The sequence below is a fragment of the Cyrtonyx montezumae genome, unplaced genomic scaffold (assembly GCF_038088225.1).
Source record: "Cyrtonyx montezumae isolate F1298 unplaced genomic scaffold, pur_monq_1.0 scaffold_3, whole genome shotgun sequence".
Classification (NCBI taxonomy): Eukaryota; Metazoa; Chordata; class Aves; order Galliformes; family Odontophoridae; genus Cyrtonyx; species Cyrtonyx montezumae.
The window spans coordinates 10685056-10973413 of NW_027072034.1; the positions used below are offsets into that span (position 1 = coordinate 10685056).

General features: G+C 35.1%; 1 protein-coding gene across 2 annotated transcripts; it reads right to left on the bottom strand.

Moving 5' to 3' along the window:
- Positions 1-36117: 36117 nt before the first annotated feature.
- On the bottom strand, positions 36118-214424 carry KLHL1 (kelch like family member 1). 2 transcript variants are annotated; one of them, XM_065744025.1, is made up of 11 exons: positions 213763-214424; positions 160211-160393; positions 144506-144642; positions 127861-128057; positions 98723-98935; positions 79625-79811; positions 62457-62681; positions 50328-50490; positions 41022-41234; positions 37336-37507; positions 36118-36177 (listed from the first exon to the last, which is right to left on the bottom strand). In XM_065744025.1, the coding sequence occupies exons 1-11, from the start codon at positions 214245-214247 to the stop codon at positions 36118-36120; spliced, it is 2235 nt and encodes a 744-aa protein (XP_065600097.1). In that variant the 5' UTR covers positions 214248-214424. The 2 variants fall into 2 exon arrangements, with proteins under 2 accessions (XP_065600097.1, XP_065600098.1); XM_065744026.1 differs by lacking the exon at positions 160211-160393.
- Positions 214425-288358: the final 73934 nt, after the last annotated feature.

The window sequence follows — 288358 nt, forward strand, 5'->3', positions numbered from 1 at the left end:
ACAAGTTTCACTATTATCACTCTTATCTAGCAAAATCTAATTATATACCACAGCAGGAAATGTAGAACAAGAAAACTTCCGAAGGTTTCCCCTAAAAAGATGACAGTTAGCATGCTGTGCAGTCACTTAATCAACTCCAGTGCTAACGACATTACCAAATGTATTTCAAAAATAGAGAAATGTGAATGTCAGAAAGACACAGAAGAAAATGCAGTATTTTAACAGTCTTATTTTCTCTCTGGATGAACCTCAAACAATAAGTATGAAAATTAGAATACCATTTAAAAAATATTACATCAGCCTGCTCATATACAACTGCAAAGTAGCACAGTATACAGGAAGTACTCAATACAACTTCAGAATAATTGGAAGCTATGTATCAATATTTGATTTTCTTGTTCTTTTTTTTTTTTTTGTGTGTGTGTGTACTTTGTTGGACCATCAAGAACTCCAACTAAGTAATGGGAGCTATCATACATGCTAAATAGTATGAAGGTGATAGATAGAAATAGTAAGTTTTGATGAACACCAGTGAAAAAGGAAGAGTGAAATACATTTAGAATCTGACTCATTCAACCTTTTTTTGTGAAGCTCTGAGATCTTCCAAATATGCTACACTGAATGATTAGATTACAGCTATGGGTATATATTTACATGCAGTGTGTCAAATACTTTATTTCTTAGCACAAACTTGAAATATAGATAGTATGAAATGACTATCACAGTGATAGGTGAAAATGAACTAGAAAGTTGTCATGTCTATCTTTTAGACAGTTATCTGTCTAAAACTGATAGAAAAATAAGTAATTATTCTTATCTCATTGTATTGGTTTATATATGAAAGTATTTTAGTTGATATGAAAGTTTATTTTAGTTGATACAATAGTTTATATGTAAGTATGTCAGGCAATTGATAGAAATGGTTATAAATTGTCATAACAGCAGATTACAACTTAATTAAAATTAATTTAACTTAATATTACCTTTATTAAATTAAAAATCCTTACTAAAACTTTATCTTTTACCTATTTTAAGAAATGCTAGTTAGGCAGTTTCTGCTCCACTGCAAGCATGAAAGAATTAAAGTTCCATATAAAATACTACTGTCTTTTTTATAGAAGGAAATATATCTGAGCTACAACATTTTTTGTTATAAAGTCTAATTTTTAATAATATTGTCATGGTTTTATGATTTTTGGTACTGGTATTCCACATCATAACATCATGTAGTGCATTTAGAGTTAAAGAGTTAATGCTCCAGCTCCGTGGATCATCGATAGTTCCAGGTATACCTGTCTCAGAAGAGAAGAACTCCATTCCCCAGAGGACTTTGCAATGCTTTGCGTTCTTACGTGTTTACGCTCAGAGGGAAAGATAAAAACTGTCTGCGGTCACGGGACACACTCTTCCCTTTGGGATCGACTCAGCAGTGGGTGCTCGCTGCCGTCCGCCTTCAGCGTTAGCGTAAGGCCTTTGGTTTATCGGACACTCTCTCTTGCTCATTTTATTTGATTTATTAGCTTTAATTCCAATTATATTGTATTATATTGTTATTTTGCTTTCCGATATCTTATTTAGTAAATTAGCTTTCCTCCTCAGATCGTTGCCGCTGTTTTGTTTCTAGGCCCATCTCCCTTTTCCCTTTTCCCTTTCCCCCTTCCCCTTTCCTGGGGTGTGGGTCCGTGGGTCCCTCGCACCAATCGTCACGGAACCGGGCCGAACCTGCCCGTAAACTGGTGACAAAAGTTAAAAAAGTTAAAATGCACTGGAGCTCTTAACCAGACACCTGTTTGACTGTTTGACACCTGCAGCTCCTTGTGGTTCTCTGATCAGCAGAGAGCCTCTCAGGGATGTAATGAACTTCTTCAGTGTTTCTGATGTTGGCAAGATGAAAGACTCAGGCTGAACAGATACTGTCTCTGTACGTCTTCCCTAGCTGCAGTAAGTGCATCTGATGGGCTGATAACCTATTCTCCTCAAAGACTGTCATCTCTATCTTTGCTACTTTCAAAAGTTGAAACCTATAAACTGCTGAGATAAGACTTAAATTAATATTTTGAAATATTCTCTCGAGGCATTTTTGGTTAGAAAAAATTACACTTATGCAATATGAACTATAGCTAAATTTGTACTTATAAATGCAAGGAAACCAAAGAGTACACAGTACTTTCAAGACTTCCCAGACATATTTCTCAACATTAATATCTAAAATCAGATCACCAACCTACAGAGAATTTGGTTTTCAGCCATCCTTATGGCATGGCTAGGAACCTAAGGCATAAACTTTTTTAAAAATATCTGCAATAACATAGCAGATTTCCTCCTTCTCTTTTGCTTCCTCCCCTCTTACTTTCTTATTATTCTTCCTCTCCAGTCGATCATCTGTCTTTCCTTCCATCCATCCATTTTTTTCTCTCTTTCTATCCTGTCCTTTCTTTCTTCATCTTCCTAACTACCTATGCTATGTCCCTTCCTCCCCTTGTTCCCTTTCTTCCTTCTTATCTTTCTGCATAGTACCATTGCCTGAGGGGTAAATGTGCTTAATGTGTTTGATTTAAAGTTCCTTAATCTATTTCTTTATTTTCTTAGTGACTGTTTTTACTGTATTTCTTGTAAGTTGTGGGTAGTACGGTAGAGGGGAATCTTGGACTTGTTTTCAACTGCTTTTAGAGAACAAATTTTTTAATGTGAAATGTCCTTAAATACATTTTCTTGGGATTTGTTGAGAATTAGTTCACTCCAATAAAGACTCCATCAGTGCACTATTGTGCACAGCGTGTGTTGACATGAACCAGAAAGACAATCACCAAGAGATTATTCAGTGTGTCTAAAGTCATTTCAGGCTAGTTCCCTTTCCTATGTTATCTGCTGGGCAAGCCTATTACTATGATTCCCATTACATGGAACATGGAAAAAGAGGAAAGGATCATGAACATAAGGAGTCAGGACACTACCAAGTAGTGAAAACACCCAATGCCAAAGATGAGAAAAACCTTTTTTGTTGTGCTGTTCTGTTTTGTTTTTGTTTTAATGGTTTAAATTGGCCTTATTCCACAAAAGAGATTTAAAATCAACATACATAAAACATTTATTTTTTTATATCAGTGTAATGGTTGCTGCTAAAGAAATCAAATCTTTGAGATATGATCAACCATTTAGACTCAGAAAGAAGGATAAACTTCATTTCAATAGTGCTGGTCAAGCTGCATGGTTTTCTGAATTATTTGATCAGTTGTTTAACATGTCCCTCACGTAATCAAGGTTTCAAGCAGCTCAGCAGGAAAGACAGTGTAATGCATTCACCCTTAATCATTAAAACTTTGAAAAAGTGCATTTTTTTACCTACTATTGGGCAGGGATTAGAAACTGTATTATCAGCTCTGCAGATGCCAGACATTGAAGTCAGTGTTCTATTTTGTACCTTGAAGCTTTCTATCCTTAAAGATACCATCTTTACAGAAACTATTGATTTCTCCATCTGATGTACAGTCACTCTCACCAAGTATTCTAGTTTTCTGTTTGTCTGCATGACTTTTATGGAGGGAGTCATTGATTTTTTTTTTTTTTTTTTGCTTTTTTGTAATAGGTTTTTAAAATAGTTTTTTACCAGCTCACCCTTCTTCCACTTTGGTGTCAGAAGAAAGAAGAAAAGAGAAGTATATAGAAAAAATGTATTTTGTCACTGCATCTCTGAAGAATAAGAATGCATACATGCAGACTTTATATAAGACTTTATATTGTGTTATACACAGTAGCTGTATTTCCCTGAAAAACAACCAAACAAAACCCTATGTTAATGGAAAATATTAATGTTAAAGGAAAACAAAGAAAATACCTGGGAATTATTCATTTTTCTTTTAGTATTGTGCAAATTTCATAATGAAATTCATGCACTTTCATAAACATTACTTGCTTTAGTTCAGCTAATTTTATAGGATAAGAGAGATCCATAGGATATACTCTCCATAAATATATATAAATGAAGTTCAATATCCAATTCTTTCTTAGATAAAGCTAAAAACTGTAAGCATCTTTTCATCTGTAAGTCAGGAAGTGTTCTATGAGTATGATTTGAAAAATATATATTGAAGCTATCTGCATATCTCTTAGAACATTTTTAATATTTGTTCACAGAACCTGGAAAATACTGATAATTCCTATTTATTTCATAATTTAAATAAACTGAATATAAGATTCTTCTCTAGTCTCACAAAATATTATTTTTCATATTTTTGAGAACTGCAATTGACAATCTAAACACCAAGAAATTAAAAAAAACTCTTAAAAAATAGGATGGAATTCAGTATTACTAATTTCAAACATTTTGTCTGATGACAAATGTTTGATTTGTCTATACTGTCAAGAGCAAGGTGTCTTTTACGATATTTAGTGGGAGATCTGGCCTTCATAATTCCTTCTTACCTCTTCTGCAGTCTGAAACTTGACTTTTAGAGGATGCTGTGGTCAGGTGGGTTTTTAGAATAGAAATTCAATTAATAGAACTACAAACATTTAACTGCATATGGCACTGGATCAAGTCTTAAGTGCTCCAGTTCAAATATTTGTGAGAGATCATAAGAAAACACATAAGACACAGTTTGTTCTACACTTCTTTTTAATGAAATTCTACAAAGATTAAAATCTACTAAAGATACATCTGGATTTTTTTTTTTTTGCCATATTGCTTGTCACTAAGGACTAAAAATATCCTACAAGATATGAGTGGAAACAGTGGCTGAGTTTGTTTTAAAAAAGCATTAGCTGTGACAAATCACCTACAAAACATAGCCTCTTGCAAGTTATTTAAAAGAAGGTTAAAACCACTCTCAAAAAGATAATCAAAAACTCTTCAGTAAAATAAGAACTGTAGAGAATTCTTTCAATTATAAAGAAAACAAAAATTTACATATGAAGATCTTAGCAACAAAACTACTATACATACAAAAACATTTAAACTGCAGCCTGTATGCAGTGTAACTTTCCAAAAGACTCTAAAAGTATAATGTATGCAATTACAGGGAAATTAGCACATAAAACTTGGCAAATTAGTAAAAGCATATTGAAGATTGAAAGGATTGAATTGAACCTCTGCTTGCCTTTAATTCCATGTTTCGGAAGACTGTGACTTGCAGCTTCTATCAGTCACGTTTAAAAGCATTGGTTCTGTGCTAAATAATATTCCTCTACTCTGTAAATAGGTAAAATATTAAGTGGTCTTATTTCTAGTGAATTTTGCATAAAAACAGAGTTTCATCATGAGATTTATGACTTGGACATCCAAAGTACTTTGTGCTTTGAGAATAATCACTCAAAATTTGGAAAAAGATGGAGATAAATAATGAAAATAATGGAACAATCATAATGTAAAAGTCATTTTCATAGTAAAGAGATGGTGTTGCCATCAAAGAGAAGGAAAGAAGAAACAGTTATTTTTATATTCTTCCATCGTATCTTGTTTCTAGTGCTGTCAACATCAGTTTGATGAATTCTGACTGAGCTTTCAAAATATTTATTTGCTTCTTAAAATTAAATTACGTTTAATTAAAATGGAATACACAAATACTTCATATAGTGAATGTTAATGCAGTGAGCCAGTGGGTACTGCATTTCAGCAGTGGCAACTGAGATGTGAAAAACAAGCCATACTGCAGATGACCAGGCAGATTTTTAGGAGCACAGTGTGTATGCTCTTGTTTATCAGTAGCAGTATGCGTAGCTAATGGTGATGACTAAGTTGAGAAAACATATTTTGGAGCTGAGATCTTGCTCTATCAAATACTGTTATTATGCTCTTTGTATCTGTCATAATTTCAACAGATAAATGAGAGGAGTCACTTTTAGAGTGAACTATATATTTTGTCTCGTTTAATGTTAGAAAAAAAACCCACATAAATGAGATTTCACTTTTTCTCAATTCTTCTCTTGTAGTTTTGTCTCATTTAAACTGGCTTATATCATGTCTCTGACTCCTACGGGGTTGTACAAGTCTTGTGAATTTAGTCCTCACATCCTCTTTAAATTCCTTATTTTTCATCTCTTATTTTTTCAGTACTTTGCAGAGATTTTCTCCTTACTGATTTCACCTCTGTCCCTACTTTTCTGACTGTACAGTCTGTGTATCCATGGAAGAGTTCCCTCCCAGCAGATATTCCTTATGAAGATGTATCTCTGGTACCCTGAGTTCTAGTAATATTATAATATATCTTACCAGGGAGAAAAATGAAAATAAATATGTGATCTTTTCCTTACATTACATTCTTCAAGTCTGTTATATTGGTGCTTTTAGAGTCAGCATGGCAAAGGAGATGCTTTTTAAAATCTTGTACAGTTCTCACTATACTCCTTTTTCATTATTCACCATATGTTCTAGTTTTTCTATGTCTGGAAATTCCCTGATGCTGGTTGGTCAGTGTTTTATTCAAGAGCGTATTATAACTAATGTACACAAGATTTTGGTAATAGAAACTTCAATCCCCTGTGGTGACAGAACTGCCACATGACAGATCAGGCTGAACAAGTTTCCATCCAACCTGGCCTTGAACACCTCCAGGAATAGTGCATCCACAGCTTTTCTAGGCAGCAGTGGGAACACCACTCATCACTGGCTTCCACCTGGACATAGAATCACTGACCCCCTGGCTATGACCATCCAAGCAAGTCTTTATCTGCTGAACAAGTGCTACCCTCTGAGTAAAGGATTTCTTCCTAACATCTAATCTAAATTTCCTTTCTTTTAGATTAAAGCCATTCCACTTTGTTCTATTAGTGCTAGGCCATGTAAAAAGTATTCTCCTCTTCCGGCTAGTAAGCTCCCTTCATGAACTGGAAGGATGCAACGAATTTTCCCCAGAGCATTCTCTTTTCTAAGCTAAACAAGCCTGCTCACTTGATCTTTCTTCAAAGAAGTGCTCTAGCAATCTGTTCATCTTTGTGGCCCTTTTCTGAACCTGCTCCAATAGCTTCACATTCTTCCAGTCCTGGGACTCAGGCCTGAATGCAGTTCTCCAAATGGGGACTCACAAATGCAGAGTAGAGAGGGACCAAAACCACCTTCTCCCTCCTGGCCACCATTTTTTTAATACAGCCCAGGATACAGTTGGATTTACAAGAATTTCTCCACAGGGCTGCTCTCAATGAGTTCTTCTGTACACATATCTGGGATTGGTCTGTCCCAGGTGCTGCATCTTGCACTTGGCCTTGCTGAATCTCATTAGCTCTCATGGGCCTACTTCTCATGCCAGACAGTGTCCTTATGGGTGACATTCCTCCCTTCTATGGTGTCAGCTGCATCACTCAGCTCAGCATCTTCCACGAACTTGATAAGGGAGACTCAATTCCATCATCTATGCCACAGATAGAGAGATGTTACAGTACCAGTTCCAAGAGGGGAACACCACTCATCACTGGCTTCCACCTGGACATAGAATCACTGACCCCCTGGCTATGACCATCCAAGCAAGTCTTTATCTGCTGAACAATCCAACCTTCACACTCTTGTCTAAGTTAGAGAAAAAGATGTGTCCAACATCCTGCATATGTTCACACAGATGATAACAGTTGCCCCTCCTTCGTCCACTGAAGTTTATTTCTCTGGAAAAACATATTTTTCTCTTTTTCATTTATTTTCCTTCCCCCCTATAACGAGAGGTAGAACAGAGATTTTCTACAAAAGGTAAAGATGCAGTAGCTGTAGCAGATTCACAGAAAGGGCACATTACACAAAATACACAGCCATTGGTTGCTCAGTTTTAGTTGTCATTCAGAAGGTACTGCTATCATCTGCTAATAGTACAGTTTTGTCCTTTTAATTCTGGACAAAAAGATTAAGATACAAAAACTGATGTTTTCATGTAATCTCAGTCTGAAACTAGCTTGTGCAGAAGCATCCCAATTCACTTCTTCATAGTAGCTTTATAACAAGAGGGCTGAAGGGTCTTCAGTAGGTCACCTGGGCCACCACTCTCTTCAGAGAAACATTACCGTTCTGTATCATTTGGAGAAAATTTGTGTATTATTTCAGTAAGTTGTAGTTTATTACTTTACAGAAGTAATTTTTCCTCTTGAATTAAAAAAAAAATCAAAATTAATGTAGTCACTAGGTATATTTAAATTTTCTATTATCTTTTGAAGAGAAAGAATCAAGTGTTTATGATATACAACATATTATTATTCCTATTCAGATGGATAATTAGCTCTACCAAGACCTTTTCCATGTCAAGTGAAGACATGTATTGGATTTTAATTACCATCTTATTGCAAGTAATCATTCTATCTACTAAAAAATACAATTAGGGTATTTGTACTTGATAGGATATTTCATTAATAGCACTGACCTATTTCAATATTTCTCTATGAAAAAATTATCCCAAAAGAGTAATTTTAAGTACTCTTTAAATGCTCCAGTGCCTGACCACTCTCAAATATGGTGAAAATATAGTCAAATATAGTGACTGAATTACATTTCCTTGAAATATTCCCATTCTCTGCCTAATTTATTAGCATAGCAGATCTGAGCCTACAAGGAGTTCCCATTTGCTTGTTTTTTTCACTTGTCTGGGAGATGTTGATGAATACAGTTCAGTTAATATGCAAGCGTGGTATGTCTGGCAACAAGCAAAAGCCTGTTTAGTGCCACACAAATGGAGGATAAAATGGGAGAAAGGGTATCTTCCTTCCAGTAAAAGAATTATTATTTATTTGAGATTAGTCATTGAAAAACACAACCCATGACTATATTTTGTCAGTTAATTGTTTACATTATCTTCCCCACAGTACCAAGTAAAATATTATAGCACAGTATGACCCCAGAGGATCCCAGAATTGAAGAATTCTGTCTGAAAGCACAAACTGAAAGGTTAGTAATTCCCCCCGTTGCTGAGCATTGACATTCTTAACATTGCACAGAGGAGAGTGGTAAATGTCACCCTGTGATAGCTCATTTCTTGACTGACAGAAGAAACAGATAACTGAGGGGGTTATTCACACTATTTATCTACGATTACTTTAAACAGACAACTGACACTTGATTAAGATTTGGAAATTAGTTCTTTATTCCCTGTGTATCAAATAGAGTGAAAGATAATTACCAACAAAATGTGAATTCAGAATAATAGAACTGGAATATTAAACTTAGATGGTAGGAAATTTATAACCTGTAATACAAATAAGTAAAAATCACTAACTTCTAAACTTACTGTCACAGGAAAATATTTTCTACCAAATTCAGAATACTACTATTATATTAATCATTCTAATAACTATAAATATATCCTTACTTTCCCATGGATCTGACACTGATCACAGATGTGTAACAGTAGTGAGTAACAGAGATGTAAACAGTGAGGACATATTTATTTTGACCAGAAGTACTGGTGTCTGTATTCAAGGTATATACAAGAGAGAGCCAGAAAAGAAATTGGAGCAGAGATATGGCAAATGACACCTCATTCAGTAATGCTAGCCAATGCCATTAAGCTTTTGCATCTTTGTTTTTGCCAGAGAAGGAGGAAAAGAACTACTCCCAGGAGGAAACATTCAAGAAAACACCAGCAGAACCAATCTGTATTTAAACTTACTGTTGTTTACTGTATTGACTGAACTCTATTTTTTTATTACTGTTTATTATATATATATATATATGAGGGGTTTTTTTGAACATGGAAATACACATGGGTGAAGCATCAATTTTAAGTCTTTTAACTAGTAAAGAATACTTGCCATCAATTTCACATATTTCACCTTGGATTTCTTTGAAAATCTAGTACTTAGCCCTGTGTCATTTAAAAATGAGCTGGGAAATGGCTGGCATCGGAACTGCAGCTGAATAGTCATATTTTCTAAGTATATGGTGTCACAAGACATGTAAGTAAAATCCTCAAACTTTTAATAAGTTTGATGTTTCTCCTCTCAGAAAATAAAGGAAATTAGTCCAAATAAAACTGAAATATGCAATTTTTCTTTATTCACTGAGTAAGCCTGTTCTGGTGACACGTCACTCAAAAACATATCAAACATATCAAAAATAAGCAAATGAGCCAGGAAGCAATCTAACAAACAAAAAATATTTTTTACGTAGGATTAGTTATATAAAGCTGACCTTAATTTAAAAAAAAACAAAACTTGATCTACATATACTGACAGGCACCATTTAGTGATTAAGAAAAGACTCGAATTAATGGTGAAATTTTTGAGCATCTTATTATTTGCAAATTTTTATTTTTCTCACACAATATTTTGTATCAATTCCTATTCCTGTTCTATTTTCTAAACTTATGTTTTTTTTCCTTAATGATATTCCATTCCGTGAATATAAAAAACATTTTTGTTTTAAATAAATAACGTACATTTACACATGTGTATTTGACACTGGAACAAACAGATTTGCTTTTTACCTGATAATCATTACTATAGTAAAAAATAAAATCCAGGTGCCAACATCAGTGACAGCTTTTCTGTGCTGCACAGAAGGAATACTGTAATGTTAAGATATGCTTCTCTGAATTACATTTTAGAACAGATGGGCCTTTTTCCCACTAATGTATTGTCTTCATTTGAGAGATGCCTTGAAATATAAAGAATGCTGAGTGCATTCTGCATGTAACATCTCTGCAGAACTGAAAATAGCTAATAATTTATACAAGAGAACTGCATGCTTGACAGGAACAACTGATAACAATACATTTAGTTTTCAATTTCATCTTCTAAATGAGAATAACATTACCTTCCTTGAGAACAAAAGAATAACATTTAGCATGCCTGGCTTAAGATTTATTACTTGTGAACACAGACTAACATAACTTCCACACTTGAAAACCGAAAGATTAATTGTAGAAAATCTTGACATAGGATTCCATTAATACACTGAATATATAAAAGTAATTGAGCACAGGGAAATTTGTTTTTCTAGTTTATATTTCTACATAACATGCTCCTATATTTCATTAGGATAAATAAAAAATGAATACTCAGTGAAAGCAGTAACATATTTATTGACTGCATTCTGAATTAAGCCAATAAAAATGTTTTGGCACAAGATTTAATTTCTATTGCTACAGGTGGAATTATAAGGGTCTGTATATATTGTTGGAAACACATTACTAATTTCAGCAACATTTCTTTTTTTTTTTATAACTCTTTTGTCCAATTAAAATACTTACCAAATGCTGACATACTACCTAAATGCCCTACTAGTTTTGGTGTTTTGTGGTAGCTTCTGCTATCTAGCTTAGCTTCTAACTCACCTAATTATGCAAACGCAAAGAGTCTTTGAAAATCCTATGGACTTCAGAGTCAGAGGGAACATCTCTCCTTTTGTTCTATCCAACACACATAATAAATGTACCTCAGACTCAGCCAATTCTAAAAAGATTAGCAAAGACAAGTGCCTTTACAGACAATGCATACACCCAACGAACATTCATGTAAAGATGACATTTCGATGTAGAAATGGAATTCCAAGAAATAGCCTCTTCTTGCTCTTACTTGCTGGCTGATTAAAGCCTGTTGGCAGATCTCATCCACATACATGTACTGGGGTCCTGCTGCTCATGGGCTTGGATCTCTAGCCCATCCATTATCCGGCTCTCAGGCCCCTATATATAGTCATGGTCTCTCTGACAGTTCAGACACCTAAGCTTCAAAATCAGCCTTTTCTTGCATGTCTATGAAAACAAATGTGTGGCATTAGTTCATCCTCCTTGTGAAGCAAGGATACAGTTGTTAATTTATCAACATTAGAAACATACCAAGTTCAAATACCTGGAGTACTGTACCCAGTTCTGGGCTCCCCGGTAAAAAAAAAAAAAAAAAAGACAAGGATTTCCTGGAGACAGTCCAGCAGAGGGCTATACTGATGATCAAGGACCTGGAGAATCTCCTCCACGAGTAAAGGATGAGTAACCTGGGTCTGTTCAGCCTTGAGAAAAGAAGACTTCAAGGTGATCTTATTCAAGTTTATCAATATCTTAACTGTGGGAGTAAAAGAGACATGGCCAAACTCTTTGCAGAGGTTTGTGGGGACAGGACAAGGGGAATAAGCCATGAACTTGAGCATAGGAAGTTTGGTACCAACATGCAAAGGAACTTCTTCACAGTGAGGGTGATGGAGCACTGAAACACAATGCCCAGGGAGGCTGTGGACTCTCCTCTGGAAATATTCAAGACCCGTCCTGGCACCTACCCATGTAATGTGCTATAGGAGCCCTGCTTTGCAGGGGAGTTGGATTACATAATCTCTAGAGGTCCCTTCCAACCCCCATAAGTCTGTGATTCTTCCCATGACAAATAGTAAAGACCACAGCAATACAGCTACAGTATTTCATACAAATAAAATATACACAAATATACTTATTTCTAGGTATTATAATTCATTTCTGCAGCAAATAAGTAGCAAATATGAACTGAACATTTGGCTTGCTCAAGGCAAGCTTATGAAAACAGATTCACTCTGAAGATTATATTGTCTTCTGTTTGGCTTTGATAACTCTTCAAAGTAAGCCTAGGTTGCCTTCTCTTGTATAACTCTCATCTTCTGTAGCAATACCCTCTGAACTGAGGAAAATGATATAATTGCACTTGATAGCATTCTTGGGTGTGCTTCAAAGAGAAAAAGTCAATTACAAAACATATATTTCTTTTTATTTACCATTTGTTAACTTTTAGACTCAATTCAAATAATTCTAATTAAGTAACAGAAAAAAAAAGATCTTCAGTATTAACTATCAAGCATCATTAAATAGCTTAATATAGCTAAGGATATGTCTCTGGCGAAGAAAAGAGGAAAGATTGCCAGCTTACATTTGTCTACGCATAGCTTAATTTTCTTTGTATCAAACTTTGCACTAATATCTGAAGTAGATAGTAAATCTTCCTCTTTTTATGGAATGCAAGATATCTTTTCAAGGGCTTAACCTGGATTTAGTTTCAGCTTTCAGTTCACCTATGAATGAAGTTCTAATTAACTGAAGATCCTGAAGACCTGTGACAGTGATAAAATGAGCTTTTTGGCTTTGTTTGAGGCATATTTTTACAAGGTGAATATCGTTACAGGATTTACAATTCTCAAAAAGAACAAAGAATGGGAAAAGGAGATGAGGAAAAGAAGAACATCTAAAGTCATACCCTACCTCATTAATGTATATTATAATCTTTCTGATTACAGAACCATGTCACAATACCAAAAAATTTTATTATATGACAAAATCTTCATGTGCTTATATTTGTATATATCTCAAAAAGAACTTTTTGTTAGCTCTCCAATATTAATTCATGTAAACATCCCCATAAAACTTGCATATTTTTCCTCAACGGGCATTTTGGGGTAGTTATTCCACCCTAATGTGAGTAGTATGAAATGATGTATGGTCTTTAATTACTCTATCTTCAGCTCATATGTTGTCCAACACTGTAAATTACTATGGCACGATAAAGAATCATGGAATATCCTGAGTTGAAAGGGACCCATAAGAATCACCAAGTCCAACTCCTGGCTCCAATAAGATCACTCAAAAATCTGATGATACCTCAAAAATCTGATGACACGACTGACTACATTGTCCAGACCCTCCCTGAACTACAGCAAGCTCAGTGCCACAACCACTTCACAGGGGAAACTGCTCCAGAGCCCAAGCATGCTCCCTGTGAAGAAGCTTATCCTGATATCCAATATGAACTTCCCCTATTACAGCTTCATGCCAGTACTCTCAGGTCCTACCACTTTTCACCTGAGAGCAGAGCTCAGTCCTATCCCTCCTCTCCCCTCATGAGGTAGGCTGTAAGCTGCCAGAAGACCTCCGCCCAGCCTCTGCTACGTGCTGAGCAAACCAGGGGTTCTCAGCCACTCCTCATATGTCTTCCTCTCTCAATGGGAAGATGCTCACAATATTTGTAGCCCTCCTCTGGACACTCTCAACAAAGAGGTTCATGTCTTTTTTGTACTGTGGCATGCAAAACTGCATACAGTAATCAAGGTGAAACCACAACACAGTGCAGTGGGACAATCACATTCCTCAACTGGCTAGCATGATATCTTCTTAATCAAAATTCCACAGACTAATTACAAATATGAATCCAATTTTTGTACAATTTTTGTAAAAGTTGAGATTTCCAATTAAATAATAAAATTTAAAATACTATTATCAACAGGATTTTTAGCATTTTCCTTTAATGTAATATAGCTTGTAAAAATTTAGATGTGGGCTTCGTTTCTCAGGTTGAAATTATTTTTCTCTTAATACGAGAAATATATTGCAAAATTATAATTGCTAAAAAAATGATTACAAAGTTTATAAAAACAGCTGTATTCTGACAGGACAGTAATATTATTTATTTATTTTTGGAAGTTCACTGTTTTGTACTTCAGATTCTCTGATTTCAGTACTTTATTCTGTCTTAGGAAATTTTCACCTACTAAAAATGCTCAGTAAATTCAATGAAAGCATTCACCATATTTTTTTTCCCTCTTCATATCATCATCCTTTCTATTCTACATTAGAACTATAATGTATAGAACTCATAAATAGCACTTACTGTAAGTATGATTAAAAAAATAAAGAAACAAAACCTATGAACCAAAAGAATCTTTCCACCTAATCCTCAGTATTATCCAAAAAACGAAGAAAACTGAGAACTAGCAGCTATTTTTGTGCAGAGCTGAAGTCATATTATTCTAAATGCTTTCAACTATTTTGTGCTACTGACTTAGGGAAGATAACTGGATTAGTCCCCTTAATTTAACAAATACTTTGGTAAATTACTGGAGCACATATTAGAGCATGCAATTTTACTGTATATTATTGATTTGTAATCTAATATTGGGGAGGGGTAATTAGTATAGAGCTGCAGAAATTGTACTTTAAATGCAAGTGTGTATAAAAAAATGTTTTGGCAATTATTTCTAAAATATATGAACTCAATACAAAACAATAGTCAGGTATCTGAATTTTTTAAGGTAAAATTGGGTAATAGAAGAGTTTATGCTTATTATGTATTAAAGTATGCAACTAAGGATCACTGCTGTTCCTGTACTCTGTAGATGTCCTCTGTGTCACAGAAGCACTATATTGAAAACTATTTTCTGAGTTTTGGAATTACAGCAGTTCTACATAATCTTCCATCGTTAAAATAAGATCAGTCTTCTCATAACAGTTTTGACAACCAGGACAGTGGGTGGTAATCGGTAAGGCTCGGAGGGAACCACAAAAAATTAATAAGCTTTTTGAATCATGTTTATTTATTTATTTTTACAGATAAGTATCTCAAGGGCTACTTACGATTGTCATTAATAGCTGTTTCTCTTTAGAGATCTGGTGCCTAATATCCATAGCTGGTAAAGTAACAGATTTCAAAAAAAATGCTGTGGTTTTATGATTTTTGTTATATTATTGATATTCCACATCATAACATCATGAAGTGTATTGGGAGTTAAATGCTCTAGCTGCGAGGATCATCGAAAGTTCTGGGTATAGCTGCCTCAGAAAAGAAGAACTATATTCCCCAGAGGACTGTGCGATCCTTTTATTTTTACGTTTTCTCCCAGAGGGAAAGATAAAACTGTCTGTGGTCACGGGACCATCCCTCTTCCCTTCAGGATCGAGCTCAGCAGTGGGAGTTTGTTGCAACTATCCACCTTCAGCGTTTGTGTAAGGCCTTCGGTTTATGGGACACTCTCTTGCTCATTTTATTTGATTAATTAGCCTAAATTCCAATAATGTTGTATTATATTGTGTTATTTTGCTTTCTGATATCTTATTTAGTGTTAGCTTTCCTCCTCAGATCGTTTTCCTTTTCAGACCAAAATTTAAGAACAGTAATAACACTGTTGTTATTTGGAGCAAGAACACCAGTTTTAAAAAAATCCTTACAAGAGATACATATAGCTGCACAGAGGATTTAAACATTAGGTTTCCAAAGCTAGGAATAAGACTGACACTTAAAACAACTGGAAAGAAAAGAAAAATCTTACAAAATTTTATAAATTTTAGAAAACAAAAACAATTTAATGTGATAGACTAATTTCCTGTTATTTCTAATTTAATGCAGAGACGAAGATTTATAGATTAGTCAAAAATCATCATGAGATAATGATCTGGTATATGCTTAAGGAAAAACGAACACGCAAAAGAAAATGAAACTGATAAGCAAACAAAACTTCACATCCAAAACCCAAAGAAATGAAAGATGAAGAAAAAATTCAGGATAATATTAAAGCAAGAAATAGAAAACTTTTTGTTTTTCCACTTTTTTAGTTACATATATGTACTGTGAAGAGAAATATATGTTAAAAAAACTTTCAAGCTGTACGTATGAAATTATTGTTTTCTTTCAGTCTGTGACTCTCAAAGCTGTCAACAGTTTACGGGCAGGTTCGGCCCAGTTCTGTGACAATTGGTGTGGGGGACCCACGGACCCACGCCCCAGGAATGGGGAAGGGGGAAAGGGAAAAGGAAGATGGGCCTGGGAACAAAAGAGCGGCAACGATCTGAGGAGGAAAGCTAATTTACTAAATAGATATCAGAAACCAAAATAACACAATATAATACAATATAATTGGAATTAAATCTAATAAATCAAATAAAATGAGCAAGAGAGAGTGTCCGATAAACCGAAGGCCTTACACTAACACCGAAGGCGGATGGCAGCGAGCACCCACTGCTGAGTCCATCCCAAAGGAAAGAGTGTCCCGTGACCAGTTTTTTATCAGTTTTTTATCTTTTCCCTCTGAGCATAAATACATAAAAATGCAAAGCATTGCACAGCCCTCTGGGGAATGCAGTTCTTCTTCTCTTCTGAGACAGGTATACCTGGAACTATCGATGATCCACGGAGCTGAAGCATTAACTCTTTAACTCTAAATGCACTACATGATGTTATGATGTGGAATACCAGTACCAAAAATCATAAAACCATGACAAAAGTAAATAGAATTGAGGCATTGGAGCAGGTGTATTTCTCTATGATCTGAGATTTCACTAACAGCTGCTTTGTTTGACTTCTAAGTCAAACACCTAAGCATGAATCAAGTCTTAACTAGACACCTAGTCTTTTATTTCTCTTATTAGTAAAGGCAACTGTATGCAGCTGGGAAATCCTAGGACTAATAGCTCTGCAGTACGGAACCTTGAGTCTTGATTTTCTTTAATAGGTGTATGAATAACCATTACAATGAAAGAAAAGTGATAATTAAAAAAATGTAATTATCTAAAAAGATTGCAAATGAAACAATTTTATTAAGTATTCAATAATATTAAGAGATTTTTAGTAATTATAATAATCTGTAGAGAAAGAAAATCAACCAGTGTCCAAAAATTCAGCAAAACATTTTTTTAAATAAATATCAGCCACTAAATTGAGGAACATACAGTGAGAAAATTGTATGTAAATGTTTCTCTACAAGTCTGTTAGTTAAATATGCATCAGCATTAATCAAAGACAAGTTAAAATGAAAAACACTTTTATATTAGATGACTTTTGAGAAAATTGGAGAAAGAGAGCCCGTACCAACATTAATATCCATCTAAGAAACTTAGGATCTTTGTAAATTTGTATAAGGAAATACTATAATTTGCACAGAAAATAAATATTTTGCTTGCAGTAATCCAACATCTTAGTTCACATCTATAGTATATAATGAGTAGGAAAGTTAAAACCAAAGAAACCAAAGGCCTTATGCTAAAGCTGAAGGCAAGACAGCCATGAAACCTCCAGTGCTGAGATGACCAGCAAAAGAGGAAGTCTAGGGACTTGTGTATAGTTTTATCTTTCCCTCTGGGTGGAAAATTGGAGCGCAAAGTCCTCTGAGGTATGTAGACAGGTACAGGTACCCAGAAATTCAGCAGTCTATGTATTTAGAGCATTAACTTTTAAACTACCAGTACCTCACCTGTTATAATGTGGAATACTGATAACAAAATCATAAAACCATGACAGCAGCCAAAAAATTGGATCAAATTTTCCCAAAGTGTTTCTTTTTTTTTTGTTGATTATACTTTTAAAAGATTTTGAAACTAATTCTTATTTAACTATTATACTTACTAGTCTATTTGATTAACCTGTACCTAAATCACCATGACAACGTTAAAACAAAGTCTTCAATAATATTTTAGACAAAAATTGTCTGTTTCATTCTTACACCAGTAGAGGAACTGGTATTAAACACCTCATAAGATTAGACTAGCATGACTTCATTATTAATTCACTCAAAAAAAAAAAATTACATAGACTTTTCAGTAGACAATGATTTATAATCTCAGCAACAACACATGATCATAACTCAAGAGACTCAAGAAATGACCAGATGCAATGACACTGTGTAGGATATTAAACATCAACAACAGAAATCAAGCAATGGATTAGTTAGTCAATTATACCCTCTCAAGGAAGGAAAGAGAATGAGCATCAATCATTCTGCCCATTCCTTTGACATGACATAACTCATAGATTTATAGATACATTACATTGGAAAGGACCTACAAGATCATCTAGTCCAACCATGTTTACTTCTGTGTACTAGTCCAACTGTCTACTTCTAATTACTGTGTTCACTGATAAAAAGCTAAGATATCTTACCCCAATTTTATAGACCTAAATAGAAGGAAGTTAAAAAGAAATAAGAAGAAATATTATTTTCAGGCGATGAAACTTTGAATGGTCAGCTGCAACTCACACTTCCCATTTCTCTCCTAAATCCAAAACGCACCATTTGTCACTATGAAGCAATAGTCACAGCAATAGTCAGAATGAAGAAAATAACTCAATAGCAGCCAAAACCAAGACCAAGGTATCATTTAGTTTCTTTTTGTTAAGCTTTCATGTCCATTTTTTAGGAGACCAGAACAGTTGCAGTGTGAATGTGGTAGATCATTTCTTTGTTAGCTACCCTTGTGCCACGTCATGTTCTTGTATAAAAAGAACAAGAGGGTCAGGTGGAATTCCTGGACATCCAGGAAACCTATTGTACCTGTAAATTTTTTGTTAACTTTGGAGTATTTTTTTAAGAAAAATATCTAGACAGACCTGTTTAAAATTTCCACTTAAATAATCCACTGCAGTCACTCAAGGAAGATCACCACAGAAGATGCAAATCTGACCACTTGAAAAGGTTAAGAAAAAAATTATAATAATAACAAAGATTATGCTTGCACATACATAAACTAGTCACCTAAGTGTACTCTGACATGGATTTCTTTGATTCAGACTTGAATAGCAAGATCACAGTCATAAGAGGTCCCCAAGAGTCAAATGTAAAAAAGTTTGACCCACTTTAAGGTCAAACAATATTATTAGACTCTGATAAGCATTTGAAAAGCCTGATAAAACTTCCATGAACACACAGTATAGTCCCCTTTGATTACAGATAAACGTTTGCTCAGAACACTCCATTTTACTCTTAAAGAAAAAGGCATCCAGGATAAAATTCACAAGGACTTACTGTCAGACACAGTAGTAAAATCCTCTGCAGAAGCATTAATCCATCCCAACAGTCACACGTTCTTGTCAAAGTACAATTGTAGTGTTAAATCCTTCTTTTGTCTCCTCAGTGAATGTAACTATTGGGGGAACAGACATCTAGCAATGTCAAAGTCACTACTGTAGTCTATGTAGGGCACATTTATCTTTTCTTCTCAGATGTTCAGTGAACCACAACAGCATTAAATCCACATTTATATGTAGGGCTATGCCCAAGATGATCAGGAAGTCACAGGGACTGTACACAATTTTCATTCCTTATTAAAGGAAAATGAGCTGCTCTACAGAGAAAGAGTATCTGAAGGACAAAGGCATTAGAATGCAACATGAAAAAAAATTATATAGAAGAAAATGAATGGAGATAAGGACAGAGGTGTAGAGAACTCTTCTACTCAAGTTGCGTGCATTGAGTATTTGTGAAAATATAATCAATTTGTGATCTACCCTTCTATGGAATGTAATTTCTCTTGAGCACTTATAAAGCACAATACTTACAGGGGGAGAAGAAAATCCTCAAAATAAACATAACTGAAAATCAAGTATCCACACAGAGAAGCACATTAATCTAGTATTTGCCTTACTTCAATGAATTTTACATTATGTGTAGTACTCTTTAGTGTAATTATATGATGGGAACAGATATGGAGGTAATCAAGCTGTAATAGGAGTTCTGACATGAAAGCATCACTGAACAAAGAGACAAGAATATGCTATCTTAAAAACTCATTCTGGAAACCAGGCCTAGGAACAAAGGGTATCCTTAAGTGCGGCTGAATTCATCTCATAGTGGAGGAATCCTGAAGACATCACTGATATAAAAAAAACAACAAAAAAACAAGATACTGAGTAACAACTTACTGAATGGGAATCAATGTGAGAAATAAAGCCCCTGTTTAAAACACTACAAACCTGGAAAAGAATGTCTGGAAGACATAGACCTGGGGGTGTTGGTGAAATCCTGGGTAAACATAAAGACAGCAGTGCATCCAGGTCACCAAGAAGGTCAATAGCATCATAGCTCATATCAGTACTGCTGTCAGCAGGAGCAGGAAAGTGATCAACCATCCGTACTCAGCACCGGTGAGGCTACACCTCAAATTCTGCATTCAGTTTGGGCCTCTCACTACAAGAAGGACATTGAGGCCCTGGAACTTGTCCAGAAAAGAGCAACAAAGCTGCTGAGGTGCCTGGAGGATTAACCTTAAGAGGAGCAACTTAGGGAACCGGTATTGTTTAGTCTGGAATAGACTCAGGGTAGACCATATTGCCCCTTTTCAACCGCCTGAAAGGAGGTGGTGGTGAACTGGCAGTTGGGCTCTTCTCTCAGATAACTAGAGGGAGGTTGCACTAGGAGAGGTTCATGTTGGATGTCAGGAAAAATTTCTTCTCCAAAAGATTGGTCAAGTGCTAGAATAGACTGCCCAGGGAGGTGATGGAGTTATCTCTGGAGGTGTTCAAGAAATGTTTAGATGTACTGAAGGATATGATTTAGTGGAGAAATGTTGGTGGTAGTGCACAGCTGGACTTGGAGGTCTTTTCCAACCCTTGTGATTTTTTGATTCCATGATTCTACTTCCCATGCTGTTCCACCAGAGAGGAGATAGGAAATGCACAAGTTCCCAAGACAAATATTACATGTTATGAACCCTGCATTCCTGGGAGTGGATAAACATCTGCCTGCTGATAGGAAGTAGCAAACTAATTCCTCATTTCACTTTGCATGTGCAGTTTTTGCTTTTCCAAGAAATCAGACTTTATCATAACTTCCTCCTCTACTTTCTTTCTCCATTGCTACAGGGATCTGACTCATGCAGTGTAGGTTATTTTATGAATATTTGTATATGTACGTAATCTGTTGGAAGTAGGTACTGCTGCAAAATTGCGGATTTTTCCCCACATCAAATCACACTTCTACTACCCCTAATTTCTGCTACTATTAACTGATATTAAATCTTTAACATTGTTTATTTCAATTGAAACAACAGATACAAAGAACACAACATTATTTGATAGATCAAATTCTCAGCTACTTTTTTTTTTTTTTAGTCACCATCATTAGTTCTGTATTTTCACCAGCAATTAACCTGCAGGCCGCACTCATGAAATGCAGCAACAGTGGAAGTTGTTACTACTCCTGAAATAAACTGTTTTATCATGCTGACATCCACTGGTTAGTCTCCATAAACATACAATATGTGTTGACAGATGTTAACGGGTGCCATTTCTTCCACATAATTGAACTGAGTTCCATACCTTTGCTCCATTCACACTTCCATGCCAAACTACCCCTCTGCCAACATCTGTTGCACAGCAACAAAATGTAACAGAATATTGTCAGTAAGGTTCACTTTCTATTGCCTTGCCATCAACATCCACTTCTGACATTGTGGGAAAACATAATAAAATAGGATGCATTACTTTCAGAGCAGCCCTCATATTTTGGATGAGGGCTGTCCTGGTTAGTTTGTTTCGTTTCCCAGCAGGCATCCATATAAGGCTCAGCACAAAAAATACAGTCTCTATGTTTGTCTTATATTTTTGTAAACATCTACGTCATCAAGATACGGTCAATACTTTTACTTGACCAAAGTACTCTTAGAAGCAGAAAAACTTAAATCTTTATTCCCAGAAACAAAACAACAACTAGACAATTCTTTGGAAGATATTCTGAAGCTATCCACAAAGCGTTATCTTTGCTTAACTGAGGAAAAACATTGGCTCCAATTTCACATTTCAAGTATTCATCTCAAGATATATTTTTTCTTCTTGCCTTTTCTTTGGCAAATAAAAGAACCAATTAACATCCACCATGAGGAACCATTTACAGTTCTCATGGAACTTTGAATGTGATTTATCAAACAATGCTATTGTGCTCCTTTGTATCGATTGCAGTTTCCCCTGAATTAAATAGGAAGCATTACTTTTGGAACTATGCGTATTTGTGCATGGCTTTCCTCAGAGTTGAGGCAAGGAATCACATAAGATTACTTTGGGACTACCTCTACAGATTATTCCAGTTTCAACTAGAAGCTTGCAGTGAGTAACATCTATATTCTTATTTACAGAATAGTTACACAAAGACTTCAACAGTTGAGTTTTTCAGGGAATCTCAAGATATTGTAGTAGCAGTAACAATGCTTGAGACTATCATAAGAACAGAAGTTGTGTCTTTTCCACCTGCTTCACACAATTCTCATTCCTGTATTATGGATGGTTAACAATACTTTAAATTCTATCATCATTGGCTGTAATCTTAATTCTCTAACAGAAAACGTGATTTATGTTAACTGTAGTTTAAACTAAGCTCCAAAGAGAAACAACTTTTGAATTAAGTTCCCAAATATTCTCAGAGTAATAGTAATAATGTTATAATAACCTGATGTTTGAGAATCTAGTGGGATTCACACTTTTGCATTTTCTAAATAAGATATTCTACTTTCTTTGTCTGTCTTACAATCAAGAAAAACAAAAAAATAGAGATACAACACAACATGCCTAAGAACACTGTTCTGTAGAAGTAATATACCTTAAAAATAAGTCTATAACACAATACGCTTACTGCTTTAATTACTTAATTGTCATGTAATAAACAGTTTCATGGCAGAAAATTTCCCCAGAGAACTTGCCCTCCAAATGGAGCACATAAGCCATTAATTACTTGGAAGAGAAAATAATGTGAAAGATGGAACAATATTGGGTACAGCTTATATCACTGTAGAAACATGAGTTTGCAAATCATTCCACAGAAGTTACAGTTCTTGTTATCTTATGCTATAAAATTCCTGGAGTCTGGTTTTATGACTATCAATTTTCCTCACACTGTAAATGACTCTGAAAACAGAATCTGCACTGAGTAAAGAGATTTGCATTCAAATTGAATAGATTTAATTTCTAAAGGTAGTCACTGCATTGTTTTAAATTTCAGCCTTAAGATAAATACTGCATTAAATTTCAACTTTTATCTCATTTACCTTTAGTTGTCTACAATGCAACTATGTGTGTCTAAGATACTTTTATTTTACTTAATATATTTACTTAATATATTTAAATCTTTTTTATGAACAGTGAAGGGGGAAAAAATTCTAGTCTCATCAATCTCTCTCTAATTACCTAAATTCATAGGTTCATAAGGTTGGAAAGGACCTACAAGATCACCTAGTCCAACCATCCTCCTATTACTATCCCTACCCAACTACTAAATTAATCCACCTGAAGCAATATGCCACCCTCAGAGAGACTTCAGACATGGAGATGCAGCTAGAAACTAGTCAAAATTCTTATTACTTCTTCCTATCCAGCCTACAACAGAAGTTTGCCTTGAAAACTGTAGTTCCCCTCCATGCTTTAGCATTAATGAACTAGCATATATTAAAAATATTACAAGGGAAGCACTAGAGAAAGAAAGAAGACAGTAAAGGAGAGTTATAGTGGAATATGGTGTGTCAGACAATACTCTAAGTGGCAGCATTTCTTTTCTGAAAGAGTGGTCAGGCACTGGAATGGCCTGCCTAGGGAGGTGGTTGAGGCACCATCCCTAGCGCTGTTCAAGAAGCGTTTAGATGAGGTGCTAAAGGACTTAATTTAGTAGTTGGGTAGAGATAGTGATAGGAGGATGGTTGGACTAGATGATCTTATAGGTCCTTTCCAACCTTATGAACTTATGAACTTATGAGCATATAGAGCGACATTATTTTTCATTTACATTTTTAAACAATTCGTTATAACTCCTTAGAATACTTTTTATTACAAGCATGACCAACATGTAATATCGACATTGTTAACATCTTGTTATTTTAACTCAAAAAAACCCCAAAACAATATATTAAGTAAAATAAATTAGTTTAGGGCATAACTGAAAGAACCACATTTCCTCTTATTTCTGTAACACTTTCCAATCTTTATGTACTACATGATATACATGATATGTTTTAGAATGATTTAATAAGTCTTAAAGAATACGTAAAGTGACTCAATTTTCTGGATACTTCTATGCTTTCTGTAGAGCATGTCTATTAACTAGTCTAGTGCTAAGTCTTCAGTTTGGACAGCTACACCTAATTCTAGGCCAAAAGTATGAGTCATCTGACCCCCTCATTTGCTTGGGTAGCATCAGATATACTTTTCTTCTGATAGGTTAAATAAAATCGGTCTTGAAGTTCTGAAAATACACCTTTATGATCTTGTGATTTTTTACATAAGCATAATTACTGAAAGAATTCTGATCCACCTTATACAGTGCTTGTACTCATTTACAGGATAGTGAGCTTGTCTTTCTCACTACAATTTTTTCTTTTGTCATTTCAAGCCAACTAACTGAAATGAGAAAATATATAATATATGCATGAATCGTGCATCATAAACCTTTTTGATAGCTAATATTCATACTAACTTTGATAGCAAAGCCTTTCACAATTATGTCACTGCATTTCCCTTGCATTGGGATTCTGAAGCTTTCAGCCATTTTATTTTTGTCATCACATTTTTAACAACTCTTGCTTAAATGACAGGCAACACTCTCTGCTTTCTGATCTAATGGTTTATGAAATCATTGTGACAATCATAATGCCCCGCTTCTTCAAACCAGCATGTATTTAACACATTACTGAAAATATTTTTTTCCACTGAAATGGTAATATATATTTTTCCATATATAGTAATTCTGACAATAAAGTACAAGTCTAGAAGTATATATAATTAGGTATACAACATTTCAGAAGTATATTGTGCTAATATAAATCAATCTATACTGTCTTATTACTACCAGAGCTTTTATCACAATTTTATAGAAGAGGAGAAGCATTAATATAAACAAAAAAAATCTACTAGAACCGCAATGATAGAGGGACCAGTGTAAACGAGGAGACGCTACAAAAGCAAAGAAAGAAACACTCACCAATCTCCAAGGATCTAAGTTTGGAAAAAAAAAAAAAATATACCAACAACTCCAAGAGGAGAAATCTCACACTGGAGAACCCTCTCCAGGGGCAGTCAGCTCATAAATGAGGTCTAGGAGGGGTGGAGCCAGGCTTCCGGTCACACACGTGACTCCCTGTCAACTGTGCTTCCAGGACTGACGGTCTCTTTTCTTCAGGTGCTCAATCAGGGATTCAGGTCATGGCTCAGCAGTTCCCACGCAATGACTTCAGAAGTTATGTCATGTTGAATAAATCTCAAGAAGTGAATATTCAGATCATTTTCCATCTATCTCTATTGAATTTTCATAGGTCATATGAAAGAGTACCCACTACTCTTGGCATTCATCAGCTCTTTGTGTCAGAATGAGAAGAACATTACTTTAATTAATAACTTTGAAATGGCCTAATAAAATATTGTCACTGCAAAACATTCACATAAGCATAACCCTTTTGAACTCAAAGTCAATATTCTCAAATACATGTATATACAGACACTCCATTTTCTGAAGCAAAACAATACCTAAAATACAAAAGAGGAAAACTAAAAAAGGAAACAAGATTCATAACATAACATAACATAACATAACATAACATAACATAACATAACATAACATAACATAACATAACATAACATAACATAACATAACATAACATAAACATAAACATAAACATAAACATAACATAAATATAACATAGACAAAATGGTAAAATATTATTGGCTTTAGAGCTACCACACTAGACTCTCAAAGGAGGAGTATACGATCCACCAAAAACAAATCACAGAGTCTAAATTGATGAACCAAAAGTACAAAAATGTGTGTAAAGTAAAACAAATTTTCAAGTGGTAAAGTATATAGAAAAACAAGCAAAAGATAATTAGATCTAAGCTCATAATAAAAGTGTCCAAAAGAAATCAGAGAAAGTACTCACTGGTAATTAGAAACTACAAACAGAATGAAATTAAACATCTCATAATCAAGAATAACCAAAACGTCAAATGCATTTACTGGGTGCACAGATGGTATAAAAGATGGTATAAAAGAACACAGAAGAAATAGAAAAAAAGTAGAATACTGAATTATTTCAGTGTGTTACATCTGTTGTGGAGGAGTTCTAGAAATTTGCAACATTGAATTCATTACTGGGAAGGAGCTCTCATTAGACAACTGTGATTAGAACTAAGTATAAGGAATTAGAATAAACTCTTACGATGTCCACAAGCAAGTGGTATCAATCCCAGAAGGTTGAAGGAATTCAGATACAAAACTGTTGAAATATTGTGTAACTGTGAAATTATTTAAATCAGAGAACTAGAAAATGGGTGAATGTTGATGCAGTTTCCAACTGAGAAAAAGTTATAATAGGTAGAATAATCAAATCCTAATTATTGACTGCTTTTGAATTGGTAGAATGGCAGCTAAATTAATTTCAATATAGCATATGCAGAAAACTACATGTACCTATAAAATCTTATAAGTTAGGTATTTTCAAGAAAGAGATCTTGCATAAAAAACTTGCAGTAGCATCACCCTTATGTGCATCCACAAGTAAAAGCTAAAAATTCTAGTGCCACTGTGTATCTCCAGGACATATATGAATTTTGAATAGTAAATATAATTCTAAGACTATGATTTCTAACAAAGAATCATAGAGTCACCAAGGTTGGAACCTTGGACTTCCAAGACCATTCACTCCAACCATCCATCTACCAATATCTTCCCATTAAACCATGTCCCTTAAATATGCTTCAATAATAAACAAACAAACAAACAAACAAATAAACCTAAAAGGTTGATAAAGATAGTAGAATTTACAAGTAGTTTCTCTACAGTAATGTTATGATTTTATGATTTTTGTTGTATTACTGATATTATACCTGACCAGGAATCGAACCCAGGCCACAGCTGTGCAAGCACCAGCTCCTAACCACTACACCACAGCATTAACTCTTTAACTCCCAATACACCACATGATGCCATGATGTGGAATATCAGTAATACAACAAAAATCATAAAACCATAACATTCCACCCCTTATTCAACATCATTACATCATGCTTAATATATATATATATACATAAAGAAACAATGATTAACAAGCATTAAATACAAACACATACAATATACATATATACATATATACATAGTAATAGAATTACTGAGGGCGCTCTCCCCACATCAAATTCCCTTGTGGTACACATTGAACATCCCCATTCTTCTGCATCACCCACCAGGTAGAACCAGGTCCCTGAGCAAAAACAGTTCCACGGAGAGGTTTGCCCTCTCCAGAAGCTGGAAGAACCCAAACCGCTTTTCCCAACATGTTCTTCACATGTACTACAGGGACCTTATCTCCTTCTACAGTAGGTAGAGAGCTGGATTGAGCAGGACCATCACGATTGATGGATCCTCGAATGTTGACCAACCAGGTGGCTTCTGACAAATTCTAATCCCAGTGCTTAAATGTCCCGCCACCCATTGCTTTCAACATGGTTTTTAACAACCCATTGTACCTTTCAATTTTACCAGAAGCTGGTGCATGATAGGGGATATGATAAATCCACTCGATGCCATGATCTTTGGCCCAAGTATTTACGAGAGAATTTTTGAAATGAGTTCATTATCGGACTCAATTCTCTCTGGAGTGCCATGTCGCCATAGGACTTGTTTCTCGAGCCCTAAGATGGTGTTCCGGGCGGTAGCATGGGGTACTGCATATGTTTCAAGCCACCCAGTGGTTGCTTCCACCATGGTGAGCACATAACGCTTACCACTGCGAGATCGTGGCAAGGTGATATAATCAACCTGCCATGCCTCCCCATATTTATACTTTTGCCATCGCCCTTCCTCCCAAAGAGGTTTCATCCTCTTGGCTTGTTTAATTGTGGTGCATGTATCACAGTCATGGATAACCTGTGCAATAACATCCATAGTTAAGTCCACCCCTCGGTCTCTAGCCCACTTAATATGTTGCATCTCTTCCTTGATGGCCCGAGATCTCATGGGCCCACCGAGCTAGAAATAATTCACTTTTGTGTTGCCAGTCCAAGTCTACTTGAGCCACCTTAACTTTGGCAGCTCGATCTACCTGATGGTTATTTTGCTGCTCTTCAGTTGCCCGGCTCTTAGGAACATGAGCATCTACATGGCGCACCTTTACAACCATATTCTTTATTTGGGCAGCAATGTTTTTCCACAGTTCAGCAGCCCAAATAGGTTTACCCCTCCATTGCTGCTGTTTTGTTCCTAGGCCCATCTCCCTTCTCCTTTTTTCCCTTTTCCCCTTCCCCTTCCCCAGGGTGTGTGCCTGTGTGTCCCCTGCCTCAATTGTCACGGTACCGGGTCAAACTGTCCCGCAAAACCGGTGACAAGTAATAAGAAAACAGCTTTTTCTAACTTGGAAGAATATACATAGTGAGTTATGTAAAATAATGAGTATTGTAAAATGAAAAAAGATTGAGAGGATAAACAAAGATATCTTGTTCTTTCTTCAGGAGAGCCTGAATATTACTGAAAGAGCTGCTACTGGTCACTAGTCAGTGATAATATTTGAGGCTTGATTCATCTTTAAACAAAACTGATGTAGATTCTACTGTATTCTTAGAGGTATTATTTATTATTCTATTCTTTTTATTGTATATTACAGAATATGTATTAGGTGTACACGAACTTCCTCACGAACTTCCTCTGAACAAGTAGTTCTGTGAGATTGTGTTAGAGTGCCTTAGAGCTTTTCCTGAGAATTCTCCTGAAAGTTATCTGTTTTCTCCTGGCAATTTGTAGAGAAGTTAAAGCAAGCAGATATCCATTCAAGCAGGTCGTTTAAGAGAATCACTTAAAGGAGCTGAGAGGAAATGCTGAAAGTGGGAACTTGTGGATTCAGGACTTCATTTCATTGATGGTTACATCACCTAATAATGTTTTAATGTGCAAGGATCATAAACTGCAAAATTTAATCTAGAAAGCATCTTAGGCAAAGCCAAAAAAAAAAAAAATCAAGAAATTTCTCATGATGAATGCCCAGATAGATTTAGAAAGTCATTTTCTTTTTCACGCTTGTGCTCATGCTCTAGCCCAATGAACCTTTCATACTTTGCTGTCTAATGATACATTTTCAGCAATGTGGAGGTTGTGTTCTGTGCAATTCTCTAATGATAGCTGCAGCACAAACTGCAAGGTTGATGGACATGAAGTTAAAGCTGAAGTTACAGAGATAGAATAATGAAATAATGAATTCGCAATAGAAAATTTCTTTCAATCCTTAGGCCACAGGAAACTGTAGATCAAAATATCACACTGATTTATTTTTTTTTTACTGCACTTTTATGTACAGAATTAATATGTTGCTGTGAAAAGAGGACAACCGTGAGTATATATATATATATATATATATATATATATATATTAATTTTTGTTAGAGATTAGTAAAAAATCAGATGTGCTAATGTAAGATTTAATTTTACAATATGCAAAGAACAATATCAGCTTAAGGGACCTTTCTTTCTGATAATCTACTATTCAAAGTTGCATCATGATAAGTAGTATGAAAAAAAAAAGATGAACAAAGAAGTGTAGCAATATTAATTAATTAAGCAACAAATTACTTTTATTTCCAAGATAGTTTTCTGTACTTTCTGCACTTTCTGTATTCTATTTTGTTCCCTCTGCCCCTTGTCCTATCACTGGGCACCACTGAAAAGAGCCTGGCCCTACTCACTTGTCCATGTCCTGTCCCACTCATAATGGACCATTAAGGGTGACCTCTACAGACACCTATCTGTTAGATATTATTAAGCACTGATGAACAGTACCAGGTCTCTCAGCCTTTCCTCATAAGGGAGATATTCTAGTTCCCTAATCATCTTTGTGGCCCTCCTCTGCATTCTCACTGGAATTTCCCTTTTCTTGAACTGAGGAAACTAGAACTCTTTCCAGTACTCCAGATGTGGCCTCACCAGGGCAGAGTAGAGGAGGAGAATCATTCTCATGGTCAATTTGTTGTCCACCAAGACACTCAAATCTTGCTCTACAGAGCTCCTCTACAGCAGATCAGTGCCTAAGCTGTAGTTATGCATGCAGTTATTCCTTCCGTGGTGTCGAACTCCACACTTGCCATTGTTGAACCCCATCACGTTCCTCTTTACCCATCTCTCCAGCCTGTCAAGGTCTTGCTGAATGGTAGCACAGCCTTCTGGTCACTCTTCCCAGCTTTGCATCATCAGCAAACTCGCTGAGGGTGTATTCTATCCCTTCATCAATGTCATTGATAATATATTAAACAAGATCAGACCTAATACTGATCCCTGGGAATCACCACTAGCTACTGGCCTCCAACTGGAATCTGCATTGCTGGTCAGTTCACTTCTCTGTGCAATTTGTGCTACATTTTCTTATCTTACCTATGAGGATGTTCTGAGTGACAGTGTCAAAAGCCTTGCTGAAGTCAAGGTAGACACAGATACATAGTTGTATATGTATGCATAGATACATAATTGTAGGAAAAATGTATAATTATATGTCCAATCTGCACTACAGTGAATAATGTCTATACACCACTATATTATCTTTTAAGAAGTTATGTTAGTATGCCAGTTATGTTAGATCACGTGGTTCAGCCTTCTGTTAACTAATGATTAGCCAATATTCAATTGTATGTTATTCAAGAGTAATGTAAGACAATGAAAAAGTGATTTTTATTCCACAGGTTCCTTTGTTTCAAACATTAAAGTCAGCTGAACACAGAGAAGTTCACAGAATCATAGAATAATAGAATCGTAGGGGTTGGAAGGGACTTCGAGAGATCATCGAGTCCAGCCCCCCTGCCAAAGCAGGTTCCCTACACCAGGTTGCACAGGTAGGCGTCCAGGCAGGTCTTGAATATCGCCTGAGAAGAAGACTCTACAACTCCTCTGGGCAGCCTGTTCTTGCTTATTATGTAATATCTTTTATAAAAAATATATTTTTGACACTACAGCGCTGAAACAAATTAAGAACAAGATTAAGAGAACAGACTTAAAAGAAGTATGTTCTCAGCAAAAGTTCTACAGTTTAACTGTCCACCTTAGAAAGTCTCATGTCAGTTACTCAAAATTCATAGTTATTGATGCAGTCATGTCTAGACTATTTATCTCTGCAAGGAGTTTTAAATCACTTAATTCAAATTCTAGTGTACGCATTCTTCATGCTTCAAGAGTCTGTATTCAAATTTGACTTTGGCAGGACTTCTATCTGTCATGCATCCCTCGTTTATCTTCATCAAAATGTTTTAGTAGGTCTTTTCATAAGTGCTGTATAAGGTAAGTATATATTATTATCCACGTTTCCCAGGTGTGGATTTAAAGAACAGGGAATACATAATTCTTCCAGGTTATACATTTAAAACACAGGGAAAACAATGGGATTGAATCTTGGTCCCTCCATCCATCTGAACTATACAGCAGAGAGTGCAGCTGGATCTATAGGATGAAGTTAGAATAAATGTGAAGTTCATAAATGGACACAAGAAACATGAGGTTCTCCTAAATGCTAATATATATATATTTATCCTAGTAAACATTCCAGCTGTGATATAAGCCAGCTGTATTGCCTGAATATTATCTTTGCTACTGAGGATTTTTTTCTTATTGATCAATATCTCAAATAGCCATCACTCACCTGTAGTGTATATCTCTCACTGTAATTAGGTCTTTGACCACAGAGTTGCACATGGAGATGTTTTTAAATTTCTTTGAAGGACTTTTTGGTTATGTTTCCAATAGAACATCAGAAAAGATGAAAAACAAAAGAAAAATGACTAAATTTTTGATGATATAATATGTCATTACATTATGGCCCTGATAGTCTGACTTAAGAAAAGGAGAAATAGCTTCAATAGTAGTGCTTATGAGAATTTTGTTCATTGAATTTGCATAAAATAAGGTACAGGGAAACTTAAAACATGCAGGAAAAACCCTAATTTTGTTCCCATATGAACTTAACAGAATCATCTCTGCAACACATAAAAACAAGCATGTTTATTTTTGCACAGTGACAATTTCAGGATTCAAATTCCTTAAAAACAAGTTGTGTCAAACAAAGCTGGGTTACCAGAATTTAACATTGTGCTCTATATTTTCAATTGCATTCTGTACACACATGTCCAAGATATTATAGAACCACAGTAAAAGCATAATATTCAGTATATTGTTTGCAAATATTGCAAAATTCAGCACAGCTTAATTTAATGTATTTACAACTGTACTTGTACATTTTATAACATATTGATTCTCATACATTCCAGATCATTGTACCCTTATTTTGCTCTGTATTTCCTTACCACACTAAACACACATACTGTAGCACTCCAAAATAGTGGTTTTAATCTAAGGTTCAGACTTCTAACTGGATCAATCTGATAAAAAATTTGCATGATATATCTGCAAACAGTTGCACTCTCAGAGGATGGCACTGGAAAGTTAATATTCACTTAATATTTATGACATACTGCTAACCACATTGTGCCTACTTCAACTCATCAGCTTGTAGGGAAGATTCACCCCTCATTTTCTTTAAGCTGTAATCTTAGGTAACCAGGAGCTGCCCATACAACTTAAGAATGATATCTCTCCCTGTTGGTTAATTAAGAGATATTTTTTACTCCTTTTGTATCTCATAGCAGCTCAAAATTATCCACTGTCTGATGATCACAACAGCGTTTAATTCCAGAGCAGGGAAAATGTTTTTGTTCATACACAATTGATTTTTGTACTTACAACCTGATCTAGCTGTAAGTGTCCTGTTCATTGTAGGGGAGTTGGACTAGAAATGTAAGGTTATGCCAATTTTAAAAACTTTACAGTGGATTTAGAATGAGGCTGAAGAACAATTATTCTGCTGAATATTTTATACATTCCAATTTTTGTTAGAATAAATATATTGCAAGGATAATCTATTTTTAAACAGAAGTATTTTGTAAATTACTTTTACATATTTAGATTTTTTTTTGAGTTGGCACTGAACCCATATGACCTAACATATGCATATCTGCTTCATAAAGCAAATTCAAAAATACCCAAGATTTTTATACTCATAGGTTTTAATTATGTAACTAGTTGCTAATTTCTAAGATATGTTTGAGCAACTGATTTTAATGTTGAGATTTTTAGTATCACTTTGGGATAACAAAATTTCTATCTTCTTTCTCACTGAGTGTACAAAGTCCCTATTTTATGGAAGAAAAAAAAAAGAAAAAGAAATTCCTTCTTTCAAATATTTCAATTTATGAGCCAGTAGACTCCTTGCAAGATTACTTTCCTAAAAGTAAGCAGCTTCTTTTGGGAGCAATGAATGTTTTCTTTCAAGAAACAAAAATACATTCTCCTAATATTCTTTTCACATTTCTTAGATACTGTTTCTTCTTATTATTTATTTTATGATCCTTCTCACAGTATTATCTCTTCTAATATTTTGATAAATATCCAGATTACACAAGGAATTGGCTACAAGTACGCTGTACTATTACACTTGCTGCTTTCATCAGAAATAATTCTGTGAGAAAATATCCTTAATGGCAGAAAGTGTCTGAAACATCAAAGCGATTTGGAGGTAGGGAGGGGGAAGAGAAGTATAAAACAGAAATAGATTTATCGCAAATACAGCCAGTGTGTAGTTGGATTTTGTACACATAAAACTAAACACAGATGTACATATTGGATGTATGGGAGATACTGATGGGGGAAAATGAAAAAAGAAAGTGCAACATCTTCTACGATGCTCTGAATTTTATACAGGTAAATAATTCAGATATCATGAAATTCCACATATAAACACAGTCAACTACCTACGTTTCTCAGAATATGACCAAATTTTTCATGTAATTCTATTACTGCTATTTGATAATAGTTACAAGAGCTTTTAAAAGCTCTGGGACATTTTTTTTTCCATTATTCATAACGAAATAATTAATGTAAAGTCTCAGTTAAGTTTTGTTATGCTCAGTTCATTGTGAGCACACTAATAGTGGAAGACTTCCAGAGTGTAGATTCTACTGTGGAAAACTTGTATTTCACTGTACTCACAGTGCACAATATTCTGGTGTTTTCTTGTACACATTAAAAAATCATCAGGCAAGAGAAAATCCTACCATTTTAAAATGTACTTAGAATATGAAACTAAGATTTGTAATGATTATTTTGAGGAATTTAACTATATTTTCATTGAAGATAGTAGTTGTTGAATATCTGATTCTGTTTTACTTTTAACACTGAATAATCAGAGGGATTATCTGAGAGCCAAGTATCATGCTCAGATTAACGATCAGAAAATCTGGCTTTTTCCTGCACCAGTAATACCAAGAGTACAGTGACATTACAGTGCTTCATAAAAGATGAGCAAGGCTTTAATAAAGAAAAATACTTGGTAATTCTGTTCCCAGGACCTATACCTCTCTGAACAGCAGAATTTCCTTTTCTAGTAGTGGCCTTAAGATTCTAACTGATTTAGCTGAGCAGGTAGAAAATTTCAGTGTCAAATATACTGTCAAGGCAAAAGTGCAGTGTACCACTGCTGCTGGAAATGATCAATGCTAACAGCAAGCACATATTATATATTCATTATTAGATCAAATGGTTTAATTTTGCCTAATACCACTTGCATATATTCTCAGTTCTCCACTTGTAGCTAAGGAGTGGAAAGTCATAAATTGGTCAAATTAGTTAGGCAGCATTGTGTATGAATGAGTGCCAGAAATAAATAAAATGTAGGGTATTTTTTTTCCCTTTTGAAATGTAATAGGAACTGTCCATTCAAATGAGAAGAGGCTCTATAGTCTCTTCTGGTCATCGTTCACCCGTTACCTGAGGTAATGAAGAAATAGTATCTAATTTCCATTATTTTATGAGCTTTTAATATACAGAAGGTGCATTAAACAACATGATTAGAGCTTGCGTGCCTCAAGTGAATATAAAATTAAGAAAGAATTAGGAAATTGCCCTTTTGACTCCCACATTTGCAACAAGACCACATTGTAGCCAAAAGCTTCCTTTATGTATTATTAGACTGAATATTCAGCTTTTTCCTTCATAAACACTGTTTTAGGAGGTACAATTTAAACAAAAATATAATCTTGAATGTTTTATTATTTTTTTCTTCCTACTGTAGAGGAAGTGCTTAATCGTTACAAATGAAAATTGAATATCCAGACTTTTCTTTTTCTCCATTTTAGTAAGATCTAGTTGTCTTAAAATTATCTTAAAATAACTGCCTATCTAGATGCAAAAGCCATAAGTCTTTTAAAGAAAAGACTTGAATAGAAAAACTGTAAATTGAGTAACTGCTTTTCTCTTTCTTGAAACACAGAGTTTGAAAATGATTAAATATACTTCTATGTTGCTGCTGTTAAGATCCTTAAAGCCATGAAAGCTGGTCTTGTATTCCTCCCCGATTCTTATGTAGAACTGTCCCTTGATGCTTTTAATTATCCAGTTCTCTGGAACACATTTGAGAGAACACTACAGAACATATGACTGAATGCTTACATATTAATGCCTACAGCAGTCTGACTTTTTTCTTCTTCACAGAATGAATAATTTTTATGATTTTATAGGGTATAAATCCTTATTATTTCTCACTCATATGCTTCTTCAAATTTGTGAACAACACAGTATTCATTGTGTAAATTCATGTTTTCATGAAGTTGCTCTTGTCTTGATAGAAAAATAATCATTTCGCAGTCAGTAAAATCCTAAGCAGTGCTGACAAAGTCATGGTTGCTTGATGACTACAACACAGGCACCAGCTCTTCCAATATTTAAGGAAGCCATCTGCATTAAAAAAAAAAAAAGAAAAGAAAAGAAGAAAAAAAAGAAAGAAGTTGAATAGTCTAGTAATGAAAGATAGTCAAAACATTGTCAACATCGATATAAAATATTTAAAACGAATGGGATTAAGTACAACCCACAATGTCCTAGTGCTGTAGTTTTAATTACTTAATCACATGTTGTTTCTTCCACTTGAAAATGTGAGAACAGAAAAAAAGATTGATTTCAGAGCAGACATCTGTTTTGGGGATTTACTGATGTGTCAGTGGTTTCAATATTCTGCAGACTGTCCCTGTGACAAAAGTTACAGCTACAAATACCAATTATCGGTATTAATAACCAGAGTCAAATTTCCTTTCAAGTAAGTTTGGCTACTTTAGACACTGTTTCTAGATCTGCAAGGATTACTAGCTGTGGGAGTCTGGATCTCTTTATTTGTTGAGAGTAATACATCTGAGGCATTTAATAATAATAATAGTACACTGTAATTAATTCTACTCTGCATACTAAAGCAGAGGCATTACATATTGCTTAAGTATCTGTCCAAGTACATTTGCTATGATTCCAAAGCTTTTCAAGCACTATTATGACATTTTCTTTACAACAAAACCATCAATTGCCAACACTTTGCACTATAAAAATACCTCTGTACTTATACAGTCCAGTATTAGGAACATATATATTTTTTGAAATTTCAAAATATCCATCAAAAAGAAGGAAATTAAATTGAAGAATGAAATGAAAACTCAGCTCCCTACATACAATGAACAGTTTTCACATGAAACATCTTCAAAACATGCTGGTTAGCAATTCAAATAGCAGATTCATTTTGACAACTTTTATAATATTTATTCAGCAGAACAAAGAAAAAAGATGTAACAGAAAAAGCCAGTTTTACCTGAAAGGTAAAAAATTACATTTCTAATGTTTATTCTGTCTTCTACTAGCTTCTCAGTTCTCTTTTTCCTATCTGAAAAGGAATCTTTTAACATAATAGCTGAGAAAAAGTATTAGGAATACTTTTACAGCCATACCAATCTAATATACAAAAATATATTTCATAAAAGTAGGGTTTTTTTAATCTTGTTTTTGTTTGTTTGTTTTTGTTTTTCCTGAGAAATTATCAAAATACATGAGAAAAAATAAAGACTTGAAAAATACCTGTGTCCATTCATTAGTTTGAGGGTCATAGGCTTCCATAGTGTTCAGGTATGTTTGCCCATCATATCCACCTACTGCATACAACTTGTCACCAAGGAGACAGACACCAACAGCATCTCTAGGCATACTCAGTGGAGCCACCATTGTCCATGTATCAGTTTTTGGATCATACCTAATGAAGGAGAAGGAAAATGGAATACACAGGGAGAAGCTAAGTGTTGATTCATTCCAATCTTCATGTGAATTATATTTTTCCAGAAAAACAAAAATCCAAGAGCATCTTATCCAAAATATTCTTGTAACAGCAGAAAGAAAAGATACACATTTACTGTGCTCCCAATTCAACTATTATAATGTTGATTAGAAACTTTCAGTTAACTATTTGAAAAAAAAAGAAAAAGAATCCTAAACTATTTATGGTGTAAGCTGTCATAAGTGATCAGAGTAGAAGAGCAATATCTTAATGTATGTATACATTTATGTCTATATTTGAAATAAATAATTATATTTTTTAGAATATTAAAATATTTGTGCAATAATTATATTCTACTATGCTAATATACAATGTTCATAAACAGAAAACTGATCCAGGAATTCATGTTTTAAGCTTCTTTACAGTTAGAATCTCCCTTCAAGTGAAGAAAGGAGTACAGTTTTAAAGACAATCATCACTGAATTTTTAAAACTATATAATGATAGCCATTCAAAAATTAAATATTTAATTTATGCTATTAACTTAGATATTCATTAACAATGTAAAATCATTTAATACCAGAGGCTAGTTTAGTGTATTTAGTATCTACTATAAAGCTGAAATAAATCTACTGATAGTGCCTCATAGTGAGTTACTAAGGAAGCCTGGAGGCTTAGATTAAACTAGACACCTCATTTTTAGGTGATGGATACTTCATTCAGATAAAAAAATAGATCATTACATCAGAGTAAGATAGAATTATTTTTTTCTGTCCTTAAGCATCTGTAATATGTAGTAGAATCACTTTACAATCAGTTGAGAGAAATAAAGTTTAAGGATGAAATGTCTTGGGCAGACTTTAGTCATTTGATAAGTATAAAGTAGCTCACACTTTGGGCATGAGAATCTAGAATAACAAAAAAGAAACTTTCTGATGGCTAAATATCATTTTTATTTACAAGTCCTCTAGTGTTATATAATATCTTTACACTATTATTGCTACCGTGACCCTCCCCTTATAGATAGAATGTGAAAGTATCTTACCAAAGAAAATATCCCTTGCTTCACAATCACATCTTATTCGAGTATTGCTTTTTGGCAATAGGTAAATTTGTGAACAATTGTTTTCGAGGATGAAGCACAAGGAAAGTAAAATTTCACCAAATATCTCTTGACAAACACCTTGAGAGCTCACTAGAAATTGCAACCACTTCCACTGAACCAGATCAATGCATTACTTTCACAAAAACAAGATCCCACTAGATCCCACTAGTTTTATGCAGGTTTTTTGCTCTCTTATTAATATATCACTTTTTAATCACTCTTATTAATATATCACTCTTATTAATATATCACATATTAATATATCACTCTCTTATTAATAATATCACTTCACTCAGTGTGGTCCAGGCAAGCCAAAAGATTGGACACCCATGAGCTAGACAGAATGCTTAAAACTTAGTTCTATCAGCAGGATAGAATTGCAAAATAATTTGGTGAAGGTGCTTTTGTTCATTTGTTTTGTAATTGTGTATTGTATATACTATGTATATATGTATAGTATATAATGCATATATTGTATTGTATATATAATACTGTAAATATTATATAGTATTGTAAACATTCTGAGTTTTCTTATATCTTTTCTTTTGCTAAAAACAACTGTACTTTTTGGTTTTAAAATAACAAGGTATTCCCTAAGTTGAGAAGGCTTACGGTAAAGTTCATTAATGTGGAAAGGAATGAAATTGAAAACAAGGTGAGAAAGGGAAAAAACTGTTGATAACTTGTTTAACTTATCAGTAGCTATCACATTTAGAGCAAGCTGCATTCTTTTGCAAGAATTGCTTCACTGTCATAATATCAAATTTCAAATTTTATAATTCTTAGAGATTACTGATTGTACCTTTAAAATGGTGCTTTCCCAGCTTCTGAAAAGCAGACAAATGTAACTACTACTTTATTTTTAAATACTCATTGTTATAAGAAATCCTTTAAAATTGAATCAATGTAAGAAGCTGGGATACAGAAGTCATAACTAGTATTGAGTAGGATTTAACAGCAACATTCAAAAAACACAAATCTACTATCACTAGATTTCAGTAATGACACAAGTATTTTTACAGAAGTTAAAACTTTCAGGGATATATGTGGTAATATAGTAAATCTTGCAGATGCCTATTAGACATTGGTATCCTAAGTCATTGGAAATGCCTTCTGGGAGGAAGTAGATTTATTGAAGCCATATTATACATCTGTCGGTTATTGGGAGTGCTCTGAGATACTGTCCATTTTCATGGTGACCTTTATGTAATTCATGTCTACTGTATGCAAATTCCAAGCTCTGACTTGTTAGTCTTAATTTTTACACTGCCCGTGAAGCACATCATTCATATCAGTGCAAAAATACCTAGACAAAGAACACTGTATAATGCAATTCAGACACAAGTATATACAATAGATTAAGTATAGGTGGTTAACTCATTGCTATAACACCATCTGAAAATATCAGATGTAAAGGGAAAGGGTTTGTCTTTAAAGAATTTTCTTCTCAAAATTGGAAGGAAAAAAAAGCTTCCTTATACGTACTAATACACAGATAAAGTTGTTAAGATTTTGTACTTATAAATACTGTCACTACTAGTTATTGTGAGTTGGATTCCAAGGTCTTTGTGAGTTCCTTTATTATGACTATGATTTTAGTATTAATATAAATTTAATTCAAGAAAAGTTCTAGGTATTGCTACTTATAGATATATAACCATCAGGACGAAGATAAAACGGACCTGGGATTTCTCTGATTAACTTTCCATCTGTTGGAGACAAGGAGAACATAAATATTTTGCATATGGAAAAAAATACTAAGCATGAGCAAAATCATATGGAGTAAGTTTCAACATAGAATTTTAGGATTACTTGTTGAATAACTGGTAAATTTTAGGATTCAAAAGAAGATAAAAATGACATCAAATTCAATTTTAAACACTTAATGAAAAAAAAAACATATTTCCTGATACCTATCTATGCCTATTCTATGCTTAACTTAAACAGCTGATCAAATATGTCTGCATTAAACTTTGCTACTTGTATATGTTTGGGAATTGTATTTTACTTTATTCTTCAAACTACTAAAAAACAGAAAAAAGTCAAACTTTAGTGGAACATTTGAAGAGTTAAAGTTGAAAGTCACCTTTAAAATGAGTGGCACTTACTGGATATTCTTGAATTTGCAGAATACCAGCTTGTGAAATACAGAACACTATACATATAATGTATAAGGTTTATATTCATGTATCAGAAGTGATAGTGCTGTTAAATATCTATTATATCTTCCTTCTCTGTTTCAAATTTGGTTACATTATTATGCTATATGATAATTTCAGGGTTGAACTTTTATTTCTGCAAAGTTTACTTTATGACTCTGCAATGTGTAATATCTTGATTTAGAAGCAAAGATTTCTAAAAGAGAGAAGTTCTGTATCCAATTTAATACCTTTCTACATAATCCAGTAGCCGTGAGCAGTGGTTAGAAGCAGGAGCATCATGACCTCCAACTGCATAAAGAAAGCCATCACATGTAGCCACTCCCACACCTCCTCTTCTCTTACACATCGGAGCACACATATTCCATTTATTTGTGTGAGGATCGTAATATTCCATTGAACTCAAACACGAGCTTCCATCTCGACCTCCAACTGAATATAACCTGAAAATACACAATAACATATTAATAAAATAACAGTTTAGAATTGTGGAAATAAAGGATTTATTTTGTTGTGGTTGTTTGATTGGTTTTTGTTTGTTTTATTTTCAGCTAACTTTAACAAATGGGAGAAAAACAAAACACAGTTTCTCAAAATTGTATGAATTTCTTGTGATCACTAAACACAGATGATTTTAATATTATTACCAAAATTCATATTCTACTTAGGGCTTTGCTCAGCTCAGTAGGAATTAAGATTTTCTTTCTGGAAATGGTCATCTTAATTCTTTCGTTACAGCATATACTGCAAAAAAAGTCACAGTGATACAAAGATTTTTCTCTATAGATTTATAAATCACATAAGCAGGCCTGGTATTTGATTGCTCACCAGATTATACTATGAGGACTGTGATCTGTATAGAAGTCCTGGAAAGTCTTAGAAACATTTTAAATTTGAAATGGCAAAAATGTGGTTTAAAAAAAAAAAAACAAAACAGGAAGTTATTTTGTGTTTGTAACTACCTGCAGGCAAGATTTTTTTTCCTTCCTCTTTTTGTCATGCCTTCAAGAAGGAAGCAGTTTGATAACTCTTTTCCTCCATAGCCACACTGCATCCTTGTCTTATATTAATCATTTTGCAGTCTGTTGCCTTTTCTATGGTGCTTGAAGATTAACTAATAGGCTATTTGAAAGTCCAACCAGTGAGTAATTTAGGATTCAAAAGCTGTCTGTGGCAAGTAGTTATTCATTTGGAAGCTTTTACAGTCCATGAATTCAGAGCTACTTAAATGTGCATTCAGCATTATATTTCCTTGGCATGGATGCTGATGGATAAAGAAAGTATAATACCACCACTAAGTATGTCACATAAGTTATGAGATATTTTGGTACTGCCAAATATGACAGATATACTTATTTGACAAAGTTTCAAGGAGAAAGAAGTATAAGGCAGAAGACAATAAAGCGTCTGAGTAGCCAGACTTAAGATATTTACATTTGTATATAACTATCATGTAACTACAGGTGGGGTAAATTCACAATTGAGACTCCTACATGTAAGGGTTAATCTACAGATTAGATGCCCACATTTTTAAAATTGCTTTATGTTAAAGGTGGCAAGTAGAGCCATTTGCCTGCTTCACAGTATCATAGAATCGTAGGGGTTGGAAGGGACTTCAAGAGATCATCGAGTCCAACCCCCCTGCCAAAGCAGTTCCCTACACCAGGTTGCACAGGTAGGCGTCCAGGCGGGTCTTGAATATCTCCAGAGAAGGAGATTCCACAACCCCCTGTGCAGCTGTGCCAGTGCTCCGTCACCCTCAAAGTAAAGAACCTCCTGTGCTGCAGTTTCTGTCCGTTTCCCCTTGTCCTGTCTGCACACACTGCTGAAAAGAGTCTGGCCTCACCACTTTGTACCCCACACCTCAGATACTTATAAACCTGGATCAGGTCCCCTCTCAGTCTTCTTTTCTCAAGGCTAAAGAGACCCAGTTCACTCAGCCTTTCTTCATAGGGGAGTTCCTCCAGGCCCTTCACCATCTCTGTGGCCCTGCACTGGACTCTTTCCAAGAGATCCCTGTCTTTTTTATACTGGGGAGCCCAGAACTGGACACAGTACTCCAGATGAGGCCTCACCAGGGCAGAATAGAGGAGGAGGATCACCTCCCTTGACCTGCTGGCCACATACTTTTTAATGCAGCCCAGAATGCCATTAGCCTTCTTGGCCACGAGGGCACACTGCTGGCTCATGGTCAACCTGTTAGTGAGAATACTATGGTCAGAAAACATTAATTAACATTAACTCTCTCTTTACATGACTGTAATTATGTATGCCAGTATGGCATTTTTCTAGTTCAAATGGATCTGCAAAAGGGTAACTGCATCATCAGTAACAGACAAGAACAAAGAAATCTTCAAACAACAACAACAAAGGAAAAAAAAACACTGATGGAAAATATAATTGTTTGAGACATTTTTTATCTTACCTTGGCATGAAATTTGGAAGTGTTACTTCAGCTCTAACAAACACAATTATAGTATATTAATAGTTAAATTATTTAATAAAATTGAGCCTGTTGCTCACTTTTTTGCTGAAGAAAATCATCAGTGCACTGCAGTTATATGGATGAAAAGAAAAAGTCTAAATCAATTAGTCTCTGTCCTTCACAATGATCAAATCTTTCTCAATTCACTGAATTCAATTAATAATGAAGTACTCAGTTAAAACTGTTCTACTGATTCAAAAGAAATTTCATTTTCTCTCAATAGAAGTTATTGAGAAGGAGATCTAGCTTCAAATTAGGGAAAAAAATAGTTAACAGCAGAGATAACATGGGATTTTGCTGCTGAATGCAGTAGATATTTGATAGCTCCTATAAGAGCTGTCAAAGTACATGAAGTTGTGTACAAAATTGTATTAGCTTTGTAAAAATTTTATTAAGATTTAAATGTTTACATATCCTACTTGATGTATAAATAAGAAATAAGAAAGTGTGTACATACATTTACATGTACACATATGAATATGACATCTATAAATAACATCTATATAATTGCAGTGCACCTACAATTTTTATACTTTTGTATAACTTTGGTCAGGGAAGTATCTCAGGGCTTATTAGAATACACTGACCAACAGATTCCTTCAGGTTTCAGCAAATAGGCATTAAGTAATCAGAGATATAAGTAAACTTCCACTGCAGGAGATAATTAAAGGCCAGACTTCCAGAATAATCCAGAATAGAGGAAGATAATATCCTTTGCAGTTTTGACCATTAGAGAGAAGCCAGTGATGGCTGAATGCTTTTCAAAAGTCTGTGCTTGACTGTAAAACCTGCACAATTGAAAATTGTCCCTGAATCTTTAAAGGTACTATTTATAATACCTCCCTCTCTCTAGGCTGGGATGCACATTGCATACAAAAATTTAGGCTAGGCAGTGTGAGCAGATTGCCTTCTTTTGCCATGTGTTAGGCTGGAGAGGTGGGCTGACAAGAACCTCCAAGAAGGTTCTTGTCAGCCCAATTGTTGGTTTTGAACAAAAGAAGGTTCTTGTCAGAACAAGAAGTCCAACAAGTAGAAGTACTTTGGAAATTTTATCAGTGTCTATGAATACCTGAAGGGACTGTGCAAAGAGAATGGAGACAGGTTCATTTCTGTGGTGCCCAGTGCCAGGACAAGTGCCAATGAGCACAGTTAAAACACAGAAGGGTCAGTGTAAACATCAAGAAGCACTTCTTTACTGTGTAAGTGATTGGAATAGGTTGACCAGACTCTAAAATGATCTTGAAGATCTTCAGAAGATGCCTGAATATTGGTCTTCGGCAGCTTGTTCAAAGTATCTCTGATTGAGCAGAGGGAGTGGATCAGATGACTTCCATAGGCCCCTCCAACCTTAGCCATTCTGTGATTGTAAAGTTTATTCATTCTGTATGCTTGCTCTGGAGTATGCTTAACACAACATACTATTTTATGTTCTTTATCTATGTAGAATTTATTACAAATTTAGGTTAAAAATAAATTTGTTATAAAATTAGGATAAAAATAAATAAATAAATGTGTAGTAAAGACAAAGTGTTTGCTATTCCAAAACCAGAATGGCAGACTTCACAGCAAATGACTGTAATGCTAGCTTTATGATGGTCAACAATCAGCTAGTCCAAAAAAATCTTGCTTATTGTGGTTAAAGACAAACAAATGTATATGATGCTTTCTTTATATGAAATGAAAAGATGAAGATGCACAGCAAAACACAGAGATGATAAAGGGCCTGGATAACCACTCTTATGAGGAAAGGCTGAGTGAACTGGGTCTGTTCAGCCTTGAGAAAAGAAGACTCAGAAGAGATCTGATCAGTGTCCATAAATATCTAAGAAGCAGGAGGCAAAAGGAAGAGGCCAGACTCCAGGAATGCATGGTGATTGGATGAAGGAAAATGGCCACAAACTGATGAATAGGAAGTTCTGCACAAATATGTGTGGGAACTTCTTCACAATAAGGGTGACGGAGCACTGGCACAGGCTGCACAGAGAAGTGGTGGAGTCTCCTTCTCTGGAGTCATTCAAGACCTGCCTGGATGCATACCTGTGCAACCTGGGCTAGGGAGCTGCTTTGGTAGGGGTCTTTGACTAGATGATCTCTAGAGATTCCTTCCAACCCCTACAATTCTGTGATTATATGATTCTGAGAAAATATGAACTTAGCCTAAGCAGCTGGTAGCCTGATCATAGCATGCTGAGAAAAAGCAGCCTCAGTAATAGGTTCATAGGTTCATAAGGTTGGAAAGGACCTACAAGATCATCTAGTCCAACCATCCTCCTATCACTATCCCTACCCAACTACTAAATCAAATCCCTTAGCACCTCATCTAAACGCTTCTTGAACAGCCCTAGGGATGGTGCCTCAACCACCTCCCTAGGCAAAAATTCCTATTCTGTAATTTAACAATGGCTTTAGCATCTGCTATATTTTCTAACAACCCAAACAATACATCCTAAGTGCAAACGTATCTGCCAAATCTGCCATTTTACTGTGAATCTTCATTTTTCATTACCCTCTTCTAAGAGTCACAGATTTACTTAACTTGCACCTACTTTAGTTCTCTTTAGGGCTAACACAGCAACATAAAAAGAAGCAGACTTTTGCAGAGATTACTTTTTAACAGCTTGAATGTAAAATGCCAAGCTAAATCTTTATTGAAAAACTGAAAAGACTTTGATGCATATTGAATTCAAATATGCATTCACTGAGCTGTATGGGATCCTCACATAGGAAATAAGAATTTGTGTGCAGAAGGGCACTGAATTAGTAATAAGCCTTAATGATTCTGCTAAGATATAATGCCACAGGTAGTTTACTATATGATGCGTGAAAAGCAAAGCAGCAGAACTCCTGGAGGAGACTATAATCAACCATGCAATCACATTTTGTAGGTGGTTCTATGAATGCAATACATTGCAAATTCTCTTGTGCCAAACACTGAACTGCTATTAAGGACTTTGTGGAATTATTAACCTATGCCTCTCTGAGGTCATTACACAATAAATACATCCCATATGTGTGACTACAAGACAATTTTGAGAACTTTTCATGTGCACATGCTAATTTGGTTTGGATTTTGCTATTTTCTTGAAAATGAAGGTTCAGCAAGCTAACCTTTCTGATATTCAATTTGCAATAATGCATAATAGTTAAAAGGGACATACTAAACAGAAACAACTGCTCCTTGCAACAAGCACAATTTTAATTTAAATAAAACAAGACTTATTCTAGGTTTGTTTCATTACAGGACATGAAAACAAAATATTACCCTGCACATACACCAATATCTGAATTTGCCTGCTCCTTGCTTCTTATATAAAATTAAAAAGCATAGAGCTGGAAAAATACTGCTAAGAAAAAATCCAATTTGTGAAAATACGTTATCAAATGAGTCCAATTACTGTAAAACCAGTGGAATTGAATATAACTGAATGAATATACATTATAACAATTTTTATTTAACACTGAACTTGATTACATCAACGCCTCTCCACAAAACACCAATTTATATGAAAATCTAAAATGTGAATTTGCATGTGTGAAGGGACAAAATAGTGAATATGTATATGTAATCTTCAATCTTCAACAATTTTTAGTATGATCTATTTCTATGAATGATGAAGTAGAATTTCTATCATGTTTAAGCCATTTTAAATTCTATCTGTACAATCAAGCAACAAAGAAATTCTGTTATCGTAAATTGATTTTAAATTACATCATAGAATCATAAAATCACAGAATCATAGAATGGCCTGGGTTGAAAAGGACCTCAAAGATCACCTAGTCTCAATCCTCCTGCCATGGGCAGGGTCAGCAACCAATAGACCAGGCTGCCTAGAGCCACATCCGGCCTTGCCTCGAATCCTTCCAGGGATGGGGCATCCACCACTTCTCTGGGCAACTTGTTCCAGTGCATCACCACCCTCTGAGTCAAAAACATCCCCCTAATACCTAACCTAAATCTCCTTGGTCTTAGTTTAAAACCATTTCCACTTGTCCTATCACTATCAAGTTGCGTAAAGTTAATCTCTCTCCCATTGATACACTCCCTTCAAGTATTGGAAGGTTACGATGAGATCTCCCTGGAGCCTTCTCCAAGCTAAGAACACAGCTTCATAGCATTATAAAGAACACAAACTCGTATTTTTTATGTTATGACTTTCAAATTAAACAAAACAAAACATGAAAATGGAATGCATTTAAATATCATTCACTAATGTAAATAGAAAAAGTGAAAACAACTCCAATGTTAAAAGTATTGGTGTGACAGGACCTATACTTAGGTTTTTCTTTTTTTTTCTCATAACAGAAAGTAAATATGTGTGTACAAGGAAAATAATTTTTCTCTTTTTCTTGAATTTTCCTACTTCAAAAAATAATTATTTTGACATCTTTCTCCAGCTTACAGTGAGACAGTATGTCAAGATTATTTGAGCTTTTTTAAAAAGACACTCTTGGCACCAAAATTATGAAATAAGAACCACAGATACTGCCCTGGCATTAACCTCCCGAAATCTCTGGTATTGGGAGATATCACCATTGGCATTTGTGAGGCAATACTGGGGCTTCTCCATGCCTTACACACACAGCTCCAGCTGGCTCCAAAGGCCCTGCCACAGTGCACAGCTGGGCCCAGCAGACAAGATGGTGGGACCTCTGGGGAAAAATACACTTAAGAAAAAAATATGCCACAGATTAAAAGGGAAAAAGTGGAGCAAGTAAAATTGCAGAGATAACACAGAATTCAGAAAACAAAGAGATGTTCTGTGCCACTGAAGAAAATATTTACAGTGCAGTTTGTGAGCATTTCCAGAAGCAAGTGCAACCTATGGCACAGCCTGTACTGGATATTATTGAAAAGAATGAAACCTGTAGAGATCCAAAAAGGACGGGAGGAAAGACAGTGCTTTAAAATTTGTCTTTCTTCCTCACTACACAAATCCATTCTTCCTAGCAATAAAGAAAAAAAATTTTCCCTAGGTTGAGTGTTTTGCCTGTGATGGCAATACATAAGGGATCTCCCTCTCCCTCTACTTGCAATGTTTCTCATCCCAATTCTACACTTTGTCTTGCTGAGGAAGAGCAGAGAGCAAGCAGTTGGGTGGGCATTTGACTGTTAGCTAAAGCTAAAATAACACATCTTTGCATAAAAAAATTCTTAGCATTCCCTTTCTTCTTCACTCAATGTACACTCCTAAGCTTTGATAGAGTTTGTAAAAATTACCAAAACAGAAACAACAAACACTGAAATAGAAACAGAAATACAAATATTACAAATGCAAATTATTATAATATAATAATAATACATTGCTGTTTCTCTGTCAGGAGAACAAGGCAGATAGATATCAATAGGAAATACTACAAAGCCACCTATTCCGTTTGTCAATTCCCCTTAGATGTAAGAGGCTACTAAATAAAAATAATATTGCTTGTATTCCTGCATAAATGAAATCAACTACTGTATCCTATAACTGTGGAAAAGCTGGGGATTTAACAGCAAGTGACATTCTTGCTTAGAGTAGAAGATTTTCCTTTTAGTTCCTATAGATGAAATGGTATTGAGACTTCAAACTGTAACTTCCCATAAAAGTATCAATCTTTTTTGTTTAAGATACCGACAAACAGAAGTCAGAATGTGACACAGAGTTCCCAGGTTTCCTTTATAGGTGGGGGAGCAAAACAGACACTTACAGGGCATAATTCATGCTTTCCTAACAAAAGGGCCTAGTATAAGTAAGAAATGATATCTTAACATTTTTTTCTCCTCAGTTGATCATAAGGTGAGCTTATGAGGATGACTGACTCAGCTGTACATGTCCTTCCAAAAGTATCAGAAGTTAGGTGTGATGAATCTCTCTCCCACCTGTAAATTTTACCGTTTGTATCATAATATTTTTTTTGCCGGTAGCTAAAAGTAAATACCTTATAGTGATAAGTAGTAAGTAGTGTAGGTATACTGCAAACAGAATCTGAGGAGGCTCAAAGGAGACCTCATTACACTCTACAACTTCCTGAAGGGAGGTTGCGATGAGGAGGGGTTTGGCCTCTTCTCCCCAGCAACAAACAAGACCCAAGGAAATGGTCACAAGTTGTAGCAGAGGAGGTTTAGATTGGACATAAGGAAAAACTTTTTCTCTCAGAGTGGTCAGGCATTGGAATGGCCTGCCCAGGGAGGGGGTGGAGTTGCCATCCCTGGCAGTGTTCAGTAGGCATCTGGATGAGGAGCTATGAAAAATGGTTTAGTAGCTTGAGGTAATATTGGTAGTGAGTAGACTGTTGGAAAAGATGATCTAGTAGGTCCCTTCCAACCTTGTGATTCTATGATTCATTGATCTTACAGTATCAGACAAAGAGAACCTTTTAGAAACTCCATGTCTCTAGTTACATTTTAGAAAATTAGATACTCATAATTTTGCATAAGATAACTGAATTAGTGAGATGCAATTTGGCTCAGGTTTCTAGTTTTAGCGCATGTGGCTCCTTAATAAAAAGTGTCAGAAAAGTATCAGGTTACTGTAAAATGAATTTTATTAAGGACCATTTAAAAAAAGAAAAAAAGTTTTCAGAAAGAAACTTATAATCTAAACACATTTAGAATTGCAGTTAGTGCAGTTTAATACTTTGACAAGAAACAAATTTCTGCTTACTTCCTGCATGAGTGTATTTGTCTTCAGACAAAGCAGGTTGAAGAATTAGTATGCAACAATTCTCATCCTTGGATATATTAGATTGATAAATTCAGTTGGTTAAATAGAACTGGCATATACAAGTCAGATGAGTCCTTTATGCTGAACATACACACTGAAATGTCGTGACTATTTTCTTATATATTTATTATGAATATTAAACAAAAGGAATATGTGTATATATATATACATGTATGTATAAATGACATTTCACATGAATGTAAGAGCCACAAAATTTGAGGGTGTGCATGATGTGTCTATACTTAAAAGATACCTACAAATACAGCAGGAAAAGAGTAATTTACTACTGTGTGTCAGTTATTCATCCTTCTAAGAAATGCATTTCAACTGTATAAGAATACCCTACTCACTTGCCATTTAAAGCTGCTACTCCAACAGTGCTTCTGGCGATTGACATACTTGCCACAAATGTCCACTGCTGACTTTGAGGGTCCCATCTCTCAACTGTATTCAAATAGCTCCAACCATCATGTCCTCCCACTGCATAAATAGGCCCTTCAAGCACTGTAACTCCTAAAATGGAGGAAAGAGTAAGAGAAGGTAAAAGTATCATTTCTCTGGACATAATAATAAATGTTTTCCATAATGGCAATGTATAAATTTGCATACTCAAGGTGAAAATGAAAACATTTATTTAAAACTTGGTTAATTAAAAGTTAACATATAGGAATAAAATTAATGCCACTCAGCATGACTTTATGAATGTCTTGTCAAACAAAACTAATTTCATTCTTCGAGAAAATTGTTTGCTTCATAGAAACATCTGTCAATGATATAAGCATCTTAAGATTTCTGTTAACTTTTTGAGTTGTGACATTCTGGTCATTAATTAGCTTTTGGAATATATACATTACAGACTGGATACATGGTATATCTCAAATAATTGTCAGCCACAGAGAAATCTGTTGAATGGATTTTTTTTCTAGTGTTCCACAGAGGTGGGAAAGATGTCTGACACTTTCAGAATTTTTGTCAGTTATGCAGATGAACTTATAGGTTTGGTTTTTTTTTTCTTTCTTTTTTTTTTTTTTTTTTAACCAGCAGAAGCTTGGTGGACTGGCACAGAATCAAGAAAAAAACAACATTTTTCAAAGGCTGGAGTTAGTGACTTATAGTGAGGAACTAACTATTTAAACTGCATCATCAGTTTTCTTTATGAAAACTTTCCTTCAGTGAACATCTTGTTGAATGTGACTGGATGCGATCCATTGATCTAGACTACCCAGAACTCTCTGAAAAGCCTTACACTCTTAACAGATCAACAGTCCTGATTAACTTGTTACCATCTGCAAACTAACAGTTCATTCAATCCTCTCAATCAGATCAATGATAAAAATGTTAAACCAAATTGTCCCTAAGACTGAGACCTGCACAATTACAAATGAAACATCAACAATCTAGAAAACCTGAAATTCCATGAGATATAGGGTTTATCAGCATATCGTTTTTTAGCCAGAATTAATCATAATGTAAGTATCTTCATAAAGAAATTTTATGATTTAGAGTCTAATTACTAGAAGTGTAAGATCTGGAAACAGCAATCTGTTAAATTCAGGAAAAGGACAATATTCCAAATTTTAACCAGAGGTTAAGTGAATATTGGAACTGTCAGATCAGGAATGTTAGTTTCTCTGTTGTTTGAAGGTTTTGTATCTACACTGATTTTTCAGAAAGACATTGAAAATCCATGAGAAGTCACATCCTCACGGTAGAAATAGCTGCATGAAATACAGCAGTGCTCTTTTTATTCCCTCTCTCTTCACATTCACACATTCACAGTGGGCTTATAAACTAAGAATTCTCCTTATCTTTTATCCATTCTCCAACTATTGCTTAACACAGAGTAAAAAGCAAAGGTGTTTTGGCATAGGGGACACAAAATATCATCAACTCATTACTATTGAAGTACATCTGATAACTTTTGTTGATTTAGCATGTGAAATAACAACAGAATAGCTGAATAGTCTTTTTCGGTCATCCATACATATTTCAAAAGAATTAAAACAAAGGTTGTGTATTCAAGTAAATGAAGTAGTTTCTTCCACAGGAAATAAACAAATAAATAAATAAATAAATGGAATAAATGAATGAATGGCTTACTCCAGAAATAATTCTTTAATATGTTTCAGTAGGACTATGTCAGATCTATTCTGCAGACCTCCAAAGACAATTTCAGTATGTTAATTATCTTCACATCACATACCATAATTTACAAAAGTTACATTCAATGCATTGTCATAAAATTCTTCAATTTATTTCAACTTGTGGCAATTAGTTATCATTATTTTCACTGTCTTTTCACTTTTTCTCTATTATATTTAGTATTAATAAGAACAGTTCCTGTACAATGAACTGAGATCCATCCCAGAGCTTTACTAATACTGTTTGGTGAATGAAGGAAAAGCAGTGAATGTAATCTTTTTAGATTTTAGTAAAACCTTTGATATTGTCCTCAAGAGTATCCTGCAGGATAAATTGCCCAGCTGTGAGATGAACAGAATTACAGTATGCTGGGCTATGAACTGGCTGAGCAGTGATGCTGAAAGGGTTGTAGCAAGTGGGGCTACATCTCGCTGGCAGATAGTCACTAGTGGTACTTCCCAGAGCTCAATTTTGGGTCCAGTTTGCTACTTTTCTTAATGATCTGGATGCAGGATTGGAATGTGTCTGGTATGTGTTTGGTGGTGATACTAAACTGTGAGGTGCTATTGACTCCCCAGAAGGATAAGAGACCTTGCAGAGATCTCATAGGTTGGATAACTGAGCAATCAGCAAGGGCATGAAGTTCAACAAGGGAAAATCCTGGGTTCTGTATCTGGAGTGGAACAGTGCCAGACACAGGTACAGACCATGAGGTGAATGACTAGAGAGTAGCTCAGAAGAAAAGGATCTGGAGGTGTAGGCTTATCGTGAGCCAGTAGCCAAAATGGGCAGTCAAAATTGCAAACTACAATTTGGGATGCATTAAATACAGCGCAGGCAGTCAATCAAAATAGGCAACTCTAGTTTTGGTGTCACCTCCCCTTGAGTGTTGTGTACAGTCCTGGTCTCAAGGTATTTTAAGATACTTTAAAGTGTCCAAGGAAGGGCAACAAAACTGGTAAAAAGACTGAAAAACAATGTCCTATGAGAAGAAAGTGAGGACACTTGGTTTGTCTAATCTGGAAAAAAAATAAAGCTATGAGGTGGCTTCATTGCTCTCCACAACTTTCTGAGGATGGGAAATAGAGATAGAAGTGCCCATCACTTCTCTCTGTTAACTGATGACAGGACATGTGGGTATGGGACAAAGCTGCATCATGGTGGTGGGGAGTTCAAATTGGAAATTATGAAAATTTATTTAATGTGAGGATGGTCAAACACTGGAACAAGCTTTCTGGAGAGGTGACTGATGCCCCATTGCTGTCAGTATTCAAAAGGTATTTGGATAGTGATCTCACCAATATGTTTTCACTTATGGTTAGCCTGGCTCAGGTTTTTGAACTAAATGATCTTTGAAGGTCTCTTCCAATTGAACTGTTCTTTTCACTTCTATATAAAAACCTACTCTGAAAATTCTATGATGAAGTGTCCATGATGAAGTTTCAATGGTAAATGCAAATAGCTACAAGGAACACCTACATCAAATCTTAACATTCTACAAAGTTTTCAAAGCAAAATATATTACAGTAAAATCAGTGAAGTAAGTCTATACTCTTTTCCAAATGTTCCAATTCACGTGATTCAATAGAAAAAAATACATTTTAAATAGTCTACAGGGAAATGTTTTCACTTCTTAGCATACTGTAGAATTATCTTCTGTATTTTCTCTTAAAGAGTAAATATATTCAACTTTTTTTTTTCCTCTCCAGTAATACAGAATTCAGCACCTATTAATCACTATTTCCTGTATTAGTGGTGAGACACTGGAACAGGTTGTCCAGCAAGGTTGTGAATGCCCCCACCCTGGAACCATTCAAGGCCAGGCTGGATGGAGCTTTGAGCAACCTGGTCCAGGGGGAGGTGTCCCTGCCCATAGCAGGGGCGTTAGAACTATGTGATCTTAAAGGTCTTTTCCAACCCAAACCATTCTGTGATTCTACGGTTCTATTAAAGATAATTTTGGGAGGATAGAGGGAGAAGCATCTGGATTATAAAATGTCCTAGCTATTTGTGTTTCAACATATTGATATTTGAAATTGGCAGACCCCTGAACTAGAGAAATATTAAAAAAATAAAAAGAAATATGATTAGGTTAAATACCATGGTACTATGTACTTGGAAGTATATACATGTATTAATCTTGAAAATAATTCAGCTAATCATTTAGACTTAGAGATTTATGAAAGGAAACAGTGTTATTTTTTAGGTAAATTAGATCTAGAAAGTAATATTGTCCAGTGTACAATGGCATGTACTTTCCATTCAATTGCTTTCACAAAGCAATGTAGCAAAATATCTATTAAGTCTAATTAGGTGCTGAGATCTGTACAGATTCAATTATTTATAGTTTAAGCTTGTAATGGGATTTTTAGATTGCTTTTCTGTGATGTTATAAAACAACAGAGCACAGCCTATCGTATTTCGAGTTTTACTTCTCCATATCTGCATGATAAATTTCATGCATTCAAACCCTGAGAAATTTTTAGTGTCAGTTTTTACAGAATAGCAGGAAATGTAGTTTCATACAGGTACTTTTTAGATATCAAACAGCAAAGAAAAAAAAAAGTATGGTGTAAGCTGTACTGTGTTTTCTACATTTTTCTAAAGAGAGAATTTTAACTGGGAAAGATGAACTTGAAAAATCTTCTTTTGTTTCATTTTAAATAAGCAAATTACCTTTTAAGAGGTGTACAGACATATACTGCATTATTACATTGAAGATGATAAATGAATCAGTCATTTGTTAACTAAGTATCAAACTGGATCAAGCAATACATTGATGCTAATCCATCATTTTAAGTTCTACATTTATTTAGTATCCAGTTAGCTGTAAATTACCACTTTTTACCCAGAACCACAGAAACATAGATATCTCTATACTAATTCTAGCCAGCATTACTGCTTTTCTGGATTTTCTTGTTCCTTAAACCACTATTATTTCATAATATTTTTCTTAACATAAAAAAAAAAGAAAAAAAGAAAAAAAAAAAGATGGTAAAGCCTAACCTGTTTTATCTTATACACTAGATAATTAAATGTGAAATTTCATTTTTGCAACCACAATTTTAACTGGGTTTGAAATATTATAGTCCTTGGGATAGGCATATAGGACAGCCTTAGTTAAAATTTGGAATTTAGGATGTGATGAACGGGAGAATTAGACCTGACCTAACTTCCTCAGTGAATATTTAGTGACATGCTGTAGACAATCTGTATTTGTATTCAGAGGCTAGTATAAAAACTGATTGAAAAAGTTATGAAAATACTCTTGCCCTCTAGGGCTCAACAATAATACACTGACATGTTTATATAACACAAATTTATAGAAGTAAAGATCTGCCTGCAACTTCTTTATTTACATTCAGTATTGTAGATGAGATACCAAATTTTCAATTCTGCTACAGTATTATCCCTACAACTAGACTCAAAAATCATTATAAATGTTGCCATTATGATTTGTAGCTCTTCAGTGAATTGGGTCATGATGCATGGGTGGAAAGTACAATGACAAGGAATTTTATAATTCAGAAAAAAATGTCTCTGTATGCTCCTGATGACTGGAAGAAAAAGTCCAATACAAAATCTAATATACATGCAAATCTAATATACATGCAAATCATAATTGTGAAGAAAATACTTCAAATTGCCCAGGTCTTCTGTCCAGAAAGCTGGAATTACATATTTCCCTTGACATTTCAACATTAAAGATAATAATAACTTAAAGACATAGAGACACATGTTTCTATTTTATAACGCATAAAAGAAAGATACTCAAACTAACCTTTAACTAGCTGCCTCTTGAATGACAAATAATATAGCTATGTCAGAGCATTCCTGTAAGCAAGTATGTTGAGAAAATATACCCCCTCTCTTAACGCTTAGGAAGTTATTATTTCTTTTGAGGATTCAAGATCTTTTATTTTACTTTTATTTGTTGCATTTTATTTTCTATTTGTGTCTTTGCACAGTTTCATCATACCAGCACACACTGAGCAAGATTACACATGTTGATCGTAGTACTGCCTTGTGAGATGCAAATATATCCGAAGAGATTTACCAGTGCAGAAAGGTGAGATGCTTCCAACAAGATACCAACTCAAAGATCTTTTTGGGAATACATGACATGAGTCTTTCCTTGAGCTATTTCATTTCAATTCCAGTCATACTGTTTAAAATGAATCCTAGTGAATAATTTTTTATTTTTATTTTTTGAAACTGTTCCTCTTGTTACATAAATAAGAAAGCTCATGAAGTACATCTTTTAAATATGAATGTGTTCTTCCTGACTAAAAGCATTAAGTGTTTATGACTGACAATTTCAAAACCACCTCAGGCTCCTTTCATGAAAGAGATATACTGAAGATTTGATACACATCAGACTCATAGCACTGTTGATTTAAGGTTGATTTGAACAGACACTGTGGTCCTTTTTTCACAGTATCTAAAGATCTAGCAATTGTGCTGTATAAATCTGGAAATACTAAATATCACTGCTTAAAGCAGTAGCATACATGTATGATTACATGTATGATTACATGTATGATTACATGTATGATTACATGTATGATTACATGTATGATTACATGTATGATTACATGAAGGCTGTAGTATTTTCAGCTTTATTTTTAATCATTCAACCCCAGTAATAAACAAATACATTCCTATGAAATGAGCAACAGATCAGTATGCTTTACAAACTAAGATCTAGAGAAGTTTTCTTTATTCAATGCTCCTGTTTTTGTCACCAGAGCAAATATTCTGAAAACAAAACACTTTTAATGAAATTTTTAATTCTTAATGATGTGCTTACAGCATCAGTTAGTCATAAATAATTACAATTTTAGCATACCGACTGAGTATGATAACATCATTCTGTTGTGTTTAATGCTAGTATAATTCTCAGCATTTTACTAACATCATTTTCTTCTTGACTTTTATCTCTCCTGTTCTGTCTATTAGGTTCTGTCCACTGGAGGTTCATATCTGCCTCTATACCCCTAATGAAATCTCAGTTTTCCATCCACTTGTCTATTGAACTCTGTTTTGTTTTCTCATAATTTGTTGCATATACACACAAGCTTTTTTTCTTTTGTCTTTTAATGAAATAGGTGAATTTGCAATTTTTCCCCCTCTTCTGCAGCCCAGAAATTGTGGTATATAGAAAGAAGATGCAAACTTTCAAGCTAGCAGAGAAAGAAGAAAAATATACCTTTATTCTCAACATTTTTATGTTTTACAGTTAACATAGATGTGTCAAGCTATTATTTACATTCCTGTTCTACTTTTAAAGCTCTTTCCTTCACCTTGAGTGCCTTTTTGTATAAATTGAACAAACATGTATTTACTGGTGCTTCAGCACCATCTAAAATAACATCATTGACACAGAAGGTTTTTTTTCAAATTGAAGATGAAAGTTGAACTTTGACTCACTTGAAGTTATCCTTCAATCTATGTTTAAAGACTGCTGCCATACATCTTTATATTTCCAGTGTTGAACAGCAATAATTATCTCCTAACCATTTTACAAAAATGCTAAACCTCTAGACAATCTGTCTAAATAACTATCTTATATTGCTACAGTCTGTCATTCCCGTTTCTCTGATCTGCTATCCTCATTGAACTCTTTAAGCTGTGTTTTCCCAGCTGAATTATTGAAAAAAAAATGCATAACACCCACTCTTCAGTAGCTAGGTTTCCAAGCAAAGTTTATTTCCCATAAAATGAAGTAAGATGATCACTCTCCATATTCACTTGATAAATTGCACCTTGAATCTGCATAACTGCTGCTGTACTCAACACTCATTTCAACATGAATCAGATATCACCTTGCTGTTATGGATCCATCAAGATGTCTAGTATCTGAAACTTTTTTGTGATACTTGCACTAGAGGCTCATATTAAAAATCTATTGACATTTCACACAATTGTTTATTTTTAGAACATTGAGATTTAAAAAAAATTAAAGATCTGTATTAGCTTCTGGAAAACATTCTACCTACACGTTACCATTCCTTAATAAATCACACTCTTATTTGTTGCATTCTTGTCATTCTGTGAATAGAGTGAATGAACTACAGTTGCTAGCAATAAAGTTACCTAATAATCAAGAAGTGATGAACAAACAGCAACAGATATAATCTAACTCAAGGAGTTCACGAACACATTGGAAATCATGAAAAGATCTTTCAATTAGTCAACTGCAATCACATACAAAAAGCGAACATGAGAGATGACAGAACATCACTGAAATAAATTAACTATGGAGCCAAGTCAAGATGCTGTTTGATATTACACAATAAGCGCTTTCTAATAAAAAGGTGTTTTTTATTTATAACTACATCAAAAGAAGCTGTAGGGCAAATAACCCCCGAGAACAGCACTCAAAGAAAATGGTGCGGAAGATGGTATATTTTTGGTAGGCTTGTATAGATGGTTTACAGACAACTAGCAAAAAGAGAGCGGCTCACCTTTATGGTGGTGGAGACTCACCATTGACTCCACACAGGAGGGATCTCCAAGAAGAGATCTTTCCCTGGTGGTGGTCAGCCCTTAAATGTGGTCTGGGAGAGGTGGAGCCAGGCTCCACCCCTTCCAATCACACAGGTATATCACCTTCACCTGTGGCCGACTCAGTACTCGCCTCAGGTGATCGATCAGTGGTTCAGGCCATGATTCAGTTCCCATACAGAAGCATAAAATAAGAAATCGTGCCAATAGATTTGCAATCAATTTCCAGTAGAAACAGAGCTGATATGGGCCTTATTAAATAAAAGAATTAATAAATGAATAAATACATACATGAGGTTTAGGGAACAGATACTCAATTTAGAAAGTCTCCTCAGTGATCTTTGTTGTATCTTGAAAGGCCACTCTCAAGTCATAAATTGTTCTATTCTAAATGTGTTGAGTTCTTGTCATGAATGTGCCACTTCAGATACTCTGTTTAGTTGTAAATCTGCCTCCAGGAGTATAAATCCTGCTCTACATTTTCAGTTCTCTGAAGCTGGAGATAGAGTTTGTAAATATGCCTAAAATATTTGATAAATAATTTTCAAATTTCCAAAAAGCACTTATTTGGATACCATTTCATGAGTTTTAAGTCTCTGAAGTCAACAAAAACAAAATAATTTATGAAACATTTTATAACTGAAAAATATACAGGCTTAGATTAGCCAATATTGTTATATTTTCATACATATTTTCCTTCTCAAATTTATCATGATCTAAGAATTAAAGCCTAGAGGAATCAGTAAGGACTGGAACTCATTGGCAATAAACATAATACATTACTCTTGGAGAAGCAACTCTTTAAGCTATGCTTGATAAGGAAAAATGTTTTTTCACTAGCATCCCACGAATTGCAGATTCAACAAGATTCTCTTGACAGCTACTTACAGTACAGAATTGTAGAGGTCTCTTCCAATCCCTACAGATCAATTCCAATCAACCCACAAAGCAAGCTCCCTACAGCAGCCTGCACAGGTAGGCATCCAGATGGGTACTGAATAGCTCCAAAGAAAGGCAATCCACAACCTCCCTGGGCAGCCTGTTCCAATGCTCTGTCACCCTCACTGTGAAGAAGTTCCTTCATGTATTGGTGTGAAACTTCCTATGCTCAAGTTTACAGCTTTTTATCCTTGTCCTGTCTCCTCAGACCACTGTAAAGAGGTTGATCGTGTCTCTTTGACTCCCACACTTAAGATATTTATAAACACTAGCAAGATAACCCAAGTCTTCTTTTCTCAGGGCTGATCAGACCCAGGTTACTCAGCCCTTCCTCACCAGGGAGATACTCCAGGTCCTTTATCATCTTCACGGCTCTCCATTGGACTCTCTCCAGGAGATTCCTTTTTTTTGTACCAGGGAGCCCAGAACTGGATACAGTATTCCAGGTGAAGCCTCACCAGGGCAGAGTAGAGGGAGAGGCTCCTTTTAACGCACCCTAGGATCCCATTGGCTTTCTTGGCCCTCAGGGCACACTACTTGCTCACTCCATCCAAAACAGTTTAAATATTACAAATAATCATCACTCTACTGACAGTGAGTCCATGATGCAAGTCTGTCATGTGAAAGGCTGTATATGAATCTTTCAGTGATTTGTGTGATCTACATGATGTTATGATGTATCATCAAACCGTAACAGATCTGAATAAAAAATGAAAAACTGATGTCACTGTTTTTGGATTATAATTTTTTTCATTCCTATTTAACATAAATGTATATCCATTAAAACTTAACTGCACTCCGTAATTCAGGAAATGAAACTTTATTCTGTCTTGTGCTTAAAATGTAGAGAAAATTTAGAAGAATAAAAGCACTGACTTCAAGCTTTTATATTATTTCAAGAACAGACTACAAATTAAAATTACTAAGAAAAATGAAGTATCTGATATTAAGGAGGCCTGAATGCTTGTAAGTTTCAGGAATGTGATGTCTTAAGTACAGGCAACATTTGGAATTCAGTTGTCAGATAAAAATCATCACATTTTGACACTGTATAAAGTACACCTGCTGACAACACATGGAAAGAACCCACAGCTTTTCAGGCACACAAATTACTTTATAGAAAGTCGTTCCATTTACTTTGTAGAGAAGTTGAGAATATTTCATAAGGTGAAAAATGCTACTAGCTCTCCAAAAGCGCATTGATATGCATTGGAACATCCACAGGGAAAAACAGATGAGAACAAAAATGTTTGGACAAACTAAACGTGTATATATACATATATGTGCACACGTACATCATGACATATATAGTATGCATACATCACATGTGTAGATACGTATAAAACTTTCCATATACATTTCAATTTGTTGTTATGAATGCATACAATTATTTGTTATGCATTTATAATACTATTAATATTATTTGTGGATCAAAATGAAGGTAATAATGTTTTCGATTTTGGCCTAAATAGAGTCTTAACTTTACCTGATTGATTTTAACTCTTTTCTTTACTATATGTTGACAGGTGTTTTTCTTTTGCCAGATGCTTCAGCTTTTCCACAGTCTTCTCCTTAACTAACAGTTCCCACTACTACTATTTATAAATAACAAATCTATCTGAATTTTCTCCCCAGCACATCTTTTTCCTTCCCTCTGACTACTGTGTGGGCTATTACAGTAGTAAGTGTAGAAACGAAAAATGAAGCTGTCTAAGAAGCAGTAAGGGTCATTCTCTTTCACTGTTTTATAGACTTCATACTAAGTCTAATGCCATTCTCTATCATCAGCAAAGATATTTTTAAGCTTTTTATCCAACAGTTCTTTAACTTTCCATAGTTTCTTTCCACCTCTGCCTCCTGAACCTACTCTCTTAAGACTGATTCTTGCACACACTAGTTTCATGACAATCAGATAAACAAGTACTCTATTTAACTTTAAGAACATTTTTTAAGTACTTAAGAATACATTTACATATATATAGCTGACTCAAAACAACGGGTTGAAGCCATAGCCTACTACATAAATCAAGACTCTGAAATTCTTTATGTCCACCAGGGTCATCTGGGTAGAGTGAATTACAACTTAAGCTGCAGGTTATAAAAAGAAATCCAAAGCCTTCTCACCAGTAGTAAAGGGAAGGAAAAGAATATTTATAGTATCTTCACTCAGATGATTCCTGTTGGCAGAATTCTCTCTTTTGAAAGAGGAATATGATCCCATAACTTTCCTCCAATCTAAGCTAAACAGAAGTTTATTAGCTACTACCATGAGCCAATTTATTTCTTCCCATTCAGACCACCTTGAAAATACTCAATAAACTACAGACTGTGAAAACTGTATATTCACAAACCAAAACATAAATTGAAGAGTAGGCCTAATAGTCTAAATTTAGCCTACAATGGAAGCTTAGACACTCTACATAGTTCATGGAAAGCATAAGCCAGTTTAGGACAGGCAGCGTTATTTTTTTCACAGAAGCGTTTATATTGTTTGTTTTGGAACAATAAGCTCAGAGTCACTTATTTGTTCAGCTCCTTCATTTCTTTGTTTTTTTAATGCTGACAGTGGTATTAATGACCCTTAAAAAGCAAAAAAGCATGTTTTGATTATTTTATAAATAAAGATATCCATTGTCAAATGCTATTAAAAAAAAAAACGGAATATTTTCAGGGTTTCTTTCCCTGCCTTGCCTTTTATTTTAATTATTGATACTTCATTAAATAACAAAAATGTATCTTAACCACGTTTACCTTCTTAGTGATCTAACAATAACAATGTACATCTTTATTAATACTGATGAATGTGATACGATAGTTTTTAAAACCTATATTTTGCATATTACCTTGCCTGAAACAGCTGTGTACTATTTTTAAAGCATTTTTCTCCTTACCTAAACCATGCCTATGCGTTGACATTGGTGGTAACACAGTCCAAGCCTTCGTCTTTGGATTGTAACATTCAACAGTGTTCAATGTCTTTAAACCATCACGGCCTCCAATGACAAATAGCTTGTCATCAATGACAGCAACACCAAACTGAAGCCTCCGGCCATTCATCACTCCAGCCTGGATCCATATATTTGTTCTGAGATCATACTTTTCAATAGTTGTAGCACCTGATAAGACACAATGATAAAATAACACATATAAAACAGGCTGCCATTTTTGGCTATTGCTATTTCTGTTATGAAAGAACGTTTTCTTCTGAACTTAGTAATTTGATTTACAGGCAATTTCAAAAGGTATTATAAAGGCAAAGGGAACTCCAAAGGAGGAATCTCTAACAAGAGATCCTTTCTCAGTAGCAGTCAGCTCTTAAATGAGGATTCGGAAGGGGTGAGCCTGCCTCCACCCTCTTCAGTCTCACTGGTGAATTGCCTTCACCTGTGCTCCCAAGGCTGACCAGATCTTTTCTTCAGGTGCTCAATCAGCGGTTCAGGCCATGACTCAGCAGTCCCCATATATGTACACATATTAATCAGAAAAGTAACTTTAACATTAAATATTAAATATCAAGTGATGTTTACTAACAAAACCAGATGTGCAGATCTCAGAAAATGAATAATACATTCTATTATCTGAGTATGATTATGGGAGTCACAGAATCATAGACTGGCTTAGGATAGAAGGAAACCCAAATATCACCCAGTTTCACCTCCCCTACCATGGATAGGATTGCCAACCACCAGATTAGGCTGCCCAGGACCCCATCCAACCTGGCCTTGATAATTCCAGGGACAGGGCACCAAAAGATCCTCTGGGCAGCCTGTTCTACTGTCTCACCAGTCTCTGAATAATGAATTTCCTCCTAACCTAATTATTCTCCATTTTAGGAAAATGCATAGCTAATGGTGGTGACTATGTTGAAAACTAGTGTTTTGTAGCTGACAATTTGATCTACATAATAGTGTTATTATGTTCTTTGCATCTACAATAGAACTCTATTGAGTCTCCATGGAAATAAATAGAAGGCATTACTTTTGGAACAACTTATGTGCAATTCAACTGAATATATTAAATCCCTCTCTGGTTTTATGAGACCATAAATTATACAAACAAATTTTTACATTTGATTAATAGAGACAGGTTTATGTATTTTCTTGCCTCTAATTTAAAGCTGATTTGTGCAAATGTATTAATCTTTGGTTTTGAAGAAGCAAAAATGCACATTTTTTGTACAGCGCTGCAGGGCATATTATACTGAGACATTAATATAGCTATTTTATAATGCTTTAAGTTTTTATATGCTGAATGCATTAATGTTAAATTTGGAACTGCAATAAATGAATGCTATAATGCAGTCTACCGTAATGGTAAAGATTGCCATTTAAAAGATTTGTCATTCTGATTTTAGAAAGTATTACTAATACAACAAACACAATCTGTGAATTATGTTCAACTATGTATTTCATTATATTGGTTAAGTCTGAGTTTGGCACAATGCATTATTAAGCTCCATACTGAACTCCTAATCCAGCCTAGATTGGTGAACTCAATTTACCCAGTAAGACGTTTCTGCTATTTGGGGAAAAAATAGTAACAAAAAAGAAAAACTATCAAGGTCTATTTTAACTATTTATGAAAAATATACATAGTCTGGAACTAAAACTTTAACAGTTTCTGATACACTCTTTCACTTTGAGCAGAACTAAAACAACTTACTCTTTTAAACTTGAAAACAGAGGAAAGCCTACTCTATACATGTCATTAGTATTGTTTTTTTCTTAAATTTAATAGGGTAAAAGCACACAAGATGAATAGTTTTAGTAAGTAATAAGCCATTCCCAGTTGAAGTCGTGAGATTACACTTGGTTTAAAAACAGACAGTTGTGTCAGATTAGATATTTGTCATTGAAAGAGTGTCTGGTCCTAGTGATGTTCTGATCTGAATGGTTTTGGTTGTTGTGACTCTGAAGAAGTAATATTTAGTGTGAAAAAGAAATCCTTCAACAGAAAGGTGTGGAACCACTGAAAGACTTTAGAGTATCTATAACTGGAAAATACTGACAAAAAGCCAATTTTGAATATACTAAACTACCGTATGGGGGATCTGATTACATTAGTCTATCTTCTCTTTCAGCCCTTTTACCCTTGGTAGAAGCAGTAAGAATTACACCGTTCATATTTTGAACCTAGTTCCTTTTACAATGTTTACACTATTCTTCATTCCAACACAAACTGGAGAGACAAAATCTTGATTAAGTCCTTTAGAGCTAATATATTTCAGAAATGCTTAGCTACTTAAGTGCCAGGTCCTCTGGGTATATAAAATCAATAACACATTGGAATATCGATATTTCATTTGTCATGTATTTTATGGTTTCCTTATACTTCTTAAGGAAAACATTGTTACATTGCTAAATGTTAACATCACAGAAATGCTAAGCACTACAGAGCACTACTTCACCAAAACAAAAGCTGAAGCTCAGGAGAACTTACAGATCTTGTCTGCTAAGTGAATGACAGTGGAATGGTCAGGACTACAGGCATTAGCTAACTATGAAAATCTTAATAACGTCCCTACAAAGATTTCCAGCACTTAGGATCACAGAAGACACCAAGTTGAATGTGACTCAGTGATGAGCACTTGCTGTTAAACATGCTAATGGTATTCTTGCCTACTTTAGGATGCCAGTAAGTAGGAATAGGTGATCCTTCCTCTCTACCTAGCACTGGTGAGGATGCATCTGGAATATTTTATCCAGTTCTGGGCTCTCCCGTACACGAGAGACATGGAGATGCTGGAAAGTCCAGCCAAGGGCCACACAGATGAGGAAGGCAAGACAGCATATATTCTATGATGAAAGGATGTGACAGCTGGGACAGTTCACCCTGTAGAAGAGAAAGATCAGGGGGAATCTCATCAATGACTACAAATATTTGAAAGGATTATATAAAAAGGACAGACCCAGATTTTTTCAGTGGTGCCCACTGCCAGGAATAGACATACTGGGCACAAAATGGAAGACAGAAGATTCCAGCTGAGCATCACAATAAATTTATTTACTGTGCAGTTTAGTGACCTCTGGCACACATTCCCCAAAGAGCTTGTGGACTCCTTGATCTTCAAAAAATGCCTGGACAAAAGATGCTGGTATTGGGCAAGCTCATCTAAGTGGCCCTGCTTCAGCAGAAGAAAGGACCTGATCAGCTCCAGAGGTCACTCCTGGATCAGCAGTGAATAATCTTTCTCTCTTTACAGTGAATATCTTCTGATGAATGTGCAGAAAGTTTATCAAGAAGCATATTCATGTTTTGATTCCTGCCACTGGCATGCCCTACTGCAGAGGTCAGCATAGCATACAAAAGGCTCCAGAAGCTAATTGCTGGATTCAAATCCAAAGTAAGCTATACATTAGGATTCTTGGTGAGAAAAGCTGTGGGTTTTTTTGCATTACACTGTGACAGACACCAGAAATTTTCCAGAAGCGTGTGCTTCAGAGAACTTATGAAAATGGTAACGCAAAGGACTTTGCCTTATTAATGTGTAAGGCTTAGAATAAGCTATTTCTCATGTTCTCATATACTAGATTAATGCTGACTTCGGGGAACTGCCAGGAATTTCCACCATTCATTTTCTGCACAATCCAGAACTCGTTGTCCTGCAGATCTTTTTCCTGATACTGATTAGCTAGTCACATTCATATTGATAATTCTCTCATCTCTCTTCAGTGTCTAGTCCCCCACTTTGATAAAAATTAGATGAATGCCAAGATAATTCCTTCTCCTCAAAACTTTATTTCTAATGGAAAAAAAATCTATGTTATAAACTGGAAGCCAAGAGTTTGTCTAGCTAAGATTATAATACAAGCTACTGTGGCCATAGAATCCACCAGCTGCTCTAAAGATGTACATATTGTGTAGTCCTGTCACACTGTCAGAAAAGATTTCAGAGAAATGAGAGCTACTTTGTGAACTGCAGTGCACATACCAGACATTTGTCAGGGTAGAGCCTGAAAGCAAGAAAGTTGATATGAGGTGAAATGCGATGTCAAAACCTAGAGGTTTCAATTCATTTCCACCCTTAAGCATTGCAATGTAGGTTGCTGAAAAATTGACAGCAAGAATGACTTAAAGCTAATATTCAATACATATTTACATACTTATGTCTATATCCAATCCATATTTTTTACCTAGAAACACACACACATATTTATATTAAATATATATGCCATTTTGCATAAAACAGGGAAAACTGTATAACAAAGTATTTGTGTATATCTCTGTTTCAGGGATTGATTTAATAAATAAGAAGAGAACTTAAAAAGAGAATGTCATAAAGGCAGTTCCTAATTTTAGTTGCACTTTTATTCTTCCGAAACTGGTATTGGGTGTTGATGTCTAGTGCCTGAGACACAAGAGTGAATAGTGCTATACAAGGTGAATAGACAGAAAAAAGAATGATCCTGCAGTCCGATGGACTGATAATCATAATGCAGCACGAGACTGTGAAAAAGCTCACTTGCAAGAAGTGTACTAATCATAAAGGCAACCATGCACGTAATAAAATTCCAAATTGAATTTTTGTCAGTGTGGATGAAAGTATAACTTGGAAAAATAGAAAAGGGAAAAAAACAAACTTAAACCAAACAAAAATATAAACCCTCAGTTTTGGTAATAATTTGATAATAATAATTCGGTGATAATAATTTGGTAATAATTATCATGTTTATAAAATACTATTTTTAAGTTTAAAGAATAATGGGGTAGTAACTAGAGATTGCAAGGCTACTTATGTGCATAAAAACAATGAAGTAACTCCAGAAAGGTATAATAAGACATATTATGTTGGTTCTTTTTTTAATGTGAGGGACCTTATCCATATTTATTCTGAATAAGGGACATCCACAAGGTTTAGCAGGTCAGTGGTATTGTATTTATTATGGTATTATGCAGGTCAAAATGACTATGATGAATGACTATCTTTACAGGAAGTAATCAGTAAGTAATTAAGAGTAAATTATGAGTCACATTAAAGTTAACCTTTGTATATACTTCAATTTTTCATTGAAGTTTCATCTTTCTACTTGTCAGTAGAGAGTTGATGTAATTTTAGGCCATCATTCATCTTTAAATGCTGCTCTTTTTTTAGTAGAAATTATGTCCTTTTCTCAGTTACAGTATCAGCAACAATACTTACTCTCTACACACTGACCAATATTTATATGACTAGTAAAAGAAGGAATGAGCGAATCCTGTATCATACTAGTATGCTATCAGAAGGAAAGCAGAAAACTAGGAACGCTGCAGAAACAGAAACATCAAAAAGGGTCTATAACTGTATTTTCTTTTTGATAGGCTTTTCAGAGTAATTCATGTATTCATAACAATCTATTAATGGTACAGCAGAAGAATTTTGACACACAATGAAACCAAAATGATGAATGAAGAGCTTATTGTTGAATTTACTCAGATAGGATTTTGCTGTATTAATAACACCATCGTAGTACATTTAGAACTGTGACATATCAGAATCATAGAATTCTTAGAGTTGGAAGAGACCTCTGACAGCCATCTAGTTCATCTCCCCTGCATGGAACAGGGACATCCACAGCTAGATAAAGTTGCCTAGGACCTTATTCAGCCTTGCCTTGAAAGTCTCCAGGGATGGGGCAACAACCACATCACCAGGAAAGCTGTTCCAGTGCCTCACCACACTCACTGTAAAATATTTTTTCCTTATATCTAGCGTAAATCTACCCTCCTTAAGCTTGAAATAATTTCCCCTTGTTCTATCACTACAGACCCTGCTAAAGAGTCTGTCCCCTTCTTTCCTGTAGCTCCCCTTCAGAGATTGAAAGGCTGCTATCAGGTCACTTTGCAGCCTCCACTTCTCCAGGCTGAACAGCTCTCTCAGCCTGACATCACAGGAGAGGTGTTACATCCCCTAGATCACTTTTGTGGCCCTTCTCTGGATGCACTCCAACAAGTCCACATCTCTCCTGCACTGAGGACATCACATCTGGATGTAGTACAACAGGTGAGGCCTCACCAGCACAGAGTAGAGGGGCAGGATCACCTCTCTCGACCTGATGACCATGATTCTTTTGATGCAGCCCAGGATACAGTTGGCGTTCTGGGCTGTGAGGGCATATTGTTGGCTCATGTCCAGCTTACCATTCAACAATACCCCCACCTCATTTTCAGCAGAGCTTCTCTCAATCATTTTATCCCCCAGCTTATATTGCTAATGGAGGTAGCCTTGATCCAAGTGCAAATTCTTGCATCTGGATTTTTTGAACCTCATGAAGTTCACCTGGGCCCACTGACCAAGCCTGTCTGGGTCCCTCTGTATGGCATCCCCTCCCTTTGTGTGTGTCAACTGTAGTCCACAGCCTGGTGTCATCAGTAAACTTGATGAGGCTTCACTCAACTCTACTGTCAATATAATTGATTAAGATAATAAAGAATATCAGCCCCAGAACTGACCCCTGGTGGACACTACTTGTCATCGATCTTCATCTAGACCATTGATTACCACTCTCAGGACTTAATCCTACAGCCAGTTCTTCATCCATCAAACAGTCCACCCATCAAATCCATATCTTTCCAGTTTGGAGAGAAGGATGTTGAGAGCTACCACGTCAAAGGCTTACTGAAGTTGAGGAAGATGACATCAGTGGCTCTTCCCTTGTCTACTGTTGCAGTGAATGTCATAAACATACTACTCTTAATTAAAGAAAAACAAATACATTCAGGATAGAAACAGGCTGAAGATTTCAGTCTATGTTATTAGCCATGCTTACCGCAGTAATGTGCAAAGAACTTCTCTCAAATATTAAAGAATGATTACTGCAGTAATGTGCAAAGAACTTCTCTCAGATATTATAGAATGACATAACTGTAGGGGTTGGAAGGGATATCTAAGGATTATCAAGTCCAAAATCCCAGCTAAAGATGGTTCCCTATAGTAGATTATACAGTAAAAGAGTCCTGATGAGTTTAGAATATCACCAGAGGAAACTCCACAACCTCTCTTGGCAGCCTGTTCCAGCACTATGTCAGAGAAAAGAAGTTTTTTCCTTGTGTTTACATGAAACTTCCAATGTTCCACTTTGGGCCCAATGCCCCTTATTCTACCACAGGCTTGATTCTATCCTCTTGACTCCTATCCATTAGGTATTTGTAAGCATCAATAAGACCCCCTCTCAGTCTTTTCTTCTCAAGCCTGAAAAACCTCAGGTCTCTCATCCTTTCTTCATAAAGGAGATGCTTCAAGCCACTAATCAGCTTCCCTCCACTGGGTTCTCTTCAGTAGTTGGCTGTCATTAATGAATCGAAGAGCCCAGAACTGGATCCAGACGTGGCCTCACTAAGGTGGAGTAGAGGGGAAGGATCACTTCTCTCAACCTGCTGGCCACACTCTTTTCAATGCACCCCAGGATACCACTGCCATGAGAGTACACTGCTGACTCATGATGAAGCTGTTGTTCACCAGGATACTCAGGTCCTTCTATGCAGAGCTCCCTTCCAGCAGGTCAGCTCCCAACCTGTACTGATGCATGCAGTTATTCCTCCCCACATGCTTCAGTATTAATCGTAAAAATCATTGCAAAACCAAAATGTGCATAGTGAAAACTGAAAATCAAACACAGGCATAATAATAAATAATTTGATCACAGCAAATACTTTTTCATTAGGCAGTCTTATGATTGTCTTCTAGCATTAAGCAGGTAGAGGTAAATTAATTGGGGAAAAATGAATGAGAAAGGAAAAACGTAGTAGGTGAGGTGGTTGGAAGATGATAGAAACAAATATTTTTTAACAGAGCTGGAATGAGGACACACAAATAGAGGAAGAAGGTGAAACTAAACAAGAATAGGATGGTGGCAGTCCACTGTGGCTACAATGGTATAATATTATCTGAACTGACATAGTTTCTTGCTTAGTTCAATTCCTTGGCTGTATCTGGTTACTAGGATGATTTCAGTTTATCCAGTTATTAGTGGGGAGAGATGCAGCTTCAGTGCAGGTGCCTGCAATCTGAAGCCAGAGTAGACCTTGGAGACCTGGTCAAGTGCAACCAATAGATTCTCAACAGCTATCCTTTTCTGGAAACGTCAGCATCTGCTCTGGGATGAGAGTAACTGCTCTCTAGATTACAGCAGCTCTAGCTAGATCTGTATCATCTACAGTGAATGTTAAGTGTATAGTTTAGGTGTAGACATATCTAGTGTAATCACTAAATTTTGGTGAACCATATTCTAGCACAGGTATCAGTCCTTATATCAACAGAGTAAGAGAAAATAACCATATAAGTTCCAGTAATGCATGCTATGGCAGTTCAAGACCCCAGGCAACAAGAATACTATTACAATCTACTTTGTATATTAACCTATATAAACAGCACCTAAATTTTAAAATTATTTTAAATTATAGATACCTTGAAAAGTAAAGCTGTAGGAGGTGAGAACTCTTTTCAGGCTTTCTTTGGTTCTCATGCATATTTAATCATGCATATAAACAAAATGCTTCTGTTTCCCTATAGTTCTGTATTATTTTACTTAACTTTAAGAATCAAATTAAATGCTCCCAAAACATAAATTATTAGACAATATTTTATGCAGTACCACTAACCACTACTGTTCCCCAATGCAACTGGATTAACATTTTCTTTCAGTATTAATAACTGTTAAAATACTCCTGCTATAAAGGATGGTCTTGAATTTACCATTGGCTTAAATATTACTTACAATTTCTCCTGAATAAGATTATCATAGAATGCAGATAGAGATTTTTCATAAGTTACTGATCCACCTCTCTATAATAGCAATTTTTAAAATACACAAATCCCTGTTGTTTGGTTAACTACGGTCCCCAGACCTATATATCCATATGTTGTACATGGTCATCTCAGCTTTCTTCCCATATGTTCCTTTCCGTGCTGTCCCATATACATGTTGCCATTTACAGCTGTATTTGCAATTGTCCCAGGTTCTTGGAGAAAAAAAACAAACAAAAAAAGGAAAACAGTAATAACAAAAAACAACTGAATTCATGTACATTACTTCTGATTTTTTTTCTTTTGTGTGTGTGTGTGTGTTTTTACAGAAAATAGGGAAAATAATATACATTAGATGAAAGAAATACACATAAATACTCAAAGATGTATCTGAGGGACAAAACACGGTATAAAACATATGAGAGCAAGAGATAGATTGGAAGATAGATTTGAATCGAAAGATTGTAAGTAGTCCACAAAATGAACACATTTCAACATAAAGTATGAGACCTCATTTAAATGTGTAATAGAAGATTTTGTATTGACATATAAAATGTCACAAAGAGTAGCATAAGACAAAAAGCACAGCATTCTTCTCATTATACTACCACTCAGCTCTTGTGAGGCCTCATCTGGACTACTGCATCCAGGCCTGTGGCCGCCAGCACAAGAAAGACACAGAGCTCTTGGAACAGGTCCAGAGGAGGACCACTAAAATGACCAGGGGGATGGAACATCTCTCCTGTGAGGAAAATTTGAGGGAACTGGGCTTGTTTAGCATGGAGAAGAGAAGGCTCCAGGAAGACCTCATTGTAGTCTTCCAATACTTGAAGGGAGTATATAAACAGGAGGGGGAATAACTGTTCAAAATGAGTGCCATTTTTTCCATAGAGGAATTCAGTGACACACTTTTGCTTCATATGCACTTCTATGTCAGGTACCTATTTGTCAGACTGCCTCTCAGCTGCCATCTGTCACACAGCAATAAAGTGTAAAAGATTATTGATGAGAAAGTTCAACCTCTACTGACATACCACAAAGATTTGCCTCTGATATCACAGGCCAAAATAATAAAATAAGAGGCATTACTTTCTGAGCAGCACAACTGCCTATTCCAAGGGGATCGAACACCTCCCCCATAAAGACAGGCTGAGAGCTGGGGTTGTTGAGCCTACAAAAGGCACCAAAGAGACATGAAAGTGGCCAGTCACTAACAAAAACGGGGCTATAAGAAAGAAGTGGAGAGACACTTTAGCAAGGTCTGTGCTAACGGACCAAGGGGAAATAGTTTCTAAATAAAAAACATGAGACTTAGATATTGGGTATAAGGAAGAGTTTTTCTGTTAGTTTGTTTTACAGTAAGGGTAATGAAGCACTGAATTAGTTTCTGCCCAGAGAAGTGGGAGAAACTCCATCCTTGGGGACATTCAAGGTCAGGATAAGCAACCTAATGCATCTGTTAGTGTCTCTCTTCATTGTAGGGGAGTTGGAGTAGATGACTTTAAAGGTCCACTCCAACTCAAACATTTCTATATTTCTATATTTCTATGATTTTTCAGATGGTTTGATCTCTAAAAAAGCATGAATTATTTCAATGAGTAGTGCAGATATAATGACAGACTATATTAAAAAAACAGGTGAAACAGAACTTAATTAGTATCTATTTGTATGATTAACATAGCATGGTTATATGATGAATGTGGCAAGAGAAATTATTTCAGAAAAGAAGTTAAGGATTTTGCTTGATATTCTGCATATATTTCAATTTCGTTTTCTTACATAAATTCTTATAATCCAAACGGTTAGTGGGTAAAATTAGCTAAATACACCATTGTACAATCCAAAATTCTATTTTTTTGCTTTAGTATCATTTGTGAGCCTGTGAAATCAGGATTTAACTTTGGTGAAATCTCTGCAAATTCCATTTCAGCTACATATATCCAAACATATAAATGTGAGAATATTGGCATATATGAATAGAAAATTGCCTCAGACTCTGAAATGAATGCCTAATCAATCAACCCCTCAAAAAACAACCAAACAAACAAGCAAGCAAACAAACAAATGCTGCAAAGCAACCAAACAAAAAAAATATACCACCTTTGAGTTAAATACAGCTTTTTTCTAAAGAAAGGTCTTTTCCTCATAGTTAGAATAATACCAGTATTTAAAACAACAAAGAAAGGTAGGAATTCTACATTTATCATCACAAGGTTTTCCTTTCCCCCCCTCCTCAGATACTGCTGATTTTGCTTTTATTAAAACTGCTGCTGATGCATACTTGTCTATTTTACTCAAGATTTAAAGATGTTGCTATGACTAGGTGAAAAAAGGATGACCTTAATCTAGTGATCTGCAACATTACATCGTGAGCTTAAAAGATGGTTACTCAAGTGGAATGAATGTGACCTAAGTAGGTTACTGAAGCAGTAGTCCAAGGAGAATACCTCAGTAAAGGAAGAATTATACAAAAAAAAAGAGCAATGGTCACTCCTGTTTTCATTTGTTTGACTGTAATAAATGCATTAAAGCACTCAAATAAATAACTTGAACATAATAATTCTTACTTTTTTTAATGAATGCATTCATATTTAAATATAAGGATTTCCCAGAAAGTGACATGAACAAATATCAGAAAAACCTTTCAAATATTCAACATGATAACTGTCAATATTGTTGATGAAGATATTAAACAGCTCCAGTCCCAATACTGACCCCCATGGGACATCTGATCTCCATCTGGACATTGAGCCATTGCCCACCACTCTCTGGGCACAAGCTTGCAAGCAGTACCTCATCAATTGAAAACTTCATCCATCAAATTCACATATTTCAATTTGGAGAGAATGATGTTGCAAAGGCCTTACTGAAATCCAGATAGATGACATCAGTGGTTCTTCCCTTGTCCATGGATGCAGTCATGCTATCACAGGCCAATAGGTTAGTTAGAAAGGACTTGCTGCTGATGAAACCATGCTAGTTGTCCCATATCACCTCCCTGTCTTCCATGTATCTTAGAGCAGCTTACAGGAGGATCTGCTCCATGATCTTCCCCAGCACAGAGCTAAGGTTGACAAGTTGATAACTTCCTGGGTCATTCTTTCTACTCTTCTTAAAAATTGATGTTATATTGTCACCAGGGACTTTACCTGACTGCTATGACTTCAAAGATCATTGAGAGTGGTTTAGTGACTACATCAGCCAATTCCCTCCAGACTCTGAAATGCAAGTGTACTAGACTATCTCTGCTCACCAACAGAAGCACAAGAATTATCATATGGGAGTATACTGGATAAAGATACTAATATATCTGTGCATTCTTCCTTGTTCTACATATTTCCATGTATTTATCACAATAATAAGGAATGACTCTCAAAAGCAAAATAAGGCAATACCTGAAATTGTGCTTCAGCAGGGTAATTAATATTTCAGATTAATTTTCTGTGTTATGTTGCTAACATTGCCAAATTACGACAGGGAATCCTAATTGTAAATTTAGTGTTCCCATGTTCCCTTCTATAAGCTATAGTTATGAAATATAAGGTTCTTACTCTTCCAGAGCATACTTTTGAATAGGCGACTTAATGAAAGTGTTAAAAGACCAATTTTGTAATGACAGTTGAAAGACAAGTGGATGTAGCACACAGGGACTTATTTAATAAATAAATAAATACATAGATAGATAAAAGGAATTGGTTTCAGTAATCTTGTTCCCATCCCTATTCCGAGTGCTCAGTGCCAGCTCTTTGTGAGACCTATGTATGTGTGAAGGAACGGTGTCACCTGCTGGAGTCAGGATGGGTATGGGTGACCTGGCCTGTGGTGGCAGCTGCAGGGACAGTTGGGACTCAGCATTAGGTCCTGGAGTGGTTAGATACATAGAATTGTAGAAACATAGACTCATTTAGTTGGAAAAGACCTCTAAGACCATGGGGTCCAACCATTAACCTAGCATTGTTTACCACTAAACCACGTTCTAAGGACCACATCTTGACATTTTAAATATTTCCAGGGATGACGGCTAAGCTGCTTCCCTGGGGAGTCTGTTCCAACCCTTCACACTCCTTTATGTGCAGAAATATTTTCTACCTAATATTCACCTAATATCAAACCTAAAATGCTTTCTTCATATTGCTATGTACATTAAATGTTTAATGAGTATTGTTTTATTATGTGATGACAAAGTGGTTTGTAGTGAATTCCAAACCTGAAAAATGGTATAAAACAATTTTGATGAGTGATATACTGTGCTGTTTTAACTTTTTTTGTTTGCTTGATAAGTTTTTTTTTTGTTTTGTTTTGTTTTTTAAGGAATTCCCTCTAATCCAAACATAAAGCAGATAGATTTTCAAGTTTAAAGCATCTCAGGCACACATCTTAGAGAGACCAAGAATAATGAGCTAAGAGGAAAACGTAGATGCTTTTATTATTTCTACCTTAATTTTAAGTATTTCCAGTAGAATACTAAAATATTGTTAATACTCTGGACAATATCTCTTTCAGTATTTAAAACATGCCTACATCACAAGAAAAATTTAGAATTAAAATAAATGAGAATCGAGGAAAGTGTGCTACAAGAAGTCTTTAAAAAAGTGATAACAAAAAAGAACAACAAAAACAAGAGAGAGAAAAGAATATTTTAGAAGTTCACCAGAGAATAAGAGTAATTTCATGTAGTTATATATAATATTATATATAAGAAATAAACCATATTTGATAAAACATATTTGTAAAGAAAAAGGATTGTTACAAGTGACTGGGAACTATTAAAGAAATAGGAAAAATATGCAACATAGGAATTTAAGAAGTGACTAAAGACCTCTAAATTCGCATTTCAAAAGCTTCACTTCTTATTGCTGCTGTGAAAGCAATAAGCAGCCCTAAATAGTTATTAAAAATCTCTAAGGTTGTTTGACATAGACTGATGAGACACTTCACATAATACCAAAGTAATTTTCCTTATAGATTTTATATTTAATCACAAGACTAAAGAGAAAATACATATTTAATAATCAGTAAATGAACTTTGTCCTCTGTTAATGAGATGTCATATTTTTCTGGAAGAGGTTTTTGCTCAAGTAATGTTTCATTTCTTTTCTCCTTTTTTTACTTAAAGACCACGATTCAGTTAATAATTAACTAATGTAGGACTTTGATTACCAAAATATTTTATATCAGTCTTTTGGGATTATTTTTTCTTCTTTGTTTTTCAAAGGATACTTCTTTTCCTTTTGTATTGGAAGTTGGAATATTTCAATAGAGATCATTCGTATTCTGTCATCAACATAACACTGTCCACTTGTTCATACAAATCTCCTCTTGCTCTCTAAATACATTCCTCCCACTGTAATTTTGAACTGTATTTTCTAAGGTACATTGAAAAGATTGTGTTCTACCACAAAGCTTTTGTTCTGTGTTTGGGATTTCAAGACCAATGTAAAAGTGAGTGCTTTTCTTTCTCAGAAATTGGTAAATGTCACTCGTGCATTTACTCATTTCTTTCAGCCTAACACTCTTTTTTATGCACATCTAGACAACTTTTGTCTGCTACTAGATGATTAAATCCTGCTAATTCAAGTTACAGAAGTTAATGTGACTAAATCGATGGGTAAGGGGAACAGATTATTATCAGAAGTACATACCTGGAATCACACTTTCTTCACACGTTTCATTTTGTTAATACAACCCATGTAACCTGTTTATTTCTTATATGTGACTTTTAAATTAAACAAAAAAGTAAACAAAAGTGGGTGAAAAGACATTTAAATGAGGTTTTCAGAAGTTAGGGAATTAAAATTCTTAAATGATCCAACCTTGCTTCATTTCGTTCTATCCAGTTAGTACTACGCTACATTAACTTTTCATGTCAGGCATAATTCCAGTCACTGTCTGCTGGAGTTTAATTATCACTTCTTTTATGGAAAGGAGAATAATTATAGAAGAGATTGCAAAATAAACTTGCTTTAGCATGGTATGCTACTTTTATGTAGTGGGCCACATAACCTTGAAATATTCAGCGTTGAAAAAAGAAGACTCAGAGGGGATCGGATCCACATCTACAAATATGTAAGGAGCGGGAAGGCAAAGAGATGAGGCTGGTCTCCAGTAGTGCAAGGTGACTGGATGAAGGAAAATGGCCACAAACTGATGCATAGGAAGTTCTGCACAAATGTGCATGGGAACTTCCTCACAGTGCAGTGACGGAGCACTGGCACAGGCTGCACACAGAGGTGGTGGAGTCTCCTTTTCTGGAGGCATTCAAGACCTGCCTGGACACCTAGTGGTGCAACCTGGGCTAGGGAGCTGCTTTGGCAAGGGGGTTGGACTAGATGATCTCTAGTGATCCCCTCCAACCCCTACAGTTCTGTGATTCTGTGATTCTTTCACCTGCTGCTTTATAGACACGCTCTTAAACTGATAATTTGCTTAGCTCATCTCCATCTCATACGTAATTGTGTCATATCTAGTAACAACAAACCAAAAGACCTCAAAAATACACCATTGTAAGTAACAGTAATCCATGTCAGTATTTCTTTGGAGAAAGTTGCGGAGAAAATATTAATCAATACAGAAAGATAACACAACTTCAGCATCATGTCATGACCTGAAGTGCACTTTACTAATTCACAGTAGTTCTTCAAAACATGCAAACAGCGCTCAGATTTCCTGAATTGATTTGATAATCAAGCCTCACAGTTCCTAAAATTTAGACCTAGATATGGCAGAATCACATTGGATGAACTGAACAGGTGCAAACCAATGCCACATGGATGCAGAGCTATTGGAACACGTTACATGTTATAACACTCTTCTTGAGATGTACTCTGCTCTATTGACCCCTTCTCAAAGCAATTTTTATCTGTTGTAAATGTATATAAGCCCTAACACTTTTGTTTTAAGTCAGAGTTCATATTGACAGAGGGCTGAACATTGCTTTTTCACTTCAAGATACAGAAAGAAATTCATGCCTGATCTGAATGTGCAAAACTGCAGTTCTTCAACAGGACCTACACTTTACTAAACAAACCAGAATTAGACTTAAACATTAAGCAGAAAGAAATACAGCTGCACCTAACTAACTTCTGCAGGCAATCCCGAGTATCTGAATACTTCAGGTGTTCACAGCCATTTGTCCTAATTAATAAAATTCCTTGAAACACAATTTTTCTCCTATGTGACAGTATGCTTAACATTTAGCTACACAAACATCTACAGATGTTAAAGGGTTAAGAATACCTACAACTATATTAAGAATATACTATGAATATATACTGGTGTTTTCCTCAACAATATCCTATTCTCTCAACATTATTTTTTCACCCAGGCACGTGTAACTCTTCCAATACTATAACTTCATGGGGAATAAAACTTATAATATTCTTACACAGATGATATTGCTATAACCATGCAGCAAAACTACTTCAAGGACTAATTCCAAATACAGACTTGTGTGAAGTTCTGATTTTACTGTATGCTATTTTTTAAGAACATTCTCTTATGCTGGAACTGTGTCTCCTTAAGGCATACTCCTCAGTCTGAATACAGATAACAAGTGTAGAATACTGTGTAATTGTGACTGAACTTCAAAACAAACTAATAATAAAAACCTTTCTTACTAGACAGCCAGCTTTAATCTGAAATATTTCACTTCAGTGATAAATCAGTGGACTAGCCTTCTTGATTGCTACACACTAAAAATAATGAGAAAATACTTGGTAAGATTTCTATTGTCTCCTTTTTTTTTTTTTTTAAGCAGTTAATGGCATAATTCAGCTCTCTTCAGATACTGAGAAGGTGGGAACCCAGTCAAAGCAGTCTTTTTCTTTAATTGACTGATCACTTTTTTGCATCAGATAAGTATGACTCATGCATAAGATTTGTCTTAACTTCATTTGGGATAGAATTGTTTTCTAGCCAAGTCTATTCTCAGCAGAGGGCTCTGTTTTTCCTGCAAAGCATCAAAAATGCTTCAGACAAGGAAGGAGTTTTGAAGAAGGAGAGAGCTCATCTCATTCTCTTCAGCTGCTTGGGGGGCTAGCTGGGCTACAGAGTGGTAAGAAATTGCTTGTGTATCACCTGTTTATCACATTTGCATACATATGTATGTTTATTTGTCATAATTATTACCATTTCCTTTCTCTTAAATTGTTTTATCTCAGCCTATGAGTTCCAATTTATTATTTTTTTATTCTCTCCCCCACAAAAAAGAAATTAATCAGAATTTCCAAAAAGTCTAAACTAAGGTAAATGAATTTTGCTACAGATTATTTGTTTGAATTTTCTAATAAAGTAAACACAAAATATAACTTTTATAAGGTAACAAATATCCTTTTATACCTTTGTTGTTATCCATTCCTCCAACAGCATAAAGCGTCCCAACTGTAGACTTCCTAGGTTTCGTTCTTGGACTTTGCATGAGAGTTCTTCTCTCTGGTAAAAGGTGATATTTCATGGCTTCCAGAATAAGCTTCTGGCATTCTAGGTCATCCTTAAAAAGTGCGTGGTTTTCTAGGTCTGCCAGGATCTGTGAATGATATGATAATAAAAAAAAAGTCTAGATTATAAAACTGATGTAATAGGTTTGTCATTTCAGTATAGAACATAGAGTTTTGCATGAGGTTTTGTTTTTTTGTTTTTTTTTTGAAAGAAGAGATACAAGGAAGTAAATATTTAACTGAGGTTATTCTACCATCCCTTAAGACTGCAATCTGTCCCTTACTGAAAACACAAAAGAAAAATGAAATATTCTCTTGTATGCTTCAGCTTCCAGGACCTGTAGGTTCTCATCATAACACTGAGAGGATAAGAAGGCATCTCTTTGCATCCTGAACATGCAGTTACTTTTGTTTACTTTTAAGAAAATAATAAAAAGAAACTACAAACACAGAAACAAAACTTTATTTTGCAAGTTTTGAATTTGTTGATTTCCTGCATTACTGGCAAAATTAAGGATTAATTATCCAGATGATAGAACACATCATCTAGAAGGATATCACATGGCAGGAGCACAGGATGTGATCATCCCTCTGTACTCAGCCCTAGTGAGTGCGCACACTGAGTACTTCAGTTTTGAGCCACTCACTACAAGAAACACATTGAGGCCCTGGAGAGTGTCCAGAGAAGGGCAGTGAAGCTGCTGAGTGGTGTGGAGCACAAATCTTACGAGGTACTGCTGAGGGAAATGGGATTATTTAGTCCAAAGTAGGCTCAGGGGTGACCTTACTGCTTTCTTCAACTACCTGGAGGGATTTGCAGCGAGATGGGAGTCACTCTCTTCTCCCATGTAATTAGCAATTACACTAGAGGGAATGGCCTCAAGTTGTGACAGGTTGGGCATTAGGAAGTACTTCTCTGAGAGTGGTTAGGCCCAGGGAGGTGGTGCAGTCACTGACCCTGGAGGTGTTCAAGAAATGTTTAAATGTTGTACTGAGGGACATGGTTTAGTGGGAAACATTGGTGATAGGTGGGTGGTTGGACTGGATGATCTTAGACATCATTTCCAACCTTACTGATTCTATGATTCTGTGTTTCTATGATGCGTCTATCTTAATTGGCAGAAAAGTTATAACCAGTAGTTACTGAGTACAGATGTCCATGAACATGGCTGAAAAAAACATTCCATTATATTTCTATGAAATAAGTCTACAAATTGTATAAAGTGTTCAAATCAATTGCCTGTATGAACATATCCAGTGACATCTCAGATGCTATAAAGCACCCTTGAAACTTTCAAGATACTATTGGATTCAGCAACCTGGTCTAACCTCACAGCTGACCCTGCTTGAGCAGGCATTTTGACTAGAGACCTCCTGAGGTCTGCACCTTCCTGAACAACTTTGGGATCTCACTGATACAAGTCCAGAAAACTTTAAGTGTTACTCAGAATCTGCATCAGAACCACCAGGCCCTTGTAACAGATACTCTAAGGTATCTAGAATTATTTCAGACTCTCAATGACCATATTTAAGCAACTGAGTATTACTTCTAGATGATGATTCCTAAGATCTGCTCATTATAACAAATTAAAGCAGGCTTTAATTGCATATGGCACCACACCTGTACAGCCTGGAAGATCTTGTACAGCAGCTGTTTAGGACTCTCAACTGTTTTTGGAGAGGCAGCTGATGGCTTAGAAGCAGGAATATTTAATCCCTTCCACATATATACAAACATACACAAATTGCAATGTTGTTAACTAAACACAGGCAGATAGATTCATTTTTAGTACTGTCAGCTACTTCATCAGGATCTAAATTGCTGATGAACAATGTGTGAAATTTCCTTTATCAGTCTGTCAGCTTTTTGGCAGGTAATATGTTCTATGATACCTAAAACATTACTAGTTGGTACATGTAAACAGCAGACTGCTGCTTCCGATTTTAGGTGCCAATCATGAACTGAACTTCAGTTACAAAGAAAGGCATTACACACTGCACTATCTCAGCTGGTACTCCAGAACTCTTTATTTACATGGTTGGTGACCTAACAGACAGTAGACTTAGGTTATTAAGGAAATAACAAGAGGAATATAGCCTAGTATTTTAATCCTACTGCAGCCATAAAGCAAAGTGGAAGGAGTAAGCCATAAGGCTATTTATATATATATATATACATATATATAGTAATTCCCTTTAACATTAACACCAGTGTCCAACTTTAAGATGAAGGACCTTCTGAGATGAATATTTTTGATTGTTTTCTAGACTGAGGAATCTTAGCTTAGGTAGTCATTGGTGATATGAAAGAAGATCCATATTATATAATTCTTCTTGTTGGCTGCATCTGAACCTTTCAGTTTTATGTGATACTTTCTGTGAAGGAAACAGAACTGCCCACAGTATCCAAAACATTGATACAACATGATATTCTTATATTGATTACAATATTCACCATCTTTTTAACTTCTTTCCTAGTAAATCAAATATTCAGTTTTGTCTTTTTGACCACTACAGAGCTCCAAGGTGGCTTTTAAAAAAAATCATATATGATAGACACTGATTTTTTACATTTGAAGAGCTTTTTTGTTTGCTTAGTTTTGCTTTTCCCTCAGTTGCATTATATTGACTTTTTCTATGTAAAAATTGTAGTAGAATTGCAGTTATTAGGAATTCTGTGTGAGTTAAATGATACTCACATCTTGCACGCTGCAAGTTGGAATGCCAACTTTTCACTTTAGCAATAATCATGGACTTTTTAGAGTAAAGGAGTCATTAGTACTTTCTCATTAATCCCTAACTTGGATAACTGTAGCCCACGGGGAAGTTGCTGTAAGTTCATTTTTCTATTATTAAACTGTGGAGCAAATTCTCTAAGTTCAGGAGACTCTGCATTGCAATTCAAGATCAGGAACTTTATTGTATTTTAGTTCTAATACAAATTCCACATATTTTAGCTGAAGAAATCAGGGGATTTTCTTAACTGAAACTACCAGTAGTTCTGCTTATCTGGTATCATAAGACTTCCATATTTTGAATATGTGAACAACAGGTAAAATAAATAAAACAAGGAGTGAGGAAAAGAGGAAAACAGCTGAAGACATACAAAGGCACAAAAAGTTGGGTTCAGAGAGGAGGATTAAGACTAAATGTGTGAGAATTCAGCATCAGAAAGCCAGCAACACACATACAAAACTGTAAACTTGCAGAAGGAATAGGTAATTTAAAGGAAACCCTGAGATTCATGAATTTGTGCAAGGGCTGCATAAATAACAAACTTACTCTATTAAATGTGGTAATGCTAATTTTCACTTGTTTTCCTCATTCGGGTGTTGAAGTATACACAATAACGGATACATGCTATACAGCAAATATACAGTTGAGGTTGGAAAAACCATAAGCTATATATATTTTTTGACTGAACCAAATGATGTTGTTTTATGACTTTACATGCAGGAAAGCTAGAAAAATGATAACTGGAAAGTAAAGACAGCTGTGTTGCTTGACAATAGTGTTTTCAGAAGCTTTCACTAGACATGTTCCAGGATAATAGTGTTTTATAAATGATTGCATGCAGATCATGCATAAATCACAAATAATCCCATAGACATTAAACTAAATATATATATCTATGAAAAGGGAAAACAGGGAAGACACAAAGGATCTGAAAATGTATGTATCAATATATTTTTGTGAACTTCAAGTATCTTTCATGATCTATGACCAGAGAAATTCAGTAAGATATCATATACACAAATATCACATACAAAAATTATCTACAATGAAAGTTTATTCCAGAGAACCTTTTGTATGTGTCTAGATTTCAGATAAGAAAAAGCATCCTTTTGGAAAAACAATCAAACAAACAAAAAACCACGAAATCGATACAAATAGTATAGTCAGCTTAAAACAAGGTAAGCGTGTATCTGTAATATAAGTGGCTGGAGGTTTGAGGTCCTGGGTTGTCCTCTTTCTTATTAAAATAATATGAGGCATAGGTGGAAGAGAAATAGATGCACGCAGAAAAAAAAGAAGACATTTTTGTTCCTTGAGGGCAGCATACGTAAATAGGGTCACTGTAGGTAACCGAGGTTAATGGCTTGATATAAATGCTTGAGAAGAAATTGCACAAGAAACTAATAGCACATAAAAAAAACATTCTTAAACTTTATTTTCTTTTTCCATGGGAAAATGACCATCTACCACATTCTGCTGTTTTCAATAAAAATGGAAGTCATTAAAATTTTATCAGGAAGTGCATTAAAATGTGTACCAGTCTGACACATTTCTTGAACTCTATATATTGTATAATTTAACATAAACTGTTTGCATTTAACCTCATTAATTTAAATATCAATATTTTATTTTCTTCCCTCACAGCTGCTGAGTGTTTTCATATTGACTGTAATCGGTTTAGATAAAATACAGTTTATATATTTATGCAGTGCTGTATATTTTTGCATTTAATACTTTTGATCTATGGCCAGTACAAAAATATTAATCACCGGATTTTTTACTGTATTTCTTAATCTAAGTTAACTCACTTTTGAGGTAATTTAATTTTCTCAGCATGTAAAAGAATCAATTCTCACAAAGGTGTTTTAGACCTTATTTTACTATATAAATTATGTAATTGTATGTTTTTTTGTCATAATAGGTGTTATGGTGCTGTGTTGTGGTTTAGGATGAAAGGTATATTTATGACACACCAATGTTTTATCTGCTGCTGGGCAGTGCTTATGCTGTGTTAAGAACTTTTCTTCTTCTGCCCTGTCAGTGATGAGGACGGGAGCACACAATAAACTGGAAAGGGGTAGACCTAGGACAGGTGACCCAGACCAACCAAAAGGATATTCTGTACTATATGACATCATCCTCAGGAAAAAATAGATGGGAGAAAGAAGGAGGAACGGGGGATGTTTGGTGTGATGGTGTTTGTCTTCCCAATCAACTGTTACATATCATGAACCCTGCTTTCCGGGAAGTGGCTGAACACCCGCCAGCTGATGGGATATACTGAATTAATTCCTTCTTTTGTTTTGTCATGATGTGAAGCTTTTCCTCGACTTAGTAAACTGTTTTTTCCCCGAACTATGTGTTCTAGCAATTTTACCTTTCTGACTCTCTCATCCATCCCTCTGAAAGGAATGTATATGAGGGGCTGCATTGGGCTGAGCTCCCCACCAGCATTAAACTATGACAATTATTATGCAGTTCATGATGCTAACTAAGAATACTAAAATATGCTACTTAACGTTCTTAGTAGCTTTATTTCATAACATTAATTTATATTTCATAATATTAAGGTTCTTAATATATTATTTTTGTGATTTTTTTTCCTTTGAAGTCCTCAGCACAGTCCTCAGTAGATGAAAAATCAAAGATCCGAAGACAAATCACGTTCAGAGCTCTAAGCAGAATGATCTTCTCTTGCAAAATGCTTTAATATGCATGTAGTACGATTCAACCAAACAGTGCACTCTGTCAACATTTACTTTTATCAGAATACAGGCACAGCAAAGCTAAGAAATCAAATTATCAATTTCCCCTGAACAAATTTGAGATAATATATTGTTACCTAAATCTATACCCTAATGCTAAAGGGAATCAATGCAATTGACAACAATTTTTGACTTTTTTTTAATGGCAAATCTATTATAGAAATAAGAAAATAAGAAATAAGAAAATATTGAAAGTTCAATTGTATCTGGTGACTTCCTGACAGACAGCTATTTCCATAGTAAGTTGTCATAATCTGCACTTAAGCTCTCAGAAGAAATACTTATGTTTTTGAAATCTTCCAACCAAATTGCAGGTGTTTTGTAGGAGCGTCAATCAATTGACACTGTGCAGTAGCAAAATACTCACGCACCAGACACGAAGGCTGTGCCTCTTTTGCTTTCTTATAAGAAATGCATCCTAAAAAGGAGAAGCCATTTCTAAGTAAAACTCCAAAAATCAAATACAAACCTGTGTTTATTTACCTCAAAATAAAATTACATTTTGCTCAATTCATAAAATTATAAAAATCATTTTTGGTAAAAAGAAAAAAAACAGTTATTGTTATGATGGAATAGAACATCTTATGCTCACTTTTCAAGTGTGCAAACATTGGAAAACTTATTTTCAGAAATATCCTAGTTTCTTCCCTCCTATGCACTTATTCATAGGCTGAATAGCTGGGCTGAGCTCAATGGGATGAGGTTCAATAAGGCCAAGTGCCGGGTCCTGCACTTTGGCCACAATAACCCCATGCAATGCTATAGGCTTGCTTGGGCAGAATGGCTTGAAGAAAGAAGAGAGGAAAAGGACCTGGGGGTGTTGGTTGATGCTCGGCTTAACATGAGCCGGCAGTGTGCCCAGGTGGCCAAGAAGGCCAACAGCATCCTGGCCTGTATTAGAAATAGTGTAGCCAGCAGGAGCAGAGAGGTGATCATCCCCCTGTACTCAGCTCTGGTGCGGCCGCACCTCGAGTACTGTGTTCAGTTTTCGGCCCCTCACTACAAGAAGGACTTTGAGGCCCTGGAGCGTGTTCAGAGAAGGGCAACAAAACTGGTGAGGGGTCTGGAGCACAAGTCTCGTGAGGAGAGGCTGAGGGAGCTGGGATTGTTTAGTGTGGAGAAGAGGAGGCTCAGAGGAGACCTTATTGCACTCTACCACTTCCTGAAGGGGGGTTGTGGTGAGGAGGGGGTGGGCCCCTTCTCCCTGATAAATAATGACAGGACGAGAGGGAATGGCCACAAGTTGCGCTGGGGAAGATTTAGATTAGACCTGAGGAAACATTTTTTCTCTGAAAGAGTGGTCAGGCACTGGAATGGCCTGCCTAGGGAGGTGGTTGAGGCACCATCCCTAGCGCTGTTCAAGAAGCGTTTAGATGAGGTGCTAAGGGATTTGATTTAGTAGTTGGGTAGGGATAGTGATAGGAGAATGGTTGGACTAGATGATCTTGTAGGTCCTTTCCAACCTAATGAATCTATGAACCTATGAACCTATGAACGTATTCAACCACAATGGTTAATTGATAATCACTGGATTTCTGCGTGAAATCTGGTGAGTTTAAAAAAAAATAGAAAAATAGTTGAAATTAGAAATACTGCTTAGAAAAAAATAAATGAAGTCCTATAGAGACGACCCATTTTATTTTGTATCTTTCAATATTCTTCAGTGTTTTTCTACACCATAGCTATATTTCCTTATTACAACAAAATAATCAATATGATTTTACGCAATCAGGATGCATGTGATCAGAAAATTCTATTAATAAGTATGTTTCCCTGGAAACCATATTATGTTGAGATTACTATTTCATGGTAATGACACTCTTAATTAAGAGAAAATTATATCTAATATTAAGTGTGGATATTGTTTGACTAACACACTGAAATCCACAGAGCTGTTGATTCTTACAAGAACATGTTGGTGATATTCCAGCAGAGTTAAATTACTCTGGAATTACTTTGGAACTCTGCTAGAATTTCTCAGACTGATGGTATTCTTTGAAATTCTAATACCTTTCACTGTACTTATTTTAAAAGATAACATCAAGTCCTTTCCAACTGTATTTCTACATTATCTTCAGGATAATGCTGAAGAGAGCTGGCTTGCTTCATTTTAGGAAATCAAATTCATCTTGAGATCTGGAGTGAAAAGTAGCCAAGTAGTGCCAAAATGAAGGGTAAGTCTAATGAATACAAAAGCAGGAGTTCAGTATTCCAACAAACTCTTCTATTTTGCCACTTGTAAAAGGTTATCTTCTAGTTATAACTACTGCCAAAAGGGCAAAGCATCATTCAAGGTGATTCTCTGCAAATGCCCATACCTATTTAGTTTGATTTATTTAGTTTGATTTATTACTTTGAATTGTCCTTAACAACACATGACTATTCTGTACTCTGAGAATAATTAAATTCAATACTCAAATACATTCATTTTATTGCAGGCAAAACATAACTGTATATTCTGTAAAAATTCTTCCAGTGTCTAGATTCATATTTCCCATAAAAAAGTTTTGTGCCCTCAGTAACATACATTCTAGCAGACCATAGGATTAGCTTTGCCTTAATAGTATTAGCAATTATAATCGAAGAACAAAAAGTTTAAAATCCTTTATATGAACAGTGAGTAAATGAAATGCAGATTTATATGACACATTTTTAACAAAGGCCCCAATTCTCCTTGAACCTCAATGTTTCTGAAGTCACTTGACAACCTTGAATCAGAGAAACACATTAACATATGAAACAAAAATCTGAAGCAGAAACAATGTAAAGTTTGTATATTGAATGATATTCCAGAGAGATATTTGATCAGCCAGCATCACTCTTTCATGTTTTCTTCCATGTATGGATTTGTTTCAGCTGGTTACTGTTGATGATGATAGTAATGGAGCAATTGAGAATGAACCGAGGCTCCTGATGGAAAGGTCATGAATGTTCATTGTACAGATTAAAAGGAAAAACATATTAATGGTTTGCATGAATTTCTGCAAAGTATGGAAATGTCATTTTAAAACTTTTCTTAAACAAAGCTGTCAGCCCCTTTTCAAAGGGATGTTCTTGGAAAAGGAAACATTTATGCTGCTTTAGCCAATAAGAAACATGCAAATCTAAACAATAATGCTTATTAGAACACTTTTTATCTGTCTAAAACTGATAGAAAAATAAGTAATTATTCTTATCTCATTGTATTGGTTTATATATGAAAGTATTTTAGTTGATATGAAAGTTTATTTTAGTTGATACAATAGTTTATATGTAAGTATGTCAGGCAATTGATAGAAATGGTTATAAATTGTCATAACAGCAGATTACAACTTAATTAAAATTAATTTAACTTAATATTACCTTTATTAAATTAAAAATCCTTACTAAAACTTTATCTTTTACCTATTTTAAGAAATGCTAGTTAGGCAGTTTCTGCTCCACTGCAAGCATGAAAGAATTAAAGTTCCATATAAAATACTACTGTCTTTTTTATAGAAGGAAATATATCTGAGCTACAACATTTTTTGTTATAAAGTCTAATTTTTAATAATATTTAAGCTCCTTATTTGGAACATATTAGATAAAGAAAACAGTGAATTAATTACTCGCATTTGTTTGAATCACCTTAATAATTTGAAAAAATACTCAGTTTCCTAAAATATATGCACCTTGACCAGTCTGAACATCAGCTCTGCAACACGCAACTGATCAACAGTAGTCATTTCATTTTTAATATGGGTTAATTAATCTAGTAGATAGGATGCTTTTCAGGACAATTCTGAAATGATTTAAATAGTTTTGCTATTTCTTTTTCCAAGAACACCCTAATGTCAAACTTAATTTTTTGCAGTCAAATTTGATCTAACAGCTAGAAACAACAGTATACTGAGTTAGTATTATTAACAGCATACTGAATAGATCTATTTCTGTATGAATACCTTTGGTCATAATTCATTTAATTTGGCATTCTACCTGAATGAATACGTACATGTCTTCTCTAGGATTAAAATGATGAATGATATGAAAAGATCTTTTATATAAGACTACAATTATTAAATAGCCATCACTCATAATTAAAAACTTAAATAAAATTTTTAAGAGATAATTTGAATGTTAATCTCACTAAGAAAGTTTAAATCAGTGAAAACAGTCAGGGTTTAAAATATATTCTGAATCTATATTATTATAAATCATCTTAAAAATCAGTAAGTAACAAATGTTGCATTTCATGATCAAGGAAATAAACCACTATAATTACTATAATTAAATGAATTTTATAAAGCTCATACTTACTGTTTTTTCATTTGCTGTAACTGTTTATAGAACAACTATTTTTTGAAGGAAAAAACATACATTTGGAATTATTATGTTCTTTATCACATTTTGGTTTTTTCTTTGACAATTTTCTTTAAGCTTACTGAACATTCTGGACCTTTCTGAAATTCTTCCATTCTTATTCATCTTTAGTTAATGATTTAAGTAAACCTGTTTTTGGCCAGAGATGACTTTTAAGCATTTTTCTGTAGTAATACAAATATTTGGTAAACAAAATTACAAATTTGTGTTGCTTGTGTACTAAATTATTCACAATGTGTTAAGTATTCAATATTAGTAGAAAAAAAAAACAACTATCAGGTTTATTTACTTTCCTCCTTAGTGAAGCTGTACACTTGAGGATTTTAAGAAAGTCTAGAGCAGATCACTCTTGAAATATACTTCTAAGCATTTCTATTACAAGTAATCTGCCTGTAATCTACTGCCTAGAGATAACACACATTCATTTCTGTGTAAGTCTATGATCTGTATTGGTATGCAAGTGATAATATATTGCAGTCATCTGTAGAATAGCAATAATAGCGAACAGTATTAGACTGAATTTGGAAAGAAGCCTAATTTTTTTTTAATCTCTAACCACTAAACTCTAAGCTGGTATTTTTGGTCAGTAACTTCCTGTAAATACGTTCAATGTTTAATTGATTTTTACTTCCCACCTTTTCCCCATACATTTAAAAATAATTTCATACTTAGAAGAAATTCTAAATTGTCTTCATACCATTCAACTGCCATCACAAGTCCTTCCTGTCCCCACCCACTTCAAAACTAAAGTTTGTTTTCTTGAAACTAATACTGGGTTACCAAAATGAATATATTAGATAAACAAACAATCTCACACATTCTCTGAGGCTTTGCATATAATGTAAAAAGGAAAAAACTTATTGTTTCTCCCATCTCTTGAATGAACTGAGTAATGGGATCGGAATATTCATTGCTAGCATCTGTGATAAGTAATTAAAATATGGTGTTAAAACTACTTTCACAACATTAACACTTCCTCAGTGCTTATGATTTAATGAGCCAATTTATTGAAATCTTCATATTATTTTGTGTGAGTGGTTCCTCATTATGTCATATCAACACTGTTCAACCTTCACTTTTATCTTAATTCTTAAATATGTTCACACCTTTTGGCACTCATACTGACTTTTGACAGACTAAATAGCACAACTTATTACGTCTTTGAAATGAACCCTAATTTGAACAATGTACTTATCAACCTGTATTGTTACTGATTCAAATGCTATTCAGTTTAGGAAAACACTCTTTTTGCCATAAATGATAATACATTTGCCTTTAATTACATCTTTTGACTATTCTCTCATCTCTTTTGGTTCACAGGTAGATTGTTTTATTTGAAGCTCTTATGAATAAAATTCTCTTTTCTTTTTTGCCTCATACTGAAAAATGGAAGAGAAAATTAGCTGGAAGCATGACAGATGCCAACAAATGGCATTGAGTCAATAACAGGTAATAGCCTACATTTGCAGTCTACTGTTTTTTGTTGCTTTTTTGTAACTTTGATTATCTGTCAACTGCAGTTAACTTTAGTCTTCCAGAATTTACATCATTTCAAAAAGTGTAAGTACAAAGAAACAGGGCACAAAATAATATTCCCTAAAGAGTATTTCCTTTTTCAAACACATTCTTCAGGACTTACTAAAAGGCAAAAAAGAATGGAGAAGAAAATCTCACATAAAAATTGAATTGTCTGTAATTTAAGCACCTTTTCTGTGTAGTATATTTCAAGTTTAAACTTCACAAATGCACTGAATAACAAGCAAGAGAGAAATAAAGTTTTCCAGTGTGTTTTTCCATTGCACAAATTCAACCTAATGGAGAAGAAATTATGCATGAAACAGCAGTATAGTACAAAAACTACTTAACTACAGGGAGGTCTGTCTCTCAGACTTCTCTTTACTTCTCATCATGGCTACTACTACTACTACTATATCTTACTATAGTATTCCAAACATTTGCAATCCCTTTTCTCCTCCTCTTCATTTCAAAGCAATGATTTTCAACTGACATTCAGAGTAATATAGATTTCTGCTTTTAAAACTACTAGCTGTTTCCTGCTGCAGAAAATAATGACTCTTGATTTCATTGCTATCAAAGAATTATGTCTGCACAATCAGGAATGATTCACACCACCAACTAACAGCAGAAATTGACTTACGGAGGAAAAGTTTAGTCTTTGCTAGAGTGCAGTCTCACACTGCCACTGGCCTGATAAGCTAGCCATTCCAAAACTAGCTTAGGTACCTCTACACTAATTCATGGAAATAATTCCTGATACAGAGGATTTGGCATAGTATACCCTCAGCAATTTTGATGTTGATACAAAACTGGGAAAGTGGATGACACACCAGAGGTAAACGTTGCTATCCAGAGAGATTGTGACAGACTAGAGACACAGCCTGACAGGAGTCTTGTGAAATTCATTGCGAAGAGCGGAGTCCTGGCACCTGGAGAGAAATAACCTCAGGCACTAGCACTTTCTGGAGGAAACCCAGCTGGAACACGAAGTTGAGCATGGGCTAGCAATGTGAACTTACCACAAAGAAGTCTACATATTGTTATAGTGGTCTGTCCACAGCTGGAGCACCGTGTTCAGTTTTGGGCCCCTCACTACAAGAAAGATATTGAGTTGCTCCGGGATGTGCAGAGATGGTCAACAGGTTTGATTAATTTCTGCTGCTACTGCCACTCGTGAGCAAAATACATTACTGGAGAGCAAAACAACAGTGTTCATTATATGCAGCATGGATGGAATCATGCATTGTATGCTCCTATATGAAAAAAAAAAAGGAGAAAGGTCTAAGGGAAATAAATATCTAAAAAGGTACTCAAAATGAGATTTCAAAAAGTGGTCAAATCCATTTAGAAACAAAATATACTGATGGACTTTTAAAAGTACATAGCACCCATTTGTTTTCTTTAAAATTACTACGAACAGGTGGGTGTTAAGCTCTGGCAAGTCTTGGCAGATTAAGTAGATTCCTAAATTGACAGTGGATCTCTGCTGAAAGCTGTTCCTGATTTTCATTACTGAGATCCATGCAAGCTATTCTAATGCAGTCTATTGTACAATAAAAAAGACAAAACTAAACCTGAGCCTAAACTGGAAAATGTTATGAGGTACTCCATTGTATTTTGATGCACTGCTCTTACACTTACTTGTACAGGTTTTACTGAACATACCAGAATTTTCAGATGTGAATTATAATATCCTAGCATCCAAATCAGTTAAAATGCATCAAAAGAAAATATAAAAATATTTCCAAAGTGGATGACTAAATACCTGCATACAAAAAGAACAAATGGGATCCCTTGGGAGTATGTACTCTTAAAAAAAATGCTACCTTTACTACAAAATATCAAGATCTATAAACAAAACATATAGAAATTAGAACATGTTACCTCTGTACTGAGTGTCATAAACTAACTGACAATTTATCCTACAGTGCTAAGCCAATAGAGGAATATGGAGATTCTCCTTGCAGCTAGTCTGAACTCTTTTGAAAACTGGGAAGATACTCATTTTTAAGTGTAATTACCTTTACTTAAAAAATGACATAAAAATTACTGTCAAACTTTCTCACATTCTCATTTTTATATTTTCCTGATTGAAATTAACATTCAAATCCCTATCTTATATAAAGAGTGAATTAATTATTCACTCATAAAAAAAAAAAGTATTTAGCACCATTTCAGATGCCACATGGTGTCTGGAAATCCACACATGGCCATTAAATATAGCACTGGATTTATGAAGGAACCCTTCCAGAAAATCTGCAGGGAACCAGGCAGCATGATGGCAGCATATCTCAAATTAACACAAGTTTATTTCTGTCCACTGGGAACTAGATAATGATTGCTTACAGTTAGGAGACTAGCTGATATGAAGAAACCTACTGGTATGATTGAATATAAAACCAAGTAATACTTAGTCCTTTCAGATAGAAGTTATAATCTCCTGGCATACATTTTACTTAGAAACGATTGAAAGAATTCACAGAATTTTGTAGGGAATGATAGAATATACACTAATATCTTGCATTTACAGCAGAGCAGTAGGTGAGAACGACTCCTAACAAACCACAAGCAAAAAAAAAAATGTCGCTTGCTCGATGTGAATCTGTGTCAGCTGAACTTTGGCAGTGCTGGAGCTGTTTATGGAAATGAAAAAAGGTGGAATGTTTGATATGCAGTGACACCCTCAATTTTTGGACATTGATACCCTCGATTTTTAGAAAGTAAAGAGCCCTGCAATTTCTTTATCTAGCCCAAAACAATTGAAAAATTTTGAACTAGATGAATCTCAGTATACTGATGGTTAACTGTTAACTGAGTTTTTTATTGGGAGGCAGAAATACCTTTTTATCACATGCCATGTGAGCTGTGCAAGGAATTCACAAGTTTGTATCTCAATGTCAATTAACCAAGCTAGGATTTACAAGGCTTCTGCTTGAGTGTAATATGCAAATTAACATACACTTTTAAAATCATGCCATCAGATGTAATGTGAGTATCTGAGAGAACTTAAAGGCTTAGCATTTTCTATAGGTTCCCATAAAGCATCTCTAGAAATAAAGACAGAATCACAGATCTGTGGAAGGTGGATCAGTTCCCTTCCTCCCCAGTGAATTTACAGGGTATTTGAGTACTTCATATTAGAAAGTCAGGATTGTTTCTGTCCCTGGGCATGAAATCTAATTTTGATGCCTACATTAGTTTCATCGGGTCTGAGCCACCTTGTATATAATACTCAAAGATTATGCATTATCCTACTATGATGATCTGCAAGCCTGTGAATATGGTATTATTTAAAGTGTCACAGACATAAAGGCAATAATATTTATGCTACTTTTTAGCTTTCATGGTTAACCAATGATCTACAAGCCATCATGAAAACATCCATTATAACCACATTATGCTTGTGGAGTTATCTTTAACTATTTCTACAAGTAAATGTTTATACTCTTTTAATCATGCATTCCTTTGCTGAGAACCACTAGAACATATGCTTAACATCCTCATTCTTCACTAGTCATGCCAATCTAGACATCTACTACTGTGTTAATTCCAAGATCTTCTTTGTAAACTCCTCTGGCAACCCAACAATCATTAGCAATTGCTCTTACTCTTGAGAAAAGCCATAAAAACAACATTTTGCCCAGTAGAAGCCACACATATTCTTGGCTCATTGAGTTACCTCGACATTAACAGGTTTATAATAATGTGCACAGACACTGAGCAGAAACAATTGTCTCATACATAAGGAAACGGGGTTACATCAGCACTAGCAGAGCATATAGGGTTAGGCAGCTCAAAGATGCTGCTGCAATGCTGAACGATGTTTCTAGTTACAGCTTCAGTCAGGGAGTGAGAGACACAAGCACAGAAGAAACCACTCTCTATTGGGAAAGGGACAGAAAAAGATGAGAACTCTGTCTGAATTCTGAATTATTTTGATATCCTATTACTCAAGTCTGACCACATTGCCAGTATAATTACAGAAGCTTTAGAGTGAAATGAGGTATCATAAAACACAGGCTATAAATTTAAGCTTTCATTTTAGGAGGATTTTATGGCAATCTTTTCAATCTGTTAATAATCTTTGCAGTCTATGACTTCATCATTTTTAGTGAATTTAGAGGTAAGGAACCTAAATCTGTTTTCTCAAAGGTCTAATGATTAGTTTTTAATTTTGACCCTACTTCCCTCCAAAGAGCTTTCCAGTTAATATTCAGTGCAATGAATCTGACAGAATGCTTTATTTGATTTATACTTAAGTATAAACCACTATGGGGGAAATTTAACCTCATGGTAATAAATTTCCACCTTGTTCTCAATAATTTCTGTTAAAACTTTGCTATATCTTAACTTCAATCTGGAAAGAATTTTGAAATACTTTTTAGTGTCACTGCAAAGATTTATATGATGCAATACTCAGTGATAGACAAGCATATGTAGTTTTTAGATTAAATAAAAAAAATAACTTGAAGAATCATATAATTAAAAAATTATTTTTTTAAACAGTTTTGAGGCTGTTAATTTTTTCATGTACTCTCATCACTGGTCACCCACCTTCTGATCAGAAATCAGATCACCTTTCTGTTCAGAAAAAAAACAAGCTATCTCAAAAAAATTGACTTGAATCTAAACACAGAGGTTTTATGAAAAGTTTTCTCAAAGATTCATAATGAAATTTAGTTTGAGGTTAATACAACTGTATTAGAAGTTTACAGGTGCTTATCATTAATGTGTGATACCGATACATGCTTATATTTGTGATGAATCTATGAGAAGCAGAGGAAATCTAGGATTTAATTCAATTGTTAAACATAAGATAGTTACGCCTTGGATTATTTAAGGTATCCAGGATATTCACTCAGCTTGGTAATTCAGGGACAACATGTTAATGTGCAATTAGCAATGCAGAGGTAAGCAAAGTACATGATGTCTAGATGATTTAGGAGCTTCTAAGCATAGAATTATTTTGAAATCTTGCTGATACTTTTGTTTTTACTTTACATACCTCATTTTATGTTGAAGAATGTAAAACAACCAAAGAAAAACAAAATAAAGAAAAACTCACAATCCCTCTATGAAACAGTGCCTGTAAATCTTAGCATAATGACTTATAATAGTTCTTGTTTTAATCATCTCCTTCCTAGCATGCTTTTCCTGCTTTTTCCCTGATAACTCTGAGTGTGTATGTATTTATTTATTTACTCACACTGTACATGTGGCAAGAACAGTATCTGGTTATGTAACAAAGTGCCACTCTTAAGTCTACATTAATCTTCCTTCCTATATTCTTCAAACATTAACTGAAACAGAATAACTACTTAGGCATATCAGAGAATCATATGCTATGCTTACTCTTTCCATTGATGGGTACCAAAAATAGCAGAGCAGCTGTAGAGAAAACATTAAGAAGCATCAGTGGGATTACATGAGGACCTGGAGGTATTTAAATATTTTCTCTTTATTTGACTCTGATCTGATGCATCCTATGTCTACAGAGACTCCAGAAAGATATGGTTGATTAAATCATCTAATCAGATATATTCCATATTAATAGAAATATAATAATCTGAAGGAAAATCTATTTGAGTATATTTGAGGAAATATATCCAACACTTCTCATTCTCTATTTCAGTTTGTTTATTACAAGATGAATTCCCAACTTCCATGGAAAGGGTATTAAGAATGATACTGATTGTTCTATGGAGGTCCAGTTATTTACTCAATGCAATCAGAAGACCTTGGAATCCATATACTTCTCTGTCTATGAACATCAAGAGCTTTTGATATATCTCTACAGAACCTCTTGCAGCAGCTTAATGCTTATGGCTTTTATTTTATTAACAGATATGGAGAAAAGGCTCAGAAAAGTCCCATTGCTGAGCACTGGCATGCTGCAAACTAAGATGAGCCAGTGAAAGTTTTTTTTGATTCCTAGTGTAGGTTTCCAAGAAGGGCTGTGATGGGACTCTGGTCAGTAGGCAAACACACACGTCCTCTCACTACTCTCGTGGGACAGAGATCAAACAGAAGGATGCAAGAAGTCTGATGTATTGATATGACAGTCTAATAGGAAAAACAAAAGCTGTGTGTGTTTTTTAGGCAGAAAGAGGAATTCATTCACAGATTCTCATCAGCAGGCAGATGTCCAGATGCTTCCTAAAAAGCAGGGCCACAGTATTCATAACAGCTGGTTACGAGAACACCACAGACAACCCTCTCTTTTTCATCCTTTTTCTTGCTGAATATGGAATGGTATGGTATGGAATATCCCCTTGGCAAGTCTGTGTCAGCTGTCCTGCCTGTGTTCCCTCCTAACCTCTTGTCCACAGCTAATCTACTGGCTTTTGCAGGGATTGAGGAGTGGGGAATCATAGAATGAAAGAATCATTAAAGTTGGAAAAGACACATCTAGGATCACCCAGTCCAACTGTCATCCTACCGACAATGTTTCCCTCTAAACCATGTCCCTAGGTACTACATATACATGTTTCTTTAACACCTCAAGGTGTTTCCTGGGCATTCTGTTCCAGTGGCTGACCACTCTTTCGGAGAAGTTTTTTTTGGCAATTGAGGCCACTCCCTCTCATGCTATTGCTAGTTACCTGGAAGAGGCTGACCACTCCTTTGCCACAACCTTCTTTCAGGTAGTTATAGAGAGCAACAATATGTGCCCTGAGCCTCTTTCACACTAAACAATCCCAGTTTCCTCAGCTGCTCCTCATAAGACTTGTACTCCAGATCCTTCACCAAAGAAGGAAGAGAAAGTCTTGACCCTGGGTAAGCACTGCTCAGCAATAGCTAAAACATTAGTGTGCTGGCAACACTTAGACACAAATGCAAAGTGAAGCTCTATTCAGGCTACTTGCTACAAAGCAAGTTAACGCCATGCCAACCAAACCCCACAAACAAGCAAATAAGAGAATAATCATTAGGAGGTACTAAACCAAAAAAAAAAGTTATTTGTCTTAAATAATAATAATAATAATAATAAGATAAACGAGAGACAACTGAAGAATGCATAACCATCATAGATACGTTCACAGGAGGAGAAGTGTTCATAGGCAGAGACCTCCTAAGTTCATCTATTCCAATCTCTTTATCAAATCAGGGCTAACATCAACACAGCTTCTGATGATCCAGAGTGTTGTTTTCTTTTGTCTAACCAATTCAGGAAAGCCTCAAAGGAAGAGGACAGCCCAGCCTCTGAAAAATTTGCTCAAGTGCTGAATTGCTTTCCGAATGATTAACCACCAGTAATAATCTCCTGTTATTGTTCCAGTTTTTCCTGATGTAGCCCAATACACAGTTCTCCTAATTTGCATTGTTTGTTCATACTCAGCATCTGTCATAAACACAAGCTATTTTTCTGTTTTAAGAACAATTTTTTTTCTGCCTTTCTTAGTATGTCATAAGATAAGTGCTTACTGCTTTCCAGGTTCACAACTCTGCATATGATGGATATCTATTGGCCAAATTTTCTAATTTATTGAAGTCATCCTAAATGAAGGGCTGTCGTTCTTTTTGTCAAATTCTGGAAAATATTGCTTTTAAACACCCACAATATTCACAGTTTCAGATTATAACGTGATGAGAGTTTTCACAATAACAGTTATTATATTATTATTAAAATAAAATAAAATTACCTGAGGTGGAAGAAGTGGTAATCTTATATATGCAAGCAGCATACTTAGGTCACTGCATCGCCTCTGCATATCATACTTCACCCACATCATTAAGGCATGGAAAATGGTCTCTTCATCGGGAACATTCACATCATCACTAGCAAGAAGTTTATGGAGTTCTTCAGCTGGTAGAAGTAAAAATTCTTGATTTCTTATAACTTCCATTATATTCTCCTGAGAAGAGCAAAGCATTACAGATTTAGCAACACTGGAAGAAAATAAAAGCAGTTGTTAAAGCTAACAAATCCATAGGATTAGTCATTATTCATCTTTCTTACAGATCATAAGAAAAAAAAACACAGATTATAATAATTAAACTGATATATTTCTAAATCATAGATGAATATATTTTAAAAAATGAAAGGAAGATTGTAAGGTAAAAATATAATAAAAATCTGTCAGAATCTGGTTAGACAGAAAGACTAGAGCAGATCTATATACTTAAAATTTGTATGAACTTAATTGTAATTGAGCATATATATTTTTAATTCTTACATGCACAAGCTCCAGGTTTTTCACTATATTTCTTAAAAAAGTTGGTTTCTGTTATGGTTTTATGATTTTTGTTGTATCTGGGTGTACCTGACTCAGAAGAGAAGAAGAACTCCATTCCCCAGAGGACTGTGCAATGCTTTGCATTTTTATGTGTTTGTGCTCAGAGGGAAAGATAAAAACTGTCTGTGGTCACGGGACTGTCCCTCTTCCCTTCAGGATTGAGCTCGGCAGTGGGTGTTTGTTGCAGCCGTCCGCCTTCAGCGTTAGCGTAAGGCCTTCGGTTTATCGGACACTCTCTCTTGCTCATTTTATTTGCCTCAATTCCAATTATATTGTATTATATTGTGGTTTTTTTTGCTTTCTGATATCTTATTTAGTAGATCAGCTTTCCTCCTCAGATCGTTGCCACTGTTTTGTTCCTAGGCCCACCTCCCTTCTCCTTTTTCCCTTTCCCCCCTCCCCTTCCCTGGGGTGTGGGCCCATGGGTCCCCTGCCTCAATTGTCACGGTACCGGGTCAAACTGCCCCGCAAACCGCTGACAGTTTCTGTGCAGAAATTGTGAATATGTTCTCATTTTCTTGTCTTGTAAGAAGTAGGGACAGACTGGATTTTTTCCTCTTGAAAAAATCTAGTTTTGTTATAAAATACAAAATATGGAAAGTGTTTGAGGGAAAACTGAGTTACAAGATCTGATAAAGTTGTGATTTTCATGATGTTATTGTAGATGGACTTAGTGAAAATAATGAATTATAAAAGATCAGTCAAGAATTAAAGGGGAAGAGCATCAAATCTCAGGGAAGTGGATAATTTCACTGCTACATCCACTGAGATAAAATTTTAGCATGTCAAAATTCAAATCAATACTATATTTCCTTGTTTGGATTTTGGCCAGGCGAAAGACTGATTGGTCATCAGGAATGTAACTATAACACAGTAATATTGAGACAATATATCTGATACCCAGAAAAACGGGTCAAGACTTAAAACATCAGACTCTGACTGCAGTAGGTCACATTCAGCCCTGTTTTTTTCCCTATGATACAGAGAAATTATTACTTTAATTCTTCAACATAATACATTTTGAAAATTTCTGCTTAAATAAATGCATTAATGACTAATTATATATGCTGTATAAGATAGTAGATAGAGATAAGTAATTATGATGGAACTGAATGCTGTTGAAAACAACGGTGACCACACTGGAATATTGTAGTTTGTGGCAGGTGGTGTCACGTCCTGCCCACAAGAGGAGGGAAGGGTTGACCAGAAGTCAGTAAGTGTTTTTCATTGGTCCTTTATAGGTGGGTCCCACAAATGCTTGGGTCTCACAATTGCTCACATGGAAACAGAAAAAAAACATCATATGTACGTTTGTCAGAACTTATTTTTAAAATTGCTTGAGTAAATACCAAAAGGTTCCAGAATATATATTTTTCTGGCCTTTGTTTTTCATCCACTGACTCCAAACGTAGTATGTTTAAACTGTGTGCCTAGAATCTTGTATGGAGCCCAGAAATACGGTAAGGGAAATAGTTTGCGGGCACTTACCCACAAGTTGGCTTAATTCATTTTAATTAAAAAGCCATAAGACTCAGAAAATTTCATTGCGCTTCTCAATAAAATGATTTATAAGGCAAAGTTTAATTAAGGCTGGTTAAAATGACATTAAATTCCATTATGAAGAAAACATAACTCAATGTGTTACTAGGAACCAACATGAAACTTTGCAATAGCATATTAATCCAAAGTCCTAATATTATTGAAAGACATTATGACGGTAGAATACATTTTATGAACTCAGAGAACTTAATTAATTTTAAATAACTTTTAGAGAAGGGACGCTGACTAATGTTATTATCATTTTGATTAAGATTTCTTATAATTTTAAATTGTGTTTTCATTTGCAGATATACTTTAAAAGAACATATTCCAGCCTCTCTACTGATTTACTATTGACTGAAAGCAACATCCAACAGTATCCGGACAAAACATGAGCTTGCTAAGCCCAAATATTTCTTCTCAACATTTGAATTTCCAGTAGTTTCATGTAAGTCATGGCTAAGTTTAGTATAAACTGTTGCTTTTAAAATTTTTAGTGAACTGCAACTGCTGTATATGTGTGTACATACACATATGAATTTATATGATCTATTCATACATATTTTACATATATAAAACATCAGTTTATTGATCTTCAGAGTTCAAAAACCTCCCTTCTTTAAGTATTAAGGATTTCTTCAATTAACTTTTGACTGTATAAAACTTCTACATCACATTTTAATTTCTTGAATTTCATTTCATTTGCAGTAGAAATATGTCAATGGGTTGCTGTTCTACCAAAACATAAACAGTTTATTATAGTTTTCATTACTGAAAAAAAGATCTGCCTCTCTTCTAAAATGAAACTGACCTTCATATTTTCACCTTAGGGAGCAGGATACAAAAGACATCTGTGATCCACTGGTTATGTTTTTAGGATAATTGAAATATCTTTGTTTTAATTCTCCAGAAATTAGGGTTAAATATAGTCACTGAACTACGCTCTAGTGAAATGCATTTAGGAATGCTTTGTGAATAATGGTTCTCACTATTTAAGCACATCCAAGGTTATCAGACAGCAGTGTATGAGTTTTCAGAATCTATAATTTTTGATTCTAATACTTAAGGAGCTTGGTAGATCTGATCTTCAGGGTCTCATATGTCTCATAAGGGTAACTGGGATGTGACTAATGCTTCTCCTGCATGGGTTATTCACATAGCCTTTCACTTAAGCAAGAATTGTTATGTTTTAATTAAGTATTGAATTTGTTTTAAATTAGAAAAGGTAACTAATAGTAGATAGTATGAAAGTCTCTGAACCCACTCAGTGAAAGTTATGTCTCATTTGTTTGACCTTCCACTTTCTCAAAATGATCATGTAATAACTATTGCTGTAGGGTCAAAGCATTTCCAAGGCAGAGCTGTTTCACTTTTAAATCTTTACAGCAGCATAGAGAATTAGAATTAAATGACCATGAAGTGTTAGTTGAGTAAAGTCATGTAAACAAAATATATCTTTATTTGAAGGTAGATAAGTAAGCATCTGTGTAGCTCAGTCTAAAAGATTATGTATCATAGGAACATAACTGTTCTAAGGAAATTAAACTATTACCAAGCAGAATTTAATAAAAATAAATTCTATTATTTATATACTTACAACGAAGTTATTGATACAAATGATTTTTTTTAATCAAAACGTATAACAATCATTATTTCACATGATATTTTTGAATGTTAGTTATTTTTTATACATGTCATTGATTTCAGCAATCAGCTTGTATAGCTTTAAGAAACTTCTATATCATTTGACCTTGATGGTCAAAAGAATGTCGTGTGTTAGTTAGAATCTGGTACAACATCAGAGTTGCTGTGGCAGCAAAATGCTTAGGAAGACTTTCGGCTTTAGATGAATTTTGCAAGTTTTATGTTTGGTTGATTTGATACTGTGACCTTTTCAATATGTAAATGAAAAATGATTAAATAGTGCTGAAAAATAGGTATTCATGCACTAGTCTTTCAATTAAGTAGTAAGTAGCCAGTGTGAATGAGTGTTTTAAACCATACCACACTCAGTTTAAATCCTGCATTTTCATTAAAATACTTAAATGTATAAAAAACATCACACCTTATTTCTAAATTAAATCACATAGTATAATTTCTGGAAGGCAACAAATCTGTGAGTAATTTTCATTTTGGCCTGGAATTACTGCTCCTGTGCTACTGAACTCAGTCCAACCTCTTTTTATTCATGGCTTTCTGTATCAATTGTTTCATACAAGTCTATATTCTCAATTTTTCAACATTACTAAGACCTTGCTTCTTTTGCTAAGACTGCCCTATTGTGTATCATCTTTCATAATGCAAATGTCCTTTTTAAGATCCCAAACTTTCATTAGATGAAGAACTAGTAATTTTCAATATCTCTATAGTCTGGTTCCTTAGCCAAATACTGGATCTCAACCAAGAGATTTGTCTTACACAGTATCCATGGATAGATTAAAATTCAGGATGGGATATATGCATACATACTGTGTATCAAGAACATCATGGACAAACCAGCCCATATTGACCAAATCAATTATGGCAGCACACAATATTGGAGCACACATGACTATGGTGAAGAGCTGGAATTTCAGACAAGAAAATAGGATTAAGACAGAAAAAATTAGGATTAAGAAAGACAAAAGTAACAAAACCAGCCCTGTCAAGCTTTGGGTTGCTCAGCAAAGGTTACAAGCATGTCTCAAGGTTTATTGTAACTTGCCATGCATAAATGAGGAGCATGCTAGAAGTTAAAACTTGTGGCTTAATAAAACCAGTACATAATTCTTCCAGCCAGTTGTCCTAGTTTACTCTACTCATTATGTGGAATCCTTAGATATGAAGAACAGGAATATTCTGTCACAGGTCAGTCTGTGTAATCTGTTCTTTGAGCCACATCACAGTCCAGGTTGCGTATGAGCACTTCAACATGTAGGTCAAGTTAACCTCTTTTTGGTGTTTTTGTGTAGTGTGTTTTGTTTTTGTTTTTGTGTTTCTACTTCACGTGTGCTTTGTTTCTTTGTTGTCTTAGTGGAGCATCTGTACTGTTTACTGTGACTACGGGAATAAAAAAGTAAAGAACAGCAAGCCTTACAAGTAGCCAAACTGATTAAAATAAATCTGAAAGTCATAAATAAAATATTATTTGTTTTTATAGGATAAAGTTCTAGAACGGACTTCTAGTGGGGCAGGCAGGGAACAAGTCTCTTATGGCCAGTATAAGAATACAGGATGCAAAAGGGATTACATTATATATTTTCTTATTACAGAAGGGAACTGGCTTCGTTTCCTTCTCAGTTTTAACTCAGTTACCCTTCTGTTGAACCTAATAACATTTGTTTCACTGAAGATTGCTTCCTTATAAAGGCATAATCTCAAAGACATCTGGAAATGGATAATTTGCCACTTCTGCAGTAGCTTTCAGAAGTAATCATCCTCAACATAAAAATGTGTGTCTAATTTCCCATTTGAACTTGTCTGCCTTCCACTCATACATACTCATTCTTATTATGAACTTTTCTCTGATTAACGAGCCCATTAGCACAAAAACTGAAAAGAAGAAAGCTAACACTTTGAGTAATCTCTCGGGTCTTTAATAGCTGTAAGGATTTGAGTGGTTCTGGCCTTGCTTTTACAGTCCATTCACAATGCTGTATCCTATAATGCACCATCAGAATATTCAGCAGTCAAACAGGATACATAATCCTTAATATTGAGATTTTTTTTGTCATAGCACTTACAAATTCACTATTAATTTCATAATCATTCACTGACCAAACCTAACACTATTTAGCCCGTGAAATGTGATGGAATAAAGCACAGAGCAAAGGCTGAATGAATATACAGTCATATCTGTTAAAAAAAGCTTCTAGCTTCATAAATGGTTAATAAATACTATAACTCTGGATGAACTGACACCTCAGCCAAAACATTAAAATGCAGCCATGGTGATCTCCATATCTTTTTCACTAAAATAGTGATATATATTACAGTGTAAAATAACCGTTGTATTTGAATCTTGAGTAGTTTGTCAAGATGCAGTTTCTCTGGCTGGAGAGTTGGGCAGAGAGGAACCAAATGAGCTTCAACAAGAGCAAGTGTAGAGTCTTGCACCTAGGGAGGAATAACCGCATGCACCAGTACAGGCTGGGGGATGACCTGCTGGAGAGGAACTCTGAGGAGAGGGACCTGGGTATCCTGGTGGATGACAGGCTGGCCATGAGCCAGCAGTGTGCCCTGGTGGACAAGAAGGCCAATGGGATCCTGGGGTGCATTAAAAAGAGCACTGCCAGCAGGTCAAGGGAGGTGATCCTCCCACTCTACTCTGCCCTGGTGAAGCCTCACCTGGAGTACTGTGTCCAGTTCTGGGCTCCCTAGTACGAAAAAAGACTGGTATCTCCTTGAAAGAGTCCACTGGAGGGCTATAAAGATATAGAGCACGAAACACCTCCTTCATGAGTAAAGGCTGAGAAACCTGGATCAATTCTGAACATGGCCCTATCTCGCCACACTCTCCCAGAAACAGTGATATTCCCTGTAAATGTAGTTTTGTATATCAGTGTACACGAACACCAGTTCTTATGCCAGAATTACTCCTGTGAAACCTCCACATTTGTGAAGATCAGTTATCAGAATTAGAAAATAATATGTCAGAATTAACAGGACCTCAATTTAATGTAATTAAATGGATGAAAAACCTTTTCATTGTTAATATGTCTTTGCAGTAGTCTTTTTATAAAAGATCGTATTTTTTAACAGACTAACTAGGCAAGCAGCCTTGTCTAGACAACTCATTGCAAGTACAAAGACAACAGAATTCTACTGCAGGATGTAAGAAAATCAGATATCAAGAGCATTGAATGAAGCATCTCAGAGAAAGCTCAGAAAGATACACTCACTTTCATTCACATTTTTATTATTACCTTTACAAAAATACATAAAGTTACATAATTAACTAAATAACGGGTGAATTGAAATAAAATAGAAATAATAAAAAAATTCTCACCCCCAAAATAGTACTAGTTTCTTGCATGCATTAGTTGAATGAAGCTATAATACTCTTTCCCACTGTAGGTATCTCTGATCACAGCATGCTAGAAGACAGTTAGATATAATTTGCATAATTAAGTGGATAGCATTGTTATACACAGGAAACAAGACAGTAATAAAATATTCAAAGCTGTTGATGCAGACTTACTGCATCCTAAATACTGGCTAATATTTGTATTTATTTAGAATACAATCTATAGAGTCATATAAAGGAAAAGGACATTTTTTGTTCTGAGCAAAATGAATATACTTTCTTTAAATACAGTTGATGACAACCTAAAATGCATGACTGTTTACAATTTTTCTATTATAAAAGAAAGGAATGAATCTATAATCTGCTCTCTCATAAAACAAATACATGTGCTGAATAAATATTAAATCACAATAACAAATAAGAAATTGCTGTTTAACCAACTAATGAAAATGGAGTAATGGTCTGTCTTCATAGAACTGCCTGTTTATATGCAGCAGTGGAAGTTAATGTCTTTGTTTCTACGAATGATGTTTTCTGCTGAACACTGAAAACTTTAAAGAGGACTTAGATGTTTTGGCAACTTATAAAATATATAGGTTCTGGAGTACATTCCAGAAGCCTGCGTGTGGTGCTTAGAATTTCTACATGTATGAAGCAGTCTAAATAGAGTGGAAACATACTTGGATCTTGCTAAGTACAGATTTGTGTCTGATACTTTGCCACTACTTGAGTCTTTCCTGAGACTTCTATTTACTATAGCTAAGAGTATACTCCTTGAAAGAAATACAGAGCTCAGATTTGTCTATAAATGAGGATTTGGAAGCCACTAGATTCATTAAGAGTGTTCAGTGAGGATCTTGGAGACTGACATTAATTGTGCTTTCACATCTGCTTCTATCAAACTCTAAGACTGCACCAAAGCCATATGAAGAAAATCAGTAGTACCCTAAGCATAGTGTATGCACCTTGGTATTTAAAGCTTTTACGTACATGCTTAAATAACACACACACACACACACAAAATTAAATACTACTATATTTTCTTTAATTAGTTAAATGAATTGCATAATTCAATCTTTTCTACATGTGACGCACGTGCACACTGCGGCACTATAGCTATGTATTCTCACTAAATTCAATTAAAAAACTCACCAGCGAAAGAACCTAAATTCAATGCTACCTACAGATAAAGATCAGTAAACAATGTCCTAACATTTTAAAAGAATGTAACATTTTAAACAACAACCATCTACTACTGTAAACCAACATAGATTTTTATTTAATATTATTTGGCCTATTGGGAATCATATTTATCCAAACAACATTTTCTGAATCCTAATAACGTATTAGTAACAAAATAAATGATTCATCTAATGACTTTTCTGCGGTTCAGAATAGTATTCAGACATGTATGATTCACCAATTCTTAGTTATCTTCAGACTTAATCTCAGGGATTATCTTTATTACCTCTACTATACAGATCAGGAAAAGAAACACAATTTAAGGTTAAAAAAAGGCTACTACTTTCAAAATTAATCCAGTTTCATTTGCTTAAACATTGCTTAAGGCACTATGAACACTCCAAATATAAGAAAATATAAGCTCTTAGATTTCCCACGTTTTCTCATGTGAAGATTCAATCACAGTCAAGACAAAGCAAGAGTTATTACCAAGAATTAGATTTGCTACACCATTTTTCCCTGTTTTGTGTGTTTAAAGGGAAAAAATAAAAGAGATTCCACAAAATACAGTGCAATTGAATACTGAATCATGTTGCATCTGTGCCAGGATTCTAAATTAAGGCTGAACATGCAGCTTAGATACTAGCATCTGAATACTTCTTTCTGTAAGATAGTACTTTAGAAGATACTGTTTCACTTATGACTGTTTTTGTTTTTTCCTAAAAAGAAGCAGTACAAAATTATCTGTATTTTTCTTAGAAAAAAGTGAACCATTTTTTCAATTGACAGTTTTTTTATCAAAGGAATAAGAAAAAGAAACCTGGACAAATAAATATCTTGGAAGATTTCACGACTATTCATAGATTCATAGATACATTAGGTTGGAAAGGACCTACAAGATCATCTAGTCCAACCATCCTCCTATCACTATCCCTACCCACTGAACTACTAAATCAAATCCCTTAGCACCTCATCTAAACGCTTCTTGAACAGCGCTAGGGATGGTGCCTCAACCACCTCCCTAGGCAGGCCATTCCAGTGCCTGACCACTCTTTCAGAGAAAAAATGTTTCCTCAGGTCTAATCTAAATCTTCCCCGGCGCAACTTGTGGCTATTCCCTCTCGTCCTATCGTTATTTATCAGGGAGAAGAGGCCCACCCCCTCCTCACCACAACCTCCCTTCAGGAAGTGGTAGAGTGCAATGCGGTCTCCTCTGAGCCTCCTCTTCTCCAGACTAAACAATCCCAGCTCCCTCAGCCGCTCCTCATAAGACTTGTGCTCCAGGCCCCTCACCAGTTTTGTTGCCCTTCTCTGAACACGCTCCAGGGCCTCAATGTCCTTCTTGTAGTGAGGGGCCCAAAACTGAACACAGTACTCGAGGTGCGGCCGTACCAGAGCTGAGTACAGGGGGATGATCACCTCCCTGCTCCTGCTGGCTACACTAGTTCTAATACAGGCCAGGATGCTGTTGGCCTTCTTGGCCACCTGGGCACACTGCCGGCTCATGTTGAGCCGAGCATCAACCAACACCCCCAGGTCCTTTTCCTCTCTTCTTTCTTCAAGCCATTCTGCCCAAGCAAGACGAGTTGAATGTTCCAAAAATTTACTATGTGAGAATAGAAACAACTAGATTAATATGGAGTAATTTTAATAAAAAATGGGCATCTGTGAGTGAGAAATTTCAATTTATTTTTTAAACATTAAAAAATAATCATTTTTAATCACCAAGTACGAATTGCTGCCCTGAAATTGAAGTCAAATGTCTTAGAGAAGAATAAATGTCCACTGGAGAAGTTTCTGTTTCTCTACTGATGATAGAAGAATTTTGGATAGCAAGCTTAGACTTAGCAGCTAATACCACTCTGAGTAATGCAAGATAATTGTCAATCTGAATTTTAAAAGGTGCATATGAAGACTGCCTGTACGAATTCATGAGATGCCTGATATTTTAGTGGGAGAATGCTGCTAATTAAGTTAATTAAGTTCCATACATTTGTAAACACATCAAATACCACCTGTTGACTGAACTGCAGCACACTCCTGTGCTGCAACACATTCTACATAGCTCCTGCGAGAAAAGTCTTTTATTCATTACCACCAAGTTTCAGGGGACTGTATGCTTCCTAATAAGCTAAGAAATCTGTTCTCTCTGGTACAGTGAGCTCCTTGTTAGGCAAAACCTCTCTAATGTTATCCTGAATTCAAAAATATTTCCTTTCCTGAGCTATCTGCTAATGAGAATTTGGCTTTTTCTCTCATTCAGTTCCACTTTACTTGGTATTCAGTATTCAAGATGAACAAACAGGAGCCTTCATTATTCTTGTGTCTATAACAAAATAACATATACCAACAGTAATAAGGAAATAAATTGTTGTGTCACGGATATTTAGAATTGAAGCCAAGAAGATTATTTATGATCATTAATCTAATTTCTTGATATATCAAGTACATTCTGCACACACAGCTCACTAATCACCCTGGTAATAAGAATAATTTCTGCTTTGCTTAGATTTTACTAAAATGCATTCATTCAGTCCTGAGATGACAATACCTAGAGATGAAGATTCACCATTTTCTCTACAGCTATTCCAGGCTGTTACAGCACTTAAGCATATTTCCTGATAGAAAAGTGAACTTTAATTTCCCTCTGTTTAAACTGAATTGGCTCTTGCTAAGGTTAAAGAGCTATTTAGTTCACAGTAGTTTCCCCCTGTGGACATACACTCTAATCAAGTATATTGTCTTATCTTAATTTTAATATGCTGAATTAGCCCAAGCTCTCTCAGACATTCACTGCAAACCACATGGTCTTTTCTTGTAATCTGATGTGTCTCCTTTCTTCATGCTCCCCAATTATCAAATTATATTTAAAAGTGGTAACATAAGAACTGCACCAAGTATTCCAAAATCCACTGGCATACCCAGAGATAAGCTATTTTTTGCCATAGTACCATATTGAGGCACAAGGGAGTTCTTTATCTATTCCTGTAGAGATTTTCTGCAGCTAAAATGTCCAGACAGCACATACCACATTTTACTGAAGTGAAAATGTATTAGGCTTTTTCTATTTTTCTTTTTATCTTAGAAATCTCAATCATCTCATTAAAAGAAAGGATGCTGGATGACTTGATCTTATTTGGTAAATTTTCTGTGTAAATGAGACATGTTCTGTACAGACACATGTGGATCTAAACACATATACATACATATATATGTATATGCACAAACAAAGCTACAGTCATAAACACGTAACGTTTGACTTTATTTTGAACTCTTAGTATTTATTTTGTTCTAAGTTTAAGCCTAGGTAACAGAACAGTAAAAGTAGAACTCTGAAATAAAGGAAAGCAGGGCTAATGACTCATAACAATTTATTGGTAAGACAAATGCCATCACACCAAACATTCCCCCTTCCTCCTTTCCCCCAGCTTATTTTTTCCCCTAGCACAAGGTCAGGTATTATGGGATATCCCTTTGGTAGGTTTCAGTCAGCTGTCCAGGTTCTGTCCCCTTCCTGCTCCTCATGCACCCCTAGCTTGTTAACTGAAACAGCAGCATGAGAGCAGAGAAGTCCTGGCTCTGTGTGAGCACTGCTCTTCAACAAATGTAAATACTGTTATCACCACTATTTTCACAAGAGGTCAAAAACACGGCATCATATGAGCCTCCACAAAGGAAATTAACTCTACCCCCCTAAAAATCCTGACATACTTTCGTCTTCACTGTGCTAATTTCCTTTTCAAGAAGTTTAGTTTTCATTGATGCACACCCTGCCTCGGTCCATATGTTTGAAATTAATACAATTATTCAAAGGAATAAGAGGTTTCTTTTATGATTCATAACAGATAATCATTGCTAATCTCTATTACAGTGCAAGCAGTGCTGTGATTTTTTCTAGATCAAACAAATAAAATTCTATTTTTTAATTAATTAGGAAACAATGTAACTCTGCACTTGTTACTTCCAATTTTTGCTTTGTATTTACTTCTTTATTTTTCTGATCTGATTATTTTTTCCACATTACTCGTGTAGTTGTTTACTCAGCACATTTCTAAGTTGATTTTGTGGGCTTGTTTTTGAGGCAGAACTCTTCTCTCCAAGAAACTTCTAATATGTCTGGGAATAAAAATTCTAGGTAGTTCTATATTTAAGTTTATTTTATGTATTCGGTTTCAAGATCAAATCTCAATATCTTAGTTATTAAGCTGTTAAATAGAGTAGCGTACTATAATAACATTTTTCCCTTTTGCTATCAAGAATGAAATCATCCATATTTATTTATCCTCCATTTTAAGTACAGTTCGTGTATGATCACATGAATCAATTCTGTCTTCAGCTACCAGTGTTTCAACAATGTTCTCATATTTCACAGTCATGAAATGTTCTTTTTCAGCTTAGTAACTATTTAGTGGTAAGTTGCTACATCCAGAAATGACTGCCTGTGTTTTTATTAGCAATAGTTATCTCCCATACTTCATGAATTTGTGAAGTTCAGATTTTCCATGACAGTTCCTAGTAATAACCTCCATTCATACAACTTTACATAAAACTGTATCCACTTAGAAATCTAGTCCTGAGAATCTCTAAGAGGTACTTCTCTCAATTTTAGTGTTCTATTTTCCATTTATCAGAATGTGTTTTCAGTGTTATCCCTTATTATTTCCCTACCAATTATTTCATTTACCACCTGTGTTTCTCTTTTCCTTCCTGTATGAAAGTCATATCCTTTCAGAACTGTCAATGATGTCCACAATGATCATGTTGTTGTTATCTGTATAAAGGTCTAGTTTCCTACATTAAATAATACAAGATTTTTAGTTAGATGTGTAAAAACCAGTACATAACTAATTACAAAGCCTACATTTTGAGTTTCTGTTCCCTGTGTTCTAGCTTTCTTGTCTTGCCTCTTCTTACATACAGTTCCATTCCACATTAAGACTCTTCATTCTTCATCCCTATGCTCCATGGTATGTAACTTACTAATATTAAAAGAAAAGAATTAGCTTGCTAGTGCTAGGTTTAAAAATTAACCCAGACAATTCTCCACTGTTGTTGTTTTTCACGATTAATTATTGCCCTATCAATGCTATACTACCCACACAGTCTTTATCAGCTGTGTTTTAATTTTCTTCCAAATTACAAATGATAAAAACTGACTAGAAACAAAACCGATATGCCATACTATCATACAATAATTAGATGTACCATCTCTCCAGGAATTTAGGTCTTTACTGACCTTATAGACTTATAGAAACACTTATAGAATCACAGAATCAGAGAATGGGTTGGGTTGGAAGACCGTAAGGATCATCAAGTTCCAACTTCTCCACCCCCGGCAGAGCCACAAACCTCCAGATCTGGTACTAGACTAGGTTGCTCAGGAATCCATTCAACCTGGTCTTGAACACCTCTTGGGATGGATCATCAACAGCCTGTTCCAGCACCTCACCGCTCTGTGAAGAGCCTTCCTCTGACATTTAATCTAAACCTTTCCTCCTTGAGCTTTAAACCATTCCCCTTCGTACTGTTCGTATTGTTCACTGTTCACCCTTGTAAAAAGTTGATTATCCTCCTGTTTATAATCCCCTTTTAAATACTGGAAGGTTGCAATGAGGTATCCTAGCAGCCTTTTCTTCAGGATGAACAAGCTCAGCTCCCTTAGCCTATCTTTGTAGAGGAGGTGCTCCAGCCCTCTGATCATCAGATCACTTAAAAACATAGTGAACAGGAATCATTATGAATGGAAACTGGTCAAATCAGGCAAGAACAGATACAAAGCTTATGATGGGAAAAGATAGTGAGAAACAGTAACTTTGGATAAAGGGAAAACATAACCTCTGTTATCCTTAATTGCACTGTGACATCAAACTGAGACTGGCTTTCATCAAACATTAAACAGTGGCAGGAGTAGTTCTATTTGCTTTCATGTTCTCAGAGTTAGACTATTCAGTTGATTAGGACTGTGCTTGCTTTGTTTTAACTCTGTCTGGTAGAGCATAACAACACTGCAAATACGCAGATAAACTGAGCATACTCTGAGAATCCGTATCAAGATATAACAAACGTAACCATTTTCAGGATAAATAACAGGAAAAATGCTTACTGAAATCTACTTAGTAAAGTCACCAATTTAGACTCTATTCTGTTTTGTTAAACAATAAACCATGTTCATATTGTTAATAATCCACCAGAGGGAGTTCTGTGAATAAAACAAAATAGAAATACTGACAACAAACAGAAACATTTTGAGTAAGTTTACATATGCAAACTTAAAACTTTCATGCTGAAATCTTTAGTCAAGAGTTTAGTAACTAAAGACTAAACTGGTATTTCTGGTATTCCACAACTCTGGCCAAGAGGAGAATGAAGTGCAGCTATTTGTTCCTAAACCCAGTTTTTTTGTGGAATAAGCATTTTCAGTAAGTATTGAAGTATTTAACTGTAAGAGTCAATTGCCAGGCTTTTAGAACAGATGCTGAAGAATATTCTCATGAGTTCCAGTTATAGCACCATCAATGTTAAGTGGCAGATTTCCCAAACATCTTCATCCCACAGAAAAGGCCCAAGAAATATCTACACAATTTTTTACATCTTGCTCTTGGTAATGTTTCCCTTACGGATGACAGTCAAGCTGTATTAATGTAAGTTCAACATTGTAAAATGCTAGCTTTGTAGGTTAATGCTAAGTATGGTTCTAATACAGTGCTGTCTTGAAAAAATAACTCCAGGAGTTGCAAATGAAGATAATACATATGAGGAGCACACAATACACAAAAAGATATAAACAGTCTTAACAGAGTGATTCTGGAAGTACACATTGGTATAATACAGTGTAAGTCCAATGCCTTTAATGAAGTTATGTCAAGTAAAATTAGATGTTTTTGTTGCTATTGCAATCCATTTTAATAGTTGATGTTATAATGACCTCAAAATCAACAAAGGCTATTTCCTTTTAAAAAGTAACAGATCTTTCTTTGGAAGAATGTTTTAACTTCTGAAGTAAGTCAGAAGCAGAAGATTTTCATAATTTTCTTTTATAATATTATGTATTATAAAAATATATATTATGTATATTTTTATATATTTATATATATATATGTATATATATTATTCATAATATTTTTGTAATATTATGTATTATAAATATATATATATATTATAATATTTTTGCCTCCTTGGTCAGAATGTTGTGTATTTTCTCCTCTTATGCTCTAGAAAATATTATTTTTACTTGCTCTACCTTGGGGACAGCAAACTATCCATAACTGACAGCATTTAGCCATTCTGTGGAAAATGTAAAATCTTGTAAACAGAAATAGGTGTTGCATTCATTTCATTGCAGCATTGGTTGTACTTTCAGGAAAGAAGGACTATTTTATGTGGTGATATTAGCTAGTTTCTCAGATACATTTAGAAAATAACAAACTTCTTGGTGAATATGGTCATAGTAGAATTAGACAATTTTCATAAAAATGGATACATATATGTTAATAGTAGAAGAAAAAAAGATTTGGCTTCATATTTCATGGGATTTGATAAAATAATTCTAATTATTTATATTGTTTTGTAATTAGGTGATAAATATAGCAACTTCTATTTAGATGAACTCATCAGGATTTTTACTATTTAAGTCATAATTTACTATCAAAGATGCAAGGTAATAGAATTCCACTTGAATAGTATATCCAGTAATTCAACACCTGCTTATAATGCTATTGCACAAATTGCAAGCACTAATGAAGAAAAGTATTTGCCAAGAAATCCAACAAACGATCATTTTACTGACAGATATTTGCAAAACCCCACTGAATTCATTTCAAGTCCCTGTGAAATTGATGGACGCGACAAGAATATACTATAAGGAAAATAAAATTATAAGAAGCAATGAATGAGAGGGATAAATGAAGAATGAAACAAAAATATTTTAATTTCTAGTAATCACCACTGATTTTTTTCTGCATTATCTTCCTGCCCAGCTTTGTTTTAAAGATTTTAGTTGCATATTCTCTGTGTAGCACGTTTTTCTTACTACTTTGAAATGACAGAGATAAAACATCTGTAGGGGACGTATGTAAACAGAGTAAAGAGAGGAAAACAGAAAGGAGGGAGGGGAAGAAGGGAAGCAGGTGAGAAGGAGAGAGGGCAGGAAGGCAGGAGAAGAAAGAAAAATGGACAGAAGAAAGGATGGAAAAAGAAGAAAGGAATGAAGATAGGGAGAAAGATTAAGTGAAAGGAGTGCCTTATTTTGTATAAGAAATGGAGAGGCAAAATGGAACTATGTAGTTCATTATATATTATTACAACACTTGATCTATCCTTCTCATATATTTTATATGTTGATCACATTTTACATGTTGATCTTACTGTTTTTGTATACAGATAGCATTTCTTTTTCAGAAAGGGTAGCATGTAGAAAACAGTTCCAAAGCAGTTGATAAGCCTTTTAAGAAAGATGATATCATACTGTTTTGATTTTTAAATGATTTTGAAGTATTTTGAAATAATTCTTTTTACACAGCATGCCTTGTTGAAGGCATCATCTGTTACAAAGTCTTTAACAACATTAAGTCTAAATGAGCTCTAAAAATTTAACAGTTTTAAAACATAATATATTATCATTTAAAAAAAATAAGAAAAAAAGAAAAACTTATGTCTGATAAGGAATGTAGGAATGTCAAAGAATATTTTCAGTCAAAATAAGGCATTATGATACTTCTTAGTGGCAAGAAAAAGAATGAGGAACAGTTGTTGAGGGGAGGAGGGGTGGGAGCAAGAGCACCAGACGCAGTGATTCTGCAAAGTTCAATTTAATAACTGAACTAAATCTATGGATAAGCTGTGTTAGGAAAAACTTCACACTCCTACGCATACACACCCACATACAGTTACAGTTACTGAGGCTGGCCCCAACTGTGAGCTGGCATAGTTAAGCCTGGAGGAAATGCAACACTTGCTCCAGCGCAACGTCAAATGCCTGCTCAACAATATCCTCCTTGCCCTGCCCTTCTGGCCCCAATATCTTTTACTAGAGAGATGCCACACAGGCCACCAATCAGATCACTCATGAACCATGTTTGCAGCGATTTCAGGTTTTTTTCTTCTCACTTGCTGTCCCATAGCATGTACCAAGCCTTATCACACTGCCTTTGTTTCCACTGAATTGTCAGCCATGGCTCATTATATTCAGTTGCTCACCCCTGATCAAGGCAAGGTCGTGGTGCTCCCATGACAACACTTCAAACTCCGAAAGATAGCAACACCACAAGAAATGTTCAAAATATGAATAAAATAAAGCATTTAATGAACCAGAATTCAAAGCAATTCTAAGGCTTAGGCTGGAGTAGCATCCCAATGAGATCAAAAGACCCAAATCTCGTCTATTGATCATGATTTTTTTTAAATATAGGTTAAGGAAATGAAAACATGCAATGATCTGTTTTTTCTGGTACCATAAGAAGTATTTATAGATAATGAGTTGTATTTTTTTACCCAGTATCTCCTTATTGTAGTTCTCCAATGCCTGTCTCTATTGCATTGAAAGGCACCTGTACAATGCCGGAAAACTGTTAAGTATTAGTTTCTGAAACTGCTTAACTGTGATAACCTCCACTCTAAATTATTACTTTTAACATTACTGAATGCCTCACAAGAGATATATTTGAGAATCTATCGTCTGTATTCTTGTACGACTGCTTCTTCTTCCCATCTTAGTTAACAGGAAAATGAGCTGTAGGTCCTCCATCATACTGAAAACATTATTGCCAGAAAAAAACAGAACAAATACTCCAACACCTTTTACTCCTCACTGTATCAGACTACCGTTCTATGATTATTAGGCAAAGAATTAACTGCCAGATATGAGGAGTGGCATCTCAGTAAATCTGCGCCAGGGAAGATTTAGATTAGACCTGAGGAAACATTTTTTTTTCTGAAAGAGTGGTCAGGCACTGGAATGGCCTGCCTAGGGAGGTGGTTGAGGCACCATCCCTAGCGCTGTTCAAGAAGCGTTTAGATGAGGTGCTAAGGGATTTGATTTAGTAGTTGGGTAGGGATAGTGATAGGAGGATGGTTGGACTAGATGATCTTGTAGGTCCTTTCCAACCTTATGAACCTATGAACCTATGAAATCAGGATGTGTTCCCACTTTTGAAAAACAAATCAATCCAGAAACAATCTTATCTTGGCTGATCAAAGCATAACATTCAGTACTTAATAAATAATCATAAAATGAGAGTCACAGAATTGCTTGGGTTGGAAGGGACCTTAAAGATCATGAGTTCGACCTCCCTACCATTGGTAAGGACACCTCCCACTAGATCAGACTGCTCAGGGCCTATCCATCCTGTCCTTAAATGCATCTGGGGATGGGACATGCACAATTTCTCTGGGCAGCCTGTTCTAACACAGATCACTCTAAATCCTCTAAATAAAGGATTTCCTCCAAATATCTAAACAAAGTCCCTATTTTTTAGTTTAAAATCATTCCCCCTTGTGCCATTATTATCAAACCACAAGAAGACTTGGCCTCCCTCCTGTTTATAAGCTCCTTTTATGTACTGAAAGGCTGGAATAAGTTCTTAGCGAAGCCTTCGCTGATGAACAAGACAAGTTCCCTCAACTTTTCATCACAGAGGAAGTGCTCCAGCCCTCTGTTGCCTGAGATGTCCATGGAAAGTACTAGTAGATCTTCTTTCTACTTTAAAAGACCTCTGCTGAATTCTAAAGTACTGGAGAAAGTAGATATTGCAATTGCAGGTTACTTCATGCCATGCTTTCTCACTACCCCTGAACTGGAACTTCAGTACAGTTTTTAATGAATTCAGCTGTCAACTTTTAATTTTTTGCTATGCATGCAACCTATGCATTCTAATGTTGTTTCTTGTTGTTTAGGTTTTTTGTTTGTTTGTTTGTTTGTTGTTTTAATTAGCTATTTAACCACTCTTTGATAGCCTTTTGTGAAAACAGAATGTTTATTCTCAATGAAGAATATCTCTCATGAAGGCAAGATATTCGACTGTATGCTACTATGCAGATTCAAAGACTTTGACCTTAAAGCTACAAAATTAACCTGTTTCATGGTTGTTGTTGTTTTTTTTTTTTAATGACAAGATAATACCATAAAATTCACCCATCTTTAAGTGCTTTGTTAGTATGATATTTCTAGTTTTGCATACGTTGTCACAGATCTAACCTAACTGATTTTAGGCATCCACCAATTCTTTTTTATGTTAAAATTCTGCTTGCCCCAGACCACCTCTGTGGACAGTAATTTATGAGTGCTTACAGATCAGTGAGATAAAGTGGGATTATAAATTGATAAATTTTTCACTTAGTTGACTGAGACGTAGATCTGCTGACCTGACAGAAAAGCCATCACCAAATCCACTGAAAAAAAAGTTCTATCAAAATACTTTAGTAGCGCTTTGAAACATACTATTAACATGATGTGATGCTACTGTTGCTACTGAGTATTCAGGTATATGGAGCTTTAAAGACATATTAAACTTATATGTAAGTAATGTAAGAAAGATCATTCAGGTGAGAGTGGAAAGTAGCGCTCTCTGGGAACAACAGAGAATTCTGCCATACCAACATTCATATGTGGTATTTAAGAAGAAAGATGGAAGTTCCTGATGATAAAGGAGTCATCAGATTGTGATTAATGCACAATAAACTATTTGCTTAAGTATTTTCCTGTAGATTTCACAGCATTTTACTAGCAGCAGTTGTCTTTTCTATTTCCTGCTAATTATTTTGTTGTCCATATGCTAGTTCTTGAAATGCTTTTACTTTCCTGTTCTCCTACTGTTTTTAGATGGAGTGGTACTATAACATGCCATGTCACAGCTGCATTAAGGAGAACTTACAAAAATAAGCAGCACACTGTGCTAAGTGCTGATTATTACGTTCAAGCATCTTAAAAATACCAGAAAGGTGAACAGTGATCCACGAAATTTGTAATAAATCACTGAAAAGATGAAAAGAGAAATTGAAATAATGAGACACAATAATAGTTAAATGTCCCAAATTAAAAAAAAAAAAAAAAAAGACCTATTAAAAAAGTAATACTATCAACAGCACTATGTTAATTGCAGATTGTTTTTGTGCATAAAGATCAAATTTTCCATTTTGGTTGAAAGAAGGATAATGAAAAGTATTTGAGGACTCTCATTTGTGTTTGTATTGTTTCAGACTTTCTCACTTCTGCTTGTTGCTAGTACGGCTTAAAGGGATAAAGTAGAGAAAATTGTAAACCTCACAAAATATGTTATATTTCAAAATGTTCAAGATGCACAATATTTTTTACAGAGATAACCTGACATTCATGAGAAAAGAGTGAGATTAATGATTTAGAAACAGTCACAAAGACTCTCAATGATCAGTGACATTTCAGCAAGGTTGTGACACATTTTCTCACTGCTCATATCAGGAACTTGGGAATACAAATATTTTTAAGAATAAATACAGTACATATACAGTATATTATTACATGTACATACATGTACATTATATTTTTATACCAAATATTCCAGATTTTTAATTAGAATCCAGAACGCAAAATGCATAAAAGTAATTATAGCCCTCCAAACACTCTCTCCCCTTGAAAAAAATATAATTAATTGACTGGCAACTATTTTAGTTACAACTATACAGACTTATTCTATATTCCAAGTCAATTGAACTGATCTTATATCCCTAACAAGTCTCAAGGTCTTCTTATAGACATATTTAAATTTCTTTCAGAAATCTCAAAACTAAGCAGTTTTAACAACACTATATCACTTTTAAAACTCCATGCAATCTGCACAATGTTCTTACTACACCAGAAAATGCAAAACTTCTGGTAACGTTGAACTGTTCCTTGTAAATGAAAAATAAATAAATACTGCAATATATTGAAATATTATATTATTAAAGCTACTTTTTTTTTTTTCCTGAATATTTTCCTTAAAACAATTTCTATTTTTTCCTCTGAGTGTTAAGAACATAATATATTGCATTATTAAACAAATACTCATCAGTGATTATTTTTTCTACAGTTTCTTCTGTACTGTAATTTTACACAATATCCTCTTAGGTGGCTGAAGAAATATTTGAATAGGAATTTTAAAGAGGCAAAACCAGAAAACATTAAAAAATGTATGTTGCTGTCTGGAGTCCCTCTGGTTTTCTATAAGAATTATATCCTTAAAAACAAAACAAACCTTATAGATCAAGTTCCTGAACATTTGAACACAGCCTGCACAAATCTTCTGGCAGATTTATGTTTGCTATTTACAGTGCAATTGGGACATTTTGTACAATAATATATTTTGGAAATGTCTGCCTGACAGTGCAAGAAGAAACACAAGAACACAGAATACTTTGAAATTTCAGTGTGTCACTGCTAACTTGTTCCTAGCACATTATCAATAGTTTGTTCCTAATAAAAGTCAACTAAATGTTAGTTCTCGTAATCCCATCTGTTGCATATTGCTTAACAAATAAAAAACAATATTTTTTTTACTCCATGTATCCCTAGTTATTCAACTAAGACCACCAGAAGTGTACAGATGAATTCAGAATAATCCAGATGTGAAGTGACTGCTCAGTGAATGTCTAATTAGGTCAGACTTACTCAACAACATTTTCAGTAGTTTTGTAGAATCATAGTCCTGAACATCTCCAAGGTACAGCTGCACAAGCTCAATTGAATTTGTTCTCCTAGTAATAGAGTATCTATGTGGTTGAATAATAATAATGTACATCATTAGATTTGAATATTTTCCAGCTTGTGTCTGCTGCCTCCTGCTCTATAATGCTGTACTTCCAATGCCATATTCTCTCCACACACCAATCAGGTAGATGCAGACAGCAGGAAGGTTTTCCTTATCTTTCTTTTATCTACATTGAACAGACTCATCTCCCTCAGACTTCACTATTATGCTCTATGTTTCAGAGCCCAACCAGTTTGTTGGTGAGTTCTGCTGTATTCATTCAAGTGTATTAATACCTTTCTTGTATTGAGGAACTCAAAACTGCACACAGCCCATCATAGGTAGCCTCAGAACTTCCAAGCAGAGAAAAATGATCTCCTCTTTCAACTTGCTTTCCTAACATATCCCCCAACTCTTGGCATTTCTTGATGTTAGAGTGTAATTTCTGGCTCATGTTCAAACTGTGGTCCACCAGAACCCTCAGATCATTTTTTGCAGAGCTGCTTCCTGGACAGTTGCTCACCAGTCTGAATTGGTGCACAGGATCATTTGTCTACAGGTATCAGGACTTCAGGTGGTTCCTATTAACTCATTCATCTAGCTTGCCTACATCCCTCTGAATAGTAGTCCCACCCCAAACACCTTGATCATCTGCCCCATATTTTGATGGCATCTGGAAACTTGCCCATCCTATAATCTAGGCCATTAATGAAGATGACAAACGGTATTAAACACAAAAGTGAGTGATTCCTGAGGAATGTCACTGGTTGCATGCTTCAGGATAAGCTGCTGTAAGTGGAACTAGATAGGAAAAGCTTTGCGTATCAGTCCTTCCCCTCACCACATCAAGAAGTTTTAGCTGTGAAATTCTGTGGCTTACATAATAAATATAACTAATAACATCATCATTGAAGTTCTTCACCATAAAAGATCATTTAAAGAATGTGCATATGGCACATATTACATAAATGAAATTGTTGTTCCATCTGCAGTATAATCAAAATACTTCATGAGTTAAAGGGTCTTTACAGAGTCTAAATATGTCACTGAGATTACTTACATGCTTATAATTACATTTAAATGATGTTTTGCTGCACTGAGAATAATGACCCTTACAGTATGAAGCACAGAACTGTAGCTAAGAAAGACTGAACACCTTCTGCATCCAATTCATTCACAAGCACTTGAAAACATTCTCCATCTCCTAGTCTCAGAACTGTAACATATGTTCAGGTCCTTAATAAATCTAATATTTTAACAAGGTTACAGACACATCAATCGCTTTATTCGTATACATTCTTCCGCTCACGGAGTTTTTACTTTTGAATGTCCTCCTACTCAGAGCCTCGAAGTAATTTGAAGTTTTTCCAAGTTTATGTTTAGCAATTAACCTTCAAGTATGGCAAAATAAAAACATGGTAAAAAACTCTATCACCTTAGTATTCAAACTGCAGTTTCAAGATGAAATAAGATCACTTGGCTTTCACTAAAATTTCTTCACAGTTAGGCCACTGACAGATAAAAAATCTCTAAGTACAAGGAATATCAATTTTCCATCTGAAACTTTGGGCTTCAGTAAAATGACATAATACTGAGATGAAGAGAGTGGTAACATAACCTGGAATGTCAAATTCTAAATTTCCAAGCATTATCTACATGTCATAGCATAGGAAGAACCATGTTGCTCACTGCAAGATTAAGCAGGTTGCACTAGAAATTCTTTCTTTAGGAATGTCCTATGTTTTAAAATGAAAAGTCAATTGTGTTTAAAACACAAATTAAAACCATTAACATTTACTAATATAGATAAGTAACTGTTATAAGAAGAACTATTATCAGGTCACAGTTTATTAAATTAACAAGGACTGTTCAAATATTTTCCTCTCCCAAGATTTATTGATGTAGAAAAGTAGTTGTGAAAAGAGCCAGTAGTACCTTAAGGCCACAGAGTTTATTAAATTAGCCTGATCTATTACAACATTTCAAAAGTAAAAATCAAATAGAATAAATGATAGAAAGTCATATATTCTAAACAGAATTTTAAATTCAGTTGCCATCGTAATTTCTATTTTACAAAAAGACAGATAATATATTACAGCTCTAATTTCTGACAAGTCTGACAAATTTGACAAGTTGATACATTGCTAATTTTAGAAGTATATCATCGCTTCACATGCTGTCACCAGAAATTAGAAGAATGAAAAACTCTCATTAAAAATGTTTGGTAGAAGAATGAAGTTGCTTTAGCTCATTGATATTTTCCACTTTGCTGGTTTGTTTCTTTAAATAGGCATCACACACAGAGGTCGCTGTAATGTCATGTAACTCAATAACAGATTAGGAAACTCTAGTTTTAAGACATATGGCTTTGCAGATTGAAAACTTACTGAAAATGATGCGGCAGTAAAAACCCAGATTGTCATTTAGAGGTACAGAAGTCTTAAATCAAGACAGACATGGGTGTCTGTGCTGCAAAATATGCTACAAGATTCAATTAAAAAAAAAAAAAAAAGTAAGGCAATTTCACACCTCAGACATAAAATTGCTCACAGTAAATCTGATGTGTTTCAAAAACGGTATCAATGAGACCATGCAAACTTTGCCCTTATTTTAAACATGTTCAGAAGCTTTAATTTAAAATGTGACTGTTCAAGATCCACTTACAGATACAACAAGGATTGCAAAGACAGAAGTCTCCAAATTTAATTGTTCACAAATGTTTTATTCCATGTTAAGAAATAGATATTTGCATTTTGAAAAAAAAAAGAAAAAGTTTGTCAGCATTGAATTAAATCTGAAAATACTGAGTCAACTATGCAAATAAAAATAATCTGTTGAGGTTTCTTTACATTTGATGGTTGAAAGGAACTAAATTATTGTCAAATGTGACAAATATAACAGAAATTACAGGTCGCTCCAAAAGTAATGTCCTCTATCTATTCCTATGGAAAGTAAAATAGATGCAAAGAGCACAGTAATGCTAATCAATAAAGCCAATTCTCAGCCGCAGAACACTATTTTTCAACATAGCCACCACCATTAGCTATGCATTTTTGCTAGTGATGAAGAAAAGCCTGCATGCCATGTTCATAAAAATCTGCAAGGTTATTTGGAAGATGGTGGGTATTTCAGGTCGCCACTGATGAAATACACCATCCACCACCTCACTGTGCTCACATCCACTGCTTGATCTCATAAATGTTCAGCAACTGTGGATGAATGTCAAAGGGTACATTTCTTTCTACATGGAGGAATTCAATTCCACCCCTTTGCTTAATATACACTTGCAGGTCAGACACCATTTTGTCAGACTGCTATCTGTTGCACAGCAACAAATACATTGGAATATTGGCAGGAAGCTTCGGCCTTTACTGCCATGCCACCACTAATGGTGGCACAATCTACTTCTAATGCTCTAATGTCATGGGCCAACATGATAAACAAATCTAGTTGGTGGATGAAAACTTTATGTTGTTTGTCAGGAATGACACAGTCACAGGGAGTAATGCTAAGGTTCAGGAATCTTAAATGAGTATCTCAATTGGGGTTGAGAGCTGAAGACATGGTCTTTTATTCTCTTTTTAAATAGACCAATTGATATTTACTTTCAACAATTATACCTCCGAATTATTAAACATTTGATAGTACAAACCAGTCTATAAAACTATTTGATAAACTTTGTCTTAGTCCCTATTCCTAAAAGGAATGTAGAATTATTGTTACTTTGAGCTTTTTGTCTCAAAACCTTCATCACAAATACTTCTAGTCATGCCTAGATGTATTTTTGTATAGAAATACCATAAGCTCTGTAAAAAAAAAAAATGGTTTGTGATTTTACAAGAATTGGCTAGATGAATGATGAGGTCAAAAATAATTTCCTGTGTTTAATTTAGGGTAGGTATCTTTTTAATTGCAAAGAAGACAAAAGGTTTATAATCTCAGTCATTATCTTTTTTTTTTTTAATTACTTTAGTCATATGAATACTTACTTAACTTTTTTATTTTTTTAAAAAGCTTTTGTTTTGAAAATTAGCCTCATAGAACTTTCAAATCAATTATAATTTCCTATTCACTGAAATATTATTAAAATAATGCTGAAGATCCAGAAAGAAACTCGATATTTCTAAAAACTGAAAAAAGCACTGCAGAAAAAAAAATATTATTTCACTTTTTAGAAGTCTTTAGAATTCTCTCAAATGCTGTTCAGCCTTCTCGCTCTTGCTCACAAATTTTGTCCTTACAAATTTATCACAGGCACTAGTGTTCTAACACTTTCACTATTTATATGAGAAATAATTTGAGTTAATATTTTAGACAATTGGCTAAGGAAAGTTAACTTAGTCTCTTGTGTTTTTGCTGAGAAAAAATATTATTCCTTACAAAGCAGGAACTCACAATTTACAGCTTCATTTATTAATCCATTATATGGCCTTCATTCCAGAAGCTTCTTAATCTATTTACTTTATATAGCTTTCAGAGAAATGTAAATTTCTACAAGCCAGCTAGCACAATATGTCAGAACTAAAGGGATGTTATTACTTTGTATAAATGAGAAAAGAGCTTTTGAATGCTACCATGGAAGTGAAGTCACCATGAAGCCTCAATTTGCAAACTTAAAGAAAACACTTTGAAGAGCTTGAAAAGAAAGGGCTTTTAAGTTCTCATGAGAGCACAACAGCCTTTTTAAACAACAGCATTTACTCATTATTTTTTAAAGACAGCTTCTAATAGGCACTGCCTATGACAGAATTAGTTTATTGACAAAACTACCCTGACCATACTTTCAGAACTGCTCTCATTATAGTCCATACTATTTCCTTGGAGCATGTGGAAAAAATAATGCTTTTTGTCACCTCAATGACTATGTATCTGCTCCTTGCTCTTCTCACCACTTTCTTACTCTTTCTTCATGTCACAAAACTTTTGCTTACTGATCTTCCATCCACTTCTCCCAGTGCACCTACTCAACACTCTGCAAGTTTTCTCTGATTACACATGCATGTGGAACAAATAATCCTTTTTTCCTTATGTAGATTTAATCTGATCTAGAATGCCATAGTCAAGATAGGCAGTAAAACCCCACAACATTCATCCACATTCTTTAAAAGAAAAGATTAAATGAAATAGATATCGCAAAATCACAGAATTGTTTGAGTTGGAAGATCCTTAAAGGTCATCTGTTCCAACTCTCCTGCAATCAACAGGAACACCTACAGCTCCATCAGGCTCCTCTGAGCCCAGTCTAGCCCATCCTTGAATGTCTCCAATGACAGGGCATCCACCACCTCTTTGGGCAGCCTGTTTCAGTGCCTCACCACCCTCATTGAGAAAAACTTTTTCCTTACATACAATCTAAATTTTCCCTGTTAGTTTGACACCATTTCCCCTTACCCTATCACAGAAGACCCTGCTAGAGTCTGTCCCCATATGAACTCACTAAATAGTAGTGAGTAGTAATGTAGTAACATCATGCCTATGAAAATATCATGCCCTGTTAAGATAGACTTTTATGACTATCATTTCAATAAGTTGGAAGTTAAACGACATAAGGAATAAATATTTTTATATCACAATTGAATAGTTGTGTATTTTTGTCATTTTTGAAAAGATAGAGTATGACTATCATGCATGCTCTCACGTGTAATTGAAGTCACCTCTGAGTTTATATATTAATTACAACTGACTACCTTTTTTATCTACCAAATTTTGTTGGCAGTCTTCCCATCGCATAAAATTCAGATTTTAAACCTGAACATTAAAACCTGTACTATACTATATAATATATCTAATATTTTAGACATTGGCACAGATCTTTGTTATCCATCAACTATTTTTGAATCACCAGTCTTCAAATGCACAACAGTGTTTAATTTTAAACTGTTATGCCCCCCAGAAAATTGCAAAATGATTTTAAAGAATCATGAGAACACTGTAAAAAGCAAAATCTTAGCAAAATCTTTCCCCATTTGTTTGCTTTTTGTCACTGCTTATCATATTGTTTTCATTCCACAGTAATTAAAAAAGCCCACACCAAACCCAACCTACTGAGAAAAAAATTGCTAAAAAGGTTGAAATTATTCTTACAGACTCACACCTGTTCACTTTTTATCACAATCTAATTCTAAAGAAGCTCAGATGAAATCTGCTCTGACAGCTTATTTCCCTCCACATACAGCAGAAGGTTAAACACACTAGAGTTGACTCGGAAGACTAGCTTTATATGTCTAAAGACAGAGCTAATTAAAACTAGCCAAAGACAAAGCTTCATGTGTATAAAACAGATATAACTTACTTGCTGATGGAACAAAAAGACAGTTAAACCTATGAACTACAGTATGGTATCAGTTAAGCAAAAGCAAAATAAAGATGTAAATGCTGGACAAGTGAAGATTTGCTAAAATCTGGTATATTACTTTAATAATAATTTCAGTCTAGACCTTAAGGGACCATTATTTCTCAGAAATGAGAGGTAATATACTCTTTATATAAGCTTAATTTCATGAGCCAGATGTTTTTAATTTTGTCAAACTATGCAGAATTAAATGGCTACAGATATAATTTACTTTCTGAATAAGTAACATATCTTTGCTCCATTGATTCTGATTAATTTTAATGTCATACAAGTTCTGCTAGGTATAATTACAAAAAAAATTAAAATATTGCCAGAGAAAATTCACCACTGAATTTCTGTTTATTCAATCCTGGATTCAAGTCTGTCTTAATCGACTGCAAAGATGAATAAAAGGAGGGATAATGGTTGAGAAACCTAACTAAATAACTTGATATTGCATTGAAGTACAATGACAATTACAAATCTTCCCTAAAGCACAACAAAAGGAATAGTAATAAAAAAAAAAGTGACTTACAGACACTTCTTACTGTTATCAACTGTGTATAAACACGAATTTAATTAAGTCATATACTCTTCTGACTCGGCATATAGTGCATTCATTACAGAAAGCAAGCTCTCGTAACTTAAAGCATCAAAAGTGCCACTTGTAAAACAAAGTACGAGGCGAGTACAGAAGGATTTCAAGCACAAAATTAGCAAGATATTTTTACTCAGAGAAGATAAAGAGGATTCACATGATCACAATTTAGATATTCTAAAATTGCCTTACCATAGTGTAGTTGTGAGCCACCTTCATGAGCTCTGTGCATCCTTGTGCATCAGCAAAAGCACGTATTCCCAAACAGTTGGATGGGTGCAAAAGCTTCATTAGAAAATGGCAGCAAACCTCTACTACTTGTGGGAGCTGGAGGAGGCAGGCAGCTGCCAGAAGATTTTCAATAGTGTCCTCTTTCAATTCCAGGCAGCCTGAAAAAAAGAATTGATAACAAATGCATCCTCGGTTTTAAAAACAAAGCCAAACTCCATGAAGCATTAAAAGATCTTCTATAAATAATTCTAGCTTTATATAAATAATTCTGCAGAAAAAAGTAACAGAAAGAGGATTAGCCTCAGACTGGATGTCTCAATTACCTGAAAATTTCAGATGTGCAAATATGAATTTACTATGTAAGAGTGTTACAGACAAAGGCTGGAATATACAGAAAGGAAGAAAAAGTTTGACAACATTGTTTTCGTTCTATAATGAAATTAAAATCTAAGTACATATATGGTTATCAACTATACTGTGTTTTATTTATTTATTCAATTAAACTTGCATTATCTTCGATGGTACAGAGCAAAACTCAAGAGACATTTACCTCCTTGAAAAACACTACACAGTTGACTATCAAAGTATCCTTACAAAAATACAAGTATATTCAAAGTGGTACTTAATAGTTTTCAAATTTCCTGGTCTTATTTGTAATGTGACTTTGGGGTAAATATTATCTAAAAATTATTAATCGCTCCTCTCATAGCCTATAGTTCTACAGAAAATCATATCTGCTGAAAGAGCATATATGGAAACACAGTATTAATCTTCCCGTAATTGTTACCTTATACATATCTTTTTATTTTATAACTCTTGCTGACTGATAAGGTTTTTAATAAATAAAGGTGAAATAGAATGATATTAATCTCAAGAACCATCCTTTTCAATAAGGGATAGCCCATAAACCTGTCATTTTAAAATGAAACCTTTTTTATAATATCTTACACTAATAACTCAAAAGAGTCAAAATAACTCAAATATCTACATATTGGATATCACAGGAATAACTTGGAATACAGGAAAAAACACCAAGAAACAAAAATGTGAAGAAAATATGAAAGTATATTATAAATGTTAAGAAAACAACATTTCTGGTTTAATTTTGCTGTGCTTGCAATATCACTTCAAACTACAAGAGGATTAAGTGGATATTGATCTTTCTGTTCAAAGTAATATAGATCAGCTGTAGGTAAACTCACACTTTTCCTCGTACACTGTTTGTTGTCACATTAAGAGAAGTCTACACATCTTAATAGTTCTATCACATGGGATTGAGGACTCCCAAAATCCTCTACTTCACAACAGAATACCATAGAGAAGACGCTTTATATTTTAATATCAAAACAATACAATTAACCATAACACTGAATATTTGACCTTTCCTCCATCTTTTATTTTACCTAGAGTTTTCATTTTCAATGTAAGATGGAAACAATAAAGCTATCTTGTAGCAACACCATGCAAGTTTCTCTTTATGTTATCTGACCTTTTCTTACCATTGCTGTGCTCCCCACATTTACACAAGATAGTCAGAAAGCAAAGTAAGCTGCCAATGCTTGGATAGGCCATATATTTATCAAAGACCCTCCCAAATTTACTGCATGACTGCTGGTAATCACTGGCCCAACGCATAACTTATTCTGTAGACTATAGTACCACTATGCAATATAGAAGCTATAAAAATATGTTTTCTCACGTTAAAGCTGATTACCCAGTAAGCAAAAGGCAGAGAAATAAAAATATGCAGAACAGTGATGAAAATAAGACTGACTGAGAAATGTGATGATGGAAACAAAATTATAAAAAAATAAATCTATTTCCTTTTTAGCAAAGATCTCAAAGAAGTCACTGGCTTTACAAAGCTGATTTGGGTAACATTTACAGAAAGAAACAAGGATGGAAAGAATTTTCACCCTTTATCAAAAATGTAATTCTACCATTTGGGCTTCTTATCACTAAATGTAGCATTAAGAGAAGAACTGAAACAAAACAGCTGAAGCTCAATCTATTTATTTTTAAATTGAAAATATTTTCTGTTAGGTGTAAATAAATCTTCAGTACTAACAGGATTAAAATAAGAATGCTAATAATAATTATAATCTATCTTATAAAATACGTATTTCTATATGTAACCAATATAGCTATTTTGAAGAATATTTTATGGAAGAATGTGCACAAGTTCCTGCTTTACATATCAATTGAGAGAGGAAATAGCTAATGTTTTCTGGGATACATAGGTACATAAATATATTATAAGGTGGCAAATTGTAAATCAAATTCCAAAACACCACTTTACCACTTACTACTTCTAGGACAACAGCCAGAAAATTATACTCAGATAAAGAAAAAGTGGAGTTTACTGCGCTTCTTCTTTCTTTCAGTTCTGCTTTATCCTAAAAATTATTATTATTTGCAGGTTTTGTTTGTTTTTGGTGAGTTTTTTTTTTTGTTTGTTTGTTTGTTTGTTCATTTGCTTTTTAAGTAAGCATAATAAGAAGAAAGGCAGATCTCTCCAGGATCCTGTTTTAGGAAGCATTTTGTTCAATGGCATCGCATGTATGGACCAAATCCATTATGGTTTTTATTATGCTTTATTTATTTTCATTCTTAAGCATTAAAGCACCCTCACAAGTTATGTAACAAATGTTGTATTCACTTTTTTAGAAGGGCAGTATGACATTTCTATATGAAGTCTCGTGTAATATTAAGTAGTTTACTTTGGTCAGAGTTTGAAAAAAAAAAGAATAAAGAGACTTAGTATAAGTAACATGAACTCTTCAGACAGTTTTGTATTGACAGAATATTCAAGCAACTAATCAAAAAATTTTAATAGGCTATACAAGGGTGTACTAATATGACTGCTACATCAATTCACCTCCCCCTCACACTTTTATGGAATAAGCAGCTCCTACTACTTCAGCATGAGCAGAACAAATTAAGTATAGCTTAAAATCTCATTTTGTGTTAGTTTAATTAGTATGAAAATAAGGAGAAAAAACAATCATAAGAACTTCAATGCATTATAATTATTATTCTAAATTAAAGTTCTATTTGTGACAAATTTTATTTGCACTGTTTATGCAAAAGTTAAAATGGTTATATTTAAGATGCATTCTTATAATTAATAAATAAAATGTCTTACCTCGCTATTATACAAGAAGCAGAGATACCATATAAATTTCCCTTATTTTTTTTTATTCTTTTGCTAAATCTTTTTCTTTCTTCTACTCTTTAGGCTACATTTTTACAACTATTTGCATTTATCAGGAATCTTTGAACATCTTGTTAAATATGAATCAAAGAACCATAGAATCATAGAATCTCTTGAGTTGAAATATATCCTTAAAGGTCATATAGTCCAACTCCTCTGCAATGAACAGGGACATCCACAGCTACATCAGGTTGCTCTGAGCCTGGTCCAGCCTGACCGTGAATATCTCCAAGGACAGGGCATCCACCACCTCTCTAGGCAACCTGTTCCTGTGCCTCACCACCCTTATTGTAAAAAATTTCTTCCTTATATCCAACCCAAATCTCCTCTGTTATTGTGTGAAACCGTTTCCTCTTGTCCTATTACCACATCTGGCTAAAGAGTTTGTACCCTTCTTTCTTATAGTCTCCATTTAGATACTGAAAGGCTGCTATCAGGTCTCTCCAGAGCCTTCGCTTCTCTCCTCTAGACTGAACAGCCCCAGCTCTCTCAGCCTGTCCTTGTAGGAGAGGTGTTCCATTCCGTGGATCATTGTCGTGACATGCTCCAACAGGCCTGTGTCTCTCCTGTACTGAGGACTCCACATCTAGATGCAGTACTCCAGGTGAGGTCTCACTAGTGCAGAGTAGAGGGGAAGGGTCACCTCCCTCAACCTGCAGCCCAGGACATGGTTGGCTTTTTGGGCTAAGAGGGCATATTGCTGGCTCATGCCCAGCTTGCCATCCACCAGTACCAAGTCCTTTTTGGCAGGACTGTTCTCTATCCTTACATCCCCCATCTTGTCCTGATAGCATGGGTTGCCAAGACTTAGGTGCCAGATCGTGTACTTGGCTTTACTTGGCCTCAAGAAGTTCACCTGGTCCCACCACTTGAGCTTATCTAGGTCCCTCTGGATGGCATCCTGTCCCTAAGGCATGCTGACCATACCACATAGCTTCATGTCATCAACGAACTTTCTGAGCACTTGATCCCACTGTCAATATTATTGATAAGAGATATTAGAGAGCAGCAGTCCCAGTACTGACCCCTGAGGGACTTGTCATCAATATCCACATGGATATTACCATCACCACCCTTTAGGTACAATCTCGCAACCAGCTCCTCATCAATTGAACAGTTCACCCATCAAATCCACTGCCCAGGCAACCTCCAATCCTGATGTCACCAATCAGTTCACTTGCACGTAGCAGGAGGTTGGAACTAGATGATCTCCAATGTCCCTTCCAACCCAAACCATTCTATGACTTTACAACTCTATCTGTACATTGATCCATTCATGGAAAAGCCTTTTGATAGTCTCAAGACACCCTGTGAGTAATGATATACAGAAGAAGATATGGGAAATGTCAAAGAATTTGAAACAAAGGCTAGAACAAATTCCTTTAAGTCAAGTGATTTTAACCTTTCCATTTCATGTGACTTCATCAGTTTTGTTGCATTTTTGAAGTTTATGAATAGTGTTATTTCCATCAGTTAACCATGATGTGCAGTCTTGGTAAGGCAGCTTCTTTGTTAGGTCTACTTATTTTTTTCAAGTAAAATCAGAAAATGATAAAAAGATAGTTGCTTATTGAGATTTATAACAGTCGATAAATTGCTTTTAATTCTAGTTACAAAAGGAAGGTAATTTTTTGCAACAGGATCAAATTCCAGTGAAGAAAAGAAAGAGGTTATGAAAAATATGCTACACTTCAAGTTGCTGTAACAGACCTTTTTGACATTTTTTAGCATTAATCTTACTAAATCTCATATATCTGCCAGGTAGCCCTCAGAGCTAAACATTTAAAATTTTATTTTATAGTCACTGAGAGAAATACTGAGGTTTTAGAGCAGGATTCGACTACTCTGTTTTAGTCATCCATTGTAAAAGGAGATTAATTGGCTATATCTTGCTATCAATCACCTTCATTTGACTTGCTGAGTCACTGTTGATATTTATATTGGACGATATGAATTCAGTCCATCTGCTCCAAAGTACACAATGATGGAACCATACAGTCATCAGGGATCAGATAATGAAATGTCTGGAAATACTTTACACCTTTTTCAGCACTTTGGGTCCAATCCTGATTTTCATATCTTCTGTCACTGTCAACTCCTGGCATTGATACAATGTGCAGTAATTATCACTTATCGGCATCCATGAAAAGCAGCCAAGGAAGTATGAAATAAAAAGTAATTTTCCTTTAGTAGGACATACCTTAATCTGCACTGTTTTCTAAAGCAAATAACAAGGTTTTGATTTTGACCAATGTCTTAAAATATACATTTTACACTGTATCCTCACCTTCAGGTGAGGTTGTTTCCAGAATATAAATCGACAATATTTTCCTTTTTCAGAGGCTTCTCCTGATCTATTTTATTTATTTTCTATTAACTATTGCAGACCATGATCATCAGCTGCAAGTTTGTTTTTCTGTGTTTACTCCTTACAGCCTTGCATTTTGCATTAGTGAAAATTCTGAGTCAACTCTTTTTTACGTTTATTGTTGATATTCAAATTAACAAGTACACAATTAAGTAAAATAGATACTACTCAGTCTACACAAGAAGAAGGCATAATTTAAATTGAGGAAAAACTTAAGCATCTGACAATTTTCTGTGTTATCAAACTATTCATTCATCATATATTAGTAGCCAAAAGCAAAATCAAACCAAATTAACCCCAGAAGCGTGCATGACTCAGAAATTTTTCCACTTGACAATGCTGATGAATCATGTGATGTTTTGGCAGTCAATCTGACATCTGCTGTAAGTTAAACCATATCTCTCAACTAAGAAAATCTCTTTCCTAATAGAAAAATATTCCTGTCCTGAGAAACTTCAGCTCTCTTCTATTCACACCTCTTTCTCAGTCCTACAGATAAAACTGATCTCTTTAAAAGGTCAACTTATTTTAGCTTCTCATTCTTCAAATTAGTCCTTATTTTACTGTTTATTTAATTTAAATTTACATTTTTGTTACATAATCTGAAGTTAATATCAGAAATAAATATCACTTCGGACTATGATACTCAAATACATTGTCAGTTATCAACACTTATCAATAGTAAAAAAGCTTATCAATACTAACATGGCTTCAAAATTATGGGGACTTTCCATTTCATATAATCATTTTTATAACAACTTTATATTTAAAAATTAGTGTATGCTAGAAACTACTTTCATAAATGAATTTGCAGCTGGAAAAGTGTGTCATCTCAGAAAAAAAAAAGCTAATGCATCAGTCAAGGGGATGTAAAGAATATGATAAACAAAACAACATCTCTCATTTAACAAACTATGTTGTTATTTTCATCCTAACATTTCTTTCTTTTTGTTTAAGCTGATTAAATTGGCCAGATCACACGGTCATTGGAATGTACTGCCAAAGTCCACTCTATTTCAATGACGCATAAAATTACAACATTACAGAGTGATAAGCAAATCCTATTAAAAAATTAAAAATCCCCTGAGTGGGAACCTTCTTGAAAACATCTGGCAGAATATCAGAGAAGTGTATTAGCCAAAGCATGATGTGGTGACTTCTATGTCCTGGTCTGATTAAAAAAAAACAACAGAACACTCCGTTGTATAACTGAAATACCATACTCATGTTTTTAAAGAAAACTAGTTAGCTGGCATATAAATACCAGTTTTTTAGAGATATTTGGAGAATACTAAGCTGCTACTTTCTCCTTATGATGCAAATAACCAAAGAAAATATTGAAACAAGGAAGGAAGGCAGGAAGGAAGGCAGGAAGGAAGGCAGGAAGGAAGGCAGGAAGGAAGGCAGGAAGGCAGGCAGGCAGGCAGGAAGGAAGGAAGGAAGGCAGGAAGGAAGGCAGGAAGGAAGGCAGGAAGGAAGGCAGGAAGGCTGGAAGGAAGGCAGGAAGGCAGGCAGGCAGGCAGGAAGGCAGGCAGGCAGGAAAGAAGGAAGGCAGGAAGGCAGGAAGGCAGGAAGGCAGGAAGGCAGGCAGGCAGGCAGGCAGGAAGGCAGGAAGGCAGGAAGGCAGGCAGGCAGGAAGGCAGGCAGGCAGGAAGGCAGGCAGGCAGGAAGGCAGGAAGGCAGGAAGGCAGGAAGGCAGGAAGGCAGGCAGGCAGGCAGGAAGGAAGGAAGGAAGGAAGGAAGGAAGGAAGGAAGGAAGGAAGGGAGGAAGGGAGGAAGGGAGGAAGGGAGGAAGGGAGGAAGGGAGGAAGGGAGGAAGGGAGGAAGGGAGGAAGGGAGGGAGGGAGGGAGGGAGGGAGGGAGGGAGGGAGGGAGGGAGGGAGGGAAGATAAAAGGAGAACAATCTCAAGGGCAAAAGGGCTCAACTAGCAGATTTGAAGGGAACACTATTTTATCCTCCACCTGTCTCAAGCTGTCTCAGAAGTGGGAATACTCACCTCCACCAGAGTGAGATTTTCCCAGGCAATGATTTGGCAGCTTCTGCCATGGTAGCAGAAAACAGTACAAATACACGTTTAAAGTACAAAAGGTAATGGAGATGGAAGCATCAGCTGCCAACAAAAGATTTTTCCTTGAGTACATCTTATGGCCTGCTTTGCTTTGGGCTGGATTCCATTGCTGTGGGAAGTGCATTTTATAGTAGCATCATATACTGTGGGTACATTTTAGCACAATGATTCTGTGATGGGCATAGAATGGAAAGGGAATGAAGGTGTATTTTACAGTTCAGGGACAGGAGTGGAAAAATACACAAAAGTTGAAGAGGTCTTTCACAAAATACCGTTGTGATTTTCCTGAAGTTTTTGCCTTCGTTCAGAACTTTGGATTCATAGCTAGTCAGAAGAATGGGTTTGGGCACGCATCACCACTGCAAGAACTTCAGAAAAAAAGCATTCTAAAGAGGTAGCCCACATAACATCAGCCTGAATGATCACTTCATAGTCTGTTTTAGGAAGAAGCATGGCATGCAACCGGTAACAAAAAAGAGGTATGGCACTTCACTGAGAGAAACACTTCCTTTTCAGTCAGTACTAATGTACAATACTTGGTTCAGTCTCTCTTCAGAGATGATGAACAGTGAACAGAACAAGGGAAAGTTTGTAAAACAAGGACCCTCCGGTGCATTCAAACTCTTCCGTGCAGACTGTTCATTGCTTCTCTAAGGATGATCTGTATTTTTTCTGACTTCTTTCAAGTATCAAGTTGTGCCACAGCACAAAGGAAGACAGTCACTGGCTATAGCTATAGCTCCCTATAACAAGCTTAATCATTCTGAATATTCAAATTTTATGAATATTCAGTTCAGAGCTCTTTAACAAGCAAGAACTGTGCCAAAAGAATGGGAATACAACCAGTTTCTTACGCAAAACTGTAAATGTTGTTTCCTAATGGAGTATTCTATTTGTTTTATTGTGTAAATCCAGAATAGAGCAAGGACTTAATTTTTCATTTACAGGAATGGAAGATGTCTGGTCCAGCTGGACACGGGACCCATAGAGCAGGAAAATAAGACTAAGGAGAAAATCATTCTCTCATAAATTCTCCGATGATTTCACCCACAGACTTGAAAGCTCATAACTTCTTTTAGGATCAGAATGACATTAAGTGTGGGAAGGAACTGGGTTACAAGCAGGCTGGCATCCACAGATGAAGGAGGATGACAGTTTAGTCCTACAACTATACTGATTCTGACATTGTACACATAAAAAGTGTAGCTAATAATGCCAACAGAAATACTCCTTGATGTTCCACTTAGGCTTTAGTGATACATATGTAAGAACGTAATGAGGAACACTATACGGAAATGTGAAACTTGTCAATTGCTCCAGAGCTGAGAAGAAATGTAGCTGAAACAAAGGCACATCCATCTTGAATGTAGTGAACACAGAAGATTCATAGACAGATAATATCAGTCATGACTTTGCAAGTTACTATCAGAACTCCACTTTCTGAATTGGAGAAATTCTGATAAACAAGGCTACTCTGGATATCTGCAATTCTCTTTTCTGACAGTGACTCCTAAAAACAAGTTAATGACAAGTTTTAGTTCCCCAAAGGTAACTTCACAGGTGATTTTATGTACAAATGTTTATTAGAGGTTTACACCATCCAGTGTGACATATGACCAGAGGCAATGATCTTCAGGATATACACAGAACCAGGGATAAATCCAGACCTCATTACAATGAGTATCTCCTAGAGTGGATTAGCCTGTAACACTGTAAGCAAGCTAACATCACCTAAGAACCAGAAATTATTTATTTGAGTAGATGATTTTAATAACATACATAAAGTCTTAAATAATTCTTATTAAGTTAATCTTGTCTGGAACTTCCTTCTAATACTCAGGAGAACTGCACTGAAACGGACTGTATTTCACACTGAATTTGTTGTCCTCCAAACTATGAGGGTAACATACAAATTGCATTGTTGAATAACAATTCTGTGGCTGTGATAACCTCTGGATCATGTGAAGGAATATCTGAGAAGACTATAAAATGGTATGTGCCAAAACTATGCTAATTATCACCTTCAGCCTTTATTCATTTAAGAAACAATTTCACTGATAGAAAAAAAAAACAAAAGCCTCCACCTTCCTGGGCTCGGAGTTGGTTTGTCTCTCCTGTGTGCATGATTAGATTTAACACTGTCAGATATGACAAGAACCTCCAAAACAAAATCTAACTAAAAGCTAGGGTCAAGTACAGCTTGATTTCGTTACATGTAAGATCCATACTCTTCTGGTGTTTAGATACTTACAAATAAGACAAGTTGCTTTTGTTTTTTTTTCCTGTTATTTAAATGATTTTTGCTTTTTCAGCATCATTAATAATATGAAAGCACAAGCCTATTTTTCTGACCGCTGTTGGGAATAAATACTGACCACTGCTGGAATAAATACCAATCAGCAACTTCATAGCTCAATATTATAAATGAAGGCTCTTAAGAATCACCAATGGCAACAAAACACCAGAAGCTCAAAATCCAGTTACAGTTTTATTTAAAATATTTAAGCGTAACTGAAAATTAAAAAATAAAAAATGAAAAAAAAACCCCAAAACAATCAATTTCTAAGTTCAGGAAAGAATCATTATCTAAGCAAGTGAGGTAAAGAAATATTCTTTTGTATTGCTGCTTCTTCTGAGCTCTAAAAAGATCAAAGAATATATATTCATGCACCTGGGGCACCAGGTTATATATCCTAGACTTTCTTCAGTCAATCATCTTGCTGCTTGAAACACGTTTCTTATAAAGACAACATAAATATTGGCATCAGAGTTTCTGAGCTGGCTGATACAAATACTTTAACAGATATCCAAATGAGGAAAGTTTTTTCCCTCCTAAGTTATAGTTCTGTTACATAACACACCAAACATGCTTTGATCTTTGAATGAACCAACCAAACCCAGCAATGTGCAGATAAAATAAACCTGTGCATTGTATTAATGTTTTCGTGCATAGTCTTCTCAAATAATAAAACACAAATTAATAAATAACAGTGAGAAAATGTTTGTGCTAAACCTTGGTGAATCCATGCAAACTCTAAACCTTGATTTTCAAAATACAATTTATGATAAAATGGAAGGGACTCATAACTCTACAAAGGCACACATTTCAGTGTTAATTCTGACATCACTATTTATTTGATACAATTAGAAAGCTTTTCACTTATTTCAGATAAAACAATATGCAGCTATTGAACTATCTTACTTCTTACAAAATCAAAATTCTTCAGTTATAATTCTTATATGTAAAACAAACAAACAAAAACACTGTAAAAAGAAACTCAAAGCCTATCTAACAACCTTTATAACAGGTATTTTAAGATATGTCAGGTTTTCAGCTTTAATCATACTGTCTTATATAGATGTGTCTAACATACCTCTTTTTATAATTATAAGGTCGCTTCTTCAGTGAACTTTAATATATTTTACCATATACTTTTGGCAGTCTAATTTTCTTGTTTTCCTGCTACTACTTTTACATGGACATTTGCCTTTACTGAGGAGCAGCTCTTATCAAGTCTGTACAGGACTTAATACTCTGCTGGCTGTCATGTAATTTTACCTTGCAAATTGTTTAGAAGTCCATTTGCTTATACATGAGTGAACACAGTCCAGTTCCTCAACCTGTCAGGACTCTGTCTTTTACATATTCAGTGGCAGAGAGAGAGAAACATTATGTTGTATAAAGTATTTCATGTTATTATAGGCACTTTGTTCCACAGAATAGTATCCGTTTAAAGAGGATAGAAAAAATGTCTGAAAGTGCCATTTTAAAAGACAATCAACACAAATATAAGCAAAGCAAACAGAATTAAATGAACACTGTATCTTAAGCATTTGTTCAACTTTACTCATATGTATGGTCTCAAAAACATGACTGAATTTAAAACATAGATTTATTTAATATGCCAGTTTCTCACAGATGGCAAGCTCTTCCTGAATATGGTTAGTTTAAAATATTCCCTTTCTTTTGCAAATTAGATATAATCTTGACTTCACACAACTGGCGAAGAGACAACATGTTCCTTCTTTCTCTGTATATATATAAAAGAAATTGTATGTAATAATAATAGTTAAAGGAACACAACTTCATCATAAAAAAAGAAAAATAAACTTTCTGAAAATTAATGTAGCCTTTACTTTGAAGGCTAGCAGAGAAGGTGTAGGTCTTTTCTGTTTTTTTCCTGTCATGGTCTTTTTTCTTAAAATGCAAATATATTAAAATATATATATTTATATACGTATATCTTATATATATGTATAATTTTATGAATGCATACCTTATAAATTTATCTAAATAGGTGTAAAAATGAATTGTTTGGGGCCTACTAGAATGGAAAACTATTTTGAAAGGATTAAACATGAAAACAAATAAGAAAAAAAATAGTATGGTATTTTATTGCTCTTTTTTATAAGATAAATGAAGATTGAACGATTTTCCTTAAAAATGAAACAATACAATATAGTTTGTTCAAAATATTTAGCAAACAAGCTGCCAACAGTGATAGAAATGCTGACAGAAGCTAGTATTGTCTTAGCAAAATTTTATCTTTCGTATAATGGTGAAAAGAATTTCTAAACTGATCTAACATAACTGTAATTAAATTCCAATGTAAGTTTAGAGTAAGTACAGGAAAATAGCTTTGATTTTAAAATATGTACAGTCTGTTAATGTTCTCTGACATTTTATTAATACTCATTTGGGCTTGGATTTGAAAATGCATTCTGTAATTGAGCAAAAAACCCTCTGTTTGGAGAGACTTGCTAAAAATAAAACCTGATAGCTAATATAAAGTGGTTCACTTTTAAAAATCACATTTAAAAATATTTGCAATGTAGTAATACCCTCTGTTTCTATGCTTTTACAAGCAAGCTTATGTTCATATATATTTTTTCAGATATATTTTAGTGAAGTGTCATTGTCAGGGAAAAACGTCTCTCAAGCAGCAGCAACTATTCATGAAATCAAATGTTTCAGGATGCATTTCTTCAGGACAATAATAACTATATCCTTGGGCAAATTATAATTAATGCAACTAACAAATTCTGCATGGACCCAACAAAAACCTGATATATAGGTGTGAGACTTGTTGAAAAGTCAAAACTTAGTGAACTGTTGATGAACACTCTTGTTCAGACCCTCTAGGAGTTCAAATACTCCCTTCCGCATGTATTCAGGAAGACAAAAAAAAATACCAAATTTCAAGAAACAAGAAAAATATGAGAATTTAGAAGTTAGTAAAAGCAGACAATATTACTGGTCTTTTCTCCTTATTTGTTTGTCTGAAGTTTTTAAATCAGATGTCTGTTCCCTTTAAAATCAAGTGGAGTTCTCATTCCTGCAGGAATTTAATACACATGGATTAGAGATGTGACTTGGTAGGTCAGGTTGATGACTGGACTGAATAATCTATGATCTATGATTCAGTACATTTCACATTAAACGTCTTCTGTGTCTGAGATACAAGAGACCAGATCTCCGATTAATCTAAATAAGATATTCTGTTCATACTGTAATTGCTCTAAAAGATCTGTGAACATTTATTTCAACTATCTATATAGTTATCTACGTTTTTTGCTTATTTATTTATTTTTATAGAGAAGGATGTATTTACAGAAAAAGGGAAATACACGGAAAAACAGTGAAATTCCCTACCTGTCAAAATGGTTTGCTTTTCCTTGGATAAAGAAGAAAGAGCTAACTAAACTCATCAAAAATATGTTGTTACATTTTTTTCCACACACTGTGCAGTCAGTAATTAGAATTTGACAGCTGAATTCTCTAGATATTCTGTCTAGACTACGTATGATCCAGAAAAAAAAAAAAAAAAGCAAAACTGAAAACTGAAAACTGATATTTGTTAGCTGTAACACCACGGGGATCAGTCCAGTGGCTACTGTCTTTATTTTTCAGTGTTCTTGCTGACATCCATGTAGCAGAGGATAAAATTAACTGGCTTTAAGAAAAAGGGGGCATGAACTAGACGAGGGATAATAAAAGAACCAGAGGGCAAGAAAAGATGTTCAGAATTTATGAATCTAGATAAATCATGAGAGATAATGGAAAAGTAAGGGGAAAAGTATGAGTAAGGTTTGAGGGGACAAGCAAAGAACACTGGAAAGTAGAATGACTGACCAAAGATCAAAGACTAAATTTACTTCTGTAAATTGAATCCATTTTTCTAAGCACCCCCTGACCGGCTGTGAGTTATCACCACTGAACTGTTGGTTGGGCTTTTAAATGTTTTCATCCTCCACACAAAGTTGTCCACACTGATGATGATTCTATGTACCTAGGATATGCTCAAGGCTTGTTAGAAAGAGTGCTGGTTGAGTATGGACAAAATTGTATCAGAATCAAATAAAAACAATCATGTTCCCACATCTGCAAACATTTCCTAGCACTGTTTCCTTTACTCATGTAACTGCAGCAAGGAATTTTAGGAGTTGGTTAAAATGCCTGATGAAAACAAATGAAACAGAGAAATAAAAAGTCATAACAAGAATCTCAAAGATAAGTGCAAAAAGTAAAAAGCTGAAAATAAGTTAGGAAAATAAAGAATATGTCATAACAAAGAATCTGATGGAACAGGAATGGAAGACATGGTAATCAAAACCTGAAGGTTCTAAGGCATCCAAAAAACATTCTTTTTTAGTATGTAAGATAAATATTATCACTCCTTTTGGTCATTAATTATTTGTGAAATTTATTTTTAAAGTGTATACTTGAGAAGACACCTCCAGAGTCTTATTTTGTCTCCAGAATGGATTAGAGCTAAATAGGTAACGGCGTATTACCAGTGCAAGTGTTAGAAATTAGAGATCTTTGTGATCAACTTAAGTTCTTCAAGGTCACATTACAATGGTAAATAATGCTGCTATTTTTAAGGTAGTTTGGAGATTATGTGACAGCTTAAATGAAATAATATTATGGATGCAAATTCACATAAGGGAAATTAGAAAACATTACATTTACTGTGAAGATCTTTTTGCATCCATTTGTGAAAGCTGGTCCTTAACCACGTGACCACAACATGAAAACTCCATGTTTTACAGCTTATATGAGAAACAGAATACAGCATTTTGCAGAGAAAAGTCAAGGTAAAGCAACTGAAAATTTTAACCTTATGCAGGAAGTATATGAGTTGGGCCCCTCTCTACAAGAAAGACATTGAGGCCCTGGAACGTGCCCAGAAAAGGGCAATGAAACTGGTGAGGGGTCTGGAGCACAAGTCTTATGAAGAGTGGCTGAGGGAGCTGGGATTGTTCAGTCTGGAGAAGAGGAGGCTCAGAGGAGACCTCATTGAACTCTACCATTTCCTGAAGGGAGCTGTGATAAGGAGGGGTTTGACTTCTACTCTCAGGCAATGAAAAGGACCTGAGCAAATGGCTACAAGTTGTACAAGAGGCAGTTTAGACTGTACATAAAGAAAAACTTTCTCTCAGGGAGTGGTCAGGCACTGGAATGGCCTGCCTAGGGAGGTGGTGGACTATATACAGATATATGAATCTATACCTAGATTTTATCATTTGCCGTCACTATGAACTACACTGCGTGTTTATTTGTGATCTCTTTAGTGAAAGCTGAGGCTGTACTTCAGTATTTCCAGAGTTTCGCTCCCAGTGGAGCAATAGTCATTCATCTTCCCCTACCTCCAATGCACTTACAGAATGATGTATTGTTACCTGTAATGTCTTTTGCTATCCTGTCCAAATGTATTCTTGATTTTGCCCCAGTATTCCTGTACTATTCATTTTACATTCATACCCAGTAATGTGATTGCATCTTTCCCATGCTTAATGACAAGTACTTACACTTTGTTCATTTCATGGGTCCCTAGCTTGAGATCCTCTGGATGACATACTGTCCTGAACAGCAAATCTAAAATTAAATGGAGTAGACACTGTCCTTTGAAGATCGCCTGACATTCATATTATCTGAGCTTCTGAAACATGATTCCCCCCTAAAAATTTTTTTTAACTAAATATGCTTGTTTATTGTTCCTCTTTCCTATTAAGAGAGTAAAAAGCTCTTAATATGTAATAAAATAAAAAGCACATATCTTGATCAAATATTTCAAAGCAAAGAGCAGCTTATGATTAAATTATTATTTAGACAGGGTTAAAACTATAGGTTATGTACTATTTATATCCATTTAAAATTGAAGTTAAAATCAAATGCTTAATAGCAAAATTATGAAAACTATTATTAATTTAAACAATATGTCTTTGAGGAAACAGAAAGTAGCTTGTGCTTTATAATAGCATGATTTTTATGCAACAGGAAAAAACTTCAGTCCACAAATATTACTGGTACTCCCTATCTTTTAATTACTTTAATTTGTAACTTTACTATTCTTCAGTATTAATTCACTTCAGATATATTGTGCATAAAAGCTCCTTTAAGAAGGATATAAAAAAGAATTTATTATGCATTAAAGCATAACATCTATTCAGAAGGAAGTTTTGAGTTATTAACTCTGAGTTATGAGCTATTCAGAGAAATTATACAACCAAGTATCAGCTTATGATACAAAAAAAGAATGACAACACCCAGATCTTAACAGGACATTTTCAAAATATCTATGTGAGTATGTAAACTAGAATTAAATCAAAATAGCAATATAGTACTAATCTTCAAAAATATAGCTATTCCTTCAATGACTTCACGAAATCTGAATGATACACATAATGAGGAACTCTGTTTTATGAATATCAAGAAATACATATCATTTTCTAAACTGTTCTCCTGTGCTTATATGCCAACATACTTAATAAATCAAAGATAAGAGAATGTTAGAATCTTGCCCTACAATCGGTGTTTTGATTCATTGACATTCATTAAAAAAAAAACAAAATTTAGAAAATATAATCCACTTGCATGCAGCACATAAAGCCATCAACATAAAACTATCAGGACCTTTAACTGTAGGAAGCATAACGTATGTACTGCAATACCTGTATATGCAAACTGAACAAGATCCCATAATGCATTAGGGTCTATGCCTTCCATTTTGATCTCTTCTTGCTTGGCTTCACAAACATCACTTGTAAACATAGCAGCAAAGTAGTCAGAGACAGAACTGAGAACAAGCCTGAAAAAAAAAATTAGAAACTAGTGTAATTTACACTGATATATGTCTTAAAAATTTCAGATTTTCAAACTCTTAACAATCTTACTTGATTATGATAATAAATGATTATAATGATTATAAATGATTATAAATTGTCAGGAACAATACATTACACATGCATATAGGCAGTAAAATACAGCATGATATTTAATTCTAATTTGATTCTGCTTCCTGTGATACAAACCAAGAGGCACATTAGGATATGCATATAAAAAAGACATAGACATTCCCTTTTAGTCTTTGTCTCTTATCATGCAAATGTCCTAATTGTTAGCAAGATAACCTGCTGTATCAAAGAAAAATGAAAAGAGAAACAAATTTCTTACTACAGAAGTACCCTACATCGGGCTTGGTTTTGATAAACTTTAGTAACAACGTGTAACTTCAGAAGATCCTTCAATCTTCAGAAAGATAGCCTGTTAATAGCAGCTATTCAACAAACAACTAATGCAAGGATTTTACTTAGTTGTTAATGAACACTTTCAAATGAAAATGATTTTACAATACCTGTAAAATGCGCATAGCTTGTTTGAAGATCTGATTTACATAAGTCAAAATCATGGCAAGCATTTGCCATTTTAATGTCCTAAGTTCATACAGTTGTGTATAGAATCACTGAATGGCTTAGATTGGAAGGACTTTAAAGATTATTGAGCTCCAACTCTCCTGCCATGGGTGAAGCTGCAACCCACAAGATCCATCTGCCTAGGGCCCTATTCATCCTAGTTTGAATACTTCCAGGAGTAGGACTTCCACTGCTTCACTGGGCAGCCTGTCAGCATCTCATCACATATGAGTAAAGATTCTTTTTTCTAGCATCTAATTTCTTTTCTCTTTCAGTTTAAAAGATTCCCCCAAAACATTCCCTCTTGTCCTCTATTCGACTCTAAAAACATGATCCTGCTTCTGCTTATATGCTCCCTTCAAGTAATGAAAGGCTGAAGTGATGTCTCCCCACAGCCTTCAATTCTCCAAGCTGAACAAGCTCAAACAGTAATATAGTAATACTATCACATAGTTAGGAGTGAATATTCACAGATTATTAGAAAAACAGTACAGCTATATGTAGTGTACTTCAAGCTTTCTACCTTAATATGAAATTATAGTATATAAAACATTCATTGTTAGTACAAGAATCATAACCAAAAACTTGTCAGTAGTGATATATGTACCATATAGTTAATTGTTTTGTACAAGGAAAAAAAAAAGTGAAAACGAAAAACAAAAACAAAAAGAGAAAAATAACATGTTATCACTCATCAGCCAGGGTAATAATTGATTCTTTTTGCTCTCTTAGCTCATCCCACTAGAAAAGTAAAATATGACAGTTTTAATGAGCTTCATTGCTTTAAGCTACTATATTTTACCTGCAAGTAGAGCAGCCTGAGATCATATATTTGATCTTTACTTTGACTCAAATGATGGGAAATGACTAATTGTGATAGCTGAATTCCTCCTGATGGTATACTTAACTCCAGCAAACATGAACTTTAGAACATTCTGATGCATAAAAAGCTCATATTTACATAGGTCACTCTGAAAGTAATAACTCCTATTTACATCATATTTTCATGGAAACTATAACAGATAGAAAGAGCACAATAACATTATTTGATTGAGCAAACTCTCCCAGTAAAAACTATTTTTAACAGTCACCACGATTCGTCCAATTCTTGTGGATGCACTGAACAAGACACTCTCCATTTCATGGTGTGACAGCTGTGCATGGCCATCTGGAATGTGGCTCATTTTTCATGCTGCTATTGCTATTGCTAAAATGTACCAGCCACTGCCTCACTGCGTTCAGATCCACAGTTTGGCTTCCATAAATGTTCAGCAAGAGACAACCAATGTCAGTGGGTGCAATTTTTTTCCACATGGAGGAATTCAGTGACACACCTTTGCTTCACATGCACTTCCATGTCAGATGTCATTTTGTCAGATTGCTCCTCTGCTGCCATTTGTCACACGGCAAGAAGATGTTAGTGGGAAGTTTGAACCTCTACTGCTGTGCCACCACCATCTACCTCTGATAACTGGGTAAGCACATTTGAAGTTATTTTAATGGATTGCCACTTCAAAAGAGCACTCAGTCCAGATGAGCACATGACCAGACAAGATTCAGAACAAGCAGAAAAATCCTAAAAATATATAACACAGATTTCTAGTCTGCAGAACCTCATTTATTAAGGAAAACAGTTTAGATGAACAGAAATGTCCTGTGAGGTAACAAGCAAGATACGTTTTTTGAACAGGTTTTTATTATTATTCTGTACATTACTTACTCGTCTGTATAAATAATAAAATAGCTATTTCATCAATGGAATAAAATCAAAGAGTGAATTGATTTCTAGACGTAATGCTTTTCCTTGGAAATTCCTTCACAGGCCAAACTGAACTGAAAGAAACTCACTAATTACACTTAATTCTGAAAGTTGACACTTTTTGTAAATCTTACTTGTGCTCCAAGAATATCCAGTGGTGAGAGGGAAATTGAAAAGTAAAAAATCAAAGCATTTATAATTAATTTGTAATGATCTGCTGTTTTTTGTACCTCAGAAGGTTCTATAAGACTACTAAATCTTGGCTTAAAGGCATTTTGACCTATTCATCAGATGTCTGAGGACGTCGTCTTTTTTCAGCTGATGGTCTGTCAGTCAGAATACTTAATACACTCTTTCATCCTAGAGAATCACAGCAGGTAACTCATGGGTACAAAACAAATTTGCAGACTCAGAAAGAAAGAATTTTCTCTGTACTATGGAATTTCTTGACCTTTACTACAACTAAATTCATCCTCATTTTTTCTGATTTGTTTTATGATACAATATAAAACTGATTCCTATTGTAGCATTTTTCCTAACATTTCTTATTTTATTTTGCTTTTATAAAAGGATATTTAATTTAAGTTTTCACCACTGTTTTGAGATCAGCCTCTGCTACAGAATTCCCTTAAATTGGTTGGCATATTTATTAATTGAAAGAAAAAACAATCCAGGTCACTTGTATTCTTTAAGTAAGCTCTAATGATATTTTACTGTCAGCTGAGTAGTAGCTCAGACAGTGCTTTGAAAATTCATAGGCACAGCTTTCTCCCACATATATAACACTAGTTCATATAGAAGCTGATGATTCACTGATTTTAAATATAATTTGTTGCTATGTAGAAGATACCAGCTGGCATGAGTTATCTTTGCTGATAGTGGTGTTCTGTAATTCTTGAAGCAAACATTTGCTGGATATATATATATATATGATTTCATGAATTTTAAAGCTCACGGAACATAATCTAAGGTAGGTACCTAAAAAAAATTAGCAGGAATAAAAATGGAAGACTCTGACTGACACCTCCAGAACAGAACATTTTTGTCAGTACAGACACAACTGTCGTGTTTTCAGAGCAAAGCACAACAACAAAGAAGAAAGCTACAGAAAAAATAGTTACTTGTTTTTTTTTAACACATCAGTTGGTGATTACCTTTCCTGATGACTGTGGTACTCTGCCTTGCTAGTTAACCAGAGACAGATACAGCTATTAGAGTGTGAGGAAAAAATACAGCTAGCAGTAATTTAAACTAGTACACATATTACTTCCTGCACAGTAACTAAGAACAGGAAAAAATATATAGGTCAATAAGATTTTTGATTACCTTAAATTGTCATCTCCTATGTTAAATGCTGCTTGGCATCACCCATTTCCATGTTGTCCATAATTTAGAATATACCAGATACATTATATCTTCTCTCATTTTTTCACTTGTTCCTTTGTAGGCACATCATAACAGCTACCCTTTAGTGGTAGGCAACCCTGCCCATGGCAGAGGGAGTGGGAACTATATGATACTTAAGGTCCCTTTCAACTCAAGTAATTTAATAAAACAGACAATAATGTCATTATCAACTCAGCTTCAGCACAATATCAAATCTATCTAAGACTATCTAAAGAGTGCTTGTTGTAAAAACTATTTTTACCTTGAGGAATTTTGCTCCATTTTATGCTTTATCAATGGTAATTTGTTTTACAACATTCCTATTATATTATGGTCTTAATTAATTAACCCTGCTTTACTTATGATCAACAACATTGTGTAACATCCACTTTTCTGTTGAATAATTTGCCAGTGTATTAGCCTTTTACCTATACCTGTCATGTTGTCAGGATTTCAAATCTAGAATTCTCTGCCATCTATTTTTCTTCCTTTGCAGATGAACACTGAGATGATAATTTGGGCTTATTTCTATAGTACTGTATTTGACTCAGACTTCTGAATTTGAAAGCATGTAAAGGAGGCCATGAGGTATCTCAAATTTTTAATCTATAGAATTCTAGTAAGTTTATCTAATCATATTTTGTATTTGTCTTTAGGAAAAGAGCAAAAAGATTGCATTGGCTGCTTATACCTTGGAAGCTTTTCCTTTTAGTTCGTACCAACAGATAATGTTCAAAGCCTCTCTCCTCTCCTCTCTTGTGGATTAGTGCAGCCACTTTTCATTGCACTGACTAACTCGATCATCAGGGACATCATCAAGAACTTTCAGGTTAGAACACAGTAACAAGGTAAAACCATGGACACGCTCCTCACTGCAGTCTCTGAGGTCTATACTTTTTTTTTTTTTTTTTATTTTGAGCTCCATTTCAATCAACCTCTGTGGAATAAAATAAATCTCTATGGAATAAAAATACATACATTCAGGATAGCACCACATCCAGCTTGGAAGCCCCTGAGATATATTTTACCAACGGACATTGAAGTGTGCACGCTGGTAGTGTTTTAACAGATGGATTTTTTAATATACACTACTCAGTAAATGAACATTTGAATCAAGGAAAGAATCAGCTATTATTTTCTCTTGTCTAAGAAGGGACACACATTCAGCAGCCTATTCTGACCATTCTATCCATTGAATTCACAGTCATTTTATTTTCTTCAATCCGAGTTTTCATCTAGTCTCAGACTTCCACTCCAAGTAAGTCAGATATTTCCATTTTCTACACTACTGTTTCTTGTTGCTTCAAAGCACAAATTAAGAGCTGGGCCATTACCAGCCAAATGAAGTGTAACCAGATCAAGTGACACATTCTGTACCTGGGAAGGGACAACTCTAGCTGTGTGTACAGACTGGGGAGAGAAGTCTGGAGCAGCCCTATGGAAAGGGATCTAGTGGTTCTGGTTGACAACAAATTGAATCTGAGTCAGCAGTGTGCCCTGGAAGCAGAAAGGGCCAAATGTACCCTGTGGGGCAAGAGGGCAAGACTTGTGAAGGGCAGCTGAGGTCCCATGGTTTGTTCAGCCCAGAGCAGATGAAGCTGAGGGGAGACCTCATGGTGGCTGCAGATCCTCAGGAGGGAAGTGGAGGGGCAGCGCTGATCTATGCTCCCTGGTGTCAGTGACAGGGCCCAAGGGAAATACACAGAGCTGTGTCAGGGGAGGGTTAGGGTGGGTGCTGGGGAGAGATTTTTTACCAGAGGGTAGTCGGGCAACGATACAGGCTCCTTGGGGAAGTGACCACAGCCCCAAGATTGCAGAAGTTCCAGAAGCCTTTTGAGAACATTCTCAGATGTATGGCTTGAATTTAGGCTGGCCTGCGTGGAGCAACAAGTAGGATTCAGTGATCCTTGTAGGTCCCTTCGAACAATTAAACAGATTCTTTTATCATGTTACTTCATCTGTCCATTCAGTGTTTCATACATTACATTAAAACATACCACACTTACAATTCCAGAATTTTATAGGAACCTCACTGTAGTCTTTGCTACTATTCTATTAAGCAAAAAACTGTGCAATTTAAAGTGAGTTTTGACCTCTATTGTTTTACTACTAGAATACAAATATGATCATTTTTACCTTAAAATCAATATTTATTTTCAAGTTGTATTTACCATGTCAAAAGGGAGGCCACTTTCTTGCTATTACTATATTGACATAAGATAATTTTGAAAACTGTTTTGTTTTTGTCTTTGACTCAAGGATTTGACTTAAGCACTGGAACAGGATGCCCAGTGAGGTTGTGGAATGTTATTCTCTGGATATGTTCCAGACCCGCCTGGATGCCTACCTATGCAACCTGGTCTAGGGAGCTGCTTTGGCAGGGATGTTGGACTCAATGATCTTTAGAGGTCCCTTCCAACCCCTACAATTCTGTGATCCTGTAATTCTTCTAACTTAAGGTAGTCTATGATTCTGTGATTGGAATATTTTACTTTCGCAGAGACAAGAGGAAAAGAAAATATGTGCTATATAAATGAAAGAAAGTCTGGCATATGTAATACATAACACCCAACTGCAAGCCATTAGAGTAATGAACACTGAACAGCTAGAAAGAAAACCTAGTGATCTGTCAGTTCTTACTTTGTGAGATGACTTTAGTGATGAACTGATGTCTCTGTAGGCTCAAAGTGGTTAATAGATTTCAATTAGTAAGGACAAAATTCTCAGATTACTGAAAATGTCTTAATGGTAACATGAAATCATGCATATTTGAAAACTGACATTTCAGAAACATGATTTGTGTGAATCACTCCACTGTTCATTCAAAAATTCAGAAGTGAATTTTCATATTTTTCACTAGTTTGGGCTTAAAAATTCAGCTTTTTAATATTCATATGTATGAATGCATATGTATGTGTATATTTATTTACATATGTACATACATATATATTATACATACATGCTTTGATACTGTATCTGACAAACTGAATATAGAGTGGTCAGGCACTGGAATGGCCTGCCTAGGGAGGTGGTTGAGGCACCATCCCTAGCGCTGTTCAAGAAGCATTTAGATGAGGTGCTAAGGGATTTGATTTAGTAGTTCAGTGGGTAGGCATAATGATAGGAGGATGGTTGGACTAGATGATCTTGTAGGTCCTTTCCAACCTAATGTACCTATGAATCTATTAACCTATATATATATATATTTATATTTACGGAGAAAAAAAAAAAGAAAAACCTGCTAAAAGGCACATAGTAAAATTCTAACTACTACGGTATTCCATTTCATAATGAAATCTGTTCCTGTGCAATTAACAGGAAATAATCCAGGAGTTAATTTGGGTTTCATTGTATACACAGTACCATTATCATAGCATAATAGTCTTGCTCATAATTCAAAAGTGTCAGATTAGCTCATTAACAAAATAGCAATGTAAATGTATTGGATAAAGAGGAAGTCACTGGGTGTATAACAATTACATTAATGAGAATTGTCTCATAATTCCAGTTATAACTGTAATGTTAAAAAGCATGTCCCATTTGCGTATCTTATTTTTTATATATCAAAGTACTACAACTATGTGATAACTCTTTTTTTTTTTCCTTTTTATTTGGGTAATTTTTATTAACTAACTTATTATAAAAACAACTTTGTTTAGAACAACTACAAAATAATAATATTAACACCAAAGATTAAGAAACCAAAAAAATCTTCCCATCCCAAACCCATAGACAGGCAGTTGGGATTCTGAAGAGAACAGCTTAATTCTGAAAAAAGAATGTTCCTCTCTTTTATTGTCGAACACTATTCTATTTAATTTTAATAATATAACAAGTATGTAACTCGTGCAATACCAATTATCTACATCATCTACAGGACAAATGCCTTCTTTGTGCTCAGGATCACGCCTTTTGACACTATCTCTTCAGTTTTGTTTCATCTTATTTTAATTATTTCTGTCCCTCAGATATTTAAGTGTAAATACAGTAAGCAGCTCCTTTTCTCTTCTACAGTACAAAATGAGACACAATTTTGCAGTCTTTGCTGCCACAATATTTTCAGGATTTTTATGCAAATCTGACATCAGTGTTTTCACTGTGACATTTCCACCAAAACACACTGTCTATAGCAGCTTTAGTTGTTTTTTGTTTTTTCCAGAGAGCTCAAGTAATACACGAATCTCAGCTGCCAGACTTGATAACAAAATATATTTTCCAAACAATTTGCAAATGTGAGTTGATGTCCTTGTGTTAATTTTAAATACATCAATTATTGCAGCCAGAACTGTGAACTCTGTGATGTTTGAGCAGAGTAAGAGAAGACAGAAATATGAATGCAGGCAACATCTCAAAATTTGGGAATGGACAAGTGAGACAAAATGTAACAGTGATGAAGGGAAGAGCAGATAAGATTAGTTATGATGCAAATAACAATGCAGAGCTCTGTATTTTTCTCCAGAAGAAGAAATACTTATCAGGAGAAGAAAGACAACACAATCAACTACGATCCTCTACTGGATGGCTTAATGACTGTATTTGTTCCCTATTAACTCCAAAAGAAAAATAGTAAAACGGCTTTCAGGAGAAAGACAAGTCCAATCTTAGCTCCTTTGAACTATCAGAAGAAATGTCAGAAACATGAAGATTAGGTCTAATGAAAGTACAGAGAGAGATCAGTGAAATCACAGAATAAATGACTGATTAAATATTCAGATTTTTTTAGGTCTATTTGTCTTCCTTTTCTTTTGTTCTCAAACTCCATTTTAGAAAGATGAAACAATATGGCACAATTACCAGTTTGTCTCCATAACTCATTTCTCCATATAGCTCAGTTTGGTCATATCCTTGTATGTGATCTTCAGTCACTTTTTTGGCAGTAGGCTGTCAGGCCTTTCAGACCTACATTACTCTTGCATGAGTTCTTTGTTCTCTGGTTGTCACAATTAATCGAACACCTATATATATTTATAGACAAACATATATGTAATTATTTATTTTTACTTGTAATCTATATCATTCTGTTTGTCTTTAAACTGTTCAGTTTGTGAAAGGAAACACTGGTGTCACGTGCTAATTTCAGATATTTCAGGCTGTCCAAATCATCTGTATGTGGCTGATGCAGAGCTATGAAAAGCTTGAACTTTCCTGGACTATGTGATGAAAGCTAGGTAGTGTACTTGAAGGTATTTTGAAGGAGATCAGGTAGCTGAATGTTGTTCTTTACACTTTTCCGAAGACCTCTTAACCCTATTACTTTCACCCTTTAAAGTAAATTTCAGTCAGTGCACCTACTTCACTCCATAAAGTAACACCATTAATAGTTTAGTTTAATAACTTTGCTTTTTGTTAATAACAATGCCATTTAGCACTTGAAAATGTCTCTGTTTCTTTTTCAGTACATCTTTTAACTTAACCTTAAAGCAGCACATGTAGTGATGTTCCTGAGCAAAAAGCATGCATGTCCTCTAATTTTACTTTTCTGCACTTCAGGACTCTAGTTGCTCTTTCATTTCTAAGCATAATTGTAATCACTACAAGAACTTACTTTACAGGCAGGTCACTGTTACTTTGACTAAAAATTGCATCGCTAATTCTAACACCTTTGCCATGTATACAATATTAGTTGTATGAACTGAGGACTTTATTTCAAACTGAATAGTACATTAGAATTAGGACACTTCTAGATGCCAAATGCCAACATCTGTATTATCACACAAACTACTTTGATCATGGTTCAGACATTAGGACAAGCAACGGAACGTTCTCAATGAGCAACATAAATATGGCAGCCCTGGAAATCAGAGCAGTTAGTTTAAAAGCTGATTTTACTTTCTCCTTTAATATTTTCTGTTAGAGCAAAAAAAAAAAAAAAAAAAAAAAACCCTTTTCCTATATCTAATGTTAAAAAAAACCAACCAACCAACCAACCAACCAAACAAACAAAAAAAAAACACCTCAATTGAAGTTTGTTGAAAAAGGTTTATTAAACTTATCAGGAAGATAGCAAGTAAATACTGTCCTAATTTAGAGTTGACTATCCAGAAAAAGTTTCAGTCGAGTTTGTGATGAATAAAAATTTTGACTGGAAAAATACAAACGTTTTTCATTTGCCATCCAAATTTCTGCAGTAAGCTTTGAGTAGCCACACTAAAATGTTTATTTATTTCATATGTGTTAAACTTCTCCCACTCCTTTTGTGCTATGTTTTCTACCACAGTAAAAATCCTTCCATCTCTTTATATTGAAAATCAGGAAGATGCCTACTCAAATGCCTACATTTATTAGATAGTATGTAAAAACAGCAAATACAGTTTTCCAGTGGTAAACTGTTCCGTAACTAAAAGTATAAAAATGAATTTGTATCAAAGCTCACTTCATTTCTTAGTCTATTCCATTCAAAATTTGGTGCTCCACTTAAAGTCAGATTACAAACTGAGGATGAAAGTCTCTTAACATTTTTTTGCAATTTTGTTTTCATTGAATTTTCTGTTTATGTTGTAATTCATTCTCTGTTATGTGAAAGGTTTTTGTTTTAAATGAATAGGGATCTGTACATTCCAGGCTTACAGCACTTCCTCTGTTTCCTCCTTTGAGTCCCTGTGAATGATTTGTGCACCATTCCCACACAAGATCTAATTAATAGCTTAAACCTTGCTATGTGTTTATAGTTGCCTGTAACACTGGGCAATCATGCCTGGAATTTTATAGAACTCTCCAATACAAATCTTAAAGTTTTATTTACCATTTGCACTGACTTTAGCTGCTTCATTGGCAGCATATTTTCAAAGCTGATTCAGATGTATAGCATTGGTACTGCAGTACTAGAGAACACTGCAATCCAAGTGAGCTGTCTTCACTCAGCACATCTAAATTATTTTAGGCAATTCTCCATTTTTATTTTCGTGTTGACCCATGGTATTACTGCTTGATTAAGGACCTTCTTTTATATTTGATTGCTTCGATTACATCACTGTTGTTCTGAATAACGTTTACTTCCAATTTTTTTGTGATTCAGATCCAACCGAGTTAAAAATCTAGACACAGCTGCATTTGGCTGATAGCAAGCATTATACAGGAAGAATGTGCCAACTGCAGAAAATGTTGTTTATTTGTTTGTTTTGTAACAGCAGTGCCTGAGTTCTTTTTATTCCAGACATATTGAAGTTATAATAAATTTCTTGTCTTTAAGAAGTTATAGTCCAGATAAGAAATATTAAAAAAGCATAACAAAACAAAACAAAACACTATGCATCTATAGAATTAATGGAGAAATTACAAATTCCACGTTAAAAAAGTTTTAAAATGAGAGTGGACTGTTAACAGTGCAACAGTGTAGCTGAAAAAAAAGTGAAAATATTATTTCAGCATTTCTCTTCTTCAAAACGTATTGCATTTTTACATTTGATTGTTGTCTCTATATGTTATAGTAATGCAAGAATAAAACTAGGTTTTATGTCTTTTCTTAACCTTTATTTAAATGTCAGTTACATTCCCCTCTGTTACAGAGCTCTTCCCATTTTCTCAGAATCTCTTGTGGTTGCCTTCTCATCATTACAATGCATGAGCCAGCAAAAAGCTCAAGGCACTTTAACACTTTAAAGCTGTTTGAGTCACCAGAACAGTGAAGAGCAGCTATAATAAGAGTTTGGCATGGTGCCTTCAAGTGGAAAACTAGACCTCCATGGTAATGTTTTATAATCTACTTCCCAGTGCATCATTTTCCCTTTACTTATGAGAAATGAAAATATAGAAAAGAACGAAAATTAGATAAATACCAGAGAGAAAAAGTAACTTGGCAGCATTCCAGCTATGGCCAGATCTTACTTGATAGTCTTCCTCTGAAACTGATAGGAGAAGACAGAAAAAAAGACTAAATAGAACGAAACTGGAATTGACTGAGATTATGAACTGCTGATTACGATCTTTTGTCATAAACTACAGTTTGTAAATGTTTTGATTTACCCCAAATAAAATACTTTTAGGTGGATTTCTGTTGATAAGTATTTGTTTTATTCACGATAAGATTTTATAAACTGTGAAGAGGAAACGTTCCACTTAATATATATTACTGAATATATAAACTACACAAATACTGATCATCCTAGGATTATAGGAATACAATGTCAACTGTGTCTATCCTACTTTGAATAAAAATTCAACTAGGGGAGGCACTTTATTGGTTCTGCTTCTGAATAATCTATGGAAAAATAATGCTAGACCTGTGAAATCTGATGTTGAACATAGCTGCAGTGACTGTAAGATGACAGAGTTTAAGTCAACAAATCCTGACAGAATGTAGTAAAAAGGGAAATTACGACCCCAACTGTCAGAACTGATTCGTGGTTGAGCTCAAAAGGAAGAAGTACACAGATGGTTTCAGTAGGGATGGACATCCTGGGAGAAATACAGGATGCAGAAAATGAATTATTCAAGAAAAAGATCAAGTGCAGATAAGAGTTAACAAAGGATATGAAGAAAGAAAGAATTTATTTACTTTGGCAGTAAAAGAAAGACTATGGAAATTTTTTTGTCCACTGCTCAACAGAGAAGCAGCAACAAAGGACTTAGAAAATGCTGCACTACTTAAAGCTTTCTTAGGCTCAGTTGTTTGTTTTTCTTTTTCTTTTTCTTTTTCTTTTTCTTTTTCTTTTTCTTTTTCTTTTTCTTTTTCTTTTTCTTTTTCTTTTTCTTTTTCTTTTTCTTTTTCTTTTTCTTTTTCTTTTTCTTTTTCTTTTTCTTTTTCTTTTTTTTTTTGTTCCTGTTTTCTTCATGCTTTCAGGACTTCCAGGTTCCTGTGCCTAGTGGCAGGATCTATGGGGTACAGAGTATCCTTCACAGCAGAGGAAAAGGTACTAAGGAAGCAGTTTAAGTAAATCGGAAGAGCCCACGGGAGGGAATAAAAGAGCAGTGGCTTAAGGTAGCTCAACAATGTCACAGAGAAGTCTTTCTCTCTGATCTTTGACAGACCATGATGACTGTGGGATGTTTTCAGAGACTGGAAAAAAGGTAACTTCCATCTATCCCAAGATGTGGGTAACTACAGTCTTGTTTTTCTAATCAAAGAGATCGTGGAGCAAATCTTCATGATTTACATACATGCTGGATCACTAAAGACAGGGGTTCTGATTATCTGAGGATAATCAGAAACGGGAAGAGGCTGCCAAGACGGGAACCTTCCTAAATGCCAATATTTAATGAACCTCAGCAGGCTAATCTAACTTTGGAATTGAGCCTGATTTGAACAGAGGCTGTTGAATCTGACTTTAGAAGGTCTCTTCCAAATTAAATTATATTTCAGGATTTTAACAGTCAAGGTAAAAGAAAGCACAAGCCGTCTTCTGTTCTTGTCCAGTCACAGCTATCTAAATCAACACAAAACAAACACTATAAAAAATAATTAAAAAAAAAAAAAACAGAAAAAAAAAACAGAACAGCCTTGTATTCATTTTTTTCTTGTTGGACAGAATTCCAATTTATACAAAACAATATTTTCAGTTATACATGATCCAAAGGTTCTTTGACCAATTTTTTGATATCTGGTCTTTTGACTGCAGAGTACATAGCAGTAGAAGATCAAATGGAAAGTTGTTTGAAGGTTTATTAAATAATCTAAATATGATTTTGCTTATTATTTCATGATCAGTCCTTTCCTTATTGAAGTATTTGTCCAACTGCAGAAGGATTTAGATATGCTGTAGAACTGAAATGACAAATGTGAAATTAAATTTACTACAGACAGGCAGGAATACAAACATGTATGGCTGTCTTAAAAATAGTGGAAATAATTAACTAAATTAATTTTAAAAATATCTATTGCAGTTTCCTCTGTCTCCCTTTCCACAAATTATGCACTTTAACAAAATAATTAGAAAGGCAAAAAAATATACTGCTTAAAAAATAGTGGTGTATTTTAAATGATCGATATTCAATAGGGCAAAACACTGACAATATTTCTATGTATCTAATAAGTACATTTCCTAGCAGTCTGAGAGTTTAGACTTAGGCATTGCATTTGTTTTATTTTTTACCTCATCTGTGCTGGAAAATGTGAAAAGCAAAATAGACCAAGAACCTGTCAGAGAGGAACAACCCATTTATCATTGCTTCTACAAAATTTTGTTCATTCAGAAATGTTCAGGAATGTATGTAATGCCTCCTATTTATTGCCATAGAAACTACAATAGGTACAAAGAATACAGCAACACTACTGGACAGAGCAAATTCTCAGCTACCAAACATTAGTTTTCAACACAGTCACTACCATTAGTTTCACATTTTTGCCAGTGATGAACAAGAGCCAGCATGCTGTACCCATAAATATCTGTACCTGTGGAGGTGACCCATGGTTGCAGTCAGCAAATGCTGAAATGCATCACCCACCACCTCACTGTGCTCACATACACTGTTTCGTCTCCATCAGTGTTCAGCAAGCATCAGTGCATGTCAGTGGGTGACATTTTTTCTGCATGGAGGAATTCAGTGACAACCCTTTGCTTTATATGCACTTCCATGTCAGACGCCATTTTTTCAGACTGCCCCTCTGCTGCCATCTGTCACACACCAACAAAACATAATGGAATATTAGTGGGAAGGATCAACCTCCACTGCCGTGTCACCACCATCCACCTGTGATGTCATGAGCCAACATCATAAAATAGGAGACATTACTTTCAGAGCTGCTCTCATAAAATTGGACACATTAGAAGGCCTTAGGTCTTTATCCCTTGTGTTTTCTTCTTGGAACACTATAAATACCAGTTCACAGAAAGACTGACATTTCATATAATTTTCTGTTTAATTTACTTTACTAAAGGAAAGACCTTAGTGTTCTAGATGAAAACAGCATCAGATAACAACTGTCAGGGATGCTTAAGGCATCAGATGCCTTATGGTTTAATAGTGGCTAAAAGCCTGGAACACAAGAGCAGAGCCAGTTGCTAGCTCAGTGGGTAGAAATTACTGGTAACTTTTCTGACATCCAGAAATCTGAGATATCAGGGCAGACAGGAGAACAGAAACAGTCTTAAGAATGATGAATGCTGAAAGGAGACAGGTTTCATTTATTACATCTACTAATTTGAATCTATGAAGACTCTTTTTCACATGTGCGGCAAGCTACCTAGATCAATCTGTTATTGGTGTTATTTTCTCATTTATTTTAATTAGTAGAGTTATTTAAATACTTTAATGAACGTTTACTGTCTCAGGAGATAAACCAGAGCACAGGCAAGGAAGAGGTCACCATCAGACTGCAGCCTTACATAGAGTTTAAATGCAAAAATACTTGCTCTCTAACTGGAAATTTGAAAACATTCTATGTATTTTAATCTACACTCTTGGAGTGGATTTTCATTTGTGTGGATGAAGTCAAAGGCTATAGCAAAGACCAAAATCTCAGAAGACAATAACTATTTTAAGCTCTAATTACAGTGCAAAATCAAGCATAGATACATACATTCATACATACTGAGTGCTTTAATACTAGGTCATCTTACAGAATTTTGAAAATGATAATGATATTTATTTTTTATATTTACTGAAATTAATATTATACTTAGTATAAGTTAATTAAGCTATTTTTCAGTTCATTCAAAGCAACTATTAATGAGAAGTTGGTGTTCAGTATTACTATCCTACTGTGAGCATATGAGAGATCCTGCATAATACCTTCAGAGACTGAACTTTCAAATAGCACCTTCTATGGCAGGAGGCAAGAGGGGAGCAGGAATAAGGAGCTACAGAACATCCTGTTCTATGAAATAAGCAGATCCCAAATATTTGATGTATTTTTAATATAATATAATATGTTTACATCCTACCTGTGAGCAGGTATCTTGCGATTCCCAGCAATCAGGATAACATCACAGAGCTGCTGTTGCTTCAGGTAGCTCTCCATTTTTCTGAAGGTTTGTTCAGCATGGTGAACAGCTTGGTAGAATTCCTCAGAGCTACTTGAATCTATGTCGCAGTGAGGTGATAAGGGATGGCTTGCTGCTGAGAGCCTGTAAACCACAAAAGAAGTACCATGTTGGCAAGGTGTGACCAGTTGTCTAGACACCATCTCAAACTTTTGGAAGCTGATAAGCGCAATTATTGCATCCTTCAAAATTCTCATCACCAGAAGTACAAGAAGGGACAAGTTATAAGGCTTTTAATGAAATGTGAGTTGTTTTTTATTTTTATTTTTTATCATGGACACAGGAAAAGTGTATTTCTTTTCTCTTTGATAAAGTTATTAAAACATAAAGACAATAAAAAGAAGTTCAATGTATTGTTTTTAAGGATAACAGTGTAACTATGTCTTCATTACCAAAATATGATTGCTTTCTTATTTTTAGCACTTCAGAACAAAATTATTCTACAGAATTTAATAAACTTCACAAAACAAAAGAGTAATGTAAAAGGCAACTCTATCTTTCCATTGACACTAAGAGTGCCTGCTCTACTTCACTTCTTCAAATTCACATTCACTTTACACCAACTCGGAAAGAAAATTAAAACTCCAATTGACTTACTTTATAATAAATTGGGAATATTTATACATTGATAAATTACAGGCATACTTTTCAATCAAAAGGCTCACTAATACAAAATGAATTCAGTCTACAAAGATGACGTCTACAATCTGTAAACTGAAAAATAAAATGGAAAAAATGAGAAAAGAATGCAATTTTTTCCCCAAGGTATAGTCCTATTTTCTTTATTTTATTTCATTTTGTTCAGCACTTCTGATTCGGACCTTTACTGGAAATAAGAAAATATGTCACCAAGCACTAGCCTTTGAGGAAATATGCACTACAAAACAATTCACGATACAGACATTTTTTTACAAAAATATAATAAGCTGAAAATCAAGGGCTTCTCAAATGATGCTGATTACATTATTTTCTTCAACTAGATATATATAAAACAAGTTAAGTAACCAACAGAAGACCATCAGAGTATCACAGGACATACTTCAGTCCATCAAATTAAATTATACTACAAATTTTAATTCAATCTCATTATCTACTTATTCCACTGAAAGGAAAATGTCATGGTTTTTATGATTTTTGTTATCGGTATTCCACATCATAACATACTGTAGTGCACTGGGAGTTCAAGAGTTAATGCTCCAGTTCTGTGGATTATTGGTATTTCTGGGTACCTGGTTCTCAGAAGAGAACTACATACTCCAGAGGACTTTGTGTTTCTGTTTTCTGTTCAGAATGAAAGATAAAACTGTCCACACGTCACATCCCCCTTTTCCCTTTTCTGCTCATCTTGGCCACAGGTGTGCTCCCTAGACATCTTGCCTTCAGCTTCAGAGTAAGGCCTTCGGTTTTTGGACGCCTTCATTTTATTTGATTGATTTGCTTCATTTCTATTTACATTGTATTATATTGTGCTATCTTGCATCCCGATATCTTATTTAATAATACAGCTTTCCTCCTCAGATCATTGCTGCTGTTCTGTTTTTAGGCTCATCTCCCTACCCTTCCCCTTCTTCCCATTTCCCCTTTTCCCCTTTCCTTTTTCCACAGCGTGGCTCTGTGGGTCCCTCTGCCCCATTAGTCATGGAACTGGGCCGAATTGGCCCATAAACCGTTGACATACTTCAGTCCATCAAATTAAATTAAATTACCAATTTTAATTCAAACCAATCTCATTACATACATAATCCATTGAGAGGAAAATATTCACAAGAGAGTAACTGATTTTGATAACTTACACTAATAACACAGCAGTTTCATTAGATAAACTTAGCATTAATTGGGTACCATATTCTAAGGAATAATATTAATAGTCCTTAATATAATGCAACCCATACATCTGGTGTTCGAAACATTTGAAAAGTGCATAATAATAATTGGGAAAAAAAAACAGTTGTTAAAATTATGCACAGTTATTTAAAAAAAAAATCTCACAACATTTTTATTGGCTTTTTATAGACTATAATATAACTTACAAATAAAGTATTTCTTTTTAACATATACCAGTGATTTATTTCTGCATCACTTTCTGTCCAAAGGTGTTTTGTGAACTCTCCTATATGTGGGACCACAAAGAAGATGAAGAAAGACTGATCCATCCTTCTGTCACAGGAAATTGCTATGCTCCACAGCATTCCTTTAAGGTAGTTAGAAGCCTGCATAATTCAAAGTGGCCTGTATCTGATCTTACACAGACCCAACTCACCCCCCTGATTTCTATCTCACCTTCTGATCTGTGTCATATACATGTACTAGAATGTTACCTTTAGAGATTATTACCCACATTAATGTCACCTCTGTAGAATTAAACTGGACTCTGAGAAATCATCAACTGTTTTTAATTAATTGATATTGTAATCTGTATTTTTTTAAGATTACTATATATGTGATGATCGTGTGGTTTATACTGGACATAAACTGAGAAAATGTAAGAAATCGAACTGGAAAAACCTTTATTAACCATGCTTAAAAGAAAGTTATAAACTGGTGATTCAGAAAAGGATATTTCCTTAAATCTGATGTATTCATCTAGTTATATGTTCAAATAGCCCATGTAATACAGCTCTTAGAAGCTCCCCTCTAAAGTTTAAAATAAATGTAAAATTTCCACAAATTACATAATCTTCTTATGTTCTATCTGGGCTGCCAACCACATAGAACAGTTTACTTTAATATCATGGATGATCAGCAAATACTTTCACGTAAAACTGTAATGATGGAGCTATGCTCATTAGTATGGGTAACAGGAAAAGATTTCAACATATTGTTTCAATTATTTTCCCTGAGGTTTACTGTGGCCCTGTGCATACTTCTTCAGTTTTATTGCTGAGAAATTAGAATGACAAGTCATTCACAATAAAGAAATCAGTGTCTAATTAATGAGGTTGGTAGGGTTAAACAGACATGTTTCTATTCTTCCTGCAGGAAACATGGAAGTTACAACATCAATTCTGAGAAATGAAAGCAACAGGAATGAGAAGGCCTGAATTGTTTCATATTGTTTACTAAATCAGAACTTGGTGTAAGTCAGCTTACGTTTGAACAGATAAGATACTAATCCTGCCTCTTCCACGCTTTCCAAAACACACAGCACGTTTAAGATCAGAAAAACAGATGTACACTTATTTTTTCTGCTAGCTATATAAGGTTAGATTGGGCTTAACTGAACTTTGTCTTTTTTTTTTTTTTCTTTCTAATAGCTACAGTGAGTTTGCCAAAAATTTTGCCCTCTTTTCTGCTTGCCAATTAATTATAAACAACATTTTTCACCCTCAAACACATCAGTCTATCTGCCACTTGATGAGTCATTAAATGGCTACTCAAAAACAAGCTCCAAGGGCATAGCAAATTTTAAATTACTATCTTGAAAACTAATAAATTTACTAGATGGCAGCAAGTTAATTTTTATTTCTTTTCTAGAAAAGGCCAGATAAAAAATCTACTGATTCTCTTCAGGAAGCTATCTCTTATTCATTATAAATGCTCTGTCTGCATAATCAATACTTTAAATTCAGTCAGGAGTTTGTTAATATAAGAATTATTAAAGAGCTTCAGAGAGCAAAGAACACTTGTTTTGTAACAGTTCATGAAAAGTGATCTTATTGGTCATGAACTTATGACCAATTAGTGATACAAAAGCAATGTTTTCAGTTTGTCTATGTTGTATTTGTTCAGGCAATCTAAACAATTCAATGAGAAGTTTGATGACTGCATTCTGCAGGAACACCAGCATAAATTCATCTGAAGAGCCCTGATTTTTTTCAAAACACTTTTTAGCACTTCTGTACCTAAGTATGGATGGGAGGGCCTATAAAATGTGAACATGACAGACTCCTGATGGCCTTTCCCCATAATTTTTCTTAGTACAGAAGCACAAAACCTGAACTTACTGTGGGAATCTCAAACTTTCATTTCTAAATGAATATAGAAATATCATAATAACTTCAAAAATTTACTCTGAAAATCTCCTGCATCTGACTACACAGTGCTTTTTTTTTTTCAGAAAATGAGTTTTTATTTGAATGAGAGTGTTATTTTTTAATCAACTTTTACTTCTACCTTACACAGAAAGAAGAGGCAAAAGAGCAGTAAAATCTCAGAAAAATTATTTGTACTGTTTCTTTCCTCAATTTAACATACTGTGTGGCTGAAGCCCACAGTAAATAAGAATTAAAATGCACCCTGGCCAAAGTCCCCAGAAGACTGGTCAAATTGAACAAGTTAACCTTTAAGAACGAAGGCCTTTTTGTCAAATATTAGATTTATTCATGTAGGACAGGTGTTCATCTTCAAAGGAATGTTGGGCAGATACTACTTAGTGCCCTATTGTAACATAGATATCTAGTCTACTCACTCCTATAATAAGAACTACTTCTTGCAGGTTTCATTATTGATCACTGACTGATGGAAAGAATAGGAAAATGAAAAACGGTTACACGAATGTTGACAGGGAGTTAAAGTGAAAAAGATAGGGTTAAAAAAAAGGGCTTCATGCATGCTACGAATCTTCTATCTACCATATATCTTCTCTGAAAACTGGAAAGTAACTAGCGAAATTGTCACAGGAGTTGCAAAGATCTGAATAAAGCTAGAGTAAATGTTAGTAGTAAAATATATATCCTGAATAAGTTTCAAAAGGGAAATAAAAAAGCAAAACACAACCAGACAAAAAATAGGAGAAGATTCATACAACTTGAAATGGCATAAGTAGAGGCTTAGATCTAGAAATGGCTTTAATTCTGGAAGTGTAGAGGGGAGTAAAACCTCATCACCATATGGATTACTTTACAGAATACTTAGATATTTTGCATACTTAATTGGAATATATTTCTTATGCCTTCTATTGAAGCTCTGGCCTCAATTAAAGATGTCTTTACTTGAAAATTGTCACATAATTTGTCATTGGAATATGAAATTCTGCTCTATTTAACTTTTTCTTTTTTTTTTTCATTTTTCACTTAGACTGGATTATCATTTACATTTATCTAAAAACAGTTAAGTGGATGATAGTGTACATTATTGGATATATACCTAAATACATAGACCAGAAAAAAAAATCCAGTATGATTTTGCTATTAATAACTTGAAAAATTATTACAGATATATTTCAGAAATATAAACGCAAAAAATGTCTTCACACAAACTGTTTTCTAAAAATTACTGACAGAATGCCTAGGAATATTCGTAGGTTGCCCCAGAAGCAATGCCTATTTATGGAAACTACAGCAAAGAGCACAATAACACTATCTGATAGAGCAAATTATCAGCTACAAAACCCTAGTTTTCAAAATAGTCACTACCATTATCTATGCATTTTTAGTAGTGATGAAAAAGAGCCTTCATGACATGTTGTAAATGTCTGCATGTCTGTTCAGAACGTGGCTTGTCTTGCACGCCACTGCCAACACTGCTCAAGTACATCACTTACTGCCTCAGTGTGCTCACATCCAATCTTCGTTCTCCAGAAATATTCAGCAAGCACTGATGATTGTCAATGGGTGCCACTTTTGTCTGCGTGGAGGAATTCAGTGACGCACCTCTTCATCCACACTTCCATGTCAGATGCCACTTTGTAGGAATGCCCCTCTGCTGCTGTCTGTCCCACAGCAATAAAATGTAATGGAATATTGATGGGAAGGTTCAATCTGTACTGCCTGACCATCACCATCTGCCTCTGACATTGTGGACAAATAAAGTAAAATAAAATAGAATATATTATTTTTGGAGCAGCCCCTGCATAAACTGTGGAGTTGTACTTACAAACTGAGGTGGACTGTCAAAAGACATTACTTCCTTTAGTGACTACTGGCAAAAATACAGAAGATAAAGTTTTCTATTTTTTTAAGTCTTTTTACTCGACTGACAGGGTTCTACCTGGAGTTTCAGGAGATTTGTAAAAATATATTTTATAAAAGACAATACTGGGTAGAAATGTCAGATAAAAAAATAATGAGAACATTGAATAGGACTATTTGTACCATTTCAGTTCAGAGATGCATTATTGATGTCTCAGAGTTTCCTTATCTATGGAAAAAAATTTTTTTAGAAAGTCATTGCAGATGACAGATTTGTCATTCTGGAGATAACATTGTTTCCTTGTAAATGTAATTTGGAGTTCAAACTACTTGTAATGCATTTTTTTCTTAGGACACCATAAGAAAAAATTTAGACAACAGGGCATCTGTGTGACTAGCAAAAATATGTACTAACCCACTCTTGTTCTACATGTAGATTTTAGCATCTTAATAGTATTACAAGCCTCAGCAAACAAAATATTAGTTACTAGTTTATAATTATGACCTTAAACAAGTTCTCTAAGTAGCTCTTTTTACGAACAAGGACAATAAAAAGGGATCACTGTGCTACACTGAAACCATTTCTATAGAGAAAAAAATAAACATTTTTGATCAGTAGATGACAGAAAAAAAATCAGAAGTAGGCTTAGAAAAGGAAGAGTTTGTTCAGACTATAATTTTACCAGGTTACTAACTGTGGTAGTTTCACACCGGTAGGTAGCTCACCACATCACTTCTCTGTCTCACTCCCCTTCAGAAAAACAGGGAGAGAAAATATGATGGAAAATGGCTCATGAGTTGAGGTAAGAACACGGAGATTACTCACCTGTTACCTTTATGAGCAGAACAGACTCAGAATAGTGAGATTTATGTAACTTATTGTCAATTACTAGTCTAGAAGCAAACTAAACACCTTTCCTCCATCCACCTTCTACTTTCTTCCCCCTAGTGGTGCAGCAAAACAAGGAATGTGGACTCTCATGGACCCACTGTGTTTTGTCTCTATCACATGATCACTCTCTCCCTCTCCTCCACATGACATTCCTACCATGGGATGCCATCCTTCCCAGACTGATCTTTCATGGCTTTCCCACAGGTCGCAGTTCTCCAAGCACTGCTCCAACACAGCTCTGTACCACCAAGCCCAACCTTCGGAAGCAGATTGCTCCAGCACAGGTCCCCAAGGGCAACAGCTCCTTCAGACCTCCCCTCCAGGGGCTCCTCTCCTCTCTCTTTTCCTTCCCTCTCTCTCCTTTTAACTTAAGAGAATTAGACAGAATTCCTACTGCAAGGAATCAGCTTAGCCTTAGACTAAGAGTAAGGGTACTGTCTCTTCATACCTAATTTTCCCAGTTCCACCAAAAATCATTGCAATCTTTCACCGTTTTTTACTTAATGACGACTTTGACACAAAGTAAGAATGATAAACAAATCTGTATTGCTGCACAAATGAAATTCCTATTTGCCAGACTCATTGCTTCCCACTGAGTCTAATAAATAAGTTAATAAATAAATAAGAACAAAATATTAGGTATTTGTTGATTTATGGTCTTCTAATCTTTTTATGACAGATATATAAAACAAGAAATCCTAATACGTGAATCAAGCATTCATAATGCATTCTCAGTGCATTCATACTTTAATTACTCACCTGGTAATGCAATAGAGAGACACAATTTTCATTGTCATTACAGAACTGTCATCATAAAACATTTTAATGCTTTAGTTAAATATTTTCTAGCACATTTGATTCCATGTTTCCATGAAGGAAATGTTGAATTAAAAAGATTATCAGGACCCACAAGTTCAAAAATGCAATTTTAACTTAAACTTTACTTAAAAACTTAAGTTCTTCCATTTCTAACATTATGCACCATTGTTCTTAACACACACATGATTTTCTGTTTTGTTTGTTTCTTTATTTGTTTATTTCATTGTAATAAATTAGTTGGAGTCTTTTAAAATAAATTATCTATTTTCTCTGATCCAAACCATTAATGGATATAGTAAATAACAGAAGTTCAGGACGTTCCTGCTCATGGCAGATGAAGCCATCAGATTAGTTTACATTTGTAGAAATTACTAACTGGGATAAATGATAAAGAATGTTGGAAAGGAGTCCAATACTGCTGTCCTGAACAGTTAAACATAACAGGATGGAGATGGATTGTCTTATCTTCCTGCAGGTGTAAAATACTCACTGCTCTGGCTTAAAAGTACCAACAAGTGCAGGAAGAAAACCCAAAAGCAGATGCAATATTGGACACGAGAGACAGGTGATTTGTTTTCCTAACAGCTAAACACATTTATGACATTGTATTTTGTATCACTGTGTGTCAGCTGAGCAGCACTAACAAAGACACAAACTCAGGACGACACAAAGCACGGTCTGCCACACTTTCCTTGGGGAGTGTGTATTTATGATGCAGATCATGATCTGCACTGAATCTTTTTTATTTCCTTATATACCCAAACAGTTCTTTTATTAAATTATGTATCTTATTTTTCTATTCTACCTCTTATGGTAGTTACTGTCAAATGTGTTAGCATTTTATAATTCATCTTTAAAAAAAATGGTCTGAGTCTAAACCTGAAGATGAATGCACAGTCTTAGTACCCCTTTTAGAGGGGAAAAATGTGAGCAAGATTGTCCCTACAAATCTGCAAGAAGATTCAGATCATGTGCCTTGTGCTGGACCTGCCTCTCGCAGTAAAAGACAAACTTCCAGTGAGGATTTTGCAATTGAAAGTATGTTTTGTTGTTGCTTTTTTTTTTTAAACCTGATAATTGGATGGATGGAAAGTTGGTTTACAGATAAAACGGAGCTATAATAAAATTATCATTCATGTAATAAATAAGAAATTCTGCTAAGCATTTCAGAACCGTTCTTAAAAAATAATCATTATGCATTAATTCTACTTGTGTATTTTTTTTTGACATTATTCAGAATCACTTAGTCATGAGTAACGTTCAGAGTTCCAATAAGTGTGATTTTTAGTCAAGAAAGTGAATAAATATAACTGATGTCAAAGGCTACTTATTGAAAGTGATATATAATAATTGAACAGAGCCTTACCATCTTTTACAAAACAAGATTCACTGACATTTCCATTATTTCAAATCGTAAAAATATTATCGTACATGCAACTGTATTGCATTGACATGAATTTATAATTTTTGTCATTGAAATAATGAATATTAAACATTAACAGTAAATTAATATAACATTGTTTATTATATTAATACTATGCAGCTACGTGAAATACAAGTATAAAACAGTAGAATTTTGAACTGACTTTGATTTATGTGCTGTCAAAGCCACAACAACAACAAAAAAGATGGTTTCCGTCAAGTATTACAATGAAATGATATCAGGTAATATTTTAATTCACAATATATGTACATAAAATAACTCATGGTTTTATTACCACCCATCTTTTATGCACATATATGAGGATGGAGATTTTTTTTTCCTGAGACATCTTCTAGTATTTAATTTATGGTATAGGCACTTAATACAAATAGAAATTGTATATGTAAATGATGGAAGTGGCATAAAAAAGAATAAGCAAGAATTCCATTACTATTGCATTTAGCATATATTTCAATAAAATTTCAAAGTGCAACTCTATTATGTGCAGTGAGTTGGTAAACTTAATATCCCTATGACTGCTATGGGCATCGTGTCGTTGACCACGGGAAGCTTAATCCTTAAAATAAACAGTTTGAAATTCTAGTTAACTACAGCACTTGGTCAAAATGGGAAATACACTCAAATGGACACACACACACACAACCAGCTAACCACTATTAAGTAAGTTGAATGAATGATGCTTCAAAACAAGGAGTTTGCACTGCATTCAGGAGCAAGAAGCCTACAGTCTCTTCCTGCTATTCATTAGGGACCTATACAGTGTCACATCTTTCACTGATGCTTACAAATGTCATGGTTCCAACATGCATGCCTGCATCTGCAAAGCAGTGGGGAAGATATATCTGAAATAAAGGCATAAATTTTATGCCATTTTGCCACCCTGTTCTGAAGTGTCAATACATTTCTTTGGTAATCTTATAAACAGTGACTGACAATTTGGTGGAGTCTCTCTAATACGGATTTGACTAATTCAGCTTCTACACTACAAGATCACTTCAACCTTGGGAACTGACCTGGCAAGCAGTTTAGGACTGCATGTTCTGTAACAACTAATGGTTATTAACCCTGTACATGCTCAAGCTATGTTCTTCATAATGTGTTCAATTTAAAAAGATGTAACGTATTTTTCATACAGGTATGCTGGCATAAAAACACAGCCATTAATATTGCTTTAGTCTAACACAGTATTTGCAAAAGCAACTATTAGAGTCTGAAAACAGGCAGTAAGAGTGATAGGCTAGGCCTCTGAATTCAAAAGGTAGATACACACATGTTAAGTACTGCCCTTAAACTGCACACTTGTAGATATGGAATTTCCAACCAAACCCACAATAGTAGGTTACACAAAGCTACGGGGCAGAAAGTGGCATAATTAGTACTCAGAGAACAAAGAATTTTTTTACTGTGAGGGTGGTGACACTGGAACAGGTTGCCCAGAGAGGTTGCCTTATAAACTTTATCTTATAAACTAAAAATTAATGCAAACGTATTATCTGATCTAAATGAAAAATGACATTTTAAGCTCTATTAAAAAATGTAATCTTACTTACCCAAGTGAAGTTCTAGGAATGTATTACTGCTATATGAGTCAGAAATGGGAAATTCTGCTTTCTGTATCTTTTATTTGTCAGCCTTCCCTAAGCAAGAAATTCACAACTGTTTTCAAGGTTTATACTAACAAAAAATCAGAACTAATGCAAAAAATAGGTACTGTAGTCTTTTAGCGATGCGTTTGGATTTATTCATTTTAATTTGACTACTTTAATTTAAATTGAAGTTATGCATATATACTGCCTTAAAGTGTGTTTTCTACTCCAACTTCAAATTTGAAACTCAAAAGTTCTGATGATAAAACAGTGTTCTACATATACAAGATAGACATAACTACATTTATATTCCTTTCTGAACAAATCAAACACTGGTAATCCATGTTTGAAGAAGAGATTTATTGATGCTTGACTAAGATTTTTCTCCAATCCCTTTAAATCTACTCAAGCCACAGACATAATGGTACTATAAAACTACACTCAACACCATGTGTATGTAGGAGAAACAAATCCATAATTTCACTCCCAGCTTCACTATGTTTCATGTAGAGCCCAAAGAGCTACATTATGGTAGGCTACCTGTAATGTAAGACTGCTCATTTTTTTTATTTTTGCCAGCAGATATCTCCTCCATATATAGAAATTATCAGTGAGATGGAAAATTAAGAGGAAGAAGGAAATTACAACTAACTGGAGTTCTTGCCATTAGTCTTAAAAAAAAAAAAAAAAGAGAGGGAAGGAGGGAAGGAAAAAGGGAAGGAAAAGGGAAAGGAAAGGGAAAGGGAAAGAGAAAGGGAAAGGGAAAATTATCTCTCCTTGTCCAGTCGTGACAGACCCTGCTAAAGAGTGTGTCCCCTTCTATCTTATAGCCCTTTTTAGGTATTGAAGGCCACCTTTAGGTATTGAAGGTCACCTTGAAGCCTTCTCCAAATTGAACAGCCCCAGCACTCTCAGCTTGTCCTCTTAGGAGCGGTGTTCTATCCCTTGGATGATTTTTGTGGCCTTTCTCTGGATATGCTCTAACATGTTCACTTCTCTCTTGTTCTGAGGACTCCACATTTGGACACGCTACTCCAGGTGAGGTCTCACCAGCATAAAGTAGAGAGGCAGGATTACCTCTCTCCACCTGCTGGCCGCGCTTCTTTTGATACAGCCCAGAAAATGTTTGGCTTTCTGGGCTTTACTTGCTTGCCATTCACCAGTACCCTAAGTCCTTTTTGGCAAGTCATCTCTAACTTTATATCCCCCAGCTTGTCCTGATAGCAGGGGCTACCACAACCCAGGTGCAAGACCTTGCACTTGGGTTTGCTGAACCTCATGAGATTCACCTGGACCCACTGCTCAAGCCTGTCTAGGTGTCTCTGAATGACAGCCTGTCTCTCAGTCATGTCAACCATACCTCACAGCTTGCTGTCATCTACAAATTTGCTGGGGGTCCACTCAACCCCACTGACTATGTCACTGATGAAAGTGTTAAAGATCCCTGGTCCCAGCACTGACCCCTCAGGGACAACACATCACTGATCTCCATCTGGACATGGAGCTACTGACCACCAGTCACTCAGTGCATACTCATAATCAGTTCCTCATTCATCAAACAGTACACATGACAAATCCACATCTTTCCACTTTGGAGAAAAGGATGTTTTTAGGGACTGTGTCAAAGGCCTTACTGATGATAGATGCCATCAGTGGCTCTGCCCTTGTCCACTAATGCAGTTATTCCTTCATAAAAAAGTGTCAGGGCTGGTCAGGCAGGGCAGTGATTTTCAAATATCATTTAAGAGTGGCTTGGCAACTATGTCAGACAATTCCTTCAGGACTTTGGGATGCTTCTCACTGGGATCCATAGACTTATGGATGTTCTAGTTCCTCACATCGTCATGAACCTGAACTTTGCTTACAGCAGGAGAGCAAATGCTCCCCTAGTTATCACCTTCCAAACCATCCACTTGAGGATTATGTGTACAGCAGTCATTAGTGAAGACTGAGGCAAAAAACTGCTTGAATATCTCAGCCTGCTCTTTGTCTGCTGTTTCTCCCTGCCTCTGCTTTTCACTGGGGAGGCTACACCCTCACGGACTTTTCTTTTCCATTTGATAGACTTATAGAAGCTTTTCTTATTGTTCCTTGCACCCATTGTGAAGTCCATTTCCAGTTGGGCCTTGGCCTTCCTGTTCCCATCCCTACACAGCCTAGCAGCAACTCACCAGCTGATGTTCTTTATCTAGACACATCACCTGCTGTCATATATCATTATTTGGTTGAGACTATCTCACTGATAAGACATTTCTAGTCATGACTGAATGTTTTCATTTTTGGCAGCTCTAACATTAAAAAAGAAGGCATTAATGCCATAATTAATAGCCTACATTCCAGAGTGATACAGATGGGATAATTTTTCAGTGTTATTGTTGCCTAAGAGTAGTAGTTTACATAGTACATAGTTTCAGAGAACTTAGTTGTAGAGTTAATTTCATTTATTTGTCACTTAAGTATCCAACTTCTATAAAAAGGTTTTAGAACGTGAATACTTCAAAGTATTGTACACATTCCTCATGGCGATGTGACAATTAAGCAATATTATAGATTTCTCTCTGGTCCCTAGATGTTGGCAGGCTGAGAGAGGTTTAGCAGTTTTTTCCAGACCTGAACAACTTTTACATAAAATAGAAAAACTCATTCCTACAAGCATGCCTTGAATTTCATTAAGTGTGCTGCAAAATGAACATAAACATTTCCTTCAATTTTCTTATTCCAAAGTGCAGGTAGATTTTCTGCCACTTTTATACCAAGTGACATTTTGGGGGCCCAAATTAGAGATAATTAAGCATTTACTTTATGGCTACTTAATAAAAGATTGTCACGTTCAGTGAAAATTCAAGAATCTTCATCCCACATCCATAAAGTCTGATTGAGACTAGACTCTTCTTTATTTTCCTAAATTGATGAAATATTAAGGCAGCACACCTTAATCTTTTGACTTATCCTAGAGTACAATTCACTTCCATATTAGTGTATTATGACAAATCTTGTATTAGTTCCCACAACATTTTCTTACCTAGAAACCAAAGTAGGAGGTATTAGTAAAGAAATCAGTGAATCCAGTGAATCTGCATGTCTTTCCAGTAGACTATCTGTGGTCATAATAAAATAGCTAATAAGAAGTGTGTGTTGGATGATTATACTTTTTTGTTTCAATGTAGCATGAAATTAAGTACAGTTATATATGTGACTGACTTTTATTAATGACTACATATGCTTTCTGCCAAGCTTTGCTGTGATGGAGTATTCAATTAAAAATATTAACATGTGCATGTACGCTAATTTCTGGGGTTTTCAGCTGTTTTATTTGGACACTTGTCAAATATGTATTATAATATTGACAGGCCATAGACAGATTTCCAAGAAATAATATTTCATTGAATCATCTCCATTCTGCTTGACGTGATAATGCTCTCACTGTCAGAGATTCATGCATTTTTTTAATGATATGAAATCTCTAAGTCATAACACTCAACTGCGAAGTGTTGCAAAATCATACTTTGTCCTCCTAGAAAAACACATTGCCTATTTAAAATAGTACCAATGATAAGACATTGTCGGAGTTTATTTCAAAGATATATGTTACGCTAGGAAAGGTAACTAAATAAATAGCTCTCCAGTTTGTAAGTCTCACTTCTTCCACCAAGCTTGTACTTATTCAACTTGCTTGCAAGAATGTCATCCCTAAAACACAATTAGGATGCCTGACATGTAAAAATTCCAAATTCCAATGGTTATGTTTGCCCTTGGTATACTCTGTCCCTACGTCAAATTTCATTTTCTTGAGATAACACTTCATTAGTATGTTTCTTAGTTTTCTAATACAATTGAGTTAACTTCCTTAAGGAAATATTAACATCTTTACCATCATGTCTTTAGTGTATTTTTATTATTACAGCATATATATGTATCTGAAAATAGTTTCATTATAATACTCAATACAATTCAAAAATATATTTAAAATTTTAGACTGAAAGATAGTAATTCTTACCACAAAGAAAGTAAATATGGAAAACCAGAGGAGTTTTTGTGGTTGAAAGGAAGGCAAAGAGATATTACTTTGTTACTACAAGATTCATGCGGGTACTGCACACATGACTAAGGCATTATTTCATGATTTTATCTGCAAACCTTGATTAAATAATTGGCAAGTGAACAAACAAGTACTGTTATGAGAAATCCCAATGTTTTAAAAGGACTTAAATTAGTAATGTAGCTTTCACAGAAAAAAAAAATCCTGACCAATTAAAATTAGTAAATGGTTGTTTGTTCACAAAAAGACAGCTAATTAAAGGTAAGATAATGGTAACTGAGTTGAAAATTCTTTGGAAAATCAGACTGCGGACAATAAATTTGGGAAAATGTTTTGACTGTGTTGTAATGCAGCCCTAGCAAATGGATCAACATTAGATGAAAAGCTATCAATGTACATTTTTGTAAGTACACTACTGTTATTATTATATTTATTAAAAATTAGGGGAAAAAAAGTGTATTTTTAATATGGCTGCTAAATGTGTTAATTTTTGATATAACAAAGAATTATTTGTATAACATGTAAAACAAACCACAACCAAGCCAGTCACATTTGGAATGAAGAAAACTTAGGAAAAATCATTTTAATTCAGGATTCAATCACTGCTTTTAAATATTTTTTCACTCTGTAGGCAATTTTCAGTTTATCTATAGATAATTTTTATATATGAATTTTCTATATTAGTAAAACAAAAAAAATATTATTTTCCTATGATTTATATAATGATGAAAAAAATGAACAGAAGTCAAAATAAAAAGTACTGTGTGAAAATTCCATAGTTATTTATGTCCACATCAACTACCTCAAAGACTCTTCAAAATTTAGAATTGGAGAAGTATTAAACAAGAAGATATCCTAAGTCTGAACAAACAGTTGATTATATCTTCAAAGTGCGAGGCTTGTGCAGATGGGATTTTGATGTCGAACTGCTCTTGTGATGAGCTTGGGAGCTGTTTGTGTAGAGTATCATTCGGCTTTTGCCTGCTTCACTGTTGCCTGTGTTCTTTTGTAGCTGGGCTGATGAGTTTTTGTCATATAACCTAACACTTAGTAAGTCAATGGTGAAAAAGAATCAACCAGTAAAATATGTAAACATATGCTTAACAGTGTCTCCATATGTTGAGATAAGGTTCTCATTATACATATCAGAGAGGGGTTTTAATTGTCAGGTTATTGACTATATTGTAGAATAAAATATGTTAATAAAGTTGCTTGCCTTTGGTGAAAGGTGGGGAGAGAAAAATAAGAAGTAAAAAAAAAAGGGAGAGTGAATCATCAAGGTTGATTTCTACCCTCAGTCCATAGATAACTAATGTAGTATCAAAAAATTATTGCAAAAAAAGTATCAGCAGATATTAACGGAAAAAGGACCAAATTAAAATGCTTCTCCCTCAAGAGCAAATGCATTAATCACTAGCATGAGCCTGATTTCTTCATAATAAAGTTTCTTTTTAATGAAAATAAAAAGTTTTACCAATTTATCACTGGCATCATATGTGTGCATGTAACACATATCATATATTTGATGTGCATGTTGTCATATTTATAGTACATAGGTGCATGTATGCATATATACGCACACATGAACATATAAATGCACTCAGATGTAAGCCCATTTATACCATTCGCTTGCCTGAAGCTTTTATGTATGAAACATTTATACTATTTACTTAACCAAAGTCTTTATGTATCAGATGTTTGTGGCTTTTTTTTTCCACTGTCATTCATGTTGAACATAATCTGGTTAAATGGAAATTTAAGACAAAAGATTGGCAAAAGGAAGGACAATGAAAAAGAAGGCAAGGAAGTAAAACTTTGTCTAGAGCTGTTATAGATCTATTGTTGAGTAGCACTGCAAAGCTATTGAATTCTGCAAAGCTGATGATTTTCTGTGAAGTTTAAAATGATTCACTGCTGAGTTCACCTATTTAGTATGCATTTTACAAAATAATTATGACTTGTCAGCGGTTTGCGGGACAGTTTGACCCAGTACCGTGACAATTGAGGCAGGGGACCCACGGGCCCACACCCCAGAGAAGGGAGAGGGGGAAAAAGGGAAAAAGGAGAAGGGAGATGGGCCTAGGAACAAAACAGCGGCAACGATCTGAGGAGGAATGCTAATTTACTAAATAAGATATCAGAAAGGAAAATAACACAATATAATATAATATAATTGGAATTGAGGCAAATGAATCAAATAAAATGAGCAAGAGAGAGTGTCCGATAAACCGAAGGCCTTAAGCTAATGCAGAAGGCGGACGGCTGCAACAAACACCCACTGCCGAGCTCCATCCCAAAGGAAAGAGAGTGTCCCGTGACCGCAGACAGTTTTTATCTTTCCCTCTGAGCTTAAACACGTAAGAACGCAAAGCATCGCAAAGTCCTCTGGGGAATGGAGTTCTTCTCTTCTGAGACAGGTATACCTGGAGCTATCGATGGTCCACGGAGCTGGAACATTAACTCTTTAACTCTAAATGCACTACATGATGTTATGATGTGGAATACCAGTACCAAAAATCATAAAACCATGACATGACTGCATGATAAGATAATGGCTTTACGATCTCTAGATTGAATAGTTCTATTTATTCTTAAAGATGCTTTGAAATGAAAGCAAAAACTTTCAAGGATGCACAGTACATTCTGTGAACTGCAATAGCTGCCTATCCTGGTACACTCCAAAATGCTGTTATCAGTCTCAAGGATTGTATGTTTAGTCCTCAGAAGACACACATAATACGTTGTGCATCATTTCTGCTAAGATCAGCTGAGAAACTAATCATAGCAATATCTAGATCGCGTTTATTGTCTAGCTATTTTCAATCTTTTTGCTCACCTCAAACTGGAAAAAAAATACTTAAAAAAAACCATAATTTCAAATAATTCATTTTAATATATGAATCATTTAGGAGATCATAAATGTGTTCACGTTTCTTAAACTCAGAATCAAAAAAGTGAAATATACACCAGTGTAGCACACAGTACCCTAATTTACTCTTCCATTTTATATATTTACTTTTTCAGAATTTCAAAAGGAGTTTACCTAATTTTCCCACTAAACTCAAAATGCTGTCTCAGTCTACTTTATACATTCATCATTACTACTGTTAAAAGGATGTCGTCACTATTAACTAATCTTGAAGTGAAGAAACTGAGGCATCAGCACATAAAGCAGTACATCCAAAAATGAACTGGTCAATAAAAGATGAAACAATAAAGTCCAAAAGCAACCAGCTGGTAGTGCAATCTTCTCTGTAAACAATCTCGTTTATGTAATCACACATAACAAGCTACAATAGCTTAGTGTGTAATAGTAAATAAGGTATATCACAAACATTTTGGCATAGCTAAGAATGGCAAAGAATTCTCCTTGAACTGATCTTGGCACTGCACTCATTGTGCTAAAACAGTCTTGCCCCAAAGCATGGTGCTTTCCCCTCTTATCAAGTATCCCTGCACTATGCTGTTTCTTCTGTTATGCTCAGACCTTGGCACAAATCTACATCACAAAATTTTCTAGTAACAAAACAACACAGTTAAGAAGAAGCTGCTTGAGGTTGCTTACTAACAGACCTAGCCAGATTGCTATTACTCCCCACTGAATCCTAATTTCATAATAAATCATACAAAAAGAAAAAAGGCATCTATTAAACTGGCCTTTATTTTTTTAAATAATTTTCATATAACATATTGAATGAAAGAGCCCTGAATAAATTAATTTGCATGTGATGTATTTGAAAACAGAAAATAATTGAGTGGTATTTCTCCTAACAGGATCATCTTACTGTTTTCTTACCATAATTTTGATGAACAAATTTAATAATCACAGTATGAAACTTTTATATGCCTTGATTATATTGGGAACAATATATTTGTTCTGACTTGAAGTGTCTTGCAATAATAAAAACATGGACTTCTGCTTCATATTTCAGCATGGCTTGACATGAGATGCAGTAGAACTCATTGTTTTTTGACAGGAAGATGGGTTGTATTTTGAAACTTCTTCAAAAGTGTTTTACTGAAAAAAATGGATTTGTCTGAACTGTCATGTTGAGTATTCTTGGAAGCCCATGTGTTCAAGCATACTGGCAGATTATTCTGAGTTACAAACTAGTTTCAAAGGCTATAAGCAAGCTTTTAAAAATTTAAGTACATTAAGCTGATGATGTAATTTAAAGATGAGAAATAGCAACAACTTACAGAAAACAACATTTAAAAAAATCTACACATTTCACTGACATTAAAAGATTATTCTGTTAGTAAAAATGGGTTGATATCTCAGTGTTCACACCTCTCTAGAATATATTTTTGCATAATAGTAACTGGAGGACACAAATACAATTCAAATGTGTCAGAGTTGTAAAACCAGAAGGGTAAGTTGTAGGGCATGTACAGTTTTGTACTATTGCTAAGAATTTACTTTAGAAAGTAACTGTTGTCTCAGTTCTTGGAGATGTATCCTTACAAAAGGATTTGACTTCATTTTTGAAGAATGATAGAGTTACTTAACTCATATGAAAGTCCTGGCACAAAAAAACAAACACACAAAACATGTCTACTTATTTACCAAAAAGATATGTATTCAATTGCTTATGGTTTTTATAATAAAAAAAATACATTTTGAAGTATAATCTGTCAATTTTCAGCCACAAAAAAAAAAAAAAAATAAATAAAATAAAATAAAATAAAATAAAATAAAATAAAATAAAATAAAATAAAATAAAATAAAATAAAATAAAATAAAATAAAATAAAATAAAATAAAATAAAGGAGAGAAAACACCTCAGCCAAATCTGTGCTAGTTTCAATTAAAACAAAGAACCATAGCAAAAACAAAAACAGGTTAACAATAAAAATTTGCCTATTTTGGAAAGGTGCTTATTATCCTAACAACAGTTTGAATAAATACATAGCTATTTTTACATTAACCTTTGTACATTAAGAGAGGAGTACCTTTCTGCTATATTTTCAGATTAGCCATGCATCTTAATTCAATTATAGTTTACCTTGATAACTGTAACCCTGAGTTATAACACTCTTTAACTTCGAGCTTTTAACCCTTTAAACCTGGGAAACATGGAAAGAGAGTGCCAATATAGCCTTCTCATCAAGCTCTATTATGCTGTCCAAATGGATAGTAATTCACAGATGAAATGTGGTATATGAAATGAATCTTGATGATTTTAACAGCTGTTTGTTGCCATTCCCTGGCAACAGTGAAAACAAACATAAATACATCCTTCCTCCTTTCTCCTGGAAATACTATCTCAGCAATGTCTTAATTAAATTTGCAAATTTACAAGAGGCAGACTGATTCATCTGTGACACTACAGAGCTAGTAGGATTTGACAACTAAGATAGAGGATATTGTAACATTTTAATAGCAGTTCAACTTTGACTGGTTGAAGAGGGTTACAACAGGGAAGAAAATGTCAGGTAAAAACTGTCTGTGTTATCAAAACATAAGGATATAAGGATCACAGAAACATAGAATGGCTTAGGTTGGAAGGAACCTTAAAGATCATCTAGTTCCAGCACCCCTGGTATGGGTAGTTGCGAACACTACATCAGTCTGCCCACTGCCTCATCCGACATGGCTTGAAAGCACCCAGGGATGGGGAATCCACAGGTTCTCTGACCAACCTGTTCCAGAGCCTCACCACAATTTGAGTAAAGAATTTCTTCCTGACATCTAACTTAAATTTCTCCTCTTAGTTTAAAGACATTTCCCCTTGTCCTATCACTATCAGATTGTGTAAAAGGTTGGTCTCTCCTGCCTGTAAATTCCCTTCAAGTACTGGAAGGCCCAGAGCCTTATTTTCTACAAGCTACATATTCCCAGCTCTCTCAACCTTTTTTCATAAACGAGGTGCTTCAGCCCTTTGACAATCTTTCTGTCCCTCCTCTGGACCCACTCCAACAGCTCTGCATCTTTCTTGTGCTAGAGTTAAGTACAATCATAGATATTGCTAGATGCCTACCTTCAGAAATGAAAATAATACAGTGGATCTAATTTTCCTATAGGCAGAGCAGAAAAAGACAAAACAGTTTGGTTCATAACAGTCAAGGTACCTCGTCAAACCAGCACTGAATAGTAATAAAAGTAATGAAGCTGAATTTCCTTATGCTATATAATTGAAAAAGGCTCTCATAGCTGTAGACTAGTACAAACATAGAACAGAGATGATGAGATACAAACTATCATTATCTAACTGCCTTTAGGACTACCAGGATCAGAGGAATCTTCTCAAACTGTGGCAGATCTTGATTCTGTACCTAGAACTCCAGGTTCTGCATCTACATCTGTACAGCCTGAGGAAATTGATGCACTTGATTATACACTACTCTTGTGTAAGAGGTTCTTGCCAAATATCCCTGGTTATGCCTTACCACACAACTAAAATGTGTCAGATGTGGGTCTAGAAAAGATCAGGTAGAATCAAGATGGATGGGTTGATACAGTTTGACATGTTGTCTATCTGAATGGAAACACCTCAGCTTCTGAAGAATAATCTTACATTAATGGCCATTCATAATTCTCCTACGTTATAAATGGACACAGTATAAAGAATCTTTCAGTGTACTTCAAACCTCATTAACCCACTACACATTTCCAAACAATAATCACTTTAAAAGTCTGTCTTTCATCAAAATATTTCTCCCTCTTAATCATACTGTTGAGGTTTTCTAAATGAAAATAGTATTCCAGTAGATTTTCACCAACTTTACCTTTGCGTTCCGTAGATTTTTGTGTGATTGGAATTATTTCAGACTTTTTGTCTAGCACACAATACCAAGCTTATTGTTGAAAAAAAAATATATAATAATAATAACAACTACATCCTTTTGGGACATCTAATTTCAAGATCAAAGATCTTAAATAGTTTGCCATTCTCCCATGTTCACTGCACCCACACTGTTTTTAAGCTTCATAAAAGTAAAGCCTTAACCATCTACTGATGAGGTTGATTTTGCCCAAGGTTTAATTTGTTTTTAACAGATGTTTGTTTTTGATATTAATTTTATGTATATTGATGAGCTGCACATTATAACGGATTCAGGTTTGTATTAACAAATAATCTCTTAAAGCTCTTTAAGCTGTTCAGAACCATCTTGTCAACAGCAAAAAGATCTCTCACTGAAACAATCCAACTTCCTTTACAAATATTGGAATGACATTTCTATCATGAATTGTACTACACATACATAATGTATTATAATTCCTTTAACCATGGACACTTTTTTGAATTATTTCTCTCCAAAGCTATCTGCCCAGCAGAACTTATAGCATTAGTATTTATTTTTCAGAGTAGCTGACACAATACATATACTTCACTCCCTTTCCTCCTCCTTTTTTTTTTTTTTTTTTTTTGCAATTTCCTCACAATAGTCACTCACTACTGTAGAAATAAATAAGCCAAAAATTCTAAAATACTTTGGCAGAATGCAAATACTTCATAGTTGGTTTTTTTTTTTGTTGTTTGTTTGTTTTTTGTTTTTTTTTACATGAATAGATAATCTAGAAAAACAATATACACTTATGTTTTGGCACAAACTGAACGGCACGGCTTAGTATCAGGATGTTGTCAAAGGCATCTTTGATGATATAGAGAAGTCACTGGAAAGTAACAGCTGAATAGCTGCATTTCTTCCTTTACTTTTTTTTTTTGATCCATCCCTCATGGTGTCTGACTTCATGCTTTTATGATGCACTTTTGTTCAAAAATAAGACAATGAGCTGAACCGGACAGATCCGGACAGAGTGAATAGCTTACCTTGATACTGCACAGATATCTGGCATTTGTTCTTGGTAGTAGATTTTATGTGTCTGCTACAATAACTATTTTAAATTATTAAGTGGCAACGCAAATCTTTTCAAAGTAATGAGAGTAGAAGTGTCATTTTTTTATCTTTTACTTGTTTTATATTAGCAATGAATTAAAACATTACTTCATACTTTTACTGAAGCAAAAAAAAAAAAAAAAAAAATAAAATAAAATAAAATAAAATAAAATAAAATAAAATAAAATAAAATAAAATAAAATAAAATAAAATAAAATAAAATAATACTGAAAGTGATTTCTTGGAAACAGAAGTACATTTTTACACATACCTGGTGAGAAAAAAAAGCATTCAGTTCTAACATCTCAGTTATCTCATTCACTGAGCATTTAATATTTAGAAGAATTTATTTCAGTAGGAAAATCTTAATGAATCCCAAAATCTAGTTCAAATAGGTCAGCAGGTAATGAAACAATTTTTTTATTTGAAGTCAGCAAGCATATTTTAGAAATCTTCAAAAGTTTCCATTATTTAATTAAACAAACCAGTAAAAAAAAAATTACCACAGAAATAAAATTACATGTTTCTGAATGAGTGAGCTTAGCCATTCAGAATGAAGGCATTGTTAAATAACATAAAACTAAGAGACTTTCAAACTGCTTTAGGACAAGAAATACAAGGACTGATCTGCAGGTTAATGTCAGTTATTTTAATATGTTGACCTGTGACAACAGATGTGGATGTTGGTGGTATGGCAGTATAGACCAAACCTTCCCACAAGTATTCTATTACATTCTGTTGCCATGTGACAGATGGCAGCAGAGGGGCAGTCTGACAAAGTTACTTCTGACATGGAAGTGTGTATGACGAAAATGTGTGTCATTGAATTCTTCCCTGCAGTTCACTGACACTTGCTGATCATTTATGGAACCAAACAGTGGAGCCAGCAATGTGTGCTTGCAGCCCAGAAGGACAACTGTACCCTGGGCTGCATCAAGAGAATTGTGAGGGAGGTGATTCTGCTCTCCCCACCTGGAGTACTGCGTCCAGTTCTGGAGCCCCCAACACAAGCAGGATAAGGAGCAGGTCCAGAGGAAGGACACAAAGATGATCAGAGGGCTGCAGCACCTCCCCTGTGAGGACAGACAGAGAGCTTGGGCTCTTCAGGCTAGAAAAGAGAAGGCTCCAAGGAGAGCTTATAGCAGACTTCCAATACCTGAAGGGTATCTACAGGAAAGCTGGAGATGGACTTATAAGGACAGGTAGCAACAGGACAAGGGGAAATGGTTTTAAACTGGAAGTGGGTAGATTTAGACTAGGTATTAGGAAGAAATTCTTACTGTGAGGGTGGTGAGACACTGGAACATGTTGCCCTGACAGGTGGTGGATGCCTCCTCCCTGGAAGCAATGAAGTCCAGGCTGGATGGGGCTTTGAGGAATCTGATCTAGACAGAGGTCCCTGCCTATAGCTGAGTGGTTGGAACTAGATGATTTTTAAGGTCCCTTCCAACCCAAATGATTCTATGATTCTATATTAGCACAGTGAGGTAGTGCATTTCAGCAGTGGTGACAGTGACATAAAGTGACACATTCCAAACAGCCATGCACCAGTGAAATGAAGATTGTATTGATCAGTTCATCCACACGAATCAGCTATGGGTGGTGACTATATTGAAAAGTAGTGTTTTCTAGCTGAGTGTTTGCTGTATCAAACAGCGTTGCGGTTCTCTTTGTATCTCTTGTAGTTTCCATTGAAATAAATGGGAAGCATTACTTTTGGAGTAACCTACAGGGTGAAGACTGGTGCTTAATTAGGTTTGACTTGAGGATAAATAAGCTTGAATTTCCTGAATTTCTTTGGATTTTACAGGAATGAGAGAGAACAGTTAACATTTTAAAATAACTAGAGAAGAAATGCAGCTGTTTTAAATGGCAAACTGCATCGCTTTTTTGAAAAATCAAAAATAGTTTTGCATCAGTTTTTTCTGATGTGAAATTTTCATGATGAGAAATTATTCATATTTCTAAACATTTTCAAGGAGTTTGTTGTGTCCTGGAGTGCACATACTAACTGTGGGAGGAAAATCTGTTTCATACTGTCTTCACTAGACAATGCATTCAAATCTCTGGCTTTCACATGGCTTTCAAAGCCTCCCCAAGCCTCCCACAAGGCCCAGGGTCTCAATTAAGCTCAGGTCTGAACAACTACCCCTCCTCTGTGCTACACTAGCAGTGTCTGTGCTCAGCCCAGTCTCTGGCCATGACTCCTGGATAGACCTTGGCCCTGCAGTCCAGGCAACTTGTCTCCTGGATGAGCCCCTCATACCAACTTAGGAGCTTTTCTTTTATGGATTTTGCACTCACATTGCAGGTTTGTCTCCACTCCTGCCATTGACTATATCTCATTTTGCTCCTACACAGCTGGAAGGACAGAGGCCTTATCTCATGGCTTGCCGTGCTGAGGATATCAAACAGTTCTAGTTAGCAGCCTTTGGCTCTGCATGCTGTGCTCTAACCCTGTAGGACCATCTCCCATCACTGGAGGTGATGTGCTATGGTCATTCTTGGTTCCTGGCTTACATTCCCATGGGTGAAATCCATTATCTCCCTTCTCTAGAAATGTTAAGATCTGCTTTCACAGGAAGATGCTTTGTGAATATCTACACCTGAAGTTTAGTAAGGTGAGAATTTTAGTATAATCCACTGGTTGTTTTGTGTTTAAGTTGAAAGATATTTCTAGAAAAGATGTAAGCAGTGAAGGCTAATTTTATTTTCTTCCCCTTTCTTTGGTGCTATGAGGAACTTCATATACTTAAATGCTGTTATGACAGTGAGGAAGCCATTACTCCAGAGGAAATGGATACTCAGGCTTGGAGCTATAATGTGAGTTTACTCGTTCCTCTTTTTATAAGAAAATTTCAGTGGTGGGGGTTATGAAGGGAGCAGATGAAAGGATGACCTTCAGGGAGAATTTTTCATATTTCTAGTTAGGGAGAAGGATGAAAGACTGCAAGTAATAAGTTTGATGAGGACAAGTAGTAGCATAGATTACTTATGACTACAGTTGTTAATATGATCTGGTTATAAAATGATTACCTATTTCGAAACAAAACTGCATTTCTGCTAATCTGAAATTGCAGCTGAGATATGCATTCTCAACCAGTGACCAACATTTACCATATATCTAACAGCAACAACTATAAAAGTATAGATTTATTCCACTCTAACTGAATTTTTTCAGAAAAAACAAAGTTTCTGGAATTGCAAGCCACATACCTCTGTTAAGGCGTTTTAATGTTTAAGTCTGATAGATTTGGCCACAGTTAAGTCTAAGTCGAGAAGGTCTAATCAGCAGTGGTCAAAATGAGAAATGAAAGATATCTGAAGTACTGATTCATTAACTGCAGTTATGGCAGGAATCATGCTGATTCCTAAGAGAACACGCTGATCTGAGAGAACAGTTGATCCAGAGATTGACTGTTTACTTAACTATCTAACTGTGTCTCATACAGGAGAAACCTATACCCTCATTAAAGGACTGCTTCTTGCTAGAGTTTCAGAGATGAGAATTAAACAACAAAACTTAATCTTCTGTTATTAAATCTGAAAACATCAATAAATAAGAAAAAAAAAAATAAACAACCAGGAAAGTTGTTTAGTGCACTCCCAACAGATATGTTCCAGCAAATGCTTTTTTCACTTTATGAAAAATAGTTTGATTTTATTCAAAGTAGTCTGAACTCCTGAAGAAAATAAAATTCTTGGTTATGTTTCTTATTTTTGTGTTTGTTTTCCTTTTTATAAACAAATATATAAGGGCACCAACTCCCTGCACAAGCATGTAATGCTAGCTGGGATGCAGAGATGAGGAAATACATGAAGCAAAGGGAAGCTGATATTTTGATCTCAAAACTAGATACAGAAAAACTCTTAACAACTCATTTTGCCCATTCTGTTCCCTCATTTTCTCACACATACTGCTGCTGCAGCCTATTTCTTTGTGTAAATAACTACACTATCAGTAAACAGAACAGCTCAAATTAGACCTCAGGTTGCTGAAGACACATAGATACGCATTTGCTATGCACCAGAAGGTACCACTATGGAAGTATATGATAATCTCAATGGAGTAAAGTACATGAAACGTTGCAGACTGCTTAGATTTGACATTGACTAGTTGAGAAGGGTAGCAGTTTACCTTCTTCAAACAAGAACAGAGCATTTTTACACTGGCATTACTTATAAACATACAGCAGATTAGTGTAATCACACACAAAATAGTCTAAAAATTTTAAAACAAGATATCAGAGGTAACACTGTTCTGGGTGCATTCAATGACTACAAGCCACATGAGAATGACAGGAAGCATTTCTCAGGAGTGACCCAAAAGAGTGCTGGTGAATAAGCTAAAAGCAAATCATTGGGGTGCATCTGGACAAACAAAGGACTTCAGATATGCTCATTATCTCAACTGTAGTGGCAAAAAAATAGAGAGTTTCTACACTAACAGATCAAAGGGATAGGCTGTTTAGTTACATCTGCTTCTAATTGTGACTCAGATGGGAGAATGATTACTATGCTTATTCAAGTATTGCTTGAATATTCCTTCCCATTAGTAAAGCTGAAAAGCTTTTTGAGACAGAAAAGCCAGCTATAACTATTTGGTGCCATTTTACTAATAATGGAACTGAATATTAACAAAATGTGTCTCCTGCCATCTCCATACAACCTGACCCTTAATATGCTCAGTACTCAAAATGGTTCAAATGTAAAAACACAGAAAGAAGTGCAATTACAACTTTCTGACCACTGTACTGCTTTGGGACTTCCTATACTCCTGAGATAGCCAAAATGACAGAAAAAAAAAAAACGAAAAACCAACACTCGGAAGTTACCACCAATAGTTACACCAATAATCCAAGTATAAGTCTGGTGCAACTTTGTAGATCCTCTACAAGCACCTTCAGCAATGTTCCAATGTTTTCTAAGTATAAACTAGAAGGCTAGATTATGGAGGATTTAACAGTTCCAACAGGAGATTCAAAGGGGAAAATTTTACCAGATCAGATTCCATTTCATGTTGAAGGCATATAAAATTATAGACAAGAATTTAAAACTAGAGGATGCTACAAATACTTACATGTTAATCTGAGACCAGAGTGAACATGGTACAATTTTTTCATAAACAAAGTTTGATTTCTGGCTGCCAAACCATGGACAAGTGATAGGAACAGGACAGAACAATTACATATTGTCTCAAACTGTCATGGTTTTATGATTTTTGGCACTGGTATTCCACATCATAACATCATGTAGTGCATTTAGAATTAAAGAGTTAATGTTCCAGCTCCGTGGATCATCGATAGTTCCAGGTATGCCTGTCTATAGAAGAGAAGAAGAACTCCATTCCCCAGAGGACTTTGCGATGCTTTGCGTTCTTACGTGTTTATGCTCAGAGGGAAAGATAAAAACTGTCTGCGGTCACGGGACACTCTCTTTCCTTTGGGATGGACTCAGCAGTGGGTGCTCGCTGCCGTCCGCCTTCAGCGTTAGCGTAAGGCCTTCGGTTTATCGGACACTCTCGCTCATTTTATTTATTAGATTTAATTCAAATTATATTGCATTATATTGTGTTATTTTGTTTTCTGATATCTATTTAGTAAATTAGCTTTCCTCCTCAGATCGTTGCTGCTGTTCTATTTCTAAGCCCATCTCCCTTTTCCCTTTTCCCTTTCCCCCTTTTCCTTTCCTGGGGTGTGGGTCTGTGGGTCCCCCACAAACAAATCATCACGGAACCGGGCCGAACCTGCCCATAAACCGTTGACACAAACATATCTGAGGATAGAAAACTTAACAAATAACTGCTAAAAACAACTTAAAATTAAGTCCAGGAATAGAAATATAATGATGTGATCTGCTATGGAACATAAAAGATAAGATAAATGTAATGGTAGGTGTGCCTTTATCTGAGTGGTATCAATGAGAACAATGAACCTTTAAGTACACATTAAGGTTTACAGGATAAACACTGATAAACAATAGTTTCCACAGTGTAAATTGAGATGTTTGCTCCAGAAGGAGCCAACCAACCTCAGCACAGGTGAGCTAGTCTGTGGTGAAAAGCTTAAGAAGACCTGTGAAGGTAAAGCTGTAATACTTGTCACAAAGGCAAATACTGAGATTGCAGCTCCTGACATTCAAGGGAAATTGAAGAGAACTGGATGAACAACTAACAAGAGATTGATGCAAGTATTAAACTGGAATGAATCTTGAAAAACTATTTAACCATCTACCTAGTTATTATTAAGTGAACCCAGACAATTACCAGTAATGCCTACCTAACTCTAAGAACTTAAGATTTTTCAGTAAATGAGATTTACAGGTATATAAGGTAATATTTAGCTAAACTTGCTCCTAAAAAGGCACTGCACAACTAGTTAAATTTCTATTCTCAGCCATTGAAATTATGTATCTAGAATAGCTTACACTTCGTTGAAATAGGAAGAAGTTAATTCAAATTTCCTTGCATTTGCTGTGAGATATATTCATCTGTGGTTTTTAAAAAATACATCCATGGATAATTCTGTGTCTAAGCCTAAAAGGACTGATTTCTGATCCTTTTTTTTTTTCTGCTCAAATGTTCTAAGGTTATTGTGAGACCATGTCTTCAAACATTTCTGGAAGATGTTCCTCATGGTTTCACCTGCAATTTGTGTGCTTATGGTTTTTTATTATATTATTCATGGAATAAAAGTATGGAATGAAACCAGCTTCAGGACATAACTGTGTTAAATGTCATTCCAGTTTGACAACAAGCCTTTAACAACTATTAAATGTGTGATTTTTAGCAGCTGAGCACTCACCAGAGGCTGATTATACCTCCATTATATGACATTAGTTCACTTACAAGGGTGCTTAAGAATCAAGGATTTAATTCATCAGGACTTAAAATCTAACAAAGAGATTGATTAGACACGATCTATTCTTCACCTACCAATGACAGGTTTTTATTTCTTCATTCCAATCTTAGAAAATTGGCTTTTATTTTTTCAATACAGTGAAATTCTGCATATGTGTTCTACCTGACTTGAATAGGCATAATAGTCCCTTCTGGATTTAGTTACTAAATCACTTCTTTACTGTTCTCAAACACCTACAGTAAGAGACAGTAGTGGTTTCAAGCAATAAATTCAATGAAAGTTCCATTAAATAAACACTTCAGTAGTCTCCTTACTCTTGAACATATAAGGATTCAACCAACATTTTGTTTCTTAAGTTCACAATCTCAAAGCATCTAAAGTGAATATATTGTATAAATAATAAGCAGTAAGCTTTGTCAAACTATTTAAAGTAGAAACTTGCATTCAGGTTTTGCAACAGTCAAAACATAGTATCAATGTCAGTGTATTTTATGATTCATAGGCTGACTAAAACATCACTTTGGTTCTTATTATTACTTACTATTCCAAAGAGAAATATGGTTATTTTAATGTCACTGTTAACCCTGCAAAATAAATAAAGCTATAGTGACTATAAATATTAATGCAGCCTTCATCATTATGGAAATTAAACTTCTTATAGAGCAAAATCACACAAGTAGACCATTATAAAATGTGTATATATTTTAAGGCAATCTCATTTCATGTCCAGAGAAAATGTCAGAAAATTAGTTCTAAATAAAATAGCAGATTTAGCTGAATAGACTCTCAATTACTCAGAAAACATGTTCCTTTTTTTTTTTTTTTTGATACTGGAATGTCTCACTTTAGATTTTTTTAAGGTTAAAAAGTTGTTTTTCCTCTGTCCTTCTGTCCCTCAGTGCCCATTCTACAGTTCTTACTGCCCTTGTCTGTTAACAAAATCTGAAACACTGACTAACTCAAAATGTTACCAGATAATTTTAAGAACTTTAAACTCATTTATTTTTAAACAGCTTTTCTCTTTCATCACAAAACTTCTGAAAAGATACTGAGTTAGGTAGAACTTTGAGAAAATATGTTAAAATAAAGATTTTAAGCTTTTTATGTTTCTTGTCACTATCAACACCTTGTCTTTCTCTTCTGAATCATACCTAATCCATTGATTGTATTGCTACAATTGCACCAAATGAGCAAAAATTTGAATATAATGTGATCCATATTTCGGTCAAAAATAAATACAATAGCAAACAAAACAAAACAAAAAAACATGCAGTTCCAGCCTCTCTTTGATACTTTTTATTTTATTTTATTATTTTATCCTGCACAATTATATTACTCCATTATTTCAAAACACAGAAATAAGTAAAACGTGATATTGCCATCAGGATTACTAAATGAACCTTTTCACAGTGCATTTGTGAATTTTCTGTTCACTGTGCAAATATTATTTCCAAAACTGGTTCCCATTGACATGTTTTTATACCTTGCACATAGACATGCCACATAGAGACATCTGAAGCAATTTAATTTGTTCTCACATATCTGATTTGGTCTTCAGATGGCAACACATAAAGTACGATCACCAGTAGGTCCAGTGTAATATCTGTCAACTCTGTGACACATCTTAGCCATCTCAGGGCTTCTCAAATGACACTAGATGTCTGTGTATGAAGAAGTGAATCAAGTTATTACTGGAGTCTGGAGAACTACTTATCTGGATGTTTACAGGAATTTCCACAATGAGATTTTTAGCTCTCTGGGTACCCTTAACTTAGATGTTTCTCTTCTTACAGCAGTATGTGCTTCAATTGACAGACTAGATTAGAATATCTGCATTACAGATACAGAAGTCAGGAATAATGAATCCTAAAAGATCACAGAAACGTTTCAAGATAAATAAAGAAGGTGTAGTAGGTACTATTTTGACTACAAAATGCAAAATAAAGAGTAGAGCAGAATTTGATTGTTTATATATTATTTGAATTTACTAGTTAAAATTAGTTGCAGCTTAATCTTAATCATATATTTGATAAAATTAACAAACAAAAGTAGAATTGAGGAGGACTGGAACATGTATCCAGCTGCGCAATATGAATTATATATAATGCAACAGAAGCTGTCAGCTTTGAATTTGGGTGTCGCCTGCAAAAACAAATTCCACATTTATCCTTTCAGCTACGAAAACTGCTGAGCATAGTGTTTACAACAACTGCTCACAGTGCAATCAATGGAAGAATATTCTCTAAACTGCTCACATCTCATGACTATTCTTTAAGCTAAACCTCTGCTGAAGCCAGAAGGATTCCACCAAAACTGCTAAGTGGGAGTACTACTACTGTGATCTTCTATAGTTATTTGCATATTTTTGGTAAACGATGGCCCACAAACCATAAGCTGTCTCATGTAACAGGCAGTGACAATATTATGACTTAACAGGCATCAATCTGTGGGAGTGATAAATAAATCCATATTTTAAAACTTTAACCTCTACCTCAGAATCACAAAACTGTTTATCTTGCTTAAAAACAACACAAAATATGAAAATAAACGTTCAAGTATTTTACTCTGATGAAAGAAGTATTAGTAATAGGATTTTAAAGCCTTCTAGTATAGATGTCTGAAGTGATTTAGATGTATCAATGCCTGCCTGCCAAAGCATGTTGTGATGAAGCATATAGCTAACTACATACAACAGTGCACCACTCTCAATGCTCAAGGATTTGTCAGCTTAGTGACAAACTTTATTGTAAGAAGATATCTGAGGTACTCATCAATCAAGAGCACCTAAGACAAACACGGTAGTACTAGCAAATATAGAGTTAATTTGCCTCAGTCCATAATCAGGAAATTTTAAGAAATTAATGGATCACTATCCATTAATGGACCTACTCAAGGATTTCTAACATGTGGAAATTTAGATTAACTTGGTTTAGGTTCTCAAATCAATAAAATCTACATAACCCTGTATTTCACTACATCTCCAGTAAGTGCCTTTTTAGAATGTTGCTCTTTGAAACACTTGACATACACTCGTGTAAGGCTGCTGTTTTGCTTTCATGTATCTTTCCTTTGGCATTAGGCACATAGGATGTTTGTTTCTAGTATTAAGCTAAGAAAAAATGTTATATAGCTTTACCTTACTGAAGCTATGTGCATGCAGAATACTATTAGTTGAATGTGGTTTACACAAGAACTTTGTACAGTCAAATCAATTGTTAAAAACACTTTTTTTCTGAGTATCTAAAACCTTGCAGACTTAAAAGTGTTTGAAATCCTATGAATTGCAGTCTCATTTAAAGTGAATGTATTTACACTTCTGCACTAGTAAAGTAAAATCCATATCTATTTGTATTTTGTTCTGTAATAGAAATTGAGCTGTTTCTAAATGTCATTTACAGTTAGTCTAATATTGAATTCTACTTACACCTTCCTTTAATGTTCCTGTCAGTCTGGAGGCAGAACATAGGGATGGCTAAGGGAGGCTGAGGACAGACTTCATCACTCTCTACAAGCACCTGAAAGGAGATTGTAGTACGGTGGCTGGCAGTCTCTTTTCTCAGGTGACAAGTGATAAAACACCAGAAAAGGTACATAAATTACACCAGGGATGTTAGAAGAAATGTCTGCAGGAAGTGATGGGAATCATTTCTCAGTCTTTCTAGATCTCCACAAATGAATGTCGACTGTACACTTTTTTTACAGTACTCCTATACATTTCCCTATCCTTGTCTTTATTCATCTCCTATTGAAGGACACAGACTGCTAAAGGAATTAGAGAAAAGGCTTGATTCATCACACTGAATTACTGTTTTGTAATACAGTTTAAACAAGCAAGATGATCTAGAAATATTTGTATTTTTGCACTGCTACTACAGAAAGTTCCTGTGTTCCTCATCTTCATGCCTCAGCTTGGTGTGACTAGACATTGGTAGAGCCATAATCTCCGCTGTAAATAAACAGGAATGAAGCAGATAGGAAGGGTGCCTGTACTCTCACTTCCTTGTTTAGGAGAATGGGGAAGCCCTGCTTTCAGCCTCTGTACTGCTTTTGGGTAAGATGGAGATTTTTTCTTCAGTGTCACCTGTTGTCACCTGTTGACATCTGTATGATGAAATTTGGTTTTGCAACCAAAACAGAGTTGACAGTATACCATTATTTTGGTTGTTACTATGCATTGGTTTCGCACAGTTGAGGTCTTCTCTGTTTCTCATGCTGCCATGACAACAAAGAGTCTTGGGATGCACAGGAAGCTGGGAGGGCACACAGCCAGAGCAGCTGAGCCCAAATGAACAAGGAGATATATTCTACACCATATGACATCATGCTCAGCAATAAAAGCAATAAAAAGAGGAAGGATGAGGGGCTGGAGCGGTGAGAGATGTTCAGAGTGATGGTGTTTGTCTTTCTAAGAAACTATTACATATGACAGAGCTGTGCTTTCTTGGAAATGGCTAAATATCTGCTTGCTGATGGGAAGTGGTGAATTCATTCCTTGTTCTATTTTTGAAAATGTGTGCAGTTTTTGTTTTACCTATTAAACTGTTCTTATCTCAACCCATGAGTTTTCTCACTTTTACCCTTCACTCTCCCACCAAACTGAAGGGCAGTAAGCAAGTGGCTGTGTGGTGCTCAGCCACCTATCACAGATAACCCACAACAGTGGACTGGTCGTAACTGTATGGATTGGTCACAAGAGCCTTTAATTAAAATGTCATTACTGTAAGCTCTTAGTTATGGAAAAAATAAAAACTTATGTAAATTAATGGAACATTAAGTTTGCATCAAGATACTTCCAGAATGAAGCTTCAGATTCACTGAGGGAATGGAGTACATTTCTATTTTCTGCTTTTTTCTCAGTGATGGCTTTGAAAGGTATATGTAATTAATACTAATACCTAGAAAACAGTCTTTGGGAGAAAAAAGTGGTTTTAGTTACTCGAATTCACAGCTTTTGAGTTTGCCTGATATACAATAACATCTAGGTGCTACAGAAATTTAAAATTATGTAGACAATTTATTGTAAATAATCTGAAGAAAAAAAAAATAAGATTAGATCAATTTCAGCAATTCAAAATATGCTTGTTTGTGCAGAATGAAGTGGTGCAGATTTCTCCAATACCATTCAAGTTACCATCAAGTGGCCACATGTTTTTAAACTAAGGAACAGTAGGTAAGATGAGACATCAGTGAACAACAGGGTAAGAATGAATCTGTCCTTGAAAACAGAGATTTACACCTGCCAAACCACTGTTTCCAGTAGACCCACAGCTGCTGCTTTCCTGACCACATCTGCAAAGTCTAATAACTTCAGTCCCAACTCATAACCAGCAATCATCAAAGCAACCCAAAAGTGCAAACGTACAGTTCTTCAGACACCTCTCTGCACTGTTGGAAATGTTATAATTAAACAGAAAATCTGCATCTTAAGAAACTGGTTCTCTTCAGATTTGAATTGCATGTTTGAATGAGTTGCACAATTACACACTAAATACTTTCTACCTGACAGAGAATAGTTCAGTAAAAACAAACTCCTTCCTGTCGAATCTCCTCATCTCAAATTGTTGTATTTCAAATTATGCATAGAATATCAATGAGTACTCCACAATAGAAGACTATAAAATTATTTTTCCATACAATTCTGTCAATGGAATAACTATGCTGAAATTAAAATGAATAAATTGATCTCTTTCCATGGATGAACAAATACCAAACGCTGAAGTAATAAAAGTAAGTTATGTCAGTGAGTTCTAAAAATCCTTACAATACATGCTATGCACTCTGACAGAGCAGTCCACAAATGCTATAAAAGTTCCCTCCAAATTCATCATATTCACAGACTCATACAAGGGCTGGTCCAAAAGCAATGCCTCCTGTTTTATTATGTTGCCTCCTTTTTTAATGTTGGCCCATGATGTCAGAGGTGGATACTGAGGGTATAGGAGAAGAGGATGAATTTTCCTGTCAATATTCCATTAAATTTTGATGCTGTGTGACAGATATCAGCAGAAGACAGACTGACAAAATGATCTCTGACATGGAAGTGTGTATAGAGCAAAGGAGTGTCACTGAATGACACGCAAAAAAATGGCATCCATTGACATTCCTCAACGTTTGCTGAATATTATGGAGACAAAAGAGTGGATGTGAGGAGAGTAGGCTGTGGGTGGTGTGTTTCAGCAGTGTTGTCAGCAAGTGCGTCACGTCTGCTGGTACAGATATTTATGAGTGCAGCATGCAAGCTTGTCCATCATTGGCTAAAATGAACAGATGATAGTGGTGACTATGTTGAAAAATAGTGTTTTGTAGCTGAGTTTTTGCTCTATCAAATAGCATTACTATGCTTTTAGTACCCGTTGAAGTTTCCATGAAAATAAATCAGAGGCATTACCTTTGGAGTCACCTATGTAGAATATCCCAAGTTGGAAATGAGCCACAGGGATCATTGAGTTCAACTCCTGACTATATAGGATCACCCAAAATTCAAACCATGTGCCCGAGAATATTGCCCAAACACTTCCAGAACTTGCCATTACCACTTCCCTGGGGAGCCTGTTCCAGTGCCTGACCACCTTCTCAGTGAAGAACTTCTTCCTAATCCACAACCTGACAGTTCCCTGACAGCTCCATGCCGTTCCCTTTGGTCCTGTCGTCATCACCAGAGCACAGACATCAGTGCTGTGCATCTGCTCCATGTGAGAAGCTGCAAGATGTCATGAAACATCCCCTCAGCCTTTTTTTCTCTGGGCTGAACAATCCCAGACCTCAGCCATATCCTCATCTCTGTAGACCCTTCACCATCTTCATATACCTCCTCTGAACACTCTCTAGTTTTACATCCTCCTTCTATCAAGTTCTCCAAACCTGCAGCCAGTGCTGGAGGTGAAGCCACACAGCACAGAGCAGAGCAGGACAATCCCTTTCCTTACCCATCTGCAGTGCTGGGCCTGGTGCACTCCAGGGTACAGTTGGCCTTTTTGGCTGTCAAGAGACACAGTGAAATATTATTGTAGAATCAGGAAATCATAGAATGGGTGGAGCTGGAAGGAATCTTTAAGATCATCTAGTTCCAATCCCCTTGCAATAGGCAGGAAGACCTCCCTCTAGACCAGGCTGCTCAAAGTCCCATCCAGCCTGGCCTTGAATGCTTCCAGGAATGGGATTACAGGTCACAACGGAATAACGTAAGACTATGGTACACATTCACACAGTTTGGATTATTTAAGAATTACTAAATTACTAAAAAAAGCTTTTATTTATTATTTAGTATTTATTCATTAAATAAATCAAAATTAAATAAATCTTTCCATAAGTGAGAGCTGAATAAAAAACGTGAAGGCTTTTTATTTAAGCTTTTATGCAAGTCATTTTAACACAGCAACATCTCGATCACAGAATTAATTAGTCTCAACTCACCATCACATCACAAGTTAATGAAATTCTGTCACTGTTTTATCAGTTACTGCATGCTGTGTCCAAACACATGTGAACATATTAATAATAAAACTAGTTGAAATGTGATCTCTTCAATATGTAGCATCTGTTTCTCATCCTATTTTCCTAGATTAGAAAAAGAAATTAGAAACTTCCAAAAGACTGAGGAGCCAATGTTGTTAAGCAGTAACATCAATCAGAATTCTGACAGTAAAGCTAACTTATTTCTGTTGATAAAATTAGATGGGAGACAAATAATAAAAATAAGGAATAAAAATCAAGCAACCAAACTAAAAAAACAAACAAAAAAAAACCAACCACACAGAGTTTGGACATCCAACATATCAGCAATAGGCAGACTTCTGATTCCATGTCCTGGGCAGAGAATATTGCCCAAATGCTTTCAGAACTTTTTTCAAATCTTTGACATGTAGGAGATGCACTTTTCACAAAAACAACAGTCAATAATAAAGTGCCGAGGACATTTAAATGGCATTTAAATAACCCCTGCTTTCCCCCCTTCCACTTTTCCTTTACAAAAGGTACTGTGTTATGTATGAATAAGGTAAAAACATGAAAAAGATGGCACAAATAAAATTTACTGAGCATAAAATTATTTATCTGTGAGATATCACTCATATCTCCTTGTACTACAGATGTATATATATATACTGTATACTAAGGGCATTTGCTGAGACTTCAGCAATTCTTACTAAACATCTAATGAGACTAAATGCAATTGGTTCCATAATCACATATTTCTAATAAAATAATAATAGAAACAAAAAACTTGATTTACTTAGAATAACTCAATTTTTTGTTTCCGTCAAGTCTCTCAGCCTGCCTTGTACACTGACTGCTAAACAAAAAAAGGCATCTTTCTTCCCATTCTTTTTCTTATTATGATGGTATTTTTTTGATCCATTTAAGAAAGCTTGACAGAATGAGTGTAAGAACTGAACAAATTTCCATTTTTGTGGACTTGTAGAGAGCTATAGCCAAATAATAAATAAATTAAAAACATTAAAAAAAAACCAACAAGAAATTGATAACAGAAATACTACATTAACAGGCACTCAATGGATGAATCATGCTTGAAAAGAAACTACACAGAAAAGTGCACATGTCAAAGTTTTATAAATATGGAAAATCTAATTATTTACCCAGCTTTTTTCAGTGTTCTTTCTCATTTTCCATTTGCAACGAATTTCAGTCACAGAGGAACACATGCATGTTCCCAGACCAGATGTCTTCTTTTTACTGGAAACAAATTCTGACAAGCAGTCACAAAATGAAATTGTTATAAAAATAAAGGGGGTTGAAGCAACTCTATGCACTGGAAAATAATAAACTGTCTGGACAATTTAAACCTCTAGTTTTCTGTTAAATGCATAAGAAACTACTGTTTAGTAAAATGTTAGTTCTATAGTATAAACTATTACATCAACTGTGATATCAGAATAATAGACCAAAGATACTGATGTGAATGTAAGTTTAAAAGCAACTTCATCCACTGTATGTATTCTATTTCAAGGAAATTGATAAAGAAATAAAATAAGGATCATTAATATATACAGGAATACATAAGGTATCTTTGGAAGTATCACACTAGCTTCTGTAGAAGCAATAATGCCTTCACATGTTTTATCCAAAGGTATCAGTGTCTGAATATGATATAAGCAATAGTTAGTCTGTTTTCTGATAAATCTTTTAACTTCTTCCACTGAAGTATCTGAAAGAACGTCTTGTTATGAAGGAAAAAGAAGACTCTTAATGAATTGATAACTAGTGAAAAGATAGAAAAAGGACTGGAACGGTTGGTCATTTTTCATAACAAAGATACATTTACTAAGAGAGGAATCCCTAAAGAACCTGCAGTGCACAGTTTCTTAAGTATTTACCTATTAAGAAACTCATTTAAATTTCAAGGTGTAGTAGGTCTTATCTGATCATGCAGATTTAAGAAAGACGCCTTTTATTGATTGAAAAATATATTTAAATGTTAGAAAAGTAAATGAAATTGAGCATTGACAATTTTACAGTGAAAGAGATAGGAAAAAAATCCAAACACATAAAAAGCAATCGATTCTGCACTGTCTCTTACCACTTAAGAGAAATGTCTCAATTAATAGTGGCTAATTTTCCAAAAATCACCGAAGTATCAAAGGAAAAAATAAATAAATAAAGGAGAAGAATTCAGTTTTAGGTATTATTATGAAAGGAACCAGTATTCAAACATAAAATTTTGATAAGATGCTATGCATGCCAAAAATCTGTCAGCATGGTCAGAATGTATTCAACTTCTCAAAAGAAGTGCTGTGATAATGACTTAATTTAATCCTCTTTGTTTCAACATTCTAATTTTACTCTCATAACAAAGGTTGTTGATTCTTTGTTGCTCTTCTTTTTGGTACTTAATCACAAGATACAGGCTCAAGGTTTAGGAAGGCAATGCTCTTGTTTGTTTGTTTGTTTCCAACAGCTTTTCAGCATCTTTTTTCTGCAAGAATGGAAAATTAACCTCTTTGTGTAAATGTGCACTGTAATACAAAGCATGCCATGACACTGACTGGATTCAACAGAAATATTTCTTATAACCATCTCTTGAATTACATGCTATAGATTTAAGATGATGCCTTGGCTTGCATTTTATTCCTAATTTTGGCATTCATTAATTGCTGATTCCTTTCTGAAATCAGTTGCTGGAAATATCTTTTAACTACACTCCTTTCAAATGAAGAGTCAAATTTTTAAGATTTTCTGTAATCAAATCTTCTGAGTGTGAAACTCTGAAAATTTGTATGCAACCAAATTACAACCTAACGACTATAAAAGAAAGCTCTGCAGATTCTCAGCAATCTAGGCAACTTTTACCTCCATAGAAACCAGAAGTAGAGACTTTATCCATAATCTGAAAGACTTAAACAGTTTGTGGTTGTGTGATTTACTTGAGGAAAAATTAGAGGTATAATTTTCTGCAGAGGGTATACTCTACTCTTCATTACAGAGCAATATGCACTACAATCATTAATTGGACTTAATAGGAAAGACAGACTTGTGTCATTTGTCACGACTGGAGATTTTGCTATGTTTTCCATTTATAAAGTAGTTTTCATGAGGCAACAACAACAGGAAAGCACAATTATGCTGAATGAGAAAGGGGAAAGGGGAAAGGGGAAAGGGGAAAGGGGAAAGGGGAAAGGGGAAAGGGGAAAGGGGAAAGGGGAAAGGGGAAAGGGGAAAGGGGAAGGGTTTATTTGTTCTGAAGAAATTATTCCGCACATTAACACTCCCTGGCTTGCACAGTCAGTGGATAGGTGACCTGTATTTCACACTGTTACAAACTACAGAGCAATTAAAACATGAAGAGGAAGTAAAGGCAGATCAAAATAAGATGTCTCCCATTTCAGTCTTGGAAGCTATTTATTAATTGAAAATTGGAAACAAAAACATTGAATACTGTCAATCATAATAGTTAAAAAAGCTTTTCATTAATATAGGACCCTAAAATATAGTTTTAGGCACCTTACTTGTAGCCAGAACTTTGCTTGACTGAAGTATCCAAGACCAGCTGCATGTAAAAGATTCCCTGTTTCAGGGATAGGCCTTCACCTTAGCTTTCCTAGAAATTTTGTTGTTGTTCTTTAATTCTAGTGGGCTCACTGCAGCCAAGCAGCATTGTATATACAGTTGCAGTTAAGTGAGAACTAATCCAAATGATTTTATTTAAATGCACATTAAAAGGAGCTCACAAAGACTTCAATCTGAAATACATATTAACCATTTTCCTCTTACTCATTTTCTTTTCAAATAATTTCTGGAAGATAAAGCTTTTAGCATTGCTTATTTCAAAATGCATTTATCTCTGAGTGATTATACTCTTAATTGATGTTAGAAACATGCATACTGAAAATATAATGGTTCTGCAAATGTTTCCATGTTTCTATGTTTTATATGACTAATGTGACCTTTTCCAAATGTTATAACTAACCTTTTGATGGTCCTTTTGTCAAAAAAACTGAGCAGTGACATTGAAGCTGGTTCTTGAAACATGAAAAATTCACAAATGACTTCAGTGCTTTCTTCTTCGTGCAAAATAACCCCTTTCAAAACATTCTTATTCAGCATCTTGCTTCTGCTGATGTATTAAACTTTTATATCAGAGTTAAACTTTTATAAGGTTTAAGGTTATAAAATATTAAGACAAGAGTTCGGCTTGTGAGAGATTCTGCTTAAAGGAGGGAAAGTATACCTACCAAAAAAGGAGAGAAATTCACATTTCTTATTGCTTTATAGAGATACTTTTTTGTTTGGTGTTTCTAGGGTTTGTTTTTTTTCATTGTTTGCTTGTTTCTTTGTTTTTTTATTTACTTTCTGATATTTTAATTTTTTATAGCAAATTTACAGGTATAAGATTTTTTATTATAAAGCTCTGCAATATATAATTCTTGTCCTCATTCATCTTTTAATTAGACCTTTCTGCAAACTGAGTTGCATATTCATCCTAATATCTCTGCAGTAGTAATTGTAATTTCAAGTAACTCTGTGCAAGATTACTTTTGCAGCCACTGTGTATTCTCTTTTAATTCTTCCTACCTTTTTCCTTAAGCTGAAGTTCATTCTGCCTTCCTAGTCATGAAACACATCACAAAGGTACAATTCAGATTCTCTTTTGTCCTAGTCTACTCAACAATACATATCCATGTAGAGAATAAATGTATAGGTATGTATATATATATTCCATAAATCAATGTTTTTGGAAAAAGCGTGCATTTCTGAAGCATGATCCATTCCATTTCATTGTAGACATTTGATCACGTGATCTATATCAGCTTAACAGTGGCTGATGTATAAGTGTGCATTGCTCTCAACTGGATATAGAGTGTAGGAAGACATAACAAAATAAGTTGCCCAAAGTGAATTGAAGTATTCTATGAAGTATACCTATGAATGGTGATCCTGTTTCCCTCATAATATAAAGGACTAAAAATGCCTTTATAAAATACAACTGAACTTTCAGTTCATCACCAAAAATAATATTCTGCTTCAGATTTCACATTCTTCAAAGCGACAAAACAATAAATATAAAACCCATATACTGTTCTGGGTTCTCCCAGTACAACTAATGTGGAGCCCTTCACAACAAGTTTTGGAGCAAACTGAATCATCCATCCCCTCCAAGACCAGCTCCTTTCAGGTCCATGGATGCTAAGCTAGTTGTAAATCAAAAATATTGGATAATACAAGACAACTAACATCTTTCATTTTTCTGTTTTATTGAATAAAGTGAAACTCAACATTTAAAGTTTTCAGCATTAGGATGTGGACAGATGGTAGCAAGTAAACAAACTGACCTATCTTAAGATATCACTGTCTCTCCACTGACATACAATAACTGCAAATGGTCCTCGATTGATGTAGCTTTGAAGCAAAATGAATTAAATTGCCATGAAGACAGAAGTAGTTCAGTTACCTTACATCTATTTTTAATGTTGTATTATTCTGTACTTTCTCAGCTCTATTATTCCTCAATTAAAACATAAATCCACTGATTTATGGTCAACTTCATATTAAAGAGTTCCAACAATCTCCAGTGTTATGAGGCAGGCTAGTTTTTAACCAAGACTTTGTTGTTAATATTTACTTAAAACAACAGAAGCAGTAGGGCTTGATTCCTAATACATTTTAGTTCTCTTAGTTGAAGCATAACAAGATTTTCTGTTATTTGTTCACAGTTATATACTACCCTTTCACAGAGAAATTTGGTGGTGGCATGCCAGTTGTCATGTTCAAATGCAGTGTTTTCCAAAACTTAGAGGAAAATAATTACTTTGGGTAATTGTCTCAATTTCAGTGAAGGTTGAGATTCAGGAGGTACAACACAAACTTTTACTGACATGGTTCTGAAATACAAACAAATGAATAAATGTTCTGTGGTTAAAGTACCATACTCCAATTTTTTAATTTCATAAAGATATCTTGTCAACCTTAATTCTGTAGTGTATCTAAAGCAGGTTAACAATAGTACTACTTGAATAAAAGTAACCTAAATTCAGCCAAATACTTGAATGCTGGATCCTCTGTTACTTGCATTTGAAGCTCTGTTTGGACAATATATTAACATATATTAACAAATTTCTGCTTTCCTTATTCAACTAATGCACATAATTTCATCATACAGATATAACACTCCTTTAGTGCAGCATATCACACATTCTCTTTACCCAGATAAACTGTATACAATTGTTAGATCTATTAATAAATTAGTAAGTCCATTAGCTATATGACCACTGGACTCAAAGCCTTATTTTTAAATTAACAAAAGTAAATTGGGCAAAATCCTATTAGTAAATGAATACATCATTGTAAAAACAAGCCTAAAATAGCTCAATTGACATTAACTGCCTGCAGTTTTATCCAAGAAAATTTGGCAAAGTTGACAAATTGTTTTGGATCTGACAATCCAACAGACAATAATAATACCATGAAAAATCCTTGTAGATCAAAACAGGATAAGTAATGATTTAATAGTTTTTCTAACATGAATCTCATTTACTCAAAACTGTTCTAATTATAATGTAATACCTACAGATTGTTATTCTATTCCCAGAAACTTTTCTTATAAAGTTTAGTTAAATTGATTTGTAATGAAATGTAGAGATTTAAGAAGAAATGCCATTTTAAAAGGTCATACAGCACGGCCAACAGACAGCTTGAAACTAAAGTCTCAGCAGAAGAACAATACAGCTCTTCTGCCCCTTTTAACTAAAATGGCATTTTCTGATATAAGATAATATGTCTAATTCCCCTTTGACACTACATCTTACTGAGCATTCTGTAGCAGTAAGGAAGAACAAGCTTGAAATAATACGTTGATAGTAATCTAAAAGCTTTCATTTAAGAATAATGTATTTGTAAAAAGGACAAGAAATATGGTTAAGTTGTAAAGCAGATTAAATTCTAGGTCGTTGTCAATGATACACCAACTATGTGTAAACATGAAACTCTAAAAAAAACCAGAAAACTACTTTTACAGTTGTCAAGAATATGATTACCAGAAGCTATCAAGAATAGCCATCAAGAATATTTCTGAAGCCTTGTTTCAGAGTTATGATAAGTTATATTGATGTTTTCCAGTATCTAGAAGAAAAATGTACTTTCTCTAAGCACCACCAGTGTTTCCTCCAATCTATTTTTATGAAAAAGGAAAAAGGCAGTATCATTCTTTGTACTTTTTTTTTTCAGGGAAAAATGGATAAGCAATATCCAAACATGAAAAATAAAAAGAAATACAAATCATTTTATAAAGCATTTTCTAAAAACTATCTATTTGATATTTCAATATGGTCAAAAGGGGAGAGGTACTGAGAAGAAAAAAATATGTATCATGTAGTAAACTGAAGGATTCTATTCTACTAAATAACTAGATCCAGAAAGTCTTAGAAATGTGTAGAATAGAACAATGTTGTGGCTTCTGAAATGAGTACTGTTTCTTGTTTCCCAGCCTATCTGTATTTACATAGACAGAAACAGAAAATTGTAGATATTGAAATACGTAGATTCTTCAACTTTTCCCACGTGAAAACAGACATATTGATATTTTTATGCATAATTTAGCCCACTTTCATACTTTCCTTCAAAACTTTTAGCAAACAATATTATCTGCACAATACTAGTCAAAGCACTTATCATCTGCTTGTAACAGAATGCTCAAACCATCTGTTGGCTATTTTTTTTTTCAGCTGATGTTTTCACATGCTAACACGAAAACCAAAACAAACCGGAGTAAAAATCCTGAAGTGTATTTGAGCTTTCCCTACATCACAGCAATCACAGGAGGCTCTATGTAGAATACTGGGACAGGCTTGGAAAAAAAACAAGACCCTGAAGAGTGAAGATACTTGACTTCATGTATGCCTGGCCATCCTCTCTTGTAATATAACAATTACTTTGCAAACAATACTACTAGTAGAACTAAATAATTCACACTTGTGATTAAATAATCTTGTTATTTTTCAGTTTTCTGTAGCTTAAAATTTTCCTTTAATATTTTCAAAATGTTCCTCTTAATGCACACGGGTATCAAATTCAGTGGCAGAGGAAAGAGTTAAGAAGCATCTATATCAGTACTTAATCACTGAGATTTGGAAGGCAATCCTCCGATGAATTCCTCTTTCTGGAGGAAGACTTTTAGAAGGCTACACAAACTCTTCCTTCCCTTTCCCTACCTTTTTTTCCTACACAATTCCCAATCACCTCTACAAACAATACAGCAGTGTCCTTGATTAGATCTTTAGTTCTGCAAGTTACTGTCTCCATGCTCTGTACTCTCTTATTAAAAGAGCATTAAGAGCCTTGCACATAGAAAGATGATAATACATTTTTAATCCCCACACAAAATGTTTGCATTTTTAACAACTATCTGCATTTGGAGCAAACCTTTCCATAGAAAGATACAGGCTGATTTTTCATGAAAGATTACTTGAAATACTTCCTGCTTCAAAGCAAAAGGCCTGTCATGGTTAGACACATCATGTTTGGCAGATGTTTGTCTAGTCTATTCTTCTAAGCACTTATATTTAACAGTTCACAGGGCTCCCAGGAAATCTGGTCCAGTGCTTCACTATCTATAGATTCTGTTACCTGCTGATTGTCGGATTGTAAGACTTCTCCTATACTCCCCTCACACGAGGAGTAGATCAATACTTTTCATCAAATGAAAAAGAAAAATATGCTTCCTATAGCAATTTTTTGGTTTACCACGTTTTTTAAAACTTTAGGCTTTTTCCTGGAGTTTCTCCAAAGACTATCCTTGACTACATAAAGGGGTTAAAACTCTTCCAAATGAACTTGTTTCACGGGCTATGTATCTGTCTGTATACTGCTATGATTATTCTTTTTAAGCTACAGCATGGTATTGTTTACTCATATTTTACTTGTTCTTCACTAACTGCAAATCTTTTGCAGAACTGCTCTCTACTCATTTGACCCCACTGCATATTTTTCCTGATTATTCTTTTGGCAGAATGCTAAGTTGAACAGTTCTATATTCATTTTTTAGAAGCTGTCTCTTTTTTTCAGGATTATTTTATATTCTAATTCTGCACTGTAACACACTGACAAATCTTCTAAGAATTTTTCCATTTTTCATTATTTAGTCATTAGTGACTGTAATTAAAGTACTTGGCCCAGAGAAAAATCTGAAGAATTCGAACTGATATATCCTACTATTTTGACACAAAAGCAACTATTGTTTCTATTTCTGCATGTGAAAAAGGCTTTCCACTTCCATCCCTTTTATAGCAGTTTTGATAAATTCCATTTCCACTGTAAATGAAGCATTCACTTTCATCTATGTGTCAATCATCCCAAGTAATATATTTTTCAACAAAATCCATCAATCTTTTAAAACAAAATAACAAGAGTTAAGATATGCAAAACTCAAATGGAGAGGCTTAACTGTAAGCAAATACACTGATAACAATTGTTTAATGAAACTTTTTCAGTTAAAAAATCTTCTGAAACGGTGCAGTAGTTTTACATCCTATGTCCGTCAATAGAATACTAAAAAATGTATTTCAATCAAAATATTAAAGACTGTTCACTCCACTTTCTTCTCTCTTTCTTGTTATAAATCCTATTTTGAGTTTGTAAAACCATTAGTAATTTTTTACTATTATTTCTTTTGAGGTATTTCTGTTCTGCGTTTCAGATCATTGGTATAAAAACCAGGCTATCACTGGAAGTTTATTAATTATAAAGATTAAGACGAAAGAATGGACTAATAAACAAAAATTCAAATAAGTAAATAGAGTGGGCATGGAAGATATCCTTGATGCATATTACTATATTATGTGATAGATCTTTCTTGTAAGAGGAACCTTTGGGTCATTTACAAATGATTCAATTCAGCTGCATGCTTAGAAACTTAACAGTATATGTGAAGATGAATAATGAATGAATGTACACTAAAATCCCTACTGTTTCCAGTTTAAAAGCAGAAAAATAAGCCATTTGAAAAAAAGTGGTGAACCAGATCAATATGAAAACACAGTATAGTGATACAGCTAGCCTGCCTACAAGATAAAAATAACTTCTACTTACACTGGCAGACAGAAATTTATGAACAGAAAGCTGCAAATCTGATGTTATTTTTGCATATTCAGATGCACTTCTGCATATTTTCTCCACATTTACGACACCTGCCAAAGAAACTCAGTAGAACTTGTATGCGCTGAAACTTCTAACCCTAACTTCTACAGTAACTTCTTCATCACTAAACTGTAAGACATTCTAGGAGACAGCTTCAACAAAAACAAACACAATAAACATATATATTATGTATGTGTCCTGTATTTCTTCTCCTTACGTATTTCTGCACCCTATTTACAAAGCTGAAGAATACCAACTAGGATTATAAGAACAATTCAGCCCTAAGACTTTATACAGAAAAGATCATTTGTTTGGTTATACCTGTTCAGAATGAAGGTTACCCTCTATTTGTGTTTTGGCCTCTTCGAGCATTGCACAAAGCTCCACTTATAATAGCAGCAAAAAAAAAAAAGATACCGCGGGCAAAAAACAAAGCTGCATTTCCCATGTGGTTAGAGTGGGAAGGAGGATGAAAATAGATGATAAATCCAAGCATTACAACAGGTAGATGATTTCAGTCTTGCAATACATAGTAAACAGAAAGGTTCACTGATGTAGTGGGAAAAAAAAAAAAAGAATGTCAAATCATGCATTCCATGTAGTGAAGCCAGTGACTATTAGGCAGTAAGAAAGTGCCATAATTGACAGTCAGTTCAGTGTGATAAAGATTACAGTTTTAGATGAGGAAACCATTCTGAAAGGGACTTTTGAAAAAGAAATTTCTGTCTTTCAAACTCATTTTTAGATAATAGCAAGTAATGAAACAATGCCAAAGAATGAAAGAGAAAATGCCTTATTTCCAATGAGATCCAATAGCAAATGTTTCATTTCTAGTATTCATTTTAATTTAGTAAGCTGGAACAAATGATTCCAAATTGAATTCCAATACATTCAGCGTTGTACTAAATCTTAATTCTTCCCCCTAAAGTGTATTTTGATTTTTTTCTGACATTTAAATACTCATGTTCATGCTTTATTTTCTATTTCTTTTCAACAGTTCAAGTTAAGAAATTCTGCTTCAAGTAAAATATATATTAAACCCATGAACTTACATTTTCTGATTTATCTAAGAGCTGAACATGAGCAGATCAGAATTTACCCCTATGGCTTAACTTTTACCTTAAAGCCCACAGACATATCAGTCCAGCTGGGGCAAGTAGAATGAATAAAATTCCACATGAAGTAGCAAAAATTGAAATGTAAAGATGAGATATGTCTAGGTAAGTGAAAAGACTGTGGATTCTAATTGCTAAAGATGGTATACAAGACAGCCAATACGTAAGTAAGAGTAGGGAAATTAACTTGCTAGGAAATTCTGTGAAAAGATTATAGTAAAATTTTTAGAAAAAAGTTTTCACCTGAGAAATGCAAATTTAAAAGGGAAGAGCTATCTCCTAAGCCATCTGCAACAATGCATAATATAATGTGTGAAAGGGATAAAAAGTAGGTTTTAGAAAGAAAAGATCAGGTGCTAAGAGTATATAACCTATATGCAGCAGCCCCATCCGCATGAATTTAACAGAGATTTCAATGATTTTTTCCATGTATGTTATTTAAGTGAATTTCACTGCTCCCAAAAATAGCATTGAAAAAAAACCTATAACTCACTTATTAATAACCATAAATGAATGTAAAAAGTATGTGTACATGCATATATATGCATATATGTATACATACACTTTTTAGTTACATATTGTGACTTAAATAGAAAAATGTAGATAATGCAGATTTAGATGTCGACGTGCACACACGCATGTCACATTTTAGTAACAAAAACAGTTCTTATCAGCCACAAGAGTTTATGAATGCTTAACTATAAGAATTCAAGATCAATTACCTTTTCCAGAGATAGCTACTCTTCTCCATACTTACTTTCTCATTTAACACAGAGAATAAACAGCATTTTCTTTTCTTAGTGATGTATGAGGAGTACCTTCTGTCCTTTGGTTGGTTCAGTTTAGAGAAGAGGAGGCTGAGGGAAGACCTCATGGTGGTCTACAGTTTCCTCAGAGATGTGAAGGCACTTATCACTGGTCTCTGACCCATTAGATATAGCAAAAGATACCATCAACATGGCAGCAGCTCAGGAAAGAAGTCAGAAGAACAGGGCAAAAGTGGGTGCTGGCAAAAGAACACAGGAGTGTTAGACAAGATATTAGGAAGAAATTCTTTACTGTGACAGTGGTGAAGACACCAGAACAGGTTGTGCAGTAAGACTGTGAATGCCCCCTCCCTGGAAGCATTTGAGGCCAGGACCTGTAATAGAGAGAGGTATCCCTGCCTATGGCAGAGGGGTTGGAACTAGATGATGTTAAAGGTCCCTTTCCAGTGGAAGTGGAAATTCTGTAAGAACTCCATTAGAACTGATGAAGGAGCTGGAGGAAACTCTGAAGTATTCTGAAATTCAAAGAGCAGGAAAAAGTGACAGAAAATGTCTGAACAGTTTTTAAGGACTTGATTTGTGTAAGCATCTAGGACAAAATGTAAGAAAGATGGACAGTTCTGTGGCAGAGTAAATCATAAGAGAAGTCAGGAAAACCAAGTGAGACTGCCTGCATGAAGAGCCCAGGATTTAAATCAGACATGAAAGGTTTAGACTGTGCAAAGGAGAGCATGAGATAAGATCCAGAAGAACAAATAATTAGGACAAAAAGAGTTTTTAGAGGATGAAATCAGTGGAACTAAGTTTGGGAACAACAAGAAAAGAGTTTAAGTGTGTGCTCGCCACAAGGATCTCAAATGAAGAAGATTCCAAAAACTACTATCCCTACTATATCCTACTATCCCTGCCATAACCCCAAATCTTTTGCATAGACCATACAAAACCACCAGTGTAATTTATCCACACAGCTAAGAACTTCCTTCTGTTACTAGTTACTCTACCAAATCAAGTAACAGTGAATCCTGAAGGTTCAGTCTTGCATCCTAGGGAGGACAAAATAAAAACACATGACCTCTCTTCCATTTCCAGTTCTTTCTAAAACCAAACCAACAAATAAAACTGCTAGAAAAAAAAATAAAAATAAAAAATTAGAAACTCTTCAGGTAAGCAAAGCTAAAGACTACAAATTGTGAAATTCCATAACTGGAACAATACTGAGGGATCATGAGTAGTTGTGTTATCAAAGTAAAGGTTTGGATAGTTTAAAGCAAGTAAAGCATTCTACCATTCAATGAGCAAGAAAGAATAAAATACTGACTGCTTATTAAGAGAGCACTATTCATCTTGTGGGTTGCTTAATAGGTCACATGAAGAAAGCTAACATGATCATGCAAAAACTCCATTATAAACACACAGGAACTGATGGCTACGTAGGAAATCTCAGCACTGGTATTTTTCAAGCTTTTCTGAATTGATTTTAAATCTTAATTGCAAATCCAGTGTATAGATTATTTTTCTTGACAGCTTTTTCTTATATAATTATGATCAAAATAGAATCTATGCTAAGATATCTTCTGCTTGTCATTTTAAAATTTGACATGCAAGCTGTAGAACAAATTTATATGTAAACTTTTGAGCAGTTTCAAAACAACCAGTGTCTTATAACTGCTCAGTGTAAAATGTTTTTTTTTTTTACAAATATAATATGGAATGTAGAAATATTTTATATCATGGATAATTATATAAAGTCTTCCTAAGGCCAGTGGGACTATGCACATAACCTTATTCACACATGTAAAACATCTGCATGACTAATCCAATAGGATGTTCTTCAGAAGCGTAACAAACCAAATTAATAAAATAGAACTCAACCTTGCTGTCCTTTGACAAAAATTCTGTAATATTTCCCAGAATATTAAAAGTAAGATAACTATTTAACTTAGATGTGAAAACAGTGTAGCTACAAATCCTCAGCAGAGGAGTTCTCTATATACATCTCATTGGAAGACAGACTATCAGAACAGAATTTGGTTAACAAGCAGAAAGAAACATCCAGAAAAAAAGTTTGGGTATACAAGGAAGAGGCAGAAGAGAAAACAGGGAAGGAAAAAAAAAAAAAGCAGCAACAAATATATAGCAGCAACAAATATATTAATACCAAGCATAAAATCGAAACTTCCTTGTTGACCTGCTTCCCACATTACATACTGCCAATGCTGAACTCATGAAGGTCTCCCACTCATTACATTTGAAATATTGTGGGTATGTTCCATGTTGAATTCTCACTGTTTTCACCAAATAAAAATGTTGTTTTCCCAATAGTTTTAATGTTTTTAAATAGATGTAAAATACGTAGTGATAGGACCGGGGGGAACAGTCTGAAACTAAAAGGGGAAAATCAGATTAGATATTAGGAGGAAATTTTTTACTCGGATGGTGATGAGGCACTGGAACAGGTTGCTCAGCAAAGCTGTGGGTATCCCATCCCTGGAGGGATTCAAAGCCAGGCTGAATGAAGCCCTGGGTGGCCTGATTTGGTGAGTGGCAGCCTTGTCCATGTGAGTGAGGTAGGGCTAGATGATCTTTAATGTCCCTTCCAACCCAAGCCATTCTATGATTCTGTAATTCTGCAGTTCTACAGTTTAATGATTCTGTGCTCAGGAGAAAATGCTAAGGGGAGCAATGAGCTAACAGTTTTATACTCACTGTACCAAAAAAATGCAGTTGTTAGCCTGAAGGCTTGCTGAGAGTTAAGACTGTATGGCTGTTTACATACCTAGTAGCATCTATCATCCAGGACTGAAGTGCAGTTAAATATAAATATATACAACTATATATCTCTTTAATAAAGTAGAAAAGTTGGCGTCATTTACAGTAAGATAATTTCTACCAAGAGCAGATATTGAGGCATAGGAGGATTTTTGGACCATGGAATCAGGCACCAGGCAGTCAAGAACACCACCAACATATCTACAGTATTTGATCTCTTTTCAGATCATTCAAAATTGATATGGTTCAACTAAAAGATGTGGGACGGAAAAACAAAAATGAATTCTCGGACCGTAAAATATCTTAAACATTTTCATATTTCAAAATGACATTTTCATTAACAATACAATCATTATTTTGAATTTCAACAAACTTTAGCATATGACTTCAGAAAGTCTATTATGTATTGGTGACTAGATGTGCTGTTTCACTAGCCTTAAATAAAAACCATGGAAGAAATTGTCTATAAAAACCAAACGGAGTAAATCAAGTATTACAGAGCACTTATATGGTGTGATGATTTCTTGGTGACAAGTGGATGGTTAGATTGGATAATCTTGGGATTCTTTTCCAACCTTGATGATTCTATGAGGAAATTCATTCTAGAAGGTTAATCCTTATGGACAAATTCAGTGGTGCCATCAAACTGTAAGCATCTGCCAGTATGTAGGTCTCTGGAGAAACTCAGTGATGCACAAAATACACAACCTATATAATGGCATTGTATTTCTGGCAGTTCTTAACATATACTGTTCAGAAAACTTGGAAAGTGAACCTTTTATCATATCTCTCTTTATAGTTTATCTTAATAATATTTTCTATCAAATCTTACAAGCATCTAATGATTCTTGAGTTCCAACCTCAGCCATTCTACAATTCTGTGATTCTTTCAATGTTTACAAAAATCAGAGCATCAGTGATCTTTTACCTAATAACATATACCATCATTCAACAGCTGTTCCACATTTGTTCAAACAACACAGTTACTATGAAGAGAACTCCACTGATAACACTGATTCAGAGTCTAAAGCTTTAGAATATATTCCCCACTTCTCTAATTTGCTCTATGAGAAAAAGAAGCTGAAATCTGATGTACACGTACAGACACATCGATCAATAAAATGCACAGTTGTCTATCTAATAAAGTATTTGATGTTTCACTTTCAATAACAACGTAAGTTATGGCATAAAAATGCTTGATGTCTCTTTTCTATTTAGAACCAGGGCTGTATGTTTATTTCCCACAGAAAAAAAGTAGTAAATGACAAGGGAGCTAGCAATAAAATTGCCTTAACCATCGTGAGGTTGAGCAGTCAGAATTAAGCCAACAAAGAGCTTCCTCGTGAATTATTATGACAGTACTTCTGGAGGCTCTGTCTAAGCTACATTTCCCTCTCCAAATAACTTCAATTTCTGCTTGTGCTGGGGAGTGGGACTGAGAAGGAAAGAAAGGGTTCAACACTGAAAGACATTCCACTTGAAACTAGTAGAACCTGCCTACGACTTTCTGGTTCTTACATCTTCCCAGGTTGTCACTCAGTTCATGACTCTGGAACTCTTACTTTTCTCTAACACCATTTAGAGGCAGAGTTCCCCGAGTGGAGACGTCTCTTCTTCAGCGTTCACCTGACACCTCAGCGCGCAGAACATCACCGCCTCAAACCCACATTTTCCATGAACTTCTCCGAAAGTTGCGTGGCGAGAGCCGGCGACGCAGCAAGCCACGCTCACCCGGGACCCCAGGGCCGCGGCGTCTGAAACAGATCAGCCCCGCTCCCGGCCCCAGCAAACTTTCCTCCGCGCTCCCCTCTCCCGTAGCTCCTCCCATCCGCGCGGCGGGGCACGGCCTCCCGCTGCCCCCTCAGGGCGAGCCGGCGCGCTGCCCTACCTGTGTTCGCCTCCGTCACCTGTTGCGTGGCCCCCTTCATCCGCGCAGCCCCTGGCCGCGTCCTTATGCTCCGGCGGCGCCAGGGGCTTCTCGGGCTCCCGGGCGACCTCCATCCCGCCGGGCGCCGTCTCCTCCTCTTCTTCCTCCAGGGACTCCACGTAGAAGACGGTGCGGGGCGGCGGGGGCCCCGGGCCGTGCCCCCCGCGGGGCCGGCCGCCGGCTGGCAGCAGCGTCCCGTTGGGCGGGCTGGCGGTTGTGGCCGCCGAGGAGGAGGCGGAGGAGGATTTCTTCCAGAAGGCGCCGTTGCCTCTCTCCTGGCTCTTCAGCAGGCGGCTCTGGCTGGGCCCCCAGTGCTCGAAGCCGCTGTCAGAAGGCAGGCAGCCCATCCCCGCCGGGCCGCCCGCCGGCGTGGGGTGGCTGAACAGTTTCCAGCGGAGGCGAAGGATGTGCTTCACGTCGAAGTCTTTCCTGCCGGAGCCGGACATGGTGCGGCGGCGAGCGGAGATGAGGACTCACGGCGGCCGGGCAGGGCGGGCAGAGCTGCAGGGCGAGGGCTGGCAGTCGCCGGCGGGAGGGAGATGCGCGCACACAGCAGTGCGGAGAGAGAGAGAGGGAGGATGGTGGGATGGATGAATGGATGGAGCGATGCACGGAACCGAGAGACACCCAGCACGGGGAAGGGAGAGGAAGAGATGCCCAGAGCTGACGAGAACTGCACGGTGATCAGTGGAAAGGGGAGGAGAGAGAGAGAGGCAGAAATGAGAGACACCTCTCAGGGGAGACGGGCACTTGGCGAGAGAAGAGCGGGAGAGAGAGGATGCGAAGAAGCGGTAATTTGATGTACAGAGGGGAGAGCTGAGCCGGTGTCCGGAGAGGACCGGCAGCCACAGCCACAGCGGGAGGCAGGAGCTGGCTCTGCCTCCTAGAGCTCCGTGCCCGAGCGTTGCTGGAGGAGGACAAGTCACCTGGAAGCCTCTCTTCTCCACCTCCCGCCTTCCCATGCCATTTCTCAGGGGAGTCCCATGCCTGCAGTTATCTGGGATAGCAAAGCCGGAGAGCTGGCCCAGGGTTAAACCAGGGTTCCTTTATATATGCTGTATGTAGGAGGATGGGGGTGGGGGGAGGGGGGGGGGGGGGGGGGGAAATCACGCCTGTGAGGCTGTCAAGGTCCTCACTGTACAATTTTCTCTGTGTCTCTCTCGCCAAGCCACCCCCTCCCTTCCATGTGACGCAGATGTGCTCTGGGGCCGTCAGTGTGAAGAAACACAGGGAAAGGGTTGCTACAGTCATTCTCATGCAAGTAAGTCGGCAGGTTGCTAATTGTCTGTCACATCCCCTGCTTCCCCCCCCCCCTCCCCCCCCCACTCCAGCACCTTGCTATTTTGGTTTGCATTGCACTATACAGTACTGGGGGGAAAAAAAAAAACACGGAACAAATGCAGCAGTACCAGTAAACACAAGAGCATGAATCAAGTACAAACTTAATAGACTGCATGCTGACTGGATGAGGTTACAGGTTAACGATTTATTCTGCAGGTTCCATTCATTAGCCTCTTAGCTCAGTGTTGCTGTACCAGTAGAAAACATGGGCTAGACAAACAGTGTGTCAGACTGAGATGGTACTACACATCTGTTTCTTACCTTTTATATATGCTCTTAATGCAGTCTGACAGTGCTAAACCCAAGGGAAATTCCTTCACAACAGAGAAATCTGTTTGGGAACATCCGCCCACATGGGACAGATGTCACGAAGTATTCTGTGCATCTGGGACATGATTCTGGAATTAAAAGATTCAGGGTGAAATGTGGGAGAGGGATACTATCCTGCAAAACTACACTACGTATAATCACCTGCAAGCTTATAAATCACAATGCATGAAAAGTTGCCAGAAATAAGACAATGTACAGAATGTCTGAGATCCATCTGTGCCTTACAAAGTAGGATTTTAGAAAAATATATGTTTCTAGGATAGTGTTGAAAAAATGTTAAGTTTTCTTAAGGTACTCTGTGCTTTGGTCTGCTTCATCCAAGCACTTGTGAGCTACAATAGTTTGTTATACTAACTCATGGTGATTTCAGGAATAAAAGTTGAAGGAAGGCTTTCCCTCAAGTTGTAATGTTCTGACTCCTCATTCATTAAACACTGTGGCTTTAAAAATCCTCCAGAGAAACAGAATTCAAACATTAATTAACAAGTTCATTAGTGTTTTATTTAGTTTGTCACTGCAGCTGTACTTCTAGTTGCAAGCATTAGACTTTCTGTTTTAAGTTTGATTAAGTTCTTTAATGAACAGAACAAAAAATTCAGGAGATAAACTAAATTTTCCACTGTGAATTTTAAATATTGATTTATGCCCCAGCTGGACTGCAAACTCTTTGGGTCTCAGTTTTGATCTCATTATTCAGTGCTAAATAAAAAAAAAAGACAAAACTCTTTAAAGAAAGAAAAGATGGTTTGTTTTTATCTAAGAACTGATGTGAGTGAATATGTACTGCTTGGGAGAGCAATGAGAAGAGTGCAGAAGTCTTCATCTAGAACAGGACTTTCATCATTTCAGAAACTTTATAAATGCACCTCATATGGAAAGATATGTGAAATCGTCCATAATGAAGACATAGTTAATGTCTGGTTACAAGCCAGAAGAGATGGGACTATGTACTTATGAAATGGTATTTAATACCTCTTAATTCATTGGGAATGGTTTGAGGGAAATTGCCTGTTATCCTACTGTAATTCTTATGTAAGATTAACCTTTGATTAACCTTGTATTAAGACATCAGTTAATCATTTGATGTGAGTAGTTGATAGATTTTTATTTAGTTTCAACTGAGCTATGTGGCATAGATTTTTTTTTCTGTTACTTAGTAAAATATAAATGGTAATATATCGTAACTTTTTTTTTCTAAATGTACTTCAACACTCAGTGAATGTATTACAGACCACCCAACTAAGTGATTCAGTCCTTTATCAGCTTTCCACTACAGAATAGCAAGCAATTATGAAGAAAAAAATAAAAATTATTTTGGGTTGTTACTTCAGTTAACATCAGTAACTGAAAGAGTCTTGCGTTATTTTTGTTTAATGATTGAAGTCTCAGCTTTTCAGTGTATTCTATATTGGGTTTTATATGCATTGCAACACTACTTGATTCCTTCACATTTTAGTACGAGTGTTTTTGCAATTAAGCGATACATGAATTTAGTTTATAGACCTGTGTTTTCACCAACATCTTACAGTTGATTTCAGGTATGAAAATGTATGAAGTCTTCTCTGTCATCAGAACAATTCTAGAAAGCTCTCTTAATCTTATTCAGAGCACATTCACAAGTGTAAGTAAAGTATTTTGTCAATGTACAGTGAACAAGAGCTGCACCAAAAAAAGCTGCACTGGAGAAGTATCTGTTGTCAGTACATATACTTCATGAATAAATCATTTTTACTAGAAAAAAGATGGAACTGTTTTTCTTAGTTTTTCAGAGTTTCTTATCTTCATGTTTCCCTGCAAACACTTTTGACATATGCCAGTGAGGCAAAGGACATACTCTGGACTACGCATGACAAGGTGAACACAAATGTCTTTAAATTTCAGCTGAAATTTCTTGTTACATGGTATGATTATAGGTTATCTAGACTTAGTGTGCTAACATGAACTTACTCTTCTACCCAGGAAAAATGATTCTCTATTGTATGTCTAGGGACTTTGCTCAAATACAGTACACAGTACAAGCAATTACAGTAAGAAGATTAGTTTATTTGTAAATGATGTCTTAGACTGTGTATAGGGGGTTGACATAAACGTGAATAAATTTGTAAGAATAAACATCTCTAAGCTACTGAAGGGAAACATTTTGACATCTCGTAAGTTTCCATCCTTACCCATGAAGTGTAACCAGGATAATAATAAATGTGGGTAAACTGTTAAGTCTGTTACACACAAGAACATACTGTTATTACATTGTGTTTTTTGTTTATTAAATGTCTTATTTCTGAACTCTTATCCTCTTTCAGCTTCCCCAGATGAACAACTACACAGAGCTAGACCAACTTTAGCAACTTTGTTTGAAAGTGCTTATGGCATTTTCTTCTTCATCTTTTTAGTTAGGTTAAGAGATAAAACAAGAAAGTCTTTAGGTGTCTGTTGTGTCAGATTTCAGAAAGTTTCATTTTGTGTCTTTAATGCTTTGCTAATTACATTCACAGTTATGTCCTGAAGAAAATAAAAAAAAAAGAAAAAATTCTGCTCATTCTTTTTAGGAGAAGGGATCTAAAGATATATATTCTTTTAATAAATCTTCAAAGAAAAGTAAAAAGGATTTTGTAGTAGTTACTCCAATCGGTCAAGTTTGATTAACTCCCTTTTTTCCTTCTTCCCATCGCAAACCTTGTTGACATGGGCCTAATTCTTTTCTTTGGTTGGTTTTCACATTTTACCTTAAGCAATGTTGTACCCTGTACCTCACCAAGAATTGGTGGATAAATTGTAGTTGCATTTATTGATATCTCAATGAAGCAACAGACGAGGCTTCGTACAATGTAATCTGCTAATGTTAAGGTTCTACATACTTGTATCTGTGTCTCCACAATCATTTACATGAAGTCCAAATGCCGGTCTGAAGGTGATGAGTGGTAATGAGTATTACTGTGGACCAACCATATTATGAGGGCTGCTCTGAAAGTAACATCTCCTATTGGATTGTTGTTGGAACACAACATCAGAGATCAGAGATGATAAGGTAGTAGAGGCTGAACTTCCTGCCAGTATCTTGGTACATTTTGTTGCCCTGTGACAGATGGCAGCAGAGGGGCAGTCTGACAAAATGGCACAGAACTGCGTATGAACCAAAAATATGTTAGTGAATTCTTCCATGTGCAAAATATTGCACCTGTTGGCATTTGTTGTCACTTGAATGTTTCTGGAGACCAAACAGTGGATGTTGGCACAGTGAGGCCATGGGTGTGTTTTTCTAAACTGGCAACAGCAGCAAAGTCTGTTGGTGCAGACTTGTTAAGCATGACATTCAGGCTCTTGTTTGGTAAAAATGCATAGCTAATAGTGGTGACTGGGTTGAAGGACAGTGTTTTGTAGCTGAGAATTTGCTCTATCATATAGTGTTATTGTATCTGTTGTAGTTTCCATGAAAATAAATTATTTATGGAGTGGCATACATAATAAGAGAAAGCATTATTAATAAAAGATATACCTAACAGAAAACTAAAAGCATTAAGGATCATTTTATTATTTGATTTTTACCTGTCATGTATTTATAAGCCAGAAGACAGTAAATCTTGCTGAAAAAAAAAGCAGAAGTACTTAGAATAATGATAATAGAATGAGTGGTTTTAAAACAGTTCTCACTTGAATGGGAGAATTTTGACATGAATGAATGAGCATGTTCTTCAGTTATAAAGATGCTGATTTCGTCGGTGGTTAATCATGTATTCAAAAGCAAGAGTCTGAAGGTGTTAAAAAGATGCCGTGAAACATTCTATTAGAATACTCAGGCTAAAGAAATTGATGGGACTGCATGTCCACTGAGAGGTACAGACTTACAGAAGACAGTGGCAGCATCATGCATGATAAAAACGTAATGTAGTAGACTTATTTTTTAAACTTCTGTCATATATAAAGCTTTATGAAATGCAGATATATTCTGAGTCAGTATAGATAGTAAAAATGTAGAACTGGAAAAAGATGACAATAGTAAGTAACTAAGCAATTGTGCATAATGTATGCCTATAATGCATTGGTGTCAGTAAGAGGAGGAGTTTCCAGTTATTGATCTGATTTTCTTCCCAAAATAACTGTATTTCAACAGAAATGACTGAACAAACATAAGATAGCCACACATAGAAGCTATGATTATTTTTTAATGTCAAGAAAGAAAAACTACAAAAACAGTAAGCCAGAATTTATATCAACGCTTGCATAGGTTTTATCAATACTGAGTTTTCAACTGAGTTTGTTTTTAGATAAGTTAAAAGGTCAAGTCATGTTATTTCACAAAATTAACCATGAGTTTGGATGGTACTGGACAGATACCTGTAGCTGTTGTCCCCTTTAGAGAGTAGCAAGAATTTTCAAGGCTGTGTTGAGCGGGGCCCTGGGCAGTCTGATATAGTGGTTGACTACTCTTCTCATGGCAGGGGTGTTGGAAAGGGACCTTAAATATGATTTAGTTCCAACCCCCCTACCATGGGCAGTGCTGACAGCCCATGATCAGACTGCCCATGATTCTCTGATTCTAAGCCGTTCTATGATTCTAAGAATTACTTCTCTGAAGTTATTACTTACTGCCCCTTTAGTAATGCTGGGTAAAAGAATGATCGATTAATTGTCCCCAGTGCTGATTTCAACACATTTTATTCTTTACCTCAGGAGCCTAGAAGAACACAGCTCTTATGCTGAGGAACAGTTGCTTTTTAAAGTTGTATATCCCAAAAAAAGCAGTTTTTAAAGGGTCAGAAAAATTCACTTAGGAAGAATGAATGCTACATGATTTGTCAAGGATAAAAATTCACAAGTAAACTATGCCTTGAGCACATAGCAGTATAAAATCACAGAAATAATGATTGCTTTTTTGTTCTTACTTATTTTTACTTTTCTCATGCTACTCATTATGGCTTTAAGACATTGCCTTTAAGTGAATTAAAAAATACTGAGTTCTTCAATTCCAAAATCATTTCCCATGGTTTCTCTGCAATAATTATCACTTCAGTGAGGGATACCATGTTCGTGCATTCATACTAACAGTTTTCAAGATGGCTGTAAATTACCTTCATTTGAAAAAAATTGTCAGATCCTTCTTTCCAAAATTGTGTTCAAGAGAAATGGCTAACCTAAACTTAGTACAGGTTCAGAAGAGCACACACCTTTGTGCTTCTGTGCCAAATTTCACCATTTGGAAGTCATTCATCTGTACCATTTGCTAATGCACATGGAAGCTGTTACTGTCAGTTATAGGTGATAGCATTTCAGTATCACAGATGCAGTTCAGAGTGCATCTGTGAATTATCCATGGAAATTCTGGTGATGCAGAGAAAACAAGATGCTTGTTCTTAGCTAGATTCAGGAAATGGCTGCATTTTGTTCTTTGACTGAACTTTTAAGAAGTGCTTGCTTTCATGTTCTGTTCAAAAAATGTGCAGTTCCTGGTGATCTTTTTTTTTAACATTTATTTACAATCTGAAGTAAAAACTTTCTGTAAATTATATATTAGAAAATAACAACACTGAAGTTTGAATATAGAATGTAAAATGAAAAAAAGTAATAACAGTCTGAGTTTACCACTACACATATATTAGTAAATTAAGTTATAATTAATTAGATTAAACCGCCAATGGAGCTGGCATGAGATAGACACTACTGTTAAGGCATTATCACAGGCACTGAAATGGTTTTGGTTTGTACAAACAATCATACTCAGAAACTAGTGCAGGAATTAGCATAGGAAACACACTCAATAGGCACTTTGGATATAGTCTGTGTTTTAGAGGATAAGAGCAGCGAGCCATATGGAGGTAAATTGTGCCATGGACTTTTGGCCTGAGTCCTAGAGCCTGAGCAGAGCAGAAAACAGGCACTGGGAGATTTTATTTACTGTTTTAGACATGACCTTATGATACTTATATTTCTGCTTAAAGGTTCCTTCGAAGTAAAGAAGGAAAATATGTTTTCAGGGGTTTTCACCCTTGAAAACCTTTCAGAAAATGAATGATTTCTAGAATTCTTTTAAGAAAGAAAATCAGTAAGAATAAAAGCAGATTTGTAAAGCTGTATCATCAGAGAAGTTATCTTTTGAGCAACTTTTCAGGTTGATATGGCTTTCAAGTTGCTGGCATCTGAATAAGCTGCAATCTTAATGTCAGAAGACACTGTGATGTAATGTAAATACATCAGTCACTGAATACAAAGGAAAAGGTTGATTGGCGGAGTTGAATAACAAACATGATTTTTTATATTTATTTACAACTGATACTAGATATTTTATAATGTTCCTCTGTGCTTATATTATTTTTAAAGGAAAATGTTTGTTTATTTTAAATAAATGTGATTCATACATTTATTTCTTGCTTTCTTTGATAGAAATATATACTATCCTTGTAGATTATAATATTAAAAAGCAAAGTTATTGATCTAAGAAACAACATTATTCTAGTTTTAAGAATTTTGTCAGATAATACTATTTGCCTTCTAAATGATTTTAAACCAGAGTATAACAGGTATGTAGAAAGTAGAAAATACAAATATTAAAAGAAGAAATTATAAGACAGTTGGAAAAGATGACCACCAGAAGTCCCTTCCAATAAAAATCTATTCTGTGATTCTGTGATTCTCTATGTGTACATTTTTTCCCCTTTTAATTATTTTGTAATTCAAACAAGGTTATTATAATTTCTTGAACAATTAGAAAGGATATTCTTCTGTACAGATTCCATTATACCTTTAAGAGTTAAAATTATAATTTAGGATCACAGATTGCTTCATATTTTCCCCTTTCAACAATTTAGTACAAAAACAGCAGTTGTATGGACACTATGAGGTCATTGTTGTTTGTTTATTAAATGCTTTAAAATACATTACCTTAAAGTATAGTATAGTTTCACTTACTTAATTATTCTTGTATGCAGAATGGCTTTCCGACTATGATTTCTCTGATTTTACCTTATTAACTACACTACACTTGTAACCCTTTGCCTGCAATCATTTATCATGGGATAATGTCATAGATTTCACTGTCATGAGACCACAATTTCTGTCACAGTGAATGTGTTTAAATTCATATTTTGATATAGTTACTTGTCACTTATAGTCTATATATAAATGACACTGTAGAATTAGGAAATAGAAATGAACCACTAACAGTTTTTTAATCTAATATTTTCTTCTGACAACTGAATCAACTGTAACTGTTCTTGGCAAATGCTTTTTTTGCTTTTCTAAAAAATGCTTATAATAGAAAGTTTACAATTTCCCTAAATAATTTATTCTAGTATTTTATAAAAGTTACAGCAGCTATTGCAGCTATGTGAAACTAATAAGTAGGTCTGATTGTAGATCTAGCTGGATGGCTAGTGTGTCCAACTATCCAGTAGGAGTGCAGTATCTTCAGACATGCTTGAACGTTATAATATAAAAAAAACCTATAAAATACTGGAATCTGATAATTTAAAGGAGAGGCCTTTGAGTAGGCTAAGCTCTAATTGATGGAATCATTTTTATAAACTTTTGAATAACTGTCTTATTTGAAATAAAACCTTATGTATTCGATTTGAAAGTCAGGCTGTAGTTTTTAAATGGAGGCAACAGTGATCTTTCATATTCATTTCAGCTACCAGGTTGTTACTGTCAGTTGCTTTGTATTATTTTGGTTTTGAATGATTCCAATTTTCATGTAGTTTCAAAAGCTTAGGCCAGTTTGAAGTGCTCTGCCAACTGAATAATGTATTCTATTTTGTGTGCAATTGGACTTGATGATCTCTGAAGATTCATTCCAATTGTTCTGTCCTATCCTGTCATACATGAGAAAGTTGAAAATGTTAAGGGAGTTACAGTGCAGACTTTGCCTATCCTCTGGATATGTATTTTTTTTTCAACTATTTTGAAGTCTATATATAACTGACCCCCATTAAAGTAAAAATGAAAACAAAAACAAACAAACAAACAAAAAAAAACCTAACTACATCTAACTACATTCAGATATTCCTATTTTAGCAGGTTTTTGACTGACATCAAGTATATCGTAGTTGTTCTGAGCAATTTAGGGAATTAAATAAATAAATAAAACTGCATCTTTTCACCTCCATATGTATGGAAGCTACTGTAAGTTTCATGGTTTTTTTTTTTTTTTTTTTTGAAAACTGATATTTAGGTAGCTAACTACATATTTAGATAGCTGTAGTTATTTATAATGGGTTATATTGGGCTATCATGCTAAGCATCAATATGCTTGCCATTTCTAGTGACCGATCCCTGATGAGTCTCAGCTGGGCAGATAGTAGTCAGACAGAAAAAAATGCTTTTGTGTTCTTTGGAACAATGCTGAGCTACCATCTTCTGATGTTCTTTTTCCTCAAGATTTCTTAGCATTTTTTTCATACAGAAACTCTGATCTGGTGATTATCACAATCTCAAACACTTCTTTTCCTTGACATTGATATCATTTCTAGTTTTTGGATAGAAATAACTTGTTTCCCAAAATAAAAGACAAAAAAAGAAAAGTTATTCAGTAGTCAGTAGAAATTCTTGATTCATGAGTGCCTTTAAAGATACCTGCTTATTGATATCCACTGGAGACTACAGAAAATGTGGGAATTATAGGTGCCCTCATTCACAAAGCACCTAACCATTAATCATAAATTTAAACACTTTGTTGAACAGACTGTATGGCAGTCTTGAATGAACTGGCTCATATACTTTTTAATACTTAGTAAAATGTGCATCAAAATCAAATATGTTTTTCAAATATAATTTAAACTTCATTTAACAGAACTTCTATCTTGGCAATAGAAAAAAATATATTCTAATTAATAGGAATTAATGTGAGATGCTCTGCTGATTAAGTGTGCATTACTATTCATTTACATTTGGTAATAAACATTTATTGGAACACACTCCAGTATGACATTCTTTTATATTCACATAAATTGCATAGGAAGTAATATGTTGGATTGTTTCATGTTTTCTATTTTAGAAGTTGGTAAGCAAAGAAGTGAAGATCCAAAAAAGCATTTTACAAGCTTCAGTACTGTAGTATTTATATTCGTTACCAAATTTCAATATTTTTTATTATCTTACTTTCACCTATTGAAAAAATAAATGTATCATAATTAAATACTTTCACCCACAATAGTGAGAATATTAATGGCTGGAAAACCTAAATAAAGTAAAAATATTAAATAAGAACTCAGAAGAATAAAACTAAATAATCACTCATATGAGCTAACATTACTCAAGACAGACATGAGTTAGGTTTCTTTATAAAAGTCAGCTTCTGACTTGAAAGCCCATTTAATAGTGATTTGATCAAATTTTAATGGTGAAGTTTACAGTGATTTTTTTATTTTTGTTTTTTAACATTATATATTCTTTAGGATATTTCTGTTAATAAGAACAAAAAATTCAGGCCTATTAATGTAATATGTTCAAAAACATACAAAGCAATTTACAGATAAGTCATTTCACTTCTCTGTTAGTCTTTCCTAGACAATGCCCTTTTTATTGTTGTTTCTTCGAAAAAATGTAATATATGCTTAAGAGTTCTTGGAGTTGTGGTGACTCTTCCATGTCTCAATATACCAATGAGGTACCATTGAAACCATATAACTCCTGACATTGCTCAAAGAGGTAACATTGATGCAAAAAAGCCTTTGAAAATGATCTCTCAGTGTCAGAATTGATGAAATGTGACAATTTTAATGAGTGTGAATTGTGGCCACTAGGAAAGAGAAGCTAGCAGTGGTTAGCAAGGTGAATGCTTTGTATTAAAAAAAGATATTTGTTATACTGGATCTATACCATATAATATCATCCCTCTTATAATTGGAGATAGAGTTTACGCATCCTATGGATTTTCTTTTTTCTTTTTAATCTGCCTCTGTATTTTCCTTTTTGTCATATTACAGAAATTATGTGGTAATTTGTGTCTGCTTTTATCTTCTGTACTGTAAATGGAGTTTGAAATACTCTATATTCTGTATTTTGTTTTCTTTATTGTATTTTTTTCTTTCTTTATTGTATTATGTGTTAAAGTGCTATGTGAAAATTCTTCAATGTACGTTTTACAAGAGATATTCTGAAAGTAATGCCTCAAATTTTGTGATATTTGCCCACAGTATCAGAATATCTGACAGAATTATGTCTGACATGGAAGCACATATGAAACAAAGGTGTGTCACTGAATTCCTCCATGAGGAAGAAACTGCATCCATTGACATTCACTAATGTTTTCTGCACATTTATGGAGACTGAACAAAGGATGTTGGCACAGTGAGGCCATGGGAGAAGTGTTTCTGCAGTCGCAACAGCAACAGTAGGTCACCTCTGCTGGTGCTGAGTTTTATGAACACAGCAGGCAGGCTTCTGTTTATTAGTGGGGAAAACAATAGCTAATGGTGGTGACTGTGTTGAAAAATAGTGTTTTGTAACTGAGTATTTTCTCTGGCCAATATTATCATTGTGCTCTTTGTATCTGTTGTAGTTTTCATGGAAAATAAATAGGAGATGCCCCTAGGAATGGGAAAATAAATAGGAGGTGCAATGGATTCAGCAACAGGTGTAGCTTTTGAGTCTCAACCCAATAAATTGCAATTTTTGTGGTCTATTCTGTATTTTTTCCACTCCACCATCTCCTTGGGCAGCCATTCCAGTGCCTGACCACTCTCGGAAAAGTAGTATTTCCTAACGTCCAGCCTGAATCTCCCTTGGTGAAACTTGAAGCCATTCCCTCTAGTCCTGTCACCAGTTACAAGAGAGAAGAGGCCAACCCCCAGTTCACTACAGCTTCCTTCCAGATAGTTACAGAGAGCAATAAAGTCTCCCCTGAGCCTCCTCTTCTCCAGACTGAACAATCCCAGCTCCCTCAGCCACTCCTCATAAGGCCTGTGCTCTAGACCCCTCAGGTAAACCATAAAGACTCAGAGAAAAAAATATATATATGAATAGCTTTGAACAGGACTTCCTTTTCTTGTTGCAGTAAATTTCATGTATTTATATTTTATAGGCTTGTTGCTGATACTGTTTAAGGAGAATTTCAGTCCAGTGATGTTGTATACTTACAAGTACACGTTATCAAATGTCACAGTAACTAAATGCCATTTAATCACAATAAATTTAATATAATAGTTCTAGTTCTTCCTTAAATACCAGAAATGAAATATCTGAGATCTCAGGCAAATTTTTATAGTGCTTTAATCCATCTAGTATGCTTTCACCATATTATTTTTTATATTCTTTTGCCTGTTTTCATATCTCCATCTGTTTGGCAGTAAAGAAAGAAGTATCTTTATATTAGAAATATAAATTGTTAACTTGTGCTTGGAGGAACTCTGAACCATGAATACTAGTACTTTTTCTTTTCAAATAATTTAAGAGAAGTATTAATTTGAACTCTCCAAACCAATAAAGATTCATATCACTTTTCCAGTGTGTTCCTTTTTCTTATTTTGAATTACATCAAGAACTGAAAAGCTAAAAGCTGAGTAGCATGAATTAACCTAGCAAGATCTGAGTTAAAATGTTACTCCTTTTAGCAATGATGGGGACAGAGGCAGATGCTGTAAGGAGCAAGACCTATTGATTTGCCTGTCCAAGTATGTTCTTGTTAGGCAGAGAGAACACTACCCAACCCATCCTGCTTTTGTGTTATGCTTATTGTGACAGGCTTTGTCTATGACAAGACTGTCTAGCTGATATCCTCAGGCAGCGCTGATCTCAAGATTAGCGTGCTTCATTACTGCTTTTTTCTTTATCTTGACCTTCCTTTATGCCACCCTTTACTTCCCTTTCTCTGACTCAGTTCCTCCAAGAAACTCTTAATTGCATTTTTTTTTTTCCTCTGTTGGTCCCAGTTTTGCTTTGTCTTTATCCAAATTGGCTATTTCTGCTACTATTCCCTGTGTAACCTTGCAGGTTATTATTGATGTTGCTGTCTACTCACTGCTGGCCTATATACTACTATCCCAAAGGTCCCCAGTACTCCCTTCAATTACCTGTGAAGCTCAGCCACTTCTCAGATAACTCTGCCTTAACCACCTGTATACACTTGCCATGCCTCATAATGCTGTCTCTAATTTATGTCACCACACTGTTATCTGTCACATCCAACAATTTATCATGTCATGTCATGTCCTGCTGAGTTAACCTAATCTCAGGGAAGGGTCTAGCCAGCAGACTTGTCATTGTCTTGCAGTCCCAAGATTCTAAGTTTTACGTAACTCAAGAGCTATTTATAGCCAATCTTCATTCTACCAGCACTTGTTTTAAGTACAGACATTTTACTATATTTTTAACACAGGTAACTAGGAAGACTGAAATGTCAGTGATAAAAGAACTGTAAGAGAAGAGATGAAGTGCTCATCATTTTTGTGCACCTCTTCCTGCTGTATCTGTAGTCAGCAAACTTTTCCAGTAACACCAGTGGTAATATTTCATATTGAGGTACCTAGATAACTATTATATCACACTTTTTTTTATTCTTTTTATCAAGTACAGTAAATAAAAAAAATTACTTTTTTTTTCCTGTATCTGGTGCACTGGTTTAATGATCTGTCATGTTTTGCTTGTTACTTGTTTCTTTATGAAGTTTGACATTGTCTTCTCACTAAAACTTATCCCTACTTTAGAAGCATACTTTAATATCTCTCGTTACAAAACAAAACTAAAATAAAAGGAAAGCCAAAGTTCTGTTTTCAGGTTTTGTTAGACATTTATTTTTAAAGTGATCTTATAAAGTTTACTAGCATAAGAAAAGAAAGTAAGTTACAAAGCTATATTTAACAATTTTATAGACCATTGTATTTATATTCTGTGCGAAGATTTGCCATAAGTAGGAGAATGAGAGATTGTAACGAAATAAAAACTAAATAAATAAAAAATAGAAAATAAATAATAAAAAATAAATAAATAAGTATGTTATTTAACTGATGGGCTTTAATTGCAGAGAAAGTTTTTGGGATTGCTAATCATACATGGAGCATAGTCTGTGGCCTCTAGCTCCTATGCAATCAGGAACTTCAATCAGGTCCTTCAGATCCCATTTTCAAATGGATTTTGGATGTTAAGACAGATCTTTCACTATAGTGCTGAGGCCAGAAGAACTAGTTCAGTAAGAACATTAGACAAAGCAGGCATAGTGTTGCACAATGGGAGAATTACTTGGCACTTCCCTTTTTCATGTGGTTTTGAAAGATATATACTAAACTTTATGTTCCAGTCAATAGCATTACTGGGTACCATTCAGTTCTATCAGCTTTGAGAGAGATCATGATACAGGGTCTGTGCCCTAGTCAAATGACAACAGCTTGAGATACCTAAAGATAAGGATAAAGATTGTCTTCTGTAGCTCTCTATTGAAAAAGTAATAATAATAATGAAGTATTTAATCAGATATTGCATATTTGTACTATTTTAGTTTATTCTAGATTAGTCTTGACATATTATATTCAACTTCTGGAGATGGGTAAGAGTTAAGAAAAAAGTACTTTAAAAACAAACAAAAAAAACCCATGAATAAACTAGGTTTGGTTTTGTTCCTTTTGTCATTCTAAAGGGTTTTATTGATCTTCATGAACTTTTTGAACTGAGATTCTGGCAAGGCAATAGAAGAAAATAGAAGATCAAAAGATGTCAAAAGACTTCAGAGAAGAAAAGGAACCTTTTAATGAAATGTCTTTTACTAGATTTGATTGTGAGTTTACTGATGAAGATTTATGGAATGCTATTTTTAATTGAATTTTGAAAGTATGGGCAAAACTACAGAATTTTTTTTACCAGATTCAGAATCATTAAAAATGTAGTGACTGTAAAATGTAAAAAATCTACAATTATTATTACATTTTAATTCTTATTTAAACAACTTGAAGAATTACTCTGCCTGTATAAAAAATTAATAATATAATATATAATAAAAATAATATTTTTTTGTCACACATTTCTCATTGTGACCACCAAAGATGATTAATCCAGAGTTATCCAAAGAAGATCTCTGAATTTGCAAAACACTTTTTTAATGAACTCATCTTTATATCCCCTCTACTCTGCCCTGGTGAGGCCTCACCTGGAGTATTGTGTCCAGTTCTGGGCTCCCCGGTACAAAAAGGACAGGGATCTCCAGGAAGGGGAGTAAAGCAGAGGGCCACAGAGATGATAAAGCCTGGAACACCTCCCTTATGAGAAAAGGCTGAGAGACCTGGGTGTGTTCAGCCTTGAAAAGAGAAGACACAGAGGGGATCTGATCCATGTCTATAAATATTTAAGGAGTGGGAGGCAAAGGGATGAGTCCAGACTCTTCTCAGCAATGTGTGGTGATATGACAAAGGGAAATGGCCACGAACTGAGGCAACAGGGAGTTCTGCACAAATGTGCATGGGAACTTCTTCACAGTGCAGTGACGGAGCAGTGGCACAGCTGCACAGAGAGGTGGTGGAGTCTCCTTCTCTGGGAGACCACCTGGATGCCTACCTGTGCAACCTGGGCTAGGGAGCTGCTTTGGCAGGGGGGCTGGACTCGATGATCTCTAGAGGTCCCTTCCAACCCCTGCAATTCTGTGATTCCCTGATTTTTTTATTAGGTCTCTGTTTAGGGAAGTAAATGTAGATTAAGAATTTTAATTCTTTGATTGCTTGGTACAGAAGCAATTAAATCTGTGAACTCAAAAAGATGTCAGTCTGATTTCATGAAATAAATTAGGGCAATTGTGTTAAAAGCAATATCTCTTCTACTGTAGTTTCAAAATTTATTGTGTGACATAATTGCTTTAGGTATATTTTTGCTTCTGAATAACTCAAATGATAAAGACTTCTGTTATGAAGTATTGCAATAATAAACACTTTAAGTAAGATTTATTTACTCTATTAACAGATGTAAAAGCAAACAGAATAAGTGTTGTTGGAAATCACTATGGGATTAGGTCTAAAAAGGAATTTAGACACTGCATTACTGTAGTACCTAATTTTTAAATCTATTTTTCAGATATGTTTGTTGTAGACTGAAATCCCAGACATTTTGTTAGACTGCTAGCTTCCTAAACAAGGTTATTTATTTGAGATTGACAGACTAGAATGTTGAGTGAGAAGTCAATTAAATAGGCAATAGTGAGAAATATCTATTCAGTGCAATTACACTTCAGACAACTGATCTCTAAGGGAGGCTGTTTTCTCCATTCACGATTAACGGTCCTCATTATTAATATGTAAAGCATAACAGGAAGCTTTACCTTCCATTTCACACAATAGTTTATTAGAACATAACAGATGCAGATTCCCTTTGCAGGATTAAAGTGACTTTTTTCTTTTTTTCTCTCTTTTTTTCCCATGTGTCTCCAGGCTGTAGATTTTATTGTGGAATGAAGCTGCAATTAGAAGAGAAGGATTTAAAATATTTGTTTGTCTTCATGGAAAGAGAAAAGCATTCATAAGCTCCTGGATCAAAATCTACATTCTCCATCTATGCATTGCATCTCTCCTTTAGAGTTGCGTAATTTGTTTGGTACAAACTGAAGTGTTATGGAGATATAGTTCTCTGCATGTTCCCAAAAGCATCTTAAAAAATTAGTCCTGTTTATTCATCTGCCATACAAGTTTCCATGTAGCTTCAGAAAAATGTGCATGCTTTTGATGGGAATTCATCTGATACATTCCTGTGAGGTGTTTTTTTCTTGTGTATTTACATGTGCCATAGCTTCTCCTACCACAATCACTTCAGTTTCAGGCAGAGCCTCTGCAGAGCCCTTTCTCGAAAGCATTGGGTTGTAAGAACTATTTTCTTGTGCCAGTTGAACAGATATAAATAAATTAAGTATTTGAAGAAATTTAACTTCTGTAAGAAAACTGGGAAATTTAACTTTGAATAGAGAACATTATAAGATATAATTTTGGCCTGCACTGGTATAGCAGAGAGCAAGGAAAACATCTAGAACTATCTTCTAAGCTCAGAACTGTGCTTGGCTCTCACTTGGACGTAGTATGTTTAGTACTTCATGACTGTTACTGCTTGTATTCATCCTCCCAGAAATCACCAACAAATTCTTCTTACAGCTGTTACAACTTTTCTCTTGGAGGCTTTGAATTATGTCTCCAGATCATATTTATGTAATAAAAATAATAATAACTCTCTTTCAAAACTTTGTAATTTTTTAAAGTGGTATGTTAATTCTTATGAGTTTATTTGTTCCTCAGTTACTGAAAAGTTGTGGGGCTTTATTATATGTTCGTTTAATTTGAGTGCTACTGACATCTGTTTCTAAGATGACTTCTATGTTAATTGCAACTTGCAAAACAAAGTAATATTGATTACCTGTGCTACATGGAAGTTACTAACTACTGAAATTATTAACCTCTGACATGAATGAGAAGTAAATGTGAATGTTTTATTTCTAAGCACACTGTAAGTTCACATGTTGAACTTAATAGCTCATTACCTAAGGAGCATTGGGCCATTTTTTCTTGCTAAGAACTATACATAAGTAGATACAATTTGAAACATGACAAAATTAATACCTATCATAAATCATTGCTCTATTGCAGTATTACTAGAAATTTTCTGAACTCCCTGTCTGTGCAATAATTAGCATTCAGTAAAACGGTGCAGAATTCATAAATAATAAGCCAAGTTACAAAGGACTCAAAAAAAAAAAAAAAAAAAGAAGGTCAGATAATGGAGCTGGCTGACTATCTTGATCACAAAATTACAGTGTACAGGTAGTATATCATAAAATTAATAAAATTTCACAACTGCATATTTTTGGTGCCATTAGATTTTATACTGCATTGTACTTAATAGTGTACTTGAAACTATAAACAGCATTTGTTTGTTATAATTAATTCTTAATAAATGAGTTTCCAGATCAGATTATAATTAGATCAATTTTATTAATATATTTTCTCTGCATTACAATGGCAGAGGTAAGACTCTTGTTATATTCTCACGCATTTACATTTTGTGACACTGAATGCAATTTAATTATTCTTCTCTAAATCCTCTATTTCAGTTATCTACAATGTGTACTATTGGATGCATTGCTGACATATATAGATCTAACTATTCCAAGATGATACACAGGTCCATGGATTCCAGCTGGAAATAACTTCATAGACACCTTTTCAAAACACTAAAAATAGGATGAATAACTGAATTACCCAACCTGAAACAATCTCTACCACTGAAATGTGATTACATGCAAGATGCAATAGAAAACTTTAGAGCCTAAATTTGGACTTGGTGTAAGAGACTATTATTTTATACCATTGCCTCAAAGTTTGCTGATGAACATGTCCAAACATATCCAAGCTAGGGCAAGGGTTGCGAAATCCTTTGTCTAAGGGACAAGCAGATGGGCATGTCCTGGGGCAATGAAACAGAGATAAGCTGCAGCTCAGTGGCCACTGAACGCTTGCCTGTCACACTAGCACGGGATTTGTCACGTAGGCAAGAGAAGTGGAGGATAAAAGAGGGATCGACCACCATGAGATTGTTGTTGGGTTGGTATTCTTCCATCGGAAACCTCATGAGCTGATTCCCTGCTGCTGAACTCCCTCCTGGGCCTGCTGCCTGAGACATGCTGCTTTCTCCTGGACCTCATCTCCCTCCTTTATATTGGAGCGTGAAATTAAAAAAAACTTAGATGTGGGCACCTCTCCAGGAAGACCGCTCCAAATTCTGAAACTTTACTGTTTATGTGTATACCTCTTGAGGACTTGTGAGATAATATGTGCGTGCTTCCTCAGGAAGACCTCTCTGTATTTGGTGTTTGATAACTGAAGCTTTTTTGTCTGTGCCTCTTGGGAAGTGAGGAAGTGAGGAGTACCTCTCCAGGAAGTTTATTTACCTTAGAAAGTGCGTTGTTTTTAGCTTTTGTCTTTTTGTGTGCATATCTCAGCAAAAGGGAGGATTGATTGGAACATTATTTACCTTTGCTTAATAGGTGTGTTGTGCCTCCCTGGGTGGGGGTGAGGTGTTAGTTGTGCTTTTGAATACCTCCTCTCTCCCTCGGTGTAGACCTTTTGTGGGTATTATATTTTTTAGGAAGCTCATGAATAGCACTAAAGGGACATTATTTGATTTGTTTTCATTATGCTTATAAACGACTACCTGTAAACTGGACTGGGGTATGTTATGTTGGAGTAATCTGCCCAATGTTATGCCCTTGATCTCCTTGCAGATCAAACCTCACAGACGTGGGCAGCAATACTCCTGCGTTTCATTGTTCTGGACTACCTGCTAGCTGAAGAAGGGGTGTCTGTGGCAAATTAAGTGATTCTACTTGTTGTCTAAAGATTGATGATAGTGGGATTGATGCAAACAAATTGCTCTATGTATACGAAAGATAGCACGATAGCACATGTTCCTGTCCAAACTTGGAAAAGCTCAGACCTTGACCTACTTTCCTGGCTCCCAGGTGGCCCATGGCTAAACGTATCTTATTTTATTTATTGTGTATTATTGCAACTCTTATGTTTGTTCCTTGTATGATACCATGTTTTATTCAACTAATACAACGTGTGGTACTTCTATGTACTTTACAACCTCCACTGCTGATGAAGTGAAACATATCAGGGCGACAATTGTAACAAAGACAAAAAAATCTTTTGTAACAATTATATGAAAGTTTTGATTCCCTGCCCCCTCCCTCCTTTACCCTTCTGCTCCTGTCTTTTTCTCACCATCATGGATCACCACTGTCCAATTTTTAAGCAACCTTTGAGTCACAGGGTGGTGTAAGAGACTAATATTTTATACCACTGCCTCAAAGTTTGCTGATGAACATGTCCGAACATGTCCAAGCTAGTCCTGGGCAAGGGTTGTGAAATCCTTTGTCTAAGGGACAAGCAGATGGACATGTCCTGGGGCAACGAAAGAGAGATAAGCTGCAGCTCAATGGCTGCTGAACACACTTTTTTGTGGTACTCATCTTCGTGGGGAGATAGTCATCTCAGGAGACGCTTGCCTGGCACTCTAGCACGGGATTTGCCACGTAGGCAAGAGAAATGGAGGATAAAAGAGGGATCAACCACCATGAGATTGTTGCTGGGGTTCTTCCATCGGAAACCTCCTGAGCTGATCCCTGCTGCTGAACTCCCTCCTGGGCCTGCTGCCTGAGACATGCTGCTTTCTCCTGGACCTCGCCGCTCCTTCGAGGTGTTCTACCATCTGAACCCTCACGAGCTGATCACTGTTGGCTGCTTCTCTGGTGCTGACTGACGCTGTTCCTGGACTTTCCCCACGCTGCTTCTCCTGTGCTGACCCGGTGCCGCTTCTCCAGGACAGCTGCTTGCTGCTCAGGGCTGCCCGTCGCTGCTGCTGTTCTCCCCGCTTCTGCCGCCCCTGCTCTTCTGCCTCGGACCGTCGGAGCTGCTTGCAACCAGACCACCCCTGGGATCCTGGCTGGTGACTTTCCCTGTGTTGTACAAACCCTTGCTTCTCTCCCATCTTTCCTATTGCTCACCTACCCTTCCCCATCACCCTTAACAGTGTCTGCCTTCCCCATCTCCCTGGTCAATATTGGTAATAAACTGGTCAGACCAACATTTGAACAGCTGTTTCTTAATCTCATGCCGGGTATACACATAATCTAAGAACCTCATCTCCCTCCTCTATATTGGAGCATGACACTTGGTAAATTATATTTTGCTAACATCCAAAATTTGTGTTCAACACATAATGACAATGCATATCACAGAATCATAGAACAGCTTAGGTTGGAGAAGACCTTAAAGATCATGTAGTTCCAAGTCCCTCTCTTGGTCATCTCCCTTGCCACCCAGTAGATCAGGCTGCCCAGGACCCCATCCAGCCTGGCCTTGAACACCTCTAGGGATGGGGCATCCACAGTTTCTCTGGGCAACCTGTTTAAATGCCTCATCACCCTCTGAATAAAAAAATTCTTCCTGGCATCTAACATTATCTCTGCTCTTTTAATTTAAAGCAGTTCTCCCTTGTCCTGTTTCTAGCAGACCATGTAAAATGTCAGTCACCCTCTTGCTTATAAGCTCCTTTCAAGTACTGGAAAACTACAATGAGTTCTCCCCAGAGCTTCCTCTTCTGCAAGCTGAACTAGTAAACTCCCTCAGTCTGTCTTTGTAAGAAAGGACTCCAGTCCTTGTGATCAGTCATGAGTGATGTCCCCTAGGGCTCAGTACTGGGGCCATTCCTATTTAACATCTTTATCAGTGATGTTGATGAGGGGATTGAGTGCACTCTCAGTAAGTTTGCAGACAACATCAAGCTGGGAGGGAGTGTTGATCTGCTGGAGAGTAGAAAGGCACTACAGGGGTACACAGTATTCCAGACAGGGAGAATTGCCTGCTTCTCCCTGCTTCCCCCTTGATGCAGCCTAGGATACCGTTGGCCTTTTGATCCACAAGAGCATACTGCTGGCTTGTGTCCAGCTTTTCTTTTATTAGGACCCCCAAGCCCTTTTCCCTTCCTTTCAGGGCTGCTCTCAGTGAGTTCTTCTTCCAGTCTGTACTTTTATCTGGGATTGCCTTGACCAAGTGCAACACCTTGCACTTGGCCTTGTTGAACCTCATTAGGTTCTTATGTGCCCACTTTTCAAGCTTGTCCAAGCCCCTCTGAATGATGTCCCTTATTTCTGTTGTGTCAACTGCACTACTGAGGTTGGTGTTATTAATGAACTTGCTAAAGATACAGTCAATCCCACTGTCCATATTGTTGATAAAGTTGTTGAAGTGCACCAGTCCCAAAACAGATGCCTGGAAGATACCACTTGTTACCAGCCTCCACCTAGACATAGAACTATTGACAGCAACCCTCCAGCTACAACCACACAAAGAAGTCTTTATCCACTGTATAGTCCAGCCTTCAAATCTACATCTCTACAATTTAGAGATAAGGATGTGGTGTGGGACCATGTCAAAGTCCTTGCACAAGTCCAGATAGATGACGTTTCCCTTCCCTTGTCCACCAATGCCATCATTCCATTGTAGAAGGCCACCAGATGAGTCAGGCACGGTTTGCCCTTGGTGAAGCTGTGCTGACTGTCAGTTCACCTCTCATCCTTTTTAAGCCTTAACATCTCTTCCAGACAGATCTGTTCCAGGATCTTCTCAGGCACAAACATGAATTTCACAGGCCTGTAGATAGGCCTGATGTTCCCTAAGTCTTCCTTTTATCCTTTTCTTAATAATGGGAGTAATGTTTCCCTTTTTCCAGTTACCTGAGAATTCACCTAACAGTCACAGTTTTTCCAGTGTAATGGAGGGTGGCCTGGCAACCACATCAGCCAGTTCCTTCAGAACCCTGAGATGCATATTGCTGTCCCCATACATTTGTATACATTCAGACTTATAATAGACATTTGTATATATTCAGACTTTCTCTCCTGGCCCCCATTTAGAAGTTCAGGGGCAAAAGAGGTATGGGAAGCTTGACTGATAATCAGTGCAATATCAATGCAAAGAAATTGTTAAGTACCTTAGCCTTCTCCATGTCTGAGCAGGACGGATCTTCTTTTTCATTATCAGAGAGGGTACTATCTCTTTTGCCTGTTTCTTCTACACATTGTACCTAAAGAAACTCTTCTTGTATTTCATATCCCTTTCCAAGTTTAATTTCATTTGTGCCTTGGCTTTCCTGATCCCATCTCTGCACATCCGGACACTGTTTACATATTCTTCTCAGGCTGCTCACCACTGCTTTCACTGCTTAAACTTTTCCTTTTTTTTCCCTCAGTACAACCAGCTGGTCCTTGCTTAACCATACTGGTTTCTGGCTTCGTCTGTCTGATTTCTTATTCTGGAGAATGGAGAGTTCCCATGCACTCAGAAAGGCATCCTTGAAGCGCTGCCAGTTATGTTCTGTTCCTTTGTCCATAAGGACAGTTTCCCAAGAGATCTCATCCAACATTTCTTAAACAACCTGAAGTTCACTCTCTTGAAGGTCATACTCTTGCCATTCCTCAACATCATGAACTTGACCAGGGAATGGTCACGGCAAACCTGGCCGCCTCCAGTCTTAACATTTTTCATTATTTCCTTGATGTTGTTGAGCACCAGGTCCAGAAAAGTTTTGCCTCTGATCAGTCTGTCCAATATGTGAACCAGAAAGTTACCAATGAACTCCAGGTGTCTCTTGGGTTCCTTATAGCTTGCCATTTCCCAGCAGAAATCCAGGTGGGTGAAATCCCCCTTCAGGATTAAAGAGGTACCATGTGAGCATGATGCCTCTTGCAGCTGTGAAACAAGAAGGCTTTTTCAAGAGATGTCCCCTGGTCAGGCATCCTGTAGTAGACCCTCACCACCAGATGTTCCTTATTGGTCCAGTCTCTAATTTTAAAAGCAGGCTTTCAACCTGTACATGACTGTTTCTCAGAGGAGGCTCTTTACAGTCTAGCCACTTCTTAACCTAGAGGGCATTCTTGGGGAAATATATAAAGCCTATAAAGGCCTCTGACTTCAAAAGTCACTAGTATCACTGTGTTTGGATTATGTACATGCTTCTAGGGAGAGTCATTCTGATCTGTCTGCCCAACCAGTGTCTTGAACCTAGATGCCACATTCTGAATACACTGCCTTTTCCTATGACTTTTGAGTGGATGTGTAGAAGTCTCAAGTGACAATAAGCAAACTTTATCACAATGTAAGTCCCTTGTAAATAATTATCATTGTCATAAAAACATTATCAGTAAAACAACAGTTAATTAATCCTCAGTAATAATGCAGTAGTTGAAATGCTGTGAGAAACTGAAAAAAAAATCTCACTTTTTAATTTTTTTTCAGAGGGACAAAATCCATGTCTTCTAGCTTTCAAAAGGTACAGGAGTTGTGGTACATTCTGTGACACAGTTTTTCTGTTTTGTATAGCAGCACTGCTTCAAAAGGAGGAAACAAGAAAATTTAATCATCTGCTCCAACCCAGCATCTCTCTGTGTAAAGCACCGTCCTGGGAAATCCAGAATGTTTTTTATAACCTGTTAGTGTAAGGTGCACATTAAAGTCTTTGACATCCTGGGAAAGTCCTCTGGCCATAAGGAAATAACATAAAATACAAACAAGAAACCAATTTGTCTTCCTGTGATTATTCTTTAAAATAATAAATAAATAAATAAAGCACTGGTCTTGCCAGTGCCTTGGAAATAACAATGGAAGCATACCACCTTTTATAACGTCTGAATGATGCATCTACCAATAGATTCTTAGGTGTTCAAATCAAAACACTCCTAGGGAAATTTAGAGCCAGTGAGGCACTTAGTGATTTTAGATGTTTTACTCAACAGTATTTGTGAATTACAAGAGTTATATCTACTTATAAACAAGATCTGCTACATACTTCTTATCAATTTGCAACACAATCACATCAAGCATACTTGGAAGTTGACATAATTGAATGAAAACTGTTAACCCAGAAAAGAAAAGGAACCGGAGAGTAGCAAGGTGGCAAGCATACTGTGACATATTCTACATCAATTTCAAGTGTTTAAAATAGCTTATCCTCAAGACTTTTCTGTGATTATACCTTGATATGAGTACTGCTTCCTGGAAATTAAAAAATATTTTGTATGGTAAATGTTTCCTTACATTAAGATAATACTTCATTATTTGTACATTTCTAGGGACATATGATAGAAGTTTTGAGTAGAAATAATAACAAAAGATAAATGCAAACTTTGAAATTAAGAAGAAGAAAAAAAAAGGAAAGAGCGTGACATTTAATCGTTGCCCTCATCTGTATAAGGCTGTATTGAGTGGCCAATGAATCAAGCAGATTGACTGTCAATATGTAACATATACAAGTTCTTTATGCTTTTTCCCATAGTATCATTTACAGAAGCTTAGTGATAAAGTAGTTGACAAAACAATTTATTTAAACTCCAAATACGACAGAACCATAAAGACAAATCTGACAGAACCAGCAGAAGGCTTAGAGAAGAATATGGAAAATGTAGATTTCTCATAGGTCATGCAAATATTTCAAAACTGTGAGCCTTATTTGCAGATCACAATTCTCTAGCAACACAATAAAGGAACTACTTTCATACTCATTTTTTCAACAATAAAAAGAAACAAAAGATAGGAAGAATTAAAGCTAAAATTCATGGATTTCAGTGACTTTATTCTTGAGTATGCATACATAATTTATTTTAGAAATAGCATGTTATTAGAAATAATGATTTACATTCTTATTGTACAGCTGTACATGACTGAATGATCAAGAGGGCAGTACAATTGGATTTCTTTCTGTATAATACACATATTTTTCCAGGCTTCATTTTAGTTACACTGATTTCTAAGCATTTGTCAAGTACTCTGCTTTTGTTTGAAAAAAAAATCTTTCAACTCTTAATGAATTTTCACATCCTTCTTGACTGTTCTTAAAAGGAAATTTCCATTTCTTTATATAGTGTTTTTCATCTAACAAGTGTTGATTTTTAATCACTAAGTGCAGATGCAATAATTACTGAAAATAGTACAAACAAAAAATTATCTTGATAGAATAGCCCCATGTGTTTTTCTTCATTAATACTAATAGAATTAATAATTTTCTATTAATAGTAGATGAAAATTTATTGCAATGAAGATCTGGCAGCTTTCTGAAATTTTGTAAGACCATCTCCAGTTATGCTAGAAATTGTTCTAACTAAATCCATTTTTTTGTTTTGTTTTGCTTTGCTTTACTGTGTCATTTTTGTAACCTTGTTGCTCTTATGCATTTATTTTAAATATCATTAATTACTTAGGAAGGAATATATATTTGACTCCGTAAAAAATGTGTGAGTTTCTTCTAGGCGAAGTTTTCTATTCTATCTAGCTTTTTTATTCTTCTAATGACTTCAGACTGACCTGAAGAAAGATACATTTCTTCTATGTTCTTTTAATATATTAAAAAGAATAGAATACTCTGAAAGTAATGCCTTCTATTTGTTTTCATGGAAACTACAACATATAGAATAATGTCACTGTTTGGTAGAGCAAATCCTCAGCTACAAAATGGATCTTATTTTATTTTTTTTTTTTTAGTAGTCATCACTATTAGCTATGCATTTTTGCCAGCAGTGCACAACTGCCTGTAATTCATGCTGTCAAAAATCTACATGACCATCCAGAATCATAGAATAATAGAATAATAGAATTTCTTGGATTAGAAGTGACCTCGAGGATCACCAAGTTCAAACACAGGCAGGGTTGCCAGACACTAGATCACATACTAAATCACACTACCCACAGCTCCATCCAGTCTCTGCAGAGCTACTCCCAAGTTCTTCTCCCAGTTTGTATGTATATCTGAGATTACCTTGACCCAAGTGCAAAACCTTGCACTTAGCTATGTTGAACCTCATTAGGTTCACAAGGGCCCATCTTTTGAGTTTGTCAAGGTACCTCTGGATGATGTCCCTTCCTTCAGGGGATTATCCTGTCATTGCTCCTTGATCCATCTCCATCATGTTGTGTCAGTTGTCCTTGTTGTGACCCTTCCCCGTCTCTTGTGCACTCCTACGAGAAGCTGAAAAGCCCTTGGTGTAAGCACTGCCCAGTAACAACTAAAACATTGTTGTGTTATCAACGTTATTCTTATCCTAGTCTCAGGACCAGGCTTTTTTTGGTGGTGCCCAGTGACAAGACAAGGGACAGTGAACACAGACTAGAGCACAGGAAGTACTGTCTGGACATATTCAAAACCCACTTGGATGCTTCTCCATATAACCTACTGTCAAGGAACCTGCTTTAGCTGGGGTTTGGACCTCCAGAGATGCCTCCAGCCTCTACTAGTTCTGTGATTTTGTAAATACAAAACATGGCACCATACTAGCTGCTAGTAAGGAAGTTAACTCTATCCCATTTGAAACCAGCAGAGGTAAGAAGGGCAGTTCTATCACTGAGGCCTTTTTTCGAGAACTTTTGTAGTTTAAGTATCTGGTAGCTGCCTGTATTGTTCCAGAGAGCATGCACAATTTGGAAAAGCATTATAGATCAAAATGATCAAACGTGGTATAACACTATTCTCACAATTTTGCAGTAAATAAGGTGTTCTACCTTATTTATAGTCAAATCGAATGCCACAAATGGGTAACAGAAATATGGTTGAATTTCAGTAGCTAAATCATACTTGAAAAATTCACTACACAATCTCAGAACATCCTTCTAAATAATTTCAATAAAGTAACTTACTATGTACCCATGAGCGAAGAAGTTATAAAATAAAAATCCCGAGTGAAAAGTCTTAGATTCTTGTTTGTTCTCTCCTTTGAGAGAGAGCAGGTTGCTCATCTTGTTTGTCAGAAAGGACAATAGAATATGTCTAGAATGATTTAAAATTACTTATTGTAATTAGTAGAATTGGGAAGGAGACAGAAACTGTCTTGTACGTATAAGAAGAGATTAAACATGTCTAATTTCCATTAGTAGTAATCAAGAAAGGAATCAAAATAATTATTTTAATTTAATCATTTCCTCTAAATTTCAGAACTGCTCTCGTTTAAAATCAGTAATAAAGTTTCCAGGTTAATGTTGTACTCATCTAAATATACTGGGGCCCTAGGGGTAAGGGACATTTACGTGTCAGTTCTTAAATGATTTCACTTGCTAATTCTGCCTGTAAAATCAAATGAACTCCCAAAAGGGGAGAACTAATTAAAAATTAGATGTTTTCCTCACTTTTTAACTTTGAATAAAACCTCAGAACTAGAATGTCATAATCATTCTGTAGGGAGGATTTGTCAAATCTCTTTTCTTTAGAGTCATTGAACTTTTAGATGTGTAAAATTAGCATCTTCAATTCACAGCTCAAATCCTCATGATATAAATAAGTGTTACACAAAGATGAAGCAAAGTCCATGTTATATCCATGTTAAGCCTTCCTTTGCATCAGAAAAATAGGAAACAGAGATAACCATCGTAAAACCATTTCACATAGAGCAATACAATCTTTAAGAGATATACAGTATGCACTGCATGTGATGCTGCATCTGTCAGTAACACTGTTTCTTAAACTTTCTGACATTTGTAGAAAGCATGCTCTCTATTTAATTGCCTTGTGTGTAACCTTTGTAGAAGGAAGTTTCTAATGTTAAGAAATCATTTTATATTTGTCGTGATTTTAGGATGGGATAGAGTTATTTTTCTTCATAGGAGCTCATATGATACTGTTCTCTCCAAACCATGTCCCTCAACATAACGTCTAAATATTCCCTAAACACTTCCAGGGTTGGTGCTCCATCATCTCCCTGGGCAGTCCATTCCAGTGGCTGAACACTCTCTTGGAAAAGTAGTATTTGCTAATGTCCAGCTTCAATCTCCCCTGGTGAAACTTGAAGCCATTCCCCCTAGTACTATCACCAGTTACACGAGAGAATAGGCCGACCCCCAGCTCACTACAACATCCCTTCAGGCAGTTATAGAGAGCAATAAGGTCTCCCCTGAGCCTCCTCCAGACTGAACAATCCCAGCTCCCTCAGCCACTCTCTCATCAGCCCTGTGCTCCAGATCCCTCATCAATTTAGCTGCCCTCCTCTGGACTCGCTCTGGAGCCTCAATTACCTTCTTGCATTGAGCAGCCCAAAACTGAACGCAGTACTCAAGGTACAGCCTCACTAGTGCTGAGTACAGAGGGATAATTACTTCCCTGCTCCTGCTAGCAACACTAATTCTGATACAGTCAAGGATGCCATTGGCCTTCTTGGCTATCTTGGTACACTGCTGGCTCATGTTCAGCCGAGCAGTGACCAATGCCCCCAGGTCCATTTCCTCTACACAGTCTTCCAGCCACTCTGCCGCAAGCCAGTAGCGTTGCCTGCGGTTGTTGTGGCCAAAGTGCAGGACCCGGCACTTGGTCATGTTAAATCTCATCCCATGATGTTTTTGCTGAGCAATGCATAGGCAGAGTCAAGGACTTTTCTGCTTCTCCCGCTTCTCAAGGCCCATCAAGACCAAGAAAAGACTTTTTGAGAAACTCACATACTATTCTGCCAGGATCATTTTTATTTTCTTTTATTTGTTCATAAAATGACAAGTAAGAAACACAGTGATTAAGATAGACCCTTTTGACTAAAAATGTATACAGTAATTATAGCATGTTGAAATCAAACCCTAGCAGAACCAGATTATATGTATATATGTAACCATTTTATATACTTAGAAAAATAAAAAATGTTATTTAGCACTACTTGTGTCCAGGTCATTTCTAGCTCTGAAAAAGTGCCCAAGCATCACCCTCAGTTATTTCCAACATTGTTAGTGCTGCTAAGTGCCTTTACAGTCCAGTCTCCTGTCCTGGTTCAGCTCTGGCACTAAAGCACTTCTTTAAAATGCTTGAGAAAGACAAAATTTAGTCCTGTGGAGGCATGTTATTTGTCTGAGAGGAAAAAAACACTGCAATCCTTCCCTTTCGGGTCAGGATCAGATATGTTGATAAAACAACAAAAAGAAAACTAAAACTGCATCTTGGGAGGACAAATTATATATGTGCTGCTCCAAAAGTAATGCATCCCATTTTATTATGTTGGCTCTTGAAGTCAGCAGATAGTTGTGGTATGTCAAATTTTAGTCAAATATCAAGTTCTCTGCTAAAATAAAGTTTGATAAACTGTAATGACATATAAATTTATTTTACAATGAGAAAAATTCTAAATTATATTAAGAATGGCAAAAGACAAAAATATTATGAACATGTCCTATCCAACCGTAGTATTTTCATATAAGGGGTTACAGGAGAATTGATTTGTATTTCTTTTGACATTACTCTGTAGCTACAGGTATATCACTGCAACCCACAACAAAAGGGAAAAATTACATGTCCTCTTTAATTTACTGGTATTCCTATATATCTTAAATACTTGATTTTATGGGACCTTTTCTGTTATATAATATTTTACAAAATCTTTGTATTGCTTTTTGCATTTTCTAGAAACAGAACAGGACCTAAAAACAGTAATGCTCTACTTAATAATTTTTCTGGAAAAAAAAAAAAAGGAAATGGAAACATTTTAATATTTATTATATTCAAGCATAATAATTGCATTCTTTCTGAATAATAATGAAACAAATTTGTCATATACGATAGAAATGTTACTTTTCTATACTTAAAAAGTTGAATTAATTTACAAGGGCTACTCCAAAAGTCCCTCACATTTTATTATGTTTGCTTACAATGTCAGAGGTAGATGGTGGTGGTATGTCAGCAGAGGCTGAAACCTTCCCACCATTATTTCATTACGTGATGTTGGTGTGTGACAGATGGCAGCAGAGGGGTGGTCTGACAGAATGGTGTCTGCATGGAAGTGCATTTGAAGCAAAGGTGTGCTCTTTGAATTTGTTATAGGTTCCTTGGAAGTAAATAGGAAACATTCCTTTTGCAGTGATCTACATAAATACTTTTGCCAGTTTTTTTCATAGAAAGTATCAGATGTAAACCAATTTGGATTTTACTGAAAAGCTTATTTAAAGAGAATTCATATTCATTTAGAGTTCGTATGATTGTTTGAACTATTTTTAGAGACATTGCTTTACAAACACAGAAACATTGTTGAATTTTAAGGAGAAAAATTATGAGAACTAGCAAGTGTATGCCCACTTTGATATTTTCCAAGCTTTCAAATCTTGACCTTTTGTAAATAATTGTTGAACATAGGCCCTCAGACTGAATAACAATTATTCATATATGGATGCTAATCATTCTACTGTTGTGTGCTAGAGCAGTTTGCTAGCAAAACAGTTTATTTGCCAGCTCTTAGCTGTTTCATATCCCATGTTCTACTAAGGACGATTCTTTGTCCCATAAGGATTGGAAGATAGATGTCTAGGCAACAATGAAGTTTCAGTGTACTTTAAATTGTAGTCTGCTTATCCTAGCAAATATTCCTTTAAGAAACTCTCTGCTTTATCTTATATTTATCGCATTCACTGTAAAGGATTACACAGAAAATATCCCAGAGAGGCTCCTAAAACTACCTTTGTGAGAAAAGAGATTATTTCAGATGTGAATTTTCAATTCATGCTCTGCAACTTATCATTTTAAGAGGAATGAAGAAAACAGGTAAGGATTATCATCCTGTATCCTCAGAACACGAAATGGAGTGATTGGAAGATATATGATTCTCAGAAGTGCTCTAGACAGTCCTAATGCTATTAGAGAGAAAAGATGAGGAAGAGAAGTGGAAGGAGAAAGTTAAAATAGATACAGGGATATATTAAGGAAATGCACTCTTTCTAATAGCATTAGACTTTTTATTTTGTATTTACTAAACACTAATAATGTTAATAATATTGTTGTATAATAATGTCATACATATTATAGAAATGTTTCCACTCATGTGGTTCAAGATCACTAGTGCAACAGCAAACTGAGTAACTCAGAGCTCATCTAAGAGATTGGTGGCTACTGTCTGCAGAAAAGCAAGAAGTGCTTACGTACAGCTGATGAAACTAGGGAATTTCTTGAGGTATTGTCTGAATACCTACCTAGGAGCCACTGGAGCATCAGTTTGATTACCTGCTCCTAAGCTGAGGTACACTTCATAACTGTTGCTCCAACTGTGTAACTATGTGCGCATGAATATGAGACAGAGAGAGGGACTAATAAATATTGGTTATGATCATTTTATTCCAATCTGGTCCCCTAACGCAAAAGGGAATTTACAGCAATAGATACTTACAGACTACATGCAGTTTCCTGATCAAGGTGGATGAAGTATTTATTTTGGTTGCATATCCTATATATAATTTGATCTTATTTTTATTGACCTAATTCTTTTTGCTCTCTAGCCAACTGTCTTCTGTTTTTTTCTTTCTTTTTTTTTTTAATTATATTTATTACTACCTACTGGATGACTTCATTTTCCTGATTTTCTTACACATGCGACACATGGAAATTACATAATTATATATACTTTCCCTCTTTATTTTATCTGTTTGAAAAAACTTGTCTTAGTTATTAGAGTTTATAAAAAAACGTATCCATTACCTCAAGTGCTTCAATATCTCCTGATATATTATGTGTTAGGGACAGTTTTGTTTCTGTGTATGTCTCTCTAAACAGCATACTCTTCTTCATGTTGTTGTTTAGACAATAATTAAAAAAAATCCAATAAATATAATAGAATCACAGGATCAGAGTATCGTATGATGATTCAGATGGGAAGAAACCTCAGAAGGTTTCTAACAGAGAATCACTTTTCAGAGAATTACTTTTCAAAGTAAGTTCAACTATGAGGCCGCTTAGGGCTTAATTCACTCATGGTCTTGAAAACTTCAAACAATGGAGATCTTACAACCCCTTAGGTAGCACATTCCATTGGCTGGCTGTCCTGATGGTTAGAAAAGTTCTTAGAACAACTGGAACAACTTAGAACAACTGCAGCTTGCAGTTAACAAAGTTGATATTGTCAACATAGCTTGAAAATATAAAAAATATTTTTCAATGGACCTGTTCTACAAAAATATCTACTGAAGGTTAAAAGAGCTGTTAGTTGAACAATTACAACTACAAATTATTAGGCAGATCAAATGCTTCCTAAAAAATGAGACAATAAACATCAAGGAGAAAAAAGCTTTTAAAGAAAGCTATTTGATTTTCTGAAGAATCTGTGTTAAGAACAAGCTTATTTCATACTTTTATGTTTGATTCTAATAGATAATTATAATATTATTATAATAGACTATATATAATATTCTAAGTAAGATTTCTCATAGCATGCAATTAGAAGGCATCATTAATACACAATTGGACTTGAAATCACAAGGGAATAATGAAACTATCTTCCAGGACAAAGTAATGCAATCAGGATACAATTTAGTTTCCTATGTTTGGGAAAACTGACCAGTTTCCCATATTTTTAGCAGACTGGACTGGAGACTGAAAAAGTTCCTCTCGGTCCTGTACGGGAATCTCATTCCAGTACAGTACTGTAGTTCTTGGGATGTTAACTATTTTGAGATCATTACTTTCACATAACATTTGTTTCTATATTACTTCTAGATAGATTCTTTTTTCTTTATGTTTTTAGGCCTGTATTTTGAGGCCTAACTCCAAGTGCAATTAAGAATTTGTTGTCAGTAAGAGCACTATATTTTATTTCACTGGCAGTAATCAAATAAACAAACATATCAAAAAATGTATTTTGGTTTTCTATTTTCTTGTCTTTATGTCTGAATCATGATACACAGGTGCTATTAAGAGAGATATAATGAAAGCAGTTATGGACATATTGTACTGTACAGACATAGGATAAAATAAAAAGACTTTAATAGGCTTTTGAAATCAATGTACATTCTAATTCAATGTGTAACTTTAGGAAACATATTCAAGAGAAAATCTCGTGCTAAGTGACTACTATTCAGTTTTCTGCTTTCTTAGTGCTCTATTTGCACAAATTTATAACTATCTTAGTAAAGCAGCCTACAAAGCAGCCTTATATATTTTGGACATAACTGAAATCTTACCCTATAACATTAATTTTAACAAGCTCATCATGCTATATCTTTACCTGCTATCTTTCATAGCTTTACCTGCATCTTTCAGCAATGCGCTCACTCTTCCACCCCTGCTTTGTTAGCCTAGCACAAGAGCTGTGGGACTGTTCCTAGCTGATTAGTGTGTTGCCTAGGGATTATGCTGGGGCTGTCCTCAGCTCTCAACTAAACTTGCTTCAAGAAGTCGTGCTATTCAAGCTGCTCCCTGACATAGATGATCACTCCAGCACATGTATGACAGATGTATGCGAAGCATTTCCTGTCAATCAACAGCATCTGCAGAAGGTTGTCATATGTCATTATTTCTTCATCTGCATTAGCACTTTCTACTGACTGCAAGCCTTATTTGTGCAAATGTATGTATGTATCAGTTTATTTATTTATGTAATTAAAATTCTGATATACAATTACGTTGTTTCAACTGAAAAGAAAAATGATGTATGTGAAATTATACTTCCAAAGCTTTTGGCTTCATAGTAATGTAATTTGCAGTGATCCTTCTTAAAAATTCTGCCCTATGATCCATCAAAATATAACCACAGAACTAAATTTGTAAAAGCAATATGCATGTAATGGTTCTGTTTTAAAAGGAATAATTTGTGGTACATTATTCAGCAACATGAATTCAATCAGATAAATAATTTAAAAATTGTCCATTTATAATAGATAGGAGTTAATGAGTATAGTATAATTAAGACTTTGTTTAATCACATATTTAGATGCTAGAAAATATCTTCCTTCCAAATGCACTCCTTAAGAGTATGCATGCAATTTTAATTTTAGTCTTGGAGGCACCTCTCCCTGCAGATTAGTTTTAAATGTCAGTGTTCCAGACTCTAGCCAAATGCAGCACATGAAACTGTGATAATAAGAAATGTGATGGCTGTACAGCATCTATAATGCATTAATAGACATTGCCTTCTAACATTTCATCTAATATGAAATATCTAGGAAGAGTACTGAGGCTTTTTCCATCAGTTTCTCAATCAGTTGCTAATTGTTAGTCAGAATGAGTATTTTCTCTCATGCTCTTTCTCTCTATATTTCTGCAGTCTTACTCCTTCTCCAAATCTATAATTACTCTGTTTTTCAGAGCAAAACCAAACCTTGGAGTTTTATTTTCTCTTCTCTGTTAAGGCCTCTGCCATTTACGAAAGGTGACCCATCTGGTCTGTCTTCTTGGACAAGATGAAGTAGCCTCTGTAACACCATTTTGAAAGGAAGGTCACAGCTCCTGCTCTCACAGAAACATAGTTTTCTAATGCTGACATCCATGGATACCATGGTTTCCATATTTCACAGACAAAGTTTGTAGGTATCATCACATATATTCAGTCATCAAGCGTAACAGTTGCTGTCTGTAATACAGTGCATTTTATAATTTACATCTTTCTTTTTTGTTGTTTTTTATTTGCAGAAGGGAACATAGACACAGGCTGTATTAATGTTCTCTCGTCCTCAGCTGAGTGAGAACAGCCAGCAATTTAAACCGTGTACATTAAATTGCTACATAATACTCTATGTCATCATTATTATGGTTGTTTTATATCTTGTTAACAATTTTACAGTAAGAACTACACAGGTTAAGGAAGAACAAACTCTGAGGGAACCAAAACTGGCTTTTGCATGCAGAAGCTGTGAATCTTCCCTTCTGCACCAAAGGATTGTTACGTTAGACAGAGCTTAAAGTTATGAACTAAATTAATATGATGGATAGTTTAAATGGATGGTAATGGAACTATGGAAATAATGTGTGTGTATACAAATCAGAAAAAAGACAATTGATGGAAATTAGGATGTATACAATTTATGGGACTTGGAAATGATATGGAAATGGTATGGAAAAAAAAGGTGGATATTGTCTTAATTTCAGCTGAGATAGAATTTTTTTCTTCAGAGTATCTGGTATGATTCTGTATTTTAGTTCTAGGAAAAAACAATTGATAACACACCAGTGTTTGTAATCACAGCTAAGCAATGTACAGAGCTGAGGCCATTCTCAGCAAAGGGCCCAAGGAGCGGGGAGGGAACAGAATTAGGACAGCTGACTCAAACTAGCCAACGGGATATTCCGTACTGTATGACATCATGCAGAAGGAGTTTTGAAAGGGATAGGAGTTCATCTCATCATATTTAGAAAAAACCTTTCTTATTATCCTTCATCTCCTTCGCCAGATCCAATTCCAAGTTGGCTTTGGCCTTCCTCATCGCATTCCTGCTGCCCCCAACAACATAACTATATTCTTCCCAAGTGGTCAAACCCTTTTTCCACATTTTATGAACCTTTCTCTTCCCTTTGAGTTTATGCATGAGCTGCTTGCATCCACACAGGTCTCATGTCACCCTTGCCTGATTTCTTACTCACAAGGATGCACCGATCCTGAGTTTGGAAGTAGTGCTGTTTAAATGCTGGCCAGTTCTCACAGGCCCCCTTACCTTCTAACACCCTAGCCCATGGGATAGCTCTAAGAAGGTCCTGGAAGAGATTGAAGTCTGCTCTCCTGAGGTCCAGGGTAGTAATACTACTTTTTGGTTTTGGTGATGGCTACATCCCAATCTGAGCCTGACCTTCACTTCCCTAACAAGCCCATCCTTATTCCTTACTTACTACATGCATTCATAAATTATATATATGTATAGTCATATCTATTTTCATTTTCTCCCTTACAAATAGTTATATCTCAACACTTGAGTTCTATATTTTTTACAATTGTCTCCTCCACCACTGAAAAGGGAAGGAGTGTGCAACTGTCTGTGTGGTGCTCAGCCACCTGCTAGGTCAAACCACAGCAGACAGAAAGGATTAAATAGGTGCAGAGTCGTCAAAGGACATATAGAGGGCATTCTGGGAAGCTGTATAGACTCAGTTCCCCACTTTCCTCATTTGTCTTCAAAGTCTATACAGGATTAAGATAGAGGAGCCAGGAATACTGCTTGCAATAAATGCTTCATGCAAGACATTTTTTGCAAGAGGTCAGTACTGACAGACTGCTGCAGTGACACAGTTCTTTTGTAGGTCTGACAGCAATGTCTGACTTTTCTTGTAATCATGTCCAGAATCCTTCTGATCAAGTAAACTTCTCAAGTTCCATGGCTAACCAGAAATACGAGGCAAGCTCCCAGATTCAGTTGCCCATGAGCCACAGAAACCAGTGCTGAATCATTTTACCCTGAGCATGAAATGTTTGCTTCTTGTGGTCAACCAGATGAACCCAACATCACGATCCTAACTTTGTAAGAGTTCACTTTGTCTTGTGGCAGAAAAGTCAGAGTTTAGATTAATACAAGGAATAAGATCAATAATAGGAAGGAATAATATCAAGATAGAGAAGTAAAGCCACAAAGCTTGGAAAGACAAGTGGTTCTGACATAAATCATTATTTATGCTCTTTCTTTCAGCACTTATTAGCAACTGAATATATATCACTCCAGCATGTGGAATACCTAAGGAATAAAGAGGAAAAATGTTTCTGAGAGACTTTACACTTCAGTACGTTTTCTCCTCCCCCTCACAGCTCTTTTCATATTTGTTCTAAATTTTGGAGTGTGATCATTGAAAATCGTAGTGTTTTGCTCTGACCATTGTCTTCAGCTGTCAAATTCAATCTTGATCGAGACAAAAGTAGAGAAAAAAATCAGATTAAACTTGCTCACACCCCTTTTGAATACACTGAATGGAACTCAAAGATGAAGAGCTAGAGGAGTCATGTACTGAGTGGGAAGTGTTTGAAGCCATATGGCAGCTTTCTTTCTTAGAACTGTTAATTCAGATAAGATCTATTCCCATATCTGTGCAAATTTTGTTTAAAATCATTAAAGCTCTAGCTGAACACATTAAGGAACTACACATGGCCTGTTAATAAAAGGTAGTTTGAAAGAAGTATCACATTCAGCTTTTGTTTGGAAGCAGCTGACAGTCAAATGGTACTTCTGTTGGTACTGCTGCTAGACTCCAAATGCAAATAAAGGTCACTGTAAGGAGATAATTTCAGTAATATTCTAGGACAAAATGCAAGCTGTGTAACATTGCAAGCAGATATATATGCTACATTATCTTTCTGTGATCAAGATGAATTGCAGAACATAATCTTTGATATAATTCGTAATAAATCAAAGTATGTTAAAATATCTTAAATGTCAAGAGTTCAGTACATGTTTGTGTCCACGCTGCAGTGCTGTTCCAGTGGCTGGTGTTCCCAGAACTCCATAGCATCTCATCTGTGGAACTTGAACCAAGAGTCGATGGATTTCAGTATTTAGATCCTTCAGTCTACAGCCTACAGCTTTCATGAGGGAAGGAAGAAGATTTTTAATTATTATTTCTTTTAATCTATTATTTCCTCATATCACCTTATGATGCAGATGTACACAGATTACAATGACAGCTTTGCTTTTTTACTCATAATCAATGACAAAACAGACATGCATGCAAAAGTTTATAAAATAAACCCCTTATATATATATATATTTTTTTTTTTCAGACATCCCATTCTTGTCTTCATTATCTGTTTTCCCTTTGTATAACCCTTTGCCAATCTGTACGCTGGGATTGATATCAGAGATAGGTTGCTAGGCAACATAAAATGGAAATCATGTTGTGGACTAGCAGGTTTTTACAATGTAGGCTTCTTAAACCATACCTTTGTTTCCACACCTCACAAATAAATCTGGGATTATGTGCTGATGTAACAGCTAAACAGTGGTCTCTTATCAGTAAGAGACACATACTCCTCCAATGTACAGACAAGTATCATGTAAAAAATGAAAGTTATTAATGAAAACAAGAACCACAGTTAACAATCATTGGCACAGGACTAAGAAAGTACAGTTATGCCATAAGATGTAACAAATTATCTCTTTCTAACCCTAAAGTATACAGTTAAAACACAAGTAGAAAATTAAATATAATTAAAGGAGCCCTTCCTTATGTCTTTATTAATGACAAAAATACATTCTGTAAATAATTCTAGATTCTACTGCATATTCTATCAGACTGTTAGAATGGACCCTGAAAAGGTTTTGGCTTGTGCCAGTAACACCTCCTACAGCATTTACTGGGGCAGTCTGAGACTTAGCACTGAACACTGATGACCCCCAGAAGGCACTGTGTATCCATCCTCTATGCTTTGGAGCATGAGGCAGTTTAATATCAGGTTCTTTCACAGAGTTGGTCTCAGTGATGTAAGAAAGACTGTCATATTTCATTTGACATCATACACATTGCTTTTGAGGGTTTGTGCATTTTCAGTGTGAGCAATTTTCTCAATTCCTAGATACCAGTACTCAAACACTGTGGTTTGAACTTTTTCTTCTTTTACAATAACTTGTAACTTTTGATCACAACTAGACTCCATAATTTTCTGCACGTCATTTTCCAAGGGATACATACATTCATTTTACCAGATTGTTTATATCTTCTGCTCTATAATGTGAAAGTGGTTACCTGAATAATTCACCAGATGCATTTCAATTATTTAAAAGATCTTACTATTCAGATCTGTTACTCTGTATATTTTTTTCTGTTTGCAATATTGCTCTGACAGCTGTGAATATGCAAAATTTCTGTGATGAGATATCAAAGGTACAAACTCATGTAATTTTGCCATTGATTATGTAACACACAATTCCAGTAGAAAAACTCACAAGATCTCCTTCATTTTCACTGCTTCCAGTAAATTCTTTTACCCTCTAATTCATTTCCTGCCCTCCAGTACACTCTCTATATTTACTTTTTCTGTCTTTCTGTGATGCCTTGCTCTACCTTCTGTCTTGCTCTGGTCTCATGTACATTTAAGCAAGCTGTGAAAAGTTAAATAGTTGTAACGTAAAAGAGTGAGAAATAAGCAAAAATGTAATATATTGTGTTTTGTTATTCATTGAAGAGATTAAAGATATATCTTCAAGTTTTTTTTTTTCATGAAGAAAGATTTGGAACCAGGTATCTTAGTCATTGATTTGACAAAATTTCCGGAGGTGATGCATTTAAATTTTTGTGTCTTATACAGAGAATTTTCTTGTTGTAAGAATGGTCTTCATTTCAGATAATTTACACCTCTAAAAATCATCTAAGTTTCTTAAATGTTCAGTAGAAATATAAGCATCTGCAAAGAAGAGGAGGTAGAATTTGTCTTTCTGTGTTTCTTTAATGTAGGTATCTACCTGTGAGGTAATCTCTGGATTAGTCAGAGATATTCTGTTCAGTACAGCTAGTGGATTTTAGGGAGTTGATCTTCTTATGGATGTTTACCCATAAAGGCTGAAAGGCTTCCCATGTTCCATACCTACAAATTGTCTAGACAGAGTTGAATTCTATAAAACGTAGTTTTTTCTACTTAAGGAATAAATGTTTGATAGAATGAAGAGCAATTAGCAAAAATATTTCACATTTCCAACGTAATGTAAAGAATTCTGCAGTAAATAAATACTTAGTCCCAATTATCTAGAAAAAAAAATTCAAACCATTAACAACCATTAAAATCATAAATGATATCTGAAAAACGTGAATTAGTTTCAATTAGTTGTTTCCCTAGTGATCCTTTTCACTAGAGTTATTTTATTTCTACTTAAATAAAGGTTTCCAAAACATTATTCTTCTTACTAAGATTCCCTCCTAATCAAAACAACTTTAAAGAAATTGAAACAGAAATGCTCAATATTCCAGAAGAAGATAGAGACATGTTATTCTGTGAAATCATTTACTTTTTAAGATTGGACACTAAATATGTAATATATCAACAACTTTTCTTTTGCCTCAGTATTTACTAGAAACTATTCCACACACAGCCCTCTAGCAGATGGTTCAGAAGGTAGGAACAGGGGAAGCACTGGCCCTCTCAGAAAGCAGAAATCAGGTTCACAAACAACTAAGCAAGGTGAACATCCATAAGTCTACAGGTCCTTGTTAGATGCATCCTAGAGTCCTGAGGGAATTAGCTGATGTAGTCGCCAAGACACTTTTGATGATACTTGAAAAGTCATGGTGGTCAGATGAAGTCCCCAGTAACTTGAGAAAAGTCAACGTCACATCCATTCTTAAGCAGATGTTGTGGTTTCAAGCACAACAAGAAAAGGGTCCCTTTCACCCTCCTGTTCCCATTCTGTACAGAAGGAGAAAAAACAACCCAATTAAAGATAATATAAGATAATAAATTTACTACAAATTGTAAAAAAATTAAGATAATAACAATTAATAATTCAAGTAATCTGGAAGAGAGAGGAAAAACTCTGCTGCTTGCTGCACTGTCAGAACCTGCTAGTGCTTGTCACCTCCATATGGAATTAAAGAGCATGAGGAGATCAGAGTCTACTTTGACAGTACAGGAAAATAATAGTTTCAAACTAAAAGCAGGTATACTTAGATTGGATATAAAAAATAAGTTTTTTTACAATAAATATACTGAAGCACTGAAAGAAGTTGCCCATAGAGATGGTGGATGCCTGTGTCCATGGAGACATTCAAGGTCAATCTGAACCAGGTTCTGATCAACTTGATCGAGCTGTTTGTGTCTCTATTCATTGCAGGGGAGTTGGACTAGATGAATTTTAAAGTTCCCTTCCTACTCAAACAATTCTGTATTTCCAAAAAATTGTTTCGTTTTATATGTTATGTAATTACTTCAATGAAAAGTATTTTAATTTTTATATATTTTGTATATCCAAATCCAAATGCTTTCTGGTAGCCATTTTCTTAAATGTTATAAAAAATGAAATATTTTGTTAAAACAAATGGGTGAACAAAAAATCACCCACAGTTTATGCAGTTGCAACTTTTGCTTTCTCCTTTCAGTATGTCAGAGTTACCCTCTGCATACTAAAGAGCAGAAGGAATTAAAAGCTGTTTGAAACAATCTCATTTCTTAAAATATTTTTGTCTGAAGATCATTCCGAATAGGTAAGTGGTACTGTTTTCTTCTGTGAGTTGCAATTGAAAATGTAACTACTAATACTAATATTTACAGAGTTAAAACCAGATTAAACAGTCTAGTGTGGTTTGATTACAGAAATAAAATGCCTTTATGTATACATATATGTTTGTATCTACTGTAGTCAAAACTGGACCTTCGATCTCAATAGGTATATTGTTCTTCTGGTGGATGAGCACAAAGGAATTGCAGTGAAGTACCACAGTCTAGAATCTGATCTGTTCTCTCTACTTAGTAGCTTTTGCATTTGTCTATTCTCACAGGGTTTATGGTGCACATTTTTCATAGAATTTTCATATGTTGTAATTCACATAATTGTAATATTTTTTTGTTTTCTTATTTTGCAGACTATAAATTATTATCCAAGTACCATATGTGCTCAGCATATTTCCATGCCAGATTATTTTAAATTAGACTGTAGTTCATAAACTCTTTTTAATTTATAAGTAGTAATCCAAAAGACTTTATATGAATTTTGATGTAATGATGATTATTTAAATGCTTCCTGGGAATAGTGCTATAGTCAAGTGAAGTGGATTTGAAGGTACTTATTTCATCTTTCCTGATGGTAGCTCTAGTTGGATGAGATAATGCAATATGAACTGAAAAATATACATCACTCATTTGAACTATTAATTTTTAATTAAAGCCAGCTTGGAATTCCATTTATTAGTTATATAATTTTTATTATGAATTATGTACTGATTATCAAGAGGGTTGAATTATGATTTGTCCATAGGTCTGTAATTTAATTAAATGTGTGTTTATCATATTTCTCTTACAACAAAAGCTTCTACTGGACATTTTTATGGGCCAATATAAATATATTTCAATGTATTTGTAGTGATTATGCTTCTGGCATTAGCATCCTGAAATTCAAAGAATGAGCATATTCTTTCTTCTGCTAAAAAGGACTCTTTGATCAAGCTGTGTTTTTGCTAACACCACTTAAGAATTGTGTAAGTTTGTCAGATCAAGTCCTTTTAAGCCAATCAGTATCTATTTTCACTATGGGTTTCTCACCAAGTTGTTGGCTGAATTCCATTTCTCAGAAGTCTCTCCTAAAGGAAATTAGCTTGGGTACATCTCTATAATAGCTTTTTTATGTAATTAGCAGTCAAAATCTATGTAATCATCTTGGAGATGGAATATGTAATCAATTTGTAGCATTAAACCATTTTTTTATATTTTTTTGCAATTAAAGTAATTATGTGTGAACATAATTTCATGTGTGAACTTGTTTTCATAAATATATTTATGTAAGGATGACTTATGTAAAAATGTAAAACCTAGTATTTCTATGTTCTTAATTTATTAAGAAAGATTTCTTGAAAAAAATCACTCTAGTAAAAATACCATATACATGTGATAAATGCATCATATATGTGCTCCTGCAAAGGTCACCTTTGTCATTTGTATCAATATTCTTTAGTTATTATTTCATATTCCTGAGAGAATTCTGTGTGTCACACAATTTAGAAGAGCAATTCATATGGAAATATAATTTGAATTGTCTTTACCAAATATTTAATGAATATCACTGTCATGAGAAATAAAAAGAATATCTCAACCTTAAGGACTCAGATGTATTGATCAGAAAAATGGAGGTCTGTTCTTTGAGACATAAAATCATGGAAGTATATGCCAGAACAGTAAGTAAACACATTTAAATATCTTTTCCCTGCAGAACAAATACAATGATTAATTTCTGACAGAAAATATGTATAGAGATGAACTTTATTAATAAATTTTTTAAAGATAATCTTATTTTAGAAGATTTTCAAAACAATATCTCGTTATTTCACACTTTGTTAATTAAAGTTAAATTAGAGATGATAAACAAACAAAAAAAATCTCCTAAATAAAAGAACACTAAGGAAACTATAAAGCTGTCACTACATCTGAACTTAAAGTGCCAGGACCATTTCCAGTTTACAGTAATTATAGTGTTGTAATCTTGACTTAGACACACATGAAATGAAAGCAGTTTAACTACAATTTCTGATATCCAGAACTTCAAGTGCATTGAGTGCAGCACCAGGAAGCACTGAAGATTTTGGAAATTGTTTTACTTATTGCTCTCTGCAAGGACTCAGAATCAGTGGTTTGGAACAGTACAGCAGTATTTTCTGTTTGATAGTTTGTTTGGTTTTTGTCTTTTACATTCCTTAGACTTCACCGACACAGAAATATGGAGGGCTATTTTTCTCTGGTTTGACTTTCTTAACTATAGAGAGCAGTCAATAAAAAAGCTAGATCTGAGGGGTTCTGGTCGATGATAAGTTGTACATGAGCCAATAGCGAGCCCTAACAGCCAAGAGGGCCAATTATACCCTGGGGTTGTGTTAAGCCCAGTATAGCTAGCTGAGGAAATTGATTGTCCCCCTCTGCTCTACACTGATGTAGCTTCACCTTGAGTACTGTGTGAAGTTTTGGGTGCCACATTATATATATTTATTATATGTACTACTGTATATAACATCAACAGAAATTGCCCAAAGGGTAGCAACAGAGATAGTGAAAGGTCCAAAAAGGTGGTTTTGTTAGTTCATCTTAGAGAAGAGGCAGAGAGGTGAATTCATTGCAGTCTCCAGCTCCTCGCATGTGAAGCATAGGGGCAGCACTGAGTTCTGCTCTCTGGTGTCAGCGACAGAACCCAAGGGAACGGCATAGGGCTGTGTCACCAGAGGGTGGTCGGGCACTGGAGCAGGCTGCCCAGGGCACTGATCATGGCACTGAGCTGTGCAAGTTGAAGGAGCATTTGGACAATGCTCTCAGATACATGCTTTGAATTTGGAGTGGTCCTGTGTGGAGCCAGGGGTTGGATTCAGTTATCCTTGTGGGTCCCTTCAAACTCAAGATATTTTATGATTCTATGTTTTTCAGTGGCTTAATAGACCAAATCTGGACATTCTTGAAAAATACAGATCAATCAAGACTTTCATTTATAAATAAATCTTAAAATATTTCTATATTGTCACAATTTAAGTAAAAGGAATACTACTGCAATTATTTCCTCCTTTAATTCTGCTAAATTACGTTTGACCTTGAACCTATATTAACATATAGCCTATGACATATGGTGTGCCTAAATATGACATATGGTGCAACCTATTTTAGGTAAGATTGCTCCTGTTAGATCATAAAGCAATACACGCCATGACTTTATTACACTAATTTGAAACCAATTCTTTTTTGTCCTATGTTCTGTGAGCAGATGAATGCAAAGGCAATTCCAAGGTAGCTTTCCAAGAGCTATAGAATCATAGAATGGCTTCATTTGGAACAGACCTTATAGATATCTAGTTTCAATCCCCCTGCCATGGGCAAGGCTGCCACCCACTATATCAGGCTGCCAGGAGCCCCATCCAACCCAGTCATGAACACCCCCAGGGATGGCAGATCCACAGCTTAAATGGATAACTTGTTATAATGCCTCATCACCCTCACAGTAATATCCTCTTCCTAACATCATCTTGTTTATAAGCTGCCTTTAAATACTGAAAAGCTTCAATATAGTCTCCCCTGAGCCTTCCTCAGGCTGAACAAGCCCAACTCCCTCAGATTTTCTATGTATATACCATACTGTATCACATAATGCAGACCAGGAGGAAATTAGGTTCTTTGAGGCACTTTTAAGCAACCCAAATTCCAGACTAGAAAAGGGGCTCATAAAATGCTTTGATTTTTGTTAACAGGTATGCATAGACCCAGCAGTATTGTGGAATACTTACAGTACTATGAAAATCATAAATCCATTCCCATGATTATTGTCCTTATGCAGGAGCATATGACATTATTTCTCAACTATAATTTTTACTGCAACTGTACGGTAAGAATATTTTCCTGAAGGACTGCACTTTAATTATGGGCATGACATGTTACATAAGTTGCTTGGAAAAATGTCCTTTAGTTCACTGGAATAGTTTTGTTATGATCAACCAAAGGATACTGTTTATTTTCTTCTTTTTATAAAGGTAATAAATAGTAATTGCTTTAATGAAGACACACTTGAAATAACAATAACTAAACTCAAAAGTAAAGTAAATTTAGGAAAGAGCTCCTAAATTGTGACCTGTTACTCACTGCACACATTTGTTGAAAAACATATTCCTTGCAGATGTTATAATCCATGAACTGAAGCCAAATGATTTTAACTACATAGGAGGGAAGTTACGTTATGCTAGTGTGATGGAATATGTTATTATAGTTATAAAATGATATTCTGAATTTTAGGAAGAATATATTATTCCTAAGAAGTAATGAAGTGATTTGGTTTAAAAATAAAATTCATATTGGAGGAAGTGAGCTTGGAGGGTAGCACAGTAAGATCCCTGACATTCAGTACCAGCTTTGTTCTCTGCCTTAGTAACAAGTGAAGCAATTCAGAAGTGTCCTCCTGTGAAAATAGTTTACAGATTCTTCTGCACAACAGTTAACAACCAGCATCAGAAACGTACACAAACTACCAAGCACTACAGGTTTGTCATCCATGAGTGGTAGTGTAACAACAGATTCATAGCAGTCGTGTTCTTTCTTCTGTGGCTGCGAGAATAGATAGAAAATGATGAATATTTTCTCTTTTTTTTTCTTTTTTTTCCCAAGTAATTTATTTCAGTGTTAGTGCAAAGACTATTCTCCGGCCCCTGGGGGACAGTGAAAACTGCCAGCAACTAGAATGCTTCAGAACTGCCAGTCATCTGAATCCTAAAAATTTCTTTTCAAATAAAATCTAAAATGAAAGTCATAACTTTAAGGCAGATAGATCTAACTAATACTGAATGTACTATACATTCTAAATGTTGTCAGAGCTGGAGATTGCATCCTGATCTGTTTTTAAAATCTGGTGTTCCATTGTATTCTCTTTTCAAATTAATCACACTCTTCTCACCAACTGTACAGGTAGATTTCCGAAAGTCCTCAGAGAGAAGTAATTTTCACTGTGGTATAAAATATGATTTTTAAAGTAACAAAAAAGTTTGTGTTTTCTATTTTCTACAGAACTTGAACATAGAATTGTGGAATGGCTTGGGTTGGAAGGGACCTCAAGGATCATCTAGTTCCAGCCCCTCATTTTGGGCAGAGTTGCCAACTGCTAGATCCAGCCCTAGATCAAAATTGCACAGGGATACATACAAGATGGGATTAAACACCTCCAGGGAATGAGGCATCCACAACCTCTTTGGGAAACCTGTTGTGACCTCACAGCTCTGTCAGTGAAAATATTCTTGACATCTAATCTAAATCTACCCTCTTCTGGCTTAAAATCATCTCTCCTTGCCCAATCACTACCTACCAATGTAAAAAGTTGATTTCCCTCCTGTTTATAAGCTCCCTTTAAGTACTGCAATCCTATAAACATCAGAACTTAAGAACTTTACATCTTTTTTTTCCTCTTTTTTTTTGTGGATGTGGCCCTTATCTAAATTTGACAAAGTATTTAGACATCTTAATCTTTTACTAGCTTAGCTTCTTACCTACCAATAAACATGACTGGAAAAAACATAAATTAGAGTAAGCAGCCATTGGATATGTCTGTTCAAGTTTGTGAAATAGGTCATGGATGGTTCTCTGGACCTCTTCTCAGGCCCCAGTTACTTCAGGAAGTATCTGCTCCAGCATGAGGACCTCCAAAGGCTGCAGTGTGGATATCTGCTCCAATATGATGTTCTCCGAGGGCTGCAGGGGGATCTATGTTCTTCTGCTGGAGGACATTCTCCTCCTTCTGTGACCTTGGTGTTTGCAGAGCTGATTTTCAGTTTTTTTCCTTATTCCCCATTGGCTTTCCAGTGTTTTGCCCTTTCATGGAGGTGCCAGCAGCTTTGCTTATGGGCTTAGCAGTAAAATGTGTTCTGCTGGAAAAATAAGTGCTATACAAAAACATTATGTTTATGAAAGAGTGTTAGCTAGAAAAACACAATGCTAAATAACTGGAAAATTCACTAGTACTTCATTATAAACTGTGCCTTCATTTAACTTTTTTTTTTTCTCTTTTAAGAACATGGGGGAATAATTGATGTAAAACAGTGTTATTTTGTGGAAAATTTTGTTTAGGATGATGGTAGATCTGGCAAACTTTCTGCTTAGAAATGCCACTTGTCTTAGCTGGATCACTGTCTTACTGTCCTTTTGTGTACGTGCTACTGTGTATGATGCTACAAAATATTACTAATGACAAAATCTGAAACCAACAACAGTAAATGAAAAGATGGAGAGAAAGAGGAATATAATTTCACTGGTCAAGATACTGACTAGTTACTGAAGTTAGCACTCTGCATGTTTCATCTTTTTTCTTATTGAAGAAATCAGAATAAATATCTTCTAATTAATTTATTTTATACTTATGCAGATCTTCAATTATATTTGTGTTTCTTTCCCTAGCCACAGATGACTTGACATTTAAGCATACAGAAACAGCATACATTTCTTGCTGTTATTAGACAGTCTATGTGAATCGGTGACCTTTGCAACTAAATTCAAACCTTAAACATTTCTCATAAAAATAATAAAATGTTCTCAGATGAACAGAATACTTTGCTGCCTACTATGCAAGCCTACAGAATATATGATAATGGTGTTAGCGTCACGATCATTTGAGTTCAGACTAAACAATATAAAGGAAAAATTAAAATACAAGACATATATTACACAGCAATGCATCTACAAAATAAGAAACTTCCCAACAGTAGTATGTAGTATGCAGTAGCAGCATGGAATATAGAGCTGGCATATGTATTTTAGAAAGACTGTATCTTTTTCTACTGGAGTGTATTTTCTTTCCTAATGGCAATGGGGATAGACTTAGTTGTTTTCCTGGTATTTGTTATGGTCCTGTGTGAAAGGTGCACTGCAATGAAACAAGCAATGTGGATAAAGCCTCTTTGGTATGAAGTACAATGGCTGAAATATAAATATGGGGAGACCTTGCAGGTGGATTATACCACAATCCTACAAATCAGCCATGACAAACACCATATGCTTGCAGTGGTGGAAACAACCACTGGTGGTTTGGGATGGTGATAGGAGGATGGTTGGACTAGATGATCGTGTAGGTCCTTTCCAACCTAATGTATCTATAAACCACAGGATGGCTAGAAACATATCCTGTGTCTCATGCCATGGCCCAAAATACTACCTTGGGCTTTGAAAAGGAAGTCTTGTGGAGACATGGCATCCCTGAAAGAATTGGATCAGATAATGGAGCTCATTTCCAAAACAGCCTCATAATCACCTGAGTCAAAGAACATGCTGTTGAATGGGTGTACCACATCCCTTATCATTCACCAGCCTCTGGGAACATTGAACAATACAATGGACAGTTAAAGACTGTCCTGAGAGCAGTGGGTGCTGAGACATTCAAACATTGGAATGCACATTTAGCAAAAGCCACCAGGTTAGTTTACAGTTGGGGATCTGCCAGTCAAGCTGGTCATGCTCCATCAAAACTCCTACATAATGTTAAAAGAGATAAAGTCTCAGCGGTGTACATAAAGAATATGCTGTGCACGATAATCTGGATTATTCCTGCAACCAGCAAAGGCAAACCTGTATGTAGGAATGTTTTTTCTCGAGGTCATTGGTGCCCTTGATGGGTGATGCAGAAGGATGGGGAAGTCTGATGATCAAGGGTTTTGATTTTGGGTAATAGGCAGTGATTTGAATTCTGTGATGGTAACTCCTATATAATACTATATGTCATCATTCTATAGTTTCTATGTGCCATGTGAATGAAAGAACAGGGAGGTGAAAGTGGAAAGAAGGGGTCATGTCTAGATACTGAGAATTAAGTTGTTTTTTGAAGATAGTCTGTTGAATTGGGCAGAGAGATTAAATCTGACACTGAATCTGGAGGTCTATTAATTTGTGTCAGCTTTCTAAAGTGAAACAGTTGTAGTTTTCTCTTGGAAGAGAAAAGAAGATTCAGGAGTATTTTTCTCTTTTTTAAAAACTTTCTATTTTTTAATTTCTTGTTTCTTTTTTATTTTTTATGTCTAGAAAAAAATTGCAAATAAGATATATTTTGGAAATAAATTTGGAATATTTAATGTTATACTTTGGACTTTAAAAAATACTGGTTTTTTTTCACCTTTTGTATTGTTTCAAAGAATATGTAAATGAATTATCACTTCCTTATTTTATATGGAAATATTTTATATATTATACTTTTTCCTTGAGTGTGTGGTTATGTTCAGAAGCTCACTCATATGATTACTAAATTATTTACATGGATCCATTGTTATTATGACTTCAACTAATCACTGTTTTCAGTTGCATATTTTTGCCATAAGGTGTTGCAGAACTCTGATGAGTTTTACTGTAGAGGAGAAATAATGTACAAAATATAGCCATGACATATGTCACATCAGAAACTAAAAACTTATAGATGAGCTGAACTAAATAAACTTCATAAATCCTAAATATCAGAAAGTAATATAGACTAAATATTTGCAGTCTGTATATGAGGAACTCAGTTTGTGGGACTGTATAAAGACACAAATGTAAAGTCCAAAGAAAGAGCAGAAGAGAGTGTTGCACAGGATTGCTTTCAGTGATATTAGCAGCACTGTACAGTAGAAGAGATTCCACCTACAGAATCAGTACAGTAAGGGTAAAAACTTTCTGCCTCAGTCTGGTTTTCTGGAGGTCTTTGAGCCTAGGCATTCTTGAAGGCCTTCATGAAAAGTTTCCCTTTCATGATTTTTTTATGTATGACCTCGTCTGATGTTGTATACTATATTGCATATTTTTCCATAGCATCATACTTCAAGTGCTTGAAGATAGTATAAGAAACTTCATGTGGAATAATGTAAATAAATATTAATATATGTCAAATGTATCAGTTGATATTTTTTTTCCCTCTGCTTTTAGCAGAACATAAAGTGATTTATGCTATGGATTTCTTTTGAATTTTCAGGGTAATTTGCATTAATGATTGTATAATGTGTACAATAAATGACTTACTTGGCTTATAATGCTGATTATAGTGCTCTAGGCATTATTCTGTAGAAAACGGAATATACCATCATTATTTGCCTATTATTATTTTTGTGCCACATAAAAAAAAAAAGGCTTGCATTAACTAATAAATAAAATGCATGTTTGTATTTTAGCATCTTTCTTAAGTGTGGTCCCTACCTCTAAAAGATGCATTTTAGAAGTTGTAAAGCTAGACAGATAGCAGAATAAAAACCTGCCATCAGGCAGTGTACAACATAAAAGGAAGAAATTCTCCATGATTCTGCATTAGTACAAAGTTATCAGTGATTAAACTTGCAAAGTACAGAAATATGAACATTTTAAATGAATAAAAAACTGCAGTAATCAAAGAACTAAAATGTTGGGATTTCTAGAAGGCATTGTTTTAATTAACATTATTTCCAGTATGAGAAAAATACCATTTTTATTGTCAAATTCTATTGAAAGTCTATTTAGCTGCCACAAACATTTGCAAATATACCTTTATATTCTACCTGGAGGGCCTCCTGCCTATCATTGTCAGTGATATTTTAAACTTTGACATTTTTAAAAACAATGCCAATTTAAAGGTTAATTGTGTTCATAAGTAAGTACTTCATATGTGCTAATTTATTATGCTGTTAAACCAGAACAACTGAGAGGAAAATTTCCTCATTGCACTCTCTTTTAGCAAGTACAGTTACACAGTCATGCCCACATTCTTACGCTCACATATGTTCCTGATGCATGCCTGAGCACTGCTAGAATAAATATCTTGCATTTATGTTGTGAGTATTCTTAAATCCTTTATGAAGATAATTTCTGCAACAGATGATGAGGAACTGTGCTCATGATTAGTGAAATTAACCACTATAATAATTGTTTGAAGTAAATTTGATTTTCTAATATAAATTTCTTCCCTCTGAGGGAAAATATATCCTATAATGAATCTTCTGTGTTCTTTTTGTGAGAAAGAAATAGAAAAAGAAATCTAAAAAGAAATCTAATATCTTTTTGTTATTATATCACCTCAGATGTATTTTATTGTAAATAGCTCTAATCTTTCAAATTTCTATGTATTGCTAACTAGTAACTTTCACTGTGTTCTATATTTTAAAAATGTAAATAAGAACAATGTATATACAAAAACATATATCTTGGGGTGGTTGGGGGGAGGGATGGAGTGGAAAGTATGAACAAACTGAAAAGATGGAATGATTTGTTTTATATTACTGAAAATCTTACAAGCTTTTAAAACTGATATCTGTAAAATTATTGCCACTGTTGTTTCTCAGAAAGTTTGTAGCTTCCTCTGATTGTTTTTCTCCATGTTTGATTATTTCATACAGAGGTGGTGAATAAAGATATTTCCTTCAAAAACAGAATTTTATTGTCAGGATTTTCTCAGATTTTGAAACTGTTTTTTCTTTCTCCTCTTATTTTTTTCTTCTCCATTTCTGTCAGATTTAGAGTAACATTCAGTGTGTAAGAACTTTTGATTTTAAACTACAGTTTCATCTTCCATTAATAACAAAGCAATTTTCTGCTTTTTAAAATTTCTTGTTTGACACAATATTTGAGTGGAGTGTTTCAACTAAGACTTCATCCATACAAGATGAAAGCGGAGCAGAATTTCAGTGGCTATCCTTACTCAAGAGCTTATTTAGTTTTGTCCAGGAGATGGGTACTTTGAAGGTGCTTGATCACGTACCCCAAATATACAATTTGCAGTCTGTACGTGAATTACAGAATAGTTTAACATAGACTTCTGAGGATCTTTTCATGTGTTTACGGGAGCTGCCCAGACTAGAGAAGGCTAAAGCTTTATATCACAGTGAAGATGGAAGATGTTTAAACAGGTTTTGCATGATAAACACCATGCTGTTTAGCCATTTAGCCAAGAATGACAGTACCAAGAAATAAAGTACTTATTTAAGCAGAAGTTACACAGACTCTGTGTCTTCTTTAGTAAAATGCCAGAAAACTGAGCCCATCACATAACTTGCACAATATTCTCTAGCCTACAACTTAAAAACAATCTATGGCTAAATAGCCATCTCTTTGTTATCTTTTATCTTCTTTAAAGTTTTAAACCTAGTTCACGATATGTGCAACTTTGACTTCTGGAGTGGATAGTTGCAGCACAGATTGCATGGATTTCCACAGCTGTTGCATCATGTTGTTTCCTTGCCCTAAAAAAACTAAAGCAAAATAAGTGTGATTCAGTATGTGGCCTATGATCTGTGAGACTTCATTTGTGTGGTTGCCCTTAAACTGTGCTATGACCTAATAAAGTACCCAAATAGGAGTTTATTCATTCCTGGAGCAAACTCAGCATTATAATTGAAAATCTGCCTCCTTCCTCCTTTTTCACTGATTCAACTAGTGATTGACAAAGCAATATTATCACTAAGATGCATATTTAAAAAAAAAATCTATCCCTCTAAAACAGGAGAAAATGGAGCAGAAGAATCAACTGAGTGTTTTTTCTCTGAGAAATTATTTATCAGGAAAGTTAAAACTATGCAAGACTTTAAGACTTTGAAGTTCCTTTTTTAATTTTTTTTTTTCTAGGTAGCATAAAAATTTGTAACAGAATATTTGCTGCAAATACAGTGTGTGATAGCATGTCAGATATGATTTATTCTCAAGCTTTAGGAAATTAGAAAATTTGACCTCAAAAAAGCAAGTGAACAAAACAGAAGTATCCCTTACTCTCTGCAGAAACAGTAATCAAATTAGAGAGGAAGAAAGGCTGTTTGGGATCAATGGGAGAATTGATTCATGAATTGACACTGAAATCGATGGTAAGTTTCCCATCACTCTGTGAAATGTAGAATTGGATCTTTAGTACTTAAAGCTTTCTACCATTCCTCAGCATCAAAGACAGCCTGTGGGAAGACAGATAGTGTCAATTTTCCTTAAGCCCAATGAATTAGATTGCAATTGAAATTAAGTTTTTGTTGCCCTGAAATACCAGAAGGTATTCCTTTCTAGTATTACTATTATGACTATTTTATAAATGTGAAATATGAGCCATATTAGAGTGAATACTTCAAAAAAAATCTAAAGCTTAGGCACGTATACAAATGTTATGTAATTTTCTAATACTGTAATACTATTTCTGGTGTAGAGAATCACCATGCCAATTTTTGAACAGGCGATATTTTATTCAAACCATATTTGGTAAACATACAGTTTTTTTCCTGGTCATGGTTTAGTGAGCAACAAATCCACTTCGCCCTTTAGGTACTATAATGACTCCCAGAGAAAGATACATGAAATGACAGTGTATTCTGTGCTCTGTGAAGAGAGTTGAAAGACTTATTTCTGGACTCAGTCCTTATTCTGACTTAGAAAGTGCTCAGAGGGGTGTAAAGCACAGCCTTCACCCTAGAGACAGAACTTGACTCAAGCCTTTTACAAAGTACAGATCTTTTGCTACTGTTTTACAGACAGTATATCTCAGGGACTATTTACAATGGCAGAAAACAACTGCTTCCAAAAATCCTTCTGAATTTGTTCAAAATATTTTCCCATTCACTGCTACTAAATATCACTATCTAAATCTCATAAATGTTTGGGTTTCCGTCAAAAATTAAAATAGCTCTAGGTAACATAATGATGCTGCAGTACTAAATAAATATAAATAGCCACAGTAACGATGGAAGATAATCCTTATATTGCTGAAAAGCCCTTTAATATTTAAAAACAAAAACTAACAATAAAAAATTAAAAAGATAAGAAAAATAAAACCACACTAGAAAAGGCAAAGCAAAGCAAGTACAAGCTTTTTCTCAATAGAATGAAGATCTCTGTCTTTTAAAGTCAGAGTAGCAATTTTTAAGCAAGTTCATAAAAGTATGAAGTAGTAGTGCATATGACTAATGAATAAAAATTCAGCTTTTTGGCTCAGAGTTAAAATACTGGTTTAATTTTTAGAAGCAGAAATTTTGCCTGTGAGAATGTAGATAAACAATAATTAATAGCTATTCCTACAAGGCAGTACCACTATTTACAAAAGGTTTTTGTCTTGCATGTAAGGTCATGCAGGGTTTTGCTGCAGCAAATTGTTCTACTTTTTAATCCTGAGAAATAGTCTAAAGATAACCTGTGTAAATAAAAAGACTGTAATACAAGTTACTGGAAATACTACATAATAATTTCAGTTTCAGCCAATTTTAACTAACGAATACTTAGACATGTTGCAATTGCATATTCTGTTTCACAAATGAATTATATTATCACTGATACATCTGAATACAAGAACAAAGGCATGAACATGAGATTATGAAATCCTGTCAGAGTTAACTGCAATACCTTCTTTTTAGAAGCAGCTTTATCCAATAATACCATCTATAGGTCTATGTAGTTGTGTTTTGAAATGAGTTGTATTCATTCATTGTTCTCTTTTCTCCCTACAGGATGGAACTGTTCTTGAACCTTGACCAATTTTTAATTAAAAAAACTATCCTAATAACCTTTGACACTTTATTGCATGACATTCTGGTCATCAAATTGGAGAAAAATGGGTTTGATGGATGGACCATGCATTGGGTAAGGAATTGGCTGGATGGTTGCACTTGTCAGAGTGTTGTGGTGAATGGCTCAATGTCCAAGTGGAGACCAGTGATGAGTAGCAGCATTACTCAGGGATCAGTGCTGGGATTGGTGATATTTAACATTTTTGCACTCAGCAAATTTGCAGATGACACCTGAGCTGAGTGGTGCAGTTGACATGATACAGGGAAGGGATGCCACCTAGAGGGATCTGTATAGGCTTGAGAGGTGAGCCAAATTTATGAAGTTCAACAAGGACCAAAGTCCTGCAGCTGGGTCACTGCAACCTCTAGCACAGGTACAGAGGTTGGACAGAGAAATGCTTGAGAGTAACTCTGTGGAGAAGGATTTGAGAGTCAGCTGATGAAAGATTCAACACGAGCCAGCAAGGTGTGCTTGCAACCCAGAAGGCCAACCTTATCCAGGGCTGCATCAAGAGACCAATGATCAGCAGGTCAAGGGTGGAGATTCTGTCTCACTGCCCTCATGAGACTCCACCTTTGGTACTGTGTCTAGTTTTGGAGCCTCCAACACAAGAAGGACATAGAGCTGCTGGGGCCAATTCTGAGGAGGGCCACAAATATGATCAGAGGGCTGGAACAACTCCTTTATCAGGACAGACTGAAAGAGCTGGAGCTTTTCAACCTAGACAAGAGAAGGGTCCGGGGGAACCTTATAGCTGCTTTCCAAGACCTAATGGAGGATTACAGAAAAGCTGGAGAGGGACTTTTTATAAGGACAGGTAGTGACAGGACAAGGAAAAATGGTTTAAACTGGAAGAGGGTAGATTTAGACTAGATATTAGGAAGAAATTATTTACTTTGAGGGTGGTGAGCCATTGGAGTAGGTTGCTCAGAGAGGTTGTGGATGCTCCACGGAGGCATTCAAGGCCAGGCCAAGTCCTTGCCTGTAGCAGGGGGATTGAAACTTCATGGTCTTAAAGGTCCCTTCCAATCCAAAACATTCTATGATTCTATTAACCAAATTTTATTTCCTAAGAATCTAAAATCTAAGTTAATTTGTCATGTAATTTTTGGACTAATCTGCAAAATGCAATAGCAAAAGGCTTCCAGTTATCTCAAGCCTTATTTTGTCCTAAGTACAACTTTCTTGGAGCCCTCTTTAAAGTTTTTTGTTTTGTTTTGTTTTGTTTCCATTAATACTTCGTATTTAAAAATATTATGCTGTCATTGAACAGGATACTCAAAATATAGTTTACAATTATGGATTAAGAGCAATGTTTTCCTAGGATTGTCTTTGATTACTGTGCAGTAGGCAATTAAGTGAATAGATTGCAGCTCTTTCTGGTTTAACATGACCAAATGTCATTCCTTATATTATAATCATTCACTTTATCGAAGTAACTTAGAATGAGTAAATGTTGCAAACACAGTACTAAAAGTACAACATGACAAACCATGGAAATGACTGACTTGAATTTGTATCACTGATGACAATATCTGGGAAACAGCAAATTGAATTTGCATGCTGCTTAGTTGGTAAAGGTACATAAATTGCTACAGTTTCCTTAGGAATTATCAGGCTTTGGCAAAATGGTATTTTCCTCTGTATCTGTGAAAATATATCAACTTTCTGAACAATCCCTTTGCAACAGCGTAGTTCTAGTCTGATCAGTGGGCACAATGACTGAATCATCAGCACATTTTCTGGCCAGTGGTCTTTGCTCAAGGAGATTTTGATCTACAAGGGGTTTGAAAGCCTCAATTCAGTGGTGTTTGTGAAACATAGCCTCCAAATGAAAATAATCAATTTGTCAGGCTGTAGATTATACTAAAAGATCCTTACTGAGATCACTACTGGATGATACGCCCTTTATTTTCTACTTCACTTTATTCATGAGCATCTCTCATTTGCTTCACATGAGCCAAGTCTGAAGTTTGGAGAGTTATTTTCAAAGAAGATTGAATCCTCACACATCAGAAGTGTTGCATATAACTCAGACCTGTGAAGGATTTCCCAAATTTGATAACCTATCCTGTGTATACAGATTGAATAAGAAGTTCCTCCCATAACTTCTCAGTATATTGCAGATGTTTCTTCTTTGAAAGTGAGTATTAATATGTTATAAAATTATATTTTAGTCTGAAATAAAAGCATATTTCAGAGATTTAAATCTGAGAGATTTGTACAAAACAAAGAGATTTGGGGCTTGCAACTTGGAGGGACAAGGAACAAGATCTCTATATTTCAATTACTTGTAAGTTTTAAAATAAAACATCTTAAAATTTACTTTAAGTTTAAACGTGCATCAACACAGTCCAGTCATCCCTAAGTTACTCTTGACACAGTACATAAACATATAAGACACATAAAATGTGTTTTAAACCAAAATCATTTTGAAACTTGCTTCAATTTTGTTAATCTTTCAGACATAAAAGAAAATAATGGTTTTTATTGTAATGCATGCTTATTATTACTATACAACACTCTTCTTCCTGAAGATACTGAAGACAGGCTTCAGTATATTCATTACAGGAGAAATATCTATTGAAGTATAGGGGCATATGGAAAAAAAACTATCTATTTAAAGATACTTTATATATTGGGCATAAATACAAGAAAAGCTTCTATATTCTTTATATTTTTCTACTTAATTTTTTGGTACTATTATGGACTTATCAGTTTGCTAATGAATAAATATGAGAAAAATACTAAGGGGACAGGAGATAGTTCAGTTCCACTTCATTATGTTGAAAGATTCACAGACAAGATTGTATCTATCTTTCACATTATTTATCTGTTTTTTTTAATGTTTTCTTTCAGAAAGAAAATAATTACACTACTGTAAAGTAAATAAGATTTAAATTACAGATAATATGCACTCTCCTTAAAAGAAATGAGTAGAGTGAATAGGCTGAATGTCCATATTAAAGTAGATTTATTTCAAGTTCATACTGCTTTTACCAAATGGTTTGCATACTGCAGGATACTGTAAAGGTTGTTTCAAGTGTTTGACTTCATTGCTGCAGTACTAACTAGCAGAGGTCCAGCTCCTACTATCAAAATCCTTTAAATTCAAATCCAGATATCGTTTACCAAGGTTCCAATTCAATCTGTTAGCTGCATCTAAAAGTGTTCTGTGTGTGATTGGGAAAATGTATGTTTACTGTATACAGAATAGTAGTAGAATCCTCAGAGGATTCATCAGAAATTCTACATTCCTCATATCTGAAGTTAGTAATCAATATACAGATGAGGTCATCATATGATTGTCTAGAAATATATCCATTAAAACTACCTAATAGGTTTAACTTTTAACCAACAATCCAGAAATCCATGTCATTTTATGAAGGTTTCATGAGCTGTTTTATTTCCGGCTGCAATTGCCTCTTGGCTAGAGCATCCCTCAGTCATAAGAGACTCTCCAGTCCTCTTTGACAGTATGATGATTGAATATTCTGTTTTCTCCAAGAACCTCATAATCTGTGCACTGCATGAACCAAATCTTCTCAAAATATGTCACTTATCCTATAACCCCATGGAATAAATTTTTCTAAGAACTCTTAATTGTGTTATCAATTTCAATATTGTCATATGAAGAATCAAAAGATTCAAGATCTGATTTCAAAATCTCAGGCTCAGCTGAAACTGACTCATCTATACCATGTATTAGAGGTCCCTAAAAGAATTATGAGCTGATGTTAAATAATAACTGAGAGGAATTTTTCCAATAGTACTCGAACAGTTTCTTTATTGATTACTTCAGAATAAAAATAGCTGAGTAAATTTAACTGTACTTCCACTGATCTATCCCAAACCATATGAACTTTTAAGGGGTTATAAATGAGGTTTCTACACTGGATAGTTCATTTGGCAATAAAGATTCTTTATAAGTCAGTGGTATGAGGGAAATAAGGTAAAATTAACAGTGGGACTGGAAAAACAAAACAAACAACAGTAGTGTTTAAAGCATGAATGAGAGTTATTGCTTAGCTAATATTTTTAAAGGGCTGAAATTGCTGACTTACAGAGCAGCAAGTGATCCTCTGGAATGGAAGAATTAAAAAAAAGACAAGATTTAAATATCATATTAAATTATTCACTCATTTGTGTTGGTATAAATTCAAAGTCATACAAAAATGAACTAATTGTTGACTTACACAGCTGTAACAGAAAGACAAATGAAAACTATGCAGAAGACACAGCAAATGTTAGGAAATATAGTGTCTGAATTCCAACATCAAATATCTGGAGAGATTTTCATTGTGGAGGTGTACCTAGGGAGAAAAATAAGTCAGACTTTAAACTCTATTTCATCTATTTATAGTATTTGGCTTTCATTAGGTGACAAAGGTAAATCCATGCAGGATATCATCCACTGTAACTCAGCCTTCTCATTATTAATAATTTTTCTTTTTACTAATATAGCTAATATATACTAACATCCTTCATATACCTACGTTTCTAGTCAGTAAAACTTGATTGCTAATATTATTTAATCTAATAGAAAAATTAATCTCCAGTGGTTTTTCCCAACTCTCTGTTAGTCTGCATGTCTTGTATAAGCACAGTGGCTGAAATTTTGAGCTGTGATCAGAATTCTGAGAATTCTGGAACTGTCTTTGTAAAAGATAATATGTTGCTCCAGAGCTTTAGGTGTTACTGTTATATTACATTATTTGAATTCTAGAGAAAGAAAAAAAGAAACCACAAACTAAAAACAAGCACAAAAACCACAACCAACTAGTCAAAAAAAAAAAAAAAAAAAAAAATCTTACAGTGACTAAATAACAAGGATAATAACTTTTTGGAACTATCAGTCTAAATGAAGTATTTCATTACATTTGTAATGAAAATTGTGATTGTGATTGAAATTATTCAAGCTTATTGAGTCACAAATAAATTTGTCCAAAAAGGAATTGCTCAGAATTGTGTACAAAGTATTTTCTCTTTAAGACTTACTGTATAAGCTTTTTAAACTGTAGTGAGAACATATTCAGAATTCAACTAACATCCAAAATACAGGAAAGAAATCTGAGACAGTACTTTTTTAAGATATTCTTTAGAGAGTAAAAACTTTTTCCTTGTGATTTCATCAGGTAAATCATATAGGAAAACAATCATTTCATATTTGCCACGGTTCTTGTGTTCTGCTGTACTGATTCAGGGTGTGTGCATATTTGTACATGTTTTTTTGCAACTACTGAGCTCTTTCAAAAGTCATTGTGTTATTCAGAAATTTGAGGAAAATAAATTATTACCTTTTAATTATTATTATTTTCTACAGAAATTATGTATTCTTTTTGCATCAATGACTTTAAATAAGATCAAAAATAAAATATAAACTGGTCAGCTCAACATCTTCAAATTAATTTGTCTCAGTAGGAAATTAGCAGAATCTATCCTAACATTAATGTAATCACTCCCATTGTGATTAGTACTCCTCTCCTTGCCCTTTACCAGTTATCTTGGAGTAATTTTGACATCTCTATATGTTGAATTACATATTTTTTTTTCCGTTCAACAACTAAAGAAATTCAGAGTGAAATTTATCTTACAAAATGAAGTTTGCATCTTAGCCATCTACTCTAGCTTTGTTAATGAAAGAAAACTGAAAATTGTCATATGATTAATCTGATTAAGACTCTACTTAAGATGAGATAAATCACATCCTGAAAATACTTTTTTCTCTGCCTTGATTATAAATAAATCCTGATGTCACTGTATTAAAGAGAGACATTCAGTCTGTCTGTCTGAAATCAGATGAGAAGTTGAATATTTTTCACTAATTGCTATGGCTTTGGAATGAGTTATTTATGCTTCAGAGCAGAAAATCCTAAGCACTTCTTGTAGTCTCATTTTCTGCTGTTCTAGTCATCATTTGAATATATACTTAAAAATCTCTCTGTCTTTTAACGTGCTCACTATTTTAGACTATGATATTTCAAACTTCTTTCTTTCCTTTACCATTTTTGTCTACCAGATTTGTATAAGCTTCATCTTTTGATTATATATTTTTTTATCTACTCTACGAAGTAAACTGTAAATATATATTTGAAAAGCCATTTTGTTGTTATTATCAATTAATTTGTTACACATATGAAAAGCAGGAATCATCCAGATTGCTTACTGAAACATATTAAAAATAATCACATATGACATTTGCTTTATAAAATGAATGATGATGTAACTTATAAGAAAATCACTGAGATCTGGACATATTCGATGGACCATTCATATATTAATCAATTGCAATAACATACAATAATACATATCTACAAGCTACATAATATCTTATTTTAAAGGAAATTTTTTTTTCAAATTAAATTACTCCTAAAGATCATTTTACTTAAATTCAGTAAATCCTTTAAATAATGGACCTTAACTTGATAGTGTGAGATGATATTGCAATGTTGCAAATGCTGATTGTGGAGAAGGCTCAGGTTTGTTCTCAGAAATGATAATTACGATCTGAATGGTGTGTGCAAAGAGCATGGAACGAGGGAAACCAAGATTTTATTATTGATGACCAGTGGCAGGACTGGGAAAAGGGGCAATGGGCACCACTAAATCACATCCCTTGGTACAACATCTAAGTGTTCCTTGAACACCTCCAGAGACAGTGACTCCCTGGGCAGTGTGTCTCAGTGCCTGACCACTCTCTCAGAGAAGTATATCCTAACACTGAAACCGAATCCACCCTGGTGCAACTTGAGGCCATTCCCTCTAGCCCTATTATTAGTTACATGGGAGCAAATGCCAAACCTCACCTCAACTCAACTACTTTTAGGTAGTTTTAGAGAGAGTCTCCCCTTAGCGTCCTCTTCTCCAGACTGAACAATGCCAATTCCTTCAGCCACTCCTCATAAGGACTGTGCTCCAGACTCATCACACGTGAAGTTCCCTCTAAACATCAAGATGTGCTTTACTGTGAGGAGCCTGAGAACTGGCACAGGGTGCACACAGAGGATGTGGAGTCTCTCTCCTTGGAGATTTTCAAAAGCAGCCTGGATATGGTGCCAGGTGAGCTGCTTCTTGGGTGCAGGTGCTTGGACCAGATGACCTCCAAAGGTCCCTTACAATTTCAGCCATTCTGTGATTCTGTGATACATAAATCATGTTGGTTCAGAAACAGTGAATTGAAGGAAGATGGCAAAACCAAAGAATTCCAATGGCTATTTTAAGACACTTTTTGTCTTCTTCAAATGTATTAAAAATGTGCCAGTTTGGCTGTTTTTCTGTATTTTACTGTAATTATATTTCAGAGTTATCATGGAGAAAAATGTGAGTGCATAAGAGCTGAAAAGAAACAGGAAGATGCCCCAAAGAATATAACCTATGTAAAATCATGAGACAAAGGTCAAACTCACACAGATGAATGTGAGCAAAGGATGAAAGAATGAGTCATCAGTAGTCAGAATGAAAATGATTCTATGTTCTGCGCATAACATAGTAGAATTTTTCTCTTGATTTCTATTCACATTTTGCAGTAGTTCTATGAAGAGAGCATTTAATGACATCAGTGGGATTCCTGTACACATAACTGCTGCCGAATGTAACATTAAGAACTGCAGTTCAGATTGGAGAAGCAAATTTTGTCTTTTATTAATGACTATATTGCAGCATCTCTTATCCTTTAAAAGCAACTTTAAAGCACAATTTTCTATTCAGTGTCCTGATTAATTGTCGTTTTTATTTGTTTGTTTGTTTTTTATCAGTGTATTCCATTTAGCCTTACTTTTAGTTTTGGATTCTCAACTTCTTTCTGTCCTCAAGCACATATGAAATTGCAAACCAATTCACAGTGAACAAGCACTTTTGACGTAACTCTGGAAAAATAATAATCAAAAGTTCTCTTACAAGGGTTGCTGTGAAGTAATGCCTCATTATGTTGGCCCATGATATCAGAAGCAGATATTGGTAGTATGACAGTAGAGGTTCAACTTTCCTACTAGTATTCTATTACATTTTGTTTCTGTGCAGCAGATGACAGTAGAGGGTTAGTCTGACAAAATGGCATCTGATATGTAACTCCATATGAAGCAAAGACGTGTCATTGAATTCTTCCATGCAGAAAAATATTACACCTTCTTTGATACTTGCTGAAGCAAGAGAGGTGAGTTTCAGCAGTGGTGACAATGATGTGAGAGGCAAGCCATGCACAACTGTCACACCACAAAATGGAGAGTATCTTGAACATTTTTCTGGCAACAGCACCATCCTAACAGCTGTGATACAGTGGGTCACCTCTGCTAGCGCAGATTTTTATGAGCTTGGCATAGAGGCTCTTGTTCATGGCATAGAGGCTCTTGTTCAGGTGCAAATATATAAGCTAATGGTGGTCGGCTATATTGAAAACTAGTGCTCTGTAGCTGAGAATCTGCTCTATCAAATTGTGTTATTTTGCATTCTGTACCTGTTGTAGTTTCCATGGAATTAAGTAGGAAGCATTACTTTTAGGGCAACCTACTTATTTATTCTTATAAGTCGCATGCTTAAATGCATTCTTGTAGTTAAATATTTCACTTATTAGTGAACTTGTTTATTATCTGACTATGGAATAATCTTAGTAGTTATTGTTGCAAAAATGTGATTTCTATTAAAAAGAAATATTTAAATGCACTTTGATGATGGAGAAATCTTTTGAGTTACACTGTGTGTATTACGATGTTCAAATTAGAACTGAAATAACCCCTGCAATATTCTGATCAATTTGAAATGAATTTTATATTATCAGACAAAGAAAAGACAAAAAACTCTCTCCCTTAATATATTCCTAATGGCTTGATTGAATTACATTCTGTAAACTAGAACACCATAACATAGAATCATAGAATCAATCATTGTACAACAGAATCAATTCCCTCTCCTTACTGGCAACTCTTTTATTGCTGCAGTTGGTCTTCTGGAATGCAAGTCCACACTGTTGGCTCATGTCAACCTTTTTCTCCACTAGAACTAGACAATCCTTATCTGTAGAACTGTTCCCAGTGTCTCCCAGTCTGGACTCATGTCTGGGATTGCTCTGACACAAGCGTAGTACCTTGCACTTGGACACCATTTGTTATGATAATGCATGGTAGTACCATATATACCACCATAAATATAGAATTAAGAGTACAGCTGGAATAGATACAGCAAGTGTTGGTGTTCTAGAGAATAGTGAAGTTTAATAATTTTGGAGTAAAAAAAAAACTTTCTGAAATATTATAAAGTGGAAAGGTATTCCAACATTGCATTCATTGCATCGCATAAAAAAAATTACACACACACACACAAAAAAAAAAAAAAAGAATCCTAAGGAAATTTCTATCTTATGAAGTATGAGGCTTGAGCTGTATTTTAGCTTTATGTCTAAAATTGTGAAAGAAAAAGAGAATTAAAAACAGCCCTGAGACTAGAGAGCAGGAAAACCTTAGAGTGCATTTGGAATTCCAATAAAAAAAAAGATTGTAATAGGAATCTGACACCCAGTATTGAGGAAAGGCTGTTAGAACTTGATTTTAACTTAGAGAAAGCAATTTGTATTTCCTAAGCTACAGAATAATATAAAATCTTCTTGATGTGTTTGGAGGATAAGAAAAAAAAAGGCATTTGTCAAACAGAGACAGAAACAGATCTGCTAAGAAAAGTGAAATTGAAATAGTCATAAATAATACATCTAAAAAAAAAATAAATAATACATCTAAAAAAATAAATAATACATCTAAAAACAATTTTCAAGAGTGCGTACAGAAAGAATGAAGCTATCTAAAAAGAAATTATGTATAAAAATACTCTATATAGTGAATAAGATCTTTCAAATCGTTGAAGGTATAATGATAAGATTGTTTTAGACATGAGTAGAACCCTCATTCATAAAATTGATACATTTGTAAAGAATAAAGAAATGTCTGGAGAAATTTTGGAAAAAAGATTATCGCTTTGAACATACAGTTTAGACAATACAGCCAGCTATCTTGAAGTACTACAAGTTGTGGTAATACAAAAATATCAAAACACAATTAGGAAGTTCAAACTTTGTAGAACCCAGAAAGCTTCACCAAAGGAATTGAAGAAATGGCTAATCATGGTGAAGTATTCAAAATATGCAGTTTTATGTAAGTACCTAAAATGTGCATTTCTTACAAATATATATTAACATTTCAGAAAATAACATTTTAGACTCAATGCAGTTTCTAAGGAGAAACTGTGACTTTCTTTTATATCTTTTCCTCTACCTTTTTTCTTTTTCTGTATCTTTGGAAGCAGATGTAGAATTTTAAGTTAAAAGCTTAAAAATGTAACGTCTTTTCCTTTTTTGTTTTGTTGTTGCTGTTGTTGTTAATTGACAGAATACAAATTATTGTACTTTATTTCTCCAATAAAATAAAGAACATATTTAAAATAACCAGTCTGATGAAAGATTTTAAGTAAAATTAGCTTCTCATCTAGTAATAATAACGCTTCTTTGTAATATACATGTTGTACATCTAACTATACACTTATAAAAAAAACTAAAAAAAATCATCTAGATTTTGTAAAATGGTGAATCAATAAAGCTTTGTGTATTGACAGTTTTGGATGAATGCTGGTTGTTATATAGTGCTTAATAAGGCAACATAGCATGAATCAGCCTCATTCCAGTAGCCAAATAAATTTCATAAGCTCTTGAAACTCAACATGTTTGAGGTCATGAGCTTCAGAACTTTCAGATCATCACATGTACATTCTGCTGGCACACCAAAAGAGCCAGAAACAAGCCAAATCCAGAAAACAGCATTATTACAGACCTAAGTCTAAATTACTACTCCTGGCCTCTTAGCAAAGCCTATCATCCTGTGTACAATGACAATGTCATTAGTTTTTACAACACCCATAGCATTACTTCTAGTGATTGCTGAAGACACTTTCGTCAAATATAATTTGTCACTCATTCTTGTTTATAGGTAACATCGGTGAACAGCAGGCTGATGCAAAGCAAGCTAAACAAAATAATAGTCATTTGTGTAACATTTTTCTGTTCAAATCACTAACTATGCTCTATTAAGCTCATAATTCTTACTGACTTTGTTAGTAACAAGGAGTAAAACTGAAGACATTAATTGAGAGAGAAGATGGTTAAAGAACAAACCAATGGCAGATAAAATTAGAGCTTGGGAGATCTGAATTTGAATAAGCCATCCTTGGGCCACGTTGGAAGCACCATCTTTGTGCCGATTTTATGAAGTCTGCAAGAACTGTTGATGTTTTACAAACATATAATGACAGGTTCTCTAGTTAAGGTGACTTCATGAAGAAGGTCAAACACAAGGACAGAAGACAGTTTCTCAGAAGAAAATCATGGTGATTGAATAGCAATGTTTTGAATGCAAAGTCCTACCTGTTACAATAGCTGCTATATCAGAGGAGCAGATGAGGTATGGAAAAACCCACCAAAGAGTATGAGAACAAGAATGAATGAAAAAGCATATAATATACCAAGGTTATCCCAGGATCCATGCCAACATAGCTAACTCTTCTATAGGTAATGATGATTTATCTGTACTACACGGACAATAATACGGGCATATTTGCTGTGTACAGTATTGCAGCACACGCAAACACACCAGCACATACACAATAGCAAAACACGTCACAGTAGATCTGATGTGCATTATTAGGTCTCCCATGTACCTTATATAAGATGCATTCAGTTACCTGAGATCTGATAGCCAATGTGGGCCATAAAGTAAAACCACCTCTTCTGTTGATTCTGTGTGCACTTTTGCACTCTACATGAAGAAAATGAATTTGCAAAACACTTCCTTCTTCATGATTTTCCTGGTAAGAAAGATTTGTGAACTAGAGCACACAAATTCTTATCCATTTATCTTTAATTGAAAAAAAAAAAAAAAAGCAACACAATAGTAACAAGATTTTTCTGCTTTTACTGTGAAAACGGACAGTTCTATCTTAGATGCTAATAAAATTAATGTCAATAGCAAGCTCTGTAGTCTAATCTTTATTTTTTTTTAACTACTAATAATAGTAATAAATCACTGTCTCTGAAATTCTCCTAGGCACTACCTAAACGATTAGATATTTTCTCACTAGATGTAGAACAGAAAGTCTGAATTCAGAGTATGAAGTCAGCCACGACACCAGTACAAGACAGAAAATAAATTCCCAATAAATTATGTTGGACTCCAGGTGTTCAGGTAAAATTAACATAAGCTGAGCTGCCTAAGCCAATTATAGACTGGCATCCAGAATCACCAATACTTAAAAAAATACTTTCTCAGATAGAATATACCTTCAGTTGAATTGTTTATCTTACTGTAAAATAGTGAATTTTTAAGGTATTGTAAAGGCAAGTCAAATTTTTAAAAACTAATTGACAATCTGGAAAAATATATATATATATTTGCCACTGATGCTAATTTTTTCATTATTCTTCTCATTTGACTTTTTGTTCATGTCTCTGATATATTTTTCTTTAATTGTGTTCTTCACATAGATTCTTTTTCACTACTTAAACTGAAATCCTCATCTGTTAATCCATTAATTAAGTATATTTAAATTAGTATTTAAAATAAAAAAAATGTAGTTACTTCAGAATATGTGGAAAAGTAGCAAGATTTTCACCCCTTGTATTAATTCTAAAATGTATTCATTCATTATGCATACTATAAATATAAAAGTGGATCCCAGAAGTAGTAAGGAGAGAAATAAATTGCAGGGTGTCATGTATGGCTCCTTTTATAGCTGCATTCATATTGATTACCTGTAACTTTTATAACAGACCTTTTTTTTTTTTTTTAAGTGGATATGTGAAGATGGCAGTTAGGTATCTGGGGATAGCTGCAATTAAGGAGTCTGGTAAGTTGTCCTGCCAGTACTTAACAGTTGTGCAAAAGCATAAGGTTCAAGAGACAAAAATAAAAAATTCAAGCACTGAGATTGCTTGAAAATGTGCAACCATGGGTATAAGATGGCACAGAGTAAAGAATGAGAGTGAAAAGTGTAACATTGTGTATCGAATGATTCGCAGTGGAGAAGGGACAGTTTGAAAGGAAAATGAGTAAGAAATTTAATTGTAGAGAGGCTTTTCTTCTCATGAAAAAATAAAAAATAAAAAAATATATAAAAAAACAACCAAGCAAGCAAAACAAAACAAAAGAAAGAACATGAAAAATGATTTGAGAGGCTTACCTGAAGGTGAAACTGAGACTTAATATAAAGTACGCTAAAAGACAGTTGCATCTGTAGTTTTCTAAGAAGTATTAGTATTGTACTGTACCTTTACAATACATTAATATCGTACCTTTACACACTATTTTTGCCAGAACTTGCAGTAATGCACTGAGAAGTTCCTGTTGTTATGACAGGCAGCTGCAAGTGGGCAAGGGAAACAATGGTTCACATTCATCACCTTACTGCATGAAGTCATCTTTGTACATCTTCTGTACTAAGTACAGAAAAAAAGTAATCAAAAAGAGAAAGGAGTAGGTCAGTTAAACACATTAATTACCTCAGTACTGTGAAGTATAGTAATTGAGTTAATACATTTTATATATTTCCCTGATATCAAATTTGTGCAAATGGCACAGCTATTCTGGACTGTGTTATTATTTGTTTTACAGTACTTTGATAGAATCTTGAACAAGGTCCTTATGAAAGGTACTAAGCAGCTGTAGCCAACAGATCAGCAGTCAGGGACCAGAAAATATTAGCAAATGATTAAATATAGATGGTAGGAGTTTAATAAATAAAAATTAAATAAACAAAAAAACCTCAAGGTAGTAGGTGAAAAGCAGTAAAGGAGGGTCTTTCCCTCAAATAGGTTTATTTTCTGCATTCAATTTTGCTTGTAAAATCCAAACTAATAAACAAAGTACATACTAAAATAGAAAGTTATGATGTTAAGTATGTCACAGTGGATCTGTTCCTTTTAGGTCAAGAAAATTTTGTAGAACGTATGATAAATTACCTGGTATGGATTACCTTTGTCTTTTGAAATACACAGAAGCTGAAATTCTCCTGAATTCACAATTGCTAGCCTTTACTCAGGAATTATCCTTGCATATTTTCTGGAAGTACGACAAAATTGTGCAGAAGACTAATCACAGCCTTTGACCATAGGATTGCTCCTCACTATGAAAAAATGTCATACATGGAATCTGGACTCACCATGGATATGGTAGACAAAAGAAACAGGATGATAAGTATTTTGGTAACAGTGAGGACACAGTGAAATCACACGCTCGGGATTAGAAGTGCATTGAGGTCCAGTAATATAGATTTCACCATAGTTAACAGTTGTTGAAAGAAGAAAGGTTCTTGAAGAAGATATTTCATAAATTATGTCGTTTGGAAGATGCGTGTTGAACTCTGTCTGCTTGAAGATGATCATTTCTCTATGGCCACTCTGAATAACATAGTCTGAACAATGGGCTTGTAGGGGGTAGCAGTGAATGTTTCATAAAACTCCAGAATGTCATTTACAGAATTGTTGCTTTTATGCTGAGTTAAAATTAAGTTAAATTTCTTATATTCAACTTTATTCTGATACTGAGTCATTTCCTAGTATCTCTGCAAAGCAGTGCTATGGATTTGTATAGTTTTCAAGTTAGTGTTGAAACTGTGAACCTTTACATACTTACACATCTAAATGCAATCTTTTCATTCAATGAAGCTTTCAATGAAGCTTTTCATTGAGAAATAGTAAAATTTAACTGCTTGATGTGAGGGAAACAATGGATAGTAAATAGTGTGAACAGTCTCAAGACTGTAAAAAAAAAAAAAAAGAGATCGTAAAGAGTAATTGCTACATGTATAATGCACTAAGACTTCTAGACTCTTAGGGCCATTCCCCAGAATCCTGGAAAACGTGATTTCTGAAACTTTACAGATTCTGAGTGATCTGATAAGAGCCTTCCAGCTGGCACAAAAGTCAGAAATGCTTCTAATGAATTTTACTTTTGCAATAGACACATAGAAATATAGAGTTCTGGGACTCTCAGAACCTATTTTGAAAATCAAACTGCATCTTTCTTTACAACTGCTTTTCAAGGCAGTCTCCTTCTTGGCCACCTAACTTAAATTTTGAGGAGGATGATACTATCACATCTGTGACTCCAGAGTCTGCTGGTCCTGAATTTGCCTGCCTGGAGCAGGTTATGGGAGAGTTGCCATAGTATGATAAACCATGAGATCTCAGTTTCTGTACCATGAAACCTACTTGTGCTAAAATCCAGCACAGAATAAAAACACTTATGGCTAATACAAGAAAGCTGACAGTACTGTCCCTCATCACTGTAGAGAGATAGAAGACAAGTCTGCCGTTCTATGTATAAGGCTATATTTAAAATGAAATAAGCCATACTTCATCATTTTTCATTGCCATTGGAAAAAATGCTGAGTTGTATCCTCATATTCATCCATCCCGATTTTCTGATGGAAGCCAATGGAGTCTGTCATGGTTTAATGATTTTTGTTACTGGTATTCCACATCATAACATAATGTAGTGCTCTGGAAGTTAAAGAGTTAATGCTCCAGTTTCATGGATCATTGATAGTTCCAGGTAAACCTGCCTCAGAAGAGAACAACTATGTACCCCAGAGGAATTTGCATCGCTTTGCGATTTTCCGTTTTCTGCTCAGAGGGAAAAATAAAAACTGTTCGTGTATCATGAGACACAGGCTCCTTCCCTTTTGGATCGACCCAGGAACAGGTACTCTCTGGCTGTCTTGCCTCCAGGGTTAGCATAAGGACTTCAGTTTTTAAATATTCTCTCTCTCACATTTTATATATATTGCATTATATAGTGCTATTTTGCATTCCAATATCTTATTTAGTAAATTAGCTCTCCTCCTCAGATCATTGCTGCTGTTTTGTTTTTAGGGCCATCTCCCTTTTCCTGTTTCCCTTTCCCCCTTCCCTTTTCCTGGGGTGTGGGGCCGTGGGTCCCTCCCCCCCAGTTGTCACAGAAATGGGCCAAACCAGCCCATAAACCACAGACATGTCTGTATAAAGATTGTAAACTATTTCTTTCTGTTATTATAGTAATCTTTCATGCTCTTTTAATAAAAAGAGGTTTTTTTTCCACAAATATTGCTGAATGTCTTATATTTACTATAATGCCCACTATAAGGTCATGTTAATAACAGGAGCACACGATACTTCTGCACCCACAGAAACGTTACTCCCTTACGTTAGGATATAATCTTCATTTTAACTTATTTCCAAACTTTAACCTTTTATAAATAAAGATTGATAACGTTCTGGCAAAGAAAATAATTCCAAACTTTCAAACGAATATGTGAAACTATCAAATGTTCTACAGTCTTGGAAGGTTTGTGATGACAGCCCTAGAGTCAAGACCATGTGCCCTTCTGATCTGTAGACATCAATTTCTCACAAGGAAAAAAAAAATCAACCAGAGAAGCTTTATTTTTAGTCTTGCGTTAGAGTCATTCTGTCAGATGAGCTGTTTGTCAATCTACTCCGAAGTAGAATGCTGTATAAAGAACATACATAAAAACCCCACACATATTGTTGTACTAGAGTATTTACAAATGCATTCATTTGTTTATCAAATCATGCATTTGTTTGCATTAAAACTAGCAAGTTCTTTATCTGTTTCTTAACCACGCAGGATCAGTCCTGTTTTCATCAGATCTGGGTTTATTTTTAGGTAGATATGGACTTGTAGAATTTTCTTTTTACGCTTCTTCCTACTTTTCTTTAAAAATACAGTTGTAACATCTTTAAAAGTCACATTTTGTTGATATCTAGCAAGTGTTTTTGTGTCTTGGTGATTTAAATGATCACTATTGTACTGAAGTGAAAGAAGATATGATTGTGACATCTACTCTCCTCAATAATTAACTATCAGAGATTGGAATCTTTCACATACAGAATGGGGTAGAGTGGAATAAAAATTAAAAGAATTTTCTGGAAAGAGTCTCCTTTTTCTGCTCTTCACAAGGACAAGATGAGAAGTGGGAAATGTAAAAATTTCCCTCTCTATGCCTCTCCTAGGTACCCATCCAGTATTAATATTAATTAGGTGTGAATTAGAATGTATAAGGTAATTTCAGCTACTGATTTCACAAAGAACTGTTGGTGTTCATCACTTTCAACTGAACCCTCTGCACCTTCACTGCTTAATATGTTAATTTTATTAAAATATTATATTTTTATTGTATTAGTCTATATTCAATATCACATTAACATGTTGATCTGCATAATTTTGTAATAATATAGCAAGCTTTCAGATGTTAACTCAGATGCTTCAACTTTATGTTGACTTCTACAAATAGCAACCCTAAATTGCTAATCTAACTCTAATCATTCACTCAGAAATTTGATCTGAGTTTTGAAGTATGTTAGGAATAACATTCAAACCTCATAACGTATTACTTTCTACATTAAATTATAAAGAAATATATTGTAGTATGAAAGTCTTTATTTCATTATTTTTCCTACTTTAGTGATTTCTTAGAATTAATCTGTATTGAAGAGGAATTCATTGGTAAGGGAGAAGACTGGAAGAAGCCTCAAGTTCACAGGCAGTGGTAGATTTTAATGATTGATGTCTGCTGAAAGAACATCACAATTGCTTTTCAAGCAGCCCAGATTTCTAGAGTGCATTATCAATAATTTCACGACACAGATGACAGAACAAACAATAAAATGTTCTGACACTTAGGAACAAAGATCTAGTCATGGATGTCAAATCTGGTGGCTGTCTTGTCCCCAGTGGGACTGAACTAGATGAACTTCAGAGGCCCCTTCCAACCCCACATCACATTCAGTGATTATGTGATCATGAGATGGAGGAGTTTAGAATTCGTCTGTGAAGATACAACTCTTGGCAACTTGCTCTAGTGCACCTTGCATTTGCAAGGAGTTTGAACAAGGTCTTCTCAAGAGGTCTGTGCCAACCTGAATTACTCTGTGATTCTGTGGTAAGTAGACAAACCAGTATGAATTTTACACTACCAATGTGAATTTTTTATACAGTAAGTTTTCTATAGTGTCAGTATTCACAAAAACAGTTAGAGAGAAACAGATTCACAGTGATTGTCGTTTGTTTTCTTTTGTTTTGTCCCCATCCCTGTTCACTATATAAATAATTCCTGTCCAGCTCCCTTCAACAAGCAGTGTCAGTTCATTTTAAATTTCAGGATAGCATGCCTTCAGGTTCAATAACTATTTAGCAATAGTATGTCTCTACAGTGAAGTAGCAACAACATGAGTGTCCCCATTCATTCCCTGTCCCATAAGACTGTCATATAAATAGTACACACTTTATGTTATTTCATCTACAATTATCCTTTCAGGGAAAAGGAATTAACGGTAAAACAGTATACTATGCTTCATTCATTAACTTTTGGGAAACTATCTAATTTTTAATGTCTCTTAATTGTTTTTCAAAGGTTGCTGACAGTCTGTAAAATGTCCAGTGGAAGAGAATTTCCATAGTAAGCAAGCTGTGTCACGTGGAATCTGTCAGACTCTGAACTACTGTTAAGAACAGTCATAATACTCTTGTTATGCTTTTGTATTGCATTGCTTTACCTAGGTTTTGAATTTCTTCAGTAATATGTGTTTAGAGTAGAGACTACAGATCAAAAATCAGGACAGGGAGACAGAGTTTTGGCAAGAGGGGGAGAATACGTAGCACACAGTATATAGAGAACTGTTCAATCAAATTAATCAAACACCACATTCCTTTGGTAAAGCCATGATGGCTGTCCCCAACCACCCACTCATCTCTCGTGTACCTTAACATGTCTTGCAGGAGGATCTGTTCCATGATCTTCTTTCCCAGCAGATGTCTGGGTGGTTTAAATCCCCCATCAGGATGAATGCCTGTGAGCATGCCTCCAGCAGCTGAAGGAAGAAGGCCTCAACAGTAGGCTCCCCTTGATCAGGAGGCCTGTAGTAGATCCTTATCACCAGGTGCCCTTTATTAGTCCTATCCCTAATTCTAACCCACAAGTTCTCAACTTGCTCCTCAGCGTGTCTCAGAGGGAGTTCCTCCTAGTCTATCTGCTCTTTAATATAAAGGGCAACTCCACCACCTTTTCTAG

Bases quoted from the DNA above. Each gene is read 5' to 3' on its own strand.
- KLHL1 (XM_065744025.1), bottom strand. From the start codon at position 214,247: ATGTCCGGCTCCGGCAGGAAAGACTTCGACGTGAAGCACATCCTTCGC. The intron at 98,936-127,860 runs GTAAGGCAATTT...TGCTCTTCTCAG, and splicing joins TGGCTCACAACTACACTATG to GAGAATATAATGGAAGTTAT. The intron at 37,508-41,021 runs GTATTAAATTGG...CTCCTTCATTAG, and splicing joins CTACTGGATTATGTAGAAAG to GTATGATCCAAAAACTGATA.